Genomic DNA, 288358 nt, shown 5'->3' with positions numbered 1-288358 from the left:
CACTGGAAAAAGAACTGACCTAGAAAATAGATCAAGGAGAGAAAAATCTAAGAATTATTGGTCTCCCAGAAAGTCATGATGAAAAAAGGAGCCTGGACAGTATCTTCCAAGAAATCACCAAGGAAAACTGCATTGACATCCTAGAACCACAGGGCAAAATAGTCATTGAAAGAATCCAATGATCACGTCCTGAAAAAGATCCCAAATTGAAGATACCAAGGAATATTGTAGTCAAATTCTAAAATTATCAGGTGAAGCAGAAAATACTGTAAGCAGCCAGAAAAAAAAAGTTCAAAAATTGAGGAAATGCAGTCAGAATCACACAGGATCTTGCAGCTTCTACATTAAAATATCAGAGGGACTGGAATATGAAATTCCATGAGACAAAGGAGCTTAGACTAGTTTTCTTGTTGAAATGATCAATTATGCTGATAATTTTCCTAATATTGAACCAGCCTTGCATTCCTGGAATAAATCCTGCATGGTCATAGTGTATTATTCTCATGATAAGTTGCTGCAAAAATTTTTGCTAATATTTTATTTCAAATTTTTGTATCTATATTCATTAGGGAACTTGGTATATACTTTTCTTTCTCTATTTCAACTTTTTGGTTTAGGTATCTGTCACATATTTGTGTCATAAAACTTCGTAGTACTCCCTTGCTCATTTTCTTAAATTATATATGAAGTATAGGAATTAATTGTTGTTTAAATGTTTGATGGAATTCACAAGTAAAACCATCTGGCCCTGGAGATTTTTTCTTAGGGAGTGCATTGATGGCTTGCTCAATTTCTTTTTCTGAGATGGGGTTGTTTAGGTATTTTATTTCCTCTTCGGTTAATCTGGGCAATTTACATTTTTGTGACTATTCATCCATTTCCCTAAGAATTTCAAATTTGTGGGCATACAATTGGGCAAAATAATTCATGATTATTGTTTTAATTTCCTCTCCTTGGGAGGTGAATTCACCCTTTTCATTTTCGATACTGGTAATTTGGTTTCCTTCCTTTTTTTAAATCAAATTGGCCAAAGGTATAACAATTTTATTGGTTTTTTTCATAAAACCAGCTCTTAGTATGGTTTATTATTTCAATAGTTTTCTTGATTTTAATTTATTAATCTCTCCTTTGATTTTCAGTATTTCTAATTTGGTATTTAATTGGGGATTTTCAATTTGCTCTTTTTCTAGCTTTTTCACTTGCATGCCCAATTCATTGATCTCTTTTTATCTATTGGATTCATATAAGGACTCAGAGATATAAAACTTCCCCTAAAGAACTGCTTTTGCTCTATCCCATAAGTTTTGGTTTGTTGTCTCATTACTGTCTTTCTACTGAATAAAGTTATTAATTGTTTCTATGATTTGTTGTATGGCCCACTCATTCTTTAGGATTAGATTATTTAGTTTCCAATTAATTTTTAATTCATCTTTTCATAGTCCTTTTTTACAAATAAGTTTAATTGTGTAATAATCTGAAAAGGATTCATTGACAATTTCTGCTTTTGTTCTTTGGACTGTGAGATTTTTATGCCCTAGTACATGGTCAGTTTTTGTGTATGTGCCATGAACTGCTGAAAAAAGGTATGTTCCTTTCTGTCACCATTCAGTTTTCTCCAGAGGTCTATCATATATACCTACCTTTTCTAAACTTCTATTCACCTTCTTAACTTCTTTCTTGTTTATTTTGAGGTTAGATTTAACAAGTTCCGAGAGGGAAAGTTAGAGGTCTCTTACTATTATAGTTTTGCTGTCTATTTCTTCCTCTAACTCCCTTAACTTCCCTTCTAAGAATTTCAATGCTTTATCACTTGGTGCGCACATGTAAAGTAATGATGTTCCTTCATAGTCTATGGTGCCTTTTAGCAAGATATAGTGTCCTTCTTTATCTCTTTTAATTATATCTCTCGTAGTATTATGGTTTTTAACCCATTCTTCTATCTCCCTCTTTTTTATGGAAGATTTCATCCCATTCACATTCAGCGTTATGATTACTATCTGTGTCTTTTTCTCCATCCTTTTTCCACCCCCTGTTTATGCTTTTATTTCTCCCTTCCACCCCCTCAAATGAGTTTTACTTTGTACCGCTGCCTTCCTCTTTTTTCCGTCCCTATTAAAGCTCCTCCCTTATTTTACCCTTTTCCCCTTCCTTCTTCTTCCTTCCCTTCTAGCCACACCCGTCTTTTCTTTCCCCTTTCCCCTCCTACTCCCTTTAGGATACGTTTAGTTTCTATCCTTAACAGATTATGTTATTTCCTCCTGGAGCCAAATTTGATGAGAGTAAAGCTCAAACACCTCTCTTCTCCTTCCCTTCTGTCTACTATAATATATTTTTGTGCCTCTTCATGCGATGTTATTTATGCATTTGTGCATCCACCTTACCTCTTCTCCCAGATCAATCACTTTATACCCCTTCATTATCTTTTATTATCACATCAGTCATTTTATACTCACACCCTCAGTCTATGTATATCCATTTTAATTGTCATAACTGTATCATTCTCAAGATTGACATATATAAAACATATACAAAACAATATAATCTTATATAAGGATCTAAACAATTTGCTTTTACTGAATAGCAATATTTCCTACCACCCGTTTACATTTTTATGTCTCTCTTGAGTTTTGTATTTGAATATCTAATTTTCCATTGAGATTCCTTTTTGTCACGATGATCTGTAATTCCCTTATTACATTGAATATCCACCTCCTTCCCTAAAAAAAATTATGCTCAGTTTTGCTGGGTAGTTGATCCTTAATTGGAGTCCAAGCTTGTTGGCCGTTCAGAATATCATATTCCAATTCTTCCTGTCTTTTAATGTAGAAGTTGCAAGGTCCTGTGTGATCCTGCCTGTAGCTCCTTGATATTTAAATTGCTGCTTTCTGCCTGCCTGCAGTATTTTGTCCTTGACCTGGTAATTCTGGAATTTGGCTACTATATTCCTTGGAGTTTTCAATTTGAGATCTCTTTCATGGGGTGATTGGTGGATTCTTTTTTTTAATTAAGATTTTTTTTTTATTTTTAGTTAACAACAATCAGTTCTGCATGATATTGAGTTGCAGATTTTTTCCCCTCTCCCTCTCCCTCCCCAAGATGACATAGAATATGATATATCTTCTACATATAATGTCACATCGAACTTATGCACACAATAGTCAAGTTGTAATAAAGAATTATGACCAATGGAATAAATCATGAGAAAGAAGAAACAAAACCAAAAACAGAGAGGGAAAAAAGAAAACAAAAAAGGAGAGCAAACAGTTTGCCTCAATCTGCATTCAGACTCCATACTTCTTTCTCTGGATTTAGATAGCTCTCTCCCTCCTGAGTCCTTTGGAGTTGTCTTTGAACCTTGTATTGCTGAGAAGAACTAAGTCTATCAGGGATAGTCATCACAGAATCCAATTATCTGTGGTCATGTATAATGTTCTCTTAGTTCGACTCCACTCACTTGGCATTATATCATGGAGGTTTTTCCAGGTCATTATGAAGTCTGTATCTTTCCCATTTCTTATAACACAATAGTATTCTATTACATTCATATACCACAATGTGTTCAGCGATTCCCCAATTGATAGGCATCCCCTTGATTTCCAGTTCCTTGCTACTACAAAAAGAGCCACAAAAAATATTTTTGTACATATGGGTCTTTTACACACTCGTGTGATCTCTTTGGGATACAACCCTAGAAGTGGTATTGCTGGGTCAAAGGGTATGCACATTTTTATAGCCCTTTGGGCATAGTTCCAAATTGCTCTCCAGAATGGCTGGATCAGTTCACAACCCCAACAGCAATGTAACAGTGTTCCAATTTTCCCACATCCTCTCCAGCATTTATCATTTTCCTGTTTTGTCATTTTAGCCAATCTGACAGGAGAAATGTGTTACCTAAAAGTTGTTTTGGTTTGCATTTCTCTAATCAGTAGTGATTTGGAGCACTTTTTCATATGCCTATAGATATCTTTAATTTCTTCCTCTGAAAACTGTCTGTTCATATCCTTTGACCATTTCTCAATTGGGGAATGACTTGTATTCTTATAAATTTGGCTCAGTTTCTTGTATATTTTAGAGATGAGGCTTTTATCAGAGACACTATTTGTAAAAATTTTCTCCCAATTTTCTGCTTCCCTCCTAATCTTTGTTGCATTGGCTTTATTATAGAAAAACCTTTCCTATTTAACATAATCAAAATTATCCATTTTGCATTTTGTAATGCTCTCCATCTCTTGTTGTGTCATGAATTCTTTGCTTTCCCATAATTCTGATAGGTAAACTATTCCTTGCTCTCCCAAATTGCTTATGGTATCAGCTCTTATTCCTAAATCATGAACCCATTTTGACTTTATTTTGGTGTAAGATATTGATCTATGCCCAGTTTCTGCCTTACCATTTTCCAATTTTCCCAGCAGTTTTTGTAAAATAGTCAATTTTTAGCCCAGAAGCTGCATTCTTTGGGTTTATCAAAGAGTAGATTGCCATAGTCATTGACTATTGTGTCTTGTGTACCTAACCTATTCTGCTGATTCATGACTCTGTTTCTTAGCCTGTACCAGGTAGTTTTGACTAGTGCTGCTTTATAGTACAGTTTAATATCTGGTATGGCTAGGCCACCTTCCCTAACATTTCTTTTCATTAATTCCCTAGATAGTGTAGACCTCTTCTTATTCCAGAAGAATTTTGTTATTATTTTATCCACCTCTGTAAAATGATTTTTCGTAGTTCGATGGTTATGGTGCTGAACAAATAAATTAATTTAGATAAAATTGTCATTTTAATTATATTAGCTTGAGATAACCATGAGCAACTGATATTTGTTCCATTTATTTAGATCTGAATTTATTTATGTGAAAAGTGTTTTGCAATTGTGTTCATATAGGCCCTGGGTTTGTCTTGGTAGATAGGTGCCCAAATTTTTTATAGTGTCTACAGTAACTTTAAATGGAATTTTTCTTTCTGTCTGTTGCTGTTGGGCTTTGTTAGCAATGTACAGGAATACCAAGGATTTATATGGGTTTATTTTATGTCCTTAAATTTTGCTAAAGTTGCTTATTATTTCAAGTATTTTTTTTACTTGATTCTCTAGGATTCTCTAAGTAAACCATCATATCATTGGCAAAAAGTGAAAATTTAGTTTCTTCTTTGCCAATTCTATTTCTTTCATTGTCCTTTTCTTCTCTTATTGTTACAGCTAACATTTCTAGTTCCAAATTGAATAACAGCGGTGATAATGGACATCCTTGTTTCACCCCTGTTCTTATTGGGAAATATCTAGCTTATCCCCATTAAAAATAATGCTTGTTGATGGTTTTAGGTAGATGCTATTTATAATTTTAAGGAAGGCTCCATTTATTTCTCTGCTTTCTAGTGTTTTTAATAGGAATAGGTGCTGTATTTTCTCAAAGGCTTTTTCTGCATCTATTGTGATTATCGTATGGTTTCTGCTAGCTTTGTTGTTGATTTAATCAATTATGCTGATAGTTTTCCTAATAGGGAATCAGCCTTGCATTCCTGGAATGAATCCTACCTAGCAGTAGTGCATTCCTCTAGTGATAAGTTGCTGCAATCTTTTTGTTAATATTTTATTTAAAATTTTTGCATCAGTATTCATTAGGGAAATTGGTCTATAATTTTCTTTCTCTGTTTTGACTCTTCTTAGTTTGTGTATTAGTGCCATATTTGTGTCATAAAAAGCATTTGGTAGGACTTCTTCTTCACCTATTTTCCCAAATAGTCTACAAAGTATAGCAATTAATTGTTCTTCATATGTTTGATAAAATTCACATATGAAACCATCTGGCCCTGGAGATTTTTTTCTTAGGGAGTGCATTGATGGCTTGCTCAATTTCTTTTTCTGAGATGGGGTTATTTAGGTATTTTACTTTCTCTTTTGTTAACAAAAATTATATTTTTGTACATATTCATCCATATCCCTAAGGCTGTCAAATTTTTGGGCATACTGTTGAGCAAAATAATTCCTAATTATTGTTTAATTTCCTCTTCTTTGGAGGTGAATTGACCCTTTTCATTTTTGATGCTGGTGATTTGATTTTCTTCTTTTTTTTTTTAAATCAATTTTACCAAAGGTTTATCAATATTATTGGTTTATTCATAAAACCATCTCTTGGTTTTCTTTATTAATGTAATAGTTTTCTTGATTTCAATTTTATTAATCTCTCCTTTGATTTTCAGTGTTTCTAATTTGGTATTTAATTGGGGATTTTCAATTTGTTCTTTTTCTAGCTTTTTCAGTTTCATGCCCAATTAGTTGACCTCCTTTTTCTCTATTTTATTCATGTAAGCATTTAGTGATAAGAACTGCTTTTGCTGCATCCCACAAGTTTTGGCATGTTGTCTCATTATTGTCATTCTCTTGAATGTCGTCATTAATTGTTTCTATGATTTTTTCTTTTACCCACTCATTCTTTAAAATTAGATTATTTAGTTTTCAATTAATTTTTAGCTTATTTTTCCATGGTTCTGTATTACAAGTAATTTTTATTGCATCGTGATCTGTAAAGGATGCTTTGACTACTTCTGCCTTTCTGCACTGGATTGTGAGGTTTTTATGCCCTTGTACGTGGTCAAATTTTGAGTATTTTCCATGTACTGCTGACAAAAAAAAGGATATTCCTTTTTATCCCCTTTCAGTTTTCTACAGAGGTATATCATATCTGCGTTTTCTAAAATTCTATTCACCTCCTTAACTTTTTTCTTCTTTATTTTGAGGTTTAGATTTATCAGTTTCGAAGAGGGGGAGGTTGAGGTCTCCTACTAGTACAGTTTTGCTGTCTATTTCTTCCTGTAACTCCCTTAACCTCTCCTCTGAGAATTTGCATGGTATACCACTTGGTGCATATATGTTAAACAATGATATTGCTTCATTGTTTATGGTGCCTTTTAGCAGGTTGTAGTTTCCTTCCTTATCTCTTTTAATTAGATCTGTCTTTGCTTTTGCTTTGTCTGAGATTAGGATTGCTGCTCCTGCCTTTCTTACTTTAGCTGAAGCACAAGATATTCTACTCCAGCCTTTTACCTTTACCCTGTGTGTGTCCCCCTGTTTCAAATGTGTTTCTTGTAAACAGCATATTGTAGGTTTATGGTTTTTAATCCATTCTGCTATCTGCTTCCTTTTTATGGGAGAGTTCATCCCATTTACACTCACAGTTAGGTTTACTATCTGTGTCTTTTTCTCCATCCTATTTCCTCCCTGTTTATGCTTTTATTTCTCCCTTTCCCCTTCCACTCCTCAATAGTTTTGCTTTTGAACACAGCCTTCCTCAGTTTACCCTCTCTCTTGATTCCCATCCCTTATCTTGCCTTTTTCTCCTTGCTACTTCTCCCCTCCCTTCTTACCACCCCCTTTCTTTTTCCTCCTTTCCCCTCCTACTGCCTGTAGGACAAGTTAGATTTCTATACTTATAAGGGTATGTTATTCCCTTCTTGAACCAAATCCGAAGAGAGTAAAGCTCAAATACTTTTCTTTTCTCTCCCTTCCTTCTCTCTTCTATAATATGGTTTTGTGCCTCTTCATGTGATGTAATTTACCCTTTTCTACTACTTCCTTACCTCTTCTCCCAGAACCATCCCTTTATATCTCTTAATTATATTTTTTATCATTATATTGGTTATTTTATACGGATATCCAAAGTATATGAATATCCCTTTCAATTGTCGTAATAAGCATACTATTCTCAAGATAGACATATATATGTATGTATATATTTATATATATATAAAACATATAGAAAACAAAATAATCCTGTATCAGGTGTAACTAATTAGCCTTATTGATTAACTGGGGTTTTTTCCCCATTTACCTTTTTATGTCTATCTTGAGTTTTGTATTTGGAGATGAAATGTTCCATTAAGCTCTGGCCTTTTCATCAGGAGGGTCTGGAATTCCCTTATTTCATTGAATGTCCATCTCCTTGCCTGGAAAATTATGATCAATTTTGCTGGGTAGTTCATCCTTGGTTGTAGTCCAAGCTCCTTTGCCTTTTGGAATTTCATATTCCAATTTCTCCTGCCATTTAAGGTAGAAGCTGAAAGATCCTGCATGAAACTGACTGTAGTTCCATGATATTTAAATTGTTTCTTTCTAGTTGCTTGCAGTATTTTCTCTTTGACCTGGCAGTTCAGGAATTTGGCTATATTTCTTGGAGTCTTCAATTTGGGATCTTTTTCAAGGGGTGATCGATGGATTCTTTCAATGACCATTTTACCCTCTGTTTCTAGGAGCTGTGGGCAATTTTCCTTAAGGATTTCATGGAAGATACTGTCCAGGCTCTTTTTTCATCATAGTTTTCAGGTAGACCAATAATTCTTAGATTGTCTCCCCTGGATCTATTTTCCAGGTCAGTTGTTTTTCCACTCAGATATTTCACATTTTCTTATATTTTTTCATTCTCTAGATTTTGATTGACCAGTTCTTGAAGTCTCACAGAGTCATTAGCTTGTACTTGCCCAATTCTAGTTTTTAATATTTTGTTTTCTTCCTTTATCTTCTCTATCTCCTTTTCAATTTGGTTGATTTTACTTTCCAATGAGACATTTTTCCCATTTATATTCTGATTTTCCTTAACCATTTCCCTGATTTTACCTTTTAAAGATTTGTTTTCCTCATTGATTTTTTTTCTATTTTTTCCCATTTTTTTCACCTCCCTAATTGATTTTTAAAGTCCTCCTTGAGTTCTTCCAGGAATGCTTTTTGGTCTGGAGACCAGTTCACTTTCCCTTTTGAGGTTTCAGATGTGGGTGTAGTGTCCATGCTGTCCTCTTCTGAACTGGTATTTTGATCTTCCTTGTCTCCATAATATGAATCAATCTTCTTTGGCTTCTTAGAGTGCTTTTTCATGGTGTTTTTTTCCCTCCTGCCTTCCAAAGTGGATCTCTGTTTCCGAGGCTCAGGGGACTCTGTCCCAAGTTTCTTGTGTTGAAATCTGGGGGTCTGCTCATTGGCTTCATGTTCTATTGCCTCTGGTTTCGTGAGGTGTGGGGTAGGGGTGGTCTGGCTGCTGGGATGTCTCCTCTTCCCCAGGACTGCTCTACAGACTGGGTGGTCTCAGTTCTTGTCTATGCTGGTGTCTGCCACTTCCCCTGGCTGTGCAAATCCCAGTCTGGGGTCCTGGCATTGACGTTTGTTAGCTCCACACCCTGGGGCTCAGTTACTCTCATTGTTCTGCTGAGGTGAGGGCTACTGGGATACCTCTCTTCCTGCACTATTCTCCTTCCTCCACCACAGGAAAGGCCCTCTCCTGCACTTCTCTCATTAGTGAAGCCCCCCCTTCTGGCTCCTCTGTTTCTCCTGAGGTATTATTCTCTCCGTTTATTCAAGGGTGGTATAAGAGCCATTTTATCTGCACATCATGGCTCCCAGAAGTTCAAGAAGGTGAATTTTGAACCTTTAGGTGGTGGGTTGGAGGCCTCTGGGCTAGTTGCTCCAGTGGCCACAGGCTCTGTGCTCTGACAGACTCCAGTACTCTGATTGGTGGATTCTCTTGATGACTATTTTTACCCTCTGGCTCTAGGACCTCTGGAGAGTTTTCCTTGAGGATTTCTTTGAAGATACTGTCCAGGCTCTTTTATTCATCATGGCTTTCCAACATACCAATAATTCTCTCCTGGATCTATTTTCTAGGTCTGTTCTTTTTCCAATCAGATATTTCACTTTTTCTTCTTTTTTTTCCATTCTTTAGATTTTGTTTGACTGATTCTTGATGGCTCATAGAGTCATTAGGTTCTAATTGCCCAATTCTAATTTTTAATGGATTGTTTTCTTCAATTAGTTTCTGTACCTCCTTTTCCATTTGGTTAATTTTTCTTTCAAGGAGTCATTATCTCAATTATCTTCTGAACCTCCCTAACTATTTTACCAATTTAACTTTTTTCAATATTTGTTCTCATCAGTATTTTTTTTCCATCTTCTCTTTTACCTCTCTAATTTGGTCTTTAAAAGCCTCCTTGAGCTCTTCCAGGAATGATTTTTGGGTTTGAGACCAGTTCACAATCTCTTTTGATGTTCCAGATGTGCTTATAGTATCAGTGCTCTCTTTTTCTGAATTGGTGTTTTGATCTTTTGTCTCCATAATAAGAAAAAATAATCCTTGGTGTTCTGGATTGCTTCTTCATGACGATTGTCTTTTTCCTGGTTTTTAAAGTGTATCTCTGCCTCTGGGGACCAGTGGTCCATGTTTCGCACTTTTTGTGTTGGGAACTGGAGGCCTCTGGTTTTGTCACCTAAAGGTGATATAATGCTGCCACTCACCTGGTGTTGAGCTGGAGCTAGCTTATGTGCCAAGGTTGATTCCAAATGATGTCTTTCTGGATTCCTTTGGGTTACACTAGGGCTTCTTGTATGACGTGTGAGGGAGGGGTAGTCTGGCTCCTTTCCCCCTAGGGCTGTGCTACAGCATGGATGGTCTCAGCAGTTGTCTTTGCTGGTGTCTGCCACTACCCCTGGCTGTACAAAGGCACAACCAGATCCTGGTGTTGGTGTTTGCAGTTTCCACCCCCCTGGGACTCAGGAACTCTAGCTTGTCTGCTGAGGTGGGGCATCCTGCAACACCTCTCTTCCTGCACTGGTTTCCTTCAGCCAACATAGAAGGGGCCTCTCTCCCCTGCTTCCTGAGCTAAAAGGCTACATAAGCCTTGCTTTTGGCTCCTCTCTTCCAGGGTTTCTCCCAGGGCAGTATTCCCTGGGTGAGGAAAGGAGGCATGAGAGTGAATTTACCTGGTCATTGTGGCTCCAAGAAGTTCAAGAAGGTGAGTTTCAAATCTTTAGACTGTGGGCTGAAAGCCTCAGGAGTAGCTGGGTCCATGGCTCTGTCCTCAGCTTACAGGCCAGGGGATTACTGCCATAGATCAACTTCAGTCCTGGGCCTGCTCCTGCTGGTGCTCAGGTATGGTTTAGTTTCACACACCCAGCTCTCTTCCAGCCCTGTTTGCTGATTGAGTTCCACAGTTGCTCTCACTTTGGTGTGGGAGAGTGTGGTTCTATGTGCATGGTGCTCTCCCAGCCCACAGATCTATCTTATCCCTGTGGACTCTTCCGGCTTGGAATTCTGCCACATTCATTCTACTAGTGGCTTCTGACTCCATCAAATCTGCTCAAATTCAGTTTTTTAGATGTATCTGACAAAATTTGTAAGACAGCTCAGGTAAGTCACTGGTTTCACTCTGCCATCTTGGCTCTGCTCCAAAATCATTTTATGGCACAAATATGATATAAATACCTAAAATAGGAAGAGTCAAAACAGAAAAAGAAAATTACAGACCAAATTCCCTAATGAATATACAGGGTGTCCCTAAAGTCTGGACACATAAGAAAATTTATGCCAATGTGGAGATATTGCACTGAGTTCATGTGAATCTTGCAAAGCTCATCAACCTTTGCAGCACAAATGATGGAAATCATATTGAAGACATTATTTGTTAATATTTCAATTAAATAATGCATGGTTCAAAATTTCATTCATTTCTTGAAAATATGCATTTTCGGGGCAGCTAGGTGATACAGTGGGTAGAGCACCGGCCCTGGAGTCAGGAGGACCTGAGTTCAAATCTGGCCTCAGACATTTGACGCATGTACTAGCTGTGTGACCTTGGACAAGTCACTTAACTCCAATTGCCCTCAACAAAAAAAACCCTAAAAATTCACTTTTGCCTATGTGTCCAGACTTTAGGAACACCCTACAGATGCAAAAATTTTAAATGAAATATTACCAAAAAGATTTCAGCAATTTACTCTGAGAATAATACACTATGACCACATAGAATTTATTCCAGGAATGCAAGGCTGGTTCAATATTAGGAAGACTATCAACATAATTGATCATAGCAACAAGAAAACTAGCAGAAATCATATGATTATCTCAATAGATGCAGAAAAAGCTTTTCACAAAATACAACTATTCCTATTAAAAACACTAGAAAGCATATGAATAAACAGAGCCTTCCTTAAAATTTTAAGTAGCATCTACCTAAAACCACCAGCAAGCATTATATGTAACAGGAATAAACTAGATGCATTTCCAATAAGATCAGGGTGGAAACAAGGATGTCTGTTATTACCCCTATTATTCAATTTGGTACCAGAAATGTTAGCTTTAGCAATCAGAGAAGAAAAAGAAATTGAAGAAATTAGAATAGGTAAAGAACAAACTAAGTTAGCACTCATTGCAGATTTATCCTAGAGAATCAAGTAACAAACTACTTGAAATAATAAATAACTTTAGCAAAGTTTCAGGATATAAAATAAACCCACATAGGTCCTTGGAATTCCTATATATTACTAACATAGCCCATCATCAAGAGAGAGAAAGAGAAATTCCACTTAAAGCTATTATAGACACTATAAAACATTTGGCAGTATGCCTGCCAAGACAAACCCAGGACCTATATGAACACAATTACAAAACACTTTTCATGCGAATAAAGTCAGATCTAAATATATGAAAAAATATCAGTTGCTTGTGGCTCGGCTGAGCTAATATAATAAAAATTGCAATTTTACCTAAAGGGGTTCACTTATTTAGTGCCATACCAATCAAACTACTAAGAAATTATTTCATAGAGCTGTATAAAATAATAACAAAATTCATCTGAAGAACAAAATTTCCAGAATATTAAGGGAATTAATGAAAAGTAATGTAAAGGAATGTGCCCTAGCCCTACCAGATATTAAACTCTATTATAAAGGAGTAGCCATTAAAACTACCTGGTACTGGCCTTAAGAAACAGACTGGTAGATCAGTGGAATAGGTTAGGTACACAAGACGCAGTAGTCAATGCCTATAGCAATCTACTCTCATAAACCCAAAGAGTCCTTCAGGGTTAAGAATTCGCTATTTCACAAAAACTCCTGGTAAAACTGGAAAATAGTACGGCAGAAAGTGGGCATAGACCAGTGTCTTACACTGAATACCAAAATAAAGTCAAAATGAGTTCACAACTTAGGTATAAAGGCTGATACTATAAGCAAGTTTAGAGAGCAAGGAATAGTTTACCTGTCAGATTTATGGAGAAGGGGAGAATTTATGACCAAATAAGAGATAGCATGTTATGAAATGCAAAATGGATAATTTTGGTTATGTTAAATTGAAAAGATTTTGTACAAACAAAGCTGACACAACAAAGATTAGGAGGCAAGTAGAAAATTGACAAAGACTTTTTACAACCAGTGTGTCTGATAAAGGCCTCATCTCTAAAATATACAGGGAAGTGAGTCAAATGTATAGAAATACAAGTCATTCTCCAATTGAGAAATGGTCAAAGGATATGAAGCAGTTTTGAGAGGAAGAAATTAAAGATATTTATAGTCATATAAAAAACTGCTCTAAGTTACTATTGATTAGAGAAATGCAAATCAAACAATTCCCAGGTACGACATCTTTCCTGTCAAACTGGCCAACATGACAAAACAGGAAAATGATAAATGCTGGAGAGGACATGGGAAAATTGGAACACTATTACTTTGTTGGTGGAGTTGTGAACTTATCCAGCCATTCTGGAGAGCAATTTGGAACCATGCCCAAAGGGGAATAAAAATGTGCATGCCCTTTATCCCAGCAATAGTACTTCTAGGGCTATATCCTAAAGTGATCACACAAGTGGGAAATGGACCAGTAGGTACCAGTATGTGATAGCAAAGCATTGGAAATCAAGGGGATGCCCATCAATTGGGGAATGGCTAAACAAGCTGTGGCATATGCATGTAATGGAATACTATTGTGCTATGAGAAATGAGGAGCGCATGGACTTCATAATAACCTGGAAAGACTTACATGATCTGATGCTGGGTGAGGGGAGCAGAACCAGGAGAACATCATGCACTATTACAGATACACAGTATCTGTGCTGACTAACTTTGATAGGCTTGGCTCTTCTCAGCAATACAGGGTTCTAAGACATCTCCAAAAAACTCATGATGGAAAAAGCTCTCTACATCCAGAGAAAGAATTATGGAGTCTGAATACAGAGTGAGGCAAATTATTTGCTTTATCTTTTTTTCTTCTTTTTTTGTTTTGCTTCTTTTTTCTCATTGTTCATTACATTGTTTATAATTCTTTACAACTTGACTATTGTGAAAGTAAGTTTAATGTGAAGGTATATATAGATCCTATATTATGCCATGTTGGGGGGGAGGGGAAGGAGAAGAATATTTGGAACTCAAACCCTTGTGGAACTGAGTGTTGTAAACTAAAAAATAAAAAAACAAATTTTTAAAAAAGAAATTTACAACATGCTATCTTCAGGGATGATAAGATGTTATAACTCTGTCTAAATAGAAAGTCATAAAAACTTCACAAAGAAAGACAACTTCAGATTTCTTTGCTAGTTTTCTTCTCCAAATAGCATCATATTATTATCCACTTTAAACCAAAACATACCATATATGTATGTAATATGAATTTTTAAATGTGACAACATACTTTAATAGCTCAATTCGTAATATAATAGCATCCAGATTAAAAGAGAGGTTCATTTTCTAATGATAAATTTGTGTCCCCTCCTCTGAGTACCATTTTTCAACTTAATAGCATTTCCTGCACAGTGATTTCCCAAATATCAGAATATAAGAAAATTTGAAAGCTTAACAATAACAAATAATATTATGAATTTTAAAAAATAACACAAAAGTATTTGCCATTCAAATAATGTCAATTCGTTTGAATGTATTTCTAAATCACCTTATATAGAAAATCACCATTGGTCAATTTGGCATTCTATGCTGATTGTATTCAAAAATCAGTATAAAGTATATTTAATTAATATAATTTTAGCTAACATTTATGTAGCACTTACCATGTGCCAGATGCTGTGCTAAGCACTTTACAGATTATTTCATTGGACCCTCACAACAACCTTGAGAAGTAAGTGCTATTATTATTCCATTTTAAAGATGAGGAAACTGAGATAAACAAATGAAGTAGCTTTTTTAAGGTCACATAAGTAATAAATTTCTGAGCCTGGATTTGAAGTCAGGGTTTTCTGATCCATGCATTTTCCAAACATATTACCTTAGTGCCAAATATTGAATGTATTTTGTATTAAGTTTTGATTTACCATAATTGTCCTAATAAAGTACACCTCAGTGTAAATGTGACCACATTACAAGTTAGTTTTGAGACGAACTTCAGCCATATAAAATATGAATTTACATTCTTGTCTAATGGTCCTTCAAGGACAGCTTTTGGTATGTTATATTCAAACAAGATCATGCTACAAATTTTATTAATATAGTTTCCATTTTGTAAACATTATAAATTGACAGAATACTTGCTTGTCTGAAATTGCTAACAGGCATTTATATAAAAAGTTTCTCAAGTCTTTATCTCAGTGAAATATAAAACCTTCTCAAACCTCTTTCCAGAACTCCAGACCCTTTACTTTCAAATCCTCTATTCACACTACCAATGCAAACAGATTTCAACTTTCTTTAATTTTCCACCCATTATTCTTCTATCTTTACTCACTTAAATGTTTTTTACATTTTCTTCCCTTTTAGTGGACTTTGAGACTGATTTTTATTTTTGCATTCTGATTCCTCGCTTCTCTTTATTTTTGCTACTTTCTTAAGTCCATCTAATTTTATTTCCCAAACATATTCTAGTTCAACATTTCCCTGAATCTCTCCACTACAGATTTCCTTATGCAATACAAATTAATTGCTATATTTTTACTTCAAGTTGTAATGCCTGCTTCAATGTAGGTAACTACTAAGTTACTAGTTTACCTAATCAATTTAGTTCTCTTGAATCATTTCAAGCTAGCTTCAGTTCTGCTAATTCTCTACTAGGTGAAATCATCTTCTGCTAGAACAAAGCATCTATCACCCTCCCTCCACCTCAGGAAGTGGAAAATGTGCTGTTTGTGTTTATTATTAATTCTAGCTGTAAATCTCTTTCAACCCCCACCCAAGCCCACACTGCTGTTTTAGCAATTATTTTTTTTAAATTTAAATTTATTTATTTAACATATTTGGTTTTCAGCATTGATTTTCACAACAGTTTGAGTTACAAATTTTCTCCCCATTTCTATTCTCCCCCCCACTCCAAGATGGCTTATATTCTGGTTGCCCTGTTCCCCAGTCAGCCCTCCCCTCTATCAACCCCCTCCCCTCTCATCCCCTTTCCCTTTCCTTTCTTGTAGGGCAAGATAAATTTCTACGCCCCATTGCCTGTGTATCTTATTTTTTAGTTGCATGCAAAAACTTTTTTTGTTTTTGAACATCTAATTTTAAAACTTTGAGTTCCAAATTCTCTCCCCTCTTCCCTTCCCACCCACCCTCCCTAAGAAGTCGAGCAATTCAACCTAGGCCACACATGTATCATTATGTATAACCCTTCCACAATACTCATGTTGTGAAAGGCTAACTACATTTTGCTCCTTCCCAACCCATCCTGCTTTATTGAATTTTCTCCCTTGACCCTGTCCCCTTTCCAAAGTGTTTGTTTTGATTACCTCCACCCCCATCTGCCCTCCCCTCCAACATCCCCCCACCTTTTATTTTTTTTTTTATCTTCCTCCCTCTTCTTTCCTGTGGGGTAATATACCCAACTGAGTATGTATGGTATTCCCCCTCAGGCCAAATCTGATGAGAGCAAGGTTCACTCACTCCCCCCTCACCTGCTCTCTCCCCTCCTCCCACAGAACTGCTTCCTCTTGCCACCTTTATGTGAGATAATCCACCACAATCTATCTCTCCCTATCTCCCTCTCTCAATATATTTCTCTCTCATCCCTTAATTTGATTTTATTTCTTTTAGATATCTTCCCTTCATCTTCAACTCACCCTGTGTCTGCTCTCTTTATTTTACATATATATATGCATATATATAAAAAAACATATATATATGTACATATACACATACATACACATACATACACATAGATATATACATACATACACATTCACTTATATATATACATAAACATATATATATATATATATATATGCATATTCCCTTCAACTACCCTAATACTGAGGTCTCGTGAATCATACATATCATCTTTCCATGTAGGAATGTAAACAAAACAGTTCAACTTTAGTAAGTCCCTTGCAATTTCCATTTCTTGATTACCTTTTCATGCTTCTCTTGATTCTTGTGTTTGAAAGTCAAATTTTCTATTCAGTTCTGGTCTTTTCACTGAGAAAGCTTGAAAGTCCTCCATTTTATTGAAAATTCATATTTTGCCTTGGAACATCATACTCAGTTTTGCTGGGTAGGTGATTCTAGGTTTTAATCCTAGCTCCATTGACCTCCGGAATATCGCATTCCAAGCCCTTCGATCTCTTAATGTAGAAGCTGCCAGATCTTGCATTATTCTGATTGGGTTTCCACAATAATCAAATTGATTCTTTCTGGCTGCTTGCAGTATTTTTTCCTTGATCTGGGAGCTCTGGAATTTGGCAACAATATTCCTAGGAGATTTCTTTTTGGGATCTATTTGAGGAGGCGATCGATGGATTCTGTCGATTTCTATTTTGCCCTGTGGCTCTAGAATATCAGGGCAGTTCTCTTTGATAATTTCTTGAAAGACGGTATCTAGGCTCTTTTTTTGATCATGGCTTTCAGGTGGTCCAATAATTTTTAAATTATCTCTCCTGGATCTATTTTCCAGGTCAGTGGTTTCTCCAGTGAGATATTTCACATTGTCTTCCATTTTCTCATTCTTTCGGTCTGTTTTATAATATCTTGATTTCTCATAAAGTCACTAGCTTCCACTTGCTCCAATCTAATTTTTAAAGTAGTATTTTCTTCAGTGGTCTTTTGGACCTCCTTTTCCATTTGGCTAATTCTGCCTTTCAAGGCATTCTTCTCCTCACTGGCTTTTTGGAGCTCTTTTGCCATTTGAGTTAGTCTGTTTTTTAAGGTGTTGTTTTCTTCAGTGTATTTTTCAGTATTTTTTGGAGTCTCCTTTAGCAAGTCATTGACTTGTTTTTCATGGTTTTCTTGCATCCTTCTCATTTCTCTTCCCAATTTTTCCTCTACTTCTCTAACTTGCTTTTCCAAATCCTTTTTGAGCTCTTCCATGGCCTGGGGCCAGTTCATGTTTTTCTTGGAGGCTTTTGTTGTAGGCTCTATGACTTTGTTGTCTTCTTTAGGCTGTATGTTTTGGTCTTCTTTGTCACCAAAGAAAGAATCCAAAGTCTGAGACTTAATCTGGGTGCCTTTTCGCTGCCTGGCCATATTCCCAACCAACTAACTTGACCCTTGAGTTTTTCAGTGGGGTATGTCTGCTTGTAGACTAACGAGTTCTATGCTCCACGTTTGGGGGGGAGGTGCCAGTTCTGTCAGACCCACACTACTCCTTCCCCAAGAACCCCCAGTCCGAACTGGGCTTAGATCTTCAGCAGGCTGTTTCACTCCTGCTCTGCTCCGCCACTTAATTCCTCCCACCAGGTGGGCCTGGAGCCGGAAGTAACAACAGCTGTAGCTGCCCCACCTCCGCTGCCCCCGGGGCTGGAAGCCGAACCGCGACCTCCTTCCACTCCAGAAGCTTTTCCCACTAACCTTCTCTGTTGTCTTTGGTGTTTGTGGGTTGAGAAGTCTCGTAACTGCCGCAGCTCACTGAATCAGGGCGCTAGGGCATGCTCTGCCCGGTTGCTGGTCTTGTTGGTCCACGCCGCTCAGGCTGGGTTCTGCTCCACTCCGCTCCCAGCTCCCAGCTCCCAGCTCCCAGCTCCGTTTGGAATAGACCTCACCCAGAGACCATCCAGGCTGTCCTGGGCTGGAGCCCTGCTTCCCTCTGCTGTTCTGTGGGTTCTGCCGTTCTAGAATTGGTTCAGAGCCATTTTTTATAGGTTTTTGGAGGGACTCGGGTACGGAGCTCACTCTAGTCCCTGCTTACCAGCTGCCATCTTGGCTCCGCCCCCTGTTTTAGCAATTATAAAAAATATAAAGCAATTTTTTGAAATTTCTGTTAAAGAGAGCATATTTTTTTTCAGTAGATATGTGAGCTCAGTTTAATGGGTAGTCCCTATGTCAATACAGATCTCAATCCATTCAAAATTTCTCATCCTGTACAATTCTTATCCATGTCCTTCCATATATCCTCCAGAAAGTATATGCCCAACATGCCGAAGGCCTTCCTCTGTCTTTTTACATTTTTCAACATACCACCGAAGCAGTATGCTATCTACCTGATAGCCTTCACTTTCACTTTTTTTTTTAAATTTTTATTTTTTTTAATTAAAATTTATTTATTTAAACATATTTGGTTTTCAGCATTGATTTTCACAACAGTTTGAATTACAAATTTTCTCCCCATTTCTACCGTCCCCCCCACTCCAAGATGGCTTATATTCTGGTTGCCCTGTTCCCCAGTCAGCCCTCCCCTCTACCACCCCCGTCCCCTCTCATCCCCTTTTCCCTTCCTTTCTTGTAGGGCAAGATAAATTTCTATCCCCCATTGCCTGTGTATCTTATTTTTTAGTTGCATGCAAAATTTTTTTTTTCTTTTTGAACATCTGTTTTTAAAACTTTGAGTTCCAAATTCTCTCCCCTTTTCCCTTCCCACCCACCCTCCCTAAGAAATCGAGCACTTCAACCTAGGCCACGCATGTATCATTATGTATAACCCTTCCACAATACTCATGTTCAGAAAGGCTAACTACATTTTGCTCCTTCCCAACCCATCCCGCTTTATTGAATTTTCTCCCTTGACCCTGTCGCCTTTCCAAAGTGTTTGTTTTGATTACCTCCACCCCCATCTGCCCTCCCCTCCATCATTCCCCCACCTTTTATTGTTTTTTTTATCTTCCTCCCTCTTCTTTCCTGTGGGGTAAGATACCCAACTGAGTATGTATGGTATTCCCTTCTCAGGACAAATCTGATGAGAGCAAGGTTCACTCATTCCCCCCTCACCTGCCCTCTCCCCTCCTCCCACAGAACTGCTTCCTCTTGCCACCTTTATGTGAGATAATCCACCCCATTCTATCTCTCCCTATCTCCCTCTCTCAGTATGTTGCTCTCTCATCTCTTAATTTCATTTTATTTCTTTTAGATATCTTCCTTTCATCTTCAACTCACCCTGTGTCTGCTCTCTCTCTTTTACATATATATATGTATATATATATATATATTTACATATATATATATAAACACACACAGATATATATATATATATATATATATATAAACACACACAGATATATATATATATATATATATATATATATATACCTACATACACATGCATACATATACACATAGATACATACATACATACACATTCACTTATATATATACATAAACATACATATATATGCATATTCCCTTCAACTACCCTAATACTGAGGTCTCATGAATCATACACATCATCTTTCCATGTAGGAATGTAAACAAAACAGTTCAACTTTAGTAAGTCCCTTGCAATTTCTGTTTCTTGATTACCTTTTCATGCTTCTCTTGATTCTTGTGTTTGAAAGTCAAATTTTCTATTCAGTTCTGGTCTTTTCACTGAGAAAGCTTGAAAGTCCGCTATTTTATTGAAAGTCCATATTTTGCCTTGGAACATGATACTCAGTTTTGCTGGGTAGGTGAACCTAGCTCCATTGACCTCCGGAATATCGAATTCCAAGTGCTTCGATCTCTTAATGTAGAAGCTGCCAGATCTTGGATTATTCTGATTGGATTTCCACAATACTCAAATTGTTTCTTTCTGGCTGCTTGCAGTATTTTCTCCTTGATCTGGGAGCTCTGGAATTTGGCAACAATATTCCTAGGAGATTTCTTTTTGGGATCTATTTGAGGAGGCGATCGATGGATTCTTTCAATTTCTATTTTGCCCTGTGGCTCTAGAATATCAGGGCAGTTCTCCTTGATAATTTCTTGAAAGATGGTATCTAGGCTCTTTTTTTGATCATGGCTTTCAGGTAGTTCAATAATTTTTAAATTATCTCTCCTGGATCTATTTTCCAGGTCAGTGGTTTTTCCAAGGAGATATTTCACATTGTCTTCCATTTTTTCATTCCTTTGGTTCTGTTTTATAATATCCTGATTTCTCATAAAGTCACTAGCTTCCACTTGCTCCAATCTAATTTTTAAAGTAGTATTTTCTTCAGTGGTCTTTTGGACCTCCTTTTCCATTTGGCTAATTCTGCCTTTCAAGGCATTCTTCTCCTCATTGGCTTTTTGGAGCTCTTTTGCCATTTGAGTTAGTCTGTTTTTTAAGGTGTTGTTTTCTTCAGTGTATTTTTCAGTATTTTTTGGAGTCTCCTTTAGCAAGTCATTGACTTGTTTTTCATGGTTTTCTTGCATCCTTCTTATTTCTCTTCCCAATTTTTCCTCTACTTCTCTAACTTGCTTTTCCAACTCCTTTTTGAGCTCTTCCATGACCTGGGACCAGTTAATGTTTTTCTTGGAGGTTTCTGTTGTAGGCTCTTTGACTTTATTAATTTCTTCTGTCTGTATTTTTTGGTCTTCTTTGTCAGCAAAGAAAGAATGCAAAGTCTGAGACTTAATCTGGGTGCGTTTTCGCTGCCTGGCCATATTCCCAGCCAACTAACTTGACCCTTGAGTTTTTCAGTGGGGTATGACTGCTTGTCGATTACAGAGTTCTATGTTCCACGTTTGGGGGGGAGGTGCCAGCTCTGCCACACCAGCACTGCTCCTTCCCCAAGTACCCCAACCCGAGCTGTGCACCCCTGCTCTGCTCTGCCACTTAATTCCTCCCACCAGGTGGACCTGGAGCCGGAAGTAACAACAGCCGTAGCTGCCCCACCTCCGCTGCCCCTGGGGCTGGAGGCTAAATGGCGAACTCCTTCCACTTCCGCAGCTTTTCCCACTAACCTTCTCTGCAGTCTTTGGTGTTTGTGGGTTGAGAAGTCTCGTAACTGCTGCAGCTCACTGAATCAGGGCGCTAGGGCCCCCTCCGCCTGGCTTCTGGTCTAGATGGTCCACGCTGCTCAGGCTGGGCTCTGCTCCACTCCGTTCCCAGCTCCCAGCTCCGTGCAGGGTAGACCTTACCCAGAGATCGTCCAGGCTGTCCTGGGCTGGAGCCCTGCTTCCCTCTGCTGTTCTGTGGGTTCTGCCGTTCTAGAATTGGTTCAGAGCCATTTTTTATAGGTTTTTGGAGGGACTCGGGTACGGAGCTCACTCTAGTCCCTGCTTACCAGCTGCCATCTTGGCTCCGCCCCCTGTTTTAGCAATTATAAAAAATATAAAGCAATTTTTTGAAATTTCTGTTAAAGAGAGCATATTTTTTTTCAGTAGATATGTGAGCTCAGTTTAATGGGTAGTCCCTATGTCAATACAGATCTCAATCCATTCAAAATTTCTCATCCTGTACAATTCTTATCCATGTCCTTCCATATATCCTCCAGAAAGTATATGCCCAACATGCCGAAGGCCTTCCTCTGTCTTTTTACATTTTTCAACATACCACCGAAGCAGTATGCTATCTACCTGATAGCCTTCACTTTCACTTTTTTTTTAAAAAATTTTTATTTTTTTTAATTAAAATTTATTTATTTAAACATATTTGGTTTTCAGCATTGATTTTCACAACAGTTTGAATTACAAATTTTCTCCCCATTTCTACCGTCCCCCCCACTCCAAGATGGCTTATATTCTGGTTGCCCTGTTCCCCAGTCAGCCCTCCCCTCTACCACCCCCGTCCCCTCTCATCCCCTTTTCCCTTCCTTTCTTGTAGGGCAAGATAAATTTCTATCCCCCATTGCCTGTGTATCTTATTTTTTAGTTGCATGCAAAATTTTTTTTTTCTTTTTGAACATCTGTTTTTAAAACTTTGAGTTCCAAATTCTCTCCCCTTTTCCCTTCCCACCCACCCTCCCTAAGAAATCGAGCACTTCAACCTAGGCCACGCATGTATCATTATGTATAACCCTTCCACAATACTCATGTTCAAAAAGGCTAACTACATTTTGCTCCTTCCCAACCCATCCCGCTTTATTGAATTTTCTCCCTTGACCCTGTCGCCTTTCCAAAGTGTTTGTTTTGATTACCTCCACCCCCATCTGCCCTCCCCTCCATCATTCCCCCACCTTTTATTGTTTTTTTTATCTTCCTCCCTCTTCTTTCCTGTGGGGTAAGATACCCAACTGAGTATGTATGGTATTCCCTTCTCAGGACAAATCTGATGAGAGCAAGGTTCACTCATTCCCCCCTCACCTGCCCTCTCCCCTCCTCCCACAGAACTGCTTCCTCTTGCCACCTTTATGTGAGATAATCCACCCCATTCTATCTCTCCCTATCTCCCTCTCTCAGTATGTTGCTCTCTCATCTCTTAATTTCATTTTATTTCTTTTAGATATCTTCCTTTCATCTTCAACTCACCCTGTGTCTGCTCTCTCTCTTTTACATATATATATATATATATATATATATATATATATATATATATATATATTTACATATATATATATAAACACACACAGATATATATATATATATATACCTACATACACATGCATACATATACACATAGATACATACATACATACACATTCACTTATATATATACATAAACATACATATATATGCATATTCCCTTCAACTACCCTAATACTGAGGTCTCATGAATCATACACATCATCTTTCCATGTAGGAATGTAAACAAAACAGTTCAACTTTAGTAAGTCCCTTGCAATTTCTGTTTCTTGATTACCTTTTCATGCTTCTCTTGATTCTTGTGTTTGAAAGTCAAATTTTCTATTCAGTTCTGGTCTTTTCACTGAGAAAGCTTGAAAGTCTGCTATTTTATTGAAAGTCCATATTTTGCCTTGGAACATGATACTCAGTTTTGCTGGGTAGGTGAACCTAGCTCCATTGACCTCCGGAATATCGAATTCCAAGTGCTTCGATGTCTTAATGTAGAAGCTGCCAGATCTTGGATTATTCTGATTGGATTTCCACAATACTCAAATTGTTTCTTTCTGGCTGCTTGCAGTATTTTCTCCTTGATCTGGGAGCTCTGGAATTTGGCAACAATATTCCTAGGAGATTTCTTTTTGGGATCTATTTGAGGAGGCGATCGATGGATTCTTTCAATTTCTATTTTGCCCTGTGGCTCTAGAATATCAGGGCAGTTCTCCTTGATAATTTCTTGAAAGATGGTATCTAGACTCTTTTTTTGATCATGGCTTTCAGGTAGTTCAATAATTTTTAAATTATCTCTCCTGGATCTATTTTCCAGGTCAGTGGTTTTTCCAAGGAGATATTTCACATTGTCTTCCATTTTTTCATTCCTTTGGTTCTGTTTTATAATATCCTGATTTCTCATAAAGTCACTAGCTTCCACTTGCTCCAATCTAATTTTTAAAGTAGTATTTTCTTCAGTGGTCTTTTGGACCTCCTTTTCCATTTGGCTAATTCTGCCTTTCAAGGCATTCTTCTCCTCATTGGCTTTTTGGAGCTCTTTTGCCATTTGAGTTAGTCTGTTTTTTAAGGTGTTGTTTTCTTCAGTGTATTTTTCAGTATTTTTTGGAGTCTCCTTTAGCAAGTCATTGACTTGTTTTTCATGGTTTTCTTGCATCCTTCTTATTTCTCTTCCCAATTTTTCCTCTACTTCTCTAACTTGCTTTTCCAACTCCTTTTTGAGCTCTTCCATGACCTGGGACCAGTTAATGTTTTTCTTGGAGGTTTCTGTTGTAGGCTCTTTGACTTTATTAATTTCTTCTGTCTGTATTTTTTGGTCTTCTTTGTCAGCAAAGAAAGAATGCAAAGTCTGAGACTTAATCTGGGTGCGTTTTCGCTGCCTGGCCATATTCCCAGCCAACTAACTTGACCCTTGAGTTTTTCAGTGGGGTATGACTGCTTGTCGATTACAGAGTTCTATGTTCCACGTTTGGGGGGGAGGTGCCAGCTCTGCCACACCAGCACTGCTCCTTCCCCAAGTACCCCAACCCGAGCTGTGCACCCCTGCTCTGCTCTGCCACTTAATTCCTCCCACCAGGTGGACCTGGAGCCGGAAGTAACAACAGCCGTAGCTGCCCCACCTCCGCTGCCCCTGGGGCTGGAGGCTAAATGGCGAACTCCTTCCACTTCCGCAGCTTTTCCCACTAACCTTCTCTGCAGTCTTTGGTGTTTGTGGGTTGAGAAGTCTCGTAACTGCTGCAGCTCACTGAATCAGGGCGCTAGGGCCCCCTCCGCCTGGCTTCTGGTCTAGATGGTCCACGCTGCTCAGGCTGGGCTCTGCTCCACTCCGTTCCCAGCTCCCAGCTCCGTGCAGGATAGACCTTACCCAGAGATCGTCCAGGCTGTCCTGGGCTGGAGCCCTGCTTCCCTCTGCTGTTCTGTGGGTTCTGCCGTTCTAGAATTGGTTCAGAGCCATTTTTTATAGGTTTTTGGAGGGACTTGGGTACGGAGCTCACTCTAGTCCCTGCTTACCAGCCGCCATCTTGGCTCCGCTCCCCAAAGACAGCATATTTAAGTTACAATTTCCAGTCTCTAATTAGTTTATAATGCCATAATTTTCCATATATTGTAGCAACAATCTTGCTAGCAGCTACTGTGGCTGTGTAAAACCAACAACAACCAGCACATAGAGGGCTGCCAACACAGGTTCTTTGATCTGCTTTTCTAAGGAAAACCACTTTAAGGGGTTAACTTTCTCATTTTAATTAAATATACATATATAAATAACTTAGTTCAGGGAGAAAAGATCAGCCTCTTGAACTTCAGGGCAAATACAAAACAGAAATTACAAATATCAATAGACAGACTTTTTCTGATTCAAATTGCAATTCATAGTTACCAGAGAAGCAACAATATGTATCTGGGTTACAAAGCCAAGGGGCAGTTATGGCTTGCCCAGGGTCTCAGTGCTCCTTCCATGAGTGAGCCCCCAAAGTCAAACACCAAGCTCCACTCAATTATATCCTGATTGGAGCCCTGAAGGCTCTGACCTCACCTAGGAAGAACTGGGAAAAGTCTGACTGCTGTTACATAAGTCAAGGGAAAGATTTTGTTCCTTTTCTTGTCTGTCTTTATCTCTGCAATCACCAGTTTGGCAAGAGTTGTGAAGGCAGAAAGAATGAAAGAATCTCACAATTTTCCTCCTTACCTCCCATTGAAAGTCTAAATAACAATATAGCAGATAGCTCAGAGAACTGTTTTGAGACTGCATTAGTCTTCCATAGACTTCTTAGCTGTGCTGTCTCACAGAAGTTTGGGTTTTTTTAATGGGTAACAAGGTGTTCCCCTTCAAAGTTCTCCAAGGTAAACAGGACTTTAGGTGTTCTAAAGAACTCCTGAAGCAGAAGCCCCAGTCAAAAACCATCTTACTGCCTGGAGAATACAAATTTCTCTTTCTACCCTATGACCATCCTAAGTGTAGAACTAATTCCTACATTCACCAGTGTATCTGGGCTGCTACTGGCTAATGACAAACTAAGCATCTAGGGAGAGTTGAGAAGAAAGACAGGAAAATAAAGGACAAGAGGGAAAAAGAGAGTTCTATCAAATTACCTCCAGCCTCTATTATTATTATTATTAAGATTGTAGCAGCCCTTGAGTGATCAAGGGGATTACTTATATGCTGACTAGGGAAAAAAGCAGCCTGAGCCAATTCTAACCTTGCCCAATTCTTTCCCTGGGCTAAGGTCAACCTGTTTCAACAATCGGCTAGCAGCTTCTGTGGGGGGTGTAAGATCCACCCATATCCAGCACCCGGAAAGCTGCCAACAGCACAGGTTCTTTTGATCTGCTTAACTAAGGAAAGCAAGGTGAAGGGGTTGACAAGCTTACTTTAATTCAGCATACAACTATCATTCACTTAGTTCAGGGGAAAAATCTAGTACCCTGAACTTCAGAACAAAATACAAACAAATTACAAACATCAACAGACAGACCCAATACAATTCATAGTTACCAGAATGTAGGTTGAGCCCAGGAGCTCAGAACAAGGGCTGGCCCAGAGTCACCCACCACCACTGCTGCAGCAATGAGCTCCGAAGAACAGACAGCCAACCCCTGGTTTTTATATCTTTTTCAGCGTCAGGGGTGAGTGACACATGCGATTCACCCATGTGACCTAGAATCGTCACAAAGAGGCGGACTTAAACCCACGTGGTCTAAAAGCCTCTGCTCTCCCAGACATGTAAACTAGGCCCTCCCTGGAGTTAGCCCCACCTTGGGCCCCACCTTAGTTGCCAATCCACACCCACATAGGTTTTACACCTAATAGGGGTTTGGGCCTGGGGCTTAGCACCTAGTAAGGCTCAATGAATTACTCAAAGAGAACAAAAGCCAAACTTTTCAAGGGCACTTGTTGAACTAAGTGCTGAGGGGACCATTTTTGGTTACCAATACAAAACCACAGGCTCTTAATTTAACATACACCTGCAGTCAGGGCCTCAATTGTGTCTGACTTGAATTCAAAGGGACTCACCAGGTTTTTGCTGTATTTGGTGTGATCCCATTTTGGTCAGCCTGACACATTTTTAATCCTAGAAGTACAAAGACTCAGCTTCCACAGTCTTAGAGATCCTTTGCATTCATTCAGGTGACCACCAGAGAATCCCATTTCTGATACATTTTGTTGTTCACAAGAACAAACCCTAAAATCTGAAATCATTTTGGAATGATAATTATTAGGTTATTTGGTAGAGGAAAGTGAGCCAGAAAGGAGTTGTGGCTCCCTCTTCTCCAGACTCCGGAAGATTTACATTATATAGGATTTAGACAAAGCTACCTGCACAGGAACCTCACATACACAGTTAAGCAATTTTGCAGAGAGGTCAACTTGATCAAATGGGGTAAATTATCTCACACAAAAGTGGCAAAAAAATCAGTTTTATGGGGAGGGAAGAGGGGGCAGGTGAGGGGGAATGAGTGAATCTTGTTCTCATTGGATTTGACCTGAGGAGGGAGTAACATTCACACTCAATTGGCCATCTCATCCCACAGGAAAGAAGGAGGAAGGAGAATAAAACAGGGAGATAATAGAAGGGAAGGCAGATAGGGGGAGGAGGTAATCAAAAGCAAACACTTTTGAAAAGGGACAGGGTCAAGGGATAAAATTGGATAAAGAGGGATAGGTTAGGAAGGAGCAAAATATAGTTAGTCTTTCACAACATAAGTATTGTGGAAAGATATCACATAATGATACACATGTGGCCTATGTTGAATTGCTTCCCTTCTTAGGGAGGGCGGGTGGGAAGGGAAGAGGGGAGAGAATTTGGAACTCAAAGTTTTAAAAGATGTTCAAAAAAAAGTCCTTGCATGCAAATAGGAAATAAGATATACAGGCAATGGGGCATAAACATCTATCTTGCCCTACAAGAAAGGAAGGGAAAAAGGGATGGGAGTGGAGTGGGGTGACAGAATGGAGGGCTGACTGGGGAACAGGGCAATGAGAATATGTGCCATGTGGGAGTGGGGGAGAGGGTAGAAATGGGGAGAAAATTTGTAATTGAAACTCTTGTGAAAATTAATTCTGAAAGCTAAAAATATTAAATAAATAAATAATTTTTTTGAAAGTAAATCAGTAGACTTAGTTGAAAGCAAGGGTATTCAATAAATATCATAATAATTAGAATCTGAGCATCTTGATAGCAGGAACTGTTCTTGCTTTTCTTTCTGTCCCCAGCATGTAATACAGTACCTGATACATAGTAATTTCTTAATAAATGTTTGACTGACTGGCTGTAAGAAGAATAGCTGCAAAATGTTCTCTATCATAAACTTAGAATGTACTATCTCACAAGTACATTCGAAGTCTATGGAAAGAATAGGCACAAACCGAATATAAAAACAAGGCAGACATATAGAGACCACTTTTATCCAAAGCAACACATACCTGTGGGAGTGCAAGGACTTTATATACTTCCTCTCCTCCTGGCGTGCCCATGAGGAACTCAACCTCTCAAATACTAAACTTAGTTTTTCCTTGACTCCATGGTTCGCTGTCTTCTTTGTTGCCAGTGGTCAGATAACTTAAAACTGCTGTTCTTGTAATGATTATCTCTCTGTGTGTGGGTCCATCTGGAAAGTATGTGTCTCTGCTCAATTGCTTGCTTCTGTTTAGATTATTTCAAAACAATAAATTTGGAACTCTTAAGTTGCTGGAAGAAATGTTTCTTATTGGTCTAGTTACAGGGGTAGGAAATCTGCTACTATTTGCCACAGTAAATGGGTGGAGAAAGAAAAGAAAATCTCCTCCCTTCCCTCCCCTTTCCCTAGTTTTCTCTAGAATAGATTACAAAGGTCTTCTTCACAAACTGCTTTCATCCTGGACTGACTGTATAGATAGTAAACAAAGCCTTTCAAGTACTATCAGGTTCTTATGTTTGCCCAGCCAATGTTTCTTCTGATTCCTGTAGAGAAAGTTGTTCATACTTCAGAAAGAGATGATTGGTTAACCCCTTAACATCTCATAATCTGTCATTACAATGTGAGTGGAAATCAGTTGGAAAGGAGCAAATTCTTCTCTTACTGGTTACATCTGGTTATGTTTCCCACTCACCATAACTTTCTAATAATTAGAGTCATGTTAAATAATTAGAAAAGTGAAATGAGCAAAGTTGTTTGACTACTTTCCAAGTATGATGTAACAAGATTCTAGCTGAGGTATGGGATGAACTAGATAGAAGGAAGAAAAGAAGGAAACAAGCTTGTATTAAGTGTCCATTAGAGTCCAAGCACAGTGCCAAGTGCCTTACAAATATCTCATTTGATTCTTACAACATGGAAAGGTGGATGCTATTATCTCATGTTGTCTAACTGCTCTCCATCCTTACTTGTTGCACCTTTTTATGGATGTCTTCACATGGCCATTATCACTTATTGGAGAAAAAGCAATTGCAATGGTATATGTTCTGAGTATCTGTTCTGATGATTAATTAAAGACTAAAGTTAATGATCAGTTTTATGGTGCAGCAGAAGTATGGAAACAATCTAAAACAAAATTGAAGAAATTGGCAATATAGCAAGAGTGTTTGTTTTTTTTTTTTTTTGCTTTCAGGGAGGAAAATTATAACACTTAAGGGATTCCTTAGAAGGATGTTTCCTAGTGGAAAGTTGGCTGGATGACCACAGTCTCTGCACAGTAATAATGATGTTATGTAGCTAAGCTATACTTCATTATCTATTAGAGTATACTTTGCTCTTTTCTCGACACTACACAGAGTTCATGAGGGAATTTCTTCAGTTTTTAGCTACTGCCTTTGCAGCGAACAGACAGAGTGCAAGATGATAGTCAATATTTCATCAAGGTAGAAAACTGAGGCACTAGTTATTTATTTCAGAGGAAAATCATAGTCCTTCAATTTTTATTAGAGGATTTGGGACAATCTCATGTCATTGTCAGAAAAGAAAAGTGTGATTTGTTATTTTTTTCATTTATTTAAAAGCATTATCAAAACTCAACCCCTTGCTATTAAATGTCCCAATTTTAAAGTTTGTGAATAAAGGACATTTGAAATGTAAAAACTGAAATATGATGACTAATTTTATGTTGAATTTATTTTATTCATCTATCATATTGTGTTAATTTTCCCTTTGGAAATTATAACTTTAGTGGTTACACTTTGTTCAGGACCTTAGAATGTTACTATCCTACTTCATTTGCTGATACATTTGTACAAGGTTTTGTATGCTGATAAATGATACAAAAGTTTGTTTTCTGTGATGTTTGTCATGTTTTATGTATAATTGACCAACACGAGCATGAGTAACATGCTCATTCCTTTGTAGAAGTAACAAGTTTCTAAAATCTGTCTTTCTTTAGGTGTGCCTTTATCTGTGTAAATTTGTTAGATTAAACTACTCTTTTAGACAATTGTGTCTTGAACCAGAAGCAACTTTGTAATACCTTCCGTTAAGGGTAGCTGCATTTGCTATTTCATTTTTTTGTATTCTGAACAATAATGTAAATGAATAGATTCTGAGTAACTGAGTAGAGTCATTGTTGAAAGTAGGTTAAACTTAAAATCATGTAAGTCAAAATTGTGTCCCCACATTTTTTATAAAAAGTTAAAGAATTTTATATGAAGCAAAACAAAAAAACTCAACACTGAGTAAGTGCTTAATATAGACTAAATGTTGAGGATAGATAGAAAGATAAAAAAGACAGTTGCTGCCCTCAAAAAACTCACATTCTAATGTGAGAGACATCAATAACTATGTCCAGTTTACACTGGTGGAAGGATTACCTACATCGATGAGATAGAAATTCATCAAGTATGAAATATTTCAATATTCCAAAAATCTGAATATCATTCGGTTTGAATACAACCTCCAGCAACAAACTATAACCTAATACGACCTCCACTAACAGATTACAACCCGGTCTTGAAGAGAGTTTCTTTGATCAAAAACTCATCAACCTGTGATCATCCTAATTCTAACTCTGTCTAAATATGACTGGGCTGTTCCTTGAACAAAAGATCTAACACCCATTCCTGGATGCAAATGAAGGGGAGGGAGAGAGAGAGAGAGAGAATGAGAATGTCAAAGATTGTGCTAAAGACTAGGAATTCAAATACGAGTAAACCAGACAGTTCCTGCTACCAAGGAACTTACATTCTAATGAGGGAAGACAATACATAAAGGAGTGTTGGAAAACAAGGCAGTGGGTATTGCGCTCGGGTGTTGTGGGCATGGCTTGGCTCCAAAAATTCACATTTAGTGTTAGGACAAAATGAGGCACTTGCAAATCAATCAACATTTAATAAAGAAGCAGGTACACTTTTCCCTTAACACAAAAATATATGCGACAATAATCCAGTGGCACTTAGCTTCTCTGGATGTTGCCCTTGTTTCCATCTAAAAATGAATCTGGTCAGTCATCAGATTATGGTGATTTTGGGGGTATTAGGTACCCTCCAAGTCAGAAAGTCTATGCAAATGGGACATTTTATGCCTCTACACCAGGAATCTGTGTCAAGGGAACTGGGCCCATCAGATAGTAGAGCTAGGAAGTTGTCTCAGGGAAGTCAGGGAAACTGCATCAGAAAACTGTTGGTCCTATGTCATACCACTTCTTGTTGGCAAGGTTCTAATGATCTTCTAGAGGACCTTCTATCATTTAATGAGTCCTCCTTTCAAGAATAGTAGTAAAGGAGGAAAAGAGAGGAAAGGAAAAATGAAACAAAATTAAAATGTGGGGCTGAGCCAAGATGGTGGCTGGAAAGCAGGGACTAGCATGACCTCCCCGCCAAGTCCCTCCAGAAACCTATAAAAAATGGCTCTGAACCAATTCTAGAACAGCAGAACCCAAAAAATAGCAGAGAGAAGCAGGGCTCCAGGCCAGGGCAGCCTGGATGGTTACTGGGTGAGGTCTGTCTCGCATGGAGCTGGGAGCGGAGCAGAGCCTGGCATGGGCCACATGGACCAACCAGACTGGGAGCCAGGCAGAGTGGGCCCCAGCACCCTGAAACAGTGAGCTTCAGCACTCACCAGGCTTCTCAACCCACAAACACCAAAGACAACAGAGAAGGTTAGTGGGAAAAGCTGCTGGGGACAGGGTGATAGAGTTCGTGGTTCAGCCACTGCCCTGGGGGCAGTGGAGATGGGGCAGTTACAGAACTGCACCTGGTGTTGCCCACCTGGTGTGAGGAATTAAGTGGCAGTTCAGAGCAGGAGTGCAGAGCCTGCTGAAGATCTGAGTCCAGTCCGGGTTGGGGGTTCTTGGGGAAGGAGGAGTGCTGGTGTGGCAGAGCTGGTGCATCCCCTCAAGCTCAGAACAAAGTACTCTTTACTCTACAAGCAGTCATTCCCCAATGAAAAAGTCAAGAGTCAAATAAGTTGACTGGGAACATGGCCAGGCAGTGAAAACATACCCAGATTCAGTCTCAGACTTTGGAATCTTTCTTTGGTGACAAAGATAACCAAAACATATAGACAGAAGAAGTCAACAAAGTCAAAGAGCCTACAACAAAAGCCTCCAAGAAAAACATGAACTGGTCTCAGGCCATGGAAGAGCTCAAAAAGGATTTCAAAGAGCAAGTTAGAGTAGAGGAAAAATTGGGAAGAAAAATGAGAAGGATGTGAGAAAACCTTAAAAACAAGTCAATGACTTGCTAAAGGAGACCCAAAAAATACTGAAAAATATACTGAAGAAAACAACACCTTAAAAAATAGACTAACTCAAATGGCAAAAGAGCTCCAAAAAGCCAATGAGGAGAAGAATACCTTGAAAGGCAGAATTAGTCAAATGGAAAAGGAGGTCCAAAAGACCACTGAAAAAAATATTACCTTAAAAATTAGATTGGAGCAAGTGGAAGCTAGTAACTTTATGAGAAATCCAGATATTATAAAACAGAACTAAAGGAATGAAAAAATGGAAGACAATGTGAAATATCTCCTTGGAAAAACCACTGACCTGGAAAATAGATCCAGGAGAGATCATTTAAAAATTATTGGACTACCTGAAAGCCATGATCAAAAAAAGAGTCTAGATATCATCTTTCAAGAAATTATCAAGGAGAACTGCCCTGATATTCTAGGGCCACAGGGCAACATAGAAATTGAACGAATTCACAGATCGCCTCCTCAAATAGATCCCCAAAAGAAAACTCCTAGGAATATTGCTGCCAAATTCCAGACCTCGCAGATCAAGGAGAAAATACTGTAAGCAGCCAGAAAGAAACAATTTGAGTATTGTGGAAATGCAATCAGAGTAACCCAGGATCTAGCAGCTTCTACATTAAGCGATCAAAGGGCTTGGAATACAATATTCCGGAGGTCAGTGGAGCTAGGATTAAAACCAAGAATCACCTACCCAGCAAAAGTGAGTATCATGCTCCAAGGCAAAATATGGATTTTCAGTAAAATGGAGGACTTTCTAGCTTTCTCAGTGAAAAGACCAGAGCTGAATAGAAAATTTGACTTTCAAACACAAGAATCAAGAGAAGCATGAAAAGGTAAACAAGAAAAAGAACGAGAAAAAGAAATTGCAAGGGACTTTTTAAAGTTGAACTGTTTGGTTACATTCCTGCATGGAAAGATGATGTGTATGATTCATGAGACCTTTAAGGTAGCTGAAGGGAATATGTATATATATATATTTGGGATATATATATATATATATATATATATATATAGAGAGAGAGAGAGAGAGAGAGAGAGAGAGAGAGAGAGAGAGAGACAGAGAGAGAGAGACAGAGAGAGAGAGAGAGAGAGAGAGAGACAGAGAGAGAGAGAGAGAGAGAGAGAGAGAGACAGAGAGAGAGACAGAGAGAGAGAGAGCAGACAGAGGGTGGGTTGAAGATGAAGGGATGATATCTAAAAGAAATAAAATCAAATTAAAGGATGAGAGAGGAATATATTGAGAGAGGGAGAAAGGGAGAGATAGAATGGGCTAAATTATCTCACATAAAGGTGGCAAGAAAAAGCAGTTCTGTAGGAAGAGAAAGAAGGCAGGTGAGGGGGAACGAGTGAATCTTGCTCTCATCAAATTTGACCTGAGGAGGGAATAACATACACACTCAGTTGGGTATCTTACCCCACAGGAAAGAAGGAGGAAGAAGATAAAATGGGGGGAGAATAGAAGAGAGGGCAGATGGGGGTGAAGGTAATCAAAAACAAACACTTTTGAAAAGGGACAGGTCAAGGGAGAAAATTCAGTAAAGGGGGATAGGTTAGGAAGGAGCAAAATATAATTAGTCTTTCACAACATGAGTATTGTGGAAGGGTTTTACATACTGTTACACATGTGGCCTATGTTGAATTGCTTGACTTCTTGGGGAGGGTGGGTGGGAAGGGAAGAGGGGAGAGAATTTGGAACTCAATGTTTTAAAAACCGATGTTCAAAAACAACAAAAAAAAGTTTTTGCATGCAACTAGAAAATAAGATACATAGGCAATGGAGCATAGCAATCTTTCTTGCCCTACAAGAAAGGAAGTGAAAAGGGGATGGGAGGGGATTGGGGTGACAGAAGGGAGGGCTTACTGGGGAACAGGGAAACCAGAATATATGCCATCTTGGAGTGTGTGGGGGGGGTTGAAATGGGGAGAAAATTTGTAATTCAAACTCTTGTGAAAATCAATGCTGAAAACTAAATATATTAAATAAATTAAATAAAATTTAAAAAAAAATTAAAATGTGGATCACAGCTTTTCCTCCCTTCTTTGGAAGGAGTGTTTTACAGGAAAATCCTCCTTGCATGGGCAAGGAAGGGGATAAAACAAAACAAAGAAAAATAGAACAAAATGTGGAGAAATACAAAATCCAGAAGCTCTAAGCTTTTCCTTCTCTTTCAGAAAGACTTATCAAAGTCTCAGTCTAACCAATGTGATGGGTGGTGCTACTTTTTGATGTTGACAATGCATCTCTTAAAAAAAAGTGGTGATGATGAGGCAGACCAGCATCAAGAACATCAAAGGCACAGTACAGATAATAACACCTCCAGTACAGTAGCAGATTTCTTCTGATATGACCTGGTGGTGATGAGTAGATACAGATCCAGGAACATCAGAGTCTTTTCATGGACATTCCTGGTACAATCAAAAATTCTTTATTTTGCATCAGGGTCATATGTTGTAAAGTGGCTACTTCTTGCACATAATCTGTTCCAGGATCTAAAGGCTCTCCATGCACTGTGGCATAGCATTCTCTGCTCCTTCTGGCAAAATATCTCCCTACTTGAGGACTATATCAGTGTAATACAAAGACTTTATTTTAGGAGGCTGAAGTCTGTTAAACTAAACAAAATGGCATTCCTCAGGGTCAGTAGAGGAAGCAAAATGATAGTGTCTGGATTAGAGACCTTAGCTTTTGACATAGCCACCACCTGTTTGTGAAGAGCATTAATACTAGAGAGATCCAGGCAGGCATGATTTCTGATGTACAATTTCCATTTAGCAATAAAAGCATCTTAATACTCTTTTTGTTACAGGAACTATCTTGTACGACTCATAATAGATAACTCTGGACAAAGAATTAATTTATGACCCATGTCATCTGTTCAAGTGCAGCTATGGTTCAGTAAGAGGCAAGCAACTCCTTTTTGAAATAAGTATAGTGAGTGTTCTGAGGAGCTTGGAGCTCCATATGCTTAACAGTGACTTGTCTGGGCACCCCTTAGTGCCTGCCAAAGGCTAGAGGACAGACACTTCCAGAAACATGGAACTTGAAGGGTCAGAAGAGTCAAAGGGAGAGACAGCCTGCTTTACTTCTTTCAGGACTCTTATGGGCTTCACTTGAATGGTTGACTCAGTAAATGGAAGCCATCATCCAGGTGGAGAATGTGGGTTTTCTAAAATATAAAGAGTGCAGTATGTCTCTTAGATTCGGAGGAAGCAGGTAAGCTAATTCCAGACCACCTGGAATTTTCTGAGCTTTCACCACCCATTGTATTCCCCAAAACTTGACAGAGCATGCTGGACTTTGAATTATTTTAGAGTTGATTTCCTAGACCTTTGTCCCTCATATGGGTCACAAATTGATCTAAGGCTTCTGCCACAGTGCCCTCATCTTACCCAGTCAACATTATGTCATGAATGTAATAGTGTACACCAGTGGTGTCAGAAAGGGAGACCTTATTTAGAACTCTTCCCAACATATTGCAGCAGTAAGGAGAGTTCAGGTACTTCTGGGCAAGAATGGTTATAGTATATCAGATTCCTTCCCAAGAGAACAAGCTGATAAGTATTTAAGGTTGAATTTCAACTCAGGTGTTTCTGACTCCAGGCCCACTGATGTAGGAACTGTATGTTAGTACCAAAATGCTTAATATCTTGCTGTAGTTATTCTAGCACATCCATGGTTTGGTCATCAGGTACTTTTTTATGAACCTATGTTTTAGGAGCCAGACCAAAGCTTCTTCCTAGAAGTTGTATCATCTCTGTTTGCCCAACTAGCAAGGAAGTGATGGGCTTCTGTAATTCCCACCGCCACCCCTGCTCCATCCCACAGCACCTATTTGCACTATATTTTGTTTACACCACAATTGTTCCAATTTCCTGCTCAAATTTCACTGGTTGATCAGCTCAAACTGTTATGATTGTGAGGGGAATGAATCACACCTAAAGTCTGAAGCCATTCAGGTTGGGCACTAACCCCAGAAGACAGGATCTAATTGCTCCCAGATATTAGCTGGGAATAAGGTATTGCAGAGGGAGTAAATAAATCTATCTTTCAAACTCATTTCCTGTAGTAACTAAAATGACTATAGGGAACTCATTTTTTAAGCTAAATCCATTCCCAATGAGATCAGGGGTGAAGCAAGGACATCCATTATCACCCCTATTATTCAATTTGGTACTAGAAATGTTAGCTTTAGAAAAAAGAGAAGAAAAAGAAATTGCAAGAATTAGAACAGGCAAAGAAGAAACTAAGTTATCACTCGTTGCAGATGATATGATGATTTACTTAGAGAATTAAGTTAAAAACTACTTGAAATAATAAAAAAATTTAGCAAAATTGCAGGATATAAAATAAACCTACATAAATCCCTGGCATTCCTACATATTACTAAAAAAGCCCAACAGCAAGAGATAGAAAGAGAAATTCCACTTAAAGCTGCTGTAGACACTATAAAATATTTGGGAGTTTACCTGTCAAGAAAAACCCAGGGCTTATATGAAGATAATTATGAAACACATTTCACATAAATAAAGTCAGATCTAAATATATGGAAAACATCAGTTGCTCATGGTTGCACCAAGGTAATATAATAAAAATGATAATTTTACCTAAATTAATTCACTTATTCAGTGCCATATCAATCAAACTACCACAAATTTATTTTACAAAGCTCGATAAAATAATGACAAAATTCATCTAGAAGAAGAAAAGGTCCAGAATATCAAGGGAATTAATGAAAGGAAATACTAGGGAACATGGCCGAGCCATACTAGATATTAAACTGTACTATAAAGCAGCAGTCACTGAAACTTGGTACTGCCTAAGAAACAGAGTGGTGGAACAGTGGGAAAGGTTAGGTACACAAGATGCAGTAGTCAGCAACTATAGCAATCTACTCTTTGATAAACCCAAAGAATCCAGCTTCTGGGCTAAGAATTCACTATTTCACTAAAACTGCTGGGACAATTGGAAAATGGTATGGCAGAAACTGGGCATAGTCCAATATCTTATACCATATACAAATAAATTCAAAATGGGTTCATGATTTAGGAATAAAGGTTGATACTATAAGCAATTTGGGAGAACAAGGATTTATGGGAAAGCAAAGAATTTATGACCCAACAAGAGATGGAGAGCATTACAAAATGCAAAATGGATAATTTTGATTATGGTAAATTGAAAAGTTTTGTAGAAACAAAGCCAATGCAACAAAGACTAAGAGGAAAGCAGAAAATTGGGAGAAAATCTTTACAACCAGTGTCTCTGATAAAGGCCTCATATCTAAAATATACAAGAAACTGAAACCGAGCCAAATTTGTATGAATATGAGTCATTCCTCAATTGAGAAATGGCCAAAGGATATTAATAGGCAGTTTTCAGAGGAAGAAATTAAAAATATTTATAAGCATATGATAAAATGCTCTGAATCACAATTGATTAGAGAGATGCAAATCAAACCAACTCTTCTGTCAGATGAGCTAACATGACAAAACAGGAAAATGATAAATGCTGGAGAGGGTGTGGGAAAATTGGAACACTGTTACACTGCTGGTGGAGTTGTGAACTGATCCAGCCATTCTTGGAGAGCAATTTGGAACTATGCCCAAAAGTCTGTAAAAATTGCATACCCTTTGACCCAGAAATATGTATGTACAAAAATATTTATAGCAGCTCTTTTTGTGGTAGCAAAGAATTGGAAATCAAGGGGATGCCCATCAATTGAGGAATGGCTAAGTAAGTTGTACTATACGAATGTAATGGAATCCTATGGTGTATATGAAGTGGGGAAGATACGGACTTCATAATAACCTGGAAAGACCTATGTGATATAATGCTGAGTGAGAGGAGCACAACCAGAAGAACATTGTACACAACCACAGTCATATTGCTTCTGTATGACTAACTTTGATAGACTTGGCTCTTCTCAGCAATACAAGGTTCAAAGACAGCTCCAAAGGACTCACGATGGAAAGAGCTATCTATATTTGGAAAAAGAACTACAGAGTCGGAATGCAGATTGAGGCAAACTATTTGCTCTCTTTTTGTTTCCTCCTCTTTTTTTGGTTTTGTTTCTTCTTTCTCATGATTCATTCCATTGTTCATAATTCTTCTTCACAACTTGACTATTGTGTAAAAAAGTTTAATTAGAAGATATTTGTAGAAAATATATTGGATTGCATGCTGTCTTGGGGGAGAGGAGAGAGGGGAAAGAGGGGACCAAAATTCAGAGCTAAAAAACTTGTGGAACTGAGTGTTGTAAACTAAAGATAAAAAATCTAATAAAAATACTTGAAAAAAAGAGAAAAAGAGGGGGGCGGAGCCAAGATGGCTGCATGAAGGCAGCGTCTTACCGGAGCTCTCTCACAAGGTCTGTCAGATTCCCATAACAAAGTGAATTTGAGCAGATTTGAGAGAGTCAGAAAGCGCGAGCAGTGTGCGTGGGGCAAATTTCCGAGCCGGGAGAGTTTGAAAGGCCAGAGGAACGAACTTGCAGGCTCGGAGAGTGCTCGGTGCGGAGCTGCTCCAGACCAAGGCGGAAGCAGCTGGCCGGGAAATCCACATGGGAGACGGGCTGGGAGAAAGCTGGGCACCCGAAAACAGCAGAGATCCCCAGGCCTCCCAACACAGGACGGCAGTCTGTGGGAGCGAGGAGAGGCAGCGCAACGCCACCAGCCGTGAAAACACCCAGTCCTGACGCTTGCATAACCCAGGAACTCGGCTTCTTGAACTTCTGGAAGACTCAATGTCCAGGTAAAGGGTTCTAATCCCTCCCCTCCCCACCCAGAGAATTCCTCGGGGAAAAAAAAAAAAAGAGAACTGAAACAGAGGAGAGAGTAGCGGGGCATCACAGGACAAATACTAGAACCTCATTAGTCCCAGAGGGGAAGAGTCGGTAGGGGCCAACGCCAGGAGCCCAGACATAATCTTGCTCCCCCAGGGGAAGCGCCAGTCATCAGCTCAAACAACAAACAGCTGAGACCATTGCTGAAAAGCAAGTGCTGGAGAGCACCCAAAGGGAGTGAGAAGCCAGGGAGCCAGACCCCTCCCCCACACCTCAGGAAACTGAAGGTTATAATTCTAGACTCACAACCCCCAGAATAAGTAAGCTGGGACAGAAAGCCCTGAGACCCACAGATAGAAATTCATTCTAACGCCAGGAAAAGGGAAAACAACAAACATGAAGAAGAATACAAAAAAACCGAGGACAATAGATTCTTTTTATGGAGACAGGCAGGATCAAAATATCGATATGGAGGACGGCAATGACACGGTAGATACATCAGATACCTCAAAAGCTAATATGAACTGGTCTCCAGCCCAAAAAGCACTGCTGGAAGAGCTAAAGGAGGATTTTAAAAACCAAATTAGGGAGCTAAAAGAAAATATGGAAAAAAGGGAGAAAAAATCCACTGATGAAATCAAGTCCCTAAAGAATAAGATTGGTGAAATGGCTACGGAGATTCAGAATCTAGAGAGAGAAAAGGACACCCTGAGAGGCAAAATCAACCAACTGAAAATGGAGGCTCAAAAGCAAAATGTAAACACTAACTCATTCAAAATTAGACTTGAGCAAGTGGAAGCTAATGAATCTATGAGGCATCAAGAAGTAATAAAACAAAACGTAAAGAATGAAAAAATAGAAAAAAATGTGAAATATCTGATTGGCAAAACAACTGACCTGGAAAATAAATCCAGGAGAGACAATTTGAGAGTTATTGGTCTACCGGAAATCCACGATGAAAAAAGGAGCCTTGACAGCATCTTCGAAGAAATTATCAAAGACAACTGCCCAGAGGTCCTAGAACCAGAGGGCAAAATAGTCATTGAAAGAATTCACCGATCACCCCCTGAAAGAGATCCCAAACTGAAAACACCAAGAAATATTATAGCCAAATTTCAGAACTATAAACTCAAGGAGAAAATACTGCAAGCAGCCAAAAAGAAGCAATTCAAATATCGTGGAACTACAGTCAGGATCACGCAGGATCTCTCATCTTCCACATTAAAAGACAGGAGAAATTGCAATATGATATTCCGAAGGGCAAAGGAGCTGGGACTACAACCAAGGATCAACTACCCAGCAAAACTAAGCATAATTTTCCAGGCAAGGCGATGGACATTCAATGAAATAAGGGAATTCCAGACCTTCCTGATGAAAAGGCCAGAACTCAATGGAAAATTTGATCTCTAAATACAAAACTCAAGAGAGACATAAAAAGGTAACCAGGGGGAAAAACCCCACAAACCTCATTAACCAATAAGCTTAGGTTGTTTACATCTTTATGTGGGATTATATCATCTTATGTATGTTTTTTATGTATATATATATATATATATATATATATATATATATATATATATACATATACATATATAAGTCATTCTTGTGAATGGTACAACTATTATGACAAATGAAAGGGATATACATAGGTTGTGAATGCCTGTATAAATTAGCTGATGTAAAGATATAAAATATAAATAAGAGATATAAAGGGAGGGCTATGAGGGAAGTGGTAAGGAGGTAGTAGAAAAGGGTAAATTACACCAAATGAAGTGGCAAAAAAACCATATTATAGTAGAGGGAAAGAAGGGAGGGAGAAGAGCAGTATTTGAGCTTTACTGTCATCTGATCTAGTTCAAGAAGGGAATAACACACTCTGATAAGTTTAGAAATCTAACTTGTCCTACGGGAAGTGGGAGGGAAAGGGGGGAAAAAGGGAGGGGGGAGGGCAGAAGGAAGAGGAGAAGTAGCGAGTGGGTAACGGTAAGATAAGGGAGGGGAATAAAGAGGGAGGGTTAACTGAGGAAAGCGGCGGTCAAAAGCAAAACTTTGTTGGGGAGGAGAAGGGGAAAGGGAGAAATAAAAGCATAAACAGGGGGAATTAGGATGGAGAAAAAGACACAGATAGAAATCATAACCCTGAACGTGCAGGGGATGAACATTCTCACAAAACAGAAGCAGATAGTAGAATGGATTAAAAACCATAATCCTACAATATGCTGTTTACAAGAAATGCATCTGAAACAGGGGGATACACATAGGGTTAAGGTAAAAGTCTGGAGTAAAATATATTGTGCCTCAGCTAAAGTAAAAAAAGCAGGTGTAGCAATCCTAATCTCAGACAAAGCAAAAGTAAAGATAGATCTAATTAAAAGAGATAAGGAAGGACATTATATCCTGCTAAAAGGCACCATAAACAATGAAGCAATATCATTGCTTAACATGTATGCACCAAGTGGTAAGGCATACAAATTCGTAAAGGAGAGGTTAAGGGAGTTACAGGAAGAAATAGACAGCAAAACTATAATATTGGGAGACCTCAACCTCCCCCTTTCTGAACTTGATAAATCTAACCTCAAAATAAATACGAAAAAAGTTAAGGAGGTAAACAGAATTTTAGAAAAGGCACATATGATAGACCTCTGTAGAAAACTGAATGGGGATAAAAAGGAATATACTTTCTTCTCAAAAGTACATGGCACATACTCAAAAATTGACCATGTACTAGGGCATAAAAACCTCACAATCCAGTGCAGAAAAGCAGAAGTAGTTAATGCATCCTGTGCAGATCATGATGCAATAAGAATCATTTTTAATAAAGTACCATGGAAAAATAAGCTAAAAACTAATTGGAAACTAAATAATTTAATTCTAAAGAGTGAGTGGGCCAAAGAACAAATCAGAGAAACAATTAACAATTTCATTCAAGAGAATGACAATAATGAAACAACATACCAAAACTTATGGGATGCAGCAAAAGCAGTTCTTAGGGGAAGTTTTATATCTCTAAATGCCTACATGAATAAAATAGGGAAAGAGGAGATCAATGATCTGGGCATACAGCTGAAAAAGCTAGAAAAAGAGCAAATTGAAAACCCCCAATTAAATACCAAATTAGAAATAATGAAAATCAAAGGAGAGATTAATAAAATTGAAACCAAGAAAACTATTGAATTAATAAATGAAACAAAGAGCTGGTTTTATGAAAAAACCAATAAAATTGACAAACCTTTGGCGAATTTGATTAAAAAAAAGAAAGAAGAAAATCAAATTACCAGTATAAAAAATGAAAAGGGTGAGGTCACCTCTAATGAAGAGGAAATCAAAACAATAATTAGGAATTATTTTGCCCAACTGTATGCCCATAAATTTGACAACCTTAGAGATATGGCTGAATATCTACAAAAACATAAACTGCGCAGACTAACAGAGAAGGAAATGAAATTTCTTAATGACCCCATATCAGAAAAAGAAATTGAACAGGCCATCAATGAACTCCCTAGGAAAAAATCTCCAGGGCCAGATGGTTTTACATGTGAATTCTATCAAACATTTAAAGAACAACTAATTCCAATACTTTGTAGACTATTTGGGAAAATAGGTGAAGAAGGAGTCCTACCAAATTCTTTTTATGACACAAATATGGTACTAATACCCAAACCAGGTAGAGTTAAAACAGAGAAAGAAAATTATAGACCAATTTCTCTAATGAATATTGATGCAAAAATTTTAAATAAAATATTAGCAAAAAGATTGCAGCAACTCATTATGAGAATAATACACTATGACCAGGTAGGATTTATTCCAGGAAGGCAAGGCTGGTTCAATATTAGGAAAACTATTGGCGTAATTGACCATATCAACAACAAAACTAGCAGAAACCATATGATCATCTCAATAGACGCAGAAATAGCCTTTGACAAAGTACAACACCCATTCCTATTAAAAACACTAGAAAGCATAGGAATAAGTGGAACCTTCCTCAAAATTATAAATAGCATCTACCTAAAACCATCAACAAGCATTATTTGTAATGGGGATAAACTAGATGTATTCCCAATAAGATCAGGGGTGAAACAAGGATGTCCATTATCACCCCTATTATTCAATTTGGTACTAGAAACACTAGCTGTAGCAATAAGAGAAGAAAAAGAAATTGAAGGAATTAGAATAGGAAAAGAAGAAACTAAATTATCACTTTTTGCAGATGATATGATGATTTATCTAGAGAATCCTACAGAATCAAGTAAAAAACTACTTGAAATAATAAACAACTTGAGCAAAGTTGCAGGATATAAAATAAACCCACATAAATCCTCAGCATTCCTATACATTACTGAAAAGCCCAACAGCAAGAGATAGAAAGAGAAATTCCATTCAAAGTTACTGAAGGCACTATAAAATATTTGGAAGTCTATTTGCCAAGACAAACCCAGGGCCTATATGAACATAACTATGAAACACTTTTCACGCGAATAAAATCAGATCTAAATAAATGGAGAAATATCAGTTGCTCATGGTTAGGCCGAGCTAATATAATAAAAATGACAATTTTACCTAAATTAATCTATCTATTCAGTGCGATACCAATCGAACTACCAAAAAATTTTTTTATTGAGCTGGACAAAATAATAACAATATTCATTTGGAAAAACAAGAGGTCTAGAGTATCTAGGATATTAATGAAAAGACATGCTAGAGATGGTGGTTTAGCCACACCAGATATTAAACTGTACTACACAGCAGCAGTCATCAAAACTGCCTGGTACTGGTTAAGAAACAGGGGTGTGGCTCAGTGGAATAGGATAGGTACACAAGTAGGTGAAATCAACAAGTTTAGCAATCTACTCTTTGATAAACCCAAAGAGGCCAGTTTCTGGGCTAATAATTCACTATTTCACAAAAACTGTTGGGAAAATTGGAAAATGGTAGGGCAAAAACTGGGCATAGACCAATATCTTACACCATATACCAAAATAAAGTCAAAATGGGTTCATGATTTAGGAGTAAAAGTTGATACTCTAAGTAATTTGGGAAAGCAAGGAATAGTTTACTTATCAGATTTGTGGAAAAGTAAAGAATTCATGACCCAACAAGAGATAGAGAGCATTACAAAATGCAAAATGGATAATTTTGATTATGTCAAATTGAAATGTTTTTGTACAAAAAAAGCCAATGCAACAAGAATTAGGAGGGAAGCAGAAAATTGGGAGAAAATCTTTGCAACTAGTATCTCTGATAAAGGCCTCATCTCTAAAATATACAGGGAGCTGAGCCAAATATATAGGAATACAAGCCATTCCCCAATTGAGAAATGGTCAAAGGATATGAACAGGCAGTTTTCAGAGGAAGAAATTAAAGCTATCTACAAGCATATGGAAAAATGCTCTGGATCGCTGCTGATTAGAGAAATGCAAATCAAAACAACTCTTAGATACCACATCTCTCCTGTCAGATTGGCTAAAATAACAAATCAGGAGAATGATAAATGCTGGAAAGGATGTGGGGAAATTGGAACATTGTTACATTGCTGGTGGAGTTGTGAGCTGATCCAGCCATTTTGGAGGGCGGTGTGGAACTATGCCCAAAGGGCTATAGAAATGTTCATACCCTTTGACCCAGCAATACCACTTCTAGGGTTGTATCCCAAAGAAATCACGCAAGCGGGAAAAGGACTCATATGTACAAGAATATTTATAGCAGCTCTCTTTGTGCTAGCCAAGAATTGGAAAGCAAAGGGATGCCCATCAATTGGGGAATGGCTGAACAAGCTGTGGTATATGAAGGTGATGGAATACTATTGTGCCATAAGAAATGGGGATGATGCAGACTTCATAACAACCTGGAAAAACCTACATGACATAATGCTGAGTGAGCGGAGCAGAGCCAGGAGAACGTTGTGCACAGCCACAGATATGTGGATTCCGTGAGGACCAACCCTGACATACTGTGCTTTTCTCAGCAACCTAAGGGGCAAGGACAACTCCAGGGGACTCACGATGGAGAATGCTATCTTCATCCAGACAAAGAACTGCGAAGTTTGAATACAGACTGAGGCACACTACATGCTCGCCTTTTCTGCTTCTCTTTTGTTTTTGTTTTTGGGGTTTTGTTTTTTTTTTTGGTTCTGTTTCTTCTTTCTCATGATTCATTCCATTGGTCAAAATTCTTCTCCACGACCTGACTAGTGCATAAATTAATTCAATGCAAAGTCATTCATGACAGTTATATGAGACTCCATGCCATCTTGGGGAGGGAGGGGGGAGGGAGGGGAGAAAATCTGGAACTCAAAACTATGTAAAACCGCGTGTGGTAAACCAAAAATAAATAAATTTATAAAAAAAATAAGAGAAAAAAGTACTGGAGAAACTAGAGCTAAAATCTTTTGGTATCTTTTAAATAAGATTGGAATGAGCATATGCATTTCTTGTTACAACATGTAACTTTTATTTTAAAAAAGACCTTAAGTTAGCACACAGAAATATTTAAACAAATATAAAAAAGGCAGAAATAGTAAATATGCCATTCACAGACCACACCACAATAAAATAGTAATTAATTCAAAGAAAATAACAACAGAAAAACCACAAATCCAAATGGAGACAACTATTATTTGAAATAAAATGATAATTTTGAAACAGCATACCAAAATTTCTGGGATTCAGTTAAAGTAGTCATCAGAGAAAAAATTGTATTCTCAATGAATTTTTATACATTAATAAAATATAAAAAAGTCACAAAAACTGTTTGATGGAGTTCTGAAAATGCTAGAAATAGCAATGAGACAAGAGAAATAAATTAGGAGCATAAAGATAGGCCAAGAGGAAATATAACTATACATATTTGCTGATATTAGAATGGCTTATTTGGAAAATTCTAGGGAATTAGCAAAGACAATAATCACAAAATTTCATAAGTTGAAGGCTACAAACTAAGCCTTAGAAATCAGCTGCATTTCTACATAACATAACGAAATACCATAGGAAATAATAGAAGGGGAAATCCCATTCCAAATAACTATAAAATGCGTAAAATACTTGAAGATAAATATTCCACAGCACATAAAAGACTTGTATAGATGCTATTACAAAGTGTTCTTTAAAGGAATAAACGCAAATTTAAATGGATGGAGGAATATTAAGTACTTATGCTAAGATTGTGCCAAAATAATGAAAAATGACCATACTAATCAAAGTTAATTTATACTTCTAATGCTGTTACCACTCAAATTATCAAAGGGATTCTTTGTAATACTTGACAAAGTAATATAATTCATTTGGAAAAAAGATCTAGATTATTAAAGCAAATGATGTAAAAAATAAGGTTTGACAGGGAAAATAAGCCTTATAAACTTCAAAATATATTATAAAACAGACTTCATTAAAACCACATAATATTGGTTAAAAATAGAGAGATAGTTCAATGGAATAGATTAGACAAGGAAGAATCAGAAAAGTGGAACTCAATAATCCAATGTTCAATCAATTCAAAAACACACATTCCTTGGAAAAAGAACTATTTTTTGATAAAAAAAACTGGGAAATAGACAGAAATTAGGCTCATATGAACATTTAAAAGCATATTGCACAACAAATGGATTCTGTTCAGTTCAGTCATTTTTTTCAATCATATCCACCTCTTTGTTGTTGTTGTTGTGGGGTCATGTCCAACTCTTCATGACTCCTTTAGGAATTTTCTTGGCAAAGATACTGGAGTGCTTTGCTTTTTTTCTTCACCAACTCATTTTGCAGATGAAATTGACTCAAACAAGGTTTAGTGACTTGCCTGGGGTCACAGCTATTAAGTATCTAAGGCCAGATTTGAATTCACATAGATGAGTCTTCCTGACTCCAGGCCCAGCACTCTATCCATTGCACCGCCTAGCTGCCCAGTAAATAAATGGATATATATGATCTTAAAATTTAAAATCATGTTCTAAAATACTTTGAAGAGAAGCATATCATATATTTCTCATAGCTATGAATAGGTGATATGTTCTTAACCATGCAGGAGATAAGGATAATTACAAAAGATAAAATACATAAGTAAAAATGTTCTGAACAGAAAAAAAATTAATGTAACTATCCTAAAAAAGAAGCTATTTAATGTGAAAAACATTTGTATTACATTTCTATAATAAGGGTTTTATATCAATGATACATAAGCATATATTATATGTAATATGCATATACATACAAACATACATACACCTACCTTGATACACACACACTAAAAGGCATTCTCCAATAGCTAAGTGGTCAAATGTATAAAAATAATGTATTAAATAATGTATGAAATAATCAAATATATGAAATAATTCTCAAAAGAATTGTAAAATATTAACCATATGAAAGAATGCAATAAGTCACTAATAGTAAGAGAAATGTCAAGCAAAATAACCTTGAGATTTTACCCCTCACCTTGCAAATTGGTATGGATCACAGAATCATTGTACATTACTATCTCCTTGCACTCTACAATCCAGCCAAATTGACTTCTTCTTTGTTCCTCACACGCAGTGCTCCATCTCCTGTGTCTTCTATGCCTGAAAGTTCCTCCTTCTTTAACCATTACTTCATAGAATCTCTTTTCCTTAAAGATGCATCTCAAGCATCATCTTCTGTATGAAGTTTTTCCTAATTCCCGCCTCCCTCCTAAATTGCCTTGAATTTAATTAATAAAAAATTTGATTATTCATTAAAGGAGTCTATGGCATTGTATGAGTTCTGTTATGGGTTAGCTGTACCCACATGGCTTGCAGTGAAGCAAGAATAGATATTTCCAGAATATATGAATGTATGTATGTATGCATGTATGTATGTGTACATACAGGTATATACATATATAATATATGTGTGTATTATGGCATGTGTATATATGTGTGTATACATATGTATGTATATATAATATACATATGTATGTATATAGATATATATCCATATACATATAAAATATCTGTGTTACTCTAGAAGAAGGAATTTTATGTTCAAGCTGCACTCTTGATCTCTACTCTTTAATAGGGAGGGGGATCTCCAAGTTATGTACATAATTATGGTCATCTCCAAAAAATATAACAAGAGTCATTATAAAGATTTACAGAAAATTCACCAAATAAAACATTTGCATACCATGTAAATAATTTTCCATAATTTGATTATGTTCTACATCACAGTACTTATAAAATCTACTATTTTCAAGGTATTTTCTAAATGACTAATAGTGTCCCTTTTCTGGTGTCTCAGATACTCTAGCTTCTGTATAACAGGAAATTATTCAAATATTTAAATGTATAAGTTTTAAAACCTATATAGGCTTTTGTGATGGTCCAGTTCAAAGAAAAAATTAAATTAATTTTTCTAATGTAATGGTACATATTTCTTTGGTAAAATGAAAGTAAAAAGCTTCCTTGTTTTTACATTTATTCCTATAGATGATAAATTTTGTTTTGTTTTGCTTTCTTCTCACAGAACACAGGATTTGATAAGATGTCTGACTCCTGAGGACTTTTTTTTAAGCTTCTATTATGTCTAGATGAACTCTCAGCATAACAGGGCAACACATATTTGAACAGATGCTCTAAAGAAAACATCATGTTCTAAACTCATTTTTTTTCTATTGGAGATAAACAGACTAAAAAAATGTTTTCTCAAGACTGCTTGCTTTTCAGTTCAAAATTATATTTTAAGGACTCCAAATCATAATATCCAAGTATGTGTTTAACTGGTATACTTTAACAAGTGTGCTGTTTAACTTCCTGATGAGCTCACAATGTAAAAAAAACATATATTTGTGATATGAACCATGAGGGTTTTTACTTCACTTAACTTTGCACATGTTATGAGGGTTTTCTTTAACTTTTTTATTTTTCTTCAATTGGGTCAGGAGGGATAAGAATGCATGTTAATTGGAAAAATAATGAAATTAAAGAAAAAAACACTTGTGAAGTCAACATTTTCCTTAATTTGTTTTCAAAGCACTAAATTCTGCAAGGGCAAGTAGACAATAGACAGAGACAGACAAAAGCAGGCATACAAAGAGAAAGAGACCGAGGCAGAGGCAGACAGTAAGAGAGTCCTCCTTACCTGAATTCTTCTGTGCAATTATCTTCTTTTTTGCTCTCCATAGGCAACATACTGTGAAGGAGAGAAAGAAGACTTTTTCATTAGCTCAAAAGGAAAAAAATAATTCTGCCCACAACAGGCTCCAGACCCTAATCAAAGAAATTTAAACATTCAAATTGTGTAACTTACTTGGGCTTGTTTTCACTTTTCATAAAAAAAGTATTATCATCCTCAGATATTGAAAGGAGAGGCAGAGCAGATGCTTTTGCAAGCTAACCCATTCACACAGAACTATTCCTTTTACTGGGTTTTGAAACTTATCTTCTGTATTCTTACCTGACTCTATCAGGAGTTATAACTATAGTAACCATAATTACTTAGGCTTTCATAAAAAAATTCTTAAGTGGGGTGGGATAGGGCAGGGGAAGATAGACAGTGTTCTTGCACCCATGAAGCAACCTGGTATACATTATGTTAAGCTACCTCTAGAGGGTTAAAAAGAAATGTCTATGTAATAATTTGAGAGACTGATCAGTTTCTTTCTTTTAACTTTCAATTGTGCCTTTAGCTTATTCAGTGAGTTTTTATAACTCTTGGACAAGAACTCAGTTTTACTTCTATAAATTTCTGTATTCCAATTTCACTTGTCTGGAAAACTTATGGTCTTTGGAAAGTAATGAATCACAGATAAATTTGTTTTCTTTAAAGAAACACCAGAATTTACTTAAACATACAGATACCAGGGTACCAGAATTTACTTCAACAGATCAGTCTTCCTTAGAGATACATGTGAAATATAAAAGGTGAGGCTACATGATGACTGCCCAGCCTCACAGTCATATTGGTTATATCTGGTAAAACTGTTCTGAGGCAATTCATAGAAAAACCAGGCAGCAAAGACAAGCAAAGGTTGAGGAGTTTCTTTCACAGACAGATCTAGAGCAGAGGCTATTTAGGATTGCCTCTAGTCTCTAGCTTTAGCTTTTGACCACCTCATCAAGGAGAAACTAGAGTAGCACTTCTACCCAGATAACATGAAAATCAATTTCCCTTTCCCAACTTTCAGATCCTTTTGCTGAGGAGAAATTCAATAAGACTGTTTTCTAGGAAGTACTTCTGCCTGTGGCAAGGAAATGCTGAGTGGAAGATGGAATCCTAAGAAACACATCCCAAGACAGAGTTACAGTGGAAGAACCAACATACACATGATCTGCAATATTCACCCATGAGATTTTCAGTCACAAACTATAGGTAGAAAGCTAAAGATAGGTAGTCTGACACCCAACAAATGTCCCAAGGATTGGGACTTGAAGAAATATCCAAGCCTTTTGCTTACACATAAACTCAGATGATAAGGATGATCCTAGTAATCCACAGCACAAACTCTCAGGAAGTAGCTAATACTAATAGTCAATCCCCCTGCCCCCTACCTTGTACAGTGGGGGTGATTAAATAGTTTTTTCTACTTCATGATTCCATAGAATATTTCTAGGTATTTTGTCAGTGCAAAACAAAATAAGAGTCCTCTTTTGGAGCCAGTTGCCACCAAACCACACAAAACAACTGGGCTAAGACAGGAACCTTAAAAAAATACAACAAAAACAGCTCTTTACTGACCTATTCGAGGAAAATACAGATACCTTACCCACTGGTGAGAGATGCCATTGAACTCCAAAAACATTCTTTAAAAGATTTTCTCTCACCTTTATATTAAATCCCAGGGCTCCAGGGAAGAAGACTAGATTTTTGTGTTGGATTTCATGGCCAAATCATTACATAAACTCTTATGGCAAAAATGACTACATTTTGCTATTTTGAACCAGATCAGTGGTGACTTTATTAAGATGTAATGGAGTGTGGTGTTATCCATGTGTAGTGAGAATTAAGTGGCTCCCTTGTACCAAAGATTGGTCAATTCCAGTGGCAGAGCAAAGGGAAAGACCAAGTCATCTCTCTGATGGCTTCTGTCTACTCTTGACCCTAGGTCAAGAGCTCATCATGTGTCTACAGGGGTGAATGTGGGTTTAAATCTGACAGTATTTATAATCTTTATTGTCCTATCTCATTTATTATCCGGGCCAGCTTAAAATATATAGAACATAGCATGTTCTGCACAAGGAAGTCTCCTTGATTTCCCACCTCCTTTGACTCTGTTATAGGAATTTTTATTTGCTTTTATTAATTTTTAGTATTTGCGGCTCAAGGCCATTCCTCCTCCAACTTCTGGTTCACTAAAAGTCTTATTAACCTTACCTGATCAAAACTTGACACCTAGAATAATAACATTAATGGGAAGATTACTTGAGCTCCCTAACATTATTTAGTTGTTAATTCCCTTAGTTAACTGTGTAAGCAAGGATTTCCCAATGCCAAATTTCTTGGTTATCTTCATGACATGTAAGTCTAACTCAGTCAGCTTATTGTGAATTGTCTAAATGTAGTTTAATCTGTCACCTAACTTACTTATAGATTCTGTGTAACTAGGTTTTTTTTTCCTTAGGGCATGTATGAGACTATGACTTTGCTTAGCTAAATTTGTTTAATTTATATGACATAGAAGGATGTGTGGGATTATGAAATTAACTTTTTTTAGTCTAAGAGGAATGTACAGTATTGCAGTATGTGAAAAGAATTATTTGTCACTCTGAAATAACTATATCTATCAGAGGCCTTGTTAGAATCCTAATTTTCATTCAGTTTCATTTTTTTAGAGGTGGGAAGGCAGGGCAATTGGGGTTAAGTGACTTGCCCAAAGTCACACAGCTACTAAGTGTGTCAAGTGTCTGAGAATGGACAGTTTCATTTTTTTAATCTGAGATCTGAGACAATGTTTAAGGTTTTTTTTTTTACCTATGTTATTTATGCATTGTGCTAGGCTTATTTCAGCAACAATTATCTACCACATAAATTCAAAAAGGTGATATTTTTCCCATAACAAATTTAGTGAACCTTGAAGGGACAGGCAATGAGATTGGAAGATTGGGGTTTCCACTTCAGAAGTTCTCTTATGTGCATAAAATTATTTTCCTTGGAGATTTTGAAGGGCAAAACCCAGCTAAGTCATAAAGACTGCTTGCCAGAAATCACAGAAAGGGCGGTAAATTTGTCTTCTATGTGCATCCTGTGTACATCTATCTATTGTTTTACATTTTATTTCTGAAGTTTTTTTTGTCTCTTACATTTGAATAATTAGTCTGTTCAAACTTCTAAAGTACTTGATATAATGACCACCCAGGCATTCTGATAGTTCTATGATTCAGGTGTCTAAATCAAGGACTAACCTGAGAAACTCTGGATTTTAACAAAAAGGAAAAAGTTTTTTTTTTTCTTTCCAAACATTGTGCCCTTTTTACGTCATTTGTTCCAGGCACAGAAACAAGAGGCTTGTCTATATATTGTGGCCATTGTCTCTGAAGAGACCTGCACTGTAGTTTTGATTGCCCATCAAGAGATCTTGACCACTGGTTAAGTGGCCCTACTTCAGTGTCTCTGGAATGGTATAAAGCACTACAGTGGTTTAATCAGAGATCCTCTTTCTAGTCTGGTTCCTTGTTTGATCACTGATTAAGTGGTCCTGGTAAGAATGCATATCAAACATATACCTTAGTGTCATGTTGAGGTCAAGTTAGAAATCATCTAAAGATGTCATCTTTCATTTACTGTCTCATTTATCTATTTTACAGCACTGTTGCTGCTACCAACAACAAAGCTTTAGACATCTAAAATTTATTATGAAGGCTTTAGTGAATTCTTTTAGTCAATTAATTTCAGTTAAATTGGTTCTCCAAATAAATTTTAGTGAATTGTTTTCAGTTAATTTGTTTCAGTATATTGGTTTCAGTAAATTAGTTTTTGATTTAGTAGAAGAATTTGTTTCCAAAATTCTTTTGGATTCTAGTTTAAATATACCTGGTAAAAAGTTTTTGTCCTAAATTATGGGATTTAATCAATTCATTTCTTCTAAAGATACCCCTTTGGGTTGTCTCCTGGCTAATTTGGAAAATATTCCTTTTAAGGAATTGAAATTACTTTAGGCCCAGTTTAAATTTTTTTTGAAAATTTTTGGATAGGATTAACTTCAAGGGGTAGTTGGCCATGAAATGTATCTCATCTTATGCCCTTTCTGGGCTGAGATTGGCTGTAGAAAATCAAGAAAAAAAAGGATAAATGGGGGAAATAGGATGGAGAAAAAAACACAGATAGAAAGTGAATGGGATGAACTCTCCCATAAAACCGAGGCAGAGAGCAGAATGAATTAAAAACCATAATCCTACAATATGTTTACAAGAAACACATTTGAAACAGGGAGACACACACAGGGTAAAGGTAAAAAGCAGGAGTATAAAGTGTTATGCTTCAGCTGAAGTAAAAAAAAAAAAAGCAGGGGTACCAATCCTGATCTCAGACAAAACAAAAGTAAAGATAGATCTAATTAATAGAGATAAGGAAGGACACTACATCCCACTAAAAGGTACCGTAAGCAATGAAGCAATATCATTATTTAACAAATATGCACCAAGTGGCATAGCAGGCAAATACTGAGAGGAGAAGTTAAGGGAGTTACAGGAAGAAATAGACAGCAAAACCATATTAGTGTGGGACCTCAACCTCCCTGTAGCTGAATTTGATAAATCTAACCTCAAAATAAACAAGAAAGAAGTTAAGGAGATAAATAGAGTTTTAGGTAAGGTATATATGATAGACCTTTGGAGAAAAATGAATGAGGATAAAAAGGAATATAATTTTTTTCTCAGCAGGACACGGCACATACTCAAAATTTGACTATGTACAAGGGCATAAAAACCTCACAATCCAGTACAGAAAGGCAGAAGTATTCAAAGAATCCTTTTCAGATCATGATGCAATAAAAATTATTTGTAACAAAGAACCATGGAAAAATAAATCAAAAATTAATTGGAAAACTAAATAATCTAATTCTGAAGAATGAGTGGGCCAAAGAACAAATCATAGAAACAATTAATAACTTCTTTCAAGAGAACAACAATAACAAGACAACATACCAAAACTTATGGGATGCAGCGAAAGCAGTTCTTAGGGGAAGTTTTATATCTCTAAATACTTACATGAATAAAATAGAGAAAAAGGAGATCAATGAATTGGGCATGAAGCTGAAAAAGCTAGAAAAAGAAAGAATTGAAAATTCCCAATTAAATACCAAATAAGAAATACTTAAAATCAAAGGAGAAATTAATAAAATTGAAATCAAGAAAACTATTAAATTAATGAATAAAAGCAAGAGCTGGTTTTATGAAAAAACAATAAAATTGGTAAACCTTGGGTTAATTTGATATAAAAAAAGAAAGAAGAAAATCAAATCACCACTATCAAAAATGAAAAGGGTGAATTCACCTCCAATGAAGAGGAAATTAAAACAATAATTAGTAATTATTTTGCCCAAGTGTATCCCTATAAATTTGACAATCTTAGGGATATGGATGAATATCTACAAAAATATAAATTGCCCAGGTTAACAGAACAGGAAACAAACTATCTAAATAATGCCATCTCAGAAAAAATAAATTCAACAAGCCATCAATGAACTCCCTAGGAAAAAATTTCCAGGGCCAGATGGTTTTTCATGTGAATTTTATCAAACATTTAAAGAACAATTAATTCCTACACTTTATAGAGTATTGGGGAAAATAGGTGAATAAGGAATCCTACCAAATTCTTTTTATGACACGAATATAGTACTAATACACAAACTAAGAAGATTCAAAACAGAGAAAGAAAATTACAGACCAATTTCCCTAATGAATATTGATGCAAAAAAATTTAAATAAAATATTGGCAAAAGATTGCAGCAATTTATCACGAGACTAATACACTATAACAGGGTGGGATTTATTCCAGGAATGTGAGGCTGGTTCAATATTAGGAAAACTATGAGCATAATTGATTATGTAAACAACAAAACTAGCAGAAACCATTTGATCATCTCAGTAGATGCAGAAAAAGACTTTGACAAAATACAACACCCATTGCTAATAAAAACACTAGAAAGCATAGGAATAAATGGATCCCTAATTAAAATTATATATAGCATCTCCCTAAAACCATCAGCAAGAATTATTTGTAATGGGGATAAACTAGATACACTCCCAATAAGATCAGGGGCGAAACAAGGATGTCCATTATCACTGCTATTATTCAATTTGGTACAAGAAATGTTAGCTGTAACAATAAATGAAGAATAAGAAATCGAAGGAATTAGAGTTGGCAAAGAAGAAACTGAATTTTCACTTTTTGCCAATGATATGATGATTTACTTAGAGAATCCTAGAGAATCAAGTAAAAAATTCTCGAAATAATAAACAACTTTAGCAAAGCTTAAGGATATAAAATAAAACCACATAAATCTTTGGCATTCATGTACATTACTTACAAAGCCCAACAGCAAGAGATAGAAAGAGAAATTCCATTTAAAGTTACTGTAGACACTATAAAATATTTGGGAGCCTTTCTGCCAAGACAAACCCAGGGCCTGTATGAACATAATTATGAAACACTTTTCATGCAAATAAAGTCAGATCTAAATAAATGGAACAAATATTAGTTGCTCATGGTTAGGCCAAGCTAATATAATAAAAATTATAATTTTATCTAAATTAATTTATCTATTCAGTACCATACCAATCAAACTATGAAAAAATATTTTACAAAGCTGGATAAAATAATAACAAAATTTATCTGGAAGAACAAGAAGTCTACAATATCTAGGGAATTAATGAAAAGAAATGCTAGGAAGTTGGCCTAGCCATATCAGATATTAAACTGTACTATAAAGGAGCAGCCATCAAAACTACTTGGTATTGGCTAAGAAACAGAGTCGTGTATCGGCGGAATAGTTTAGGTACACAAGATGCAGTAGCCAACGAATATAGCAACCTTCTCTTTGATTAACACAAAGAGCAACTTCTGACTAAAAATTCGCTATTTCACAAAAACTGCTGGGAAAATTGGAAAATGGTAGGGCAGAAACCGGGCATAGATCAATATCTTACACAACATACCAAAATAAAGTCAAAATGGGTTCATGAATTAGGAATAAGCAGTTTGGGAGAGCAAAGGATAGTTTACCTATCAGATATATGGAAAAGCAAAGAATTCATGACATGACAAGAGACAGAGAGCATTAGGAAATGCAAAATGAATAATTTTCATTATGTTAAGTTGAAAGGTTTTTGTATAAAAAAGCCAATGCAAGAAAGATTAGGAGGGAAGCAGAAAATTGGGAGAAAATCTTTACAACTAGTGTCTCTGATAAAGGCCTTATCTCTACAATATACAGGGAACTGAGCCAAATTTATAGGAATACAAATCATTCCCCAATTGAGATATGATCAAAGGATATGAGCAGGCACTTTTCAGAGGAAGAAATTAAAGATATCTATAGGCATATGAAAAAATGCTATAAATCACTACTGATTACAGAAATGCAAATCAGAACAACTCTTAGGTACCACATCTCTCCTGTCAGATTGGTTAAAATGACGAAACGGGAAAATGATAAATGCTGGAGAGGATGTGGGAAAATTGGAACATTGTTACATTGCTGGTGGAGTTGTGAGATGATCCAGCCATTTTGGAGAGTAATTTGGAACTAGGCCCAAAGGGCTATAAAAATGTGCATACCCTTTGACCCAGCAATACCACTTCTAGGGTTGCATCAGAAAGAAATCACACAAGTGGGAAAAGGACCCATATGTACAAAAATATTTATAGTGGCTCTTTTTGTAATAGCAAAGAATTGGAAATCAAGGGGATGCCAATCAATTGGGGAATGGCTGAGCAAGGTGTGGTATATGAATATAATGGTATACTATTGTGCTATAAGAAACGGGGAAGATATGGACTTCATAATAACCTGGAGAAAACCTACATGATATAGTACTGAGTGACTGGAGCAGAACTAGGAGAACATTATACACAACCACAGATATATCAATTCTGTGATGACCAACCTTGATAGACTTAGCTCTTCTCAGCAATATAAGGTTCAAAGACAATTCCAAAGGACTCATGAGGGAGAGAGGTATCTACATCCAGAGGAAGAACTATAGAGACTGAATGCAGATTGAGACAAACTGTTTGCTCTCCTTTTTTTTTCTTTTGGTTTTTTTTTTTCTTTTGGTTTTGTTTCTTCTTTCTCATGATTCATTCCATTGGTAATAATTCTTCTTTGAAACTTGACCATTGTGTCAATAAGTTCAATGTGAAGTTATATGTAGAAGATATATCAGATTCCATGCTGTCTTGGGGAGAAATGGTGGGAAGGGGGGAAGAAAATCTGGAACTCAGGATCATGCAGAACTGAGTATCATAAACTGAAAATTAAAATTCTTAATAAAAAAACTATAAGAAAGAAAAAAAGGAAAGAAAAGTAGTGGGAGATTCATAAACTTGTGCAAGTCTAGGGATCTCAACAAAGTTGTGAATGAGAATCCTGTAAAATGGTGGGGAAGACTAAAAACTTGAAACTATACTCAGGGATTGAGTATCCAACAGAGCCTGTCACTATCAAAAGAACATTGGTGGTCACTAAACCACACCAGAGCAGAAGAATGCTCAATGGTCTGAATCGTGGACATCAATGATGAGTACCAAGCACAGGATGAGAGTCTGTCCAGCTAGGTGAGACAGATGCGCACAGCCTGCAGGCAGGTTTAAAAGTGACCTTCTTGAAAAAAGCAGGGACTAGCCTGAGCTCCCCACTGAGTCCCTCCAAAAACCTATAAAAAAATGTTTCTGAACCAATTCTAGAACTGCAGAACCCACAAAAGAGCAGAAGGAAGCAGGGCTCCAGCCCAGGACAGCCTGGAAGGTCTCTGGGTGAGGTCTATCCCACACAGAGCTGTGAGCGGGATGGAGTGGAGCAGAGCCCAGCAGAGCCCAGAGTGAGCACGGCATGGACCAACCAGACCAGGAGCCAGGTGGAGCAGGCCCTAGCGCCCTGAGTCAGTGAACTTCGGCAGTTACCAGACTTCTCAACCCACAAACACCAAAGACAGCAGTGAAGGTTAGTGGGAAAAGCTGCGGGAGTGGAAGGAGTTCGTGGTTTGGTCACCGCCCCGGGGCAATGGAGAAGGGGCAGCTACAGCTGCAGTTCCTTCCCGCCCCAGGCCCATCTGGTGGGAGGAATTAAGTGGCGGATCAGAGCAGGAGTGCACAGCCTGTTGAAGATCTAAGCCCAGTCTGGGTTGGGGGTTCTTGGGGAAGGAGGAGTGCTGGTGTGGCAGAGCTGGTGCATCCCCCCCAAACGTGGAACATAGAACTCGCTAGTCTACAAACAGTCATACCCCACTGAAAAACTCAAGGGTCAAGTTAGTTGGTTGGGAATATGGCCAGGCAGCGAAAACATACCCAGATTCAGTCTCAGACTCTGGAATCCTTCTTTGGTGACAAAGAAGACCAAATCATATAGCCAGAAGAAGTCAACAAAGTGTAAGAGCCTACACCAAAAGCCTCCAAGAAAAACATGAACTGGTCCCAGGCCATAGAAGAGCTCAAAAAGGATTTGGAAAAGCAAGTTAGAGAAGTAGGGGAAAAATTGGGAAGAGAAATGAGAAGGATGTGAGAAAACCATGAAAAACAAGTCAATGACTTGCTAAAGGAGACTCCAAAAAATACTGAAAAATACACTGAAGAAAACAACACCTTAAAAAATAGACTAACTCATATGGCAAAAGAGCTCCAAAAAGCCAATGAGGAGAAGAATGCCTTGAAAGGCAAAATTAGACAAATGGAAAAAGAGGTCCAAAAGACCACTGAAGAAAATACTACCTTAAAAATTAGATTGGAGCAAGTGGAAGCTAGTGACTTTATGAGAAATCAAGATATTATAAAAGAGAACCAAAGGAATGAAAAAATGAAAGACCATGTACAATATCTCATTGTAAAAACCACTGACCTGGAAAATAGATCCAGGAGAGATAATTTAAAAATTATTGGACTCCCTGAAAGCCATGATCAACAAAAGAACCTAGATATCATCTTTCAAGAAATTATCAAGGAGAACTGCCCTGATATTCTAGAGCCACAGGGCAAAATAGAAATTGAAAGAATCCACAGATTGCCTCCTCAAATAGATCCCCAAAAGAAATCTCCTAGGAATATTTTCGCCAAATTCCAGAGCTCCCAGATCAAGAAGAAAATACTTCAAGCAGCTAAAAGTGACTTTCTTGAACTCCCAAGAGCCAGGATGATGGAGTAATTGTAAATGCTCTCATCCCTCTTTTGTTGATCTTGAATAACACAGAGAATACCGCCCCAGGAAAAACTTGAGTTGCTGGGCCCCAGGGGGGTGGAGTCATCAAAGCACCAACACCAGGACTCCAGGCATGCCTTTGCACAGCCAGGTGAATTGGCAGACACCAGTACAGACAATGGCTGATGCCACCTGTACTACAGCACAGCCCTAGAGGAATGGGAGGCTTCCAGCAGCCAGACCACCCCTCCCCCACACCTCACACTGTGAGCTTCAGTGTTACCCCAGGGAAACTCAGAAAGACTTCACCAGGCTGTGATCCTTTACACACATAAGCCAGCTCCAGCTCAGCACCAGGTGAGCTGCAGCATTATATAGCTTCTAGCTGACAAAACCAGAGGCCACAGCGTGCAAAGCCAGTAACCAGTAAATGCTAGTTCCCAGCACAAGAAGCTTGGGACAGAGCCCCCAGGGCCCCAGCACTTTAAAAGCCATTAAAAAGTAATCTGGCCCTACAAGAAAGTAAGGGGGGAGAGGTTAAGGTAAGGGGGGAGGAGTAGAGTGATAGAAGGGAGGGTAGACTGGGGAAAGGGGCAATCAGAATACATGTCATTTTGGGGTGTGGAGGATAGAGATGGGGAGAAAATACAGAACTCAAAATCTTGTGGAAATGAATGTTGAAAACTAAAAATAAATAATCTTAAAAAAATAAAAGCCAGGAAAAAGGCAACCACCATGAAGAAGCAAACTAGAAAAGTGAAAAAAAAAAAGACCATAGAATTTTACTATGGAGAAAGTGAAGATCAAAATATAAATTCAGAAGAGGATAGCATTGACAACTATGCTCACATCTGAAATCTCAAAAGGGAATATGAACTGGCATCAAGCCCAAAAACATTCTGGAAAGAGGTCAAGGAAGATTTTCGAAGCCAAATTAGAGAGGTAAAAGAAAAAGTGGAAAAAAATTCACTGATAAGTAAAAAACTTTAAAAAGTAAAATGGATAAGGAGGTACAGAAGCTAACAGGAGAAAATAACTCCTTGAAAAGTACCTACCTACTTACCTAATTAAGGGTTGCAAAGGAATTGTAATGGCAAAGGAGATAAGGAGGAGACAGAAAAGGGTAAATTACACCACATGAAGAGGAACAAAACCTTATTATAGTAGAGGGAAAGAAGGGAGGGATAAGCTTTACTCTCATCAGATTTGGTTCAAGGAGGGAATAACATAGTCTGTTAAGTACAAAATCAAACTTGCCCTAGAGATACTATGAGGGGAAAGAGGAAAGAAAACAGGGGGGTTGGTTAAAGGGAGGGAAGAAGTAGTAAGGGAAAAGGGTAAGATAAGAGAGGGGAGGTGATGGGGGTGAATATTGAGGGATGCAGTGGTTAAAAGCAAAACCCTTTTGAGGAGGGTAAGGAAGAAGAGAGAAATAAAAGCATAAAGGGGGGGGGGGAGGAAGTAGGATGGAGAAAAAGACAGATAGTAATCATAACTGTGAATGGGAATGGGATAAACTCTCCCATAAAATGAAAGTGTATAGCAAAATGGATTAAAAATCATAATCCCAGACTATGTTGTTTACAAGAAACATATTCAAAACAGGGGGACACACGCAGGGTAAAGGTAAAAGGCTGGAGTATAATGTGTTATGCTTCAGCTGAAGTAAAAAAAAAAAAAAGCAAAGGTATGAATCCTGATCTCAGACAAAGAAAAAGCAAAGATAGATCTAATTAAAAGAGATAAGGAAGGAAACTGTATCCTGCTAAAAGGAACCATTGATGATGAAGCAATACATTATGTAACATATATGGACCAAATGGTATAGAATACAAATTCTTAGAGGAGAAGTTAAGGGAGTTACAGGAAGAAATAGACAGCAAAACTATACTAGTAGAAGACCTCAACCTCCCCCTCTCTGAAACTGATAAATCTAAACCTCAAAATAAAGAAGAAAAAAGTTAAGGAGGTGAATAGAATTTTAGAAAAGGTAGATATGATAGACCTCTGGAGAAAATTGAATGGGGTTAGAAAGGAATACACCTTTTTCTCAGTAGTACATAGCACATACACAAAAACTGACCATGTAGTAGAGTATAAAAACTTCACAATCCAGTTCAGAAATGCAGAAGTAGTTAATGCATGCTTTTCAGATCATGAAGCAATAAAAATTATTTGCAATAAAGGACCATGGAAAAATAAATTAAAAAATTATTGGAACTAAATAATCTAATCCTAAAGAATGAGTGTGTCAAAGAACAAATCAAAGAAACAATAACTTCATTCAAGAGAATGACAATAATGAGATAACATACCAAAACTTATGGGATGCAGAGAAAGCGATTCTTAGGGGAAGTTTTATATCTCTAAATTCTCACATGAATAAAACAGAGAAAAGGGAGATCAATGAACTGGGCATACAACTGCAACAGCTAGAAAAAGAACAAATTGAAAATTCCCAATTAAATACCAAACTAGAAATACAGAAAACCAGAGGAGAGATCAGTAAAATTGAAATCTAGAAAACTATTGAACTAATAAATAAAACTAAGAGCTGGTTTTATGAAAAAAACAATCAAATTGATAAACCTTTGGTCAATTTGATTTTAAAAAAGAAAGAAAAAAAACAGATTGCCATTATCTCAAATGAAAAGGGTGAATTCACAACCAATGAAGAAGAAATTAAAACAATAATTAGGAATTATTTTGCAGCATTGTATGCCCACAAATTTGATTACCTTAGGAAAATGAACAAATATTTATAAAAATATAAATTGCCCAGATAAACTGAAGAGAAAGTAATATACTTAAATAACCCCATCTCAAAAAAAAGAAATTGAACAAGCCATCAATGAACTACCTAGGAAAAAATCTCCAGAGCAAGATTTATTTAGGAGTGAATTCAATCAAACATTTAAAAACAATTCTAATACTACATAGCGTATTTGGGAAAATACGTGAAGAAGGGGTCCTACCAAATTCTTTTTATGATACAAATATGGTAATACTACCTAAAACAGGAAGAGTCAAAAGAAAGAAAGAAAATTGTGGACCAATTTCCTTAATGAATACATATGCAAAAATTTTAATTAATTATAAGCAGAAAGATTACAGCAACTTATCAGGATAATAATACACTACAACCAGGTAGGATTTATTCCAGGAATTCAAGGCTGGTTCAATATTAGTAAAACTATCATAATAATTGATCATATCAACAACAAATCTAACACAAACCATAGGACTATCAGATAGGTGCAGAAAAAGCCTTTGACAAGATACAGTAACCAATTCTATTAAAAACACTAGAAAGCATAGGAATTGGGGGCGGAGCCAAGATGGCGGCAAGAAATCAGGGACCAGCGTGAGCTCCCTGCCGAGTCCCTCCAAAAACCTATAAAAAAATGTTTCTGAACCAATTCTAGAACTGCAGAACCCACAAAAGAGTAGAGAGAAGCAGGGCTCCAGCCCAGGACAGCATGGATGGTCTCTGGGTGAGGTCTATCCCACACAGAGCTGGGAGCTGGGAGTGGAGCAGAGCAGAGCCCAGTGTGAGCACCGCGGAGCAACCAGACCAGCAGGCGGGCAGAGCGGGACCTAGCGCCCTGAATCAGTGAGCTGCAGCAATTACCAGACTTCTCAACACACAAACACCAAAGATAGCAGAGAAGGTTAGTGGGAAAAGCTGTGGGAGTGGAAGGAGTTCCCGGGAGTGGAAGGAGTTCGCCCTTCGGCTTCCAGCCCCGGGGGCAGCAGAGGTCGGGCACCTACAGTTGCTGTTGCTCCTGTCCCCAGGCCCACCTGGTGGGAGGAATTAAGTGGCGGATCAGAGCAGGACTGAACAGCCTGCTGAAGATTTAAGATTGGGAGTTCTTGGGGAAGGGGCAGCGCTTGTGTGGCAGAGCTGGCACAACCCCCCCAAATGTGGAACATAGATCTCTCTAGTCTACAAGCAGTCATACCCAACTGAAAAAATCAAGGGTCAAGTTAGTTGGCTGGGAATATGGCCAGGCAGCAAAAATGCACACAGAATCAGTCTCAGATTTTGCATTCTTTCTTTGGTGACAAAGAAGACCAAAACATACCGACAGAAGTTAACAAAGTCAAAGAGCTTACAACAGAAACCTCCAAGAAAAACATGAACTGGTCTCAGGTCATGGAAGAGCTCAAAAAGGATTGGGAAAAGCAAGTTAGAGAAGTAGAGGAAAAATTGGGAAGAGAAATGAGAAGGATGTGAGAAAACCTTAAAAACAAGTCAATGACTTGCTAAAGGAGACCCAAAAAATACTGAAAAATACACTGAAGAAAACAACACCTTAAAAAATAGACTAACTCAAATGGCAAAAGAGCTCCAAAAAGGCAATGAGGAGAAGAATGCCTTGAAAGGCACAATTAGCCAAATGGAAAAGGAGGTCCAAAAGACCACTGAAGAAAATACTACCTTAAAAATTAGATTGGAGCAAGTGGAAGCTAGTGACTTTATGAGAAATCAAGATATTATAAAACAGAGCCAAAGGAATCAAAAAATGGAAGACAATGTGGAATATCTCACTGGAAAAACCACTGACCTTGAAAATAGATCCAGGAGAGATCATTTAAAAATTATTGGACTACCTGAAAGCCATGATCAAAAAAAGAGTCTAGATATCATCTTTCAAGAAATTATCAAGGAGAACTGCCCTGATATTCTAGAGCCACAGGGCAAAATAGAAATTGAAAGTATCCATCGATCACCTCCTCAAATAGGTCCCAAAAAGAAATCTCCCAGGAATATTGTTGCCAAATTCCACAGCTCCCAGATCAAGGAGAAAATACTGCAAGCAGCCAGAAAGAAATAATTGGAGTGTTGTGGAAACACAATCAGAATAATCCAAGATCTGGCAGCTTCTACATTAAGGGATCAAAGGGCTTGGAATACGATATTGTGGAGGTCAATGGAGCTAGGATTAAAACCAAGAATCACCTACCCAGCAAAATTGAGTATCATGATCCAAGGCAAAATATCGATTTTCAATAAAATAGAGGACTTTCAAGCCTTCTCAGTGAAAAGACCAGAACTGAATAGAAAATTTGACTTTCAAACACAAGAATGAAGAGAAGCATGAAAAGGTAATCAAGAAACGGAAACTGCAAGGGACTTACTAAAGTTGAACTGTTTTGTTTACATTCCTACATGGAAATATGACATGTATGATTCATGAGACCTCAGTATTAGGGTAGCTGAAGGGAATATGCATATATATATATATATATATATATATATATATATATATATATATATATATATACACACACACACACACACACACACACTATATATGTATATATATATATGTTTATGTGTATATATAAGTGAATGTGTATGTATGTATATATCTATGTGTGTGTGTATATATGTATGTATGTGTGTATATATATATATATATATATATATATATAACAGAGAGAGAGAGAGAGAGAGCAGACACAGGGTGAGTTGAAGATGAAGGGAAGATATCTAAAAGAAATAAAATGAAATTAAGGGATGAGAGAGCATCATACTGAGAGAGGGAGATAGGGAGAGATAGAATGGGGTGGATTATCTCGCATAAAGGTGGCAAGAGGAAGTAGTTCTGTGGGAGGAGGGGAGAGGGCAGGTGAGGGCGGAATGAGTGAATTTTGCTCTCATCAGATTTGGCCTGAGGAGGGAATACCATACATACTCAATTGGATATCTTACCCCACAGGAAAGAAGAGGGAGGAAGATGCAAAAAAAGGCAGGGGGGTGATGATGGAGGGAAGGGCAGATGGGGGTGGAGGTAATAAAAAACTAAGACTTTGGAAAGGGGACAGGGTCAAGGGAGAAAATTCAATAAAGAGGGATGGGTTGGGAAGGAGCAAAATATAGTTAGTCTTTCACAACATGAGTATTGTGGAAGGGTTATACATAATGATACACATGTGGCCTATGTTGATTGCTCGACTTCTTAGGGAGGGTGGGTGGGAAGGGAAGAGGGGAGAGAATTTGGAACTCAAAGTTTTAAAAACAGATGTTCAAAAACAAAAAAAAATGTTTTGCATGCAACTAGAAAATAAGATACACAGGCAATGGGGTGTAGAAATTTATCTTGCCCTACAAGAAAGGAAGGGAAAAGGGGATGGGAGAGGAGTGGGGTGATAGAGGGGAGGGCTGACTGGGGAGCAGGGCAACCAGAATATATGCCATCTTGGAGTGGGGGGGAGGGTAGAAATGGGGAGAAAACTCTTGTGAAAATCAATGCTGAAAACTAAATATGTTAAATAAATAAATTTAAATTTTAAAAAAGAAAGCATAGGAATCAATGGAGTCTTCCTTAAGATCATAAGTAGCAGTTAACTAGAACAATTGGCAAGCATTATATGTAATGGAGTTAAGGTAGATGCATTTCCAATAAGAACAGGGGTGAAACAAGGATGTCCATTATAATCCCTATTATTCAATTTGGTGCTAGAAATGTTAGCTTTAACAAAAAGAGAAGAAAAAGAATTTGAAGGAATTAGAATGGGCAAAGAAGAAATTAAGTTATCACTCTTTGCAGATGATCTGCTAAAGTTTTTTTTATTATTTCACGTAAGTTTGCTGATGATATCTGAGATTACATTTGAATAGTAGCTCCTAGGTGTAAAACTAAGATGTCTGATGAAATTGTGTCCTTCATGACCTATTTCTATAACAAGAGGGGAAAAAAGGAGAAATAAAGCTATTCACAGCAGTACCTTGCTTTTACCTCTAGTTAGGGCAAAAGGATGTAATAACTGCAGGTTTGACAATTGCAGACTCCCACTAGAGGCTGAGAAGTAGCCTTGGATTTAAGGAATCATGGTGTAGGTACCTATTCTAATAATGTATGTCTACATTGTAAACAGAAAGGACACTTACTGCCTCTTTATATATAATGGAGTTCTTAGGACCTTAGAGGGAACGCATACCAAAAAGCCTTTTTATTTGGGGTGGGGGGAAGTGGAGAAAGGAGGTGGATGGAAAGCAGGGACTTCTTTAATCTCTCCCCCAAATTCCTCCAAACGGCAGTAAAAAATGGCTCTGAAAAAATTCTAGAACTGCAGAAACCACGAAAAAGAGAGGGAAGCATGTCTCCAACCCAAGAGATCCTAGATGGTCACTGGGACAGACAAGACCATGAGTCACTGGAGCAGGCCTGAGGGCCAGGAATCATTGAGCTGTGGCAATTATCAGAATTCTCAACCCACAAATGCCAAAGACCACAGAGCAGGTTAGTGGGAAAACTACTAGACTAGGTTAGAGAACGGTCTGGCCCCAACCCTGGGAATGGTGGAAGTGATGTTGCAGTGGCAGCAGCAGCAGCAGGAAGCTCCTGCGGCTGCTTGCAGAGCTCCAGTGTCAGCTGCATCCAGAGTTGCTGGCTCACAAAGTAGGATGAAAGAGCAGTGGATCAGAGAGGGAGTGCAAAGAGTGCTTTACTGGCACAGAGGCAGCTTTGGCCTGCTTAGATCTGGGTCCGGGTCCTGGTTGGCCATTCTAGGGAGAGGAGGAGTGCTGCTGTGGCAGAGATTGCTGTATAGAAGTATTTCTGAAAAGCAGTGCAGCCCCTAAAACTTGAGACAAAGCACTCTCTACTCCACAAGCAGTCACACCCTGACAAAAAACTCAAAGGTCAAGTAGTTAGGTGGGAACATGAACAGGCAGCAAAAAAGAATGCAGACTCAGACTCTTAAATCTTTTTTTGGTGACAAAAGATCAAAACATACAGCCAGGCCGAGTCTCTCCAAAAACCTATAAAAAATGGCACTGAAGCAATTCTAGAACTGCAGAACCCAGAAAATAGCAGAGGGAAGCAGAGCTCCAGCCCAGGACAGCCTGGATGGTCTCTGGGTGAGGTCTATCCTGCACAGAGCTGGCAGCGGAGGGGAGCTGAGGGGAGCCAAGAGTGGACCAACCAGACCAGGAGCCGGGCGGAGCATGCCCTAGAGTCCCGACTCAGTGAGCTGCAGCAGGTACCAGACTTCTCAACCCACAAACACCAAAGACAACAGAGAAAGTTAGCAGGAAAAGCTGCAGGAGTGGAAGGAGTTTGCGGTTCGGCCACTGCCCAGGGGGCAGTGGAGGTGGGGTAGCTACAGAACTGCAGCTGCAGTTGCTTCCAGCCCCAGGCCCACATGGTGGGAGGAATTAAGTGGCAGAACAGGGCAGGAGTGCAGAGCCTGCTGAAGATCTAAGTCCAGTCCGGGTTGGGGGTTCTTGGGGAAGGAGGAGTGCTGGTGTGGCAGAGCTGGCACATCCCTCCAAGCTTGGAACAAGCAGTCATAACCCACTGAAAAACTTAAGGGTCATGTTAGTTGGTTGGGATTATGGCCAGGAAGCGAAAACACACCCAGATTCAGTCTCTGGAATCGTTGGAATCTTACTTTGGTGACAAAGAAGACCAAAACATACAGACAGAAGAAGTCAACAAAGTCAAAGAGCCTACAACAAAAGCCTCCAAAAAAAACGTGAACTGGTCTCAGGCCATGGAATCCTCAAAAAGGATTTGGAAAAGCAAGTTAGAGAAGTAGAGGAAAAATTGGGAAGAGAAATGAGAAGGATGCGAGAAAACCATGAAAAACAAGTCAATGACTTGCTAAAGGAGACCCCAAAAAATGCTGAAAATTACACCGAAGAAAACAATACCTTAAAAAATAGACTAACTCAAATGGCAAAAGAGCTCCAAAAAGCCAATGAGGAGAAGAATGCCTTGAAAGACAGAATTAGCCAAATAGAAAAGAGGTCCAAATGACCACTGAAGAAAATACTACTTTAAAAATTAGATTGGAGCAAGTGGAAGCTAGTGACTTTATGAGAAATCAAGATATTATAAAACAGAGCCAAAGGAATGAAAAAATGGAAGACAGTGTAAAATATCTCATTGGAAAGACCACTGACCTGGAAAATAGATCCAGGAGAGATAATTTAAAAATAATTAGACTCCCTGAAAGCCATGATCAATAAAAGAACCTAGATATCATCTTTCAAGAAATTATCAAGGAGAACTGCCCTGATATTCTAGAGCCACAGGGCAAAATAGAAATTGAAAGAATCCAGCGATTGCCTCCTCAAATAGATCCCAAAAAGAAATTTCCTAGGAATATTGTCACCAAATTCCAGAGCTCCCAGATCAAGGAGAAAATATTGCAAGCAGCCAGAAAGAAACAATTTGAATATTGTGGAAACACAATCAGAATAACTCAAGATCTAGCAGCTTCTACCTTAAGAGATTGAAGGGCTTTCAATATGATATTCCGGAGGTCAATGGAGCTAGGATTAAAACCTAGGATCACCTACCCAGCAAAACTGAGTATCATGCTCCAAGGCAAAATTTGGATTTTCAATAAAATAGAGGACTTTCAAGCTTTCTCAGTGAAAAGAGCAGAGCTGAATAGAAAATTTGAATTCCAAATACAAGAATGAAGAGAAGCATGAAAAGTAAAACTAGAAAGAGAGATCATAAGGGACTTACTAAAGTTGAACACTTTTGTTTACATTGCTACATGGAAAGATGATGTGTGTAGTTAATGAGACCTTTCTCTGTATTAGGGTAGGTGAAGGGAATATACATATACATATATATATATATGTATGTATGTATTTATGTATTTGTATGTATGTATATATGGAGAGAGAGTAAGAGACAGAGAAAGATTAAGAGAGAGAGACAGAGAGAGAGAGGGGGAGAGAGAGAGAGAGAGAGAGAGAGAGAGAGAGCATAACATGAGTTGAATATGAAGGGATGATATCTAAAAAAATAAAATTAAGGGGCTATAGAAAAATATATTGAGAGAGGGAGAAAAGAAGAGATAGAAGGGGGTACATTATCTCACATAAAATTGGCAAGAAAAAGCAGCTCTGTTGGAAAGGAAGAGGGAGCAGGGGAGGGGGAATGAGTGAATCTTCCTCTCATTAGATTTAACTTGAGGAGGGAATAGCATACACACTCAGCTGCGTGTCTTACCCAACAGGAAAGTAGGGGGAAAGGGATAAAAAGGGGGGCTGATAGAAGGGAGGGCAGATAGGGGGAGGAAATACTCAAAATTAAACATTTTTGAAAAGGGACAGGGTCAAGGGAGAAAATTGAAAAAAGGGGGGACAGGATAAGATGGAGGGAAATATTGTTAGTCTTTCACAACATGAGTATTGTGGAAGTGTTTTATATAATGATACATGTGTGGCCCACGTTGAACTGCTTGCCTTCTTACGGAGGGTAGGTGGAGAGGGAAGAGGGGAGAGAATTTGGAACTCAAAGTTGTTAAAGAAAATGCTCAAAAAAGAGTCGTTTTTACATGCAACTGAGAAATAAGATTTATAGGGAATGGGGAATAGAAATCTATCCTGCCCTACAAGAAAATGTGTTATGTCTTATAAATGTAGTTTCTTCTGTAAATGGTTTAACAGAACTTAATTATAATGAAATTGTAAGCAAAGACACTTAAAATAGATTGTAATAGAATATGTAACTCAAAATTTTAAAGTTTTGCAGTTAATTAGTATGGTATAAAAATTTGTACAGGAAATATTCCTTGGAATATTAGAGTAGATGTGATTAGGAAATAAGAAAATAAGAAAAGTAGTGAGGGTAAGTAAAGGGCTGAATCAGAGTTCTAACAAGAAAGATACAATTTTGAAGTTTGTAGGACTTTATTAAAAGTTCCCTGGGAGTAAAAGAGAGAGAAGATTTAAGCAAAAAAAAATGATAAAAGGAAAATGGATAGAAAGTTAAAGAAAGTTAGAGTCCATTTGCACTGAGTGTGTATAGCTCTTTTTTAAAAAATTTATTTATTTATTTATTCATTTTTTTATTTATTGTTTTGAACATCTGATTTTAAAACTTTGAGTTCCAAATTCTCTCCCCTCTTCCTTTCCCACCCACACTCCCTAAGAAGTCAAGCAATTCAACCTAGGCCACACATGTATCATTATGTATAACCTTTCCACAATACTCATGTTGTGAAAGGCTAACTACATTTTGCTCCTTCCCAACCCATCCCCCTTTATTGAATTTTCTCCCTTGACCGTGTCCCCTTTCCAAAGTGTTTGTTTTGATTACTTCCACCCCCATCTACCCTCCCCTCCATCATCCCCCCCCTTTTATTTTTTTTCTATCTTCCTCCCCCTTCTTTCCTGTGGGGTAAGATACCCAACTGAGTATGTATGTTATTCCCCCACAGGCCAAATCTGATGAGTGCAAGGTTCACTGATTCCCCCCTCACCTGCCCTCTCCCCTCCTCCCACAGAACTGCTTCCTCTTGCCACCTTTATGCGAGATAATCCTCACCATTCTATCTCTCCCTATCTCCCTCTCTCAGTATGTTGCTCTCTCATCCCTTAATTTCATTTTATTTCTTTTAGATATCTTCCCTTCATCTTCAACTCACCCTGTGTCTGCTCTCTCTCTTTTACATATATATATATATATAATATATATATAAACACATATATATGTATATACACATACATACACATACATACATATACACATAGATGTATACATACATACACATTCACTTATATATATACATAAACATATATATATATGTGTATATATATATATGCATATTCCCTTCAACTACCCTAATACTGAGGTCTCATGCATCATACACATCATCTTTCCATGTAGGAATGTAAACAAAACAGTTCAACCTTAGTAAGTCCCTTGCAATTTCCGTTTCTTGATTACCTTTTCATGCTTCTCTTGATTCTTGTGTTTGAAAGTCAAATTTTCTATTCAGTTCTGGTCTTTTCACTGAGAAAGCTTGAAAGTCCTCTATTTGATTGAAAATCCATATCTTGCCTTGGATCATGATACTCAGTTTTGCTGGGTAGGTGATTCTAGGTTTTAATCCTAGCTCCATTGACCTCCAGAATATCGCATTCCATGCCCTTCAATCTCTTAATGTAGTAGCTGCCAGATCTTGGGTTATTCTGATTGGGTTTCCACAATAATGAAATTGTTTCTTTCTGGCTGCTTGCAGTATTTTCTCCTTGATCTGGGAGCTCTGGAATTTGGCGACAATATTCCTGGGAGATTTCTTTTTGGGATATATTTGAGGAGGCGATCGATGGATTCTTTCAATTTCTATTTTGCCTTGTGGCTCTAGAATATCAGGGCAGATCTCTTTGATAATTTCTTGTAAGATGGTATCTAGGCTCTTTTGTTGATCATGGCTTTCAGGTAGTCCAATAATTTTTAAATTATCCCTCCTGGATCTATTTTCCAGGTCAGTGGTTTTTCCAAGGAGATATTTCACATTGTCTTACATTTTTTCATTCCTTTGGTTCTCTTTTATAATATCCTGATTTCTCATAAAGTCACTAGCTTCCACTTGCTCCAATCTAATTTTTAAAGTAGTATTTATTTCAGTGGTCTTTTGGACCTCCTTTTCCATTTGGCTAATTCTGCCTTTCAAGGCATTCTTCTCCTCATTGGCTTTTTGGAGCTCTTTTGCCATTTGAGTTAGTCTGTTTTTTAAGGGGTTGTTTTCTTCAGTGTATTTTTCAGTATTTTTTGGGGTCTCCTTTAGCAAGTCATTGACTTGTTTTTCATGGTTTTCCCGCATCCTTCTCATTTCTCTTCCCAATTTTTCCTCTACTTCTCTAACTTGCTTTTCCAAATCCTTTTTGAGTTCTTCTATGGCCTGGGACCAGTTCATGTTTTTCTTGAAGGCTTTTGTTGTAGGCTCTATGAGTTTGTTGTCTTCTTTAGGCTGTATGTTTTGGTCTTCTTTGTCACCAAAGAAAGAATCCAAAGTCTGAGACTGAATATGGGCCATATTCCCAACCAACTAACTTGACCCTTGAGTTTTTTAGTGGGGTATGACTGCTTGTAGACTAATGAGTTCTATGTTCCACGTTTGGGGGGGGAGGTGCCAGCTCTGTCAGACCCGCACTACTCCTTCCCCAAGAACCCCCAGCCTGGGCTGGGCTTACATCTTCAGCAGGCTTTCGCACTCCTGCTCTGATCCGCCACTTAATTCCTCCCACCAGGTGGGCCTGGGGCGAAAAGCAGCAGCAACTGTAGCTGCCCCACCTCCGCTGCCCCCCGGGCTGGAAGCCGAATCCCGAACTCCTTCCACTCCTGTAGCTTTTCCCACTAACCTTCTCTACAGTCTTTGGTGTTTGTGGGTCGAGGGGTCTGGTAACTGGCACAGCTCACATATTCAGGGCACTATGGGCCCCATCCGCCCGACTCCAAGTTTGGTTGTTCCACGCCGCTCAGGCTGGGCTCTGCTCCACTCCGTACCCAGCTCCCAGCTCTCAGCTCCGTATGGAACAGACCTCACCCAGAGGCCATCCAGGCTGTCCTGGGCTGGAGCCCTGCTTCCCTCTGCTGTTCTGTGGGTTCTGCCATTCTAGAATTGGTTCAGAGCCATTTTTTATAGGTTTTTGGAGGGACTCTGTACGGAGCTCACTCTAGTCCCTGCTTACCAGCCTCCATCTTGGCTCTGCCCCCGGGTAGAGCTCTTTTGAAAGTAAAGGGTTTGGAGTTTTGCAAAGTGAGGTTGAGGAATATTTTGATCTCATTGAGATAAGAAGGATAGGAGAAAATTTTTATGCCTTTAAATTTATGGATATTAGTTGGAGTAATGTGTCTTTTGAATGTCTTCTCTAAAGTTGTAACATTTACCAAATGGAAGCTATAGTAATAAATTTGCAGAATGAAATTATTTGAGTATAGCATTGTAACAACAATGCTGCTTGCAGCTGCTGTTCAGGTGTAAGGCCAATAGCAAAGCACACAGGAGGGTTGCTAGCACAGGTTCTTTCATCTGCTTTTCTAAGGAAAGCAACTTTAAGGAGTTTACCATATCACTTCAATTAAACACACATACATCATTCACTTAGTTCCGGGGAAAAAGTCAGCATCCTGAACTTTAGAGAAAACACCAACAGAAATTATGAGCAGAAATTATATAAACAGAGCAAATAACACAGATTAGCAGACAGGGATTCTAACTGTCTGTCCATAGCAACACATACATAGTTATCAGAGAGAGAGGCACCGACATCTGCGTTTTCAAAGCTGCAGAGGGGTGTTCCTTAAAGGCTGCCCAGAGTCTCTTCTTTCCTAATCACATGAATACTCTTCCAATGAGTGAGCCCCAAAGCAAAACACTGACTTCCAAGTATATACATATATATACACATACATATACATATATGTGTGTGTATATATATGTATGTATATGTGTATATATATGTATGTATATATGTGTGTGTATGTATATATATATGTATATATATATGTGTATGTATATATATATATATATATATATATATATATATATATATACATATGCTTCTTCAGGGTCACAGGGCATCACAACCATGTGACTCAAACACATGTGACTTAGGCTTTATTCTGACTTAAACAGGTCATCAAAGACTCTTGATTAATCAAAGGCAAGGCTCAATCAAAGGCACTTATTTTCCTTAGTGTTGAGAAGCAATCTGAAAGAAAAAACAGCAAAAAGGCCCACTTTGCTTGCATACTAAAATTCTATCATTATGAGTTTTAGAAGGACATGTTCCAATATTTATGTGGATGACATGACTGTAAGGAAAATATTAAGGGCCTCGTGGGGGTGAAAAAGTAAACTGCCATCGTAAATATTTATAACTGAGTTAACTGAAAGCATTGGGCCCTACAGTTTAAGGTGCTGGCAGCTAAGGGTTTGTGAAAAAATGAAGATTTTGAATGATACCAATTATAATTGTAGGTCCAGATTTGACTTGATTGAGTATGTCCTAAAGCTAAATTTTAATGTGATCTCATTTTAAAATGAAATTTGTTCTCCTATTGGGATAGTTATATTTGACCCTTTATGAGTAGAACATAGTTTAGTGCAAAATATATTTGTTTTTTGGCATTAAGGTGATATGGTTAGAAGCTGTGTGGATAAGAATTAAAAATGTCAAATTGAAATTTAAAATTAAAAGCTTCAAAATTACTCTATACTGTTTTTTAATATGATTAGTATAAAATGTTAAATTGATAGATGAAGTGGTTTTCTACATTAGATGATTCAGAAACGTATTCAACCAATTTGAGGTTATTTGAATCACAAGCTTTGTTTCATGTTTTTAAAAATCTATACTATTTATGTTATTGATAGTATTCTAATTTTTCTTGTATTGTAATATCATAATATCATTGTTTAAGAAATTATGTGATTCTAAAAAAGGATACATGGATAGTTAGGTAATTTCATCTTTGGAAAATTAACTCCCCCTTTGTTCTGGATGCTGTTATAAATTGAGCTATTAAAGAATGTGGTATATATTAAGTTAAACCAACTTAATCTCAACATTCACCATATTTAAGGATTTATTTCTACTTGAGTGGTTAAAATGCACTCCCTTCAGAGATGGATATCTGTCATAATAGAAGCTTTGAAAGTGGCCAATTTTCCCGCAGATTTTCAGTGAACTATCATATATTTACTGTATTGTGTAATTATTAAATGTGGCTATTTAATTTATTTCTAATGATTGATTGCTATTTTAGGATGGGTTTGAACAAGAAAGAATGAAAAAGACCTTATATGTGTTTATTGTTAACTGTTATTGCAACAACATGAGAAAATAAATAATAACTGTACTTATCCCTGATCTGTAATTAAACTTACTATTTGAGGCAAAAATCTGTTGGGACTATATTTTGATACTATTCTGAGTTTTGATTTCAGGTATGATCACCAGAAATATCATTACATAAATAATCCACCATTCAAGGGAAATGCCATGTGCTGCTCAAAGAAAGTACAATCTGCCTTGGGAGGTTGAGAGGAAGACATTGCAAATGTAATGGTAGGATCCTCTTGACTCAGTTTCCCCATTGTATGATTTCTTTTCTGAACAAGAAATTTTCCCACCTGTTTTATCCTGAGCCTGGCTGTGATACCCTGTGAATAATATGAACTTTTGCTATATGACTGGCTGTTTCAAAAAGTGAACTCTAAGTCTTACCCAGAATTTAACAACAAAAAGAAAACTTTCTTGTGTTATAAGTGTCAGTTTGGGCTGTCAAAAGGACAGTTTCAATATTGCTATAACCACCTCACTTTTCTTCCTTTCATAGCAAATTTCTATAACCAGGGAAGATGAATTGTAAAAGTATTTTTATATAAATTGAATCATGTTCTTGCACTACTTAAACATCTCTAAGGAAGAATACCTCTCCAGAGCTGCCCGGGGAATGAGGATGATCCTAGAATTTTCAAGGAAAATACATCCAGAGATTAGACAGCTACATGGCACAACTAAAACCCAAGATGAAACAAACTGATTAAATGGCATTTGGAATGGGTTACCAGCAACAAGCTAGATAAAGGAGATTTTATGTTAATTAGTATTGAAAGTGATTGAGGATGCAAGTATGAAAGACTTTGATGTTTTGAATTTTACTATTCTGAATTCATGGCCAATATTTGTTTAGCTTTCTAATGTAATCGATAAATTTCTAGGTAAATAAATTTCTAGAATTGAAATCTGTCACCTTGTTAGTAGTGAGTATGCATTCATGGGTAAGATTAGGTGTGCATAGCATCACTTCTTTTCTATCTACCTGTTTACCTATCTACCTACACTGTGCATGTATTTCCTCAAAGGGGGTTTAGGACAAAGATATGATGTAATAAAAATGTAAAGGTTTTAAGTGTCAAATTTTATGCAAAAGTTTTTTTTCATTTCAATTCAACAGTAAACTTCACTTTGAAAAAAGCAATAAGGTTAGATTCTTTTCTCTGAGAACTAGGAATATGTGTGTATACATATCTGTATATATACACACATATACATAGGTGAATATATATGTATATGTGTGTTTATGTGATTGACTTCCCAATATTAGGATATTATTAGGATACTTCCCAATATTAAGAGCAATGACAAAAAGACAAGGAAAGATGATATTCCTGGATGATTTTTTTTATATATTTTTGTTTTTGATCCTGAAGGTAATCAAAAACAAGACTGAAAAAGCAGAATAAAGTACTGAATATCTTTTAAGTTCAATAGAATATACACAGATAATTTTTTTTTAAAAATTTTTCTTCTTTTTTGGGAGAAATAACATATACAGACTTTTATTATATTTTAATCATAAATTCTCATAATTGGATTAAGGATTTTGCATATAAAATTGCATTAATAATTGGAAAGAACATTTTAAATCATATTCATTTTTTCCTATTTTGAAGTTTCTATCTTATACTATTTTTTAAGTTAATTTATTTGTTTTTAGTTTTCAACGTTCATTTGCATAGGTTCTAAATTTTCTCCCCCTCCGTCCTCTCTCTTTCCCAAAGATGGCATGCAACCCAATGTAGGTTGTACATACACATTCCTATTAAAAATATTTTCACACTTGTCATGTTGTGTAGAAGAATTAGAAGAAATGGGAGTAACCATAGGAAACAGAAAACATGAAAAAAAATACAGAACCAAAAAAATATTTGGCTTTGATCTGCATTCAGATTCCATATTTCTTTTTCTGGATGTGGATGGCATTTTCCATCCTAAGTCTTCTGGAATTCTTTTAGGGCCTTGCATTGTTGAAAAGAGCTAAATCTATCAAAGTCACTCATCTCACCCTATGGCTGTTACTATGTACGATGTTCTCCTGGTTCTGATCACTTTACTCAGCATCAGTTCATACAGATCTTTCCAGGTTTTTCCGAAGTCTATCTTCATCATTTCTTGTAGCAAAATAGTATTCCATCATATTCATAGACCACAACTTGTTCAGCCATTTCCCAATTGGTGGGCATCCCCTTGATTTCCAATTCTTTGCCACCACAAAAAGAACTGCTACAAATATTTTTGTACATATGGGTCCTTTTCTCATTTGTATGAACTCTTTGGAATACAGCCTTAGAAGTGGTACTGCTGGGTCAAGGGGCATACACGTGTTCATAGCCATTTGGGCATAGTTCCAAATTGCTCTCCAGAATGGTTGGATAAGTTTACAACTCCACCAACAAAGCATCGATGTTCCATGTTTCCCACATCTTCTCCAACATTTATCCTTTTCCTGTTTTGTCATGTTAGCCAATTTGGTAGGTGTGATGTGGTATCTCAGAGTTGTTTTGATTTGCATTTCTCTGATCAATAGTGATTTGAGAATTTTTTCATATGATTATTGATATGTTTAATTTCTTCCTCTGAAAACTGCCTGTTCATATCCTTCGACCATTTCTCAATTGGGGAATGGCTTGTATTCTTCTAAGCTTGACTCAGTTCTTTATATATTTTGGAAATGAGGCCTTTATCAGGGACATTAATTGTAAAAATTCTTTCCTAATTTTCTGCTTCCCTCCTAATCTTGGTTGCATTGGCTTTATTTGTGCAAAAACTTTTCAACTTAATGTAAAGAAATTATCCCTTTTGCATTTGGTAATGTTCTCTGTCACTTGTTGGGTGATAAACTCCACCATTCTCTATACATCTGACAGGTAAACATTTCCTTGTCTTCCTAGTTTTTTTATAGTATCTGCATTTATATCTAAATTGTGTACTCATTTTGACTTTAGTTTGGTATACAGTGTGAGCTGTTGGTCTGTGCAGTTTCTGCCATGCTATATTCCAGTTTTTCTAGTATTTTTTGTCAAATATTAAGTTCCTATGCCAGAAGTAGGGGTATTGGGTTTATCAAACAGTATATTACTATAATCATTGATTCATGTGCCTTGTATACCTTAACTATTCTACTGGTCTATTCCACTATTTCTCAGCCAATACCAAGTATTTTTATGATTGCGGTTTTATAATGAAATTTAAGATCTGGTACGACTAGGCCACCTTCCTTAGCGTTTCTTTTCATTAATTACCTTGATTTTCTGGATCTTTTGTTCTTCCAGGTGAATCTTGCTATTATTTTTTCTAGTCCTATAAAACAATTTTTGGTAGTTTAATTGAGATGGCTCTGAATAAGTAAATTAATTTAGGGAGAATTGTCATTAGAATTCCAAAAATAATTCCTAATTATTGTTTTAATTTCCTCTTCATTGGTGGTGAATTCACCATTTTCATTTGAGATACTGGTAATTTAGGTCTCTTCTTTTTTTAATCAAATTAACCAAAGGTTTATTTCTTTTACTGTTTTTTTTTTTATAAAAGCAGCTCTTTATTTATTTGTTCAATAGTTTTCTTAATTTCAATTTTATCAATCTCCCACTTTGTTTTCAATATTTCTAATTTGGCATTTAATTGAAAATATTTAATTTCTTCTTTATGTAGCTTTTTCAGATGCATGCCTAATTCATTGATCTCTTCTTTCTCTATTTTATTCATGTAATAATTCAGAGATATAAAACTTCCTCTAAGAACTGCTTTTACTGCACCCCACACTTTATTTGTGTGGAAAGTGTTTTATAATTGTGTTTACATAGTTCCCAGGTTTGTTTTGGCAGGTGTAACAACAATATTGCTTGCCACTACTGTGGCTATGTAAGACCAATAACAGCAGCACACAGAAGTGCTGCTAGCACAGGTCCTTTGATTTGCTTTTCTAAGGAAAACAACTTTAAGGGGTTAACAATCTCACTTTAATTAAGCATACATATATCCTTCACTTAAGTTAAGGAGAAAAGTCAGCACCCTGAACTCCAGAGCAAATACAAACAGAAATTACACACAGAAAATATAAACAGATCAACAAACAGGCTTTTGTGTTATCATAGCAATACATGCATAGTTACTGAGAGAAAAGCAACAACATCTGGGTTTTCAAAGCTGGGGGTGTTCTTTCAAGGGCTACCCAGAGTCTCATAATGAACACTCTTTCAATGAGTGTGTCCCCAAAAGTTGAAAAGCTAACCTTCCAGCACATATACTCAGCTCAGGGCCCTGAGGGCTCAGGGCCTGCTTAACATTTAGGGTATAGGAAAGCTCACTAGTGCCACATCATATACATTGTTTCCAATAGGTGACTCCCATATGCCTTAGTACTGAGAAGCACTCCTAAAACAAAGACAACAAAAGGGTCCCACTTTACCTGCCCCATTCAAACAAAGGCAAGACTCATTAAAGGCACTTGATGGCCTTAGCATTTCAAAAGAGAAAACAGTCAAAAAAGTCCCATCTTAATTACCATAGCAGCAGGTAGACTCCCAAATATTTTATAATGTCTACATTAACTTTAAATGGAATTTCTCTTTCTATCTTGATGTTGGGCTTTGTTAGTAATATGTGAAAAGGCAGATTATTTATGTGTGTTTATTTTATATCCTGCAAATTTGCTAAAGTTGTTTATTATTTCAAGAAGGTTCTTAAATGATTCTCTTGGATTCTCTAACTAAAACAGCAGATCATCTGCAAAGAGTGATAACTTAGTTTCTTCCTTGTCTATTCTAATTCTTTCAATTTCTTTTTCTTCTTTTATTGCTAAAGCTAATGCTCCTACTACCATATTGAATAACAGTAGTGATAATGGACATCCTTGTTTTATTCCTAATCTTATTGGAAATGCATCTAGCTTATCTCCATTACATATGATGCTTGCTGCTGGTTTTCGGTAGATGCTACTTATCATTTTCAGGATGATTCCATTTATCACTATGCTCTCTCATGTTTTTAATAGACGTGAGTGTTACATTTTGCCAAAAGCTTTTTCTACATTTATTGTAATGATCATGGTTTCTGTTAGATTTATTGTTGATATGATCAGTTATGCTGATACTTATCCTAATATTGAATCAGCCCTCTATTCCTAGTATAAAACCTACCTGGTCATAGTGTATTATTCTTCTGATAAGTTGCTGTAATCTTTTTGCCAATATTTTATTTAAAATTTTTACATCTATGTTCATTAGGTAAACTGGTCCATAATTTTTTTTGCTCTGCTTTAACTTATCCCAGTTTAGGTATCTGTACCATATTAGTGTCATAAAAAGAATTTGGTAGGACTCCTTTGCCAATTTCCCTAAATAGTCTATATAGTATTGGAATTAATTGTTCTTTAAATGTTTGATAGAATTTGCTTGTAAATCCATCTGAACCTTTAGATTTTTTCATAGGGAGATCATTGATGGCTTGCTCAATTTCTTTTTTCTGAGATGGTGTTATTTAAGTATATTACTTCTCTTCTGTTCATCTGGGCAAATTACATTTTTATAAATATTCATCCATTTCATTAAGATTTTCAAATTTATTGGCATACAGTTGGGCAAAGTAATTCCTGATCGTTGTTTTAATTTCCTCTTCACTGGTGGTGAATTCACCCTTTTCATTTGAGATACTGGTAATTTAGGTCTCTTCTTTCTTTTTTTTTAATCAAATTAACCACTTTTACTGCATCCCATAAGTTTTGATATGTTGTCTCATTGTCATTCTCTTGAATGAAGTTACTGGTTATTTCTATGATTTGTTGTTTGACCCCGTCATTCTTTAGAATTAGATTATATAGTTTCCAATTGATTTTTAGTCTATACTTCCCTGGCAATTTATTATATATAATTTTTATTGCATCATGATCTGAAAAAGAATGCATTTTTATGCCCTAGTACATTGTCAATTTTTCTGTATGTAACACGTATCACTGAGAAAAAGGTATATTCCTTTCTATCCCTATTCAGTTTTCTCCAGAGGTTTACCATCTCTATGTTTTCTAAAATTCTATTCAACTACTTAACTTCTTTCTTGTTTATTTTGCAGTTAGATTTATCAATTTCAAAGAGGGGGAGGTTGAATTATGCCCCCCCACCCCAGTATAGTTTTGCTGTCTATTCCTTCCTTAACTCCCTTAACTTCTCTTTTAAGAATTTTGATGCTATACCACTTGGTGCATATATGTTTAGTAATGATATTGCTCCATTGTCTATGGTGCCTTTTAGCAGGATATACTTTCCTTCTTTATCTCTTTTAATTAGATTTATTTTTGCTTTTGCTTTAGCTGAAATTAGGATTGCTACCCCTGCTTTTCTTTTCTTCAACTAAAATTCCAGCCTTTTACCTTTACCCTGCATTTATTCCCCTGTTTCAAATGTGCTTCTTATAAACAACATATGGTTTCTATTCCACTCTGCCATCTGCTTCCATTTTATGGGAGAGTTCATCCCATTCATGTTTCAGATGTAGGTATATTTCCAATGGTGTTCTCTTCTGAACCTGTGGTCTTTGCTTTTCTAAGTTGCTTTTTGCTCACTGTGATTGCCTTCTTCCTTGTTTTTAAAGTGGATCTCTGCTTTTGGGGCACATGGGGCTCTGTCCTATGCTTCTTGTTCTTTGAGCTAGGGCCTTGGCTTTGTGTGCTGGGGCTTCTAGTTCTGGCAACTGGAAACTATATAATGCTGTAGCTTAAGTGGTGCTGAGCTGGAGGTGGCTGATGTGTGGGGTCAGGTGAGGTCTTTCTGCATTTCCCCAGGGTTACACTGAAGCACACTGTGTGAAGTGTGGGGATGGGTGGTCTGACCACTGGAGATCTCCTCCCTGAGAGCTGTGCTAGAGCATGGATAGACTCAGCTACTGTTGGATGCCCATTTCAGTGTAAGTGGTGGTTCTCTGCACTGACACCTGCCAATTCCCCTGGCTGCGCAAAGGCATGTGTGTGTGGGGGGGAGGTGTCTGGACCTTTTTTTCTGCTTGCCTACTCCACCATCATGGGGCCCAGGATCTCCTGCTGGTAGATGCCTGTCTGTGCTGGTGTCTGGCAATTCCCCTGGCTGTGCAAAGACACTCTGAGGGTCCTGGTGTTCATGCTTGCTAGCTCCACAGCCCTGGGGCTCAGGATCTCCCACTGGTCTGCTGAGGTGGGGCTTGCCTGAACACCTCCTGGACTGTACTAGTCCTCTTCAGTTACAGTAAGTGGGACCTTTCCTATTAATCTCCCTAGCCTCCTGAGCTAAAGAAAAAAAAACAAAAACAAAACCTACTGCACCTCATCTTTTTGCTCGCTCCACTTTTCAGGGATTTTTTCCTGGGCTGGTATTTTCTGATATCTTCAAGGTCAGTAAGGGAGAGTGAGCGCAACTTACTGCTTACTCTACCATCTTGGCTCCAGGGACCAAATTATCTTATGTTATTAAGAGACAAAAAGGCTCATTTTGCAAGTCATGCCCACATGGACACATTTTAAGAGTCTTCCTTCCATATTTTCTAGCTGTGTGACCTTGGACAAGTCACTTAACCCCAGTTGCCCTGCCCAAAAAAAAAAGATTTTTCCTTCAGTCTGTAAATCACATTATCTATATCAGGTAATAGAAAGAGCAATTAGTATATAAAAACTAAAGTTGTCAGAATTTTCAGGGGGCAATTATGGGTTTCTAAGTTTTTCTTATAGCTCTGTTATTAATTAGTTGAGCTTCATGCTATTTGAAGCAGATTTTACCACATGAATTAGTTACTGGAAGACCAAACTTAAGAGGCCTTACTAAATTGCATTCACTAGTAGGTTTTAGGGATCTTATCTAAGGAATCTCTACAAGTAGTTTGGAACCAACCAGGGAAATGGATGAATTAGGAAGAATACATCTCCAGAACTGCCCTGGGAATGAGGCCTAAATTAAATTAAATATTAAATTAAAATATTCAAGGAAAAATATTTCCATAGCTACATGGGACAACTAAAACCCAAGATGAAACAAGCTGATTGAATGGAAGTTGGAACAGTAACAAGCTAGATAAAAGTTACTTTACATTAATTAGTATGAAGGGTGATTATTGCATTACTTTTTTTTTAATATTTCCTGGTATTTGTCTGCCTGAAGCTGTGTGTGACCAAATACTAATGACGACATATCCATTTAAAAGTGTATGATCAAAGAAAGTATCAAAATTGGGACTGTTATAGAAATTTTTTATATCATTGTATTAAATTTTAATAGTTGTATCTCAGAGCCATTCCTTCTGCAACTTCTGATTACCTAAAAATCTGTCTTCTGTGAATATCAACCTCACCTGACCAAAATCTGACTCCTAGGATAAAATTGTTTGACATTACTCTGAAAAAAGAGGAGTTTGAACTCCCTAAAGTGATTCAGTTGTTAGCTCCCTTAGTTAACTGTATAAGCAAGGATTCCCCTGTTGCCAGTTTTCTTGGTTATCTTGGTGACATGTAAATCTTCTCCCTCAATCAGCCTATTGTGAAACATCTAACTGTAATTTAATCTGTAACCTGCCTTACTTATAGAGTCCATTTAACTAGGTTTGTTTCCATAGGGGATGTTTGAGATTATGACTTTGCTTAACTAAAGTTGTTAAATTTATAGGATATTGAAGGAAGTGTGGGGTTATGAATCTTTCATTTCAGCCTCACTGTGAAATTTTTTCATTGTCTAGTCTTTAACAAAGGCTCTAACACACTAGCAAGGATGAGTGGGAATGGTTTAAAGAATGAGGACAAATCAGAGGACTTGCCTTCTTATTTTGGATGAAATTAAGGATAGTTTCTACAATAAAGTTCCTCAGTTTTAGAGTCCCCAAAACCACTATGAATTATATGACATTTCTCTATTCTTGCCTCCACAATGCCCTGCATATGGATCAGGCCTATATTTCTTAGTCTGAGTTGACGGAAGTATAGACTTTGTCTCCCTGAAGCTAGAAACCTCTGACCTGTTAAGGACCTCTGATTGAGGTAGTTTCCATTTGGTGTGGGTTCTTGGAACCCTCAAGCTTGGAAAATCTTATGGTTTGAGAAGCAGGTGGTAGCATATCATTATTGTGGTGATTTGATTCTTGGAGGCTGGGGAGAGATTGTTTAAACTATAGGAAGTCTGTTGGGCGTAGAGAATTGAACATATAACTTTTGTTCTGCTGATTTCACCTCATTTTCACCTTATTTCATCCTTTTTAATATTATACCTACTCCATCCCTTCCTCCCCAGCCATATGTTTTCAATATCATTTGTAAAGGTGTAGTATAGAATCAGAGGAATAAAGAGTCTTCTAGTTAGGACTGATCTCAAAATCTTTCCCAAGAGGATGAAGCAACCAGGATAAAAATAATATATAACTCTCCCTTCCTGTCCCTCCCCAGCTCCCACTCCCAGACAAAATTGTCTATTGTCAAAAAACTGGTTTAAATGACCATCGATAGAAAAAAGTAAATCACAAAAAGGCAAAACCTTGAGAGGTGGTTATGAAAGCTAGGAAATAAGTTCTATATACTTTGTCTTAACAATAAGGATAAAGGATTAGTTATAGGAATATTTATAAACTTTTGGTATTTCAGCACCACTTAGCACTACTTCTTCCTAAGTATGACTACTATATCTAATTCCCAATTGCTATAGGCTGTTCAGGTGGAAAAATTAGAATATGAAGCAAAGTCTTGGCAATAGTCCTAATTCATTATACATATTCACTGCTCTAGATCTTTTGGTAGAAAATATTAATGTTAAATAGCAAAAGCATGAATCAATTTTGAAGACTTTTTTTTTTATTTCTCAGATTATTAATTAACCATCAAAATAGCTGTAGTATACCTTGAAGTTTACTTGTAAAAAGTAAATTAATTTTCATACAATATACATGTAGCATACTGCCTACTATGGTTAAAAAAATAGCTTACTTTTTGTTGTTATGATCTTTTTTCTTCTATTTTAATAAAATGCTATATTAGAAGGAACCTTTGTCATTCTATAATTTCTTTTGTTTTCAGGCTGGACAGCAACGTTGGTGGGAACAGGAGATTAAGATAAGTGGGAACATTCAAAAAGGAGAACTCATTACCTATAATCTGACTGAACTTATAAAACCAGAAGCCTATGAAGTCCGTCTGACTCCTCTTACCAAGTTTGGTGAGGGAGATTCAACCATTCGTATAATCAAATATAGTGGTAAGTAGGTATTTAAATCAATTTTTGTTTGCATTGCATATGGCTTTAATCTGATAAAATAGACCATATGAGTAGGTACAAAAGTAATTACATGAGGCTTGGGGAATGCAATAAGGTAAGTTTTATTTCAAGTATATACAGGCAACATCTTCAAAGGTGATCACAGCAGGCCTAGACCATTAGCTCTAATAGCTCTGTATCAATCCAGTCTAGATTTCTGATTAATGGGTAGTACAGTGGATTCCATCAATATACAGCCTAGAATGTGACTGTGACAGTTTGCGAACACTGCTTCCAAAAGTAAGTGACACAATAGCCCTTGCCAGGGGTAAAGTTTTCATACTCTTTGGCGTTTTACTGATATAGGTTCACTTAGTTTATCCACTGGGGATAGTTTCTACATGGAGGAAAAGTGACCCAGAATGGAGGCTTTATCATTGTTTTAAAATAAAATCCTCCTTAATTGCTCTTGAATAAGGCATTTTAAAAAATAATGGAAGCAAGAGCTAAGGAAGGTAGTTCCTGGGAAATAGGAAGTTAAGCCAAAATCAAAACTTGAGATATGAATAAAAGTATCGTACAGGTTATTATGAAGTCAGTATAGGATGTGTACCTTTCTAGCTAATTCCAAAGCAAAGAAATACAGCTGCTATTTTCTCTTAGATATATGACACTTTAAAGTTTAGAAAGTTATTTTAAATTGTCTCATTTTATCCTCAAAACAACCTTAGGAAGTAAATGCCACTATTATTCCCATTTTACAGATGAGGAAACTGAAGCAAAAGAGGCTAAGTGACCTGCTTAGGGTCACACAGCAAGTGAACATCTGAAGCAGGATTTGAACTGACAGTCTTCCTGACTTTACATTCAGCACTTTACACACTGTACTATGTAGTTGGCTTAAATTAATTCTAATTTGAATATAAAGACTAATTGCATTTTCAGTCCATTTGAAAAATGAAATTGCATTTATGTACCCTTTGGGTAATACATTGAAATGGCTGAAAGAAATGCTTTAGTCACAATACAAGTAACGCAAATTTTAATAACATTTTAAGGATTACAAAATATTTTCCTCAAAACAACTATGTGAGGAAAATAATAAAAAAGATTTTTAACCTAATTTTAAGATTAAGATATTACACATACAAATATTAGGATTCAAATTTAGGTCATCTGATTCTAAGTCTAGCAATGTGTAGTACTGACTCACAAAAAACTGACCATAAACTTTGATCTCCTGAATCTTATAACTACTGGGCTAGGAATATACTGTGTTCTCTCACTGCTATTCAGTTTTTGGAGACTGACTTGTCCCTAAAGGTTGATCCCTACATATTTAATTCAACCTAGGTACTTATCTCAAGTGATTGTCTATCTGTCTCACAAGTTTGTTGTGAGCAAAGTGCTTTACAAAACTCAAAACATTGTATAAAAGTTAGAGTATTATAATTAAATCCATATTGTTATCTCTTCATATGTCTTATAACAGGAAATACTCTGTATTGATTTTAAAAAGAAGGAAATGTAAATAAATTTGAAAGAATTTGCATGTATTTTAGAATTTTATAAGATTCAGATCCCTAGCATTGGTTGTCAGCATTCCTATTAAGTATTTTTGTTTCCAGGCTTTAACAAATAACTGTTCAATTATTTCGACTTTCTTTCATTGTTCCAGTGGAATATCTGCTTTATATATTTAATTAGATTTAATATTTAAATATATTTAATCTTTAATTAGAGAATTATTTTTAATTTTTAAAAATGCCAAGTATTTCTGAACTAAAGATTACATTTACTTAGGCATTATATTTCCCTGAAGAGTTAGAAAAGTATTACTGTTAAAAACAAACAAACAACCACCTACTATTCTCTGCTCCCCTGTAAACGTTGCAATTATCTCTATCCTCTCTCTATATATGGCATAAATCTGAGGTTGGTCTTCATCTCAGTTGCCCTTCTCTGGATATAGGCTTCAGTTTATCGATGTCCTTCCAAAATGTAGCGTCCAGAATTAAACATATTGTTACAGATTTGACAAAAATGAACATTTCTCTATTAACAAAAAGAAAAAACAGAAAATAACATTGTATATGAAACTTTAACATCCACTATGTATAAATTGCTTTTGTTAAGTTTTTCTCTTGGGGTGAGAGGTATATTTCAAATTTAACATGATTATTCTAATCATGCCCAGATTGGTTGTATCCTCTTCTGAATTTCCTTTTGCTTCTTTAGTTAATTTTTCAAATGATTTGTTGTTACCTTTTTCCTTTTTTCCTTACTTTTTAAAAGTGTCCTATCACTATTTTCCTTCATTATCACTTTCTTATCACTATCTATCCTTTCAATTCACATCCCTACAAAAAGAAATCCCTCCTTTCCACACACTGGGGATGTCTGAAAATTTATTCCTCATTTTGCACCAACAAAACATCACCTTTCTTCCAAGAGGTGGGAATCATAATTCATCATCAGACTTCTGAAGTTATGAGTGTCATTGCTTTAAGTATAATTATTAACTTTTTCACTGTTGTTTTCCTTGATGTTGTTGTAATCAACATTACCTAATTACCTAAACTGTCCTCTTACTGCTTCTCACTTCAGTCTATATCAGTTCATTCATGGTCCCATAGGCTTCTCTGAATCTGTCCCATTCTATAATTTCTTAGAATAAAATAATATAGTCATAAACTTTGATTTGTTCATCACTATCCAATTGATGAGTTTTCCCTTTGGTTCCAATTCTTTGTATAAGAGATGCATGTACAGCTATGCTAGGGCCAATTTGTTAAGGTCCAAGACAGCAGTGTGAGTTTTTGTACCTTGGAAATCAAGAAATTGTCCAAAACATGGAATGCTTTATCATTTTGTTGATTTGTAGACTTAAGAAAATGATAAAGAAAATGTGAATAATACAGATAAAATTTAAAGATGTGCTTCCTTTTTTGGAGTGCCAGTTGTTAAAAATTTACCAGTGAGGTGGAGCCAAGATGGCAGAGTAAAGACAGGGACTTGCCTCAGCTCTTCCCCAAACCCTTACAGACACCTTTAAAATGACTCTAAACAAATTCTAGAGCAGCAGAACACAAAAAGTGTGGAGTGAAACAAATTTCCAGCCCAAAACAACTAGGAAGGTCAGCAGGAAAGATCTATTGTGCCTAGGTGAGAGTGGAGCACAATCCAGTACAGGCCACACCAGCTTAGCGCAGGGCAGGCCATCAAAGCACATCCCAGCCCCAGAAAACCAGGGGCATGCTTGGGAGTGACAGAATAAGCAGTTGCAGGGGCAGTAGCAGCAGCAGCTGCTCCTGGAGTTCTCAGTACACAGATGGTAAGGGGGTTGAACAACTAGTCAGAAGAAGATTACAGGGACCTTTTTCCTAGTACTGAGGCAGAATTCTGTTACTTTACCCATATTCAGATCCAGGTCCTGGGTGGCAGTTCCAGGATGAGGAGGAGCACTATCATAGCAGAGCTTGTAGCCACAGAAGAGAGGGGACCCTCCTCATAGTTCTAAGGTAGAACAGAGTGTTTGAGGTCTCTCACTGACCACAGAACAGGCCAGGAGTGTAGAAAACACCTCTTCTTATATCATAGCATCTTGGAAAAACTGAAAGCTTACAGGTCCCTAGAAGTATCTCTGAAAATAGTTGCATAAATCCCTTGAAAGTTGGAATAGTGTGCTCTCCACCCTGGAAGCAGAGTTTTACTTTAATAAACAGTTAAAACTTAACTAATAAAGTGGGTAAAAGAGTTTTTCTGTTGAAAAACTCTGACTATTGAAAGTTACTGTGGTGACAAGATCAAAACACACACTCAGAAGAACACAACAAAGCCAAAACTCCTTCATCCAAAGTATTCGGGGAAAATATGAATTGGTCTCAGGCCATGGAAGAGCTCAAAAAGGATATTGAAAATCAAGTAAGAGAGATAGAGGAAAACTTGGGAAGAGAAATGAGAGTGATACAAGACAATCATGTAAAAATGAGGCAATAGCTTGGTAAGGAAGACACAAAGAAAAATTGAAGAAAGTAACACCTTAAAAAAAATCTAGGCCAAATTGTAAAAGAGGGCCAAAATGCCAGTGAGGATAAGAATACCATAAAAAGTAGAATTTTCAGGGGCGGAGCCAAGATGGCGGCTGGAAAGCAGGGACCAGCCTGAGCTCCCTGCCGAGTCCCTCCAAAAACCTATAAAAAATGGCTCTGAACCAATTCTAGAATGGCAGAACCCACAGAACAGCAGAGGGAAGCAGGGCTCCAGCCCAGGACAGCCTGGATGATCTCTGGGTAAGGTCTATCCCGCACGGAGCTGGGAGCTGGGAACGGAGTGGAGCAGAGCCCAGCCTGAGCGACTTGGACCATCCAGACCAGAAGCCGGGTGGAGGGGGCCCTAGCGCCCTGATTCAGTGAGCTTTGGCAGTTACGAGACTTCTCAACCCACAAACACCAAAGACTGTTGAGAAGGTTAGTGGGAAAAGCTGCGGGAGTGGAAGGAGTTCGCGGTTCAGCTTCCAGCCCCGGGGGCAGCGAAGGTGGGGCAGCTACAGCTGCTGCTGTTTCCAGCTCCAGGCCCACCTGGTGGGAGGAATTAAGTGGCGGATCAGAGCAGGGGTGCACAGCCTGCCGAAGATCTGAGCCCAGTTCGGGTTGGGGGTCCTTGGGGAAGGAGCAGTGCTAGTGCCGCAGAGCTGGCACCTCCCCCCCCAAACGTGGAACATAGAACTCTGTAGTCTACAAGCAGTCATACCCCACTGAAAAACTCAAAGGTCAAGTTAGTTGGCTGGGATTGTGGCCAGGCAGCGAAAACGCACCGAGATTTAGTCTCAGACTCTGGATTCTTTCTTTGCTGACAAAGAAGACCAAAACATACAGACAGAATAATTTAATAAAGTCAAAGAGCCTACAACAGAAACCTCCAAGAAAAACATGAACTGGTCCCAGGCCATGGAAGAGCTCAAAAAGGATTTGGAAAAGCAAGTTAGAGAAGTAGAGGAAAAAATGGGAAGAGAAATGAGAAGGATGCGAGAAAACCATGAAAAACAAGTCAATGACTTGCTAAAGGAGACCTAAAAAAATACTGAAAAATACACTGAAGAAAACAACACCTTAAAAAACAGATTAACTCAAATGGCAAAAGATCTCCAAAAAGCCAATGAGGAGAAGAATGCCTTGAAAGGCAGAATTAGCCAAATGGAAAAGGAGGTCCAAAAGACCACTGAAGAAAATACTACTTTAAAAATTAGATTGGAGCAAGTGGAAGCTAGTGACTTTGTGAGAAACCAGGATATTATAAAACAGAACGAAAGGAATGAAAAAATGGAAGACAATGTGAAATATCTCCTTGGAAAAACCACTGACCTGGAAAATAGATCCAGGAGAGATCATTTAAAAATAATTGGACTACCTGAAAGCCATGATCAAAAAAAGAGCCTAGATATCATCTTTCAATAAATTATCAAGGAGAACTGCCCTGATATTCTAGAGCCATGGGGCAAAATAGAAATTGAAAGAATCCATCAATCACCTCCTCAAATAGATCCCAAAAAGAAATCTCCTAGGAATATTGTTGCCAAATTCCAGAGCTCCCAGATCAAGGAGAAAATACTGCAAGCAGCCAGAAAGAAGCAATTTGATTATTGTGGAAACCCAATCAGAATAACCCAGGATCTGGCAGCTTCTACATTAAGAGATCGAAGGGCTTGGAATGCGATATTCCAGAGGTCAATGGAGCTAGGATTAAAACCTCAAATCACCTACCCAGCAAAACTGAGTATCATGATCCAAGGCAAAATATTGATTTTCAATAAAATAGAGGACTTTCAAGCTTTCTCAGTGAAAAGACCAGAACTGAATAGAAATTATGCCTTTCAAACATAAGAATCAAGAGAAGCATGAAAAGGTAATCAAGAAACAGAAATTGCAAGGGACTTACTAAAGTTGAACTGTTTTGTTTACATTCCTAGATGGAAAGAGGACATGGATGATTCATGAGACCTCAGTATTAGGGTAGCTGAAGGGAATATGCATATATATATATATATATATATATGTTTATGTATATATATATATAAGTGAATGTGTATGTATGTATATATCTATGTGTATATATATGTGTGACACAGGGTGAGTTGAAGATGAAGGCAAGATATCTAAAAGAAATAAAATGAAATTAAGGGATGAGAGAGCATCATACTGAGAGAGGGAGATAGGGAGAGATAGAATGGGGTGGATTATCTCACTTAAAGGTGGCAAGAGTAAGCAGTTCTGTGGGAGGAGGGGAGAGGGCAGGTGAGGGGGGAATGAGTGAACCTTGCGCTCATCAGATTTGGCCTGAGGAGGGAATACCATACATACTCAGTTATGTAACTTACCCCACAGGAAAGAAGAGGGAGGAAGAAAAAAAAATAAAAGGGGGGGATGATGGAGGGGAGCGCAGATTGGGGTGAAGGTAATCAAAAACAAACACTTTGGAAAGGTGACAGGGTCAAGGGAGAAAATTCAATATAGCTGGATGGGTTGGGAAGGAGCAAAATGTAGTTAGTCTTTCACACCATGAGTATTATGGAAGGGTTATACATAATGATACACATGTGGCCTAGGTTGAATTGCTCGACTTCTTAGGGAGGGTGGGTGGGAAGGGAAGAGGGAAGAGAATTTGGAACTCAAAGTTTTAAAATCAGATGTTCAAAAACAAACAAAAAAAAGTTTTTGCATGCAATTAAAAAATAAGATACACAGGCAATGGGGCGTAGAAATATATCTTGCCCTACAAGAAAGGAAGGGAAAAGGAGATGAGAGGGGAGGGGGGTGATAGAGGGGAGGGCTGACTGGGGAACAGGGCAACCAGAATATACCCCCTCTTGGAGTGGGGGGGGGAGGGTAGAAATGGGGAGAAAATTTGTAATTCAAACTATTGTGAAAATCAATGCTGAAAACGAAATATGTCAAATAAATAAATTTAAATTAAAAAAGCAAAAAAAAAAAAGTAGAATTTTCCAAATGGAAAAAAGGAGGTCCAAAGGCTCACTGAACAAAATAATTCCTTGAAAATTAGAATGAAGCAGGAGGGAGAGTTTTTTGGACTTCTGGGGGTGGAGCCAAGATGGTGGCTGGAAAGCAGGGACTTGCATGAGCTCCCCACCACATCCCTCCAAAAACCTATAAGAAATGGCTCTGACCAAATTCTAGAACTGCAGAACCCACAAAATAGCAGAGGGAAGCAGAAATCCAGCCCAGGACAGCCTGGATGGTTGCTGGATGAGGTCTATCATGCACAGAGTGGAGGGGAGCAGAGTTCAGCTCAGTGTGGGAGGCAGCAGGACCAGCCAGACCAGGAGCCAAGCCCTAGCACCCTGAATCAGTGAGCTGTGGCAGTTACCAGACTTCTCAACCTACGAACACCAAAGATAACAGAGAAGGTTAGTGGGGAAAGCTGCGGGGGACAGAGTTCTTGGTTGGGCCACTGCCCCAGGGGCAGCGGGGGAGGTGCAGCTACAGAACTACAACTGCAGTTACTTCCGGCACCAGGCCCACCTGGTGGGAGGAATTAAGTGGTAGATCAGAGGAGGAGTGCAGAGTCTGCTGAAGATTTGCATCAGGTCCGGGTTGGTGGTTCTTGAGGAAGGAGGAGTGCTGGGGTGGCATAGCTGGCTATATAGAAATAGCTCTGAAATCAATGGCACATCCCCTCAAGCTTGGAACAAAGTACTCTTTGCTCTACAAGCAATCATACCTGCATGAAAAACTCAAGGGTCAAGTAAGTTGGCTGGTAACATGGCCAGGCAGTGAAAATGCACCCAGATTCAGTCTCAGACTTTGCATTCTTTCTTTGGTGACTAAGCAGACCAAAACATATGGCCTGAAGAAGTAAACAAAGTCTAAGAGCCTACACCAAAAGCCTCCAAGAAAAACATGAACTGGTCTCAGGCCAAGGAAGAGCTCAAAAAGGATTTGGAAAAGCAAGTTAGAGAAGTAGAGGAAAAATTGGGAAGAGAAATGAGAAGGATATGAGAAAACCATGAAAAACAAGTCAATGACTTGCTAAAGGAGACCCACAAAAATACTGAAAAAATATTGAAGAAAACAACACTTTAAAAAATAGACTAATTCAAATGGCAAAAGAGCTCCAAAAAGCCAATGAGGAGAAGAATGCCTTGAAAGGCAGAATTACCCAAATGGAAAAGGAGGTCCAATGGACCACTGAAGAAAATACTACCTTAAAAATTAGATTGGAACAAGTGGAAGCTAGTGACTTTATGAGAAATCAAGATATTATAAAACAGAACCAAAGGAATGGAAAATGGAAGACAATGTCAAATATCTCATTGGAAAAACCACTGACCTAGAAAATAGATCCAGGAGAGACAATTTAAAAATAATTGGACTACCTGAAAGCCATGATCAAAAAAAGAGCTTAGATATCATATTTCAAGGAATTATCAAGGAGAATTGCCCTGATATTCTAGAGGCAGAGGGTAAAATAGAAATTGAAAGAATCCACAGATCACCTCAAAAAATCCCAAAAGGATTACTCCTAGGAACATTGTCGCCAAATTCCAGAGCTCCCAGGTCAAAGAGAAAATACTGCAAGCAGCCAGAAAGAAACAATTTGAATATTGTGGAAAAACAATCAGGATAACACAGGATCTGGCAGCTTCCACATTAAGGGACTGAAGGGCTTGGAATATGATATTACGGAGGTCAATGGAGCTAGGATTAAAACCAAGAATCACCTACCCAGCAAAACTGAGTATCATGCTCCAAGGCAAGATACGGATTTTCAGTAATATACAGGACTTTTAAGCTTTCACAGTGAAAAGACCAGAGTTGAGTAGAAAATTTGACTTTCAAACACAATAATGAAGAGAAGCATGAAAAGGTAAACAAGAAAGAGAAATCATAAGGGACTTACTAAAGTTGAACTGTTTTGTTTACATTCCTGCATAGAAAGAAGATGTGTATGATTCATGAGACCTCAATATCATAGTACCTGAAAGGAATATGCATATATGTGTGTGTGTATACATATATATACATATGTGTGTGTCTATGTATGTATATGTGTAGATAGATAGATAGATACATACATACATATATACATATATATATATATATATACACATATATACACATATATATACACAAAGGGCACAGGGTGAGTTGAATATGAAGGGATGATATTTAAAAAAATAAAATTGATTTAAGGAATAAGAAAGGAATATATTGAGAGAGGGAGAAAGGGAGAGATAGAATGGGGTAAATTATCTCACATAAAAGTGGCAAGGATTCTGTAGGAAGGGAAGAGGGGGCAGGTGAGGGGGAATGAGTAAATCTTGCTCTCATCGGATTTGACCTGAGGAGGGAATACCATAAACACTCAGTTGGGTATCTTACCCCACAGGAAATAAGGAGGAAGAAGAAGATAAAAAATGGGATTCGATAGAAGGGAGGGCAGATGGGGGGAGGAGGTAATCAAAAACAAACACTTTTGAAAAGGGACAAGGTCAAGGGAGAAAATTCAATAAAAGGGGATAGGTTAGGAAGGAGCCAAACATAGTTAAGCTTTCAAAACATGAGTATTGTGGAAGGGTTTTACATAATGATATGCATGTGGCCTATGTTGAATCGCTTGCCTTCTTAGGGAGGGTGGGGGGGGAGGGAAGAGGGGAGAGAATTTGGAACTCAAAGTTTTAAAAACAGACATTCAAAAACAACAACAACAAAAAAAAGGTTTTGCATGCAACTAGGAAATAAGATACACAGACAATGGCGTGTAGAAATTTATCTTGCCCTACCAGAGAAGAAGGGAAAGGGGGATGGGAGGGGATGGGGTGACAGATGGGAGGGCTGACTGGGGAATGGGGCAACCAGAATATATGCCATCTTGGAGTGGGGGGAGGGTAGAAATGGGGAAAAATTTGTAATTCAAACTTTAGTTTTCAATGCTGAAAACTAAATATATTAAATAAATTTTAAGAAAAAGAAAATTAGAATGAAGCAAATGGAAGCTAATGACTTTATGAAAAAGAAGAAATGATAAAACAAAACCAAAAGGATGGAAATAATAGAAGGCAATGTGAAATATTATGTTGGAGAATCAATGGACCTGGAAAATAGATCCAGGAGAGATAATTCAAAAATTATTGGACAACCTGAAAGCCATAATCAAGAAAAGAGCCCAGATATCATCTTTCAAGAAATCATCAGGGAAAATTCCCCTGATATTCTAGATCAGAAAGTAAAATAAAGATTGAAAGAATCCACCAATAACCTCCTAAAAGATGTCCCAAAATGAAGACTGCCAGGAATATTATAGACAAATCCCAGAGTTCCTAAGTCAAGGAGAAAATATTGTAAGTCACCAGAAAGAAACAATTCAAGTATGGTGGAGCTGCAGTAAGGATAATACAAGATTTAGCCACTTCCACATTAAAGGATTAGAGGGCTTGGAATATGACATTCCAGAGAGCAAAGGAGCTAGGATTGCAACCAGGAATCACCTACCCAGCTAAACTGAGTATAATCTTTCAGAGGAAAAGATGGAGATTCAATGAAATAGAGGACTTTCAAGCATTCTTGATGAAAAGACCAAAGCTGAATAGAAAATTTTTGACTTTCAAATATAAGACTCAAGTAAGCAGGAAAGAGAAATGATAAGGGATTCAATAAAGTTAATCTATTTGCATATTTACATGGGAAGAGGATATTTGTAACTAATAAAACCTTTCTCGGTATGAGGGCAATTAGAAAGAGACAGAGGATACAGGTATGAGTTGAATATGAAGGGATCATATCTAAAAACTAAAATTGAGGAATGAGAGGGGAACATACTGGAAGGAGAGTTAGAATGGGGTAAATCATTTCACATAAAGGAGGCAAAAAGGAAGCTTTTGCAGTGGAGGAGAAGAGGGGAAAGGTGAGGAGGAATGAGTAAACCTTACTCTGATTAGAAATGGCTCAAAGAGGGAATAAAATAGAGACTCATTTGGGCATAGAAATCTATCTTACTGTACAAGAAAGTAGGAGGGGAAAGGGATAAAAGAAAGGGGGGTGGTGTGATAAATGGGAGGGCAGATTGAGGAAGAGGGTAGTCAGAAACAAAAGACTTTTGAGGAAGGACGGGGTGAAAGGAGGGAAAGAATAGAATAAATATGGGAGGGGGATAGAATGGAGGGGAATGCAGTTAGCAAGAGTAACTGTGAAAAAAAATTGATGCAAGTTTCTCTGATCAAGGCTTCTGTTTCTCAAGTATATAGAGAACTGAGTCAAACTTATAAAAATAAGAGCTATTCCCCAAGTGATAAGTGATCAAAAGATATGATTAGTTTTTTACTCTAACTCACTGTTGATAGTAGAAATGCAAATTAAAACAATTCTGAGATATTACCTCATACCTATCAGATTGGCTAACAGGACAGAAAAGGTAAATGACAAATGATGGAGGGGACAGGGGAAAAATGAGACTTTAATGCACTGTTGGTGGAGCTGTGAATTGATTCAACTATTCTGTAGAGCAATTCAGAGCTATGCCCAAAGGGCTATAAAACCATGTATACCCTTTAACCTAGCAATACCACTACTAAGTCTATATCCCAAAAGAGATAAAAGGCAAAAAGAAAAAGTATCTATATGTACAAAAATATTTATAGCAGCTCTTTTCTGTGGCAAAGAATTAGAAGTTAAGGGGATGCCCATTAATTGGGTAATGTCTTAACAGGTTGTGGTATATGATTATGATGGAATACTATTGTACTATAAGAAATGATGAGCAGGATGCTCTCAGAAAAACCTGGAAAGACTTGCATGGGGTGATGCAAAGTGAAATGTACTGTGTACAAAGTAACAGCAATATTGTAAGATGATCAGCTGTGAATGACTTTGCTATTCTTAGCAGCACAATGATCCAAGACAACTCTGAAGGGCTTCAGATGAAAAATTCTATCCATCCCCAGAGAAAGAACTTGTGGTGTCTGAATACAGATTGATGCATACATTTTTTACTTTATTTACTTTTCTTGAGGGTTTTTTCTTGTCTATGTTTTCTTTCATAACATGATTATTATGGACAGGTTTTACATGACTACACACGTATAACCTATATGGAAATTTGCCTTCTCAATGGAGAGGGGGAGAGAAGAGGGGAGAGAATTTGGAAGTCAAAGTTTTGAAAACAAATGTTAAAAATTGTTTTACATGTAACTGGGGCAAAAATACCAAATAAAAGTGTAAATAAAAATTTAACAGCATACTACTAGGGGGGAACTAGATGATTACCTACATCATTGCACTTTATACCTCTGGCACAGAATATGAGAACATCTGCTCTTTCTCTGGCCTGACTTGCCCACTTCACCTGACTGCTCCAGGCAGGTTTAGTTTTCCAGAGAAGGAGTACCACCACACTGTTATGCTCAGATTATCTCAGGGCCATAGGAATAACTCTGTTGTAAAAAGTTGTATTCTCCCCCAATTACTACTTCCACTTTTGAAGCCCCCAAAATGTGCTTCTGTTTGCACCAAACAAGTGACTCACAACAATTATATTTTCAGATCTTAAACGCACCTATTTACTTAAAAGAAATAATATCACAAATACTTATATTAAAGTAAATACAGGAGGGCGGAGCCAAGATGGCAGCTCGTAAGCAGGGAATAGCATGAGCTCCATACCGAGTCTCTCCAAAAACCTATAAAAAATGGCTCTGAACCAATTCTAGAATGGCAGAACCCACAAAACAGCAGATGGAAGCAGGGCTCCAGCCCAGGACAGCCTGGATGGTCTCTGGGTGAGGTCTATTCCACATGGAGCTGGGAGCTGGGAGCTGGGAATGGAGTGGAGCAGAGCCCAGTCTATCCCACATGGAGCTCGGAGCTGAGAGCTGGGAGCTGGGAACAGAGTGGAGAAGAGCCCAGCCTGAGCGGCGTGGACCAACAAAACCAGCAACCGGGCAGAGCATGCCCTAGTGCCCGGAATCAGTGAGCTGAGGCAGTTACGAGACTTCTCAACCCGCAAACACCAAAGACCGTGGAGAAGGTTAGTGGGAAAAGCTGCGGGAGTGGAAGGAGTTCGCGGTTCGGCTTCCAGTCCTTGGGGCAGCCGAGGTGGGGCAGCTATGGCTGCTGCTGCTTCCAGCTCCAGGCCCACCTGGCAGGAGGAATTAAGTGATGGATCAGAGCAGGGGTGCACTGCCTGCTGAAGATCTAAGCCCAGTTCGGGTTGGGGGTTCTTGGGGAAGGAACAGTGCTGGTGGGGCAGAGCCGGCACCTGCCCCCCAAACGTGGAACATAGAACTCTCTAGTCTACAAGCAGTCATACCCCACTGAAAAACTCAAAGGTCAAGTTAGTTGGCTGGGAATATGACCAGGCAGTGAAAACGCACTGAGATTCAGTCTCAGACTTTGGATTCTTTCTTTGGTGACAAAGAAGACCAAAACGTACAGACAGAAGAAATTAATAAAGTCAAAGAGCCTACAACAGAAACCTCCAAGAAAAACATGAACTGGTCCCAGGCCATGGAAGAGCTCAAAAAGGATTTGGAAAAGCAAGTTAGAGAAGTAGAGGAAAAATTGGGAAGAGAAATGAGAAGGATGCGAGAAAACCATGAAAAACAAGTCAATGACTTGCTAAAGGAGACCCCAAAAAATACTGAAAAATACACTGAAGAAAACAACACCTTAAAAAACAGACTAACTCAAATGGCAAAAGAGCTCCAAAAAGCCAATGAGGAGAAGAATGCCTTGAAAGGCAGAATAACCCAAATGGAAAAGGAGGTCCAAAAGACCACTGAAAAAAATACTACCTTAAAAATTAGATTGGAGCAAGTGGAAGCTAGTGACTTTATGAGAAATCAAGATATTATAAAACAGAACCAAAGGAATGAAAAAATGGAAGACAATGTCAAATATCTCATTGGAAAAACCACTGACCTGGAAAATAGATCCAGGAAAGATAATTTAAAAATAATTGGACTACCTGAAAGCCATGATCAAAAAAAGAGCCTAGATACCATATTTCAAGAAATTATCAAGGAGAACTGCCCTGATATTCTAGAGCCACTGGGCAAAATAGAAATTGAAAGAATCCATCAATCGCCTCCTCAAATAGATCCCCCCAAAAAATCTCCTAGGAATATTGTTGCCAAATTCCAGAGCTCCCAGATCAAGGAGAAAATACTGCAAGCAGCCAGAAAGAAACAACTTGAGTATTGTGGAAACCCAAGCAGAATAACCCAAGATCTGGCAGCCTCTACATTAAGAGATCTAAGGGCTTGGAATATGATATTCTGGAGGTCAATGGAGCTAGGATTAAAACCTAGAATCACCTACCCAGCAAAACTGAGTATCATGCTCCAAGGCAAAATATGGATTTTCAATCAAATAGAGGACTTTCAAGCTTTCTCAGTGAAAAGACCAGAACTGAATAGAAAATTTGACTTTCAAACACAAGAATCAAGAGAAACATGAAAAGGTAATCAAGAAAAAGAACAAGAAAAAGAAATTGCAAGGAATTTACTAAAGGTGAACTGTTTTGTTGACATTCCTAAATGGAAAGATGACGAGTATGATTCATGAGACCTCAGTATTAGGGTAGCTGAAGGGAATATGCGTACATATATGTTTATGTATATATATGGGTGAATGTGTATGTATGTATATATCTATATGTGTGTGTATATATATATATATGTATGTATGTATATATATATATATATATATATATATATATAGAGAGAGAGAGAGAGAGAGAGAGAGAGAGAGAGAGAGAGAGAGAGAGAGGACACAGGGTGAGTTGAAGATGAAGGGAAGATATCTAAAAGAAATAAAATCAAATTAAGGGATGAGAGAGGAACATACTGAGAGAGGGAGATAAGGAGAGATAGAATGGGGTGGATTGTCTCGCATAAAGGAGGCAAGAGCAAGCAGTTCTGTGGGAGGAGGGGAGAGGGCGGATGAGGGGGGGGAATGAGTGAACATTGCTCTCATCAGATTTGGCCTAAGGAGGGAATAGCATACATACCCAATTGGGAATCTTACCCCACAGGAAAGAAGAGGGAAGAAGATAAAAATAAATGGGGGGGGGATGATGGAGGGGAGGGCAGATGGGGGTGGAGGTAATCAAAAACAAACACTTTGGAAAGGGGACAGGGTTAAGGGAGAAAATTCAATAAAGGGGGATGGGTTGGGAAGGAGTAAAATATAGTTAGTCTTTCACAACATGAGTATTGTGGAAGGGTTATACATAATGATACACATGTGGCCTATGTTGAATTGCTTGACTTCTTAGGGAAGGTGGGTGGGAAGGGAAGAGGGGAGAGAATTTGGAACTCAAAGTTTTAAAAACAGATGTTCAAAAACAAACAAAAATGTTTTTGCATGCAAGTAGAAAATAAGATACACAGACAATGGGGTGTAGAAATTTATCTTGCCCTACAAGAAAGGAAGGGAAAAGGGGATGGGAGGGGAGTGGGGTGACAGAGGGGAGCACTGACTGGGGAACAGGGCAACAAGAATATATGCCATCTTGGAGTGGGTGGGAGGGTAGAAATGGGGAGAAAATTTGCAATTCAAACTGTTGTGAAAATCAATGCTGAAAACTAAATATGTTAAATAAATTAAAAAAAATTAAAAAATGATCCAAAAAAAAAGTAAATACAGGAATAATAAGTATATCATAACCCAAATACTAGGTTACATCCTCCAACCAATGAATTCACTCTGTCTGTGGAGGACGGTGAAGAAACAGTTTGATAAATCTACCAAGGAAGCACATGAGTTAGAAAAATCCTTCAAATCAGGGTAACATACAAATCTAGAATGGCAAATGCTGATATTCTCTCTCTTAGGAAACAATCCATAATAGTACCTTGATGAATATTGCTTCTGTGTTGAATGGATACTTCCACTGCTAAGCTGATTTGATCCATGTTGTACTTGACTAAAAAAAGAAGCAATAACTGAAACCACTACTAGGCATGATATTTTAGACAAACTAGTTGATCCACTGGATAACTTCTTTGGTTCTCTGCCTGCAAGTTGTTCCTCTGTTCAGAAAGACTTACTCTTCAGTAGGAAATATAGAATATATTGCTTCCAACTTCAGATGTATCTAAAACAGTTCTAGTCTCTTTTATCTTTCTGGGTTAATACTCTGGGTTCTTTCTGAGAACAATCTCACTTTATCTTATGATAAGAAATACAAAATCTCATCATCTGTTCATAACCAAATACAGTACACTTGTGTTTTGAAATGTCAATCCAAAATAAAAGACTGCAAAGGCTACAGTAACAAGGGTTTTTAGTCAAGGCAAAGAAATTGCAACTTAGGACAGCCTAAAGTACTGGAATGCCTGGGAGGGTCAGAAGGGGCAGAATTTATATGTACATCGATAGGGAAGGAGCCTTATGGAAGGCACAGCCTTGAGAAGCTGTTGAATAAATTGTTTTACAGAATACTTGAAAGTCCATAGAGAATTTGGGGGAGGCTTAAGGAATGGTGATATCTAGTCAGAACAGCGAGCTTCAGGTGCAGCAGTTAAAGGTTTCCAAAGGGATGACAGGAATTGCTCCCATAGGTTTGAACCTGCTCCAAGGAGGGTGTCAGGATCACATGCCCCTCTGATGGCTACATTCAATAATGCTTTTATTAAATTATAAAACGATTCTAGTATCTATAGTTCTCAAGTATACCAAAACCTGTCACACTTAAATTGAAAAATTAACAGTGTCTTAGACCTCCGAGTCAGCTTAACTGCTTTTCCTAAGAACACTAAGCAAGGTAGAGAGCATAGCAACACACTTAAGCTTTGTTTTAAATTTATGCTTTTCTTCTTTTGCTCATGAGGTTTTTTATGCCCTGGCACATGGTCAATTTTTTTAGGGCACGATATCCTTCTGAGAGTTATGCATAGCTTATATTCCCATTCACTTATCACAAAAGTTTACCTATCATATTTAACTTTTCTAAAATTCCATTCAGGTTCTTAATTTCTTTCTTTTCTGTATGTTTTGTTAGATTTGTCTAGGTTTTAAAAGGGTACATTGAGATTTCCAACTATTATATTTTTATAACAATTTTCTCCCTATAATTCTATGAACTTTCATTCAACTACTAAGGTGCTATGTTGTTTCATGAATGTGTGTGTATGTACGTATACACATGCACACACACATATATATATATACACACATTTACCTATATATAATACATATGCACATAATACACATTCATATATGTACACATACAATTCCTTTTTTAAGTAATATTTTATTTTTCTCCAATTGCATATAAAAACAATTTTAACATTTTTAAAGTTTTGAGTTCCAAATTCTATCTCTCCTTCCCTCCTCATCCCTGAGAGAGCAAGCAGTCTGATATAGGATATACATGAGCAATCATACAAAACATTTCCATATTAGTCATTTTGTGCAAGGAGACTCAAAAAAAGAGAAAAAGAAAGTGAAAAAGAGTATGCTGTATTCAGATATTGTTATACTACATAAGAGTTATTATCATTATAGTAGTTATACTATATAATAGTAGTCTGTATTCAGACAACCTCAGTTCTTTCTCTGGAGGCAGACAGCATTTTTTATCATGAGTCCTTTGGGATTGTCTTGGATCATTGTATTATTGAGAATAGCTAAGATTCACAGTTTTCTTTGGACAATATTGCTGTTACTATGTACAATGTTCTCCTGGTTCTGGATCAGTTCCATCTGAAGTGTGATTTTATTCTTTAGTAGGGAAAAAAAAACAATACTAGCCTAGCCTGCAGGACAAGAGTTTTATGGGGTTAGTAAACACTGCATCTATCATATCCTACAGCTTGGTAGCTGCTACTGCCCACTACCAATGTCTGCCATGCTTGTGAGCATAAGAAGCTTGTTACATAATGCATATGTAAAAATCTGGTTCTTTCCATCCAGTATTCTAAAAACCTTGAATGAGATCCTGAATTGTTATTAAAGGTATTCACCTAAACCATGTTCTTTATATGGGCCATTGTTTATATATGGCTTCTGTCACCATGATCTCTCATCTGGTTCAGTTAATATTTTATTTGGAGCTTCAAACACCTAACAGTAGTTTATTCTGGTGATCCTTTGGTGCCTGCCAAAAGCTAGTCTTTATGAACAGAGACCTCCAAAAAACTGGGCCCTGCAAGGTGATAAGGGCCCAAGAAAAGAGATTGCTTAACATGTTACTTTACAACTTCCAGGGCTGAAACCTATTCTGGGCCCCACTTGAAAGATACCTATGAGAGACTTGGTAAATAGGGGCTATTGGGATATTTAGGTAGGGAATGTGGGTTTTCAAAAATCTAGAATCCAGTAAGTCTCTGGAATTCCTTCTAAGATCCTAGGGAAACTCAGTTAGCTTATTCTGGACTGTGTCTAGAATCCTCTAGGTTTTGCTTACTTACTGTATTCCTTAAAATTCTATTGAGTGAGTTGAACTCTGGATTTTCTTAGGATTGATTTCCTACCCCTTCCCCCTCATATAGGCTGTCATCTGATTTATGACCTCTGTCACAGACTGCTTCAACATTGTTTCATCAATATAGTGGTATATATACTAATAGAGAGACTTCTTTCAAGTCTCTGCTCACCAGAATATGGTAGTTTAAGGAGAGTTTAGGTAGCTTTGAGGAAGGCATATAGTATTCCTTCCCAGGTGAAAACAACATTGTTGACTAGACTCAGTCACAGGAACAGAGAAAACAGCATTGGCAAGATTATAGCCCTATAATATTCACCCTCTGCTTGGGCTACCTAGTTTGCAGTATTGACAAGACAAACAGCTACTGGCCTCATAACTTTGTTTGGTATTCTGTAGGCTACCAGGTATCATTTGCCTTCCTCGTAGGTAGGGGATTTGATATAAAGAAGTATTCCAGCTTCTATCATCTCCATCACTACAGAAGAAATATATTTCACACCCCTGGGGACCTGATATTGTAAGTACCCATTTGGGCCTACCCACAATAACATATTTAGAGGGTTTTGAAAGCCACTCTCCCACTTAAAAAACCAAAAAATAAAAGCAAAACTCGAGCCCATAACACCTCTTCCCTCTATGAACTGCCCTCTGTAGTCTATCCTGAATGATCCAAATTGGGGAGGGATTTTGGAGGCAGCTAGGAGACTCAGTGGATTAACTTCTAGATCTGGAGTCAAGAAAATCTGAATATGAATCTGGTCTCAGACACTTATTATCTGTGTGACATTGGACAAGTCACTTAACCTCCTTTTGCCTTAATCTACTGGAGAAGGAAATGGTAAACTACTCCAGTATCTTTGTAAAAACAAACAAACAAAAACATGGATAGCATTGGCATGCTAGTGTCCACAGGGTCATAAAGGGTTGGAAACATGGAATGACTGTACAACAAAAACAATTTGGAGGATACCTCAGGCTTAAGTAGGGCTGATAGGCCCCTAATGCCCTGGCCTTAATTCCCAAAGTTTTATTAGCACCTTCATGTGGCCATCACTGTCCTTGGTATCTACTTCTGGAGATAGTTTCATCCTCCTCTGCCCACCCAGAAAAATGGCAAGGAGCTCTCCAACTCTCCCTATTCTCCATATCCAGAGTGCCTATTAGCACCGACAGAAGTATTTGCCCAATCTACAGCTATTCCAACCTCCTGATCAAGTTTGACTGATTGATTGGCTCACAACCTTATGGTTGTATGGTGGGCTATACCTATTGCTAAAGTCTGAAGCCATTTTATGGAGCTCCACCCAGGAAGCATGATTGCTCTAAAGATTGGCTAGATATGGGGTGTGTCACCAAAGCTCTCCTAGGAAGAATGATAGTGTAAGCCAGGTCCTATCTAATGATTAGTGTTTCCTAGTCTCTGCTCCAATTGACTCTCCTACAGTCTATCTCAGTAAGAACCAAAACCATTGAGTCATAAACCATAAGACTGGGCCCTTCAATCCCCACTCCCATCAGGAGATATCTTTTTCTTCTTGTACAGCCACCAGCACTGCTAGCTTCTTGTTGGCTTTCATTAAAAGGTCCCTGAAAACCAAACCTCTGTCTCTACCTGTTCAATGAATCAGGCCAGTTTACTTTCAGTCTGACTCTACTAGCAATCCAGCTTCTGAAGCATAGTCAAGAGCATCCTGGGGATGTTGGCCTTGTTACTTTCTTTATCATCCTGGGCAACCCCCCTCCCAGCCTCAAAACGCCAGAGTTGGACCCTGCTATTGGTCCCACAGAAAGAACTCCCTATATAAGATCATAAGGGCCCCAGCAACAAGGAGCCAGGCAGTGTCCTGCCATCTGATCAGACAACCCTCCTCTTCCATATTCACAAGGCTTTCCACCCACCTTTATCATAATGTGAGCAATGAGGCTAACCATGTAAGGACTACACCAAAAGTTGTATACATGACTGAAACTAGCATGCTTTTAATTAAGGTCCAATGTTGGGATGAAATGAGGCACTCATCAATCATAGAAAAAGGAACATTTACCTTGCCCAAACAGAGTAAGAACATTCTGTAAGAACATAGTGGTTTCTCTAGACTTGGTGGCCTTTGCCACCATTTGGTCAGTAGGTCATCAGGTAGACTCACATGGTCTAAGGCAACCAACAAATCTGAGAGACACTTATTACACATGTATCTGGGACCTTTTTATGCAGGCCCAGGAGCTGCCCTCAGGAAAGCTGGGGACAATTAACTTATATGAGGGGAAGAAGTCAGGAAGCTGCATCAAGGAAATGTTAGTCCTATCACATCAAGGAGAGTTTACTTCCATTTTCCCTAACCATGGTTAGAGGGTTGGGCCAATGCCTGCATTTGAATCGTGCTTCACTTAACTTCTTTTGCTTCATTTTCTGCAACTGTAAAAAGGAGTTAAAAATATCACCACTTCCACACTTGCGAGAATCAAATAACATATGTGTAAAGCATTTAGCACAGTGCCTGGAACAGTGCTTAATAAATATTTCTTTGCTTCCTTAAGAACTAGCTGATAATTCCAGTGATCTAGATTTTCTAGGACTATTAGCAAAATTTATAGAATAGTAGACTTGACGGTATCTTTGTTCTCTGTGTCAACCTACTTGGGTTATCTCATTTAACATCACTGAGCCATTTAAGGCACATCCAACCCCTGGTGTCAGTTCGTATGGGCTAAATGGGTCTGACTCAGGCTAATCCCCTGGTAGTTTAGATCTGACATTAGAATGAAATGAGTCACTCAAAATCCATCTAATAGTCAATATGAAAAGTTAACTTATCCATAATAGGAGGAAGATATTTAATAGGGATATTCAGTGAGTACGCCACTTTGAGTGAAACTTCCAGGTATTGTTCATACTGTTTGTCTGTCAGAAATGTCTGTGAGGGAAATGAGGCTCTTAGTGACCATTTCTATACTGGCAAACAACAAACTACATGAAAACAACCTCAGATAATACCCTTAAACAATCACTCATGAAGGATAACTTTAATACATCTTTTAAAATGTATATTTAATTTATTTATTTTCAGTTTTCAAAATTCTTTCCATATGTTTTAAATTTTCTCCACCTCTCTCCTCAAGATTGCATGGAATCTGACACATACATTCCTATTCCACACATTTTTACATTGGTCATGTTGCAGAGATGAATTATAATGAATGGGAGAAACCATGAGAAAGGTAATAAAACAAAACCAAAGAGAAAAGAGTCTGCTTCACTCTGCATTCCAACTCCATAGTTTTTTTCTCTGGATGGCATTTTCCATCACAAGTCCTTTGGAAAAGTAGTAGATCTTTGAATTGCTGAGAAGGGCTAAGTCTATCAAAATCAGTCCTCATAAAGTATGGCTGTTACTGTGTACAGTGTTCTCCTCATTCTGCTCACTTCACTCAGCATCAGTTCATATAAGTCTTTCCAGGTTTTCCCGAAGTCTACCTGCTCATTATTTCTTATAGCACAATAGTATTCCATTAAACTCACATACCACAACTTGGGCATCCCCTCGATTTCTAGTTCTTGGCAACCACAATAAGAGCTGCTATAAATATTTTTGTACATTTGGGACCTTTTCCCATTTTTATGATCTGTTTAAGATACAGCCCTAGAAGTGCTATGGCTGAGTCAAAGGGTATGCACATTTTTATAGCCCTTTGGGCATAGTTCCAAATTGCTCTCCTGAATGGCTGAACCAGCTCACAGTTCCACTAACAATGAATTAGTGTTTCAACTTGCCCACACGCTCTCCAGCACTTATCATTTTCCTGTTTTGTCATGTTAGCCAATCTGGTAGCTGTAATGTGGTACCTCAGAGTTATTTTGATTTGTATCTCTCTAATCAATAGTGATTTAGAGCATTTTTTTCATATGATCATAGATATCTTTAATTTCTTCTTCTGAAAACTGCCTGTTCATATCCTTTGACCATTTATCAATTGGGGAATGACTTGTATTCTTGTTTGACTCAGTTCTCTATATATTTTAGAAATGAGGCCTTTATCAGAGAAAGTAGTTGTAAAAATTCTTTCCCAGTTTTCTTCTTCCCTCCTAGATCTTTTCTGCATTGGCTTTATTTTTTTTTCAATTTAATATAATCAAAATTATCCATTTTCCATTTCATAATGTTCTCTATCTCTTGTTTGGTCATAAATTCCTCCACTCTCCATTAATCTGACAGATGAACTATTCTTTGCTTCCCTAATTTGTTTATAGTATCAGCCTTTATACCTAGATCATGTACTCATTTGGACTTTATTCTGGTTATATAGTGTCAAACATTGGTCTACACCCAGTTTCTGCCATACTATTTTCAGGTTTTCCTAGCAGTTTTTGTCAAACAATGAGTTCTTATCCCAGAAGCTGGGGTCTTTGGGTTTATCAAACAGTAGATTGCTCTAATCATTGACTACCGTGTCTTGTGTGCTTAACCTATTCCACTGATCTACTCCTCTCTTTCTTAGCCAGTACCAGGTGGTTTTGATAATAGCTGCTTTATAATACAATTTGAATTCTGGTATGACTAGACCACCTTCTCTAGCATTTCTGTTCATTAATTACCTTGATATTCTGGATCTTTTGTTCTTCCAGGTGAATTTTGATATTATTTTTTTCTAGCTCTATAAAATATTTTTGGTACTTTGATTGGAATGGCACTGAATAAGTAAATTAATTTAGGTAGCATTGTCATTTTTATTATATTAGCTCAGCCTACCCATGAGCAACTGATGTTTTTCCAATTATTTAGCTCTGACTTTACTTGTGTCAAAAGTATTTTGTAATCGTGTTCATATACTCCCTGGGTTTGTTGTGGCAGACAGACTCCCAAATATTTTATAATGTGTACAGGTACTTTAAATGGAATTTCTCTTTCTGTCTCTTGCTGTTGGGATTTGTTAGTAATATATAGAAAGGCAGATGATTTATGTGGATTTATTTTATATCCTGCAACTTTACTAAAGTTATTTATTAGTTCAAGTAGATTTTTACTTGATTCTCTAGGATTCTCTAAGAATATCATTATATCATCTGGAAAGAGTGATAACTCAGTTTATTCTTTCCCTGTTCTAATTCCTTCAATTTCTTTTTCTACTCTATTCTTTTTTTTAATTTAAATTTATTTATTTAACATTTTTAGTTTTCAGCATTGATTTTCACAACAGTTTGAATTACAAATTTTCTCCCCATTTCTACCCTCCCCCCCACTCCAAGATGACATATATTCTGGTTGCCCTGTTCCCCAGTCAGCCCTCCCCTCTATCAACCCCCTCCCCTCTCATCCCCTTTTTCCTTCCTTTCTTGTAGGGCAAGATAAATTTCTACGCCCAATTGCCTGTGTATCTTATTTTTTAGTTGCATGCAAAAACTTTTTTTTGAACATCTGATTTTAAAACTTTGAGTTCCAAATTCTCTCCCCTCTTCCCTTCCCACCCACCCTCCCTAAGAAGTTGAGCAATTCAACCTAGGCCACACATGTATCATTATGTATAACCCTTCCACAATACTCATGTTGTGAAAGGCTAACTACATTTTGCTCCTTCCCAATCCATCCTGCTTTATTGAATTTTCTCCCTTGACCCTGTCCCCTTTCCAAAGTCTTTGTTTCGATTACCTCCACCCCCATCTGCCCTCTCCTCCATCATCCCCACCCCCTTTTATATTTTTTTATCTTCCTCCCTCTTCTTTCCTGTGGGGTAAGATACCCAACTGAGTATGTAGGGTATTGCCCCACAGGCCAAATCTGATGAGAGCAAGGTTCACTGATTCCCCCCTCACCTGCCCTCTCCCCTCCTCCCACAGAACTGCTTCCTCTTGCCACATTTATGCAAGATAATCCACCCCATTCTATCTCTCCCTATCTCCCTCTCTCAGTATGTTGCTCTCTCATCCCTTAATTTCATTTTATTTCTTTTAGATATCTTCCCTTCATCTTCAACTCACCCTGTGTCTGCTCTCTCTCTTTTACATATATATATATATATAAACACATATATATACACACACACATACATACACATACATACATATACACATAGATATATACATACATACACATTCACTTATATATATATACATAAACATATATATATATATGCATATTCCCTTCAACTACCCTAATACTGAGGTCTCAAGAATCATACACATCATCTTTCCATGTAGGAATGTAAACAAAAGAGTTCAACTTTAGTAAGTCCCTTGCAGTTTCCATTTCTTGATTACCTTTTCATGCTTCTCTTGATTCTTGTATTTGGAAATCAAATTTTCTATTCAGTTCTGGTCTTTTCACTGAGAAAGCTTCAAAGTCCTCTATTTTACTGAAAATCCATATTTTGCCTTGGAACATGATACTCAGTTTTGCTGGGTAGGTGATTCTAGGTTTTAATCCTAGCTCCATTGACCTCTGCAATATCACATTCCAAGCCCTTCGATCTCTTAATGTAGAAGCTGCCAGATCTTGGGTTATTCTGATTGGGTTTCCACAATACTCAAATTGTTTCTTTCTGGCTGCTTGCAGTATTTTCTCCTTGATCTGGGAGCTCTGGAATTTGGCAACAATATTCCTAGGAGATTTTTTGGGGGGATCTATTTGAGGAGGCGATTGATGGATTCTTTCAATTTCTATTTTGCCCAGTGGCTCTAGAATATCAGGGCAGTTCTCCTTGATAATTTCTTGAAATATGGTATCTAGGCTCTTTTCTTGATCATGGCTTTCAGGTAGTCCAATAATTTTTAAATTATCTCTCCTGGATCTATTTTGCAGGTCAGTGGTTTTTCCAAGGAGATATTTCACATTGTCTTCCATTTTTTCATTCCTTTGGTTCTGTTTTATAATATCCTGATTTCTCATAAAGTCACTAGCTTCCACTTGCTCCAATCTAATTTTTAAAGTAGTATTTTCTTCAGTGGCCTTTTGGACCTCCTTTTCTATTTGGCTAATTCTGCCTTTCAAGGCATTCTTCTCCTCATTGGCTTTTTGGAGCTCTTTTGCTATTTGAGTTAGTCTGTTTTTTAAGGTGTTGTTTTCTTCAGTGTATTTTTCAGTATTTTTTTAGGTCTCCTTTAGCAAGTCATTGACTTGTTTTTCATGGTTTTCTCACATCCTTCTCATTTCTTTTCCCAGTTTTTCCTCTACTTCTCTAACTTGCTTTTCCAAATCCTTTTTGAGTTCTTCTATGGCCTGGGGCCAGTTCATGTTTTTCTTGGAGGCTTTTGTTGTAGGCTCTATGACTTTGTTGTCTTCTTTAGGCTGTTTTGGTCTTCTTTGTCACCAAAGAAAGAATCCAAAGTCTGAGACTGAATCTGGGTGCGTTTTCGCTGCCTGGTCATATTCCCAAACAACTAACTTGACCCTTGAGTTTTTTAGTGGGGTATGACTGCTTGTAGACTAACGAGTTCTATGTTCCACGTTTGAGGGGGAGGTGCCACCTCTGCCACACAAGTGCTGCCCCTTTCCCAAGAACCCCCAGTCCGGACTGGGCTTAGATCTTCAGCAGGCTGTTGCACTCCTGCTCTGATCTGCCACTTAATTCCTCCCACCAGGTGGGCCTGGAGCTGGAACTAACAACAGTTGTAGCTGCCCCACCTCCGCTGCCCCCGGGGCTGGAAGACAAACTGCGAACTCCTTCCACTCCCGCAGCTTTTCCCACTAACCTTCTCCGCAGTCTTTGGTGTTTGTGGGTTGAAGGGGTCTGGTAACTGCCACAGCTCACTTATTCAGGGCACTAGGGCATGCTCTGCCCGGTTGCTGGTCTTGTTGGTCCACGCCGCTCAGACTGGGCTCTGCTCCACTCCATTCCCAGCTCCCAGCTCCCAGCTCCATGTGGAATAGACCTCACCCAGAGACCATCCAGGCTGTCCTGGGCTGGAGCCCTGCTTCCATCTGCTGTTTAGTGGGTTCTGCCATTCTAGAATTGGGTCAGAGCCATTTTTTATAGGTTTTTGGAGGGACTCCATATGGAGCTCACTCTCTTCTCTATTCTTAAAGGTAACATTTCTAGTAACAGATTGAATAACAGTAGTGATAATGGACATCCTTGTTTCCTGCTGCCCTCACCCCCAATCCTTTTGGAAATGTGTCTAGCTTATCCCCATTACATATAATGCTTGCTAATGGTTTTAGGTAGTTGCTACTTATCATTTTAAGGGAGGCTCCATTTATTCTTATACTCTCCAGTGTTTTCAATAGGAATGGGGAATATTTTGTCAAAAGCTTTTTCTGTGTGTATTGAGATAATCATATGGTTTCTACTAGTTTTGTTATTGATATGATCAATTAAGCTGATATTGAACCAACCTTGCATTCCTGGTATAAATCCTCTCTGATCAAAGTGTATTATTCTTGTGATAAGTTGCTGTAGTCTTTTTGCTAATGTTTTGTTTAAAATTTTTGCATTTATATTCATTAGGTAAATTGGTCTATAATTTTCTTTCTCTCTTTTGGCTCTTTCCTGTTTAAGTATCACTACCATAATTGTATCATAAAAAGAATTTGGTAGGACTCCTTCTTCACCAATTTTTCCAAATAGTTGATATAGTATTGGAATTAATTGTTCTTTAAATGTCTGATAGAATTCTCATGTAAATTCATCTGGCCCTGGAGATTTTTTCCTAGGGAGTTCATTGATGGCATGTCCAATTTCTTTTTCTGAGATGGGGTTATTTAAGTACTTTATTTCCTCTTCTCTTAAACTGGGCAATTTAACTTTAATACATCTTGAGGAGAAGTAGCCTTATTTTCATGGAGTTAGGAAAAACTAGTCTAGGTTACATACGAAATACTGCTACTACTACACTGTGGTATGGTAGACAAAGTTTGGGCTTTGGAATCAGAGGGCCTGGATTCAAATCATTTCACATCTGTGTGACCTTAGACAAGTAATTTAATGTCTTTGTGCTTAAGTTTCTTTATCTGGAAAAAAAAGGATGAGGGGAAGGGATTGTACTAGATCTGAATGGGGAACCTGCAACCTGGAGGATTTGTTCTGTGAAGTTTGGATTCAGTCAAAGCATTGCACTTGAGGACCTAGAGGGCCACATGAGGCCTCTAGGCTGCAGGTTCCCCACCCCTGGACTAGATAGTACATAAGGTCTGTTCCAGCTCTTTTCCAGCTCTTTGTCTGTTATCAATCTGTAATCATCCTGATGAGGTCATTCAAATCCAATCCTTCAAGCCATACCAAATGTTTGGCCAAGTCTAATTTAGGCTAATACTGAGGTTCAGGTTTGGGATTAGAATGAAATGAGGTTCTTGTATACCACATAGCATTTCACAAAAAGGCATTTACTTACAATGACATGGGAAAAACATTCAGCAAAGATCTGAAATGAAGCGGTGGCCCATTTGTCTGCAGCTACCCTTATCTACATATGTAGATATACCCAGTAGCGAATATGTATTGATTCAGATGGCAGTGGGATAGCTATTAAGTCTAAGACATACTTTCTATTTATGAGATTTTTATGAATTTATTCAATCAGGAAGCTATATCAGTCATCAAGCCTTTAACTCTTATACTGAGTAAAACTTAAGGACAGTTTGATTACCTTTTAAAGGAAAAACTAGCTTATCTTGCTCCTAGTAGTGATTTTCTTTTTCTTAATCAATTAACAAATTTTTACTTTTTAACATTCACTTCCACAAGATTTTGAGTCTGAAAATTTCTCCCCATCTGTCCCTTCCCCCCACACCAACAGAGGGTTCATTCTGATTATCTCTTCTCCCAAACTGCTCTCCCTTCTATCACACTCCCCCTTCTCTTATCCCCTTCCCTTCTATTTTTCTGTAGGGCAAGATAGATTTCTATAAACCATTGTATAACATTTCCCAGTTGCATGTAAAAACAATTTATAACATTCATTTTTAAAACTCTGAGTTCCACATTCTCTCCCTCCCCACCCACCCTCACTGAGATGGCAAACAATTTGATATAAGTTATACATGTGTAGTCATGCAAAATACTTCCATAATAGTCATGCTGTAAAAGACGAACTACATTTCCCTCCATCCTATCCTGACCCCATTTATTCTATTCTCTCCTTTGACTCTGTTCCTCCTCAAAAGTGTTGGCTGCTGATTACACCCTCTTCCCATTTGCCCTTCCTTGTATCATCTCCTGTCACGGACTTCCAAAGCCTCGTGACTACGCTCGGGGTTCCCCCCAAGCCCCAGGCCTCTGCCTAAGCAAAGGACCTGATCTCGCGGACAATGTACGGGGCGGGAGCCGAACAAGATGGTGAATGACTCCGTTTATTATTTCAGCAAGCAGCACATTTATACCTTTAGTGACGTAGGTACATTCTTTGGTTACGTGGATGAAAGACAGGTAAAGCTAATCCACCTGGGTCCTAGGACCACCCTGACTCCGCCTACTCTCCTCCCACACTACCCAAAGCTCCCTGCGGGCAGGCAGTCCAGGCAAAGACCGGAAACTCCACGTGGTCCAAGTTCCACATGCTCTGCCAGAGAGCCGGAAGTTCCACGTGGTCAGGCAGGTCCGACCTGGAATTGCCAGGGAGGCAACAAAGGCGAGACCCCTCCTCCTGGCTCCACCCACATCCCAAAGCCCTGAGTTTATCTCAGCAGGCCCCTGGGCCTGGAGGTCTGAGGAGAACAGGGCTCAGCTCTAACTCAGCCCGTAACATCTCCCCCTTTTCTGTTTAGCAACAAGAGTCAACGGGTACTGACTCAATGGCTGTATACAGGGCCCCAAAAAACATATTTGTCACTAAAGCAGTACAACATAGCAAAAAAGGCAAAGCCCCCACAATGGCCACAGTCTCTAAGACATGACTAAGCCAATTGAGGGTTAAAAAGATCTTAATATGACTCAAAGTTGTCTATAACACTGTCAGGTTGTAAATTCTCAAGTACTACCCCTCCTTCCTCAGTGGCCAATTGTAACACCTGGGTAATTTCTGCTGTAATGTTCTGACTATGAAATTAGGCTTAAACATAGCATTCATTATCCTAAGGACACAAGGCAGACAAAAACTTATTTTGACCTAACAAAGAACATAAGGTACTGTATGGAAAATAGTCAAGAATACATTAGGAAATGGGTAAATGTTTTGAAAATACCAATAATTTTTTGAAACTATTGTTCTGCTACTTCAATATTCCACTCAATTACTTGTACTCCCCTTTTTTGTCTTTGCTGACACCTCACCACTATAGGTACATCCCAATTTTTTCCTTTAACTATCCCCTAGTAAATAAACATTGGAAAGATTGAATGACACATTGATAAATCAAAGGGGGCAGTCCCCTTTGTAAATACAGATACATAAACCCAAAAGGAAAAGCAATGATGTAATTGTCCCTTTAAGATTCAAAGAGTCTTTTCCTGTATAGCAGGGAGCATCAAGTCTTCTGGTCCTTGGCATCTGGTCCAGTCATCTCCAGCAGAGGCTGCTTCTTCTTCTTCTTGCAGGAACCAGCTTTCTGTCCATTCTCCTACAACAGTAATCTTAGCAGAATTTTAAGTTACCATTTCTAATCCTTATAACCCTGATCATTTTACAAATTCAAAATTGGAACCTTGACCAATTGTTCTATTTAAGAAATTCACATCGGAACCCAAATTCTTATACTTTGCATTACTCATCATTAATTTTCCTCACCAGAGGGATGAGACACCAGTAAATGCATAAATACATTAAATAACCCATTTTTCAACACAGTACATATAATGTCATAAACTTTTGTCATGCCATGTTTCTTTGATGGCATTTTCGGGATAATACACAAGCCTTTCTTCTTTTAACATTACTAATTGTAACAAAGCGTTAGACAAGCTTGATATTAACCAAATAGCAAAATAATATTCTCACAAGCCCTTGACCTAATTGTCTCTATACCATTACTGAGAGAAAACCTAACTTATGCCTACACAAAAACACTGAACCCAATCCTATAGTAATCTAAGATGTTCCATAACTAGTATTAATAGATATTCACTGTGCTTACAAAACCTTCTGATTATAGAAATTCGCCACCAAGAGAGTAGGGACTTAAATTAAGGGGACCATATTTTCCCCAGCTTCCTGTCAACTCCAGGCAGAGGCCATGTTAAACTACAAGCTGCATTGAGCCAGGCCTAATCTGCCAGGCTTCAATTAAGGCATCAGGTCAAAACAGTCCCACCTCAGCACATGCTGAACAGTTGCCCTCTCAACCCTGCCAAGAAATCATACCTGCAGCTCATGCTTGCCCTCTCACAGGGGTGCTGGCATCTTGGGTCAGCCTTCCTTGATACTCACACCTGGAGTTAGACTCAGAAAGACAGTCAGTTAACAGTCCCATAAAGTCTGTGAATGGCAAGATTGAATGAATATAATCTCACATTGCTTCAGGAACATCCTTAAAACTAGCTCTAAATAGCTTGTATGCATTTTTTCCCTTGTTCATAAAATCTTCCCCTTAAGATCATAAATTACTGCTCTAACACATTTGCATCAGTTTCTCTTCAATCTTCTTATCCTTCTCTAATTATGCCTGATCTGAAAGAACTGAACCATATAACTTTATCTTTATGTTTTAGATGATGGAATGAATTCAAATCCACATTTAACTTTTTCCCATTAATACAGAAATATTCTACAACTTCTCTTCTGTCACTAAAAAGCATCATATCATCTCACCCAGAACTTGGATAACTCACAGAAAACTGCAACCAATTAGCTTATAGGTGGAAATTCAGCAGGCCTTCTGAAAATCATACAAAAAGAGTTTACAGAGCATTTTAAAAACAATTTAAAATTTATCGTGATATAAACAGGGATGGTCACTAAACTTTCATGAAGAAAAATTATTTGGAGAGCTTTAAAATGAGATGTGTCTCCTACTTAAAGCAAAATAACCTTTAAACATTTGGATTCATTCCCAAATTAGACCAGAAACCTCCAGATTAACAAAAATACAGCTTTAGATGATGATAAAGGATTGAATTGTTGATCCTGTGACTTCTGGTATGTCTACATTAATATATTAATATATAAATACATGCATAACATATATTAATACATTAATATCTTAAATACACTTTATTAGGAATATTTGCCTGGCCATGAATGAACTTATAAGAGAAAAGAAAAAACTTTATTTGCACCCAGCTTTCTCCAAGCTTCATCTTATGCATTCCAATCCCTGACTCTAATTCTTCCGCTTTTACAAAAAAGGGTTTGAATTAACAAAAAGCCTAAGAAATTTGAAAGAGGTGAGCCACTTCCTTTTAAGCAAAAGGAGCAAGCTAAAACAATTTCAGTTGCTGAGCAGAACTGACAAAGGTGAATTAAAAAGGAACTCAGGATTATCCATGATAAAAATCTCAGCCACAGGTTACCTTGGGCCCGGAAGTCCCATTGAAAAAGAAAAGAGCCTGCTTATGTTAATTTCCCAGGCGGGGAGCTTCCTTGACCAACAGTAAAATTATTAACATTTTTAACACAGTCGTACCTTACGTAGACAGAGCTTAATGAATCAAAATCTTTCTGATAGTAAATACCCAGAGATACAATAAAACCTTTCATCATTAATTACAGGTTGCAAGTTTCTTTTAGTTTCAGCTCCTAAGGTGGAGTGGGGGAGGGGATGGCCCCGAGCCATGTGGACCCCAAGCAAGCCACGTGGACTGAACTACAGCTTCTACCCCCACAATCAAACTCCATACCAGTCTCTCTCACCTTCCCAAACTTTTACCTTAACTTTTTTTTTTTTTTTTTTTGCTTTTTACCCTCTGTATCTCCAATTACAATCTTTCTTTCCAAACTACCTTGAACATTTCAAGCAAATAAATTACACACTCACCCAGCTTTCCCTTTCCCCAGCTGGCTTACTTTTCACCTTAAAACTTAAAGATTAAAATGAGGAACAGCTTAAAACTTTTTGAAAGAGAGAACTTTGAATTTGCCAGTCAAAGGTGAGTAGGACTCTGGAAAAAAGAGAATCCAGTGGTACCTTGTCCCCTCTCCTCGTACTTGGAAGACTCAGAGTGTCTCTTTATTAGAGATTCAAGCATTTTCCGAATTTGCCTTAGTGCCAAATGGTATAAGAAATTCTGATTTTATCTTAAGCCAAATTAGAACACATTTTCACTTAAATTTTAAGGGAAAAGTTCCTGCTTTCTTTCTTTTCTCTCTTCAGATCCTTCAAACTGGCCACATTTGAAGGAATGAAGTGAAAAAGAAAGAGCATTATTTTCCAGCACTTTTCCAAAACTACTTTTTTCTCTTTCTCTCTCCCTCCCCCGCCCCACTCGCTCCTCCGAAGAGCCTGGGGTCAGGAAGGGAGAGAAAGAGATAAGGAAGATTACAGGGTGGCTGATTACACTCACACAGAGACGCAGACAGAGACAGAGACACAGAGGATTTTTTGAATCCCACATACAAAGTGCTTGGCCCTCTGATGTAACAGAGGCCAGGTGCCATGCTTCATTGGGGTCATGGAGACCCTGTTGTTAAGATAATCTGGGGCAAATCGCCCCTTGGTCTCTTCCAGTTGTTTAGGAGATATTTTTCCTTTGCTAGCTTCTTCCGAACTTTCCTGTAATGTATTTTAAGTTCCCAAATGCACGGATTGAATTTGTGTAGAGGAGTTGAGGGAGGGGCCGAAGGAGACTTCATTCTTTCCTCCGGATCACAGTCTAAGTTGCCTTTTTCTGGTATCTTGTCCTTTAAATCTGCCAAGTTTGCAAGTCCCTCCTCTTGCTCTGTTCCAATAGCCCCAAAAGTCTGTAAAACTTTTGTTTTGAGGAACTTCAGTGTCTGCAGCTGCTGCTGTGGTGTGATGCCCCTAACTTTTCTCAAATAAATCATGCATCCTTGCTTCTTGCTAAGCTTGTGAAGTATTCTATGGAATGTCTCTAAGTCCTTAGAGTCTGTAAAGGATGCACACTGCCCCATGATAAGAAGATAAACCTCCTACCTCATCAGCTTTGTTGAAGCTGAGTTGTCCGCGGAGACGAGAAGATAAAGCATTTCTCGCTGAGTTGAACCTGGACCAAGGCTGTGCGTGCACACGTAGTCTTCCCTCCTGATCGTCTCCTTCTTGTTCCCCGAAGGAGGCACCTTGGTTGCCGCGGGAACACACAGACGTGGCCAAATCTGTATCTCCGCCCCGCGTTTGGGCGCCACTTGTCACGGGCTTCCGAAGCCTCGTGACTACGCTCGGGGTTCCCCCCAAGCCCCAGGCCTCTGCCTAAGCAAAGGACCTGATCTCGCGGACAATGTACGGGGCGGGAGCCGAACAAGATGGTGAATGACTCCGTTTATTATTTCAGCAAGCAGCACATTTATACCTTTAGTGACGTAGGTACATTCTTTGGTTACGTGGATGAAAGACAGGTAAAGCTAATCCACCTGGGTCCTAGGACCACCCTGACTCCGCCTACTCTCCTCCCACACTACCCAAAGCTCCCTGCGGGCAGGCAGTCCAGGCAAAGACCGGAAACTCCACGTGGTCCAAGTTCCACATGCTCTGCCAGAGAGCCGGAAGTTCCACGTGGTCAGGCAGGTCCGACCTGGAATTGCCAGGGAGGCAACAAAGGCGAGACCCCTCCTCCTGGCTCCACCCACATCCCAAAGCCCTGAGTTTATCTCAGCAGGCCCCTGGGCCTGGAGGTCTGAGGAGAACAGGGCTCAGCTCTAACTCAGCCCGTAACAATCTCCCCTCCATTACTTTCCCCTCTACTTACCTGTAGGATAAGATAATCTCTATACTCAATTGAGTGTATATGTTATTCCCTCCTTAAGCCAAATCTGATGAGAATAAGGTTCACTCATTCCCTCTCACCTTCTGCCATTTTCCCCTCCATTGTAAAAGCTTTTTCTTGTCTTTTTATGTGAGATAATTTAACCCATTCTACCTCTTCCTTTATCCTCTCAGTACATTTCTCTCCCCCTTTAATTTTAATTTTTAGATATTATCTTTTCATATTCAACTCACCCTGGGCCCTCTGTCTATATATAGAAATCTATATCTATCTATCTATCTATCTATCTATCTATCTATCTATCTATCTATCTGTCTGTCTGTCTATCTATCTATCTATCTATCTATCTATCTATCTATCTATCTACCTGTTTGCTCATTTTTCCAGCCAATTACTTGACTTTTCAGCTCTTTGTTAAGGTAGGTATCTGCTTCCAGTGTGGAGGGTATACTGTTCCAAGCTTCAGAGGTTTCATGTAGCAGTTTTCAGAGATATTTCTAGGGACCTGAAAATTTTCAGTTCTCCCAAGTTTGCATGATGAAAGGAGAGGTGTTTCCTCCTCTCCTTGTCTTTGCTCGGGTCTTTGAGTGATCTCAAGCAATTTTTTCTGCCTTGGAATTGTGGGGAGGATTCCCTCTCCACTGCCACCATGATCTCCACCAAGCCAGCACTCTTCCTCCCCCCAGGACCACCACCCAGAACTGCAGTCCAGATCAAAGAAAAGGGAAAGCAAGAGAGTTCTGCCTCAGCACCAGCATACCTTCAATCCCCCTCTCATCAGCCACTCTTTACCATCTGTGGGCTGAGAGCTCCTGAAGCAAGCCAGTGCTGCTGCTTCCACCACCACCATCCTTGGGGCTTTGGCCAGGGCCAGTTCTTGCTCTTCTCTCACCCAGGTCCAACAGACCTTTCCTACTAACCTTCTAAGTTGTCTTTGGAATTTTGTCATTGAGAAGTCAGGAAACTGCAACAGCTGCTAGTGATTCAGTGCCCTGAGGCCTACACCAGTCTTGTCTGGGCTGGGGTGGCTAACACTAGACTGCACTCTTCTTTCAGACTGGTGCAACAGACCTTTCCTGTCAATCTTTCAGGTTGTCTTGAGTTGGAAATTTGTTTCACTCTGTCATTAGGTGGGTTCTGCTGCTCTACAATTTGCTTAGAGTCATTTTTTTTTTGGAATTAAGATGAATTTATTTATTTAATATTGTAGTTTTCAGCATTGATTTTCACAAGAGTTTGAATTACTAATTTTCTCCCCATTTCTACCCTCCCCCCACTCCAAGGTGGAATATGTTCTCATTGTCCCGTTCCCCAGTAGGCCCTCCCTTCTGTCACCCCACTACCCCCATCCCCTTTTGCCTTACTTTCCTGAAGGCCAAGATAGATTTCTATGTCCCATTGTCTGTATATCTTATTTCCTTGTTGCAGGCAAAAAAAAATTTTTTTTGAACATCTGTTTTTGAAACTTTGAGTTCCAAATTCTCTCCCCTCTCCCCTCCCCACCCACCCTTCCTAAGAAGGCAAGCAATTCAACAGAGACCACATACACATCATTATGTAAAACCCTTTCACAATACTCATGTTGTGAAAGACTAACTATATTATGCTCCTTCCTATCCTATCCCGCTTTATTCAATTTTCTCCCTTGACCCTGTCTCTTTACAAAAGTGTTTGTCTTTGATTAAGATACCCAATGGAGTGTATATGTTATTCCCTCCTCAAGTCAATTCCGATGAGGGCAAGATTCACTCATTCCCCCTCCCCTGCCCCCTCTTCCCTTCCTACAGAACCACTTCTTCTTGCCACTTGCTGATCTTTCCCCTGAATTAAGTGAATGATATATGTATGTTTAATCAAAATTATGTTGTAAACCCCTTAAAGTTGCTTTCCTTGGAAAAGCAGATCAAAGATTCTGTGCTAGCGAGATAATTTACAACATTCTCTCTCTCCCTTTCTCCCTCTCTCAATATATTCCTCTCTCATCCCTTAATTTATTTTTTAGATATCATCCCTTTGTAATCAACTCACCCTGTGCCCTCTGCCTATATACATATATATATATATATATATATATATATATATATATATATATATATATATATATATATATATATCTGTGTGTGTATGTATGTCATATATATGTATGTATATATGTGTATATATGTGCATATATATACATGTATGTATGTATGTATGTATGTATGTATATTCCCTTCAGTTACCCTAACACTGAGGTCTCATGAATTATACTCATCAACTTTCCATGTAGGAATATAAACAAAACAGTTCAACTTTAGTAAGTCCCTTATGATTTCTCCTTTTTGTTTCCCTTTTCATGCTTCTCTTGATTCTTGTATTTGGAAATCAAATTTTCTATTCAGTTCTGGTCTTTTCACTGAGAAAGCTTGAAAGTCCTCTATTTTATAGAAAATCCATATTTTGCCTTGGAGCATGATACTTAGTTTTGCTGGGTAGGTGATTCTTGGTTTTAATCATAGCTCCACTGACCTCTGGAATATTGTATTCCAAGACTTTCAATCCCTTAAAGTAGAAGCTGCTAGATCTTCTGTTATCCTGATTGTGTTTCCACAATACTCAAAATGTTTCTTTCTGGCTGCTTGCAGTATTTTCCCCTTGATCTGGGAGCTCTGGAATTTGGCAACAATATTCCTAGGAGTTTTCTTTTTGGGATCTATTTGAGGAGGTGATAGGTGGATTCTTTCAATTTCTGTTTTACCCTCTGGCTCTAGAATATCAGGGAAGTTCTCCTTGATAATTTCTTGAAAGGTGATATCTAGGCTCTTTTTGATCATGGATTTCTGGTAGGCCAATAATTTTTAAATTATCTCTCCTGGATCTATTTTCCAGGTCAGTGTTTTTTCCGATGAGATATTTCATGCTGTCTTCCATTTTTTCATTCCTTCAGTTCTGTTTTATACTATCTTGCTTTTTCATAAAGGCACTAGCTTCCACTTGTTACAGTCTAATTTTTAAGGCAGTATTTTCTTCTGTGCTCTTTTGGACCTCCTTTACCATTTGGCTAATTCTGCCTTTCAAGGCATTCTTCTCCTCATTGGCTTTTTGGAGCTCTTTTGCCATTTGAGTTAGTCTGTTTTTTAAGGTGTTGTTTTCTTCAGTGTATTTTTCTGTATTTTTTTGGGTCTCCTTTAGCAAGTCTTTGATTGTTTATCATGGTTTTCTCGCATCCTTCTCATTTCTCTTCCCAATTTTTCCTCTACTTCTCTAACTTGCTTTTCCAAATCCTTTTTGAGTTCTTCCATGGCCTGGGACCAGTTCATGTTTTTCTTGGAGGCTTTTGTTGTAGGTTCTTTGACTTTGTTGACTTCTTTAGGCTGTATGTTTTTATCTTCTTTGTCCCCAAAGAAAGAATTCAAATTCTGCGACTGAATCTGGGTGTGTTTTCACTGCCTGGCCATATTCCCAACCAACTAACTTGACCCTTGAGTTTTTCAGTGGGGTATGACAGCTTGTAGACTAAAGAGTTCTATGTTCCAAATTTGGGGGGGATGTGCCTACTCTGCCACACCAGCACTCCTCCTTTCCCAAGAACCCCCAACCCGGACTGGACTTAGATCTTCAGCAGGCTGTGCACTCCTGCTCTGCTCCGCCACTTAATTCCTCCCACCAGGTGGGCCTGGGGCCAGAAGCAACAACAACTATAGCTGCCCCACCTCCGCTGCCCCCGGGGCTGGAAGCCGAACCGTGAACTCCTTCCACTCCCGCAGCTTTTCCCACTAACCTTCTCTGCTGTCTTTGGTGTTTGTGGGTTGAGAAGTCTGGTAACTGCTGCAGCTCACTGATTCCCGGTGGTAGGACACATTCTGCCCAGCTCCTGGTCTGGTTGGTCCGCGCCGCTCACACTGGGCTCTGCTCCGCTCCCCTCTCGGCTCCCAGCTCTGTGTGGGATAGACCTCACCCAGATACCATCCAGGCTGTCCTGGGCTGGAGCCCTGCTTCCCTCTGCTGTTTTGTGGGTTCTGCCATTCTAGAATTAGTTCAGAGCCATTTTTTATAGGTTTTTGGAGGGACTCAGCAGGGAGGTCACGCTAGTCCCTGCTTTCCAGCCACCATCTTGGCTCTGCCCCAAGGTGTTGTTTTCTTCAGTATATTTTTCAGTATTTTTGGGGGGGTCTCCTTTAGCAAGCCATTGACTTGTTTCTCATGGTTTTCCTGCATCACTCCCATTTCTCTTCTCAATTTTTCCTCTACTTCCCTAACTTGCTTTTGCAAATCCTTTTTGAGCTCTTCCATGGCCTGAGACCAGTTTATGTTTTTCTTGGATGCTTTTGATGTAGGTTCTTTGACTTTTTTCCCTTCTTGTGGCTGTATGTTTTGGTCTTCTTTGTCACCAAAGAAAGATTCCAAAGTTTGAGTCTGAATCTGAATCAATTTTCACTGCCTAGCCATATTCCCAGCCAACTTACTTGACTGTTGAGATTTTCGTCAGGGTATGACTGCTTGTAGAGTAGAGAGTACTTTTTTTCCCGAGCTTGAGGGGCTGCGCTGTTATTTTCAGAGCTACATAGCAAGCTCTGCTGCACCAGCGCTCCTGCTCCCCCAAGAAGCGCCAACCTGGACTGAACTCAGATCTAAACTGGCTCTGCACTCCCGCTTAGATTCACCACTTAATTCCTCCCACCAGGTGGTCCTGGGGCTGGAAGAAACTGTAGCTGTAATTCTGTAGCTGCACCACCTCTGCTGCCCCCATGGCAGTGGCTAAATGTGAACTCCTTTCACTCTGTCCCCTGCAGCTTTTCCCACTAACCTTCTCTGTTGTCTTTGGTGTTTTTGGGTTGAGAAGTCTGGTAACTGCCACAGCTCACTGATTCAGGACACTAGGGCCTGTTCTGCCCTGCTCCTGGTTGGTCTGCACTGCCCATGCTGGGCTCTGCTCCACTCCACCCCCAGGTCCTTGTAATAGACCTTACATCACAACCATCCAGGCTGTCCTGGGCTTGAGCCCTGCTTCCCTTTGCTATTTTGTGGGTTCTGCAGTTCTAGAATTTGTTCAGAGCCATTTTTATAGGTTTTTGGAGGGACCTGGGGCAGGGAGCTCACTGAAGTCACTGCTTTCCAGCTGACATCTTGTCTCTGCCCCCTATAGTCATTTTTTACAAGTATTTAGAGGAATTTGCTGGAGAGCTCAAGCAAGTACCTGCTTTTACTCCACCATCTTGAATCCATCCCATGATTTTCTATAATATTTTCTATAATATATATTTTAATAAGTCTCCCTCTAATAATATAATATATGTGTCTATATTCATACATATACATGCACACACATATACATACATACACACATACATACACACACACATACATATTTTACATGTTGTCTTCCCCATTAAATTACAAGCTCCTTGAGGGCAGGGCATGTCTTTTGCCTCGTTGTTTGTATCCTCAGTTGTTAGCACAGTGCCTGGCACATAGTAGGTGCTTAATAAATGTTTATTGATTGATATGTCATGTATACATTGAAATCAATTAAGAATAAATATAACTCACTTATAGAGAAGATGCACTAAGAGTCTTATTTAGTTTTTAAATAATAATAACTATCAACCTGATATTGACCAGAAAAGAAAAAACAGTAATAGAATTATATCGTTATAACCTTTAGACCTCACAATAAAGATTTCTTTATTACTACATTAGTTGTCACACAAGTCACAAATATACCCTTACACACAAAGATACATACACACATATTCTATATACAGAAAATATATTCTTCTCCATTACATATATTGTCTTTCTGACTCTTTCTCAATTTTCAAATTGTGAAACCAATGCTCTATAGGTTTATAGATTCCTGAGCTTCTTTGAAGTAGGTACTATCCTGAATTGAGGCTGTGACATATACATACATCTTTCTTCTTGAATACATTTCAAATATAAGATATGTAAATTACAGATTATATGTATTTGTGCTGCAAAGAGGGGAGAAAAATATATAAACATAGAGAAATATATAAACATTATACATATATGTATATATACATATATAAACTCATACTCAGTATTCTCTACATATATATGTATATATATATACATGCGTATACATACATGCATTCATACATCCATATCCCTATTTCCTAGGTTAGATAGTTTATATTTTATAAATGAATTTTAAATTGTTAATCCATCTTCATTTTAAGATCACGTTTATGCCTTCAAAGATGATATAAATCCTATTGGTTTTATGAAAAAACATCATTTTTTAATGCAAAACATAGTATTTGTGGATTACATATTACTTCCAAGTAACTAAAATAAAGTATAATTTCAAGCTGAAAATTATGGAGTATTTTTATATCCACATACTTAAAAGCATTGTTTGTGTTTCCATTATATTCCAAGTTATTTTCAAGTTAAGCTGATAGCATATAAAAAGACCATAACAAAATCTGTGTCTGAGAATTACTTTCACGGCTAAAATATCTAGATTTTAAAATGCTGCTAGTAAGATATTATCTTAGTTTTCATTTCAGAGCATATGATTAGTGTGGATTAGAGTACTGAAAGGATCTTTCAGTACTCTACTTCAGTACTAAACTTGGAAGTTGTAATGGCAAGCAAAGGGGGACTTTTGTTGTGCCTTGTTTTGGAGTGCTTCTTAGCACTAAGGCAATCACATACCTTTGGTTGAGTCTTTCAACTGTAGGAAGGCCCACACCCTTTTTCTAGCTAGGTAACAAGAAATATGAAACCCTGGAAAGGTGTGAAACCCTTCAGAGGTGTGAAGTGCTCTGACCCTGAAGAAGTATATAAATACTCTGAGGTTAGCATTTTGTTTGGGGATCACTCATTGGAAGAGTGTTGGTGTGGAGACTCTGGGTAGCCATTAAGGAGCCCTCCTGGCTTGGATAACCCAAGGTATAGGCCTATAGGCCTAGACATGCTTCTCTCTCTGGTAACTACGTATGTATAGCTGTAGAAGCCTGTCTGTTGATTTGTTTTATTTGCTCTGATTATGTAATTTCTGCTTGTATTTGCTCTGAAGTTCAGGGTGCTGACTTTTCCCCTGAATTAAGTGAATGATATATGTATGTTTAATCAAAATTATGTTGTAAACCCCTTAAAGTTGCTTTCCTTAGAAAAGTAGATCAAAGAATCTGTTCTAGCAGCCTTTCTATGTGCTGGTGTTATTGGCCTTACATGTCCACAGCAGCTGCTAGCAGCATTGTTGTTACAGAAGTGAGAAAAGCTCATCTATACAATAATTATCCTTTGGGGTTACTTAAGCATATATTTGTTGAATCTTATGGAACAAGACAGGTACCACATAATTCAATAGGACTGTAGTTGGGGAGATTATTAAGTACTTTGACCAGAGACACTGATAGATTAGGAAGAATTGCTTGTTCTTTCACTTTGTAAATTCTTTAAATTTGTGGTAACTTTATTTTTTTTCCTTTTCTTTTTTTAGCTCCTGTAAATCCTCATTTGCGTAAGTATTTTCATTATTCTCTTTTAATGCTACTTCATTTCACTAAATTTTAAGAAATGGAAACATGTAGAAAATCACCAGATATTGTTTCTTTGTTTAAAAAAATAGTACTTTTCTTCTCTAGAGTCAACATTTCAGGCATTTAATTTAAATATATAGTTTTAGTTTTCAAGGGAAAATATACATGAAGGGAATATATTATGATTATAGTTATCAAGACAGGTGAATATAGGAAAAACTCACCTAAAGTGAAAAGATAAATGTCTTCTGTCTAATTCTTCCCCACTCTATTCACTCTCTTTGCCTTCATGGGTTATATTTTCATAATCTGCGTGAGAGAGAAATAAAAATTAATATTTATTTAGAGTAAGCATATTATAAAATTATACTTTTAGTAGTTTTCTAATGATTTTTGTAAAACATACGGAGAAACATTCAGATATAATGAATGTCTGCAATGATGTTTCACTCTTGTGAGGACTGAAGGAGGCCCCCAGAAATTTTGAGAAGAGGAAATATTTGTAAGATATACAGAAGTCATGAGATCTATGTGCAAGCAATGTACAGGCCTCAGGGTTCTCTCTTTCCTTTTCTTGGCCCTTGAGAGTTGTTTTCTTTTGTCAATGCAGGATTCAGGGGACAAGGAGACACTGAGGTCATATTGAGGTTCTTTATAAGTCATGAGGGTCAACAGTTACAAATTTTGTGAAAAGGATTACTTTGTTTCCTTGAAATAGACTTTTCCATCTCCCCTACCACCACCATTTTGGTGGTTCAGGGAGCAGACTGCAGTAGGCCTGTGGATCCCTGTCCATCACATGGCCTACGGTGGTAGACTTTTAAGATCAAACTCCTTGGTTGCTGGTTGCTTCTCTATCTGGTAGTGCACCTGAAGAGCAGAGACCACATTTGGACCAATTCAGAAATCAGTGCTGGTCCAGGCCTATAGAATATTTTTGCAAATCAGTGAAAGTAGGGCCAAAGCAGGATTTAACTGGTATCTGTTGAAAATCCAGTGTGAGGTCAGAGGAGAATTGTCCCTTCCCATGTCCCTTTGCTTTCACTCTATAGGACCTGAATCCAGGTGTCATAGAAGTGGCTAGAGTCTTAGCAATGTAATCCATCACCTTGCCATTTCTCATGCCTCAGTAGGTGTGTCATAGCAAGTATTCTCTCCCTGTTACCTCTAAAATAGGATGTTTCTGAGAATGATTGGAGGGGGGACATCCTCTTGTGGTCCCTTGAATTTTTCCCTGTATTTTTGCTATATGTAATAAATCACATGGCCACAGTAAATTGTGAGGCTATATGATCATATGGAGATCAAATTAAATAGGAAAGTAAAGATGTAGGACAGGGGTGAAGCCAAAGATTTTTCCATATTTAAATAATGTTCGTCTACATTTCATGTCAAGTACATTTCATGTCAATTATGTCATGTAATGACATAATTCTAGTTTAAATTCAAAGCCCAAAACTCATTGGAAGGAGGAATAGTCTAAGTATTTTCAGACAGGTAACAAAACAGAGATGCTACAGCTATTGAGGAAGGCTATTATTCTCTAGTGTCAGGGCAGTTCTGAGAGAATCATTTGACTGGTGGCTGTACTTCAGCATCACGTAGAGGACAATTCAAATATTATACTCCTTTGTGTAATTAATGAAATTATACACTGCCTGCTAATAGTCTTCTGAAAGCCAATAATACAAACCAGTGCAGGCTATTTAGCCAGGTACAGTGTTCTAAATGTCATATGTAGCCTACATTTGAATCACATAAAATAATACTGATTTATCTTTTTTTCCTAATGTAATGTCTATCAGAACTGTTATGGTATAATTAAAAAGCATCTCTTCCATCTTAGTCTTTAATCACAATAAAGGAAGGATCTGGTCAGCAACAACTTAACCTTTAGAGATTAAAATGCACTTTTGAACTATTGACTTACTTTTATGCTGTGAAATTTATCATTGTTAGAAATGAAAAAATGAGTCTTTATCAGTTGCCTACCTGTACTTTTCCTCCCCAGTCCCTGGTAATGATTAGAACCAGCTCAACATCCACTCTTACATGTATATTTAGTGTCACAGGTAGAATACAAAAAGTCTAACTTAGATAAAAGTGGTAAATATAATTTATAGCTTTCCAATCTTTGCATATGGCCCTTGAGGTATGCACCTAGCAAGCTCTACCAAGCTTCCTTAATAGTTTCTGCAACACTTTTATACAAAAGCATTTATAGATGAAATTAGAAGGAAAACAGCAAGTAAAGCATATCTTCTGGTGCTTCCTTGGTGCTGAATTCCAATTAGCAATGTTATTGGAACTACTACTTCTACTCTACTTCATTGCATGATGTGCTTAAAAGAAACTATGGAAAACAGTTGTATCTGCCCATATACATAAATGGAAGCAATGTTGGAAGTCAGATAAACTTAGTAGGCACCCAGGTTTCAATTTTCTAGACTCTATAAGAGAAGATAGAAATATATTTTTTAAAAATAAAAATGGCCATATTGTTTTAGATAATATCTAAAATGTTAGTTAAGATGAATGAGGTTATTATTTGTTAAATAACAAGTGGGGAATAAGTAAGCTTTCATAAGCAATTTTCCATAGCAGACAGTTTTAGTAGACTTTTATGTCTATTGTTTGTTGATTTTTTTTTCACTTTCTACGACACAGGCTTAGAAGTTCTTGATAAATAGAGAGTTGGATCATTTATTAAGCACTTACAGTGTACCAGGCACTGTGATAAGTGGTAGGGATATAAAAACAAGGAAACAAGATGCTGCCTACCAATCACAGGTCACAGAATTAGCTTTTAAAGGGACCTTGGAGGTCATCTTTTCCAACCTGCTTGTATTACAGATAAGAAAACTGAATCTTAAAGTGCTTAAGTGACTTTACCAAGATTGAAGAAGTAAGAGATACAGCTTGGATTGGAACCTAGATCCTGTGACTCCAAATATATCATTAATTTATTGTATAATTCCACTTCGGAGAGATATATTAAATTATGATACAGAATTGCTCATATAGACACTGAATCAGTCTACTACTAGTTAAGACATCTTGTTTATAATTGTTGATCATATAAAGGAAAAATAAAAACCACAAATAACCCAAAGGGAAAGATGCAGGATTAGTGTAAATAAAAATTTAATCCATATTATTAATGCTGACTTGGTTAAAAGACCTAAAAGACATTATCAAAGACTGGAAAAGGAATCATTTCAGCCATATAGCAAGTAAGGAATAGCAGAGAGATAACTTCAATACAGTACAGATATAGTTACAGCATTCATGTAGTATTGACACATTATAAGCTTGATGTCGAATATCATGTTCCTATTACAAAGATGAAAATTTTAGACAGGTTGAAGTATAAGTAATATTGCTTAGATTTTACTATATGATTACCTTATTGCTTTGACATGTTCAGAAAATTGGTAATTGAAAAGAAAATGAGAGAGCTCAGAAACTAATTAAGGACTATTTGGAAAAAAATGCAATGAAACAAAAATACAAAAATATAATGAAACAAAAATATAGAAATATAAAAAAACAAAAAATCCTTCAGGCTTGATGATGTTTTGACAGAATTTCTTGCAAATAAAGTCCAAAAATAATTTGACAGACTGGTAATAATATCTGAAGTTAAAAATGTATATATCAAGGAAAAAAATTTCAAAATTTCCTCTTTTTGAATCAATTTTTAAAATGTAATCTTAAAATGAACGAACTTGAAAATTAAAGTTAATGTTGAACAATCAAAATTCTGTTAAAAGAAGCTGATACTAGGCTTTTACTGTCTCACCCATCGAAAATGATAAACAGATTTTTTCTGAATTATTTGCTTTAATATGAAATATTTCTTATATATATGTGTGTATATATATATATTCATTATTTTCTTTGCATAAAATGGGTTATAAGGAATTGAAGTTTTTGAATTGTAAAAAATTTAATTATGACCACTTACTGCATATTTTTAAACAATAAGATGAAGAATGTATGCAAATGACGCTGCCAGAAAGAATCTGAAATAATGTATAAATGATTATGAATCTTGAATTGTAAACTAAGGACTTATGGTTGTGTTTTCCTCACTGTTATCCTCTTTGAATGCAAGTGTTATAAAAGGGAAAATTATTTGGGAATTGAACAGCTGGCTAAGAAGGTGGCATCTAAAATGGGATTTGGATTTCTGGACCCCAGGTTAACATACAGAGAGGAAAAATTTCTGACCAATTACAACTAACAATGTCTGGTAAGACTGTATTTCAGGGAAAAAATTCTGATTATATTTTTGTAGAAAATAGAGTGATATGGATCAGATGACTAAATTAGATTTATTTAGAACTAGTTGGATGGCTGAACTTGAAGAATAATTGTTAATAGTTTATTATCTTGATGAGTCTTATAAATGACATGAAGCTGGAAGCTACATTGGAATGGAGACTCAGAATTCTAACACTTTTTCAAGTTGGACCATTGGGTTGAATCTAATAAAGAAAAATTCAATAGCTATACATGTAAAGGCTTATACTTGGGCATAAAAATAACATTTATTAGTCTAAAAATGGAGAGGCAAGGTTAAACATTAATGGTTCTGAAAAAGATCTGGAGGTTCTAGTGTATTTCAAGTTCAATGTGAGTAAGTAGTGTAAAGTAGTAGCCAAAAAAGTCCATATGATTTTGGGTTCCATTGAAACCCATGATATCCAGAAATATTCTAGTCAAGTGAATAAGTATTTATCAAGCTTTTGCCAAACACCTGCCAGACTTAGAAAAGCAAAACAGTAATCCCTGCTCTCAAGGGGCTTACAGTTTAATAAGGGAGACAACAATGTTCAAAGAAGATGTATATGAGGTAAATTAGAAATATTCTTAGACTGCAGGCTTGAATAAAGAAATGGTAATACCACTGTTCTGAGAAGTGCAACTAGGATGGTGAAGGGTCCTGAGTGATATAAGGCATCTTTCCTGCCTATTGAATAGGCTTCAGGTGAGGCTCCAGATGGGGCCAACAAAGGGAGGTCTGATTAGATCTTTGCTCCTAAGTAGGCCCCAAGCCACTACTTACTAGATGCTAAGTCAATGTGGGTGTGAAGCCCTCAGGGCCCTAAGGGGGGTTGCTAAGACCAGAGCCAATGGTATGTGCCCAAGTTCTATCTAATCAGATGACATTCTACTCAATCTGATGACTTCTAATGACTGTATAAAAAAGAGATCAAAGCTTGGAGAAGCAGAAATGGCATGGGGGAAGCAGGAGAATGAGGAGCAGCAGAAGCAGAACCAGCAGAAGCCCAAGCAGTAGAAGGTGGAGGAGCAGAAGCTGAGGAGCAGAAGAAGCTGAAGCAACAGATGCTGAAGAAGTTGAGAAGCTGAAGGAGCAGCAGAGGCTGTAGAAACTGAGGATGAGGAGGAGCAGAAGCTGAGGACTGAGAACAGAGCAGAGAGCCAGCTTCCAGAGCATACAGACTGGAGGGTGTCGAGCAGGAACTTGGGACTCATGAGTAATCCTCTTACAGGAGGGCCCTAGCACTAAGGAGAGCACAAGTATGGCTTGGCTTGCTGCCATAATATTTTTCTGTAACCTCCTGGTCACTGTTGTGAGATGAGCATATTGGTTTTGGAAGGTTCTTGCCACAATATCGAATTGGGGGCATTGGTCCTTGGGTCTGGTCCTTTGGAGTTTAAATAAATGCTTTAATTCCTCTGCCTTCTACTTAGAGAATTCCTTATATCCTGTGATTCCAAACCATTCAGGCATGCTCATGGTCATGAATGCTTCAAGGTCATGAACTTTGCCTTCATGATATGTATGTGGAGGTATCATGTGACAAAGAGGTTAGATTTATTCTTTTTGGATACATAGAACAGAAAAATCAACAACAGGCAGACATTGCGAAGAGTCTTACTAAAGCTTGATGTAAGAAAAACTCTATAATTAGAGCTGTTCAAAGGTAGAATAATCTGAGGCAAGACATTTCTCAAAGTTACATACTGAGGTTATTACATAGTTTTTTGAAAAGCAAGCTCTGTGTGATAGAGATTATCAATTTCATATGTATCCTTTCTACAATTTGTTATTTCTTAAGTTCAGAATGAAAAAAAAAAACAATTCAAGAGAATGGACTGCTTCAAAATGTGGAAGTTTCATATATGTATATTGTATATATATACATATATGTATATGTATATGCATATGCATATGTATATACATATATGTATGTATGTATGTATATATATATGTATGTATATGTATGTGTATATATATATACACCCACATATGTAGGCATGCATATGTGAATATATGTGTGTATATAGTTTTAGATGTCAACATTCACTTCCACAAGATTTTGACTTACAAATTTTCTCCCCATCACTCCCTTCCTCCCACCCCAAGTTGGCATGTATTCTGATAACCCCTTCCCTCTATTTGCCCTGCCTTCTATCACAGCACCCATCTTTCTCTTATCCCATTCCCCTCTATTTTCTTGTAGGATATGATAGAGTTCTGTACCCCATTGCCTGTATGTCTTTTTTCAGCTGTATGTAAAAACAATTCTTAACATTCATTTTCAAAAAATTCGAGTTCCACATTCTCTCCCTTCCTCCCTCTACACCCACCCCAAGTTAGAAGGCAAGCAATTCGATATAGGTTACACATGTGTAGTAATGCAAAACACTTTCATAACAGTCATGTTGTGAGAGAGTAACTATATTTCCCTCCATCCTATCCTGCCTCCCCATTTATTCTATTCTCTCCTTTGACCCTGTCCCTCCCCAAAAGTGTTTGCTTCTGATTACCCCCTCCTCCTATTTGCCCTCCCTTCTATCAAACCACCCCTTTTTATTCCCTTTTCCCCTTCTTTCCTGTAGGGAAAGACAGATTGTCATACCCAATTGAGTGTCTGTTATGCACTCCTTAAGCCAAATCTGATGAGAGTAAGGTTCACTCATTCCTTCTTACCTCCCCCATATTCCCCTCCATTGTAAAAGTTTTCTCTTGCCTCTTTTATATGAGATCATTTACCCCATTCTACCTCTCCCTTTCTCCTTTCCCCAATATATTTCTCTCTCACCTCTTAATTTTATTTTTAGATATCATCCATTCATATTCAACTCTCCCTGTGCCCTCTGTCTACTGATATCTATATCTATATCTATATCTATCTACATCTGTATCTACATCTATCTAATCTATCTATTCTCTCCAACCACCCTAAAACAGAGAAAGTTCTCATGAGTTACAAATGTCATCATTCCATGTATGAAGGTAAACAGTTAAACCTTAATAAGTCACACATGATTTCACTTTCCTATTTTCATTTTCATCCTTCTCTTGATTCTTATATTTGAAAGTCAAATTTTCTATTCAGCTCTGGTCTCTTCATAAAGAATCCTTGAAAGACCTTTATTTCATTGAATATCCATTTTTCCCCCTGAAGTTTTATACTCACTTTGCTGGGTAGGTGATTCTTGGTTTTTATCCTAGCTTCTTTGACCTCCAGAATATCATATTTCAAGTCCTCTGATCCCTTAATGTAGAAGCTGCTAAATCTTGTGTCATCCTGATTGTGTTTCCACAGTACTGGAATTGTTTCTTTCTGGCTGCTTGTAACATTTTCTCCTTGACCTGGGAACTCTAGAATTTGGCTACAATATTCCTAGGAGTTTTTCTTTTGTGATCTCTTTCAGGAGGTGATGAGTAGAGTCTTTCAATTTCTATTTTCTCCCCTGGTTCTACAATACCAGGGCAGTTTTCCTTGATAAATTTTTGAAAGATGATGTTTAGACTCTTTTTTTGATCATAGTGTAACCCGAATGGCCTTTGTTTTCTTTGAGTGACTCAATTTATCTCAGTGAGCTTTAATAGGTGCTAAGCCCCATGCCCAAACCCCATTAGGTGTTAACCTAATCCATGTGGATGTGAACCTCCCAGGGTCCTAAGGGGAGGGGCCAACTCAAGAACCAATCGCCAGAGCCTGAGCTCTGGTGATTCAGATGATGTTTGATGTCTGAAGCCCTATAAGAAGGGAGGACAGAGCCATTTGTGTGGGGCTCTGGAGATGGTGTTGATGAGGAGACTCCAGGCAGCTGTAGCTAAGGAGCCCTCCAGCTTGTAAACCCAGATGCTGAAACTTTGTTGAACTCTGGTAACTATGTGTTGGGATTTGAATCAGACAAAGTCTGTTGATGTTTGTAATTTGTTTGCATTTTGTTTTGAAGTTTAGGGTGCTGGCTTTTTCCCCTGAACTAACTGAATGATATTTGAATGCTGAATTAAAAGTAAGCTTGTCAACCCCTTCACCTTGCTTTCCTTAATTAAGCAGATCAAAAGAACCTGTGCTGTTGGCAGCTTTCTGAGTGCTGGCTGTGGGTGAATCTTATACCCCCACAGAAGCTGCTAGCCAGATTGTTGAAACACATGGCTTTCAGGTAGTCCAATAATTTTTAAATTATATCTCCTGGATCTATTTTACAGACCAGTGGTTTTTCCAGAGAAATATTTCACATTGTCTTCTATTTTTTCTTTCTTTTTGTTTTGTTTTATAATTTCTTGATTTCTTGTAATATCATTAGCTTCAATATGCTCCACTCTAATTATTAAAGAACTATTTTCTTCAGTGATCTTTTGGACCTCCTTTTCCTTTTGGCCAATTCTTCTTTTTAAGGCCTTCTCCTCATTGCCTTTTTGGAGTTCTTTTGCCATTTGGGTTAGTCTATTTTTAAGGTGTCATTTTCTTCAGCATTTTTGGGTCTCCTTTAGCAAGCTGTTGACTCATTTTTCATGATTTTCTTATATCACTCTCATTTCTCTTCCCAATTTTTCTTCTATTTCTCTTACTTGATTTTCAAAATCGTTTTTTGAGTTCCTCCATGGCTGGAGACCAATTAGTATTTTTTCATCCAGGCTTTGAATGTAGGATCTTTGACTTTGTTGTCTTCTTCTTGCTGTATATTTTGATCTTCCTTGTCACCAAAGTAAGATTCTATAGTCTGATTTTTTCCTCGCTGTTTGCTCATTTTCCTAGCCAATTACTTGGCTCTTTATCTCTTGATCAAGGTAGGGCTCTGCTTCCAGAGGGGACGGAGTACAGTCCAAAGCTTCAGGGGGCTTTTGCAGCTCTTTTCAGAGATACTTATAGGGACCTGCAAATTTTCAGCTCTTCCAAGGAGGTATGATGAAAGGAGAGGTGTTCTCTCCTCTCCTGGTCTGTGCTCTGGTCTGTGAGTGACCTCAACCACTCTTATCTGCCTTGTAACTGTTCAGAGGATTCCCTCTCCAATGCCACCACAAGCTCCACCACACATTCCTCCTCACCCCAGGAGCACCACCCAGGACTGAAACCCAGATCAAAGCACAGGCAAAGCAAGAGAATCCTGCCTCAGCACCAGCAAAGAGATCCCTGCAATCCCCTTCAGATCAGTCACTTTATCCCTTCACCATCTGTGAGCTGAAAGCTCTGGAAGCAGCCACTGCTGCTGTTTCCACTGCTGTCACCAGCTGGGTCTGCGGCTGGACCACTCTCCTCTCTTGCCCAGATCCAACAGATCTTTACTATTGACCTGAGTTGTCTTTAGTTTTGGGGGGTTGAGGCATCTGGAAACCACCACAGCTTGCAGTAATTCAGTCCCCTGAGGCCTGCTCCAGCCCATCTGTGCCAGCATGGCCCACTCTGAACTGTGCTCTTCTTTCAGACTGGTGCAACAGACCTTTCCTGTCAACCTTACAGGTAGTCTTGGGCTGGAAGTTTGTTTCACTCTGTCATTTTGTGGGTTTTGGTGCTCTAGAATATATTTGGAGTCATTTTTACAGGTATTTGGAGGGATTTGAGGGAGAACTCAAGCAAGTTCCTGCTTTTACTCAACCATCTTGCCTCCACCCCTAGGTGGAAGTTTTTATTCAGAGTTTGGAATACCACTTGTGATGTATGTTATACTCAGAATTCCTTTCATTCCTTTCATGTTAGTTATGATTACTGCTTTGTAATATAATTTGAGCCCTGGAAGTGCTACTCCTCTTTAATTTTTACTTTTTTTTCATTATTTCCCTTGAGGATGACAGACCTTTAGTTTTTCATCAAATGAATTTTGTAATTATTTATCTGGCTCTATAAAGTACTCCTTGGGTAGATTTATTGATATAGCATTAAATTTAAAAAATTTATTTAGGTATTATGTTCATTTTTATTACATGGGTAATGCCAAGTTATGAGCAAAGAAAGTCTTTCCAAATATTTATCTTTATCATGAGGGTTTTTTTTGTAATTGTACTTAAATGTTGAGGTTGTCCTTGTAAATTGACTCTCAGAGAGTCTATAAGAATGAGAATTCCTTTTCTATCAACTCATTCTGTGTTGTTAGTGTTACATAGAAATACTGATGATTTACGTGACTTTGTATCCTTCTACCTCCAATGAAGAACGAACTCAGTTAAATTTTCTTATGACTTTCAGGGTTTTCTAAGTAAACTATAGTATCAGCTACAATTAACACTTATTTTTGATAATCTTTGACAATGTTTATGAACTTTTTCTGTCTTCTCATATTTCTATGGCCAACAATTCCAGAACTTTGTCACAATAACATTGGGGAGAGTAGCTTCATCAACTGAAAATAATTTATCAGATTAAAATGGCTATTAAATGTCTGTGTTTGGTAGGGTTTTTTTTTACCATACATGAGTAATGTGCTTTATAAGTGGCTTTGTAAATAATATACTTATGTAGTTTTTAGTGTTTTGAGTTGTTTTAATTTATTTTTTGGGTACCAAATATTCTCTCCCTCCTACTCCTCCCCCCCAAGCCCCCAAGATGGCATGTAATCCAAGGTAGGTTCTACATATACCTTCACATTGAAATTATTTACATAATAGTCCAGTTGTAATGAAGAATTATAACTGATGGAATGAATCATGAGAAAGGAGAAATGAAACAAAAAAAAGGAAAAAAAAGAGAGAGAGCAAAAAGTTTGTCTCAATCTGCATTTAGACTCCATAATTCTTTCTCTGGATGTGCATAGCCTTTTCCTTCATGAGTCTTTTGGAACATTCTTTGAACTTTGCATTGATGACAGGAGTCAAGTCTATCAAAGTTCGTCCTTATAGATACCGTGTGTCAGTAATAGTGTATAATGATCTCCTGGTTCTGCTCCCCTCACTCAGCATCAGTTCATACAAATCATTCCAAGTTGTAACAAAGTCTGTCTGCTCCTCATTTCTTATTAGCACATTCATATACCACAATTTGTTTAGCCATTCCAAAATTGATGGGCACTCTCTTTATTTCCAATTCTTTGCCACCACAAAAAGAGCTGCTGTAAATGTTTTTGTACATACAGGTCCTTTTACCATTTGTGTGATCTCTTTGGGGTATAGTCCTAGAAGTGGTACTGCTGAGTCAAAGGGTATGCACATTTTTATAGCCCTTTGGGCATAATTCCAAATTGCTCTCCAGAATGGTTGGATTAGTTCACAACTCCACCAGCAGTGTAACAGTGTTCCAATTTTCCCACATCCTCTCCAGCATTTATCATTTTCCTGATTTGTCATCTGACATGAGACATGTGGTACCTAAGAGTTGTTCTGATTTGCAATTCTCTGATCAATAGTGATTTAGAGCATTTTTTGCATATGCCTATATCTATACCTTTAACTTCTTTCTCTGAAAACTGTCTGTTCATATTCTTTTACCATTTCTCAAATTGGGGATGACTTGTATTACTATAAATTTGGCTCAGTTCCTGTATATTTTAGATATAAGGCCTTCATCAGAGATACTGGTTGTAAAGATTTTCTCCCAATTTTCTACCTCTCTCCTTATCTTGGTTGCATTGGCTTTGTTTATACAAAACTTTTCAATTTAACAGACAAAATTAGCCATTTTGCATTTTGTAATGCTCTCTATGTCTTGCTAAGTCATGAATTCTTCCCTTTCCCATAAATCTGACAGGTAAACTATTCCATACTCTCCCAAATTGCTTATAGTATTAGCCTTTATTCCTAAATCATGAACCTATTTTGACTTTATTTTATATATGTTATAAGATATTGGTCCATGCCCAGTTTCTGCCATACCATTCCCAATTTTACCAGCACTTTTTGTGAAATAGTCAATTCAGCCCAGAAGCTGGATTGTTTGGGTTTATCAAGGAGTAGATTGCTATAGTCATTGACTATTGTGTCTGGTGTATCTGATCTATTCCACTGATCCACCACTCTGTTTCTTAGCCAGTACCAAGTACTTTTGGTGACTGCTGCTTTAGGACAGTTTAATATCTGGTATGGTGTAGCAACAATGCTGGTAGCAGCTGCTGTGGCTGTGTAAAACCAACAACAACCAGCACACAGAAGGCTGCTAACAGAGGTTATTTGATCTGCTCTAAGGAAAGAAACATTAAGGGGTTAACAATCTTACTTTAATCCAACATAAAAATATCACTCAGTTCAGGAGGAAAAGCCAGCACCCTGAACTTCTGCAGTTCAGGGCAAATATAAACAAATTACAAACATATACAATATAAATAGACCAAATCACAATTCACAGTTACCAGGAAAGCATCAACATCTGGGTTCACGAACCAGGGGCTCTTAAAATGGCTGCCCAGAGAACTATGCCACTCTTCTAGAGACTGATATCCCCAAGGGAAGATGCCAACCTCTTGAGCTTATATATTCTGTTCAGGGTCAAATGGTGTCACAACATGCAACTCACCCATGTGACCTAAAAGCATCATAAACATGTGTCTTAAACCCACATGGCCTAGGCTTTCTCTTGAGGCAAGGAGGTCATCAAAGACTCCTGAGTTAATCAAATAAACAAAGGCCAGACTTTTCAAGGGCACTTGATTAAAGAAGTGCTAAAAGAGAAAACAGTAAAAGAAAGTCCAACGTTAATTACCAATACATATGTCTAGGCCACCTTCCCTAACACTTCTTTTCATTAATTCCCTTGATATTCTGGACCTTTTGTTCTTCCAGAATATATATATATATATATAGTTGCAGTCTTTATACTAAGACATTATTTGTGATTTTCCAATCTATGATTATTAATGATATTGTTAATGATGGAGATTAAATTTAAGAGGCAGGCTTATGTTCATCTTCTCCCCTAGAGAGTTAGTCATTAGTTATTTACTACCAAACTCAGTTTGTATTTATTTTTATTTGTTTCATCATCCAGTGGTTTGGGTCTATAGGACTCTATTTGTCTCATAAGAAGAGATTGAAATAGTGTTGCCTTTCTTGATTTTCAAGAATAATTTTCATACCACAATTACTAGTTTTGATTTAAATGTTTGATAGATTTTACCTGTAAATCCATTTAGACCATCTTTTGTTTGTTTATTTAGTAGTTCTTTTGTGAATTGTTGAAGTTAATTTTCTATGATTGTGTTATTTAATATGTTTCTTTTTCATTATTCTATTAATTTCAGTATTATATATTTTTGTAGATAACTTCTATTTCTTTTAAATTCACAGCTTTGATTTGTACCTTATTGTGCCACATGGTAGAAGATACAAATATAAACAAATGCTTTATTTCTTAAAAGTAATTTTCTAATATTCTCAGCAATTAATCAAATTGGGAGTCATATTTGATATATATTTCTATGCAATAAGTTCTGATAATCATTTGTATTTGTATTATTTTTGCAATTTTCATTTTTTTATTTTGTTAATAACATCCTACCTTTCAAAAATCAGGTTAGCTTAAGATTATTTTATTTTGTTGTCTTTTCATTGAATAGCTTTTAGTTCTATTTATCAAAAATGTATTTTTTTATTTTATCTCTTCATTCTATTATTTCAAGATTTAATCTTTTCAATTAATCCAAATATTTTCCAAATTAAAAATTAATTAATTAATTAAGAGATTAACTCTTTTTAATTTTTAAAAAAATACATGTTTTCAAAGGGTACATTTTGTTCTAAAAACTTCAGTATGTTTGCTCATCATTATCATTCACTCTAAATTATTGTTTCTATGATTTATTCCTTGACTCTCATTTGTCAAGATGACAAGATTACATTTCATCTCTTGCTTCAATTTCTTGTAATTGTTACTATTTTATCATGTAATGTTTTGCTAAGAATGTACTTAATGTGTCTTTTTTTCTACCACCAAAAAACACCAAATCAAATTCTGAGCAAAAAGGCCAAGAAAAATTTCCCCTAACTCATTTTTCCAGGCCACTGCAACTTAGGAAGACAGAAAGAAAGGTCTGCAGAAACTGGAGTGGGGACTGGCCAAGACCATTGCACAGGATGCAGTGGAAACAGTGCAACCTGCAGGCCGTAGAGATAGCAACCACAGTATCAGGCTTAAAAACCAGAATTGGCCAGATGATAAAGCCTCACTGAAGAAAATAAGTCCTTGAAAATTTGAACTGTTCAAGTGGAAGTTAATGACTCTATGAGACATCAAGAAACAACAAAACAAACTCAAAAGTATGAAAAATAGAAGAAATTGTGAAATATCTCATAGGAAAAACAACTGGCTGGAAAATGGACTGAGAAGACATAATTTAAGAATTATTAGAATACTTGGAAACTGTGACAAAAAGAGCCTAAAAATCATATTTCAAATCATTATGAAGAAAAACTGCCTCAGTATCTTAGAACCAGAGAAAAAAGTAGAAATTGAAAGAATCCACTTGTCATCTACTGAAAGAAATCACAAAATGAAAAATGCCAGAAATATTATAGCCCAAACCTAGAGTTGCTAGGTGAAGGAGAAAATAATTAAAGCAGCCAGAAAGAAATAATTCAAATACCATTGAGCTACAATCAAGATCATACAAGATTTAGCAGCTTCCATATAAAGGATTAGGGGGCTATGAATGTAATAATCAAAGGAGCTAGGATTACAACCCAGATCAATCTACCTAGCAAAACTAAGTACTGTATAATCCTATAGAGTGGAAAAGTGAATATTTAAAGAAATATGAGACTTTCAAACATTGTTTATACCAGGGTTGAATAGAAACTTTAATATTCAAGCACAACACTCAAGAGAACATTAAAAAAGTAAATACGAATGAAAAATAACAAGGGATTTAAGAAGGTTAAACTATTCACATTCTCATATGGAAAAATGATACATATAACCCCTAAAAATATTATTGTCATTAGAGCAGTTAGAGAGACCCAGTTTAGAGGGTATGGATGTAAGTATATCATGTTGTTGTAGTGGTTGTTGTAGTTGTTGTTCAGTCTTCTCAGTCATGTTTAACTCTTTGTGACCTCATTTGGGTTTTCTTGGCAAAGATATTGGAATAATTTTCCATTTCCTCCTCCAATTTATCTTACAGAGGAGGAAACATAGGCAAACAAGGGTAGGTGATTTGCTTAGAATCACATAGCTACTAGTGTCTGAGGCCAGATTTGAACTCAAGAAGATGGGTTTTCCCTACTCCAGGCCAGGCACTCTATCCACTGTACCACACAGCTGCCCATATCTTATGTTGGGATGATCTCAGAAGAAAAAATGGAAGGATGAGGAAAAGGGATTTATTAGGGAGAAATTATCTCACATAAGTGGCACACGAGGAAGAATTTTTACAATGGAGGCCATAATGGAGGGCAGGAGTGAGCAATGGTTGAATTTCATTCTCATCTGAACTGGTCAAAGGAGGGAAAAGCATATACATGCACACACTCATGCACCCATGCAGAGTTGGCTATAGAAATTAATCTTACCCAATATGGAAGCAGGATGGAAAGGGGATAAGAGAAAGTGTAAATAATGATAGGGGAAGGCAGTGGTCAGAAGGAAAACATCCTTTTAAGAATGAACCAAGTGAAAAAGAAGGATAAATATGAGAAAAAGGGATGAAGATTAGTGCACAGTTAAGAAGCATAACAGTCATCCAAAAAAGAAAAAGGAAGACATGAGGAGAATAGATTAAAAATCGGAATTCAACAATACATTATTTATAGGGGAACAGAATTAAAATAAGGGAGTGGAACAGACTTTATTATGCTTCAGCTAAGGCAAAAAAAAGTCAGGGCTACCAATAATGATCTTAGGCAAAGCAAAATCAAATAATTGATCTAATTATAAGACATAATGAGGGAAACCACATTTTGCTAAAAGGTGCCAAGAACAGTGAAGTAATCTTGGCACTAAACATATATGTACTAAGTGGCATAGTATTCACATTCTTAAAGGAAAATTAAATGAAGAAATAGTAAAACTTTACTAGTGGGGGACCTCAACTTTCCTCTCTCAGAACTAGATAAATCTAGCCACAAAATAAATATGAAATAAAGTAAGGAGACAAATAGAGTTTTACAAAAATTAGATACGATTGACCTCTGGAGAAAATTCAGTGGAAATAGAAAAAAAAATATTAATTTCTCACCTGTTCATGGTCCTTCACAAAAATTGACCATAAATTAGGGCATAAAAAATTTCACAAAAATGCAGAACTACAGAAAATTAATTGTTCCCTTTTTGGAACATAATGCAGCAAAATTACATTTGATAAAGGGCTATTAAAGCAGAGGTTAAACAATAATGAAACAACATACTAAAGTTTGTGGGATGCAGCTAAAGAAGTATTTAGTGGAAAATTTATATCTCAGAAAGCTTACATAAGTAAGAGAGATGACTGAGTGAATTACGCATGCAACTAAAAAAAGGGAAATGGAGGAAATTAAAAATCTCAACATAAAATTACATCCTCCACATAAAAGAAGGGTAATAAAACTGAAAATAAAGCTATGAATAAAACTAGTAGCTAGTTTTTTGAGAAAAATAATAAAATTAATATTTTTTTAAAAAATAAATAATACATTTTTATAAATAAAATAAGTGGTTTCACTGGCTAACTTGATTCTATAAAAGAAAAGAGAAAACCAAATTATGAATGTCAAAAGTGAAAAGAGTAAATACACAACCAAAGAAAATGAAATTAAAGCAAGTAAGAGGAGTTACTTTGCCCAACTATATGTCAGTAGATTTGACAATCCAATTAAAATGCATGAATATTTACAAAAATATGCATTTCCCAGATTAACAAAAGAACAAATGTCAGTTTAAATAACCCTCTCTTGTAAAAAGAAATTGAAAAGGCCATAAGGGAGTTCCCTAAGGGGGAGGTAGGTGGGTGGGGAACAGGAAAAGATAGATTTACAAGTGAATTCTACCAAATGTGTAAAGAACAATTAATTTAAATGCTATGTTAAAGTTTTGTAAAAACAGGTGAAGACATTACCAAATTCCTTCAGTGAAACAAATCTGATTTTTATATATAAGCCATGCAGAGCAAAACCACAGAGAGGAAATGATTAACTAATTTTCCTAATGAATACTGATGCAAAAACTTTTAATAATATATTAACAAGGAGATTATGGAAATATACCACAAAGATCATACACTATGATCACATGTAATTTATACCAGGAATGCAGGGCTTTCAATAAAAGGAAAATTATAAGCATATATGACCCTATCAATAACAAAAACAAAAATCATTTGATTATGTCAATAGATGTGAAAAAGCTTTTGACGAAGTGTAATACGCATTCCTATTAAAACAAATAGAAGTTTTCTTGAAATTCTAAGTAGTGTCTATATAAAACCAAGAGCAAGAAATATATGTGATCATGATAAGCTAGAGGTATTCCCAATAAGATCAGGGATAAACCATGGATGTCCATTATCGTCATTATTATTCAATGTTATAAAGTAAATGCATGATTTGTCAATGTGAGGGGTTCTATCCACTGCTGCAGATCACAGTCCCTCTTCATCTTAGTAGATGATCTCTGTATGTTTCAGCATCTCTCCCCACCTCAAAATCTTCTTATGGGGCCTAGTCTTCTGGTGGAGATCTTCTCTGAACTTAGCTTGTATTGTCTTTAGATGACAGATATCTTGATATTAGGCAGACATTTCCTAAATTGATTATCTACAAATACTGTATTATAAGATTTCAAAAGGTCAATGATTTCACTGTTGTAGACATTTCCTTCACCAAATGTAGATTACTGTACACTGGTAGGTTGCCTATTATTGGTAGGTAGTATTTATTAATTGCCATAGATAGAATAATTTTTTTCTGGTGATAAGCCTCTCTATACTTGTATAGCATGATGTTTGATGACATTAGGACTTTGCTATAAGCTATCACTAGCTTGGTAGGACTTTCCTGAGATTGTACCCCACTGGCATAGGCTTTAATCCACATTGGCATAGAATTTACTGACACAAATTTTATCAATATAGTATTTTATTGAGGAGTCCTTAAAAACAGAGACAGGACAGCTACGTGGCACAGTGGATAGAATCCTGGGCTTGGAGTAAAGAAGACTCATCTTCATGAGTTCAAATTTGGCCTCAGACGCTTACTGGCAGTGTGATCCTGGGCAAGTCACTTAATCCTGTTTGGCTCACTTCCTCACCTATAAAATGAACTGAAGACGGCAATGACAACCAGTACAATATCTTTGCCAAAAAAAATCACAAATGGGGTCACAAAGAGTCAGACACAACTTAAAAATGACGGAATAATAATAAATAAAAACAGAGAAGATAATTAAGAATTTTAAAATAATTTATCAGGGAGCTTTCCAGATAGGCTGTCTACTCCATGAAAAATAAAAATGAAGTAATTAAATATTAAATTATTTAACAAGCAGTTACTATATGCCAAACATTGCACTATAGACCGAACATATGAATACACAAGCATAATGTTCCTTGCCCTTAAGGAGCTTACCTTCTAATGGAGGAGACAACACATACAGGGGAGTTGGTAGCCAGGCATGGCAACCAAGAAAATAGTCTGGGAATTCACTACATAATAACTTAAGGTAGTAATGTCAACAAAGTAAGAAGTTAGGCAGAATCAATGCTTATTGCAAATAAATTAGGAAATATCTGAGTATAATTAAGTTATCTACAACTTGTTTGACAGTCTTCTAATGCTTTTGTGAGACTGAAAGAATAGGCATAGATGGCAGCTGGAAAGCAGGGACTAGCGTGAGCTCCCCGCTGAGTCCCTCCAAAAACCTATTAAAAATGGCTCTGAACCAATTCTAGAACTGCAGAACCCACAAAACAGCACAGGGAATCAGGGCTCCAGCCCAGGATAGCCTGGATGGTCTCTGGGTAAGGTCTATCCCACACGGAGCTGGGAGCTGGGAGTTGGGAGCTGGGAGCTGGGAGCAGAGCAGAGCAGAGCCCAGTGTGAGCTGCTGGGACCAACCAGACCAGGAGCTGGGTGGAGCGGGCCCTAGCGCCCTGAATCAGTGAGCTGCAGCAGTTACCAGACTTCTCAACCCACAAACACCAAAGACAACAGAGAAGGTTAGTGGGAAAAGCTGCGGGAGTGGAAGGAGTTCGAAGTTCAGCCACCACCCCCAGGGCAGTGGAGGCGGGGCAGCTACAGCTGCAGTTGCTTCTGGCCCCAGGCCCACCTGGTGGGAGGAATTAAGTGGTGGGTCAGAGCAGGAGTGCAACAGCCTGCTGAAGATCTAAGCCTAGTCTGGGTTAGGGGTTCTTGGGGAAGGAGGAGTGCTGGTGTAGCAGAGCTGGTGCATCTCCCCCCAAACGTGGAACATAGAACTCTTTAGTCTACAAGCAGTCATACCCCACTGAAAAACTCAAGGGTCAAGTTAGTTGGTTGGGAATATGGCCAGGCAGCAAAAACACACCCAGATTCAGTCTCAGACTTTGGATTCTTTCTTTGGTGACAAAGAAGACCAAAACATACTGCCTAAAGAAGTCAACAAAGTGCAAGAGCCTACACCAAAAGCCTCCAAGAAAAACATGAACTGGTCTCAGGCCATGGAAGAGCTCAAAAAGGATTTGGAAAAGCAAGTTAGAGAAGTAGAGGAAAAATTGGGAAGAGAAATGAGAATGATGTGAGAAAACCATGAAAAACAAGGAGACCCAAAAAAATACTGAAAAATACACTGAAGAAAACAACACCTTAAAAAATAGACTAACTCAAATGGCAAAAGAACTCCAAAAAGCCAATGAGGAGAAGAATGCCTTGAAAGGCATAATTAGACAAATGGAAAAGGAGGCCCAATGGACCACTGAAGAAAATACTACTTTAAAAATTAGATTGGAGCAAATGAAAGCTAGTGACTTTATGAGAAATCAAGATATTATAAAACAGAACTAAAGGAATGAAAAAATGGAAGACAATGTGAAATATCTCATTGGAAAAACCACTGACCTGTAAAATAGATCCAGGAGAGATCATTTAAAAATTATTGGACTACCTGAAAGCCATGATCAAAAAAGAGCCTAGATATCATCTTTCAAGAAATTATCAAGGAGAACTGCCCTGATATTCTAGAGCCATGGGGCAAAATAGAAATTGAAAGAATCCATCGATCGCCTCCTCAAATAGATCCCCAAAAGAAATCTCCTAGGAATATTGTTGCCGAATTCCAGAGCTCCCAGATCAAGGAGAAAATACTGCAAGCAGCCAGAAAGAAACAATTTGAATATTGTGGAAACACAATTAGAATAATCCAAGATCTGGCAGCTTCTGCATTAAGAGATCGAAGGGCTTGGAATATGATATTCCGGAGGTCAGTGGAGCTAGGATTAAAACCTAGAATCACCTACCCACCAAAACTGAGTATCATGCTCCAAGGCAAAATATGGATTTTCAATAAAACAGAGGACTTTCAAGCTTTCTCAGTGAAAAGACCAGAGCTGAATAGAAAATTTGACTTTCAAACACAGGAATCAAGGGAAGCATGAAAAGGTAATCAAGAAAAAGAACAAGAAAAAGAAATTGCAAGGGACTTACTAAAGTTGAACTGTTTGGTTTACATTCCTACATGGAAAGATGACATGTATGACTGATGAGACCTCAGTGTAGCTGAAGGGAATATGCATATATATATATATATACATATATATGTTTATGTATGTATATATATATGTATGTGATTGCGTATGTATGTATATATGTATGTGCATATATATATATATATATATATAAAGAGAGAGAGAGAGCAGACACAGGGTGAGTTGAAGATGAAGGGAAGATATCTAAAAGAAATAAAATCAAATTAAGGGATGAGAGAGGAATATATTGAGAGAGGGAGATAGGGAGAGACAGAATGGGGTGGATTATCTTGCATAAAGGTGGCAAGAGGAAGCAGTTCTGTGGGAGGAGGGGAGAGGGCACCTGAGCGGGGAATGAGTGAATCTTGCTCTCATCAAATTTGGCCTGAGGAGGAAATACCATACATACTCAGTTGGGTATCTTACCCCACAGACAAGAAGAGGGAAGAAGATAAAAAAGGGCGGGGATGATGGACAGGAGGGCAGAAGATGGGGGTGGAGGTAATCAAAAACAAACACTTTGGAAAGGGGACAGGGTCAAGGGGGAAAATTCAATAAAGGGGGATGGGTTGGGAAGGAGCAAAATATAATTAGTCTTTCACAACATGAGTATTGTGGAAGGGTTATACGTAATGATACACATGTGGCCTATGTTGAATTGCTTGACTTCTTGGGGAGGGTGGGTGGGAAGGGAAGAGGGGAGAGAATTTGGAACTCAAAGTTTTAAAAACAGATGTTCGAAAGCAAAAAAAAAAGTTTTCGCATGCAACTAGAAAATAAGATACACAGGCATTGGGGGGTAGAAATTTATCTTGCCCTACAAGAAAGGAAGGGAGAAAGGGGATGGGAGGAGAGTGGCATGACAGAAGGGAGGGCTGACTGGGGAACAGGGCAACCAGAATATATGCCATCTTGAAGTGGGGGGAGGGTAGAAATGGGGAGAAAATTTGGAATTCAAAGTCTTGTGAAAATCAATGCTGAAAACTAAATATCTTAAATAAATTTAATAAAAAAATTTAAAAAAAAGAAAGAATAGGCATTATGGCATCCATATTACAAATAAAAAAAAAACACGTGATGTTCAAGCTTTCAAATGTCTTACCTAAAATCACAGAGTTCTCATTAATTGTTTATAGTTAATAGTTTATAAAATATTCTCTTTGCAATGATCATATGAGGATAAATATCATAATCCATTCTTAAAAATAAGAACACCTAAGCTAAGAGAAATGAAGCTACTTGTCCATAATAGTTGACCAAGCTGGAATTTGAACCCAAGTCTCCTATACGAGAATATCTCTCCAGTGTTAATGTTAAAGATATATGCAGTTTTGTTAGAGAGGAAAAAGAAGCTTTCTAGAGATCTTCTTGTTGTTGTTGCTTTTCCTACTTGACAGCTCATTTATTTGAGTTTATGTTCCAAGTGAGGAAGGTGGAAATTTGTCAGCCAAGAGGACTGAGATAGAATCTATCTTTTTTTTTTTAATTGAAACAGCCACTGGGGCTATCTAGGGTGCAGGGGATGACCAAAAAAACATTTGGGGGTTGCCGCAACATGCAAAGTTTTGTCATATCTTGGCAACCACATGACCAGAAACATGTCCAAAGGAACCCAAATGGCCCCTGGGACCAGAAAAGGTCTCTCTGAGGATGTTCCGTGCATGTGGGAGGAAGTCACTATCACTCCTTATATATAAAAGTTACAATTCTAAGACAGACAAAAATTTTAAAAATGTAATGTCCATTTGAAAAATTTAGATCTTTATTATCAAATTGAAGAAAGCAATTCTGCCAATTTGACCCATGCTGTCATCAAGATTTATTTTTGTATAGTGCTTTAAAAACTTTATTGTGAGACAATTGCAAATTCTGATGCCATTCATTTAATTTGTTTATAGGTGAGTTTCACTGTGGATTTGAAGATGGTAACATCTGTTTGTTCACTCAAGATGATACAGATAATTTTGACTGGACAAAACAAAGTACTGCGACCAGAAATACAAAGTATACCCCAAATACCGGGCCTAATGCAGATCGCACTGGATCCAAAGAAGGTAGGAGATCCTTGTGAATGAGTCTTCAAAGTTCTACTGTTTTACCTGTAGGTCCTTAAAATACAATACCAACCTGGTGATAGACTCAGCAATAATTTTATAGTTTTACCACTTTCAGTACTTTGAGAAATCTTCATTTCATCCTCAGAGACTATTTTCACTGACGTATATCATAACCTCTGTAAGCATTAAGAGAGCTTTCATAAGCTATTAAGACCAACAATTTTACCACCTAGCAGCCAACTTCCTGGTAGTATTATTTACTTATTTAGTGGTCCTAAGAAGTCAGACAATATATTGCTGTAGAATCAGACTAGGACTTTTATGGAGGATGCTTTTTTTTTTACTATGTAGCAATTATGAAAATATAACTATTGCATTATTCTTTGTATGATACTAAACTTTAAAGATATTTTCAAATATTCTACATGTTTCTTATCCCACAGGATCATTTGTAAAGCAAGATAGAAAATACAGGACTTTATCTAAAATATAAAGGCTCAACCCCCACTCTTGCCTCCATGTCTGAATTTTTCAAACAACTGTAATTCATTAAGCCTGAATTGTTTAACCAAATGGCTCTGATTTCCATTGTTTTACTTATACGTGTAACTTTTAAATTTATGTTCATTTACTTTTGGAATCATAATAAAGAAGTACTATCCGAAGAATTCCATTTTAATTGTGTGGGCAGTGCAGCCATTTCTCATTGTTGGTGTAGTCAACATATTACTTATAGGTTTCATGTTTTAAATTGCCACTATAATGGCAATAACTGATATGTGTACCCATAACTACCATAACTACCTATTTTTAGAGTTTATAAAGAGACGTTCTACCAATATTCACTTCATATGAAAACATATCACTTAGTAATTTTAATCTCTACTTTTAACTTTAATCCTGAAGTTGAAAGGTTCATATAGTCATTTTTCATTTGTGTCCAACTCTTTATGACTCTATTTGGAGTTTTCTTGGCAAAGATATTAGAATGATTTGCCATTTCCTTCTCTGAATCATTATTCATGTGAGGAAACTCAGGCAAAGAGAGTTAAGTGACTGCCTAGGGTCACATAGCCAGATTTGAACTCAGGAAGAGGAGTCTTCCTGACTCCAGGCCTGGTACTCTATCCATTTTACCACCTAGCTTCCCAAGTTGAAATGTCAGTATTCAAATAATTTAAACTTGTTTTTGATTTTGTAGGTTATTATATGTATATTGAAACTTCTCGGCCCAGATTAGAAGGAGAAAAGGCCAGATTACTCAGTCCTGTTTTCAGCATAGCCCCCAAAAATCCTTATGGAGCCACGAATACTGCATATTGTTTCAGCTTTTTTTATCACATGTATGGACAACATATAGGTAAGATAATGTAAGCTACTATCTTTGTCTTAAAGCAAAAATGAAAAAAGTCTCATAAGAATACCAAACAAAATTAATTCTGGCCATGATAGCCATAGTTGATTTCTTTTATTGGCAACTTTCATAATAATCAATCAGGAATTCAGTATTTCCTTTCTCACTCCCTATGTCTATGACCATGTTAAAAAATCATAGGTTTCCCCCAAGGAGGATAATGCAGCAAAATCTCCAAAGGGTTGAATTCTAAAGTCTTTTTGGAATAGATTTTAACTTATGTTTCTTATACAAGATGTTTGGCTGACTAAGTATGCAATACATTTTAACGAGAATGGAAGAATTGTCATATTTGGGAAACATTATTTTATGATAACCATATTGTGTAATTTTAGAGCCTTCATTTTCTTGTTTGCAAAACTCATCCTATTTGTGAATCCCACTGCAAAACTTCTTCATAAATTCCTGATTTGTTTTATTTTTTTTAGAGGGGAGAAGGCAAGGCAACTAAGGTTAAATGACTTGTCCAAGGTCACACAGCTAGTAAGTGTCAAGTGTCTGAGGCCAGATTTGAACTCAGATCCTCCTGACTCCAGGGCTGGTGCTCTATGCACTGCACCACTTAGCTGTCCCTGTTTTAATTTTTTAACGGATCTTTGCTTTCATCATTGTATATTCATCTTCATCTATTGTGTATTTGTTGTCCATGTTTTCTTATAATTCCTCTGTGTGGTATATGGTACCTACCTTATGCATTGGGGAGGCCTTCTTTTTATATTGTTTGTTTCGATATCTACTCAACAATAATATACCACATATGTTGTCCATTAGATAGCCTTACAATGTGATTAAAATCATTATTATGAGAAGTAGTATTATTATGGTGGAGAGAAAACTTGATCTGGAATCAGATGACCAATGATCAAGTCCTTACTCTGGCAGGTAAAGCAATATGATCTTGGAGAAGTTCTTTATCTTCCCTGAATATCTGTTTACCCAACTTAAACAAAAAAATGGGACTAATGATACTTATATTACATATTTCATTTTTTGTTTTCGAGAACCAAATGAGCTGATGGGGCTTTGTAAATTATAAAGTGCTAAAGAACTATGTAAATATAAATTATTAGTGTTATTGCTTAAAGCCATAACTAGTAAATTTGTTATTTTCAGGTTTATGCTAAGTATCTGACCAAGTAGAGAGTCAAAGTCACTAGGATGAGAATTTGAGATTGTTTTAGATGCTGATAGGATTGTGTGTGCTAGATTACTAATGATCAATAAGCTCTGTAGATATGGAGTACCGTAGGATTGTAGGTTTTAATCCCTGAAAAATATGTCTTTGAACACTTAGTGTTGTCATCTAAACTCAACATTACCAAGGGAAAACTCAACATCTCCTGTGTCAAACAAGTCCCTCCTCCAAATATCTCTATTTCTGTTGCTCACTAATATCTTCTCTGTTACCCAGGCCAAAGACCTAAGATTCATTTTTGACTCTTTCTCCCACATCGAATTAGTTGCCAGATTATATTGCTTCTGGCCCTATAATATCTTTTTTAAATTTTATCATTTTTATTTAATATTTTAGTTTTCAACAATGATTTCCACAATATTTTGAGTTACAAATTTTCTCACCATTTCTACCCTCCCCCCATTCCAAGATGGCATGTATTCTGATTGCCCTATTCCTCAGTCAGCCCTCCCTTCTATCACCCCACTCCCTCCCCATCCCCTTTCCCTATATATCTTGTTTCCCAGCTGCATGCAAAAAACAACTTTTTTTTGAGCATCTGCTTTTAAAACTTTGAATTCTCTCCCTCTTCCCTTCCCACCCACCCTCTGTAAGAAGGGAAGCAATTCAACATAGGTGACACATGTATCATTATGTAAAACACTTCCACAATCCCCATGCTGTGAAAGGCTAACTATATTTCCTTCCATACTATCCTGTCTCACCTTATTCAATTTTCTCCCTTGACCCTGTCTCTTTTCAAAAGTGTTTGCTTTTGATTACCTCCTCCCCCTATCTGACCTCCCTTCTATCATCCCCCTTTTTTATCCGCTTCCCCTTACTTTCCTTTGGAGTAAGATGCCCAGTTGAGTGCATATGTTATTCCATCTTCAAGTCATATCTGATGAGAGCAAGATTCACTCATTCCCTCCCACCTGCCCCCTCTTCCTTCCACAGAACTGCTTTTTCTTGCCACTTGTATGTGAGATAATTTACCCCATTATATCTCTCCCTTTATCCCTCTCTCAACTTATGTCTCTCTCACACCTTAATTTTATTTTTTTTGGATATCATCCCTTCATATTCAACTCACACTGTACCCTCTGCCTATAAATATGTATATTCCCTTCAACTACCCTGATACTGAGAAAGGTCTAATGAATTACACACATCATCTTTCCATGTTGGAATGTAAACAAAACAGTTCAACTTTAGTAAGTCCCTTATGAATTCTCTTTCTTGTTTACCTTTTCATGCTTCTCTTCATTCTTGCATTTGAACGTCAAAATTTTCTATTCAACTCTGGTCTTTTCACTGAGAAAGCTTGAAAGTCCTCTATTTTATTGAAAATCCATATTTTGCCTTGGAGCATGATACTCAGTTTTGCTGTTTAAGTAATTCTTGGTTTTAATCCTAGCTCCTTTGACCTCCAGAATATCATATTCCAAGCCCTTTCAATCCCTTAATGTAGAAGCTGGTAGAGCTTGTGTTACCCTGATTGTGTTTCCACAATACTCAAATTGTTTCTTTCTGACTGCTTGCAATATTTTCTGCTTCACCTGGAAACTCTGGAATTTGGCTACAACATTCCTAGGAGTTTTCTTCTGGGGATCTTTTTCAGAAAGCAATTGGTGAATTCTTTCAATTTCTATTTTACCCTCTGGCTCTAAAATATTGGGGTAGTTTGCCTTGATAATTTCTTGAAAGATGATATCTAGGCTCTTTTTTGATCATGGCTTTCAGATAGTCCAATAATTTTTAAATTATCGCTCCTGGATCTCTTTTCCAGGTTAGTGGTTTTTCCAATGACATATTTCACATTGTCTTCCAATTTTTCATTCCTTTATTCTGTTTTATAATATCTTGATTTCTCATAAAGTCACTAGCTTCCACTTGCTCCAATCTAATTTTTAAGGTGGTATTTTCTTCAGTGGTCTTTTGAATCTCCTTTTCCATTTGGATAATTATGCCTTTCAAGGCATTCTTCTCCTCATTGGCTTTTTGGAGCTCTTTTGACATTTGAGTTAGTCTATTCTTTAAGGTGTTATTTTCTTCAGTATTTTTTTGGGTCTCCTTTAGCAAATCATTGACTTTTTTTCATGGTTATCTTGCATCATTCTCATTTCTCTTCCCAATTTTTCCTCTACTTCTCTAGCTTCCTTTTCCAAATCCTTTTTGAGCTCTTCCATGGCCTGAGACCAATTCATATTTTTCTTGGAGGCTATTGATGTAGGCTCTTTGACTTTGTTGATTTCTTCTGTCTGTATGTTTTGATCTTCTTTGTCACCAAATAAGGAATCTAAAGTTTGAGTTTGAGTCTGAGTGTGAGTCTGAGTTCATTTTCCTTGCCAGTTCATGTTCCCAGCCAACTACTTGACCTTCGAATTTTTTGTCAGGGTATAACTGCTTGTAGAGTAGAGAGTACTTTGTCCCAAGCTTTAGGGTACAAGCACTGCTGTTTTCAGAGCTACTTCTATTCCACCATCACCACAGGCTCTGTCACAGCAGCACTCCTCCTCCCCCAAGAACTGCCCACCAGGACCACAATCTAGATCCCAGCAGGCCACAGAAAGAGAACCTGCCTCTGTGCCCACAAATGCTCCTTGCACTCCTGCTCTGATCCACTGCTAGATTCCTCCCACCCTGTGAGCCAGGGACTTCGGGAAGTAGCTGACACTGGAGCTATGGAAGCAGCCTCAGGAGCTTCCTGCTGCTGCCACCACCACTTCTGCACCACCTCCACCACCCCCAGGGATGGGGCCAGAGTGCTCTCACCTCAATACTGCAGTTTCCCACTAACCTGCTCTTTGACATTTGTGGGTTGAGAAGTCTAGTAACTGCCACAGCTCAATTATTCATGGCCCTAAGGCCTGTTCCAGGTGGCTGACTCCCAGTCTGGTCCGTCCTGGTGCAGCCCACTGCTGCCAGCACTGTGCGAGAGACCCTTCCAGTGACTATCCAGACTCTCCTGGGCTGGAGACCTGTTTCCCTCTGCTATTTCATGGGTTCCACAGCTCTAGAATTTGTTCAGAGCCATTTTTTACAGGTGTTTGGAGGGATGAGGGGGAGAGCTTAAGCAAGTCCTTGCTTTCCAATCACCATCTTGGCTCCAGCCCCGCTATAATTTAATACCAGTTTCCTACTCAGTTGATCAGTCTGACTGTCAGCTTTTATTAAGTGCCTACCATGTGCCAGGCACTGGACTGGGGATGAAAAAAAGACAAAAGACAAAAGACTTGCCTTCAAAGTGCTCATAATCTATTGGAGGAGGTAGCATATAAACTATGTAAAAACAAGTTACATATAGGATATATAGGAAAAAATCAATAGTGAGAATGCATTAGAATTAAGAAGGATTGGGTTAGAATTCCTGCAAAACATAGAATTTTAGCTAAGATCCAAAGGAAGCCAGTGAAGCCAGGAGGTAGAGATGATGAGGGAGAGTATTCTAGACTATGGTGATAGACAATAAAAATAACCAGATTTGAGAGATGTAATGAGCAAGGAACAGCAAAAAGTTCAGTGTTACTGGATCAAAAAGTGAAAGAGAATGGTAAGATTATGAAGACTGTAAGGAGTGAGGGGTAAAGGGGTGGGTTATGAAGAGCTTTAAATGCTAAATAGATTATTTTATTTTTGATCCTGAGGTGACAGGAAATCACTGGGATTTATTGAATGGGGGAATAACATTTTTTTAAAAGTAGGTCAGATTGACGTGCATGTTAGGAAAATCACTGACAGCTGAAAAGAGGATGCCCCAGGACTTATAGGCTATTGCAATGATTCAAACATGAGGTCAAGATGTCCATCACCATGGTGGTAGTAGTGTAAGAACAGAGAAGGGAGGATATTGTAGAGATGTTGCAACATTGAAATTGAAGGACTCAACGAGTTTAATTGCAATAGCATAGAAGGAGTGATGAAGAACCTTAAATGAAGGTTCACAATAAATTTGTTGGGGGTAAAATCATCTCAGTTGTTTCAGAACATGATGCCTTGGGGAGATATTAGTAAATGACATGTTATGTAATGAGAGAGGGGAGTAGTGAAACACAAAGATGGACAGGTAAGGTAAGGGCACCAAATTCCAAAAGGAATTTAATTTAAAAATTCAGCCAAAATCGTGGGAAATGGGGAATTATTGAATAAGGGGACAATGTTAGTCAATTGGTGATTGTGCAGAATAAATTAGAAAGGCAAGGCAACAAACATAACTTGGTTAGTAAAATTTATACCATAAGGAAAGAATACATGTGCTTGGTAATCATGTAGAAGAAGGAATATGTCCTTATCAGTATAGTCATTGTCACTAGAGAACTATAATGCCTGCTATATCAAAGGGAACTTACATTATTTATCAGATAAGAGAAAGAAAAAAAGTAGAGTTTCTTGATCTATCAAAGTCCTCTGGATCCTTTAATACAATTAGAGGCAGAAGGAGATAATGAAGCAAACAAGCCTCACACAGTTAATCCTGTGCTAAGACTCCACAAAATGGAGACTATGGAACAAAATGGTTTTAGTTATATCAAGTCCTAATTGACCACTTTTAGCTCTTAAAATCTTCTTTCGACCCTTTTGTACCTAGATGATATAGGTTTTTTGAAGGGGCATCTAATCTAAGATTCACAATAAAGAAAGTAACTTATTTCTACAAATTAAAATAAAGTTGAGACAACAAAAAGAAACAAAACTTGAACCCTTTAGCGATATGAGATCATAGTCATTCCCAAAGCTCAATCTTACCCTACACAGCCTCTAGAACTATAATTTTAAGCAATAGTAACTATTTTGTGAGATTACCTAGATTCAAAGTTGGGCAGTCTAGACCTCAAGAGTAGTATCTTAGCAGAAACTAAGTATCTTTCAATTAGAGATTAAGATATAATTAGTAGCAGTTTTACAAGGAATAGAGAACCTGAATTCAAACATTCAGTGTTTTAACTCTGACATGTAGTTATCTTTCCAAAATATTCATGTCACTCTAAGATACAGTGGATGAGCACAATTTGTTCCAATGGCCATGAAGGCAGCTGAAGCAGGCACTGTGGAGTGCCTAGAACTTGGTTAAACATCAAAGCCACCAAGGTCATCCACTGCATCTTGATCCATCACCAGTTGTCTTGATTCTGTTCTGCCACTGGATTGTGATGACTCTGGAGGAAAGAGTGAGGCAGAAGACTTCGTGTAACACTGCCTGACTTAAATCCAATTTACTCAAGAATGAAGACATCACCCATACCATTTTACCATTATACCAATCTCAAAGTCCTGTGGCAACAGGCAAGTGACAAAGCAGCAGGTATGGATACACTGGGAGCTGTGGTCACAATCCTGCAGACAGGTGGCCCAGGCTGTAGGGTCCTTTATCATTGGAAGCAGCAGTAGGATTGGATAGACCCATGTGTGTCTGAGTAGCCTTTTAAGGATAGCACTGCTCACCTCCTGGTGTGAGGAAGGGGATAGAAATTGTCTGTTTATCCAACCCTCGCCTGATTATCTGGCAGGCGAAGAATCCCACTCTGGGGTGGAAACACAAAGAAATGTATGAAAACATCTGCAAAGACAATTCCACTCACAATTGGCAAATGGAATGTGTGCACACTTATAGACAACACAAAATCCAGTAGACCTGAAAGACAAACGGCTCTTGTTGCAAGAGAACTCAGTAGATATCACATCCAAATAGCAGCCCTCAGTGAAATAAGGCTGGCAAATGAAGGCCAGCTTACTGAAGTTGGAGCTGGATACACATTTCTCTGGAGAGGCTGCAGTGAAGGGGAGCACGATGAAGCTGGAGTAGATTTTGTAATTAAAGCTAATCTAGTCAACAAGCTTGTATGCCTGCCAAAAGGAGTGAATGACAGGTCGTGACAATGTGATTGCCACTTGCAAGAAAACATCAAGCCACCATCGTTAGTGCCTATGCTCCCACCATGGCAAACCATGATGAGGTCAAAGAAAAATTTCATCAAGACCTGGAGACCTTTATCATCAATGTGCCAAAAGAGGACAAGCTTATAATTCTGGGTGACTTTAATGCTAGAGTGGGCTCAGACTACCAGATTTGGCAGGGAGTCCTAGGGAGGAATGGATTTGGAAATAGCAATAGCAATGGTCACTCACTACTGAAGACTTGTGCATCTCATGACCTTTTCTCATCACCAACACTGTCTTCCATTTACCTAAACGCAATAAAACTTCATGGATGCACCCTCACAGCAAACATTGTCATTTAATAGACTATGTGATTCTAAGAAGAATAGACAAACAGGATGTAAGAGTCACAAAGGCAATGTGTGCTGCAGAGTGCTGGACTGATCACAGACTTGTCCTTTCGAAGCTAAATATTCACATTCAGCAAGAGTGGCACTCCCAAGGAAAAATGACTACCACAAGAATTAATGTCAACAAATTAGAGCTCTTCTCTGAGCAGGAACAGTTTGTTGCTAAATTGGAGGGAAATGGAGCCAACAGTGGAGCAGAAAAGGAGGGGGCAGCTTTCACAGATTTGGTGTGCAGCATTGCTCATCTGGGTCAGAACACTCAAAACCATTAAGACTGGTTTGATGAAAATGATGGGGAAATTCAGAAGCTGCTAAATGAAAAAAAAGAACTCCACAGGATTTACCAGCAGGAAAATTCATCCATTTCTGAAAAGGCAGTATTTAATTCCATCAAAAGTAAAGTACAAGCAAAGCTTAGAGAGATGCAGGATTCTTAGCTCAGTAAGAAGGCAGATAAAATTAAGTTTTATGCTGATAGTAATAATCTGAAGTGCTTTTATGATGTCCTGAAGGCTATTTGAGTGCATCTCAGTTACTCAGTGCTGACAGACCACATTGATTAGTGATAAGGACAAGATACTGGAGAGATGGGCTGAATACTTCAATAGGGGTCTCAACAGACCATCATCAATCAATGCTGAAGCTCCAAAGGAAAGTATGAAAGAGAAGAGGTAGTAGACTAATTACCAAACTGAAGGAGTATAGAGCTGTGGTGCTGACCTCATTGTTGTATGCCTGTGAAACCTGGACAGTCTACCAGCACCATGCCAGGAAACTGAATTGCTTCCATTTGAATTGTCTTAGGAAGATTCTGAAGATCACTTGGAAGGATAAGGTACTAGACACCGAAGTCCTTACTCTAAACTGCCAAGCATTCAAACTGCTTCAAAGAGCACAACTCTGATGGGCTGGCCATGTTGTTCAAATGCAAAATGTATGCTTGCCGAAAAGACCATTTTATGGAGAACTCACATAGGGCAAGCATTGATTCTCACATGATGGTGAGAAGTGATACAAGGATATTTTCAAGGTTTCTCTCAAGAATTTTGGAATTGATTGCGTGACATGGGAGACATTGGCACAGGACTGTTCAGCATGGTGTGCCCATATCAGAGAATGTGCTTGTGCTCTATGAGCAAAGCAGAATTGAAACAGTTCAAAGGAAACACAGAATGTGCAAGATTGGAGTATCTGCCCCAAATGTTCGCACTGAGTATTTGTGCCAGACCTGTGGTAGAGCATTCTGAACTTGTATTGGTCAGATCAGCCACAGTTGCACACACTGAATCTTGACTCAAGCATCATGGTGCCATTTTGATCCTCTTCGAGAACAAAGGACAACAACCATAACTTAGTAAAGCTTTCAAATACCTAATCATATTCATCTTCTAGCATACTAATCTTATGGAGATAACTTTATAAAAATCAGGGCACATAGGAACATAAAATCAGTCAACCCGTAATTCATCCAAAAGTTTGGAGAGTTTCAGTTTTCACATACCATTTGTTCTTTCTGTCTCTGCCTGAACCCTGTACATTACATGGACAATGCTGTCTATAAGCTGAAAGAAGAATCTTAAAGGATCCTAAAGGACCTTACTTCATAAAATAAGTCCTTTGATCTCCTGATTTTATCAGAAAAAGACTTCAAACAGAAAAAATAATTAAAAGTTTCTTGACAACCAATTAAAGCAATTCCATGTGAAAGCCTTGATCCTATTTGGGACCTTATAGATAATTACCATAACATCCAAATTCCATATATTCAGTTATTTGTATGTATAAACACTCTGGATATTCAAATGGATCTGAAGAAGGTTCAATATTTTGTTCTGCTTCTTTCAAGCATGTTCTCTATTACCTCCATGATAAAATTAAAATATATCATTTCAGATTATATACCTTTACATAGCAGAAGTCCTAAGGCTGCTAGTGCAATTATAAGTATCATAGTTCTTCAAATATATTCTTTTATCCAGATTCCTATTCATAAGCCAACCCTCATCTTTCTGGTACAGCAACCAGTCTCTGTAATCTTGATCAGTATCAAGCCAGAACTGGCATTTTCTGTTCTCTAGATATATTGAATCTCCAATGAGGATTTTGTAGAGCAATTCTATTAGTTAAGATAAAAGAAGTATAAAATAAACTGTTATTTTCCAGTGTTCTGAAATATGAACTACAATTCTTTCTATCATTAAAATCAGTGAAATCATGGGAGTTCCTCTTCCATGATGAATTGGAACATGGACACAGATCTAATAATTGTCCTCAGTAGCTGAGGCAATCATTTTAAATTTATTACTTTAACATTAATCTAACATTTTAGTATAGAGAGATAGATATCCAAAATGGCAAAGATTCACCCCCACACTGGTGGAAATGATTCTCTGCCTGAGAATGTATTGTATTTGTAGGAATCTTGAACAGTGACAACAATAATACAATAACAATAATAACATTTATCACGATTGTTGTTATTTTTATAGGGTATATGCAGTGCTCACTATATTCTAGGTATTGTGTTAAATAAGCACTTTACAAATATTATTTCATTTGATCCTCACCACAATCTGGGAGATGGTTCCTATTATTATTCCCATTTTATAATTGAAGAAACTGAAACAGAGATTAAGTGACACACCCACGGTCACAATCTGGTGTTTGGGTTAAATACAATTAGGGGTTAACATTTTTGAATGCTAAATAATTGAGTCAAGTAATCAGTCCCTAAACCATTCCTCTCAAGACTGAAAAGTTTTCCTCCTTGGACTATCTTAACCTTGAATGTAAAATAAAAAAAAGATATTGCCCTCAGAGGGATCATGGTGACCAGGTACTCTGAGATAATGATCTTATCTAGACAAGAGTAAACTTGTACTATTACCTTTATTCTATTTCTCTAAGAAAGACCTTAGCTTTTCTTCCACCCATGTAAGGGAAAAGTGTGGAAAGAGTTTTAACCTAGAGAAAGTATTCTTTCTTAAAATTTCTAATTTTACTAAAAATGAGGTTTACAAAACTGTCTGGAGTCCAATTTAAAAGCAATTGGAAGTCAAATTAATATTACTCTCTTGGTTGCCTGTTCAGCAAATTATTCACTTTTTCATTGAAAGGTTGATGTCAAAGAATGCCCATACAAGTTCTTGGACCTTAATCTCAGCTTGGGTCCAGAAATGGTTAGGATTTTGCTACTGAATTGAAACTGACATTTATTCATTCATTTCAAAATCTAATCCAAGAAGGGAGTTTGTTTTTGTTTTGTGAATACAGCAAGTTACAGTCTCTATCCTAGATCTAGAATTTATATCTTAGCCTACATCAAGGCCCATATATTCTAGAGTTATACTGATAAATAAAATAGTATTTCTACCAAACCAGTTTTCTATCTGAGGAGAGTTCCAATACCAAAGCCTAATTCAATTAATAATTGAAATTCTTATGTCCTTGTCAGATCACATTTTTGTCCTGTCCCTTCTCTGAGGATACATTATTCTCATATCATTCAGAAAGAATATGATACTATAAGGACATAATTTTATACATATTCATGTATATATATATATTAAATCAATAACAGAGGAGATAGCAAGTCTGTGAAATGATTAGTCCTAGTCACATGGTTAGGAACACAAATCTGAAACAAGTAATGGTCACCAGTTCAAAATTTTTGCTTTCATTTCATTGCAGTAGCTCAGATATGTTTAATGATTATAATAAAGTTCATTATAAAATATTTACAATTCTGCCATGGTCATGTAACGTTGCTATGAAAGGAAGGGGAAGGGTGTGGTTGTAACCCTATTTCAACCTTATTTCCTCAGGCCTCAGTTCAACATCAAAGACTGACCTATCATAGGTATATAAGAACAAAACTGCCTTACCTATGGTTTCAGGTAAATGATAGGAATAGTTAATTGTGTAGTAAAATTTTACTTCACAGAGCCAATGATTTTCTCCGTCAGAAAATATTCCTAATCACAAAGAAAATGTCCATCTTTTCAACCTTTCCAGGCTTCAACATGTATTGGTAGGATTTTTTAGAGGGCAATATCTTTGAGCAGCTCATGGCATTTTCCCTTAAATAATGAAGTGCTGGCTTAATAGCTCAAAGTTGTATATTCACAGCACTCAGGAATCAACCTCCTAATGATTATAATCATCATACATTATAATCTAGATATCTGTCAAATTGACACAATTTCTTATAATTTTCCCAAATCACAATGTAATAATAATAATAATGAATATTTACACAGTACTTGCTATGCACCAGGTGTTGTGCTAGTGCTTCAAAATTGTTATATCAATTAGCATTATAAACATAATGCTAATATAAATCAACAACAGATTTAAAACGAATACAAAATTTATTTTCTGTCAAATAACTTTAATCCAGTCAAAAGCATTTCTTCAATATCTTTAATGGAAAAAATACATTCCATTCACACATCAATTTAAGCATTCTAAACTGGTCATATTCAGAGACAGTCCAGTTGCACATATAGTTACAAAGGCAGCCAAAATCATTTACCATTCAGGGCACAAATCAGTCATTCTGCAAATAATAATTTTCCCAAGTAATTTTTCAAAACCCAATATAATTTTAATTTTAAGATATTTAGAATGAAAAACATTCCCAGTAATCTCGATGTGACAACTTTGTTAGAAAAATCACACTTATAATCCTTATTCTTGATAGGTCATTATGAAATGACTTTCATTTTCTTTTTTTTTTTTTTTGGTTAGATTTTTTTTTCTTTTTTTTTTTTTTAATGCAATTTATTTATTTAACATATTTGGTTTTCAGCATTGATTTTCACAACAGTTTGGATTACAAATTTTCTCCCCATTTCTGCCCTCCCCCCCCACTCCAAGATGGCGTATATTCTGGTTGCCCTGTTCCCCAGTCAGCCCTCCCCTCTATCACCCCCCTCCCCTCTCATCCCCTTTTCCCTTCCTTTCTTGTAGGGCAAGATAAATTTCTACGCCCCATTGCCTGTGTATCTTATTTTTTAGTTGCATACAAAAAGTTTTTTTGTTTTTGAACATCTGATTTTAAAACTTTGAGTTCCAAATTCCCTTCCCTCTTCCCTTCCCACCCACCCTCCCTAAGAAGTTGAGCAATTCAACCTAGGCCACACATGTATTATTATGTATAACCCTTCCACAATATTCATGTTGTGAAAGGCTAACTACAATTTGCTCCTTCCCAACCCATCCCGCTTTATTGAATTTTCTTCCTTGACCCTGTCCCCTTTCCAAAGTGTTTGTTTTGATTACCTCCACCCCCATCTGCCCTCCACTCCATCATCCCCCTGCCTTTTATTTTTTTTTTTATCTTCCTCCCTCTTCTTTCCTGTGGGGTAGGATACCCAACTGAGTATGTATGGTATTCCCCCTCAGGCCAAATCTGATGAGAGCAAGGTTCACTCATTCCCCCCTCACCTGCCCACTCCCCTCCTCTCCTAGAACTGCTTCCTCTTGCCACCTTTATGGGAGATAATCCACCCCATTCTATCTCTCCCTATCTCCCTCTCTCAGTAAGTTACTCTCTCATCCCTTAATTTCATTTTATTTCTTTTAGCTATCTTCCCTTCATCCTCAACTCACCCTGTGTCTGCTCTCTCTCTTTTACATATATATATATATATACACATACATACACATACATACATATACACATAGATACATGCATACATACACATTCACTTATATATATACATAAACATATATATATGCATATATATATATGCATATTCCCTTCAACTACCCTAATACTGAGGTCTCATGAATCATACTCATCATCTTTCCATGTAGGAATGTAAACAAAACAGTTCAACTTTAGTAAGTCCCTTGCAATTTCCGTTTCTTGATTACCTTTTCATGCTTCTCTTGATTCTTGTGTTTGAAAGTCAAATTTTCTATTCAGTTCTGGTCTTTTCACTGAGAAAGCTTGAAAGTCCTCCATTTTATTGAAAGTCCATATTTTGCCTTGGAACATGATACTTAGTTTTGCTGGGTAGGTGATTCTAGGTTTTAATCCTAGCTCCATTGACCTCCGGAATATCGCATTCCAAGCCCTTCGATCTCTTAATGTAGGAGCTGCCAGATCTTGGGTTATTCTGATTGGGTTTCCACAATATTCAAATTGTTTCTTTCTGGCTGCTTGCAGTATTTTCTCCTTGATCTGGGAGCTCTGGAATTTGGCAACAATATTCCTAGGAGATTTCTTTTTGGGATCTATTTGCGGAGGCGATCGATGGATTCTTTCAATTTCTATTTTGCCCTGTGGCTCTAGAATATCAGGGCAGTTCTCCTTGATAATTTCCTGAAAGATGGTATCTAGGCTCTTTTATTGATCATGGCTTTCAGGTAGTCCAATAATTTTTAAATTATCTCTCCTGGATCTATTTTCCAGGTCAGTGGTTTTTCCAAGGAGATATTTCACATTGTCTTCCATTTTTTCATTCCTCTGGCTCTGTTTTATAATATCCTGATTTCTCATAAAGTCACTAGCTTCCACTTGCTCCAATCTAATTTTTAAAGTAGTATTTTCTTCAGTGGTCTTTTGGACCTCCTCTTCCATTTGGCTAATTCTGCCTTTCAAGGAATTCTTCTCCTCATTGGCTTTTTGGAGCTCTTTTGCCATTTGAGTTAGTCTATTTTGTAAGGTGTTGTTTTCTTCAGTGTATTTTTCAGTATTTTTTTGGGTCTCCTTTAGCAAGTCATTGACTTGTTTTTCATGGTTTTCTCGCATCCTTCTTATTTCTCTTCCCAATTTTTCCTCTACTTCTCTAACTTGCTTTTCCAAATCCTTTTTGAGTTCTTCTATGGTCTGGGGCCAGTTCATGTTTTTCTTGGAGGCTTTGGTTGTAGGCTCTATGACTTTGCTGTCTTCTTTAGGCTGTATGTTTTGGTCTTCTTTGTCACCAAAGAAAGAATCCAAAGTCTGAGACTGAATCTGGGCGCGTTTTCGCTGCCTGGCCATATTCCCAACCAACTAACTTGACCCTTGAGCTTTTCAGTGGGGTATGACTGCTTGTAGATTACAGAGTTCTATGTTCTACGTTTGGGGGGGAGGTGCCAGCTCTGTCAGAGCCGCACTCCTCCTTCCCCAAGGACCCCCAGTCCAGACTGGGCTCAGATCTTCGGCAGGCTGTGCACCCCTGCTGTGATCCGCCACTTAATTCCCCCCACCAGGTGGGCCTGGAGCCGGAAGTAACAACAGCTGTAGCTGCCCCACCTCCGCTGCCCCCGGGGCTGGAAGCTGAACCGCGAACTCCTTCCACTCCCGCAGCTTTTCCCACTAACCTTCTCCGCAGTCTTTGGTGTTTGTGGGTCGAGGGGTCTGGTAACTGCTCACGTATTCAGGGCGCTAGGGCCCCCTCCGCCCGGCTTCTGGACTGGATCGTCCACGCCGCTCAGGCTGGGCTCTGCTCCACTCCGTTCCCAGCTCCCAGCTCCCAGCTCCCAGCTCCGTGTGGAATAGAGCTCACCCAGAGACTATCCGGGCTGTCCTGGGCTGGAGCCCTGCTTCCCTCTGCTGTTCTGTGGGTTCTGCCGTTCTAGAATTGGTTCAGAGCCATTTTTATAGGTTTTTGGAGGGACTCGGGTACGGAGCTCACTCTAGTCCGTGCTTACCAGCCGCCATCTCGGCTCCGCCCCTGACTTTCATTTTCTGCTCAGAAAAAGATTATGTGTTGAAAGCTGCCTTTGCTGGAAATAAAATTAGTACTGTTGTCTCTGTTAAACAAGGACCATCACTTATCATTCTGATGTTTAAAAGAATCAGCAAAAATTGTGAGCTGTGAGCTTGCTGCAATGAGATTTCATCTTTATGGAGTCACGCATTAGAAATTCCTCATCTCATTCACCTTAAAGAGGACAAAGGGTGCTCTCTGTCTGGTGCCTATAGTTAATTTAGTTTGCTATTTTCTCCCCAAGTCCATTAAGTTATTCTGCAAAGTCTCTGCACTGGATCCATTCGACTATGCCCTCAGGAGTCATTGTTTAAGTAAATCAGCAAGTTTATGTTTGAACTCCTTTCATTACCTGGAAAGTTTCTTTATGGTATAAGTCAACCCACCTTCTGCTCCCCCAGTGAAAGAAATCACATTCTGGGGTACAGTAATATGGTAAGCCTGGGGCTAACTTACCACAAGTAGGAGTTTCCAAGTCTGTTCTTCACTGTTAATATCAATCTGCTGTCCAATGACTCAGATTTCTGTGAAATATAGTGTAGCCTCTGAGTCAGAGAATATATGTGTTTTCCCAGAGACACGCAGATTTCTAGTTATGGACTATCAGTTTCCAACCCCTTCAAGAGATCTCCCCTCATTTGTGCAGTTAGTTGCCAGCTCCATTAGCTGCTCTTCCACTTCCAGTACATTGTCCTTAAAAGTCAAGAGCTCTTACACCCAGAGAAAGAACTATGGAGTCAGAATGCAGATTGAGGCAAACCATTTGTTCTCCTTTTTTTTTTCTCTCTTATGTTTTTGTTTGTTTGTTTTGTTTCTTCTTTCTCATGATTCATTCCATTGGTCATAATTCTTCTTTACAACTTAACTATTGTGCAGATAAGTTCAATGTGAAGTTATATGAAGAAGATATATCGGATTCCATGGCCTCTTGGGGAAGGATAGGGAGAAGGGGGGAAAAAATCTGGAATTCAAAATCATGCGGAACTGAGTGTTATAAACTAAAAATAAAAAATCTTAATTAATAAAAAAGTCAAGAGCTCTGTCTATTAGGAGCTAAATACTCTTGGGCAATTTTCCTTTGGTCTTATTGTGCTGGTAGTCCAAGTTCTGCAAAACAGTAAACAAAATAGCCCAGGGAATGGGGGACTTCATGCCAATCAGCCTTTGCCAGCACTCACTGTGCCAACTGTTCCAGATCAATGGAAACCTGCTTTCCGTTCCACTGAGAGGATTAGTCACACACAACCAGAATGATTTTGGCAACCAAGTACCCAGGAAGTGTTGGCCATCACATCATCCTGTCCTTTGGATTTGGGTTTCAGTTTGATTTTGGGAAGAAATGAGGTATTTGTGAGTCAACGAACAACAGAGGTTTTCTTTGCCCAAACACAATAAGGATATGCAGCAAAGGCACATTGGAAGTCCTGTTTAAGGACTATGCATTTTCTAATCAATGAAAATTACCTTTGCTACTATATTATCTATCACTCTTTAAGAAAGAGAGAGTGAGAATGAGAGGGGTTTGCACTTTCTGTAAAAATTTCACAAAGTTTCTACTTTAAAAAGTCCTGGGGATTTATAAAATTCATTCAAACCACATTTTCATCCTAATTTAGAAATGCACAGAAAAAAATTTCAATTCATGAATTTAGTTGCTAGTTTGAAATGTCACAAATTTTTGCAAACAGGAAAAGGAATTCTTTCATTCTAATACTTCTCTTCGTATTCCCACTTATATCATTAAGGCAAAATTAATGACCTTGAAGAGGACCATGAGCATGCCTGAATGGTTCAGGAATCACAGAATATAATGAATTCTCTAGGTAGAAGTATAACATTTATTTAGACTCCAAAGGATCAGACCCAAGGACCAATGCCCCCAATTAGATATCATGGCAACAATATTCCAAAACCAATAAGCTCACCTCACTATGATAACAAGGAGGTTACAACAAAATATTAAAAGCCAATGCAACAAAGATTAGGAGGGAAGCAGAAAATTGGGAGAAAATCTTTACAACTAGTGTCTCTGATAAAGGCGTCATCTCTAAAATATACAGGGAACTGAGCCAAATTTATAGGAATACAAGTCATTCCCCAATTGAGAAATGGTCAAAGGATATGAACAGGCAGTTTTCAGAGGAAGAAATTAAAGATATCTATAGGCATATGAAAAAATGCTCTAAAGCACTACTGATTAGAGAAATGCAGATCAAAATAACTCTTAGGTACCACATCTCTCCTGTCAGATTGGCTAAAATGAGAAAAGAGGAAAATGATAAATGCTGGAGAGGATGTGGGAAAATTGGAATGCTGTTACATTACTGGTGGAGTTGTGAACTGATCCAGCCATTCTGGAGAGCAATTTGGAACTATGCCCAAAGGGCTATAAAAATGTGCATACCCTTTGACCCAGAAATACCACTTCTAGGGTTGTATCCCCAAAAGATCACACAAGTGGGAAACGGATCCATATGTACAAAAATGTTCATAGCGACTCTTTTTGTAGTAGCAAAGAATTGGAAATCAAGGGGATGCTCATCAATTGGGGAATGGCTGAACAAATTGTGGTATATGAGTGTAATGGTATACTATTGTGCTATAAGAAATGGGGAAGATATGGACTTCATAATAACCTGGCAAAGCCTACATGATATAATGCTGAGTGACTAGAGCAGAACTAGGAGAACAATCACAGATATATCAATTCTGTGATGACCAATCTTGATAGACTTAGCTCTTCTCAGCAATACAAGATTCAAAGACAATTCCAAAGAACTCATGAGGGAGAGAGCTATCTACATCCCGAGAAAGAACTATGGAGACTGAATGCAGACTGAGGCAAACTGTTTGCTCTCCTTTTTGTTTCTTTTGTTTTTTTTTTCTTTTGTTTTTATTTTCTTCTTTTGTTTTGGTTTCTCCTTTCTCATGATTCATTCTACTGGTCATAATTCTTCTTTACAACTTGACTATTGTGTAAATAAGTTCAATGAGAAGTTATATATAGAAGATATATTGGATTCCATGCCATCTTGGGGGGAGTGGAGGAGGGGAAGAAAATCTGGAACTCAAAATCATGCAGAACTGAGTATTGAAAACTAAAAATAAAAAAATCTTAATTAAAAAAATAAATTCCCCTATCTCATCAAAAAAATATTATAGCAGCAAGCCAAACCAAACTTGAATCATGCTGCTTTCTGTCTCTTGGTTTCTTCACCTTCTGTCTTCTAGTCCTCTATTTCTCACTTTCTGCAGCTTCTTCTTCCTCAATCCTCAGTTTCTCATGTTTCCAAGTTCTGTTCTCTCTTTTTATACAGTCCATAGACATCATCTGATTGACTAGAACTCGGGCACATACTATTGACTCTGGTCTTAGCAACTCCCCTTAAGGCCCTGAGGCCTCTTCAGGCCTCTCTCAAACTAGCAAACTAATTTGCTAACCAGCCTTGGGCCTCACATGTAATTAGTGAAAGGGTGTGGGCCTCTCTGTAATCAGACCCACCAATGGGCAGGAAACTGATTGGCTTTATACCACTGTGACCAGAATTCAGAATACAAAGAAAACTTTGAACTTTGAAAACTTTGCAACTTTTGTCAGTGAAGTTCTCATTCTTTTCCTGCCTGGTTTTAAGATTTTCTTTCTCCACAGAAAAATTCTTTCACCTTATCTCCTACCTAAAGCTAGTGGAAAGAGTTAGTGGAAGTCCCTATTTATTTGAGGGAACAGTTTTGTTGTTGGAATTGAATTTTTGAAGAGGACCTTGACATCAGGGAAATGATGACATGACTTGCAGTTGACTTGGGTTTGAGGGAGGAAGGGCTGTGCAAGGTCAACAGCCTCACTTTCTCCTCCAGAGCCATCTGCCTGAAAGGGGATCCAACTAGTTGGGTAACTCAGCTTGTCCTCTCCCCCTCCCTCTCCTCCTTCCTGAAGGAAGGTAAATTTTGATGGCCAGAAGCTGCCCACTTAACCAGGGGTTTACTGGCTAGATTTCTTTCTTTCTTTACTTTTTTTTCTTCCTTCCTTCCCCCATCTCTCTCTCTCTCTCTCTCTCTCTCTCTCTCTCTCTCTCTCTCTCTCTCTCTCTCTCTCCCTCTCTCTCTATCTATCTATCTATCTATCTTTCTCTCTCACTCTTTCACAAAACCTTAAACCCAGTTCACTCTGAAGCTCATAGGTTGGACCACAATAGGTCCCTGCCCAAGCTCCACTTAATGGCTGTATTTTAGGCTTTCTCTTTGGAACAGCAACCCTGAGGGTCTTCCCCTCCCAGCTTGATTTTTTTTCCTCATTAAAGTGGCCCCCCCTTGACTCACTTCTTAAAGAGGCCTATTCACTAAATGGGAATTACTTCATTCTAAGTGAGTACATGAAAAGGCCTTACTCTCAAATGGCCTGGGTCTCCCATTGCAACCTGGGTTATCCATATTCATTCTAAGAAATATATCTGGAGGAGAAAGTAAAGCTGGTTATCCTGTTGTTAGAATTGCAGTATTTACAGACACCAAGAAGAAGTCATTTAAGTACTTTGTACCTTTATATTTAGCTAAGAATGCCTGGAGGACTGTCTGCCTCAGTTTCTATGCATTTCCCCCTTATTTTCTCTGCTCATCCACCTCATTTTTAAAAAAGTCATCAGAAAGGATTTTCAGGATATTTTCTTGCCACCTAAGGGAAGCATTATAAAGAGCAATTACATTGTCCTGTAAGGGAAAAGAATACTGACCAAAGAAAGGCGTTTGAGGCAAGTAGTGAAAAATCTTTCCATAGCCATTAATACCCTCTAAGGTAAGATCAGGATAAAGGCATTTATTTTTCCCCATTTTTTTCTTTCCTTTTTCCAAGAAAGGATTTTTTTCTTTTTTTTTCAATTTGTTACTACATCAGACCAAAACAAATCCCATAACAAGAGAATTGACCAATCAATTAATGTTTCATATATGACAATTACTGAAAACTATGTTTTCTTAAAATGTCTGAAGAGAATTTTTTCTAGAATACTGAGAAACACACATACACACACACACACACACACACACACACACACACACACACACACACAAGAACTGAAAACCTCAGTTTTCCCCCAAACTTGTGGACAGAAGTTTTTTTTTTTTTGCAGACCAGACCAAAAAGTCTATGCAGACATTCACAGAGAAGACAAACTGACCCAATTTTTCAATTTTCTTAACAATGTGATAAATAATGTCTAATCATATGAAATAATGCTCTAAGTCATTATTGTTTGGAGAAATGTAAATCAAAATAGCCTTGAGATATCATTTTACACCTATCAGATTGATTAAAATGAAGGGAAAAGCAACAAATGTTGGAGGGGATGTGGAAAAATTGGGACACTAATTTATTGTTGGTGATATTGTGAAATGATCCAGCCATTTTGGAGAGCAATCTGGAATTATGCCTTTGATTCAGCAAAAACACTACTAGGTCTGTTTCAGAAGATGATTTGGGAGACAGGACAAGAATCTATATGTTCTAAAATATTTATAGCAGCTCTGTGTTCACAAAGAGCTGGAAATCTCATGGATGCCCATGAGTTGAGGAATGACTGAACAAGTTGTAGTATGTGATTGTAATGGAATACTATTGAGATATAAGAAATGATGAGTTTAGGCACAGCTAGGTGGTGCAGTGAGTAGAACACCAGCCCTGGAGTAAGGAGGACCTGAGTTCAAATCCAGCATCAGACACTTGACACAGTTACTAGTTGTGTGGCCTTGGGCAGGTCACTTAACCCCAATTGCCCTGCCTTCCACACTCAAAAAAAAAAAGAAATGATGAGTTTGGTGATCTTAGAAAAATATGCATAGACTTACAGGAAATAATGAAGAATGAAATGAGCAGAATCAAGAGAACATTGTATGCAGTAGTGACAATATTGTTTTAAGAACAACTTTTAGAGACTAAGTCATTTTGACTATTATAACTTCCCAAATTAACTACAAAGAACATATGAAGAAAGATGCCATCTGCATCCAGAGAAAATCTAATAAACAGAATTATGTATAGAACTATTTTTCATATATATATATATGTGTGTGTATATATATATATGTGTGTATATATATATATATTTATGCGTAATGGTAGCCATCTCTAGGGGAGGAAAAAGGAAAAAAGAAATGTACAAAATAACTTTATTACATATTAAAAAGAAATAGCAAGTTGTACCAATAGATTTGCAGTTTCATGTGCAATATTTTTTATTACGCTATTTTATGAAAATTTTGTTTTATTCCATAAATTTGAAATTAAAATATGCAATTTTTAAAGGAATATACTGATGAAGCCCTAGTATTGCCTACCTGAGGATATAGAAGGGTTACTAAAACTTGGAATAAAATAGATGAAATGGAACTTATTGTGCTCTGAAAACAAAACAAAACAAACAATGAGATGGCAACTTTACTGATTAGTTGATTTCTCTACCTAGAAGGCTCCCAAGGTAAATTTATTGTGAGGGTGGCTGAATTAAGGAACTCAAATTATGTCAGACCCAGTCCAGTCCCATGTGGAGTGCCAAAAATTATGACAGCATCCTCGAGCATATTTACTAGTTACCGAAAATACTTAGTGACACAGAAAAAAAGTAACTATAGTTTGTTCACTCACAGGGTGACACATAATCAAAGGTCAATGGACACATTTCTATAATAATTTGCTTAATGACATTTATACCATATGTAAAGAAGAGATATGATTTCTGATCATAGTAGAGGAAGGAATGTATCCTTATTAGCATTGTCATCCCTACTAGATCAAAGGGAACCTTACATCCTTTATTAGATAAGGTAAAGAGAAAGAGTAAACTTCCTTGTGCTATTATAACTTTCTGAGTCTCTTTTGCAGTTATAAAACAATTATGAGCAAAAGGGAGGGAGCCAACCTGTTGCAAATTGATCCTGAGCTAAGGCAACAGAGAAAGTAATGATCCAGATTAACGTTCAAGAACATAAAGACTGATTAAAACTGATACCTAATAACCTGTGACAATGTAAAGGATTTTATTTGACATTCTTCTGGTTCTATTCATTTCACTTAGCACCAGTTCATATAGGTCTTTCAGGTTTTTCCTGAGAGCTTCTTGCTCATTATTTCTTATAACACAATAGTATTCTATCACAATTATATGCCACAACTTGTTCGGCCATCCATCGACTGATGGGCATTTCCTCAATTTCCAATTCTTTGCAACCAGAAAAAAAAACTGCTATAAATATATGTATATATGCATATATGTATATGTGTATATATATGTAGGTCTTTTTCCCTTTTTTATCTCTTTTGGGATACAGATCTGGTAGGATATGCATGGTTTTATAGCCCTTTGTGCATAGTTCCAAATTGCTCTAAATAATGGTTGAATTCAGTTCACCACTCAACCAATAGCACATTAGTATCTCGATTTTTCTACATTCCCTCCAACACTTGTCATTTTCCTTTTCTATCCAATCTAACAGGTGTGAGGTAGTACCTCAGAATTATTTTAATTTGCATTTCTCCAATCAATAGTGATTTAGCGATTTTTTAAAATATGGCTATAGATACTTTTTATTACTTCATCTGAAAACTGACTCTTCATATGTCTTAATAATTTATAAATTGCAGAATGGCTCCTATTTTTATAAAATTAACACTTTTCTCTATATATTTTAAAAAGCAGGTCTTGGTGAGAGAAACTTGCCTTGCATTGGTGTGAACAGATGCAAGCTGAGCAAGGGTGGAGAGGTAACTAGGAAAGGTAGCTGAGACAGAGGCAAAGGTGAGGGCAACAGTAACTACTAGGATAAAACCTAGTACATGGGGCCTCAGGGAACAACTTCTAGGATCAGTCTAACACTGTTTCTAAAGGACTGATGGAAAGTTATAATCAAGGGACCAATCAGAACAGTTATTTATAACTATAAAAGATAGATAGGCACAGGAGATTCAAAGACAAAAATGAAGAATCTCCACCCTCAAGGATCTTACATTCTATTGGGAGACACAACACATACATATATGCAAGATAGGTACAAGATAATTTTGAAAGGAAAGCACTAAAAGCTGAGGGGGAAATGGAAAAGTCTTACTTACAGGGGTGAACTTGAAAGCTTACGTTAAAGAAAGCTAAAGATTATAAAAGATAGAGGTAAGGGGGAAGTATATTCCAGGCGTGGGAGACAATAAATGCAAATCCTGGAACTGGGACATGGAGTGACATATATGAAGAATAGAAAAGAGGATAATTTAGCTGAGGGGGAGGATTCACAACTCTTAAAACTGAGATGCACAAAGGGTAGTGAATATAGACTAAAAAGGCTAGAAAAGCAATTTGGGTCCAGATGAAATATTTTAAATGCCAGAGGACAATGATACAGAAAACCTTGGAGAAGAGAACAGTGAATGGGGAAATTATTATAAAAGATTCTTACTGACTGGAACAGATATCAATATATTGAGAAAGATACAAAAATGATGGTGGAAAATCACAAAAGTAGGTGGATATCACTATTTTGCTCAGTTTCATAGTTTTTCATAGTTTTGTATTACAGACCAAAGACTGAAATACTGAAACTTAATATCCTAAATAGATCTTAGTCTTCTATATAAACTGTGAGTCATTGGTCTGAGTCCTTCAATTATTTCATTATTCTCAACAAATGTGACTTCTGAATTGGTCCGGGCTTTAGCTCTCCTAAAGCTTCCACAGTTGAAATAAAACAAAATGGAAGAGAGTAAAGGGCTGGCTTTGCAAATGAGGCAATTCTTCAGCCAGGCAGTAAACATTTTTAAGCACCTACTCTGTGGTAAGCCAGCACTGAGGATACAAAGAGGCAAAAGATGGTCCCTGCCCTTAGCTGAGCAGCTCAGAATCTACAGGAGGAGACAACAAGCAAACAAATATGATGGAACAGGTGTAACAACAATTCAGCTAGAGCTGTTGTGGGGGTGAATGACCAACACAGACCAGCAAGAAGAGCTGCCAGAACAGGTTCTTTGATCTGCTTTACTAAGGAAAGTAACTTTAATGGGTTAACAATCTCACTTTAATCCAACATGCAAATATTCACTTAGTTAGGAGGAAAAGCCAGTACCCCGAACTTCAGAGCAAATACAAATAGAAATTACAAACATCAACAGACAGACCTTGTCTGATTCAAATCACAATTCATAGTCACCAGGGAAGCATCAACATCTCGCTTTACAAGCTGGGGGGTTCTTAACAATGGCTGCCCAGAGTCTCTTCAAGTCACATGCCACTCTTCCGGTGAGTGAGAGCCCCAAACAAAATGCTAACCTCTGAGTTTATATACCCTTCTTAGGGCCCAAATGGTTCACATCTAATCAGCAAAAGGGTGTGAGCCTAGGGCTTTACACCTAGTTAGCAAAAGACTGTGAGCCTGGGGTTTTGTACCTAATAAGACTTAATCAAAGGCACTTGTTTACTTCAGCATTCTCAAAGAGAAAATAGTAGAAAAAAGTTCCACTTTAATTAATATTACAACAAGCTATCTAAAGGATGAATATTCAGTAATTAAAGGAGGAAAACATTAATTGAGAGGCTTTAAAAATGGCTTCCTGTAGAACATTGGATTTTAGTTAGGACCTAAAGTAAGCTAAGAAAGTCAGCAAATGAATATGAGAATATTCCATGCATGGAGGCCAGCCAGAGAAAAGGCCCAAAGCCAAAAATGGAGTATCTCGTTTGTGGAACAGCCATGAAGCCAGTGTCACTGTGTCAAAGAGTGCGTGGAGGTAAGTGAAGCTTAAGACTAGAAAAGTGGGAATGGGATAAGTTATAGACTTTGAGTGCCAAACAGGGGATTTTACATTTGATCCTATAGACAACAGGGAACCACTGAAGTTTATGGAGTGGTATGTGTGCATGTGCGTGTGCATGTGCATGTGCATGTGTGTGTGTGTGCGTGTGTGTGTGTGTGTGACATGATAGGACATGAACTTTAGGAAAAATCACTTTGGCAACTAAATAAAGGATAGATCGGAGTGGGAAGGGACTTTGAGGCAGATATATCCACCGTCCACCTACTGCAGTAGTCTAAGTATAAGTTGATGAGAGATTGCATCAGAATGCTGGCAGTGTCAAAGGAGAGGAGGGAGCATATTTGAGAAATGTTGCAAAAGTGAAATCAACAGACCTTGGCAACAGATTGTATATTGGTAGAGAGAGATAGTGAGGAACCTAGGTTGTAAACCTGAGGGACTGGAAGGATGGTATCACCGTCTACAGTAATAGGGAAGGTAGGGAGTAGACAGAGTTTAGGAGGAAAGATGATGAGTTTTATTTTGGACATTTTAAGTTTAAGATGTCTACTGGACATCCAGTTTAAGATGTTTGAAAGGCAGTTGGAGATGTAATCTTGCAGATCAGCAGAGAGGTTAGGCCAGGATAGGTAGATTTGAGAATTATCCATATAGAGATAATTAAATATATGGGAGCTGATGAAATTACCAAATGAAGTAATATAGAGGAATGTGAGAAGAGGACAGGAGACAGAACTCTATGGGTCATCGCATCCTTATCCAAAGGAGGAGACAGCAAATGAAATTGAGAAGTTGCTAGGTCGGTAGGAAAAGAATCATGAGACAATAGGAGAGAGAGAGACAGACAGACAGACAGAGAGAGACAAAGACAGACAGAGAGATGGTGATCAACAGTGTCAAAGGCAGCAGAGAGCTCAAAAATTCAAAAAAGTGAGAATAGATCTGTCAATTAAGAGATCATTGATAACTTTGGACAGAGCAGTGTCAACGGAATGATAAAGTTGAAAGCTGGATTGAAAAGCATTAAGAAGAGAGTGGAAAGTTTGGAAACACCTCTTATAGAGGGCCTTTTCAAGGAGTTTATTCATAAAGGGCAGATAAGATAGAGGATGATAATTGTCAATAATAGAAGGACCTGGGGGAGAGATGTCCATACTTGTAGGCAGTAAGGAAGGAGCCATCAGATAAGGAGAGACTGAAAATAAGTGATAGAATAGGGATAACAGCATTTGGGAAAAAACAAAACATAAATGTCAGAAAAATTAATTAAGTTTTAGTCATATGTAATATGTAGATTGACCCTGATGCCCTCATTCTACCTGTATATCAGATGGCCACTTATCACATATGACCTGTAAGCTAACCTATTTAATGTTGTGTATATTTTATGAGGCTATCTCTGACACATTTGCTGTGTGGTCAGGGCAACTCTGTAAGCCTGTAAGTTTGAGAGCAGTAGTCTACCTTAGAAAAGTTATTTTCTTCATAGGGAGTTCCCTAAACACATGAAATCAAAGGTTAATATCCTTCACTACCCCAAAAAATAACTATACATATTCAATAAATTCTTATTTTACATTTCTGTATTATCTTTGTTTTTGTCACCCGAGTAACAAAATCAACTAACTAATATTCATTCAACGCCTACCGTGCTAGGCACTATGAGACAACAACATATGTTACACACAGACACAAACACACACACACACACATCGAATTCAAAAATGCTTTAGAAATGCGAGCAAGTAGTAGCAGTAGTCATGGAAGAATAGAATATTAAGTAACAGTTATAAACTGATATTCTCAGTGTATTTTCAATCCAGAATAGAAATAATAACAGTATTACAGTACAAGGAATATCATAAAGATAGATGGCTTCTTTCAGTTTTCAGCTAGCATTCCATTTTCTGCCTTTACCTATCCCCCCTATAGAATGTCTTCTCTCTAATATTATCTTTTACATATTGATGTATACACACATACACATGCATATATGTGTATGTATGTATATGTATATGTGCATGTGTGTGTCCAACTATTCTGGCACTTAGGCAAGTGTCATTACTCACATATCTTGCCTGTACATAGTTGTTTTAAATGCTTGCTCATTTAATGAGAGAAAGAGAGAGAGAGAGAGAGAGAGAGTGAGAGAGAGAGAAAGAGAGAGAGAGAGAGAGAGAGAGAGAGAGAGAGAGAGAGAGAGAGAGAGAATACATTAAGGGCTTACTATGTGTCAGGAACTACACAAAAAGCTGCAGATACAAATAAAAACAATACAGTCCCTACCCTGAAGAAGCTAGCACTCTAGCATACATAGAACACATAAAAGGAAAGTTGAAGGAGAGGGAAATAAGGTACCTACTGGGACAAGGCAACTATCAAGGGTGTATAGAATTAGAAAAAGTAAGTTGAGTTGGGAATGAAGAATGTAAGTTGAGTTGGGAATGGCTTAGGCTTCTCAAGAAATGGTGACCTGAGTTGGAGGATCACCAAATAGGAGTGTCTTCCTTAAGGTAAAGATTCTCTCAGAGTAGGAAGGTGATTGATCAACAAGGTAGAAGAGTCTAGAGAGTGACTAAGTGGAGAATGAATTAAGATTGTCTGGCTCCCTCATGAAAAGGACGCTTTTCTCTTCTGCCACTATTGAAATGGAAAATAGGTCAAATGAGGGGAGAGGATCAGCAAAGAGCTGTGAAATTTTGATAATATGCATTTAAAATTGTTTAAGAGCAAAAAAAATTCCTGAGCAATTATGATAATTTACACCTAACTATGCAAACTGTATTTCACTTAGGATTTAGAGCTAGAAGTGATTTTGTTGTTCAGTCATTTTTCAGTCATGTCCCATTCTTCATGACCTCATTTGGGGTATTCTTAGCAAAGATACTGGAAGGGTTTGCAATTTCCTTCCCCAACTCATTTTATAGATGAGCAAACTAAAGAAAACAGGGTCAAGTGACTTGCCTAGGGTCACACAGCTAGTAAGTGTCTGAGGCCAGGTTTGAACTCAGGAAAAATGAGTCTTCCTGACTCCAGGCTCAGCACTCTATCTACTGTGCCACCCACCAGACCCAGAAATGATTTTGGTGATCATCCAATCTTGTCCTCTCACTATATAAATGAAAAAAAAATTGAGGCCTAAAGAAGTTTTGCTCTGCTTAGGGTTAGACAACTAATAAATTGTAAATCTGAGACTAGAATCCAGGCTCTTAGTCCAAATTTAATGATATTTCCATTATCCCAGGGATTATGATGGTCAAACATTTTGTTATAAGACCAAAAAATAAAAAAAATATGAGTTAGAACTCATCAAAACATGTAATCCTCTTCACTTAATGCTCAATTTTTTCACCTCCAGATTGAAACATGAAATGTATGAATGTAGTTACAAGTTTGAAAAATGTGTATGTGAATAAATTATTTGAAATAATTCATTTCATGAGTGGTAAGATAATAAATGTTTTTAGTTCAGAGAGTGATTACTATGGACTTTGAACTTTTTCCTTTTATAAAATATTAAATTGCTTTTGTTTTTATTGATTCATTTTAGCATAGATGTTGAACTCAAATAAAATACTTTGTATACTTCCTGAAAAAACTTAAAAAATAATCGTTATGACCCACAATATATGCATATATATTTTTGTAAATTATTCTTTTTTATTAAATTATATGATACTGTGTGTTTTAACCTTAACAAATAACAAAGCTAAGAAAAACAACTTTCACTCTATTTTTGTTACTATATTAATTTTTTTTGCTGTATTTTACAATCACTGTTTATATAGTTGGAGTCAATATATATTCTTTATATATGATTACTTTTTTCTACCTCACTTCATACAAGTTTTTCACAATTAAAAATTCTTCATATCTTCATTCTTTAAATCTGTAGTTGCTTTGCAAATTTAAACAAACTAAATATAAACACATATAACTTCAATTCTTTACAACCTTTTTATATAAACTGTGGAAGATAAAATTTTATTGTTATTTTTAGGTGTTTTAAATGTTTATCTGCGTTTAAAAGGACAGACTACAATAGAAAATCCATTATGGTCTTCAAGCGGAAATAAAGGACAGCATTGGAATGAGGCCCATGTTAATATATATCCAATCACTTCGTTTCAGGTAAGAAAAGAATAGTCATTCCAAACAACTGATTGAAGCATAAAGATAGTTAAAATCCTTTCAGAGACATTGCAGAAATAGCTAAGTCTCCCCCATATAAACATGATAAATATTTATATTTGCTATTTTGAAAAGTTTCAAATAAATACTAAAATAAGAAGGCATAGCTTTCCCCCTTTTTAAATTAACAATGAAGTACATTGCTTAGGTAAACACTATGTTTGAATGTTTATGTTTGTTATAATCAGAATTTGAATAGATTTAGAAGATAACATCAATTTATAAAGCATAATGTGTGACTTGAATTGTGATTGTTCCTCCTATTCCACCTATTGTTCCTCCTATTCCCATTTCACCCTCCATACCTTGCTAAATGGCAGGCTAACTCTTATAATATTGGAAAATTAATAATCATTTTGGAAATCATTTGTTTTAATTTTGCTTACATAAGTGTTCTCTTTTACAAATCACCTATCTTAATGCTAGAAGTTCTATATTTTTATTCAATGCTTTGTTTAGAATACAAAATAATGTCAACTATTTCCCAATATGGCAGTAATCTTGGGTGAACCTCAAATAACACACCTCAAACATTTTACAAAGCACAGAGAAAATGTTTTGTTTGGGATAAAAGACAAAAATGACCATGAAATAACTAGGTAATAGTATCATTAACTTCAGCAAAAAAAAATTCAGAATAAATTAGTTCCATTATAGTTTATCACATTATTTTGAAAATTACCAGCCAGTAGTACAATGTACCTATTTCATAAATGGCACTTCTCATTTAACTTGTCAGTTTTGGTAATATACCATTAAAATTTCATATTAGGAGAAGATTTCTTTTCCTGTGATGAAATTTTAAAATTATGACTTCTGATACCTCTAGATAACTTTCTTCTAAAAAGACATTTCTACTTGTTGATGCTTAACTTACAAAAGACAAATAACTAAGTTATTAATAGATTTTAGTTCTGAAAATATCATGATATTATAGCTATATTTTTGTTTGCTTCTTGACCAACTCTAAAACCTAAGTTTACAAAAACAAATAATTTCAAGAATTTATAGGGGAATGTAAGAATATATTCATATACATACGTGTGTATATATATATACATACATACATATATATATATACATATATATATATATATATATATATATGTATGTATGTGTGTATATATTGATTGATTGATGGATTGATTGGGGGAGGCAGAGCCAAGATGGTGGCATAGAGGCAGCAGCCCAACTGAATTCTCTCAACATTCCCCTTCAAACAAGTTTAAAATAATGCATCAACCTGAATTCTGGAATGTCAAAGGTGAAAAGCATCAAGATGGGATATTTTTCCAACCCAAGACATTTTAGGAGGTCCAAAAAAGAGGTCTGTGATGCTGGGATGGATTCTGCCCCAGAGCAAATAAGGTTGCAGCAGTGCAGCAAGCAGCAGTGGGCATTGGAGGGAGCTGTGACACTAGCAGCAGTAGCTTTAGGACCTCTCATTCCAGAGATGGTAAGGGAGTCAGGAAACTGGTCAGAAAGAAATGACAGGGGGCAGAGCCAATATGAAAGTGCTAAAACAGGGTCTTGCTTGAGTTCTCCCCCAAATCCCTCCAAACACATATAAAAATGACTCTAAACAAATTCTAGAGCTACAGAACCCACCAAATGACATAGTGAAACATGTCTCCAGCCCAAGATGGCCTGGCTGGTTTCTGGGAAGGGTCTATCTCATCTTGCTGGGTACAGAGTGCAGCCCACCATGGGTTGTGCCAGAAGAGACCAGGTTGAAGAAGACCTGATGGAGAAGACCTCAGGGCCCTGAATCACTGGCAGCTGTGGTGGTTTCCAGACTTCTCAACCCACAAATGCCAAAGACAACTTAGCAGGTCAGTGGGAAAACTCTGTTCTACTTAGATGAGAGATGGGCATGGTCCAGTCCCAGCCCCACGGTGGCAGAGGTGAAAGCAACAGCAATGGTGGTTGCTTCTGGAGCTCCAGGCCCACAGACAGTTGGGGGAGTCAAGCAGCTGATCAGAGTGGGAGTGCAGGGATCTCTTACTTTGACCTTCTTGGATCTGAGTTGCAGTCCTAGTTGGTGGTGCTTGGGGGAGTAGCCATGCTGTTGGGTCAGAGCTTGTGGGGGCTGTGGAGAGGGAGTACTCCTGGTAGTTACATGGCAGAAAGGAGTGCTTGCACTCACAGACCAGAGCACAGGCCAGGAGAGGAGTATCATACCACTTCACTGTACGAGTAGCTCTGAAAACAGCAGCACAAAACCCCTGAAGCTTGGGACAGAGCACTCTCCACTCTGGAAGCAGTCATACCCTGACAAAGAGCTCAAAAGTCAAGTAATTGGCTGGAGAAATGAATAGACAGCATAAAAGGACTCAGACTATAGAATCTTACTTTGGTGACAAAGAAGATCAAAACATACAACCATCAGAAGATAACAAAGTCAAAGATCCTACACCAAAAGCCTCGAAGAAAAATATGAATTGGTCTCAGGTTGTGGAAGAGCTCAAAAAGGATTTGGGAAATCAAGTAAGAGAAGTGGAGGAAAATTGGAAAGAGAAATGAGAATGATGCAAGAAAATCATGAAAAACAAGTCAACAGCTTGCTAAAGGAGAATCAAAAAAAAAAAACTGAAGAAAATAACAACGTAAGAATTAACCCAAATGGCAAAAGAGGTCCAAAAAAGCAATGAGGAGAAGAACGCCTTGAAAGGCAGAATTAGCCAAATGGAAAAGCAAGTTTAAAATATCACTGAAGAAAATACTGCCTTAAAAATTAGAATGGAACAAGTGGAAGCTAGTGACTTTAGGAGAAATCAAGAAATGAGAAAACAAAACCAAAGGAATGAAAAACTGGATGAAAACATGAAATATCTCATTGGAAAAACCACTGACCTGGAGAGATAATTTAAAAATTATTGGACTATGTGAAAGCCATGATACAAAAATAGCCTCTCTAAGCCCAGTCTGGACTGGGGGTCCTTGGGGAAGGAGGAGTGTGGCTCTGACAGAGCTGGCACCTCCCCCCCAAACGTAGAACATACAACTCGTTAGTCTACAAGCAGTCATACCCCACTGAAAAACTCAAGGGTCAAGTTAGTTGGTTGGGAATATGGCCAGGCAGCGAAAACGCGCCCAGATTCAGTCTCAGACTTTGGATTCTTTCTTTGCTGACAAAGAAGACCAAAACATACAGCCTAAAGAAGACAACAAAGTCATAGAGCCTACAACCAAAGCCTCCAAGAAAAACATGAACTGGCCCCAGGCCATAGAAGAACTCAAAAAGGATTTGGAAAAGCAAGTTAGAGAAGTAGAGGAAAAATTGGGAAGAGAAATGAGAAGGATGCGAGAAAACCATGAAAAACAAGTCAATGACTTGCTAAAGGAGACCCAAAAAAATACTGAAAAATACACTGAGGAAAACAACACCTTAAAAAACAGACGAGGCGGAGCCAAGATGGCCGCATGAAGGCAGCCTCTTACCGGAGCTCTCTCACAAGGTCTGTCAGATTCCCATAAAAAAGTGAATTTGAGCAGATTTGAGAGAGTCAGAAACCGCGAGCAGTCTGCGTGGGGCAAATTTCCGAGCCGGGAGAGTTTGAAAGGCCGGAGGAACGAACCTGCAGGCTCGGAGAGTGCCCGGTGCGGAGCTGCTCCAGACCAAGGCGGAAGCGGCTGGCTGGGAAATCCACGTGGGAGACGGGCTGGGAGAAAGCTGGGCGCCCCAAACCGGCAGAGATCCCCAGGCCTCCCAACACAGGACGGCAGTCTCTGGGAGCGACGAGAGGCAGGGCAACGCCACCAGCCGCGAAAACACCCAGTCCTGCCGCTTGCAAAACCCAGGATTTCGGCCTCTTGAACCTCCGGAAGACTCAATGGCTAGGTAAGCGGCTCTAACCCCTCCCCCCCTCACCCAGAGAATTCCTCGGGGGAAAAAAAAAAAAAAGAGAACTGAAACAAAGGAGAGAGTAGCGGGGCTTCACAGGACAAATACTAGAAGCTCATTAGTCCCAGAGGGGAAGAGTCGGCAGGGGGCCAAGCCAGGAGCCCAGACGTAACCTTGCTCCCCCAGGGGAAGCGCCAGTCATCAGCTCAAACAACAAACGGCTGAGACCATTGCTGAAAAGCAAGTGCTGGAGAGCACCCATAGGGAGTGAGACGCCAGGGAGCCAGACCCCTCCCCCACACCTCAGGAAACTGAAGGTTATAATTTTAGACTCACAACCCCCAGAATAAGAAAGCTGGGACAGAAAGCCCTGAGACTCACAGATAGAAATTCGTTCTAACGCCAGCAAAAGGCAATCCAACATGAAGAAGAACACAAAAAAACCGAGGACAATAGATTCTTTTTATGGAGACAGGCAGGATCAAAATATCGACTTAGAAGAAGATAGCAATGACACGGTAGATACATCAGATACCTCAAAAGCTAATATGATCTGGTCTCCAGTCCAAAAAGCACTGCTGGAAGAGCTAAAAGAGGATTTTAAAAACCAAATTAGGGAGCTAAAAGAAAATATGGAAAAAATGGAAAAAAGGGAGAAAAAATCCACTGACGAAATCAAGTCCCTAAAGAATAAGATTGGCGAAATGGCTATGGAGATTCAGAATCTAGAGAGAGAAAAGGACACCCTGAGAGGTGAAATCAACCAATTGAAAATGGATGCTCAAAAGCAAAATGTAAACACTAACTCATTTAAAATTAGACTTGAGCAAGTGGAAGCTAATGAATCTATGAGGCATCAAGAAGTAATAAAACAAAATGTAAAGAATGAAAAAATAGAAAAAAATGTGAAATATCTGATTGGCAAAACAACTGACCTGGAAAATAGATCCAGGAGAGACAATTTGAGAGTTATTGGTCTACCGGAAATCCACGATGAAAAAAGGAGCCTTGACAGTATCTTCGAAGAAATTATCAAAGACAACTGCCCAGAGGTCCTAGAACCAGAGGGCAAAATAGTCATTGAAAGAATTCACCGATCACCCCCTGAAAGAGATCCCAAACTGAAAACACCAAGACATATTATAGCCAAATTTCAGAGCTATAAACTTAAGGAGAAAATACTGCAAGCAGCCAAAAAGAAGCAATTCAAATATCGTGGAACTACAGTCAGGATCACGCAGGATCTCTCAGCTTCCACATTAAAAGACAGGAGAAATTGCAATATGATATTCCGAAGGGCAAAGGAGCTGGGACTACAACCAAGGATCAACTACCCAGCAAAACTAAGCATAATTTTCCAGGCAAGGCGATGGACATTCAATGAAATAAGGGAATTCCAGACCTTCCTGATGAAAAGGCCAGAACTCAATGGCAAATTTGATCTCCAAATACAAACCTCAAGAGAGACATAAAAAGGTAACCAGGGGGAATAACCCCACAAACTTCATTAACCAATAAGCTTAGGTTGTTTACATCTTTATGTGGGATTATATCATCTTATGTATGTTTTTTATGTATATATATATATATACATATACATATATAAGTCATTCTTGTGAATGGTACAACTATTGTGACAAATGAAAGGGATATACATAGGTTGTGAATGCCTGTATAAATTGACTGATGTAAAGATATAAAATATAAATAAGAGATATAAAGGGAGGGCTATGAGGGAAGTGGTAAGAAGGTTGTAGAAAAGGGTAAATTACACCAAAGGAAGTGGCAAAAAAACATATTATAGTAGAGGGAAAGAAGGGAGGGAGAAGAGCAGTATTTGAGCTTTACTGTCATCTGATCTAGTTCAAGAAGGGAATAACATACTCGGATAAGTTTAGAAATCTAACTTGTCCTACGGGAAGTGGGAGGGAAAGGGGGGAAAAAGGGAGGGGGGAGGGCAGAAGGAAGAGGAGAAGTAGCAAGTGGGTAACGGTTAGATAAGGGAGGGGAATAAAGAGGGAGGGTTAACTGAGGAAAGCGGCGGTCAAAAGCAAAACTTTGTTGGGGAGGAGAAGGGGAAAGGGAGAAATAAAAGCATAAACAGGGGGAATTAGGATGGAGAAAAAGACACAGATAGAAATCATAACCCTGAACGTGCAGGGGATGAACATTCTCACAAAACAGAAGCAGATAGCAGAATGGATTAAAAACCATAATCCTACAATATGCTGTTTACAAGAAACACATCTGAAACAGGGGGATACACATAGGGTTAAGGTAAAAGGCTGGAGTAAAATATATTGTGCCTCAGCTAAAGTAAAAAAAGCAGGTGTAGCAATCCTAATCTCAGACAAAGCAAAAGTAAAGATAGATCTAATTAGAAGAGATAAGGAAGGACATTATATCCTGCTGAAAGGCACCATAAACAATGAAGCAATATCATTGCTTAACATATATGCACCAAGTGGTAAGGCATACAAATTCTTAGAGGAGAGGTTAAGGGAGTTACAGGAAGAAATAGACAGCAAAACTATAATATTGGGAGACCTCAACCTCCCCCTTTCTGAACTTGATAAATCTAACCTCAAAATAAATAAGAAAAAAGTTAAGGAGGTAAACAGAATTTTAGAAAAGGCACATATGATAGACCTCTGGAGAAAACTGAATGGGGATAAAAAGGAATATACTTTCTTCTCAAAAGTACATGGCACATACTCAAAAATTGACCATGTACTAGGGCATAAAAACCTCACAATCCAGTGCAGAAAAGCAGAAGTAGTCAATGCATCCTTTTCAGATCATGATGCAATAAGAATCATTTTTAATAAAGAACCATGCAAAAATAAGCTAAAAACTAATTGGAAACTAAATAATTTAATTCTAAAGAGTGAGTGGGCCAAAGATCAAATCAGAGAAACAATCAATAATTTCATTCAAGAGAATGACAATAATGAAACAACATACCAAAACTTATGGGATGCAGCAAAAGCAGTTCTTAGGGGAAGTTTTATATCTCTAAATGCCTACATGAATAAAATAGGGAAAGAGGAGATCAATGATCTGGGCATACAGCTGAAAAAGCTAGAAAAAGAGCAAATTGAAAACCCCCAATTAAATACCAAATTAGAAATACTGAAAATCAAAGGAGAGATTAATAAAATTGAAACCAAGAAAACTATTGAATTAATAAATAAAACAAAGAGCTGGTTTTATGAAAAAACCAATAAAATTGACAAACCTTTGGCCAATTTGATTAAAAAAAAGAAAGAAGAAAATCAAATTACTAGTATAAAAAATGAAAAGGGTGAGGTCACCTCCAATGAAGAGGAAATCAAAACAATAATTAGGAATTATTTCACCCAACTGTATGCCCATAAATTTGACAACCTTAGAGATATGGATGAATATCTACAAAAACATAAACTGCCCAGACTAACAGAGAAAGAAGTGAAATTTCTTAATGACCCCATATCAGAAAAAGAAATTGAGCAGGCCATCAACGAACTCCCTAGGAAAAAATCTCCAGGGCCAGATGGTTTTACATGTGAATTCTATCAAACATTTAAAGAACAACTAATTCCAATACTTTGCAGACTATTTGAGAAAATAGGAGAAGAAGGAGTCCTACCAAATTCTTTTTATGACACAAATATGGTACTAATACCTAAACCAGGTAGAGTTAAAACAGAGAAAGAAAATTATAGACCAATTTCTCTAATGAATATTGATGCAAAAATTTTAAATAAAATATTAGCAAAAAGATTGCAGCAACTCATTACGAGAATAATACACCATGACCAGGTAGGATTTATTCCAGGAATGCAAGGCTGGTTCAATATTAGGAAAACTATTAGCATAATTGACCATATCAACAACAAAACTAACAAAAACCATATGATCATCTCAATAGACGCAGAAAAAGCCTTTGACAAAGTACAACACCCATTCCTATTAAAAACACTAGAAAGCATAGGAATAAGTGGAACCTTCCTCAAAATTATAAATAGCATCTACCTAAAACCATCAACAAGCATTATTTGTAATGGGGATAAACTAGATGCATTCCCAATAAGATCAGGGGTGAAACAAGGATGTCCATTATCACCCCTATTATTCAATTTGGTTCTAGAAACATTAGCTGTAGCAATAAGAAAAGAAAAAGAAATTGAAGGAATTAGAATAGGAAAAGAAGAAACTAAATTATCACTTTTTGCAGATGATATGATGATTTATCTAGAGAATCCTAGAGAATCAAGTAAAAAACTACTTGAAATAATAAACAACTTTAGCAAAGTTGCAGGATATAAAAATAAACCCACATAAATCCTCAGCATTCCTATACATTACTGACAAAGCCCAACAGCAAGAGATAGAAAGAGAAATTCCATTCAAAGTTACTGAAGGCACTATAAAATATTTGGGAGTCTATTTGCCAAGACAAACCCAGGGCCTATATGAACATAACTATGAAACACTTTTCACGCGAATAAAATCAGATCTAAATAAATGGAGAAATATCAGTTGCTCATGGTTAGGCCGAGCTAATATAATAAAAATGACAATTCTACCTAAATTAATCTATCTATTCAGTGCCATACCAATCGAACTACCAAAATTTTTTTTTGCTGAGCTGGACAAAATAATAACAAAATTCATTTGGAAAAACAAGAGGTCTAGAGTATCTAGGATATTAATGAAAAGACATGCTAGGGATGGTGGTTTAGCCACACCAGATATTAAACTGTACTACACAGCAGCAGTCATCAAAACTGCCTGGTACTGGTTAAGAAACAGGGGTGTGGATCAGTGGTATAGGATAGGTACACAAGTAGGTGAAATCAACAAGTTTAGCAATCTACTCTTTGATAAACCCAAAGAAGCCAGTTTCTGGGCTAATAATTCACTATTTCACAAAAACTGTTGGGAAAATTGGAAAATGGTAGGGCAAAAACTGGGCATAGACCAATATCTTACACCATATACCAAAATAAAGTCAAAATGGGTTCATGATTTAGGAGTAAAAGTTGATACTCTAAGTAATTTGGGAAAGCAAGGAATAGTTTACTTATCAGATTTGTGGAAAAGTAAAGAATTCATGACCCAACAAGAGATAGAGAGCATTACAAAATGCAAAATGGATAATTTTGATTATGTCAAATTGAAATGTTTTTGTACAAAAAAAGCCAATGCAACAAGAATTAGGAGGGAAGCAGAAAATTGGGAGAAAATCTTTGCAACTAGTATCTCTGATAAAGGCCTCATTTCTAAAATATACAGGGAGCTAAGCCAAATATATAGGAATACAAGCCATTCCCCAATTGAGAAATGGTCAAAGGATATGAACAGGCAGTTTTCAGAGGAAGAAATTAAAGCTATCTACAGGCATATGGAAAAATGCTCTGGATCGCTGCTGATTAGAGAAATGCAAATCAAAACAACTCTTAGATACCACATCTCTCCTGTCAGATTGGCTAAAATAACAAATCAGGAGAATGATAAATGCTGGAAAGGATGTGGAGAAATTGGAACATTGTTGCATTGCTGGTGGAGTTGCGAGCTGATCCAGCCATTTTGGAGGGCGGTGTGGAACTATGCCCAAAGGGCTATAGAAATGTTCATACCCTTTGACCCAGTAATACCACTTCTAGGGTTGTATCCCAAAGAAATCACGCAAGCGGGAAAAGGACCCATATGTACAAGAATATTTATAGCAGCTCTCTTTGTGGTAGCCAAGAATTGGAAAGCAAAGGGATGCCCATCAATTGGGGAATGGCTGAACAAGCTGTGGTATATGAAGGTGATGGAATACTATTGTGCCATAAGAAATGGGGATGATGCAGACTTCATAACAACCTGGAAAAACCTACACGACATAATGCTGAGTGAGCGGAGCAGAGCCAGGAGAACGTTGTGCACAGCCACAGATATGTGGATTCCGTGAGGACCAACCCTGACATACTGCGCTTCTCTCAGCAACCTAAAGGGGCAAGGACAAATCCAGGGGACTCACGATGGAGAATGCTATCTTCATTCAGAGAAAGAACTGCGAAGCTTGAATACAGACTGAGGCACACTACATGCTCGCCTTTTCTGCTTCTCTTTTGTTTTTGGTTTTGTTGTTTTTTTTTTTTTTGGTTCTGTTTCTTCTTTCTTATGATTCATTCCATTGGTCAAAATTCTTCTCCACGACTTGAATAGAGCATAAATTAATTCAATGCGAAGTTATACATGACAGTTATATGAGACTTCATGCCGTCTTGGGGAGGGAGGGGGGAGGGAGGGGAGAAAAACTGGAACTCAAAACTATGTAGAACCATGTGTGGTAAACTAAAAATAAATAAAGGAAAAAAAAAAAAAAAAAAAAAACAGACGAACTCAAATGGCAAAAGAGCTCCAAAAAGCCAATGAGGAGAAGAATGCCTTGAAAGGCAGAATTAGCCAAATGGAAAAGGAGGTCCAAAAGACCACTGAAGAAAATACTACTTTAAAAATTAGATTGGAGCAAGTGGAAGCTAGTGACTTTATGAGAAATCAGGATATTATAAAACAGAACCAGAGGAATGAAAAAATGGAAGACAATGTGAAATATCTCCTTGGAAAAACCACTGACCTGGAAAATAGATCCACGAGAGAGAATTTAAAAATTATTGGACTACCTGAAAGCCATGATCAAAAAAAGAGCCTAGATACCATCTTTCAGGAAATTATCAAGGAGAACTGCCCTGATATTCTAGAGCCACAGGGCAAAATAGAAATTGAAAGAATCCACAGATCGCCTCCTCAAATAGATCCCCAAAAGAAATCTCCTAGGAATATTGTTGCCAAATTCCAGAGCTCCCAGATCAAGGAGAAAATACTGCAAGCAGCCAGAAAGAAACAATTTGAGTATTGTGGAAACCCAATCAGAATAACCCAAGATCTGGCAGCTTCTACATTAAGAGATCGAAGGGCTTGGAATGCGATATTCCGGAGGTCAATGGAGCTAGGATTAAAACCTAGAATCACCTACCCAGCAAAACTGAGTATCATGTTCCAAGGCAAAATATGGATTTTCAATAAAATAGAGGACTTTCAAGCTTTCTCAGTGAAAAGACCAGAACTGAATAGAAAATTTGACTTTCAAACACAAGAATCAAGAGAAGCATGAAAAGGTAACCAAGAAACGGAAATTGCAAGGGACTTACTAAAGTTGAACTGTTTTGTTTACATTCCTACATGGAAAGATGATGAGTATGATTCATGAGACCTCAGTATTAGGGTAGTTGAAGGGAATATGCATATATATATATATGTATATATATGTTTATGTATATATATATATATAAGTGAATGTGTATGTATGTATATATCTATATGTATATGTATGTATGTGTATATATATATGTGTGTTTATATATATATATATATGTAAAAGAGAGAGAGCAGACACAGGGTGAGTTGAAGATGAAGGGAAGATATCTAAAAGAAATAAAATGAAATTAAGGGATGAGAGAGTAACATACTGAGAGAGGGAGATAGGGAGAGATAGAATGGGGTGGATTGTCTCGCATAAAGGTGGCAAGAGGAAGCAGTTCTATGGGAGGAGGGGAGAGGGCAGGTGAGGGGGGAATGAGTGAACCTTGCTCTCATCAGATTTGGCCTGAGGGGGAATACCATACATGCGCAGTTGGGTGTCTTACCCCACAGGAAGGAAGAGGGAGGAAGATAAAAAAAAATAAAAGGCGGGGGGATGATGGAGGGGAGGGCAGATGGGGGTGGAGGTAATCAGGACGAACACTTTGGAAAGGGGACAGGGTCGGGGGAGAAAATTCAATAAAGCGGGATGGGTTGGGAAGGAGCAAAATGTAGTTAGCCTTTCACAGCATGAGTATTGTGGAAGGATTATACATAATAATACATGTGTGGCCTAGGTTGAATTGCTCAACTTCTTAGGGAGGGTGGGTGGGAAGGGAAGAGGGAAGGGAATTTGGAACTCAAAGTTTTAAAATCAGATGTTCAAAAACAAAAAAAGTTTTTGTATGCAACTAAAAAATAAGATACACAAGCAATGGGGCGTAGAAATTTATCTTGCCCTACAAGAAAGGAAGGGAAAAGGGGATGAGAGGGGAGGGGGGTGATAGAGGGGAGGGCTAACTGGGGAACAGGGCAACCAGAATATAAGCCATCTTGGAGTGGGGGGGAGGGTAGAAATGGGGAGAAAATTTGTAATTCAAAATGTTGTGAAAATCAATGCTGAAAACCAAATATGTTAAATAAATAAATTGCATTTAAATTTGAAAAAAAAAATAGCCTCGACAGCATCTTTCAAGAAATTAAAAGGAAAACTGACCTGATATTCTAGAACTGGAGGATAAAATAGAAATTGAGAGAAGCCTGTGGACCCAAGAAGGCAGCTGGAAAGCAGGGACTTGCATGAGCTCCCCACCACATGCCTCCAAAAACCTATAAAAATGGCTCTGAACAAATTTTAGAGCTGCAGAACCCACAAAATAGCAGAGGGAAGCAGGGATCCAGCCCAGGATGGCCTGGATGGTTGCTGGATGAGGTCTATCAGGCATGGAGTGGAGGGGAGCAGAGCTCAGAGTGGGAGACAGCAGGACCAGCCAGACCAGGAGCCGGGCACAACAGACCCTAGCACCCTGAATCATTGAGCTGTGGTAGTTACCAGACTTCTCAACCCACAAACACCAAAGACAACAGAGAAGGTTAGTGGGAAAAGGTGCAGGGGACAGAGTTCTCTGTTTGGCCACCACACCAGGGGCAGCAGGGGAGGTGCAGCTACAGAACTACAGCTGCAGTTACTTCCGGCCCCAGGCCCATGTGGTGGGAGTAATTAAGTGGTGGATGAGAGCAGGAGTGCAGAGCCTGCTGAAGATTTGCATCAGGTCCGGGTTGGTGGTTCTTGAGGAAGGAGGAGTGCTGGGGTGGCAGAGCTGGCTATATAGAAATAGCTCTGAAATCAACGGTGCATCCCCTCAAGCTTTGCTCTACAAGCAGTCATACCCCGATGAAAAACTCAAGGGTCAGGTAAGTTGGCTGGGAACATGGCCAGGCAGCGAAAAAGCACCCAGATTCAGTCTCAGACTTTGGAATCTTTCTTTGGTGACAAAGAAGACCAAAACATACAGCCTGAAGAAGTCAACAAAGTCAAAGAGACTACAACAAAAGCCTCCAAGAAAAACATGAACTGGTCTCAGGCCATGGAAGAGCTCAGAAAGGAGTTGGAAAAGCAAGTTAGAGAAGTAGAGGAAAAATTGGGACAAGAAATGAGAAGGATGCAAGAAAACGATGAAAAACAAGTCAATGACTTGCTAAAGAAGACCCAAAAAATACTTAAAAAAATATTTAAGAAAACAACACTTTAAAAAATGGCAAATGGCAAAAGATCTCCAAAAAGCCAATGAGAAGAATGCCTTGAAAGGCAGAATTAGCCAAATGGAAAAGGAGGTCCAAAAGACCACTGAAGAAAATACGACCTTAAAAATTAGATTGGAACAAGTGGAAGCTAGTGACTTGATGAGAAATCAAGACATTATAAAACAGAACCAAAGGAATGAGTAAATGGAAGACAATGTGAAATATCTCATTGGAATAACCACTGACCTAGAAAATAGATCCAGGAGAGATAATTCAAAAATTATTGGACTACCTGAAAGCCATGATCAAAAAAAGAGCATAGATACCATCTTTCAAGAAATTATCAAGGAGAATTGCCCTGATATTCTAGAGCCAGAGGGTAAAATAGAAATTGAAAGAATCCACAGATCGCCTCCTCAAATAGATCCCAAAAAGAAAACTCCTAGGAATATTGTTGCCAAATTCCAGAGCTCCCAGGTCAAGGAGAAAATACTGCAAGCAGCCAGAAAGAAACAATTTGAATATTGTGGAAAACAATCAGGATAACACAGGATCTGGTAGCTTCCACATTAAGGGATCAAGGGCTTGGAATACAATATTCCGGAGGTCAATGGAGCTAGGATTAAAACCAAGAATCACCTACCCAGCAAAACTGAGTATCAGGCTCCAAGACAAAATATGGATTTTCAATAAAATAGAGGACTTTCAAGCTTTCTCAGTGAAAAGACGAGAATTTAATAGAAAATTTGACTTTCAAACACAAGAATCAAGAGAAGCATGAAAAGGTAAACAAGAAAGAGAAATCATAAGGGACTTACTAAAGTTGAACTGTTTTGTTTGTATTCATACATAGAAAGATGATGTGTATGATTCATGACACCTCAATATCATAGTAGCTGAAAGGAATATACATATATATATATATATATATATAAGTATATGTGTGTGTATACATATATATATACACATGTGTGTGTGTGTCTTTGTATGTATATATGTAGGTATATATATGTGTATATATATGTATATATATATATGTGTGTGTGAGTTGCGCAGGGTGAGTTGAATGTGAAGGGCTGATATCTAAAAAAAGTAAAATCAATTTAAGGGATAAGAGAGGAATATGTTGAAAGAGGGAGAAAGGGAGAGATATAATGGGGTAAATTATGTCACATAAAAGTGGCAAGAAAAAGTGGTTCTGTAGGAAAGGAAGGAAGAGGCAGCAGGTGAGGGGAAAATGAGTAAATCTTGCTCTTACTGGAATTGACCTCAGGAGGGAATACTGTACACACTCAGTTGGGTATCTTACCCCACAGGAAAGAAGGAGGATGAAGATAAAATGGCAGGATGATAGAAGGGAGGGCAGATGGGGGGGAGGAGGTAATCAAAAACAAACACTTTCGAAAAGGGACAAGGTCAAGGGAGAAAATTCAATAAAGGGGGATAAATTAGGAAGGAGCAAAACATAGTTAATCTTTCACAACATGAGTATTGTGGAAGGGTTTTACATAATGATACGCATGTGGCCTATGTTGAATTGTTTCTCTTCTTAGGGAGGATGGGTGGGGAGGGAAGTGGGGAGAGAATTTGGAACTCAAAGTTTTAAAAACAGACATTCAAAAACAACAACAACAAAAGAAATTTTTTGCATGCAACTAAGAAATAAGGTACACAGACAATGGGGCATAGAAATTTGTCTTGCCCTACAAGAGAAGAAGGGAAAGGGGGATGGGAGGGGAGTGGGGTGACAGATGGGAGGGCTGACTGGGGAATGGGGCAACCAGAATATACACCATCTTGGAGAGGGGGAGGGTAGAAATGGGGAAAAATTTGTAATTCAAACTTTTGTGAAAATCAATGCTGAAAACTAAATATATTAAATAAATTTTAAAAAAAATTAAAAAAAAGAAATTGAGAGAATCCACTGATCACCTCCTGAAGGAGATCTCAAAAGAACAACTCCTTGGAATATTGTAGCCAAATTCCAGAGTTCCCAAGTCAAGGACAAAATTTTGCAAACATCCAGAAAGAAACAATTGTGGAAACACAATCAGGATAACACAAGATCTAGCAGCTTCCACATTAATGGATCAAAGGGCATGAAATATGGTATTCCAGCGGTCAAAGGAGGTAGGATTAAAACCAAGAATCACCTACCCATCAAAACTGAGTAAAATACTTTAGGGCAAAATATGGATTTTCAATGAGATAGAGGACTTTCAAGCATTCTCTTTGCAAAGACCAGAGCTGAATAAAAAATTTTACTTTCAAATACAAGAATTAAGAGAAGCATGAAAAAGTAAACAGGAAAGAGAAATGCTAATGGACATATTAAAGTGGAATTGTTTACATTCCTACATGGAAAGATATTTGTAACTCATGAGACCTTTCTCGGAATTAGGGGGGGTTGAAGAGAATAGACATATATAGACAGAGGGCACAGAGTAAGCTGAATATGAAGGGATAATATCTAAAAAATAATATTAAGTGGTGAGAAAGGAATATACTGGGAGAAGGAGAAAGGGAGACATAGAATTGGGTAAATTATCTCACATAAAAGTGGCAAGAAAAAGCTGTCATAATGGAATCAAGGAGGGGGTATGTGAAAGGGAATGAGTGAACCTTGCTCTCATCAGATTGGGCTTAAAGAGGGAATAACATACACACTCAGTATCCTACTTTCCTGTAGGGGGGGAAGGGGATAAGAGAGGGGGATGATATAAGGGAAGGCAAATTAGGGGAAGAGGTAGTCAAAAGCAAACACTTTTGAAAAGGGACAGAGTCAAAGGAGAAAATTGAATAAAGGGGGACAGGCAAGACAGAGGGAAATATAGTTAGACTATTACAAAAGTGTTTTGCTTAAGGATACATGTATAACCTATTTGGAATTGCTTGCCTTCTCAAGGAGGGGGTGGGGAGGGAAGAAGGGAGAGAATTTGGAACTGAAAGTTCTAAAAACAAAAGTTAAAAAATTGTTTTTACATGCAAGTGGGAAATAAGATATATGGGCCATGACCTATAGAAATCTAACTTGCCCTAAAAAAAGAGTAAGGACAAAGAGTATTAGGAGCAGGGGAATGGGTGATAGAATGGAGGGGAGACTGGGGAAAAGGGCAATCAGAGTACATGCCATCTTGGAGTGTGGGGGAGGGTAGAGATGGGGAGACAATTTGTAACTCAAAATCTTATGGAAATGAATGTTGAAATCTAAAAATAAATTTTACTGCATTTAAAAAAAGAAAGAGATGACATAGAACCCTTTGCACACTCTAGGTGCAGGACACTTGCATTTCCCATAAATAGTTCCCACTTGCTGTTTAATGGTACAGAGAAGCACTAGCACTTGCAGCTGCAGGAAACCAGGGGACCTGGTCATACTTCCAGGAGTACTTGTCGTTGCAGGAAGCAGATGTCCTTCTTGGGTACAGAACAGAGTACAGACCAGGAAAGCAATGACCACACTTCTCTCCAGATCACACCACCTTAAAAGCGCTAAACACTTACAGACTCCCAGAACTAGCTCTGAAAACAGAAGCAGGGAAATGCCTGAAGCCTATGACAGTGTCTCCGCACTTCACCCTAGGAACGGATACTGACTTTTAACATAAAATTAAAAGTCAAGTAATAGATTGGAAAAATGGGCAAACAAAAAAAAAACATAAAAGTTACTATGGTGTGTTGGTAAGCAAAAATGGGCTCCTTAGCACTTAGTTCAACAAGTGCCCTTGAATAGTTTGGCTTTTGTTCCCTTTGAGTAATTCATTGAGCCTTACTAGGTGCTGAGCCCCAGGCCGAAACCCCTATTACGTGTAAAACCTTAGTGGATGTGGATTGGCACCTAAGGTGGGGCCCAAGGTGGGGCTAACTCCAGGGAGGGCCTAGTTTACATGTCTGGGAGAGCAGAGGCTTGGGTTTAAGTCCACCTCTTTGTGACCATTCTAGGTCACGTGGGTGAGTCGCATGTGTGACTCACCCCTGACACTGAAAAAGGTATAAAAACCAGGGGTTGGCTGTTTGTTCCTTGGAGCTCTTAGGCACAGCAGTGGTGGCAGGCATGACTCTGGGCCAGCCTTTGTTCTGAGATCCTGGGCTGAACCTAGATGTTGGTAACTATGAATCTATATTGGGTCCTGTCTGTTGATGTTTGTAATTTGTTTGTATGTTGCTCTGAAGTTCAGGGTGCTGGCCTTCTCCCCTGAACTAAGTGACTGATATTCATATACTGAATTAAAGTGAGCTTGTCAACCCCTTCACCTTGCTTTCCTTAGTTAAGCAGATCAAGCTGTTGTTGGCAGCTTTCTGGGTGTTGGCTGTGGGTGGATCTTACACCCCCACAGAAGCTGCTAGCTGGATTGTGGAAACATATGGTGACAGGGAAGATGAAGACACAAGCTTAGAAGGAAACAACATGGAAACAGCTACAAGAAAACCCAAGGAAAATGCCAATTGTAAACAAGTCCAATAAGAATTCATGGAAGTTCTAAGAAAAAAATCAAAGTAGTAGAAGTAGGAAAAGAAATGAGAGTGAATCAAGAAAACTATGAAAAGAGATTTTAATAGTTTGGTAGAAGAGGCCCAAAAATACTGATGAAAATATCACCTTAAAAACAGAATTGGCTATAAATGGTAAAGAAGCACAAAAATTCACTGAAGAAAAAAATTACTTAAAAAGCAGGATTGGCCAAATAGAAAAATATATAGAAAATCTCATTAAAAACATTTCTTAAAAATTGGAATTGGGCAAGCTGAGGCTAAACACTCCATAAGAAATCAAGAAAAACAAAGTCAAAGGAATTAAACAATATATAAAATATCTTATTAAAAATACCAACTGACCTATAAAATAGATCAAGGAGAGATAATTTAACAATTATTGGACTACCTGAAATTCAAGATAATAAAAACATAATGCCATACATCACATTTCAAGAAATTTTAAACAAAATCTTCTCTAATATCTTAGAACATGAGAGTAAAATAGAAATTGAAAGAATGCACAGATCACCTCCTGAAAGAGATCCCAAAATGAAAATTCCCAGGATTATTATAGCCAAATTCCAGAACTCCCAGGTCAAGGAAAAAATATTGAAAGCAGCCAGACAGAAACCAGTCATATATCATGGAAACCCAGTCAGGATCCTTAATCCCTGATCAGCATCAAAAAAGGTGTGAGCCTGCCTCTAATCAGATCTCAGGCCCCACCTCATGCCTATTCAATGGGCTGGAAAGATCTTTCACTTAGAGATTGGCCTTACAATGTAATAGTCAAATTGTTAAGAAGAATTATAATGAGTGGAATGAACCATGAGAAAGAAGAAACAAAACCAAAAAAAGAAGGAAAAAAGAGAGAGCAAATAGTTTACCTCAATCTTCATTCAGACTCCATAATTCTCTCTCTGGATGTGGATAGCATTTTCCATCACGAGTCTTTTGGAGTTCTCCTAGAACCTCATATTGCTGAGAAGAGCCAAGTCCATCAAAGTCAATTGTCATAGATACCATGTGTATAATATTCTCCTGGTTCTGCTCCCCTTAATCAGCATCAGATCACGTAAGTCTTTCCAGGTTGTTATGAGGTCCATCTGTTCCTAATTTCTTGTAGTACAATAATATTTCATTACATTCACATACCACAATTTGTTTAGCCATTCCCCAATTCATGGGTGTCTGCTTGATTTCCAATTCTTTGGCACCACAAAAAGAGCTGCTATAAATATTTTTTTAACATACTGGTCCATTTCCCACTTGTATCATCTCTTTGGGATACAGCCCTGGAAGTGATATTGTTGGGTTGAAGAGTATGTTCATTTTTACATCTCTTTGGGAATAGTTCCAAATTGCTCTGCAGAGTAGCTGGATCAGTTCACAGCTCTACCAACAATGTAACAGTGTTCCTATTTTCCCACATCTTCTCCAGCATTTATCATTTCCTGTTTTGTCATGTTAGCCAATCTGACAGGAGAGATGTGATACCTAAGAGTTGCTTTGATTTGCATTGTCTCATCAATAGTGATTTAGAGCATTTTTTCATATACCTTTAGATATCTTTAATTTCTTCCTCTGAAAACTGCCTGTTCATATCTTTTAACCATTTATCAATTGGGGAATGACTTATATTCCTATAAGTTTGATTCAGTTCCCTGTATATTTTAGAGATAAGGCCTTTATCAGAGACACTGGCTGTCAAAGTTCTTTCCCAATTTTCTGCTTCCCTCTTAATCTTGGTTGCATTGGCCTTGTTTGCACAAACATTTTTCAATCTAATATACTCAAAATTATCCATTTTGAATTTTGTAATGCTCTCTATCTCTTGTTTTGTCATAAATTCTTCCCTTCTCCATAAATCTGACAGGTAAACTATTCCTTGCTCTCCTAAATTGCTTATAGTATCAGCCTTTATATCTAAATCAGGAGCCCATTTTGACTTTATTTTACTATACAATGTAAGATATTGGTCTATGCCCAGTTTCTATCATACTATTTTCCAGTTTTCCCAGCAGTTTTTGTGAAATAGTGAGTTCTTAATCCAGAAGCTGGACTCTCTGGGTATATCAAAGAGTAGATTAATATAGTCATTGACTACTATGTCTTGCATACCTAATCTATTCTACTGATCCACCACTCTATTTCTTTGCCAGTATCAAGAAGTTTCGATGATTGCAGCTTTACAATACAGTTTAATATTTGGTATGACTAGGCCACCTTTCCTAGCATTTCTTTTCATTAATTCCCTTGATATTCTGGACTTTTTGTTCTCCCAGATTAATTTTGTTATTACTTTATCCAGCTCTATAAAATAATTTTTGGTGGTTTGATTGGTATGACACTAAATAAGTAAGTTAATTTAGGTAAAATTATCATTTGTATTATATTACCTCAGCCTAACCAAGAGCAACTGATGCTTTTCCATTTATTTAGATCTGACTTTATTTGTATGAAAAGTGTTTTGTAATTGTGTTCATATATGTCCTGGGTTTGTCTTGACAGGTAGCCGCCCAAATATTTTATAATGTTTACAGTAGTTTTTAATGGAATTTCTCTTTCTATCTCTTTCTCTTGGGCTCTGTTAGAAGCATATAGGAATACCAAGGATTTATCAGGATTTATTTTATATCCTGTATCTTGGCTAAAATTATTTATTATTTCAAGTATTTTTTTACTTGATTCTCTAGGATTCTCTAAGTAAATCATCACATCATATGCACAGAGTGATAACTTAGTTTCTTCTTTGTCTATTCTAATTCCTTCAATTTCTTTTTCTTTTCTTATTGCTAAAGCTAACACTTCTAATACCAAATTGAATAACAGGGGTCATAATGGACATCCTTGTTTCACCCCTGATTGCATGGGAAATGCGTCTAGTTTATCCCCATTCCATATAATGTTTGATAATGGTTTTAGGTGGATAATACTTATAATTTTAAGGAAGATTCCATTTGTTCCTATGATTTCTAGTGTTTTTAATAGGAATGGGTATTGTATTTTGTCAAAAGGTTTTTCTGAATCTATTGAGATGAGCATATGGTTTCTGCTATTTTTGTTGTTGATATGATCAATTATGCTGACAGTTTTCCTAATATTGAACCAGCCTTGCATTCTTGGAATAAATCCTTCCTGGTCATAGTGTATTATTCTCATGATAATTTGCTCTAGTTTTTTTTTAAGTTGAATTCCCATGTCAGTGATCTGTTCTGTCTCTCTATGTTATTGATGTAAGAATTTAGAGAAATAAAATTTCCCTTAATAGTGCTTTGGCTGCATCCCATAAATTTTGGTATACTGTCTCATTGTTGTCGTTGTCTTAAATGAAATTATTGATTGCTTCTTTGATTTGTTCTTCGCCTCATTTGTTCCATAGGATTATATTATTTAGCTGCCAATTATTATGATCCAAAAAGGATGCATCTAATATTTCTGCATTTCTACATTTTGTTTTGAGGTTTTTATGCTTTCATACATGGTCAATTTTTATGTGCACGGCATGTACTGCTGAAAAAAAGTTATATCCTTTTCTACTCCCATACAATTTTCTCCAAAGGTCTGTAAAAGCTAACTTTTCTAAGATTCTATTGACCTCCTTAGTTTCTTTCATGCTTATTTTTTGGTTGAACTTTTGGTTGTACTTTCTATATGCTCCTTCTAACTTCCACAGTAATGAGAAAGTTTTTAGGAGTGGTAAGTATTTTTCCCATATAGGATTGTAAAGAGTTTAACCTTTTTGAATCCCTCATTATTTCTCTTTCCTGTTTACCTTTTTATGCTTCTTTTGAGTCTTATATGTGAAAGTCAAATTTGCAGTTCCATTGTCATCTTTTCATCAGGAATACTTAAAAGTCCTCTATTTCATTGAATGCTTATTTTTACCCCTTAAGGGATTATACTGTTTTGCTGGGTAGGTAACTCTTGTTTTTCTTCTGCCCTCCAGAATATCATATTCCAAACCTACTGATCCCTTAATGTAGAAATTGCAGTATCTTTTATTATCCTTAGTGTGGCTCCATGATTTTAAAATTATTTTTGGCTGCTTGCAATATTTTCACCTTGACCTGGGAGCTCTGGCATCTGGCTATAACATTTCTGGTGGTTTTCATTTTGAGGTCTCTTTCAGGAGGTGATCAGTGGATTCTTTCAATTTCCATTTTACACTCTGCTTTTAGAATATCAGGGCAGTTTTTCTTGACAATTCCCTGAAAGATGTCTAGGCTCTTTTTCGATCATGTGAAAGCCATGATAGCCCAATAATTTTTCAATTGTCTCTTCTGATTCTCTTTTCCAGGTCAGTTGTTTTTTTTTAATTATATTTTTAATTGAAGAGGCACAATATTATCAAATGATAACCCATGAGAGTAAGTAAATGTAACAGCTTTTTAAGAAGAGTTATGTTTCTCTGTCATTTTTTTTTACCATATACAATGCAAAACCAGTAAGCAAGTGTCAATTTTATCTGACTTCAATCCACTAGAATGTATTCAGTATAAATCTATTCCTTGTCTTTTTTAGATTATTTATTTTTAGTTTTCAACACTTATTTCCACAAGATTATTACTTACAAATTTTCTTCCCATCTCTCCCTTTCCACCCCAAGATGGCAAGCATTCTGATTAGCCCCTTCCCCAGTCTGCCCTGCCTTCTATCAACCCTCCCCCATCCCCTTCACCCTTACTTTCTTATAGGGCAAGATAGATTTCTCCATACAATTGTCTGTTTGTCTTATTTCCCAGTTGCATGTAAAAACAATTTTTAACATTTGTTTTAAAACTTTGGGTTCCAAATTCTCTCCCTTCTTCCCTCCCCATCTGCCCTCATTGAGAAGGCAAGCAATTCAATATAGGTTATACATGTTTCATTATGCTAAACATTTCCATAATAGTTATGTTGTGAAATATTAACTTTATTTCCCTCAATCCTATCCCATCCTCCATTTATTCTATTTTCTCCTTTGACATTATCCCTTTTTAAAAGTGTATGCTTCTTACTACCCCCTCCCCCAAGCTTCCCTCCCTTCTATCATCCTCCCCCCCTTATACACTCCTCCTACTTTCCTGTAAGGTAAGATACTCAGTTGAGTGTATATGTTATTCCCTCTTTGAGCAAAACCCAGTGACAGCAAGGTTCACTCATTCCCTTTCACCTACCCCATCTTTGCTTCCATTATAACAGCTTTTTCTTGCCACTTTTATGTGAGATAATTTACTCCATTCTATGTCTCCCTTTCTCCTTATCCCAGTATATTTCTCTCTCATCCCTTAATATTATTTTTTAGATATTATCCCTTCATATTCAATTCACCCTGTGCCCTCTGTCTACATGCACACACATACATATATATATGTGTGTATATATATAGATATATACATATATATATATATTTATGTATATATGTATATTCTCTTCAACTACCCAAATACTGAGAAAGATCTCATGAGTTACAAATATCATTTTTCCATGTAGGAATGTAAACAGTTCAACTCTCATAAGTCCCTTACGATTTCTCTTTCCTGTTTATCACTTCATACTTCTCTTGATTCTTGTATCTGAAAGTCAAATTTTCTATTCAGCTCTGTTCTTTTCAACAAGAATGCTTGAAAATCATCTATTTCATTGAATGTCCATTGTCCCCCCTGAAGTCTTATACTCAGTTTTACTGGGTTTGTGATTCTTGGTTTTAATCCTAGCTCCTCTGACCCATGGAATATAATATTCTGAGCCCTTTGATCCCTTAATGTATAGAGATCTTGTGTTATCTTGATTGTGTTTCCATAATGCTTTAATTGTTTCTTTCTGCCTGCTCCTGTTATTTTCTCTTTTATTTTCTCTTTGGTTTGGGAGCTCTGGAATTTGGCTACAATATTCTTAGGAATTTTCTTTTAGGATCTTTTGCAAGAGGCGACCAGTGGACTCTTTCAATTTCTATTTTACCCACTGCTTCTAGAATATCAGGGCAGTTTTACTAGATAATTTCTTGAAAGATGATGTCTAGGCTAGTTTTTTTATCATGGCTTTCAGGCAGTCCATTAATTTTAAATGATCTCTCTTGGATCTGTTTTCAAGGTCAGTGGTTTTTCCAATGAGATATTTCACATTGCCTTCTGTTTTTCATTCTTTTGGTTCTGCTTTATAATTTCTTGGTTTCTCATAAAGTCATTAGCTTCCATTTGTTCCATTCTAATTTTTAAGGAATTATTTTCCTCAGTGAGCTTTTGTGCCTCCTTTTCCATTTGGCCAATTCTGCTTTTTAAGGCATTCTTCTCCTCTTTTGGCTTTTTGGACCTCTTTTGCCATTTGGGTTAGTCTATTTTTTCAGGTGTTTTTTTGTTCAGTATTTCTTTGGGTCTCCTCTAGCAAGCTGTTGACTCATTTTTTGACTCATTTTTCTTGGTTTTACTGCATTACTTTTATTTCTTTTCCCAATTTTTCCTCTACTTCTCTTACTTGATTTTCAAAATCCTTTTTGAGCTCTTCCATGGCCTACAGTCAATTCCTAATTTTCTTGGAGGCTTTTGATGTAAGATCTTTGACTTTGCCATATGCTGCTGGTTGTATGTTTTGATCTTCTTTATCACCAAAATAAGATTCTATAGTCTAAGATTTTTATACCATCTGCTCATTTTCTCAGCCAATTACTTGATTTTTGAGGTTTTTTGTCAAGGTATGACTCAGTCTCTAGAGTGAAAGTGCCCTGTCCCAAGCTTCAAGGGTTTTGTGCAACTGTTGTGAGCAATTTTTCTAGGCACCTGTAAATTTTCAGTTCTTCTGGGATGGTGTGATCCAAGGAGAAGTGTTTACTCCTCTCCTGGCCTATGCTGTGGCATGTGGGTGACCTCAAGCACTCTTTTCTATCTTGGAACTGTGAAGAGGACTCTCTCTCCACAGCCACCATAAGCTCTTCCACACCAGCACTCCTCCCCAGCCCTGGACCACCAACTAGAATTGTGACCCAGATCCAATCAGGGCAGAGCAAGAGAATCCTGCCTCAGCGCCAGCAAAGTAATCACTGCATTCCCGCTCTGATCAGCCACTTGATCTCCCCACTTTCTGTGCGCCTGGAGTTCTGGAAGAAGCCACTATGGCTATTGCTGCTGCTGTAGTTTTTCCACTGATCTGCTAAGTTGTATTTGGCATTTGTGGATTGAGAAGGCTGTAAACTACCACAGCTGCCAGTGATTCAGTGCCCTGAGGCCTGTGATGGCCCAGTCTGAGCTGCACTCTGCTCCCAACACTGTGTGATAGAAATTCCCATTTACTTCCCAGGCTGTCTTGGGCTGGAGATTTGTTTCACTCTGTCATTTTGTGGGTTCTGTAGCTCTTTGTTTAGAGTCATTTTTACATTAGTACAGAGGCATTTGGGGGAGAGGTCAAGCAAGTCCTTGCTTTTACTCCACTTTCTTGGCTCCCCCAACACACACATTTTCTTCTGTTTTTTCATTCTTTTGATTTTGTTTCATTGTTCTTGAGTTCTCATAGAGTCATTAGCTTCCACTTGCCCAAGTCTAATTCTTAAAAAAAAATTATTTTCTTCAGTGAGCTTTTTGTCCTCCTTTTCCATTTGGCCAATTCCTTTTTTTTTAAAGAGTTCTTTCCTTCAGTGGATTTTTGTACCTTTTGATCAATTCTGCTTTTTAAAGCATTCTTCTCTTCATTGGATTTTTGTGGCTTTTTTATCACTTGACCTATTCTGTTTTTTTAAGGTTTTTTTCAGTATTTTTTGGGTATTCTTTACCAAGCTGTTGACTCTTTTATTCATGAGTTCACTACCATTTCTCTTCCCATTTTTCTTCTATCTCTCTTATTTGATTTTTAAAGTTCTTTTTGAGATCTTCCATGTCCTAGGGACAAGTCATATTTTCTTTGAGGCTTTGGATGTAAAAGTTTTGACTTCATAAACTTTTTCTGACTTTGTGTTTTATTCTTCCCTGTCACTGTAGTAATTTTCTATAGTGAGTATCTTTTCTGCTCTTTGCTCATTTTCCATCCTATTTCTTGACATTTACCTCTATGCTAAAGTTGGCCTTTGCTTCTATGGTGGAGGGGGCACCTTCCCAAGCTTCAGGGTTTTTTTGCTGATGTTTTCAGAGGTAATTTTGTGGACTTGTTAGTTTAAGGTTCTTCTAAGGTAGTATGATCTAGGGAGAGGTATGTTTACTACTTTCAATGTGCACTTTTCTATGAGCAACCACAAGAACTCTTTTCCACCCTGGAGCTGTAGCTAGGGTCCCCATAGACTTGTAAACTCTGATGTACTCTTGAACTTCTCCTTCCCTTGGGACTGAGACCCAGAATTGTGTCCCATATCCAAGTACAGGCAATGCAACAGAGTCCTGCCCCGGTGTCAGAAAAGGGACCCCTGTAATCTCTTTCTGACCAGTTGTCCAACCCCATTATTTTCAGTGGGTTGAAAGGTCCAAAATCTTCCATTGCTGCAATGGATTCAGTCACCTCCAAAGCCTGCTCCTAGTTTTCTGGGGCCCAGTCTGCACTGGCATGACCTGAAATGGATTGCACTACATTCTTACTTTGGTGAAACAGACATTTTCTAATGACCTCTTATGTTGTCTTGGGCTGGGAAATTGTTTCACTCTATCCTTTTCTGGGTTCTGCTACTTTAGAATTTGTTTTGAGACATTATTTAAAAGTATTGGTTTGGGGAAGAGCCTTTTCTCTACTGTCTTGGGTCCGCATTCCATTTATTTGCAATATATTTGTGCCCTGTGACATTGTCATATTTTTGCAAAAGTTCCATGTTTTTCCAAGAAATATTTCTGTACTTTGGTAGTCCCACTTGGAAGATAGCAAAGATAGCATGTCTTTAATCTCTAGTTTCTTGACAATTTCTGCAATGCAATATTTCCCATTTTGTTCATCTTTCTATTAGATTTGCCAAAACTTGGGGGAAGAATATAAAATGTTCTTACCATTATTTTAACACATCTATGTCTTTTGTCATCTTAGTTGTTTTCCTTTATGAATTTAGATGCTATGCCATTTGGAACATATAAGTTCAATTTTGATGCTGGGTTACTTCTTTCAGCATGGTGTAATTTTCTCTTTCTCATGTGCATATAATACATATATCTGCATATGTACACATATGAATACACATATTTTGTTAATATGCATGGGGCAGCTAGGTGTCTCAGTGGCTAGAGTGCCAGGCCTAGAGTCAGGAAGACTCATACTCCTGAGTTCAAATCTGGTCTTAGACACTCCCAATTGTGTGACTCTGGGCAACTCAATTAACCCTGTTTGCCTCACTTTCTCTTCTGTAAAATGAGCTGGAGAAGAAAATGGCAAACCACTCTTTATCTTTGCCAAGAAAACCTTAAACTGGGTCACAAAGAGTCAAACATGACTGAAATAACTGAACAACAACAACCTTTCCAAGCCTCGGTCTTGGATCATTTCAACCATATGACTTCATTACTATTTTGTGCTGTTAAATGAAGGTGGAAAAGATCATGTAACCATTCTGATTTTTCCCATTACAAATTTATGCTACATAACCTAAACTCAGCCCCTCACTGCCCCTTCTACACCTCCCTTATCAAGTTACTATCCCACTCTCTACAGCAACTCTTTCAAACCTTTTCTTAAATTTTGTTTTAGACTCAAACACCAGAACACAATTACAGAGAGAAAATAAAAAAAAAATCATAAACCTAAATACTGGAACTTAAAAGCAAAGTAAGAAAAGAGAAAAAAATCCTGTTATATTCATGGCAGAACATGAGAAGATTCAAAATATGTAATGATACATTTTCGTTTCAAGAAACCTTGTTTGATAAATATTATATGTTGTGTTGAAAGCTGTCATTTTCTTTGCTTCCTTGTAAGTTTTCGTTTGTTTACACACATACATATAAGAATATGTATGTGTATATATATATATATTATACATATATATAGACATATGTTATCCTTAACGAATTCTACCTGATCTTTGTTTTTTATGTTTGTGTGTGTGTCGTGTTTCCTATCCCTCCTCACTCCTCTACTTCACTTCTACCCATTACTTCTAATCCTGCAGCAGCTCTGAATAGAGTTTGTTAGGTGATAACGGCCTTCCCTGCAATCAGGACTACCTCTTGAGACTGGACATAGCTAGACATATTAGCCTCCAGGGAATATTGTACTAATTTCATGGTTTTTGAATAGGTTTTTATTTAAGCTGATTTTTGTCTGTCTGCACTTGTCCTCTTTACCCTCCTCTCAATTTGTCCCAGCTACCCAAATTCTTGACTAATATTAGCCATAGACCTGATACCAGCACCATGTGTATCTAGGTTCAATACTGGGATAAAATGAGTCAGTTGTAGGTCATTAACTAGTTAACAAAGGAAGGTTTGATTTGCCCTAACATAATTAGGATATGTGACAAGGATAAAGTGGCACTTAGCTTCTAGTGCTTCTCCCCACCTCCTTTTCCAATTGTCTCTTAAACAAGATTGGTTGACTTTCACAGCCTCCAGACAATACACAAAGTTGGAGAGGGTCCACTTCCATGTAAACAGAACCTTGTATGTCCTTAGGTAACCAGGAAATCATGTAAAAACAGCCCAAGACCACAAGGAGACAATTTCAAGGGAGACAAAGCTTAACCTTTGCCCCATCCTCAAGAAATAAATTCTTGGCTTTATTGCTTTCCCTAACTAATGGAAAGTGGCAGTATGGTTGTAATGAAATCCTCTCTGAGAAAGAGCACTAGGTGTAGCTCCTGAAATTGGGGGAGATAAAAAAGCAAATTCCAGGGCAGCCTATGTGAGTGCCAGTAAAACTGTAAAGTGAAATTCAGCACTGGAACAATATGGACCCTTCAGCCCCTCTCAAGTCTTAGACATACTCCAAAGTCCCTGCACCATTTGGATTATTCAGAGAAAACTCCTGAGACAGCTAGGTAACACAACAGATAGAGTGCCAGGCCTGGAGTCAGGAAGACCTGGGTTCAAATCCAGCTTCAGACACTTACTAGCTATGTGACCCTAGGCAAGTCACTGAACCCTGTTTGCCTCAGTTTCCTCATATGTGAAATGAGCTGAAAAAGGAAATGGCAAATCACACCAAATAACACTTTTCCAAGATAACCACAAATGGGATCATTAAGAGTTAGATACAAATGAAATGACTAAACAACAACAACTGAAGCCTGACCATGGAGAGAAGGAATATTAGAAATTCAACATTTCTGCTGAACCCTTTAAGCATCCTTTATGGAAGTTATTATGGGTAGGGCCAAATGGCAATTCTTGGAGTTGCCCAACCATCCTGTGTAATTTACACAAAACAATATAGTGTTTGCCTGGGATTAAAGAGATTTCTTCTTTAGTGATAGAGATGGAGGAAGCTGGAGTGTTTCATTATACCAGCACAGTTTGCAACTGACTGTAACCCTCAGGATGACAGACCTTTTCCATTCCACAATATGCCCAATGCTATATGCCCAGTACCTCCTAGTAGACCAATTGATTCTATGAATCATGACACTAACATAGTATGTCCACATATTATAGCAGTGCTATCACAGTTTTTCCTTTTATACAAACAGTTCCACAGTGCAAGTTCTGCAAGTCTTCTGACTGGCAGTCTTAAACAATATCTTAATGTAGAGCTATATACCACCGAGGGCAGCTAAGTCAGGAAGACTCATTTTCATGAATTCTTGTCTAGCCTCAGACCCATACTAGCTATGTGATCCTGGGCAAGTTGTTTAACACTTTTGGCCTTAGTTTTCTCATCTGTAAAAATGAGATGGCAAGAAAACCCCAAATGGGGTCACAAAGAGTCAGACAACTGAAAAATGACTGAACAACAACACACACCATCCAGCAATTTGTTGTCCATCCACAAGGTCAGTTCAGTTTGGTTTTTTTTTTCTAAATAGTATTTTTCCCAATTACATGTAAAGATAGTTTACAACATTCATTTTTATAAGATTTTGAGTTCCGAATTTTTCTCCCTCTCTTCCTTCCCTTCCCCCTCCCCAAGAAGGCAAGCAATCTGATAGAGCTTATACATGTGCAATCATAGAAACATATTTCCATATTAGTCATGTTGTGAAAGAAGAAACAGAACAAAAGGGAAAAGCCACATAAAATGTGAAAATAATATGCTTCTATCTGCAGTCAGACTCCATAAGTCTTTCTCTCAATGTTGATAACATTTTCCATCATGAGTCTTTTGGGATTATCTTGGGTCATTGTATTGCTGAGAAGAGCTAAGTCAATCACAGTTGATCACCACACAATGTTACTGTCACTGTAATGTTACAATGTTCTCCTGGTTTTGCTCACTTCACTCAGCATCAGCTCATGTATATCTTTCTGAGTTTTTCTTAAATCTACCTGCTAATCGTTTCTTATGGCACACTGGTATTCCATTCCATTCATACACCACAACTTGTTCAGCAATTCCCCAACTGATGGGCATTCCCTCAATTTGCAATTGTTTGACACAACAAAGAAGATTGGATTAGTTTAAAACTTTGCCAACAATGTATTAGTGTTCCAATTTTCCTATTTCTTTTCAAGCATTTATCGTTTCCCTCTTCTATCATATTAGCCAATCTGATAGGTATGAGGTGATACCTCAGAGTTGTCTTAATTTGCATATCTCTAAACAATAGTGATTTAGAGCATTTTTCATTTGACTATAAATTATTTTGATTTCATCACCTGAAAACTTCCAATTCATATTTTTGACCATTTAGCAGTTGAGGAATGACTTGTATTCTTATACATTCAAAACAGTTCTTTATATATTTAGGAAATGAGGCCTTTATCAGAAACATTGGCTGTAAAAATGGTTTCCCATCTTTTTTCTTTCCTCTTAATCGTGGTTACATTAATGTTTTTATGCAAAACCTTTTAAAGTTAATGTAATCAAAGTTATCCATTTTGCATTTTGTAATGCTCTTTATTTCTTACTTCTTCATAAATTCTTTCTTTATGCATAGATCTGACAGGCAAACTATTCCTTGCTCTCCTAATTTTCTTATTTTATCACTCTTTATTTCTAAATCATGTGTCCATTTTGAAGGTCAGTTATTTTTAACTGCTTCCAGGTTAGCAACTTCTCCTCTTCAAGAACAAAGGCAAGATGTTGGATAAACAATTACTTCCACTTATTCAAGTCATTCATCCTACTCTAGCTGACAAAATCAGAAGCATCTTGTAAGACTTGCCATCTCCAAGTTTCTTCATCAGCTTGAATCTCCTTAGTCTATTCTGAGGTAGATTAAGTTGAAGTTTTTCTAGGAGACCCAAAGCCAAAAAAGGTGCCCAGGAAGGAAGTGACAATAGTCCTAGCACCAGATGCTGCCACACACAAAACAAGATTAGGGACCATGGCATACAATGACTACTTTGCCAGAGACAAATATCTGCATGTTAAAAAACCTTAATTGGAACATTTCAAGACATAAAACTTGAAAGGAAAGGAAAATTTGAATTTAAAATAAATGTAAATAAATAAAAGCAAATGCCAAATCTAGCAAGCTATGGTATTCCTGGATTACTTACTGATAACTGAATAAATGATATCTCATTAAAATCTAATAGTACCATATAAAACAAATTAATATTTTATAGATTGTTGAAGAGGAAGGGGCAGAATTTGTAGCAGAGTGGAAAGTTGTTAACCATTTATTTCATTAATTTTCTAATTGTTTACTGTGGTAAAGCTCAGAATATCACCACTGTCTTAATAACATAATTCTTAACTTAGGAAGAAAGTATATTTAGAATTATAACATTCTTATTTGAATAAAAATTCATTAAATCATTAAAATGCACAAAAATATGCATTTAAGGCTTTCTCCAATTTGTTTCCAATTTGCCTTCATAAGCAATTTAACAGCATTTTCCTCCATACCATCTTTCTTCAAGGCAAACTGCCTGCTAACTGTGTTCCCATCTAAGCATATTGCCTATCATTTCTGTGCTTTACGTAGGCCATCCTTCATTACTGAATTAAATTAACTCCTCATCTTTATCTTTTAACATCTTTCTCTTCCTTTGATTACCTTCTCTACTAAACCTCCTATGACATCCACAGGTGAATGTATCCCCCTCCTTACCTTCATAACAATGAGGTTCCAGTTCTAAATGATTTTACTTCCATACCTCTCATGTCTGTCCTCTCCTTTCCACCCCTACTATTCCCATTCTAGTTCAAAGGTGCTCAAAGGTCCTTTCTTTTGTAATAGCTTTCATCTTGGTCTCTCTGCATCTAGTCGTTTCTCCTTTCGATCCATCTTTCAAATAGATAGCAATATAATTTTTCAAATACAGCACATTGGTCATGTGACAAGCTAGCTAAAAACCTTCCAGTGGTTTCTAAATGCATGTTAAAAAATATAAATTCTTGATACGCAGTTTTGCTGGGTAGGTGATTCTTGGTTTTAATCCTAGCTCCATTGACCTCTGGAATGTCATAGTCCAAGCCCTTCCATGCCTTAATGTAGAAGCTGCTAGATCTTGGCTTATTCTGATTATGTTTCCACAATACTCAAATTGTTTCTTTCTGGCTGCTTGCAATATTTTCTCCTTGATCTGGGAGCTCTGGAATTTGGCGACAATATTCCTAGGAGATTTCTTTTTGGGATCTATTTGAGGAGGCGATCGATGGATTCTTTCAATTTCTATTTTGCCCTGTGGCTCTAGAACATCAGGGCAGCTCTCCTTGACAATTTCTTGAAAGATGATATCTAGGCTCTTTTTTTGATCATGGCTTTCAGGTAGTCCAATAATTTTTAAATGATCTCTCCTGGATCTATTTTCCAGGTCAGTGGTTTTTCCAAGGAGATATTTTACATTGTCTTCCATTTTTTCATTCCTTTGGTTCTGTTTTATAATATCTTGATTTCTCATCAAGTCACTAGCTTCCACTTGCTTCAATCTCATTTTTAAGGTAGTGTTTTCTTCAGTGGTCTTTTGGACCTCCTTTTCCATTTGGCTTATTCTGCCTTTCAAGGCATTCTTCTCCTCATTGGCTTTGTGGAGCTCTTTTGCCATTTGAGTTAGTCTATTTTTTAAGGTGTTGTTTTCTTCAGGGTATTTTTCAGCATTTTTTTGGGTCTCCTTTAGCTGTATTAGCTAATGTGATATGTATAAAGTGATGACTCAGATTTGTTTTAATTTGCAATTCTCTATTCTATAGTGATTTAGAACATTTTTTCCATATGACTGTAGATTTCTTCATTTGAAAACTTCCTGTTCATATCTTTTGACCATTTATCAATTGGGGAATGACTAATATTCTTTTAAATTTAACTTATTTCTCTCTATATTTGAGAAATCAGAGAAACTTGCTGTAAAATCGTTCCCCCAGTTTTCTGCTTTCTTCTAATATTGGCTGCATTGATTTTGTGTGTGCAAAAACTTAAATTTAGTGTAATTAGAATTACTCATTTTACTTCCTGTAATACTTGTTTGGTCATCAATTCTTGCCTTACCCATAGATTTGACAGGTAACATATTCCATGCTCCCCTAATGTACATATAATATCATCCTTTATGTCTGAATTGTGTACCTATTTTGACCTTATATTGGTCCACAATGTGAGATTTTGGGCTATACCTAGCTTCTGCCAAATTGCTTTCAAATTTTCTTAGCAATTTTTGTCAAATTGGGAGTTCTTCTCCAAAAAGTGTGGATCATTGCGTTTATCAAACATTAAATTTCTATGGACATAAACTATTGTGTATTGTATACCTAATATATTCTGCTTATCCCCCACTCTGTTTCTTGGTCAGCATCAAATTGTTTTGATAATTGCCACTTTGTAACATAGTTTGAGACCTAATAGAGTGAAGCCACTTTCCTTCATTTTTTTCGTTGATTCCCTTGATATTCTGCTCCATTTGTTATTTCAGATGAATTTTGTCATCATTTTCTCTAGCTAGGTAAATTTTGTTTTGGTAGTTTGGTATGGCACAAAATTAGTAAATTAATTCAGGTAGAATTGTCATTTTTATTGTATTGGCTCAGCCTATCCGTAAGCAACTCATATTTCTCCAATTGTTGACATCAGACTTTGCACGAAAGGTATTTTGTAATTGTGTTCATATATCGTTCCTGGGTTTGTCTTGGCAGGTAGACTCACAAGTATTCTATATTGTTTGCAGTTATTTTAAATGGAATTTCTTTTTCTGTTTCTTCCTGCTTAACTTTAAGATATAAAGATATAAGATATAAAAATGCTGATGCTTTTGCAAGTTTATTCTATATCATGCAATTTTTTTTAAATGCAATTTATTTATTAAACGTATTTGGTTTTCAGCATTGATTTTCACAACATTTTGAATTACAAATTTTCTCCCCATTTCTACCCTCCCCCCCACTCCAAGATGGCTTATATTCTGGTTGCCCTGTTCCCCAGTCAGCCCTCCCCTCTATCACCCCCCTCCCCTCTCATCCCCTTTTCCCTTCCTTTCTTGTAAGGCAAGATAAATTTCTACGCCCCATTGCCTGTGTATCTTCTTTTTTAGTTGCATACAAAAACTTTTTTTGTTTTTGAACATCTGATTTTAAAACTTTGAGTTCCAAATCCTCTTCCCTCTTCCCTTCCCACCCACCCTCCCTAAGAAGTTGAGCAATTCAACCTAGGCCACACATGTATTATTATGTATAACCCTTCCACAATACTCATGTTGCGAAAGGCTAACTACATTTTGCTCCTTCCCAACCCATACCGCTTTATTGAATTTTCTCCCTTGACCCTGTCCCCTTTCCAAAGTGTTTGTTTTGATTACCTCCACCCCCATCTGCCCTCCCCTCCATCATCCCCACGCCTTTTATTTTTTTTTTATCTTCCTCCCTCTTCTTTCCTGTGGGGTAAGATACCCAACTGAGTATGTATGGTATTCCCCCTCAGGCCAAATCTGATGAGAGCAAGGTTCACTCATTCCCCCCTCACCCGCCCTCTCCCTTCCTCCCATAGAACTGCTTCCTCTTGCCACCTTTATGGGAGATAATCCACCCCATTCTATCTCTCCCTATCTCCCTCTCTCAGTATGTTACTCTCTCATCCCTTAATTTCATTTTATTTCTTTTAGATATCTTAACTTCATCTTCAACTCACCCTGTGTCTGCTCTCTCTCTTTTACATATATATATATATACATAAACACACACATATATATATATACACATACATACATATACACATAGATATATACATATATACCCATTCACTTATATGTATACATAAACATATATATATATATACACACACACATATATATATATATATATATATATATATATATATACATGCATATTCCCTTCAACTACCCTAATACTGAGGTCTCATGAATCATACTCATCATCTTTCCATGTAGGAATGTAAACAAAACAGTTCAACTTTTGTAAGTCCCTTATGATTTCTGTTTCTTGATTACCTTCTCATGCTTCTCTTGATTCTTGTGTTTGAAAGTCAAATTTTCTATTCAGTTCTGGTCTTTTCACTGAGAAAGCTTGAAAGTCCTCTATTTTATTGAAACTCCATATTTTGCCTTGGAACATGATACTCAGTTTTCCTGGGTAGGTGATTCTAGGTTTTAATCCTAGCTCCATTGACCTCCGGAATATCGCATTCCAAGCCCTTCGATCTCTTAATGTAGAAGCTGCCAGATCTTGGGTTATTCTGATTGGGTTTCCACAATACTCAAATTGTTTCTTTCTGGCTGCTTGCAATATTTTCTCCTTGATCTGGGAGCTCTGGAATTTGGCAACAATATTCCTAGGAGATTTCTTTTGGGGATCTATTTGAGGAGGCGATCGATGGATTCTTTCAATTTCTATTTTGCCCTGTGGCTCTAGAATATCAGGGCAGTTCTCCTTGATAATTTCCTGAAAGATGGTATCTAGGCTCTTTTTTTGATCATGGCTTTCAGGTAGTCCAATAATTTTTAAATTATCTCTCCTGGATCTATTTTCCAGGTCAGTGGTTTTTCCAAGGAGATATTTCACATTGTCTTCCATTTTTTCATTCCTCTGGTTCTGTTTTATAATATCCTGATTTCTCATAAAGTCACTAGCTTCCACTTGCTCCAATCTAATTTTTAAAGTAGTATTTTCTTCAGTGGTCTTTTGGACCTCCTTTTCCATTTGGCTAATTCTGCCTTTCAAGGCATTCTTCTCCTCATTGGCTTTTTGGAGCTCTTTTGCCATTTGAGTTAGTCTGTTTTTTTTTTTTTTAATGCAATTTATTTATTTAACATATTTGGTTTTCAGCATTGATTTTCACAACAATTTGAATTACAAATTTTCTCCCCATTTCTGCCCTCCCCCCCCACTCCAAGATGGCGTATATTCTGGTTGCCCTGTTCCCCAGTCAGCCCTCCCCTCTATCACCCCCCTCCCCTCTCATCCCCTTTTCCCTTCCTTTCTTGTAGGGCAAGATAAATTTCTACGCCCCATTGCCTGTGTATCTTATTTTTTAGTTGCATACAAAAAGTTTTTTTGTTTTTGAACATCTGATTTTAAAACTTTGAGTTCCAAATTCCCTTCCCTCTTCCCTTCCCACCCACCCTCCTAAGAAGTTGAGCAATTCAACCTAGGCCACACATGTATTATTATGTATAACCCTTCCACAATATTCATGTTGTGAAAGGCTAACTACATTTTGCTCCTTCCCAACCCATCCCGCTTTATTGAATTTTCTTCCTTGACCCTGTCCCCTTTCCAAAGTGTTTGTTTTGATTACCTCCACCCCCATCTGCCCTCCACTCCATCATCCCCCTGCCTTTTATTTTTTTTTTTATCTTCCTCCCTCTTCTTTCCTGTGGGGTAAGATACCCAACTGAGTATGTATGGTATTCCCCCTCAGGCCAAATCTGATGAGAGCAAGGTTCACTCATTCCCCTCCCCCCACCTGCCCACTCCCCTCCTCTCCTAGAACTGCTTCCTCTTGCCACCTTTATGGGAGATAATCCACCCCATTCTATCTCTCCCTATCTCCCTCTCTCAGTAAGTTACTCTCTCATCCCTTAATTTCATTTTATTCCTTTTAGCTATCTTCCCTTCATCCTCAACTCACCCTGTGTCTGCTCTCTTTCTTTTACATATATATATATACACATACATACACATACATACATATACACATAGATACATGCATACATACACATTCACTTATATATATACATAAACATATATATATATGCATATTCCCTTCAACTACCCTAATACTGAGGTCTCATGAATCATACTCATCATCTTTCCATGTAGGAATGTAAACAAAACAGTTCAACTTTAGTAAGTCCCTTGCAATTTCCGTTTCTTGATTACCTTTTCATGCTTCTCTTGATTCTTGTGTTTGAAAGTCAAATTTTCTATTCAGTTCTGGTCTTTTCACTGAGAAAGCTTGAAAGTCCTCCATTTTATTGAAAGTCCATATTTTGCCTTGGAACATGATACTTAGTTTTGCTGGGTAGGTGATTCTAGGTTTTAATCCTAGCTCCATTGACCTCCGGAATATCGCATTCCACGCCCTTCGATCTCTTAATGTAGAAGCTGCCAGGTCTTGGGTTATTCTGATTGGGTTTCCACAATATTCAAATTGTTTCTTTCTGGCTGCTTGCAGTATTTTCTCCTTGATCTGGGAGCTCTGGAATTTGGCAACAATATTCCTAGGAGATTTCTTTTTGGGATCTATTTGCGGAGGCGATCGATGGATTCTTTCAATTTCTATTTTGCCCTGTGGCTCTAGAATATCAGGGCAGTTCTCCTTGATAATTTCCTGAAAGATGGTATCTAGGCTCTTTTATTGATCATGGCTTTCAGGTAGTCCAATAATTTTTAAATTCTCTCTCCTGGATCTATTTTCCAGGTCAGTGGTTTTTCCAAGGAGATATTTCACATTGTCTTCCATTTTTTCATTCCTCTGGTTCCGTTTTATAATATCCTGATTTCTCATAAAGTCACTAGCTTCCACTTGCTCCAATCTAATTTTTAAAGTAGTATTTTCTTCAGTGGTCTTTTGGACCTCCTTTTCCATTTGGCTAATTCTGCCTTTCAAGGAATTCTTCTCCTCATTGGCTTTTTGGAGCTCTTTTGCCATTTGAGTTAGTCTATTTTGTAAGGTGTTGTTTTCTTCAGTGTATTTTTCAGTATTTTTTTGGGTCTCCTTTAGCAAGTCATTGACTTGTTTTTCATGGTTTTCTCACATCCTTCTTATTTCTCTTCCCAATTTTTCCTCTACTTCTCTAACTTGCTTTTCCAAATCCTTTTTGAGTTCTTCTATGGTCTGGGGCCAGTTCATGTTTTTCTTGGAAGCTTTGGTTGTAGGCTCTATGACTTTGCTGTCTTCTTTAGGCTGTATGTTTTGGTCTTCTTTGTCACCAAAGAAAGAATCCAAAGTCTGAGACTGAATCTGGGCGCGTTTTCGTGTCCTGGCCATATTCCCAACCAACTAACTTGACCCTTGAGCTTTTCAGTGGGGTATGACTGCTTGTAGATTACAGAGTTCTATGTTCTACGTTTGGGGGGGAGGTGCCAGCTCTGTCAGAGCTGCACTCCTCCTTCCCCAAGGACCCCCAGTCCAGACTGGGCTCAGATCTTCGGCAGGCTGTGCACCCCTGCTGTGATCCGCCACTTAATTCCCCCCACCAGGTGGGCCTGGAGCCGGAAGTAACAACAGCTGTAGCTGCCCCACCTCCGCTGCCCCCGGGGCTGGAAGCCGAACCGCGAACTCCTTCCACTCCCGCAGCTTTTCCCACTAACCTTCTCCGCAGTCTTTGGTGTTTGTGGGTCGAGGGGTCTGGTAACTGCTCACGTATTCAGGGCGCTAGGGCCCCCTCCGCCCGGCTTCCGGTCTGGATAGTCCACGCCGCTCAGGCTGGGCTCTGCTCCACTCCGTTCCCAGCTCCCAGCTCCCAGCTCCCAGCTCCCTGTGGAATAGAGCTCACCCAGAGACCATCCGGGCTGTCCTGGGCTGGAGCCCTGCTTCCCTCTGCTGTTCTGTGGGTTCTGCCGTTCTAGAATTGGTTCAGAGCCATTTTTATAGGTTTTTGGAGGGACTCGGGTACGGAGCTCACTCTAGTCCGTGCTTACCAGCCGCCATCTTGGCTCCGCCCCCTAGTTAGTCTGTTTTTTAAGGTGTTGTTTTCTTCAGTGTATTTTTCAGTATTTTTTTGGGTCTCCTTTAGCAAGTCATTGACTTGTTTTTCATGGTTTTCTCGCATCCTTCTCATTTCTTTTCCCAATTTTTCCTCTACTTCTCTAACTTGCTTTTCCAAATCCTTTTTGAGTTCTTCTATGGCCTGGGGCCAGTTCATGTTTTTCTTGGAGGCTTTTATTGTAGGCTCTATGACTTTGTTGTCTTCTTTAGGCTGTATGTTTTGGTCTTCTTTGTCACCAAAGAAAGAATCCAAAGTCTGAGACTGAATCTGGGCGCGTTTTCGCTGCCTGGCCATATTCCCAACCAACTGACTTGACCCTTGAGTTTTTCAGTGGGGTATGACTGCTTGTAGACTAACGAGTTGTATGTTCTATGTTTGGGGGGGAGGTGCCAGCTTTGTCAGAGCTGCACTCCTCCTTCCCCAAGGACCCCCAGTCCAGACTGGACTTAGATGTTCAGCAGGCTGTTGCACTCCTGCTCTGATCCGCCACTTAATACCTCCCACCAGGTGGGCCTGGAGCCGGAAGTAACAACAGCTGTAGCTGCCCCACCTCCGCTGCCCCCGGGGCTGGAAGCCGAACCGCGAACTCCTTCCACTCCCGCAGCTTTTCCCACTAACCTTCTCCGCAGTCTTTGGTGTTTGTGGGTCGAGGGGTCTGGTAACTGCTGCAGCTCACATATTCAGGGCGTTAGGGCCCCCTCCGCCCGGCTTCTGGTCTGGATCGTCCACGCCGCTCAGGCTGGGCTCTGCTCCACTCCGTTCCCAGCTCCCCGCTCCCAGCTCCCAGCACCGTGTGGAATAGACCTCACCCAGAGACCATCCAGGCTGTCCTGGTCTGGAGCCCTGCTTCCCTCTGCTGTTCTGTGGGTTCTGCCGTTCTAGAATTGGTTCAGAGTCATTTTTATAGGTTTTTGGAGGGACTCGGGTACGGAGCTCACTCTAGTCTGTGCTTACCAGCCGACATCTTGGCTCTGCCCCCCTATATCATGCAATTTTACTAATTTTTTAATTATTTGCTAATTTATTCATTATTTCAACTAGTTTTTTAATTGATTCTCTAGGCATATATTCTGCAAAGAATAATACTTTTGTTTCCTCATTGTCTATTCTAATTTCTTCACTTTCTTTTTCTTCTCATTGTTGTAGCTAACATTTCTAATACAGTATTGAGTAATAATAGTGGTGACAGGAGGCATCCTTGCTTCACCTTTGATCTTATAGGGAAGGATTCTAGCTCATCCTCATTACAGTAATGCTTGCTGATGGTTTTTGATAGATACTAAATGTACTATGTATCATTTTAATAAAAGTTCCATTTATTCCTATGTTTTACAATGTTTTTTTTAACAGGAATGAATATTGTATTATGTCAAAAGCTTTTCCTGAATCTACCGGGAGGTAATTTTTGTTGGTTTTGTTATTGAGATGGTCAATTATGCTTATCGTTTCCCTAATATTGAACCAACTCAGCGTCCCTGGTATAAATATCACCTGGTCATGGTGTATGAGCTTTGTAATATATTGTTTTAATCTCTTTGCCAGTATTTAACTTACTTTATGCAGCAATTAAATGGAGTGACCTATAGTTATTTTTTTCTGTTTTTTGCTTTCTCTGGTTTAGGCAACTGCATTGTATTTGTGTTATAAAAAATTGATAGGGCTCTTTCTTTGCCTAGTTTTTCCAAATAGTTTAGTATTGAAATTAATTATCCTTTAGATATTTGGTAGAATTCACCTGTAAATCCATCTGGTCCTCAGGAATTGTTTTAGGGAGTTCATTTCTGGCTTTTTCAATTTATTTTTCTAAGACAAGGTTATTTGAGTATTTTCTTTCCTCTTCTGTTAATCTGGGCAAGTTCTGTTTTTATAAATATTCATCTATTTGATTTACATTGTCAGAATGGTTGACATAAAATTGGACAAAATAACTCCTAATAATTATCTTGGTTTCTTCTTCCTTGGTGGTTAATTCACCTTTTTCATTTTTGATGCTGGTAATTTGTTTATCCTCTTTCATTTTTTTTATTCAAATTAACCATTGGTTTAACTGTTTTATTATTTTCTACCTAAATTCAGCTCATACTTTTACTTAGAAGTTCAATGGTTTTCTCACTTTCAATGTTATTAATATGTCCTTATTTTAGGACTTCCAATTTGGTGTTTAATTGTGGATTTTCAATTTGCTCTTTTTCTTCTTTTTCTTTTTTTAGTTGCATGTCCATTCATTAATCTTTTATTTCTCTATTTTATTGATGTAAGCTTTTAAAGATATAAATTTTCCCCTAAATATTGCTTTGTTTGCATCCCATCAATATTAATTTGTTATCTCATTGTTGTCATTTCCTTTAATTAAATTATTTATTGTTTCTATAATTTGTTCTTTGACCCACTTATTCTTTAGGATTAGATTATTTAGTTTTCTGTATCTGTTAACATACTAACATGTTTTATTATTTTTGTTGATAATGGCATATTAAATTTATAGTTTTCTAATACTAAGCCAATCCTGCATTTCTGAAATAGATCTAATATGATCATAGTCCACAATCTTTCAAATATGTTGTTAAAGCATTTTTGCTTTTTATTTTCGATAATTTTATGTTTATGTGCACTAGGGATATTGTTCTGCTTTCTTAACTTTATCTCTCCCTGGCTTAGGTACCAAGAGCTTGTTTGTATCATAGAAGAATGCTAGTAGGATCTCTTCTCTTCCTATTTTTTAAAACAATTTATCTAATAGTGGAATTAGTTGGGGTTCTTTAAATACTTCAGTGAATTAACCTGTAAATCCATCTGATATTAGGGGGTCTGTTTTCCGCCTTTAGGGAATTGTACATTACATTGAATTTCTTTTTTTTTCTGAAATCAGTATCTTTATATATTTCGTGTTTAGTTAATCTGAGTATTTTAAGTTTTTGTAAATATACATACATTTCATCTCCGTTTGATATATAGTTGTTATAAGGTTGAGGTATGTTGTTGGTGTATAATTGGGCAAAACAGTTTCTAATAATTTCCTTTACTTCTTGGTCATTTGTTGTGAATTGTTGTTTTGCAGTTATAATACTGACAAATTATTTTTTCTCTTTCTTTTGGAAAGTCAAAATGTTTATTTTATTAGTTCTCCTCCCTATGCTCTGCCAAAAAAAAAATGAAACTCAGCTCCTCACTTTAAAAAAAAATATGGAGTCTTCCTTTTTGTTAGTGACTCCTTTGGGGTATTCTCCAGGAATAAAATATCTGGGTCAAAGGATATGGATATTTTAGTCACTTTATTTGCATTATTTCAAATTGCTTTCCACAACAATTGTGCTAATTCACAGTTTGACCAGCAACACATTAACGTGCATGTATTTCCACAATCCTACTGACATTGACTATAATAATATTTTCTCCATTTTGCCAATTCACTGGGATGAAACTTCAGAGGAATTTTTATTTGTATTTCTCTTATTTTCCTTATTATTATTATTATCATTATTATTACTAGTTGGCAATTTTTTTGATGATCACACATAACCCCCGACTATGAATGATCACGACTCCCCCTAGGAATAGTTTTGGTTTTTACATGTTACTGTTCATTCACACATATATACATATATATATATATATATATATATATATATATATATATATATATAAAAATAGATAGATAGATAGATAGATAGATAGTTATAAGTATGTGTCCTATATACTATATATGCACATATACCAGTATATGTGTGTAATGTGTGTGTGTGTGTGTGTATTGATCTTGAATGTCAAATGTTATCCAAAATATCTGATATAAAGATTTTTTCCTAGTTGACTATTTCCTTTCTCATTCAAGGTACATTAATTTTGAGCAAATTTTTAAAATTTTATGTAATCGACATATTTAAATTTATGCTTTTAATTGCCCCTATCCCTTATTTGGTTAAGATTTTACCCCCTAAGGAATAAAACCTCCTATATATACTTAGTGAAGAATCAACTCAATGCTGGGGAAACCAGAAGATGAGCTTCATGAAACCAGAAGATGAGCATCACCCTTGACCCGTTCAAAGAACAAAGAAGACAATGACTTGAAGAATATATTGTAAAAAAGAAAACTTTTTCTGACTTGCAATTACAAAAATAATCATTAGAATTGAATATTATATGAGAGCCAATCTAAAACATCTCCAAAGCCCTGAAACTTACTAATCCTAAAGTTAATGTTAAAAAAATTCTAATGGAGAAAAAATGCTATATGGAGAAAAAACATTCCAACAGAAAAAGAAAATTTATTGACAATTCAGTAATAAAAACCAATAAATATTCCTGAGGATAATGTACTATTGTTCTAACTGTACAATTGTCACAAAATTAAGATGACACTAAAAGCCACAGTCTTACTTAGCCAGACCTTTCATCTTGAAAAATAATGAGAAGTATTTGGCTGCAGAAAAGTTGAAGAAGGATGCTATTTTGGAGAGAAATTAACATTTGCCCCCTATCCTGGTATAGTTGTCCAGTCTAAAGTCAATTTGTTCTGAAAGCTCTCACCAATTAAGGATGAAATTTCCGTGACAAGTAAGACAGCTTCAATTACTATTCCTATTCAGTCTATAAGGAGCACCAGTGTAGTTCATAAATGCTGTAGAACATCTGTGACTGTTTCCATGAAATCTGACAGCACTGCTACACAAAACAAAAGTTTCAGTCTGCTATAGGAAAAACGTTGATTCTATCCAGAACAAGGAGAAATTGGTGGCAGAAAATCTGTCAAGTTACTGTTAATACTTTCAATAATCATCTAACTGTGAGTAGAATTTGTGATTATATTCTCTTACTTTTAGTGAGTTTATTTTAGGTGAAAAGTTATGAATTCAAGCACAATTCTTCTGAGCCCCTAGTTAGGAAAAACTCCTAATAAGCTCTATGCTAGTATATGTATATGTATGTATATGTATATGTGTGTTGTATATGTATATGTACATGTATAATCTTGTTAACCCCTGGCTTCTGTGGTTGAGACAAAATTCATTTTATTTATAATGGTTTGCATAACAAAATGTCATATTATACTATCTATGGATAAGTATCAAGAAGGTTAACTAGGTAAAATAAAAGGCTTGTTTTGGGAACTTCCCTCAGCCTGCATCTTCTGCTTCAAAAAGCATATGGGACCAATGACCCTAATTGATATCTTCCTTCTCTGACACAGCTGTTTCTGCCTTTTTTCCTGTGTAGGTATGCTGGAATGTAGACTTAAAGCAATTTTAGAATCCGTGTTTTTTGACAAATATCCTTCCTTTTACAAAAATTCCTTGGGTCTCACCAAGTGGCTTTCATTGAATCAAGGAAGGATAGATAGATAGATAGATAGATAGATAGATAGATAGATAGATAGATAGATAGATGACAAATAGATGGATAGATAGAGATATCTATATTTGCACATAGATATCTCTATCTATATATAGATATAGCCTTCATTTAGGCTCTATTTTTATTTTTTTATTTCTTGATTCAATTGAAAAATATTCTTACCCAACAAAGGTCATTACTTTTAAATAAGTGAAATAATCCATGGAGTCCCACCCTTACATCACTACCTGATAAAAGAGATTCATAAAAAGAGTTTACAATTTTCAAAGCTAGTTCTATCAAATTTCAAACAAATCTGATTTATAAAACAAAAAAAAATGAAGCACCATCAAAATGTATTACATTTAGAGCTTCAGTCAATCAAGTTCTTGAAGACAAGCCTGCTTAAACTTTTAGAACTGAATTCAATTAGGAATACAAGGAAAAAATAACATTTGAACAAGAGCAATTATTGATAGTGAAAGAGCCACACTAACCAAAGAAACAACAGAAGAGTTGATCCCTTGAATGGCAGACAAAAGAATAGTACTTAACAGGCCTCCAACTCTAGTCAGACTGCCCAACCGAAGCTTGAATGGTCGGAAGAGGGATCAGTCAACTCTGGGCAGCCATTGAGAAAAAGATGAGCAAAGATTTTTCACTAATAAGGCTAACAAAATATTTTCTGATTACCCACATTTTAATAAGTGATATTTAAGGAAAGAAGTACTTCTTAACACTGAAAGAACTCTTTGAAAGGATTCCAAGAAGCAAGAAATTTGCAAAGTATTAGAAATGTCTTCTAGGCCTTGAATCAATTACGTTATTTGAAACATCACTGCATTTTTTGATAAAGTCATCTGACATGGACTATGTAAGAGGTACAGCTAGACACATTGTAGATATCCTAACAATGAAGAGTCTAGTGAAAGAAAAAAAAGAAAATGTTGAAGTTTATTCAACTAATGAAGGGGAAAACAAAATATGGGATAAAGTGGTGAATGAAAATTTATATAGACATTACAGTAGAAGCATAAAATTATATGATAAACATCACAGAACAAAATAATATGCAACTTTGAGCTACTGAAAGAGAAAAAGAATAAAATAAGAGATTCAACCAATGTTTTAAGGACCCCTGATAAGGAAGCAAGTGGATTGTATATAATTAAATATGTGTCAACAATTTCATACTTGCAAAACATGAAAGAAAAAAGACACATTTTGATGAAAATAGATTATTTTTAATTACTTGAAGTTTCTGACACCAATAAGATGTCAGAATTCAACATCGCCAGAAATTTTGTAAATTATAAGACATGTTGAAGAAACCTTGTCTCATTTTTCTTTTTTTTTTAAATTAATAGCATTTATATAGCATTTTACAAATAGCTAGCATTTATCTGGTACTTTACAAATATTATCTTATTTGATTCCCCTGTTAGAATGTTAGCACTATATCATCATACAGCTCTTTCTAGTTGTTCAAATAAATATACTTTTCTAGATTTTTCTGGACTCTTTGTAAATCAAAGTAAGATTTAACTCCGGTCTTTTCATCAGAAACACTTGAAAGTTCTCTTTTCTATTAAAGATCCATTTTTTCCTTTTTGAAGAACTATACTTAGCTTTCCAAGGTAAGTTATCCTTGGTTATAAGCCTGTCTCTTTTCTCTTTAGGAGTATTGTAATTCAAGATCTTTTATGGTTTTCGGAAGAAGCTGCCAGGTTTTGTGTGATCCTGATTGTGATTTCTTTTCTTTTTTTTCAATTTTTTTAAAAATTTATTTAATATATTTAGTTTTCAGCATTGATTTTCACAAAAGTTTGAATTACAAATTTTTTCCCCATTTCTACCCTTGCCCCACTCCAAGATGGCATATATTCTGGTTGCCCCATTCCCCAGTCAGCCCTCCCATCTGTTACCCCACTCCCCTCCCATCCCCCTTTCCCTTCTTCTCTTGTAGGGCAAGATAAATTTCTATGCCACATTGCCTGTGTATCTTATTTCCTAGTTGCATGCAAAAACTTTTTGTTGTTGTTGTTGTTGTTGTTTTTGAACATCTGTTTTTAAAACCTTTGAATTCCAAATTCTCTCCCCTCTTCCTTTCTTACCCACCCTCCGTAAGAAGGCAAGCGATTCAACATAGGCCATATGCATATCATTATGTAAAATCTTTCCACAATACTCATGTTGTGAAAGATTAACTATGTTTTGCTCCTTCCTAACCTATCCCCCTTTATTGAATATTCTCCCTTGACCCTGTCCTTTTTTGAAAGTGTTGTTTTTGATTACCTCCTCCCCCTGTCTGCCCTCCCTTCTATCATCTCCCCTTTTTTATCATCTTTCTCCTTCTTTCCTGTGGGGTAAGATACCCAATTGAGTGAGTATGTCAGATACAATGAGAGCAAGATTTACTCATTCCCCCTCACCTGCCCCCTCTTCCCTTCCTACAGAACCGCTTTTTCTTGCCACTTTTATGTGAGACAATTTACCCCATTCTATCTCTCCCTTTCTCCCTCTCTCAAAATATTCCTCTCTTGTCCCTTAAATTGATTTTATGTTTTTAGATATCATCCCTTCATATTCAACTCACCCTGTGCCCTTTGTGTGTGTGTGTACATATATATATACATATATATATATATATACATAGACACACATACGTATATATATATACATATATATATATATATACATACATATATATGCATATTCCTTTCAGCTACTATGATATTGAGGTCTCATGAATCATACACATCATCTTTCTATGTAGGAATGTAAAGAAAAAAGTTCAACTTTAGTAAGTCCCTTATGATTTCTCTTTTTTGTTTACATTTTCATGCTTCTCTTGATTCTTGTGTTTGAAAGTCAAATTTTCTATTCAGCTCTGGTCTTTTCACTGATAAAGCTTGAAAGTCCTCTATTTTATTGAAAATCCGTATTTTGCCTTGGAGCATGACACTCAGTTTTGCTGGGTATGTGATTCTTGGTTTTAATCCTAGCTCCATGGACCTCCAGAATATCGTATTCCAAGTCCTTTGGTCCCTTAATGTGGAAGCTGCGAGATCCTGTGTTATCCTGATTGTTTTTCCACAATATTAAAATTATTTCTTTCTGGCTGCTTGCAGTATTTTCTCCTTGATCTGGGAGCTCTGGAATTTTGTGACAATATTCCTAGGAGTTTTATTTTTGGGATCTGTTTGAGGAGGTAATCTGTGGATTCTTTCAATTTCTATTTTACCCTCTGGCTCTAGAATATCAGGGCAATTCTTCTTGATAATTTCTTGAAAAGTGATATCTAGGCTCTTTTTTTGATCATGGCTTTCAAATAGTCCAATAATTTTTGAATTATCTCTCCTGGATCTATTTTCTAGGTCAGTGGCTTTTCCAATGAGATATTTAACATTGTCTTCCATTTTTTCATTTCTTTGGTCTGTTTTATAATATCTTGATTTCTCATCAAGTCACTAGCTTCCACTTGCTCCAATATCATTTTTAAGGTAGTATTTTCTTCAGTGGTCTTTTGGACCTCCTTTTCCATTTGGCTAATTCTGCCTTTCAAGGCATTCTTCTCCTCATTGGCTTTATGGAACTCTTTTGCCTTTTGAGTTAGCCTATTTTTTAAAGTGTTGTTTTCCTCAATATTTTTTTCAGTATTTTTTTGGCTCTCCTTTAGCAAGCCATTGGCTTGTCTTTCATGGTTTTCTTGCATCCTTCTCATTTTTCTTCCCAATTTTCCCTCTACTTCTCTAACTTGCTTTTCCAACTCCTTTTTTGAGCTCTTACATGGCCTGAGACCAGTTCATGTTTTATTGGAGGATTTTGTTGTAGGCTCTTTGACTTTGTTGACTTCTTCAGGTTGTATGTTTTGGTCTTCTTTGTTACCAAAGAAAGATTCCAAAGTCTGAGACTGAATCTGGGTGCTTTTTCGCTGCCTGGCCATGTTACCAGCCAACTTACTTGACCCTTGAGTTTTTCGTCAGGGTATGACTGCTTGTAGAGTAAAGAGTACTTTGTTCCAAGCTTGAGGGGATGCACCATTGATTTCAGAGCTATTTCTATATAGCCAGCTCTTCTACCCCAGCACTCCTCCTTCCTCAGGAACCACCTACCCGCACCTGACACAAATCTTCAGCAGGCCCTTCACTCCTGCTCTGATCCACCACTTAATTCCTCCCACCACGTGGGCCTGGGGCCGGAAGTAACTGCAGCTGTAGTTCTGTAGCTGCACCTCCCCCGCTGCCCCTGGGGCAGTGGCTGAAATGTGAACTCTGCCCCCTGCAGCTTTTCCCACTAACCTTCTTTGTTGTCTTTGGTGTTTGTGGGTTGAGAAGTCTGGTAACTGCCACAGCTCACTGATTCAGGGTGCTAGGGCCTGTTCTGCCTGGCTCCTGGTCTAGCTGTTCCTGCTGCCTCCCACTCTGAGCTCCGCTCCCCTCCACTCTGTGCATGACAGACCTCATCCAGCGACCATCTAGGCTGTCCTGGGCTGGATCCCTGCTTCCCTCTGTTATTTTGTGGGCTCTGCATTTCTAGAATTTGTTCAGAGCCATTTTTTATAGGTTTTTGGAGGGACGTGGTGGGGAGCTCATGCAAGTGCCTGCTTTCCAGCTGCCATCTTGGCTCCACCCCCAGAAGTTCCTGATTGTATCTGTCTGTTTTTTCTTCGAACAATTTGATGAAGTGATGAAATAAGTGCTTTCTATGACAAGTAAATGTTGCATTATATGGAGCTTTGTGGAAGGAACTGAAGAGAAATGAGACTATGGACAGGAAAAAATTTAAAAACAAACTAAATTTTTTTTCCATGTTTTACATTTCTCACATATATGTAGATTGTCTTATTACTGTGCCCTCTAGAATGCCTGGTTTATAAACAAAAAAAATTCTTTTCATCTTATGTCTTTTCCTTTCTAATTCCTCCCATTTTAGCATCCTCACAGAGACCAGGCTCCCTCCTAAAGACACAGTTTCCTTGTCCATACTTTCTAATTTTACTCTTTTTATTTTTTTTAGATTAATTTATTTATAGTTAGTTTTCAACATTCATTTCCACAAGATTTTGAGTTACAAATTTTCTCCCCTCTCCCTGATTGCCCCTTTCCCCAGTCTGCCTACCCTTCTATCGCCCCACTCTCCCCTCCTCTTTCCCCTTACTTTCTTGAAGGGTAAGATAGATTTCTAAATGCAATTACCTGTACGTCTTATTTCTCAGTTGCATGTAAAAACAGTTTTTAACATTTGTTTTTAGAATTTTAAGTTCCAAATTCTCTCTCTTCCTCCCTCCCCACCCCCTCTCCTTGAGAAGGCAAGCAGTTCAATATAGGTTATACATGTATTGTTTTGTAAAACACTTTCATGGTAGACATGTAAAGAAAGACTAACTATATATTTCATCTAAGAACTTTGATTTTTTATTTTACTTATAAATATTTCATGTGCATGTGTGTGTGTGTGTGTATAATAGAAGCCATTCACCAAGAGCCCCCTCTTCCTTACCTCACAACCGCATATCCGTCAGATGCATTCTTCCCGTACCTCATCCTTTACCCTTTCTCACATGAAGAGGTGGTCCCTTCTCCTTGCCAAGGCAAATCCCTTTACCTGCACAAATGACCCCTTTCAATTAGGTCTCCTTCAGCAGATCGCCCTCTCTATAATCCTCACTCTCTCATTTATCTTCAGTCTCTCTGTTTACTAGCTGCTTACCTACTGCCTGTGAACATGTCCATGTCTCTCCCATCCTCATCCTTTCATGGATCCTTTCATAACCACTAATTATTGTGTCATGTACTGCCTTTTGTGGCTAAATTCCTTGAGAATACTATCTACAAAAAGTGTGATGAAATATAGGATATATCTCATAGCTTTTCTCAACCAATGAGTTAATCAACACGTATTTATCAAATGCTTACTTTTTGCCAGAAACTGTACTAAGCAATGGCGACATAAAGAAAAATTTTAAAACACATGCCTGCCCTAAAGGAATGTACATTCTAAGACGGAGGGCAAAGTTTAAATTACCATGTACATATGTGATAAATGCAGTATAAGTTAGTAATAATCTAGGAGTATAAATAGAAGTAAGGCATTGGATATAGTGGAGGTGAGGGAGAAGAGGAAGAAAGAACAACAGAAGACTTCTTGAAAAAGATAAGATTTTACAGGAATTTTATTTTTTTTATTTTTTCTATATAGCACTCAGTTCCACAAATTTTTGAGTGAAAAAATTTTCCCCTCCCTATTCCCCCCGCCAAGATCGCATGTAATCCAATATAGGTTCTACATGTATATTCACATTAAACTTATTTTCACAACAGTTAATTTGTAAAGAAGAATTATAATCAGTGGAATGAACCATGAGAAAGAAGAAATAAAACCAAAGAGAGAGAGAGAGAGAGCAAATAGTTTGCTTCGATCTACATTCAGACTCCATAATTCTTTCTCTGAATGTGCATAATGTTTTCCATCATGAATCTTTTGGAACTGTCTTAGAACTTTGCATTGCTGAGAAAACCCAAATCTATCAACGCTAGTCATCACAGATACTGTGTGTCTGTAATCATGTATAATGTTCTCCTAGTTCTATTCCCCTCACTCAGCATCAGATAATGTTTTTCCAGGTTATTATGAAGTCCATCTACTCCTCGTTTCTTATAGCACGATAGTATTACATTGCATTCATATACCACAACTTGTTTAGCCATTCCCCAATAGATGGCATCCCCTTATTTTCCAATTTTTTGCCACCACAAAAAGAGATGCTATAAATATTTTTGTACATATGGGTCCTTTTCCTGCTTGTATGCTGTTTTGGGGTACAGTCCTAGAAGTGGTATTGATGGGGTTTATAACCCAACAATTTATACATTTTATAACCCTTTGGGCATAATTCCAAATTGCTCTCTAGAATGGTTGGATGAGTTCACAACTCCATCAATAATGCAATGGTGTTCCAATTTTCCCACATCTCCAGAATTTACAATTTTCCTGTTTTGTCATATTAGCCAATCTGACAACAGAGATGTGGTACCTAATATATCAGTAAAGCAAAATTCATGACCTTGGAGAGGACCATGGGCATGCCTGAATGGTTCAGAATTACAAAGTGTAATGAATTCTCTAGGTAGAAGGCAGAGGAAGTATAACATTTATTTAGACTCCAAACAGATCAGACTCAAGGACCAATGCCCCCAATTCGATATTGTGGCAATAATATTCCCAAACCAGTAAGCCCTCCTCACTATAGTAACAAGGAGCTTATAACAAAATATTATGGCAACAAACCAAATCATACTTGTGCTTGCCCTCAATTCTGGGGCCCTCCTATAAGATCACTCACAAATCCTAACTCCCAGCTCAACACTCTCTCCTGCAGCTCTACTGACTCCAAGTTAAGCAACTCCCTCTTGTGTTGAGCACTCTTTTTGCTTTACATACTATGGAAGCTGGCCCTCTGCTTCTGAATCCTGCTGCTCTCCACTCCACTGCTTCTGGCTCCATAGTGTCCATTTCTGCTTTCATTCTTCAGTCTTCAGTTTCTCCTCCTACTAGTCCACAGTCTTCAGTTTCTGCTGTTTCCAAGTTCTGTACTCTCTTTGTATACAGTCCTTAGATGTCATCTGATTGACTAGAGCATCATCTGATTGACTAGAACTCAGGCATATACCATTGGCTCTGGTCTTAGCAACTCCCCTTACGGCCTTGAGGGCTTCAGGCCTCTCTCAAACTAGCAAACTGTTTTGTTAACTAGCATGGGGCCTCATACCTAATTAGTGAAAGGGTGTGCACCTGCCTGTCTCTAATAAGACCTCCCTTTCTTGGCCCCACCTGAAGTCCCACCTGAAGCCTATTCAATGGGCAGGAAAGATCTTTCACTTACCGATTGGCTTTATGCCCAAGAGTTGTTTTTATTTGCAATTCTCTAATCAATAGTTATTTAGAGCATTATTCATATGACTATAGATGGCTTTAATTTCTCATTTTGAAAAATGCCTGTTCATATCCTTTGACAATTTATCAATTGGGGAATGACTTGTATTCTTATAAATTTGACTCAGTTCCCTGTATATTTTAGAGATGAAGCCTTTATCAGAGACACTGGTAAAAATTCCGTCCCAATTTTCTGCTTTCCTCCTAATCTTGGTTGCATTGGCTTTGTTTGTACAAAAACTTTTCAATTAATGTAATCAAAATTATCCATTTTGTATTCCATAATGCTCTCTGTCTCCTGTTTGGTCAAAAATTCTTCCCTTCTCCATAAATCTGACAGGTAAACTATTCCTTGCTCTCCTAAATTGCTTATGGTATCAGCCTTTATATCTAAATCATGAACCCATTTTTACTTTGTTTTGTTATACAGTGTAAGACATAAGTCTACGCCAGTTTCTGCCATACTATTTTCCAGTTTTCCCAACAGTTTTTGTGAAATAGTGAGTTCTTATCCCAGAATCTGGACTTTTGGGTTTGTCAAAGAGTAGACTACTGTAGTCATTGGCTACTGCTTCTCTTGTGTACCTAATCTATTCCACTGATCTGCCACTCTATTTCTTAGTACCAAGTAGTTTTGATGATTGCTGCTTTATAACACAGTTTAATGTCTGCTATGGCTAGACAAATTTCAATAGCATTTCTTTTTATTAGTTCTCTTGACATTCTGGAACTTTTGTTTTTCCAAATGAATTTTGTTATTGTTTTATCTAGCTCTACAAAATAATTTTTGGTAGTTTGATTGGTATGGCACTGAATAAGTAAATTAACTTAAGTAAAATTGTCATTTTTATTATATTAGCTTGACCTAACCATGAGCAACTTATGTTTTTCTATTTATTTAAATCTGACTTTGTGTGAAAAGCGTTTTATTGTTGTGTTCATATAGTTTCTGGGTTTATCTTGGCAGGTAGACTCCCAAATATTTTGTAGTATCTATGGTAACTTTAAGTAGAATTTCTGTTTTCATCTGTTGCTGTTGGGCTTTGTTAGTATTATATAGGTCTATCAAGGTTTCGTGTGGGTTTATTTTATATCCTGCAACTTTGCTAAAGTTATTTATTATTTCAAGTAGTTTTCACTTGATTCTCTAGGATTCTTTAGGTAAATCATCATATCATCTGCAAAAAGTGATAACTTAGTTTCTTCTTTGCCTATTCTAATTCCTTCAATTTCTTTTTCTTTTCTTATTGCTAAAGATAACTTTTCTAGTACAAGATTGAATAACAGTTGTGATAGTAGACATTCTTGTTTCACCCTTGATCTTACTGGAAATGCATCTAGCTTGTCCCCATTACATATAATGCTTGCTGATGATTTTAGGTAGATGCTACTTACAATTTTATTTATTCCTATGCTGTAATGGCAAACAAAGTCAGACTGTTGGCTGTTCTTTCCTTTGGAGTTCTTCTCAGCACTAAGGTAATCAATTGCCTTTGACTGAGTCTTGCTTTTGTTTGAATCGAGAGTCTTTGATTGAATCAAAAGTTTTTGATGACCTGCTTAAATCACAAGAAAGCCTAAGTCACATGATTTTGAGTCACATGGTGGTGTCATTCTCTCTTAGCTTACTCTGAAGAAGTGTATATATACTCTGAGGTTAGCATTTTGTTTGGGGGCTCACTCACTGGAAGAGTGTTAATGTGATTTGACCAGATGGGACTCTCAGTAGCTGTTAAGGAACCCCCCGGCTTTGAAAACCCAGATGTTGGTGCTTCTTTCTCTGGTAACTATTTGTGGTAGCTATGATTTTGTGGAGCCATGGAGGAGAAGTGGGAAGAGCCCTCCAAAAGTGCAAAGGAGACCTTCCTGAGAGTGCAGAAGAAACCTTCCAAGAACACAGAGGAGTCTTGGAGAATGCAGAGGAGACCTCGAGAGCTCAGAGGAGTGGAGAACTACTTGCCTGCCTCTTTGGTGAGCATGCCTGAACCTAAGAATGCCAGGAGGAAGCCTGAAATGGCAGTGGTTGGGGGAATAGGATAGAGAAAAGGAAACAGATAGGAATCATATCTGTGAATGTGAATGGGATAAACTCTTCTATAAAATGGAGGCAGACAGCAGGAAAAAAAACCTAATCCTACAATACATTGGTTACAAGAAAGACATTTGTAATAGGGGGATACACATCATGATCTGAAAAGGATGCATTAACTATTTCTGCCTTTCTGCACCAGATTGTCAGGTTTTTATGCCCTAGTACACAGTTGGTTTATTTTTGTATGTGCCACATACCACTAAGAAAAAGGCATATTCTTTTCTATCCCCCATTCAGTTTTTTCCAGAGGTCTATCATATCTTCCTTTTCTAAAATTCTATTCACCTCCTTAACTTCTTTCTTGTTTATTTTGAGGTTAACTTTATCAAATTCAGAGAGGGGGAGGTTGAGGTCCCCACTAGTATAGTTTTGCTGTCTATTTCTTCATGCAACTCCCTTACCCTCTCCTCTAAAAATTTGCATACTATACCACTTGGTGCATATATGTTAAATAATGATATTATTTCATTGTCTATGGTGACTTTTAACAGGATATAGTCTCCTACCTTATCTCTTTTAATTAGATCTGTCTTTGTTTTTGCTTTATTTGAGATTAGGATTTCTACCCTTGTTTTTTTTTTCTTCCACTGAAACATAATATATTCTACTCCAGCCTTTTACCTTTATCCTGTATCACCCTCTTGCAAATGTGTTTCTTGCAAACCACATATTGCAGATTATGGTTTTTAATCCATTCTGAAACAAGTCTGATGAGAGTAAAGCTGAAATACTGCTCTTCTCTCTCTCTTCTTTTCCTCTACTATAATATGTTTTTGGGCCTCTTCAGGTGATGTAATTTACCCTTTTCTGCTTCCCTACCTCTTCTCCCATTATAATCCATTTATACCCCTTAATTAGGTTTTTCATCATCTCATCAGTTAATTTATACCCACATCCTCTGTCTATGTATATCTCTTTCAAATGTTATAATAACTATACCATTCTCAAGATTAACAAGTATCATCCTCCCAGATGGGGAAGATGCCCTTATTGAATAATAAAGGTTTTTTTTCCTGTTTACGTTTTTATGCCTCTCTTGAGTCTTACATTTGAATATCAAATTTTCCATTGAGCTCTGGCCTTTTCATCAGGAAGGTCTGCAATTCCTTTATTTCATTGAATGTCCATCTCCTTGCCTGAAAGATTATGCTCAATTCTGCTGGGTAGTTGATCCTTGGTTGTAGTACAAGCTCATTTGCCTTATGGAATATCAAAATTGAATCCCTCTGAATTTTTAATGTAGAAGCTGCAAGGTCCTGTGTGATCCTGACTGTAGTTCTGCTATATTTGAATTGTTTCTTTCTGGCTGCTTGCAGTATTTTCTCCTTGAGCTGATAATTCTGAAATTTGGGCACAATATTCTTTGACATCTTCAATTTGGGATCTCTTTCAGGGAGTGATTGGTGGATTCTTTTGAGGACTATTTTACCCTCTGGTTCTAGGACCCCTGCCAGTTTTCCTTGAGATTTCTTGGAAGATACTGTCCAGGCTCTTTTTTTCATCATGGCTTTCAGATAGACCAATAATTTTTAGATTATTTCTCCTGGATCTATTTTCCAGGTCAGTTGTTTTTCCAATGAGATATTTTAAATTCTCTTCAATTTTTTCATTCTTTAGATTTTATTTGACTGATTCTTGATGCCTCATAGAATCATAGCCTCTATTTGACCAATTCTAATTTTTAACAAATTGTTTTCTTCAGTTAACTATGTACCTCTCTTTCCATTTGGCCAATTTTATGTTTCTAAGAGTTATTCTCTCCTATTTGATTATGTACCTCCTTATCCATTTTGCTTTTTAAAGATTTGTACTCATCAGTGGCTTTTTTTTCCATTGGGTCCATTTTGCTTTTAAAAGAATTGATCAATTTTTCTTTTACCTCTCTAATTTGGCTTTTAAAATCCTCATTGAGCTCTTCCAGGACTTCTTTTTGGGCTTGAGACCAGTTTCTTTTCCTTTTTTAGGTTTCAGATGTGGGTATATTGTCAATGCTGTCCTCTTCTGGATTCATATTTTGATCTTCCCTGTCTCCATAGTAAGATTCTATGGTCTTTGCTTTTCTAGTTTTCTTCTTCATTGTGGTTGCTTTTTTCCTGGCTTTTAAAGTGGATTTCTGTTTCTGAGGCACAGGAGGCTGTGTCCAAAACTTCCTGTGCTGGGAACTAGGGGCCTGGTTACTTTTTTGTGCTATGGCCTCTGGTTTTGTCAGCTAGAAGCTATAAAATGCTGCTGTTCACCTGGTGCTTGGCTGGAGATGGCTGGAGAAGGCCCAGTGAAGTCTTTCTGAGTTTCCCTGGTTTTCCACTGAAGTTCACAGCATGAGGCATGGGGGAAGGGTGGTCTGGCTGCTGTACTCTTCCTCTAGGACTATCCTTTAGCATGAGTGGCCTTAACCATTTTCTGCACTGGTGTCTGCCAATCCCCCTAACTGTGTGAAGGCATACTTGGGGTCTTGGTGTTGGTGCTTGCCGGCTCCACAGCCATGGGGCTCAGGAGCTCCCACTGGTCTGCTGAGGTGGGGCTTGCTGGGACACCTCCCATCCTGCCCTGGTGCCCTTCTGCCCAAGCTTCCCTAGCTTCTTGAGTTAAAATTCTGATATAGCCCTACTTCTGGCTCCTCTCTTCCAGGGTTTTTCCTAGGGCAGTATTCTCTGGGTTATTTAAGGTCAACAAGGGAGGGATGATCATCATCATGGCTCCAGGAAGTTTAAGGAGGAGATTTTCGAGCATTCAATCTGTAGGCTGATAACCCCAGGAGTAAGTAGCTGCTGCATCTGCTGCAGGCTCTGTGATTCTGTCTCACCTAGCTCTGAGAGACTCCCGTCCTGCACTGAGAGGTTTGGGAATGAACGCTGCAGCCAGTGATTCACTCTGCCAGGGTCAGCTCCTGCTCTGCTACGGTGAAGTGTAGATTCGTGTACTCTTTGTGCTCTCTCAACCTGGTGCAACAGATCCTTCCCATCAATTTTCTGGACTCTCCTGGGCTGGAAATCTGCCACATTCTGTCTCCTAATGGATTCTACCTCTCTCAAATTTGTTCAGATTCACTTTTTAAGAGGTATCTGAAAGAATTTGGGAGAACTCAGGTACGTCCCTGCTTTCACTCAGTTGTCTTGGCTCTACCCCTTGACCTGAATTTTAAAAGAAGACTGGAAGCAGAAGTTAAGAAGAGAAGTGCTAAACTAGGGGATATTGAGAAGGTGTCACTATATCATAGAATACATGGAGTAGATTAAAATTTCAGAAGACCGAAAAAGTTTGTATGGGACCAAGTCATGATGCGTTTTAATGGCCAAGTAGGAGATTTTATATTTTTATTCTGGAGATAATGGGGACCACTTGAGTTAATTGAGAGGGAGGTAGTGGAGGGTAACATGGTCTAACATGCACTTTAGGAGAAAAACACTCTTAAACAAGTGGAAAATAGATTGCAGTGAGAAAAGATGTGAAACAGAGAGATCAACTAGAAAACTACAGAAATGGTTCAAGTATGAAGTAATGAGAGCCTAAATTAGTGGGATAAGTGTGTAAATGAAGAGAAGGTAATGAGATATATTGTGAATATAGAGACAACAAGATATAAAAACAGACTGAAAATGTGGAACGAGGGGGGAATTAAGGATGACACTAAGCTTGTGATCCTTGGTAATTGGGTATATGGTAGTCCTCTCAATAATAGGGAATGGCACACAAGAGAGGGCAGGGGAAAAGATAAAGTTTTTCTTTTATTCCATATTTTATTATTTAATATTTTTTAGTTTTCAGCATTGATTTCCACAAGATTTTGAGTTACAATTTTTTCCCCATTTCTACCGTCTCCCTCCCACCCCGTTCCAAGACGGCATATATTCTGATTGCCTCATTCCCCAGTCAGCTCTCGCTTCTGCCACCCCACTCCCCCTCCCCCCATCCCTTTTCCCTTTATTTTCTTGTAGGGCAAGATAGATTTCTATGCCCAACTGCCTGTATATCTTATTTCCCAGTTGCATGCAAAACAACTTTTTTTGAGCATCTTCTTTTAAAAATTTGAGATCCAAAATCTCTCCCCTCTTCCCTCCCCACTCACTCTCCCTAAGAAGGCAAGTAATTAAACATAGGCCACACATGTATCATTATGCAAAATACTTCCACAAATAGTCATGTTGTGAAAGACTAACTATATTTCCCTCCATCCTATCCTGACCACCCTTTATTCAATTTTCTCCCTTGACCCGGTCCCTTTTCAAAAGTGTTTGCTTCTGATTACTACTTCCCCCTATCTACCCTCCCTTCTATTGTCTCCTTTTTCTTATTCCCTTCCCCTTACTTTCATGTGGGGTAAGATACCCAACTGAGTGTGTATGTTATTCCCTCCTCAAGTCAAATACAATGAGAGCAAGATTCACTCATTCCCCCTCACCTGCCACCTCTTCCCTTCCAATGAACTACTTTTTCTTGCCACTTTTATGCGAGATAACTTACCCCATTCTATCTCTCCCTTTCTCCCTCTCTCAATATATTCCTCTCTCATCCCTTAGTTTTATTTTATTTCTTCAGATATCATCCCTTCACATTCAACTCACCCTGTTCCCTATGTCTATATGTATATGTATATATATACACATATATAGTGTATATATATATATATATTATATATATTCCCTTCAACTACCATAATAATGAGAAATGTCTTATGAATTACACACATTATCTTTCCATGTATGATTGTAAGCAAAACAGTTCCACTTTAGTAAGTCCCTTATGAATTCTCTTTCTTGTTTACCTTTTCATGCTTCTCTTGATTCTTATGTTTGAAAGTCAAATTTTCTGTTTAGCTCTGGTCTTTTCACTGAGAAAGCTTGAAAGTTCTGTATTTTCTTGAAAATCCATATTTTGCCTTGGAGCATTATACTTAGTTTTGCTGGCTCTGCCAAGATAATATAAGTTTTGCTTTGGACATGTTAACTTTGATATGCTTATGGGACATCTAGTTTGAGATGCAAAAGAGGCAATTTGTGATGCAACACTAGCTTAGGGGAGAGGTTGTGTGAACAGACATATATATGTTTATGTGTGTATACACCTGTACACACACACATATATACACATATATAGGTGTATACATATATCCCCAGATAAATGCATGCACACACATACATGCATGCATGCATGCATATACATACATATATTATACACACATACATATATATGTGGGGGAAATTTTGTGAGATCATTATGTGAAGGAGTATAGAGGCAAAAGAACAGAGTTTAGAACTGAATTTTGGGGGAATCTTATTTAAAGGGGTATGACAGAGATGAAGAATTAACAAAAGTCACTGAGAAGAAATGATAAGACAGCATGAGGAGAACCAAGAGAAAGCAAAATTACAAAAAAGACAGAGATGGGAGCACATACAGGTTTAGAAAAATGCAATCACCTATGTGACCTTGGGAAAATTGTTAAAATCTTTCAGCCTCAGTTTCCTTATATGTAAAATCAGGAAAATAATAGCACCTACTTTTATAGGGTTCTTATGAGAATCAAATAAGACAATACATGTAAAATGCTTTATAAACCTCAAAGTATTATGTGAATGCAGGTTATTATTATCATCATCAAAGACTGAGGAAAGTTGAAGAAAGATAAATAAAGAGAAAAGCCTATTATTTGGCAATTAAGAGATCATTGGTGATTTCAGGTTATGTGACCAACAAAATAGCAGACTAGACATTTTATCTAGTTTTTACAAATAATCTCAAAACTCCCCCAAGAATAAGAATAATGTCCCAGAGGTATAGTAATTGTAGCTGTTCCCACAGACCAAGAAACTAAGAAGCATAGCAAGACCAAGTTAAGGTCAATTAACAAACATTTATTAAGCACCTACTGTATAGCAGACACTATGCTAATTGCTAGGAATACAAAGAAAGACCAAAAACAAAACAAGACAAGTCACTTTTTAAAAAAGTCCTGAAAATACTAAGATGGTGGAATATAGGCCAGGACCTACCAAACTCTCCCAACATTTTCCTCCACACAACTTTAAGATAAGATTGATGAAAAACCTAAGAGACAGAATTTGTGGACAATTAATAAAAAAATTAATAATTAGATTAACAAATAATCAATAAATTGATGGTCAGTGGACAATAGAAGGGGAGGGGGGACTGATTAAAGGAATAAATGGGAGAGTAAATTGGGGAAGACGGTGATCAGAAGTAGAACACTGGTGACATCTCAATGGAAAAACAAAACTAAGAAGGAAAATAGATTGAGGAGAAGTAAAATAATAATTATTGGACTATCTGAGAGCCATGATTAAAAAAAGAGCTTCATATCATATTTTAAGAAAATATAAAGGAAAACTACTCTGTTAACTTATATCCAGATGGTAAAATAGAAATTGAAAGAATCCATCAGTCACCTCCTGAAAGAGATCCCAAAATGAAAACTTCCAGGAATGTTATAGCGAAATTCCAGGTCTCCCAGGTAAAGAAGGAAATGTTGGAAGCAGCCAGAAAGAAAAAAAAATTCAAATATAGTGGAAGCACAATCAGGATCACATAAGATTTAGCAGCTTCCACACTAAAGGAGAGGAGGGATTAGAATTCCAAGGGATGAAAATCCAAGGGGCAAAGGGACTAGTATTAGAACCAAAAATAACCTACCCAGAAAAAGGAAGTATAATCCTTCAGGTGAAAAAATGATTTATGAAATAGAGAACTTGTAAGCATTCCTAATGAAGACTCCAGAGTCACACAGAAAATTTGATTTTGAAACAGAAGATCCAAGGGAAGCATAAAAAAGGTAAACATAACAGGCTCAATGGAGTTGAACTAGTAGCTCCTAAGAACTTTACAATTACTAAAACAGTTAGAAGGAGTCTGGACAAACAGAGGCCATGGGTGTGATTTGATTATGTTGGGATGATCTCCCAGAAAAGAATATAAGAGTGAGAAAGAAGAATGCACTGGGAGAAAGGAAAAGGGAGAGGTAAAAAGAGAGGGAAATATTCTCACATAAAGGAAGCAGAAAGGAACAGCATTTGCAGTGAAAAGTAAAATTTGGGGCAGTGGCCGGTAATGCTTTGAACCTCACTCTCATCAAAATTGGTTCAAAGATGGAATATTATATGTATACATTCAGTTGGGTTTAGAAATCTATCTTGCCAAATAGACACAAAGGAAAGGGGGAAAAGGGTTAAGGATCATAAGGGACAGGGCAGAGGTCAGAAGCAAGAAAGACATTTGAGCAGGGACAAGATAAAAAGAGAGGGAGAATGCTCAATAGAGGTAAATGGGGTGAAGGAATAGATGGTAGTTATAGTGTGTCCTTCATTCTCCAAGAAGACCATGACATCAGGAAAATGATGCCACGACTTTCAAATGAATTGGACTTAAGTGAAGGATGGCTGTGCAAAGTCATCAGTCTTACTTTCTCCCTCAGAGCCATTTCAGAAGGGACCTATTGTTGTCCAATAAATGAGAGTCAGAATGAATTGGGTTTAAGGACTATAACTGAATATGAGTGGGACAAACTAACCCATAGAATGGAAGTAGATAGCAGAATATATTGGAAACCAGAATCCAACAATATATTGTGTACAAGAGATACGATTAGAACAGAAATACATGGGGGGTGGGGTGGAGCCAAGATGGTGGCTAGAAAGCAGGGACTTGCTTAAAGCTCTCCCATACAACCCTCCAAACAACTATAAATATGGCTCTGAACAAATTCTAGAACTTCAGAACCCACAAAATAGCAGAGGGAACCAGGGCTCCAGCCCAGGACAGCCTGGATGGTCATAGAGTAAAGTTTATCACTTAGAGCTGGGAGTGGAGCAGAGCAGAGCCCAGCATGGGCCGCACTTGGAACAACCAGACTGGGAGCTGGGTGGAACAGACCCTAGCACCCTGAATAAGTGAGCTGTGGCAGTTACCAGACTTCTCAACACACAAACACCAAAGACAACAGAGAGGTTAGTGGGAAAACCTGTGGGGAAAGAGTGAAAGGAGTTTACAGTTTGGCCACTGCCTGGGGGCAGAGTAGTTGGTGCAGCTCTAAGGACAGAACAACAGCTCCAGTTCCTTCCATCCCCAGGCACTCCTGGTGGGAGGAATTAAGTGGGAAATCAGAGTGGGAGTGCAGAACCTGCTTAGATCTGAGTCCTGGTCCAGGTTGGTGGTTCTTGGGGAGGAGGAGCACTGGTGTGGCAGAGCTTACTGTGTAGAAATAGCTGTGAAAACAAGAGCAAAGTCCCTCAAGCTTGGGACAAAGTACTCTCTACTCTACAAGCAGTCATACCCTGACAAAAACCTCCTGGATCAAGTAGTTTGTCTGGGAACTTGAACAGGCAGCAAAAATGGACTCAGATTCAGACTCAAACTTTGGAATTTTTCTTTGGTGACAAAGAAGATCAAAATAAACAGCCACAAGAAGTCAACAATGTCAAAGAGCCTACATCAAAAGCCTCCAAGAAAAACTTGAATTGGTCTCAGGCCATGGAAGAGCTCAAAAAGGTTTTGGAAAAGCTAGTAAGAGAAGAAGAGGAAAAATTGGGAAGAGAAATGAGAGTGATGTGAGAAAATCATGAAAAACAAGTCAATAACTTGCTAAAGGAGACCCAAAAATACTGAAGAAAATAACACCTTAAAAATAGGCTAATTCAAATGGCAAAAGAGCTCCAAAAAGCCAATGAGAAGAAAAATACATTGAAAGGCAGAATTAGCCAAATGAAAAAGGAGGTCCAAAAGAGCACGGAAGAAAATACTACCTTAAACGTTAGATTGGAGCAAGTGGAAGCTAGTAACTTTATGAGAAATCAAGATATTATAAAACAGACCAAAGGAATGAAAAGATGGAAGACAATGTGAACTATCTCCTTGGAAAAAACACTGACCTGGAAAATAGATCCAGGAGAGATAATTTAAAAATTATTGGACTACCTGAAAACAATGATCAAAGAAAGAACCTAGACGTCATCTTTCAGGAAATTATCAAGGAGAATTACCCTGATGTATTTTTAAATTTATTTAATATTTTTAGTTTTTATCATTGATATTCACAAATTTTCTCCCCATTTCTACCCTCCCCCCCCACTCCAAGATGGCATATATTCTAATTGCCGCATTCCCCAGTCAGCACTCCATTCTGTCACCCCACTCCGCCCCATTCCCTTTTCCCTTACTTTCTTGTAGGGCATGATAGCTTTCTATCTCCCATTGCCTGTGCATCTTATTTCATAGTTGCATGCAAAAACTTTTTTTTGAACACCTGTTTTAAAAACTTTGATTTCCAAATACTCTCCCATCTTCCCTCTCCACCCATGCTCCCTAAGAAAGCAAGCAATTCAACATAGGCCACATGCAGATCATTAGGTAAATCTTTTCCACAATACTCATGTTGTGAAAGACTAACTATATTTTGCTCCTTCCTATCCTATCTCCCTTTATTCAAATTTTTCCCTTGACCCTGTCCCCTATCAAAAGTGTTTGCTTTTGATAACCTCCTCCCCCTATCTGCCCTCCCTTCTATCATTCTCCCTTTTTTATCTCCTTCCTCCTTTCCTATGGGGTAAGATACCCAATTGAGTGTGTATGTTATTCCCTCCTCAGATCAAATCCAATGAGAGCAAGATTCACTCATTCCCCCTCACCTACCCCCTCTTCGCTTCCTCCAGGACTGCTTTTTCTTGGAACTTTTATGTGAGATAATTTACCCCATTCTATTTCTCCCTTTCTCCCTCTCTGAATCCCCTCTCATCCCTTAATTTGATTTTTTTTTATATACCATCCCTTCATATTCAACTCACACTGTGCCCTCTGTATACACACATGTGTGTGTGTGTGTGTGTATTCCCTTCAGCTACCCTAATATAGAGGTCTCATGAATTATGCATATCATCTTTCCATGTAGGAATGTAAACAAAACAGTAAAACTTTAGTAAGTCCCTTATGATTTCTCTTTCTTGTTTACCTTTTCATTTTTCTCTTGATTCTTGTATTTGAAAGTCAGATTTTCTATTCAGCTCTGGTCTTCTCGCTGAGAAACCTTGAAAGTCCTCTATTTTATTGAAAATCGATATTTTGCTTTGGAGCATGATGCTCAGTTTTGCTAAATCCTAGCTCCATTGACCTCCAGAATATCATATTCCAAGCCCTTCCATCCCTTAATGTAGAAGCTGCTAGATCTTGTATTATCCCGATTGTGTTTCCACAATACTCAAATTGTTTCTTTCCGGCTGCTTGCAGTATTTTCTCCTTGTCTGGGAGCTCGGGAATTTGGCAACTATATTCCTAAGAGTTTTCTTTTGGGGATCTTTTTCAGGAGGTGATCGGTGAATTCTTTCAATTTCTATTTTACCCTCTGATTATAAAATATCAGGGCAGTTCTCCTTGATAATTTCTTGAAAGATGATATCTAGCCTCTTTTTCTGATCATGGCTTTCAGTTAGTCCAATAATTTTTAAATTGTCTCTCCTGGTGTATTTTCCAGTTCAGTGGTTTTTCCAAGGAGATATTTTACATTGTCTTCTATTTTTTCATTCCTTTGGTTCTGTTTTATAATATCTTGATTTATCATAAAGTAACTAGCTTCCACTTGCTCCAATCTAATTTTTAAGGTAGTATTTTCTTCAGTGGTCTTTTGAACCTCCATTTCCATTTGGCTAATTATGTTTTTCAAGGCATTCTTCTCCTCATTGGTTTTTGGAGCTCTTGCTACATTTGAGTTAGTCTATTTTATAAGGTGTTATTTTCTTCAGTATTTTTTGGGTCTCCTTTAGCCAGTCATTGACTTGTTTTTCATGATTTTCTTGCATCAGTCTCATTTCTTTTCCCAATTTTTCCTCTACTTCTCCAACTTGCTTTTCCAAAACCTTTTTGAGCTCTTCCGTGGCCTGAGACCAGTTCATGTTTTTCTTGGCAGCTTTTGATATAGGCTCTTTGACGTTCTTCCCTTCTTCTTGCTGTCTGTTTTGGTCTTCTTTGTCACCAAAGAAAAATTCCAAAGTTTGAGTCTGAATCTGAGTCCATTTTCATGCCTGTTCATGTTCCCAGCCAACTTACTTGAACCTTGAGATTTTCAGTGGGGTATGACTGCTTGTAGAGTACAGAGTACTTTGTTCCAAGTTTGAGGGGCTGTGCTGTTGTTTTCAGAGCTATTTCTACACAGCCAGCTCTGCCACACCCACACTCTTCCTCCCCCAAGAACCACCAACCCCAACCAGACTCATATCTAAGCTGACTCTGCACTCCGGCTTAGATCAGTCACTTAATTCCTCCCAGCAGGTGGGCCTGGGGTTGGAAGCAACAGTAGCCATACCTCTGTAAGCATCCTCAGAGCTGAACCACCTCCACTGCCTCCAGGGTGGTGGCCAAACTACAAACTCCTTTCACTCTGTCTCCAGTAGCTTTTCCCACTAACCTTCTCTATGGTCTTTGGTGTTTGTGGGTTGAGAAGTCTGGTAACTGTCACAGCTCACTCATTCAGGGTGCTAGTGCCTGTTCCACCCAGCTCCCAATCTGGTTGGTCCAGGTGTGGCTCACACTGGGCTCTGTTCTGCTCTGCTCCCAGTTCTGGGTGATAGACCTTCCCCTGCAACCATCCAGGCTGTCCTGTGCTGGATCCCTGCTTCCCTCTGCTATTTTGTGGGTTCTGCAGTTCTAGAATTTGTTCAGAGCCCCTTTTATAGGTTTTCAGAGGGACCTGGGGTGGAACTCATGGAAGTGACTGCTTTCCAGCTGCCATCTTGGACAATGCCCTGCTATTCTAGAGCCAGAGGGTAAAATCAAAATTGAAAGAACCCAGTGATTGCCTCCTGAAAAAAATCCCAAAAAGAAAACTCTTAGGAATATTGTCACCAAATTCCAGAGCTCCCAGGTGAAGGAGGAAATACTTCAAGCAGCCAGAAAGAAACAATTTGAGTACTGTGGAAACACAATCAGGATAACACAAAATCTAGCAGCTTCTATATCAAGGGATGGAAGGGCTTGGAATATGATATTCCAGAGGTCAATGGAGCTTGAATTAAAACCAAGAATCACCTACCCAGCAAAACTGAGTTTCATGTTGCAAGGCAAAATATGGATTTTCGACAAAATACAGGACTTTCAAGCTTCCTCAGTAAAAAGACAAGAGCTGAGTTGAAAATTTGACTTTCAATCACAAGAATCAAGAGAAGTATGAAAAGGTAAACAAGAAAGAGAAATCATAAGGGACTTAAAAAAGTTTAACTGTTTTGTTTACATTCCTACATGGAAAGATGATGTGTAGAATTCATGAGACCTCAGTGTTAGGGTAGCTGAAGGGAATATACATATATATATATATATATATATATATATATATATATATATATATATATATATATATATATATATATATATATGTGTGTGTGTGTGTGTGTGTGTGTGTGTGTGTGCGCGTGCATGTGTGTGTATATATCTATATGTATATGTGAATATTTGTATATATACACATACATAAATCTTTGTGTGTATATGTAAATATATACACATATATACATATACATATATATATATTTAGACAGAGGGTACAGAGTGAGTTGAAGATGAAGGGATGATATCTAAAAAAATAAAATCAAATGAAGGGATGAGAGAGGTATATATTGAGAGAGGAAGAAAGGGAGAAATAGAATGGGGTAAATTATCTCACATAAAAGTTCCAAGGAAAAGCAGTCCTGGAGGAAGCAAAGAGGGGTAGGCAAGGGGGAATGAGTGAATCTTGCTCTCATCGGATTTGACCTGAGGAGGGAATAACATACACACTCAGTTGGGTATCTTTCCCTAGAGGAAAGGAGGAAGGTGATAAAAAAGGGGAGGTGATAGAAGGGAGGGCAGATAGGGGGAGGAGGTAATCAAAAGCAAACACTTTCAAAAAGGCACAGGGTCAAGGGAGAAAATTGAATAGAGGGGGACAGGATAGGAAGGAGCAAAATATAGTTAGTCTTTCACAACATGAGTATTGTGGAAGGATTTGGCATAATGATACCCATGTGGCCTATGTTGAATTGCTTGCCTTCTTAGGGAGAGTGGATGGGGAGGAAAGAGGGGAGGAAATTTTGAAATCAAAGTTTTAAAAGCAGATGTTCAAAAAAAAGTTTTCACATGCAACTGGGAAGTAAGATGTACAGGCAATGGGGCATAAAATCTGTGTTGCCCTACAAGAAAGTAAGGGAAAAGGGTTTGGAGGGAAGTGGGGCGACAGAAGGGAGTGCTGACTGGGGAATGGGGCAATTAGAATATATGCCATCTTGGAGTGGGGGGGGAGGGTAGAAATGGGGAGAAAATTTGTAATTCAAACTTGTGAAAATCAATGCTGAAAACTAAAAATATTAAATAAATTAATAATTTTTAAAAGTAGAATGGAGCAACTGTAGGCTGTGACTTTATGAGAAATGAAGAAATTATAGCCAAATTCCAGAGTTCCCAGGTCAAGGAGAAAATATTACAAGAAGCTAGGAAGAAAGAATTCATGTATTATGGAAACACAATCAAGATAACACAAGATTTAGCAGCTTCTACACTAAGAGATGAAAGGACTTGGAATATAATATTCCACAGGTCAAAAGAGATAGGATTAAAAGCAAGAATTACCTATGCTGCAAAACTGAGAATAGTATTTCAGGGGGAAAATGGAATTTTGAAGAAATAGAGGACTTTCAATCATTCTTGTTGAAAAGACCAGAGCTGAATAGAACATTTGACTTTCAAATACAAGAATCAAGAGAAATATGAAAAGGTAACCAGGAAAGAGAAGCCATAAGGGACTTATTAAAGTTGAACTGTTTACATTCCCACATTGTGTAATGATAATTAGGGTGGGATTTTTTTTTTACCATTTCCTGTTTTGGAATGCGGGGGTAATCAAGTACCTTTGTTGTGTCTTGGTTTTCAAGTGTAATGGCAAGCAAAGTTAACTTTTTGTTGTCTTTGTTTTGGAGTGGTTCTCAGCTCTGAGGAATCTGTGATTGAATCAGGAGTCCTTGACTTGCTTACATCCAGGGAAAGTCTAGTTCATATGAATTTGAGTCCCATGGTTGTGAAGTCCTTTGACCCTGAAGAAGTGTATATAAACTCAGACGTTAGGGTTTTACCTTTGGGGGCACACTCATTGAAAGAGCATTGGTCTTGAGACTCTGGGTAAGATGTTGAAGGAGCCTCCCCATCCCCACTTTGAAAACCCAGATGTTGGACAGACACCTAGATGACTGTATGTTAATTTTTGTTATTTGATCTGTTTATATTTTCTGTTTGTAATTTCTGTTTGTATTTCCTCTGAAGTTCAGGGTGCTGACTTTTCCCCCTGAACTAGATGAATGATATTAGTATGTTTAATTAACATGAGACTGTAAACCCCTTAAAATTGCTTTCCTAAGAAAAGCAGATCAAAGAACTGGTGCTTGCAGTCCTTCTGTGTGCTGGTATTATTGGTCTTATGCCCCCACAGCAGTTGCTACCAACATTGTTGTTACACATAGAAAGATGATATTTGTAACTCAAGAGACATTTCCAAGTATTAGGGAAGTTAAAGAGAATATGTGTGTGTATGTGTGTGTGTGTGTGTTTGTGTGTAGTATGTATGTACGTATAGGTGTGTGTGTGCATGTGTATGTATGTATATGTACATATATATGTATATGTGTGTGTGTGTGTGTGTGTGTGTGTGTGTGTGTAGACAGAGGTCATAAGGTGAGCTGAATATGAAAGGATGGTACCTACAAAATAAAAGTAAGTGTTGAGAGGAATGTACTGGGAGAACAAGAAAAGGAGAAGTATATGTAGTAAATTATCTCACATAAAAGAGGCAAGAAAGAGCTTTTACAATGGAGGGGAAGATGGGGGAGGGGAGAGGGAATAAATGAGCCTTATTCTCATCAGATTTGGCTTAAGGAGGCAATAACACACACATTCAATTGGGTATGGAAATCTATGTTACCCTACAGGAAAGCACGGGGGAAGGAGATTAAGAGAGGGGAGATAATAGAAGGGATGGCAGATTGAGGGAAGGGACAAACAGAAGTAAATGCTTTTGTGGAGGGACATGTCAAAGAAGAGAATAGAATAAAGGGAGGGTGGAACAGGATAGAGGGTAGTAGAGTTAGTCTTTCACAACATGACTGTTATGAAAGTGTTTTGCATGACTACACATGTATAACCTATATCAAGTTGCTTTCTCAATGAGGGTGGGTGGTGGAGGGAGGGAGAGAATGTGAAACTCAAGGCTTTAAACATGAATGTTAAAAATTGTTTTTATATGCAACCTGAGAAATAAGATATACAGGCAATAGGGTATAGAAATCTAACTTGCCCTACAGGAAAATAGAAGGGAAGGAGATAAGAGAAGGGAGTGGCAGGTAGTAGAAGAGAGGGCAGATTGGAGGAAGGGGTAATCAAAATGCATGCTGTCCTGGGGTGGGAGGAGGGGAGAGATAGGGAGAAAATTTGGAATTCAGAATGTTGTGGAAGTGAATGTTGAAAACCTAAAATAAATAAATTTATAAAAAGAGAATAGCTGTAATTCACAGCTGAGCATCATACAATATTATTGTTACTACATATATTTTTAAGTTATTCCTCAGTTAATGGTTGTGGTTATTGTTTAGTAATTTTCAGTCATGTCCAATTCTTTATGACCCCATTTCAGTTTTATTTTTTTAAAAATCTTTTTATTTAATATTTTATTTTTCTTCAATTACATATAAAAACAATTTTCAACATTCGTTTTAAAAATTGAATGCCAAATTCTCTCCCTTCCTCCTCACCCCCCTCATTGAAAAAGCAAGCAATTTGATATAGGATATATATATATATACATATATATGTATATATATATATACACACACACATATATATGTGTGTGTGTGTATGTGTGTGTGTGTACATATACATACATACATATATATATAGGTGCATTTCTGCAAAACATATTTCCATGTTAGTCATGTTATGAAAGGAAACATTGACACCCTCAAATAAAACAAGAAAACAAAGAAAGTTTTAAAAACTTTCTTTGATTTGCATTCAGACTCCAGCAGTTCTTAACATTTTTCATCATAAGTCCTTTGGAATTTTCTTGGATCTTTGTATTGCTGAGAATGTTTTGTTTTATGTGTGTAATCATGCAAAACGTATTTCCGTATTAGTCATGTTATAAAAGAAAACATAGATCAAAATAAAAACCCAAGAAAAATAAAGAAAAATTTTTAAAAGAATATTTTAATCTATATTTAGATTCCATCAGTTCTTTCTCTGAGGATGGATAGCATTTTTTGATACGAGTCCTTCAGAGCTGTCTTGGATCATTGCATTGCTTTGAATAGCTAAGTCATTCACAGTTGATCATCTTACAATATTGCTGTTACTGTATACACTGTTGTCCCAATTCTGCTCACTTCACTTTCATGTAAGTCTCTCCAGGTTTTTCTGAGCGTGTCTAGCTCAGGGGTAGGGAACTTGTGGCCTTAAGGATACATGTGGCTGTCTAGGTCCTCAAGCGAGGTCCTTTGACTGAATCCAAGCTTCACAGAACAATTCCCCATAATAAAAGAATTTGTCCTGTAGAACTTGTACTCAGTCAAAAGGCTGCATGCACCCAAGGACTTAGAAGACCACATGTAGCCTCAAGGCTCCAAGTTCTCCACCCCTAATGTAGCTCATCATTTCTTACATCACAGTAGTATTCCATCACAATAATATACCATAAATTGTTCAAGTTATTCCCCAATTGATGGGCACCCCTTCAATTTCCAATCCTTTGCACCAGAAAAGAGGTGCTATAAATGTTTGAGTGTAGCTCCAAATTGCTCTACACAATGGTTGAATAAGTTTACAACTCCACCAATGGCACATTAGTGTATCAATTTACCCATATCCCCTCCAACATTTATCATTCTCCTTTTCTGTCCTATTAGGTAATCTAATAGGTGTGAGGTAGTACTTCAATGCTGTTTTAATTTGCATTTCTCTGATCCATAGTGATTTAGAGTATTTTTTTTAATATGGCTATAGATAGCTTTGATTACTTCAAGTTTCAAGCATTCCCCAGCACCTCCCCCATCTTTCCCTCCACTGTAAAAGCACCTTCCTGCCTCACATTATCTTCTCTTTTTTCATTCTTTTGGTTTTATTTTATTGTTTCTTGATGTCTCGTGGAGCCATTAGCTTCCACTTGCTCAATTCTAACTTTTAGGCAATTATTTTCTTCAGTGACATTTTGTACCTCTTTTTCTTCTGCCCAATTTTGATTTTAAAGGCATTATTTTCTTCGGTGAAGTTTTGCATCTCCTTTTTCTATTTGGCCAATTCTGCTTTTCAAGGTACTCTTCCCTCATTGGATTTTTGTACCTCTTTTACTAATTTTTCCTATTGTGTTTTAAAGTGTTATTTCCTTTAGTTTTATTTGTGTGTGTGTGTGTGGAGGTGCCTCCTTTACAAAGGTCTTGACTCCTTTCTTCATGGTTTTTTTGCCTCACTCTCATTTCTTTTCCCAATTTTTCCTTTACCCCCCTTCCTTGATTTTCAAAATCCTTTGTGCACTCTTGCATGGCTTGAGACCAATTCATATATTTCTTGGAGGCTTTAGATATAAGAACTTTGACTTTTTATCTTCTGGGTGTGGGTTTTGATCTTCCTTGTCACTTTCTATGATCAGCGTTTTTTCTGGTTTGTTTTTTTTTTTTTTTTTGCTATTTTCCCACTCTATTTCTTTACTTTTAACTCGTTGTTAAACAAGGCTCTGCTTCCAGGGTGGAGGATGCACTGGTCCCAAGCTTTAGGGGTTTTGTGCAATTGTTTTCAGAAATACTTCTAGGGACTTGCAAGTTTTCAATTTTTCAAAGCAGTCTGATTTAAGGAAAGGTGTGTTTACTATTCTTCTAGTCTATCCTCTGGTCTGTGACTGACCACAAGCACACTTTTCTGCTCTGGAACTGTGATGAGGATCTCTGCTCCACTGTGGCTTCAACTTCTGGTGTGACAGTGCTCCTCCTCATCTTGTGACTGCCACCCAGGACTGCCACCTGGATCTGAGTATGGGCAAAGCAAAAGAGTACTGTGCCCAGTGCCAGCAAAGACATCCCTCTAATCTCCATCTGACCAGTTATTTCAATCCCCTTGCTGTCTGTGGCCTAAGAGCTCTAGAAGCAGCCACTGCCCCTGCTGATTCATTCATTCCCAAAGCCTGTTCTTGATCTGTACTGGTACAGCCTGCACTGGACTGCACTCTACTCTCACCTGAGTGTGACATACCTTTTCCTACAAAACTTTTAAGTTATCTTGGGCTGCAAAATTGTTTCACCACATTCTTTGTGGATTCTGCCACTCCAAGACTTGTTTCAGGGCATTACTTAAAGGTCTTTGAAGGGGTTTGTGGGAGAGCTGAGGTAAGTCCCTGCCTTCTCTCCACTATCTTGAATCTGAACCACCCCCCTCCCATTTGGGATTTTCTTGGCAATACTGGAGTGGTTTGCCATTTTCTTCTAAAACTTATTTTACAGAGGAGGAAACTGAGACAAACAGGGTTAAGTGACTTGTCTGGGTCACACAACTAGCAACTGTCTGAGGCCTAATTTAAACTCAGGAAGACGAGTCTATCTGACTCCAGGCCCAGCACTCTATCCACTGTGCCACTTAGCTTTCCAGTTAATGGGCATTCCCTTAATTTCTAATTCTGTGCTGCCACAAAAAAGAGTGGATGTATATATATGATTGGGATACAGATCTAGTAGTAGTATTGCTGGGTCAAAGGGGATTTGTTCTACAGAAGGATTAAATCATTATACTAATGATTTTTGTGTCCCACTTTTCCCATATCCACTCCACATTTGTCATTTTCCTTTTCTGTCATATTAGCCAATCTGATAAGTATAAGGTGGTACCTAAGAGATGTTTTCTTTTGGATTTCTTTAATCAATACCAATTTAAAGCATTTTTACATGATTCTAAATAGTTTTAATTTTTTCATATGAAAAATGTTTGTTCATATTATTTGACCACTTATCAATTGGGGAATGACTTGCATTCTTATAAATTTGAATCAATTTTCTACATATTTGAGAAATTAAGCCTTTATCAGAGAAACTGTTTTCCCCCTGTGTCATATTCTGCCCCCCTCTCTCTGTCTCTCTTTCTCTCTCTCTACCTTGTTTCTCCTCAAAAGTGTTTTGCTTCTGACCACTGCCTTCTTCAATCCTCCCTCCTTTCTATCAGCCTCCATGACCTCTACTCCTATCCTCTTCTCCTCCTGCTTCCCTGTAGGTTAAGATAGATTTCTATACCCAACCAAATGTGTACACCATTCCTTCCCTTTGATAGTTTGTATAAGAATAAAGTTCAAGCATTATCCACCATCCACATCCTCCCATTTTCCCCTCAATTGTAAAAGTTCCTTTATACTTCTTTTACGTGAGATAATTTACCCCTTTCTATCTCTTCCTTCCCTCTTCTCCCAATGCATTCCTCTTTCTCACCCACTTATTTTATCTTTTAGATGCCATTCCATTGTAGTCAACTCACACTCATGACCTCTATCTATGCATACTCCTTCTAACTTTAATAATGATAAAGTTTTTAACAGTTACAAGTATCATCCTATGTAGGAATGTGAACAGCTTAGCCTTATTCAATTCCTTGTTATTTCTTTTTCGTGTTGTATTGATAATAAAGGTGGGACTTTTTTTTTACTGTTTTCCCTTTTGGAGCTCTGAAGGAATCAAGTGCCTTTGTTTCTTTGATTAAATCTGGGAGTCTTTGATGACCTGCTTAAAAAACAAGAAAGCCTAGTGTACATAGGTTTGGGTTGCATGATTGTGATGCCTGAAGAAGCATCACATGGTTTTGAGTTGCATGGTTGTGATGCCCTTTGACCCTATACAGGGTATATAAACTCATAGGTCAGCTTTTTGTTTGGGGCTCTCCCTCACTGGAATAGTGTTGTGTGATTTGACCAGATGAGACCCTGGGTAGCTGTTGGTAAGGAGCCCCCAGATTCAAAGAAACCCAGATGTTGGTGCTTCTCTGGTAATTATGATGTATTGCTATAGATGATCTGGTTTATGTTATTTTCTCCGTGTGTATAATATATGTTTGTAATTTCTGTTTGCATTCTTTTTGAAGTTCGGGGTATTGGCTTTTCCCCCTGAACTAAGTGAATGATATTTGTACATTTGATTAAAGTGAGATTGTTAACCCCTTAAAGTTGCTTTCCTTTTGTTAACCCCTTAAAGTTGCTTTCCTTACAAAAGCAGATAAAGAAATCATACTGGCAGACTTTCTGTGTGCTGGTGCTGTTGGTTTTATACAGCCACAGTAGCAGAAAGCCACATTGTTGTTACATATGTTTACATTTTTATGCTTCTCTTGAGTCTTGCATTTGAAAGTCAAATTTCCTATTCAACTCTGGTCTTTTCATTCATTTTCTGGAATTTTTGGGAGCCCTCTATTTCATTAAATATCCTTTTTCTCCACTGAAGGATTATACTAAGTTTTGCTGGCTAGGTGATTCTTAGTTGTAATCCTAGCTACTTTGCCCTCCAGAATATCATATTCCAAGTCCTCTGATCCTTTAATATAGAAGCTCCTAAATCTTGTGTTATCCAGAATGTGCCTTTATGATGTATAAATTGTTTCTTTCCATATTCTTCCAATATTTTCTCCTTGACCAGAGTTCTGGAATTCGGAGTTTTCATTTGGGGATCTTTTTCTGTAGGTGATTGGTGGGATTCTTTCAGTTTCTATTCTACCCTCTCAGGTATACGAAGACAGTATCCCTTGACAATTTCTTGAAAGATGATAATGAGGCTCCTTTTTATCATAGCTTTCAGGTGGTTTAATAATTCTTTAATTATTTCTCCTTAATGTATTTTAAGACAATTGTTTTTTTCCCAAAGAGATAGTTCATATTTTCTACTATTTTTTCACTCTTTTTATTTTATTTTACTGTTTATTGATGTCTCATAGAGTCATTAACTTCAACTTGCCCAATTATAATGTTTAAGGCATTATTGTCTTCAGTAAGGCTTTGTACTTCCTTTTCCATTTGATCAATTCCACTTTTTAAGTAACTCTCTTCAGTGGATCTATTTCTGTTTTTCTACTTTTCCAATTCTGCTTTTTAAAGTGGTTATTTTCTTCAATAGATTTTGTGCCTCTTTTGCCATTTGGCCTATTCTTTTTTAAGGTAGTAATTTCTTCAGTATTTTTTTTTGCATCCTTTACCAAGCTGTTGATGCTTTTTCATGATTTTATTGCATCACTCTCACCTTTTTCTGATTTTCCCCTCTACTTCTCTTATTTAATTTCTAAAATCCTCATTGTGCTCTTCCAGGAATTCTTTTTTTTTTGATGTGAGACCAATTCACACCTTTTCTTTGAGACTTTGGATGCAGCAGTTTTTACTTTGTAATCTCCTGATTTTGTGTTTTGATCTTCCCTGTTACCACAGCAACTTTGTATGGTCAGGTTCCTTTTTTGTTTTTGTTTCCTCATTCTCCAAGCCCATTTCTTGACTTTTAACTTTGTATTAAAGTTGAGCTATGCTTTGGGGTAGAGGGGGCTTTTTCCCAAGCTTAATGTTTTTTGAGCTGTTTTCAGAGCTAGTTCTGGGGATCTTTAAGTTTTGTGTTCTTCCCAGTTGGTATGACATAGGGAGGATGTGTTTACTCCTCTCCTTGCCTGTGCTCTGGTATATGAGTGACCATAAGCACTCTTTTCCACACTGGAACTGTGACCAGGGTCCCCACTCCCCTGCAACCACAAGCTCTAGTGTATTAGTCCTCCTCCTTGCCATGCAACCTCAATGCAGGAGCCTAGATCCATGTATGGGCAATGTCCTGCACCCAGTGACAGCAAAAAGACCTTTTTAATCTCCTTCTTAGCAGTTGTGCCTTAGCATCTGTGAGCTGAGAGCCCCAAAAGCTACCATTGTCAATTCAGTTGCCCCCAAAGCCTGCTGCTGTTTTGCCTGTGCTAAACAGAGCTCCACTCTCCCTCTGGTAGCACAACCCTCTCCTCCCAACCTTCTAACATGTCTTGGGCTGGAAAAAATATTTCACCTCATCCTTTTCTGGGTTCTGCTGTTACAGAATTCATTTTAATGCATTACTTTAAAGTTGTTTGGAGACAAATTTGGAAGAACTCAGGAGGCAAGTCTGTGTCTTTTCTCTACCATCTTCACTCTGCATCTAAAGATTATTAAAAGGTGGAAAAGCTAGAAGAAAGACACCTATCAGGATAAAACAACTACAGCAAAAACATATTAAGATATTTCTTCCTAAATGTGCACAAGGAGATAATGATGAAAGCAAAACATAAATAGGATAAACATTGGTGGGGGAATAGGCCTGAACCACATACTAAATTATACAACTTACCCTACCAAATGGCTTCCAGGTGAATTATTGTTTCTTGTAGGACTAATTTGCAGAATGGGAGGCTGCATAAAATGGAGAGGGAAGATCAAATATAGAGGGGGATGGATGATGTACTCTGATCAAGTCAAATTACTCTTGTAATTCCTCAGGAGGAAGAACTCCAGGAGATTTGACTAAGTGGTTAAGGCAGTGATTGAAAAAATCAGGGGGAAGGGGAAATTTTAATTCATTGTTGGGAGGGCATTCCATTGAAGAACACTCAAAGATTCAGAAAAATAAGAACAGTCTGATAAGAAAGGAATTCCTTAGAATAAGCATAATCTACCAGGATTTGGTGGTCAATAATATTACTAGTCTGTGAGTATATTATGCCTCCACTCACGGTATCCTCCCTGAAGAGAAAAAAATCAGACCTCCTGAGGTCAATCAGCATCTAGAAATGTGGGAAATGCTAAAAAGTAAAGCCATACACAAATAAGAATAAAGGACAGGAAAAACATTTATATGTATCAGAATAAAAAACATGAGAGTAGCATTCATTCTATAAGATAAAGCAAAAACAAAAAAACCTCCCACAATATTTAGATAAATAAGGAAACTGCATTTTGCAGAAAGAAACCATTAATTGATATTAATGCTAAATTAATTTCTTCCAAATTTCATGACATTCAAACCAGCAAAGAAATCTTTAATGAGTTGTAAGTATACATCATTACGTAATAATAGTAGGAGCTTTTAATACTTTTCTCTAAATTTTAGACAAATTTAACAATAAAGTAAATGAAAGGGAAAAAATAAAAGTGAAAAACTTCCTGGAAACTTCCAGAGCTAAAAGACTTATGGCATCTGCTAAAGGGCCTGGTAAATAATATATTCCTCAGCACCATGCAGAGCTTCTACAAAAACTTATCACATATTATGGCATAATACCATTGCAAATAAATGTAAAAAGGTAGAGTAAGCATATCCTATGCAGGCCATAATATAACAAAAATAGTAATTTCAGAGCACACACACCAATGGCACATAGACTCAAAAGGAAATTTAATAATGAAATTCCAAATAATGAGCTCGGGGTCAAAGAACAAATCATAAAAATAATTAACAATCCTGTGAAATGAAATTAAAAGGATGAAAATGAGCTAAAATTTCTGGGATTCAATAAATAGAGTTCTCAGGGGAAAATTATATTTCTAAAAGCATACATTAACCAAATGTAAAAGGAGAGAGTTAACAAATATAATATGCATATTTAATATCAGAGGGCAAAACAACAAATCAAACCCAAAATAAGCCAAAAAAGGTGTATTAAAATTTTAAGAAAAATTAAATTGTAAATAAAAGAATATAGAAATGATAAAACTAAAAGTTGCTTCTTTGAAAAAAAACTACTAAAATTGTTATGCCTTTAGCCAATCTGATGTTTAAAGAGGGTATAAAATCATATTAACCAAGTAGGAAAGTAAACAAAGTGAAATTACAGTAAAATCAAAAGAAGTATAGAAAATTATAATAGCCTACTATGTCCAGTTTATTTGCTAATGACATAGCTACTATGACCTATTTAAGAAAATGCTAGGAAATCATCAAAGATTTTAATTAAGACAATTTGTTGCTTTAGCAAAGTTTCAGGCTTCAAGTCAACACATCAAAATAATAGCAGTTCTTTATAACAATCATGAAGTCCAAGAGGTAATAATAGGGAAATCCCATTCAATGTAATGATATGATGCATAAAACATTTGAGAATCAATGTGCCAAAACAGAAAATATTTGTATATATTGAATTACAAGTACCTCAGTGTAATCATTTGGAAAAGAATTTACAATATAAAACTAAAATAACTAAAATGCCCGTACTCTTTGACCCTGAGAATCTACTAGTAGACTAATAAACTGGGGAAGTCACTAATAAAATAAAGTTATCATATATATCATAATATTTATAACAGTACATTTTGTGGTATCAAAAAATGAGAAAAAAGATGTTCACTCATTGTGAAAAGGCTAAAGAAATTGTGGTACATAAATTTAATAAAATGTCATTGTGCTCTAAGAAATGTTGAATATTATGAATAAAGGGAAGACTTAAACTGATGCAGAGTAAATTAAGCAGAAACAAGAAAATAATAACTACAACAATGTAAATGGAAAGAACAAAAACAATAAAACAGTTGAAAGTGAACATAATAAGCAGGACCTCAAAGAATTAATAATATTGGTACAACATTCTTCTTTGCTTTATCTTTCCCTCTTTTGGCAGTTGGGACTATATTTGTCTCATTGAGTATGCTTAGGAGTGTTTTCTTTCTCAGTTTTTGAGAATAATTTGTGTCTTTATTGGTACTAGTTGTTCTTTAAAGATTAGTATAATTTCTTTCTTTGCAGAGGTTGGAACTCCACCAGAGTGGAACATTGCATAAATTTACAAACTTTTTCTACGTATTGATTGGTTCTGTTATTTTTAAATAAATTTTCTTCCTTTAAAAATGCTATTTGTTATATGGAATGACTCTCTGGAAAGAATGAGGGGGAGAAATGTAGGGAGCAATTTAGATGATGTTGAAACCAAATATGTGATTAAAATTTTATTTTAAAGAAAGATCTTTGGTGACTTAAGAGACAGCAGTTTTGGTTGAATTATGGTTTCAAAGCCAGATTGCAGAGAATTTAGAATTTAGTGATTGAAAAGGAAGTAGAGATATTGATTATACTTGGCTTTCAAGGAGTTAAGGGGAAAAGACACATAGGATTTTTGAGAGATAGAGATATATAAGTGTATTTGTAGGCCATGGAGAAGAAGCTAAGAGATAGGGAGAAACTGAAGATTAGAAAGAGAGTAGCAGAGAACCTGCTGACAAATATAGTAAAGTGATATGCAATGCTAAGAAAATCATTGAAATGTATCACAGATACTTATAAAAGTCAACAAGAAGTGCCCTAACAAAGAGAAGAGCCACCTTTTCATGAGAGATGAGGGTAAAGGGGGGGAAAATTGGGAAGACATCCCAGTGATGTGAAGTGAGGAGAGACGAGAAGAGAACTTTTGTCAAATGGCTTCAGTTTTTTTTGTTCAGTGAAGTATGAGTTGACATTCTTAGCTGAAAGGGTTGGGGGAGAGAGCATAGTGGGACCCTTGAAGGGAGATTAAAACTTTTGGATGAGCCATTGCAACAAGTGGGAGGGTGAGTCTATTAGGAATATGTAAAGAGATCACTTTATTGAAATGAGTACCAAGTTAAGATTATATAATATTAATTTGTTGCAAAGGCAGAACAGTGTACACAGTGAAGTCATAATGGCCTGGAAAAGAACCAAGAGACAGTAGGAAATGTAGGCCACAGTAACAAAGACCAGTATTAGGGGTCATAAAGGAGAGAGAAAGATGGAACAAAAGAAGGGTAGAATCAGATAAAGGAATTTCTGAGTTAATGAATTTGGAAATGGAACACTTCCTGGATTAATGCAATCTGGTCAACCAGATATTTTTCTACTTGTGCCAAGATTGTCAACACAACTGCTCTTCTACTTTTCTTCAGGTCTGTATAGAAATTGTAATTTTAGCTATCTATGATTGTAGATATAGCCTAATGTTCCAGGCTAGAGAATCATCTTTGAAATATTATACATTCTAAAATTTCAGAGAAGGAAATATATAAGGTTTTCTTTTTTTTTGGTTGGAAATAAATTCAGAATGTATTTCAGTCTGTAATTCTCAGAAAAAAAATTATCTTCCAATTGTTTTCTTTCCCCAAAAAACAAGATTTTTTTAAATCATAAGATAGGGCTGGAAACCTGGCTTTACTAATAACTGGAGAACTACTTGCATATAGGGGCTAATATTTCTCTTAAGTCCAATAAGAATTGCTTTGAATTTAGGTCCATGGTAACTAATTAATAATTTGTTAAATACCAATAAAAAACTTCCTAAGATTTGACAATTAAGAATTTGCATTCTTAATTTCTATAATAAATTGACTACACAAATCATCCTTGTTTGATTAAGTTCATTTTATTTACTTTTGTAGCTCATCTTTGAAGGTATTCGAGGCCCTGGTATAGAAGGTGATATTGCCATCGATGATATATCAATTTCAGAAGGAGAATGTGCAAAACAAGATCTAACTACAAAGAGTAAGTGGCACTTACACCCAAGGAATTGATTTGAAGATGATATATATATATATATATATATATATACATATATATATATTTATATATATATATATATATATATATGTGTGTGTGTGTGTGTGTGTGTGTGTGTGTGTGTATGTATTTATGTGTACATATATATATATATATAATATACACATGTGTGTATCCATGTATGTACACCATATTTATACCATAATCAGAAATTTTATATTGCTTTAAAATTTGCCTGATTATTTTAATAAATCTGGGAATCAAATGGTTTAAATGTGTACTTTTCTTCTCATAAATAATATTTTATTTTCCCCCAATTACATATAAAAACAATTTTTAAAAATCTTTTTTTTTTATTTTGAGTTCCAAATCCTCTACCTTTCTCCTTCCCTGCCCTTCTCCCTGAAAAAGTAAGCAATATGATATAGTTTATACATATGCAATTCATGTAAAATATATTTCCATAGTCAATATATGGAAGAAAACATGAACCAAAAAAAGATGAAAAGTAGTATGCTTTCATCTGCATTCAGATTCCATCAGTTCTTTCTTTAGAGGTGGATAACAGTTTTAATCATGAGTTAAAGTTATATTTTTAAAGCCAAAATCAATTTGGAGAAGATGGAGAAATGCTTCTTATTGTAGTACCAAATTCTGTTATCAAGAAAAAGCAAAAAAATAGTCTTTTGACTTGGAATTATAGCTCTATTAAATAAATGTTTTAAAAGATTTCAATCATCTAAGCCAAGTGCAACTGAGTTTGGAATAGAATACAAAATTATGAGTCCATAATTGTCTTATTTAACTAATTCATGAATGAAACTATTTGCCCCTATTTAATGATGACTAATCTCTGTATATGCAATACTATTGATAACCTGTGGATGTTTAGATGTTTGAAATAATAATAAGATGTGTTAGAAACATAGGTTCATAGGATTTATATACATATGAATATATATATATACACACATGTATATATTATTTTGAACTGACATATACACACATCAATTTCTTTTTATCATTTCCCAATATATCTCTCCATACTTCTCAAAAAGAGCCATATGTTATATCAAAGAATCCAAAAGGGGGAAGGGAACAGATCAGCAAAACTAACCAATATTTTTTTTAAAAAATTGCCATTATATGGAGATTCTACATCTAGACTTCCCTGCTACTGCAAAGGTCTTAAGATTCAAGCTTGGTCAGTATGATTTCACCACATTCATTTTTATTTTTGCTATAGTTGTTCTTTCCATTTCCCTCATTATGGTCTGATACATTGTTTTTCTTCTTCTGCCTACTTCATTTTGTATTAGTATGAATAACTCTACCCAAACTTCTCTGTATTCTTCATATTCATCATTTCTTACAGTGCAGTAATTTTCAATTATATTCATGTGCCACAATTTGTTTAAACATTTCCAAATCTATAGGCAATTATTTTGTTTCTACTTCTTTGCTACTATAAAAAGTACTGCTTTATATGCTTTGGTGCATATGAGATCTTTCTTTTTATCCTTGACATCCTTGGATTGTATGTTTAGTACTGAGATAACTCAGTCAAAATAATTGGGATAATTCATTTGGATATTTCAATGAATTTCTTAGCATAATCCCATAAATAGCTACACTTCAGGCTAACTTGCTAAATAGATATAACCAGTGATGCTCCATAAACATTTTAATATGTCTATAAAATCACCAAAAAAGTCAATTTAGAATGAGTCAGATGTTCTATCACTCTGGATGTATGACATTAATATCTCCAAGGTGGACAAAATTAATTGAATTGAGAGGGTTCTTTGACACCTTGTTTGCTAAAGGCTGAGATGATCTATGTTATGAACCATTTTGACTAAAAAACTGCAGGCAGTTTTCAACGGTACTGAGAGAAATACTTCAAACAGTACACTGAGCTGAAACTTCATCCTGGGTCAGGTAATTTATTTTTTTCCATTTGAAATTTGATAACTATGACCAGATGAATCAGTCTTTTCCTCTCTGAAATTCTTTCCACTCTTTAGTCTCCTTTGCTGAATCTTCATTCATGTTGTATCCCTTAACTATTGCTCTACCCCAAGGTTCTGTTATGAGTCTTTTTATCTGTTCTCCCCAGGTATTCTCATTTGATGATCTCATCAGGAACCATGGGCTCAATTATCATCTTTTTGCAGATATATATATATAGATATATAGATATATCTATATATATATATATCTATAGATATATAGATATATCTATATATATATCTATAGATATATAGATATATCTATATATATATCTATATATATAGATAGATATAGATATAGATATAGATAGATATTGACATAGATATTGATATAGGTATAGATATCATCCAACCAGAGTCTCTTTCTTGAGCTCTAATACTATCTGGGAATTCCACTGCTTAGTGGACATTTCAACTCAATGTGCAATAAGCATCTTAATCTCAACATTTACAAAAAGAATTCATTATCTTTCTCAAAAACCCTAAACTTTTAACAAAATTCCCTTTTAACATTATGGGCACTGGCAGTCTTCCATCCACCCCAGTTTGAAACCTCAGTGTCATACTTGACTACTGACTCTCACTATTGAGGAAAAAAAACTGTACTTTGAGTTTGGGAAGCAATCATCATAGAATTTGCTGGTAAACTTAAAGCGAGTTAAGTTTCTAGTATTAGTTTATTTTCATTATTAATTAGGTAGTTTACATTATTAAATTAAATAATGAAATCTGAAATTGTCACATATAATCAAATTCACACTTAGAGAAGATCTCATTATGTAAAATGTGGTAACTGGTTCCATTTCAGTGGAAATATGCAGTGAAAATTCAAATAGTTAAACTACTTTAAGAGATTTATTATTCACACTAATTCTAATCTAAAATGGGTAGTTTCCCCATGGCTTTGAAATTTAGAATGACAATCTACAATATTTCCAAACAAAGATAAAATTCCACAGTCAATATTATCAGACATAAGTTCAAAGTTTACTTAGCAACCTCAGAATAACTCCACTTAAATTGTGGGCATAGCTCACAGAATGAAAAATATTAAACTACTTAATGCCTTTTTGACCACTGCCTCTAAGGAATCTCCTTTCCAATTGGTTAAAAATGAGTTTAAGAAGTACTTCCATTAAGTGAAATAATAAAAAAAAACTTCCTCTTCCTAGTATTCTACCCTAATAACTTCAGGGTGGATCCCTTTCTTAGCTGAATAGAATCATGAGTCCTAAGGTGGGTTAGAAACTGGCTTGACATTTGATAAGAACAATATTAAATGATATTGTTTTCTTAGAAATTTAATTAAAAATAATAATAAGGCTTTTTCATTCATGTAAATCTAGAAATGGCTTTATACTAAAGAAATATTTACTCCTTAGTATTTCTAAAAAGGAGGGGGAGAGGAAGCAGGGGTATAGACCTTAGTGTGTTCTCACATCATTCACCAACATATCTGAACCATTGTCAAGTCTTACATATATTTTCACATATCTCGTAATAACACCTCATCAATCCATTCACACAGATCCTACCTAATTTAGATTCTCATTCCTTTTTTCTCCACACAGAAAGAGAACAAGGACTCTAATTCCTACCTCAGATAAGAGAAGAAAGCACTTTCCACTTTACCATGTTACTCTAGGATTTTTCATGTTTATTTCTGTTTAATTAGTCTAGCAACCTATCAATTTGTTAGAAATGGGTTTGTGTTATCTTTCCCTAGAAGTATGACTATAATTAAAGTTGCCTACTGAAAATAATGGTTTAATCCCAGAACTTAGCACAATGCCTGACACATAGTAGGTGCTTAATAAGTAATTTATTAATAGAATGAAATGGAAAATGGCAGCTTTGTGTTATGGAAAGACTAGTACAGTAGATTTGGAGTCAGATGTCTTAGGTTTGAATCTCAATACTGCTGCTTATATGATGTCAGGCAACTCATTTAATTTCTCTGGGCTTCAGTGACCTCATCTATAAAAGAACAATGGGCTAATTAATCTTTAAGATCCATTCTAGCTCTAATCCCTATTTGAGACAATTAGGTACTGTGACAGGTCATCAGGCCATGGGGAAGAGGGGTGAAGGAAAGTTAGGCCTTATGATGTCTTTCAAATTATATCACCTATTATTGCCTAATTTATCTATGCTCTTTAACATTCCCATAGCACCCAACCCTCACCAGCCACCCCAGGAAAGAACAGAAACACCTTTACCCAGCAGCCACCAGGCTAAACTTAACACACTCCAGGTTATAGCCTCTTCCGCAGGGGTTGAGGAAAGACAACCTTCCCTTTCCCCCCAGATATTATTTCAGTAACCCTATGGTGAGCCTTCTTGCCCATCTACCACCCACTATTATCCCTACTGGTTCTCCTGTTATCCCTATAATAACTAATTAATAGCCATTTTCAGAAAAATTGGCCCTCCCAAATCTCATGTTCTCTCATCCTCATCCCCTTCAATGCTACCTCACCCATGTCCCACTCTAACCCTAATGACCCTTCCACTGTACCTTCTGGAATTTCAATTTCATGATGAAACTTCCCTTCATCTTGGACCTCTTTCACATTCTTTCTATATTAGCTCTCTGACACTGGGCTCCACTACAGCACTGCATCCCTACTAATCCTTTCTAGTCTATTTATACCTTGTATACACTGCAGAAGTCTGAACACTCCTTTCCCTCAGGCTTCCAAATTTTCTCTTTAGCCGCTTTACTGAGAAACCTTTCTTCCCTTAAAGTCCACTCAATCAAAATTTACCATCCAATCAAATCTATGGAAATATAGTATACCAACTATCAGGTTATTCTTCCTCTTTTCCTAAAGAGTTCAGAACATGGTTCACATTCTTCTAATTAACTTCAATCAATTGATAAACATTTTTAAAGCACATAGTATATGTCAGGCACACTGCTAAACACTAAACCCTGCCCTCAAAGAGCTTACAATCTGATGGAGTAGACAACATGCAAACAAATATATACAGTACAAACAGAATAAATAGGTACAGAGGGAAAGCACCCAAAATTATGAGGTGTTGGGGAAGGCTTTCTGTAGAAAATGGGATTTTTAATGAGACTTAAAGGAAGGCAAAGAAGTTAGTGGTCAGAGCAGAGGAGGGAGAGCATTAAAGGCAAGAGGAATAGCCAGAGAGAATGCCCAAAGCTGAGGGATGGAGTGTCTTGTTCATGGAACAGCCAGGAGGCCAATAGCAAAGAGTATTGTGAAAGAAATCTAGAAAGGTTGGAGGGGGCTAGGTTATAAAGGGCTTTGAATGCCAAATGGAGCATTTTGTATTTGCTCCTTCAGACAATAGGAAACTGCTAGAGTTTAATAACTAGAATAGTAACATGATTGGACCTAGATTTTAGGGAAATCACTTTAGTAGCTAAATTGGAGAGGGGAGAGACTTAATGTAGGTAGAAATATTAGCAGACTATTGCAATAATCAAGGAATGAAGTTATGAGGATCTGCACTAGAGTGGTGGTAGTATCAGAGAAGAGAAGAGAAGACAAGAGAAGAAAAGAGGGCCTATTTGAAAGAAGTTTCAAAAGGGAGACTGGCCACAACCAAGGTGAGAGATAGCGAGGAATCCAGGATAACTCCTAGGTAGAAAGCCTGAAGGTCGGAGGGGAATGTTGCCATTTACAGTAATAGGGAAGGTAAGAGAAAGGCTTTTTTGGGGGGGAGATAATGAGTTATATTTTTAACATATTGAGTTTATGATGTTTACCGGATATCCAGTTGATTGTGGGAGTGATCCATGGCTGAGGCTTGACTGAGTATAATCCATGATATGAAAAGGATTCAAGAAAGGAAGATAGTATAGAATTGAATTGTTTCACTAAGAAGTCAATATGTGGAGAAGAAGAGAGAGTGGCTAAAGCAGGGGAGATGATGTGGTAGAGAATTGAGGGGTCCAGAGATTGGAGGTCATGGTGCAAATGAAGAGTAGAATTATGTAAGGGAAGGCAGACAGAGAGGTGAAAAGTTAATAGATTTTGATCAGATAAGGGGATTTAATAATTACTGAACATGGAGGTAGCACATTTGTTGGTGATGGCAAGATCAAGGGTACCAACATCTTTGTTTGTGGCTAAGGTAAGGTAAAGGTTTTCTTGCTTCTCTCTCATTTCTCTTCCAATTTTTCCTCTACTTCTCTTACTTCCTTTTCCAAATCCTTTTTTGATCTCTTCTATGGCCTCAGACCAATTCATGTTTTTTCTTGGAGGCTTTTGATGTAGACTCTTTGACTTTATTCACTTCTTCTGGATGTGGGTTTTTATCTTCTTTGTCATCAAAAAAAGATTGTAGAGTCTGAATCTGAGTCTGAGTCTGAGTCCTTTTTTCACTGCCTAGCTGTGTTCCCAGCCAACTACTTGACCTTTGAGCTTTCTGTCAAGGTATGACTGCTTGTAGAGTAGAGAGTGCTTTGTCCCAAGCTTTAGGGGCTGCCCTGCTGTTTTCAGAGCTACTTCTACTCCACTGCAACTGGGAGCTCTGCCATGGCAGCACTCCTCCTCCCCCACGAGCCTCCAACCAAGATTGCAGCCCAGATCCAAGCAGGGCAAAGCAAGCCCTGCACTCCTGCTCCGGTCCGCCCCTTGATTCTTCCCATTGTGTGAGTTAGGGAATCCAGAAGCAGCTGATGCTGGAGCTCCACTGCCACTCCACCTCCTCCACCCCCGGGGCTGGTGGCTGGACTGCTCTCTAACCCTATCTAGCAGTTTACCCACTAACATGCTCCATGGTCTTTGGCGTTTGTGGGTTGAGAAGTCTGGTAACTTCCACAGCTCAATGACTCATGGCCCTAAGATCTGCTCAGGTTGACTCCGGGTCTGGTCTGTCTTGGTGAGTCTCACGCTGGGCTGCTCTCTGCTCCCAGCACCATGTGATAGACCCTTCCCAGTGACCATCCAGGCTATCCTAGGCTGGAGACCTCCTTCCCTCTGCTACTTTGTGGATTCTGCAGCTCTAGAATTTGTTCAGAGCCATTTTTACAGGTGTTTGGAGGAATTTGGGGGAGAACTTAAGCAAGTTCCTTCTTTCCAGATGCCATCTTGGCTCCACCGCCCTGCCCTCTCTTCTTATTCTCCTTACTTTAAAATTTATTATCTTTCATTATCTATTTTCTTATTATCTTTCTTATTTTCTTATTATCTCTCCTCCTTTCCCCCAGTCTCTAACAAGACTAACCCTTGCATATGATCCCCTATATACCTTGCTCCCATCCCTTGTCATCTTCTCTCTCTCTCTCTCTCTCTCTCTCTCTCTCTCTCTCTCTCTCTCTCTTTCTTTCTGTTCTCTGATCCTGTCTTGCCATCTCTGCTTCCTTTTTTTCTTTCAATTTCAACCTCTCCTCATTGCCTTCAAATATGTCCAAGTCCCCCTTATCCTCATTCTTAAAAAAAACTTCTCTACACCCCACTATCGCCAAAAGCTATCATCCTATATCTTTTTTCCCTTTTCTCAGTCAAACTCCTTAAAAAAAAGAACTGTCTACATTCTTTGCCTCCACTTCCTCTCCTGACTCTCATCAACCCTTTGTAATCTGGTTTCCAACCCCATCGCTAAACTAAAATTGCTCTCTCCAAAGTGGCCAGTGATATCTTAATTACAAATTTTGATGGTTTTTTTCTCAGTTATGATCTTTCTTTGCCTATGTGCTACAATTAATTCTGCTGACTAGTCTCTCCTCCTAAATACCTTTTCCTAAATATTCTTCTTCCCTGGCTCATCATCCATATCATCTTCTCAAACTGTGTTCTCCAAGGTGCTGTCCTAGACTTTCTTCTTTTGTCCTTTGACACTCTCCAAAATCTCATCAGCTCTCATGGATTTAACTGTAACATTTATGCACATGACTCACAGCTAGCTAGAGTGACACATGCTATCCAATAGACAGAGAGCTGGACTCAAGAGTACATGAGTCAGACACTTACTAGTTGTGTAATCCTGAGCAAGTCACCTAATCTCTCCAAGCCTGTTTCCTCACTTGTTAAATGAGTATTATAATAACAGCATCTACATTCCAGGATTATTATGAAGATCAAATAAGATAAAATTTACAAAACACTTTGTAAAGCTTAAAGTGGTATATAAATGCAATCATGATTATTAATACATACCCCAGTGTTTCTCCTGAACTATAATCTCTCATTATTAATTGACTATTGACCATTTCCAATGGTATATAATAGAAATATCAAAAACTCAATCTGTCCAAAACCAAATTCATTATCTTGCCTCCCAAACTCTCCTTTATTTCCTCCTAAGCTCTCCCCTATTCCAAACTTCTTTTATTGTCAAAAGCATCCCATCTGTCTGCTCTTTCAGTTTTGTACTCTCAACATTATCCTGGCTTCTTCATTCTCCCTCAATTCATAACCCAATCATTTGACAAACCTTGCTCTTTCTACCTTTACATTTTTTCATCCAGCCCATCTCTGCATTCACATAGCAGTTCAGGCCCTCATCACCTTTCACTTAGATTATTCCAATGGCCTCCTAGTTGTTCTCCCTACTTTGTCTCCCCTTGCACCAGCCCATTCTATTCTGCTGAGAAAACAATTTTCCTTAAATGTAGATCTTAGCTTGTCACTCCCCTGCTCAACCAACTCCAGTATGTCCCTATTTCCTCTAAGATAAAATATAAGCTCCTCTCTCTAACTTTTAAATATCATTGCTACCTGTCTCCAGTCTAACTTTCCAGCTTCAGTGGACATTATTCCCCTTCCTATACTCTCTGTTCCAGCCAAATTGGTCTTTTCTTTGTTCCTTACAAAGTACACTCTCTCTTATCCCCTTAACTTTGCAGTGCCCATCTCCCATACCTCTGCCTCAGGGAGTCATTAAGGTTCAGTTCAAACATGATCTTGTGCATGAAACCTCTCCTGATTCTCCCACACACTAGTGATCTGTCTCCTAAACTACCTTGAATTTAACTTCCTTTTTATGTTTTTCTATTTATTGATATTGTATTTATGTTTCATATGCTTTTACATGTATTTCTCTCCCCAATTAGAATGTAAGCTCATCATGAGTAGAGATTTTTTCATTCTTTGAATATGTGCCTGTATGTAGTAGGTGTTTAATCAATTTTAATCAATTCGTTGATTGATTAGTATAATTGCCTTCACCCAGAAGAGTATGGGATCTGAAGTCTGACAGTTTCCCATAGACAATAAACAGTGACTAATCCTAATATAAATCTTTGATCCACTTTTAAAATAGTTGAGTGCAGAAAGAAGGAAGAAGCATGAACATTTCCCTCTCTGTAACAAACCATCATGGAGTATAGCAAAAGCTATCTTCCTATTAGATGACTTTAAAGTTATTGAAAAAAAATGAAGCCTGAAATTTTCATTTCTGGATCTTTCCCATGACCTAATGTGCTTTCATCTCAGGTAAAACTTCTATCTCTACTTCAGCTCAGTACATGAATATAGACAATTAAATTCTGAACAAACATATAAGATCATGTAAATTTGAACTTATAATTCTCAAATTAGAAATTCTCAAGTTGTCAACTAGTAGATACATTGTTTCGTTTTCCAGAAATATATATATATATATATATATATGATTCATATTTATATGATCTTTTGTGAAATTTTGCTTTGAATGTAATTGTCTAGGCTTATGTATTGAGCTGAAGTAGAGATGAAAGCTGTACTTCAGATGGAAACCAATAAATACAATCCATTTTCATTTCCTTCATCATCTGTCATGGCAAATTACTTCCAGATAAACCTCCCCCTGCGCACGCGTGCACACAGACACAGACACACACACAGACACACACACACACACACACACACACAAAGACATTTTTTATTTAAATGGTCTTTTTCTAGTTTTCATTTTCCTTAGTGCACTAAAATTTTGTGTATATCTCTGAAAAGCTAATTCTCCTTATGTTCTGGTATTTATTTTCTTTATCTTTAGATTCAGTTGATGGCGCTGTTGGCATTTTAGTACATATATGGCTTTTCCCAGCTGTCGTCCTCATCTCTATCTTAAATCCTCGAAGGTGACCTTATTCTGGCAGAGGCTATAAAAGATTCACCAAGCACTGACATGAAGAAAGAGTCTTTGTAAATGGACATTTAAAACAAACTACCAAAGATTCCTCCACTGACTACAGACTCCAAAACAAAACAAAACAGAACAAAACAAAACAAAACAAAACAAAAAATTAGCACTGGGGATAAAAACATCATGGGAGCATAACTTATTCCAAACTACATGTGAAAGGTGATCTTGATACGAATAAAGAAGAGACCTACCTTCAGGGGCTCTCCTGGCTAATAAGAATACAGTTTCATCTGGTTAAACTCTGGGAGAAAAAGAGCTATAGAAAGAAATCCTTGTCAAAGCACAAAGTCATGACTGGTTTTGTTTCAAAAGAATAGTTTGCTTGTTACCTTGGAAACCTAATGGCCTGCCAACAAAAACCTCACAGTAAACAGGGTATGTGAAGAGCTGGCATTTATTTTCCCTTCAAGAAGGTTTTTAGTAGAGAATTAAATAAACATAGGCCCTTTTGCCTTTGGCTGTTACTTTTTCTCGAAAATAATCCTAACTCAGAGCTTTTTAAGACATTCATATCGTCTCCCCATCCTCTTTTCCCCCACCCCCATGGCTAATCTAGATAACTGTATGCTGTCTCTTTTTGCATGCATTATTATCCAGGATGTGAAACCTGGGCTTACGTATTACACAGGCTTATTGGAATTTGCTTGCAGCCACTTGAACACCCCAACTAAGTCATCTGTTCTAATGAAGAAACCAAACCACTATCTTTTATAAAATTGCCATGGAAACCAAGTGCCTTCAATGAAACAAGCCTGAAAATTTTTCAACACAGAAGCTTGCACTGCTAAGAGTGGTTTGTGTAAAACTATTTTATAAACAAACTACAGAGGCTAAATGTAATTAGAGGCAAGAAAACAAAATGCCACTTCTGGAGAAGGAAGAATCTAAGTTGCTTCGTAAGCCCTTTCAGATGAGATATTTGTTTAACCAGCTAGACAGCCATGGCCTTTCAGCTTATTATCCATTAGAAAATAGCTTCCACTGATACTGGACATGGGAACAACACTCCCCACCCCCTTTATTAAGTGGATCAATCAGAGCAAAAGATTGTTATTTAGAGTATTAGATGGTAAAATACAAAAATGATTTAATTAATGTCCACTTGAAATGAAGTTGGCCCTAACTTTAGATGTCCTAGTTTGTTGATTGAGGGAAAAGGAAAGTGTTTGTGATCACAGCATATAGAAACTCTACAGCAACATTGGAACTGAAAAATCTGTCTTTATTCTAATTACTGAGGGTAATATGCCTCTGCCCTTTAGTCAGACTCTGTGCAGATTGTGAAATAGTATTTTGTTATTTTACCAACATTTAAAACACACAAATACTTTTACAAAAAAAATCTGTAAAACTGATTTTGAGCTACCTGAGGACAAACCATTACCAGTTTGAGCTACCAGGACAAACCAGCCAGTTTTCCTATGTATTGTAAATTTCCCTTATACTTGTTGGTTATGAAACTTGATGATCTTTTTCCTTAAATTATTTCAGCTTTTAACTTCATTTAAAAAGACTTTTGTCTAAAGAAGAGTATCATCATCATTATTATTGTTATCATTAACATATATTGATAATACCCCAGGGTTAAAAACTGATTATGCAAATAATTGGGATATACATATTAAGATTTAACATTTGAAAATATAAATATAAAAAGCACAAGAAGATGTAGTGAAACAATGACAAGGCTTAATATTTCTTTCAATTCTGTAGAAATGTTTGTGCAAATTAAATAATTCATCTGAAATGATCATTTTACAGCTATGTTCAATAAAGCCTCTTTCCAGGTAAGGTATGTTAAGATGTATGTGTGTTTGTATGTATATTCACTTATTCACCAAGATAAAGATAAACTGATTTTTTTCATGGGTTATATTGTCATTGGATATATCTTTTCACTTCATATACCTTGATGTCTAAGGACAAGAATTTTAGAAAAAAAAATTTTAATGCTTTTGAAAATGTCAGTTCTCTCTACATAGCTTATTGGTAAAATGCTGTTTCAATGGTACTGTGTCTGAAAAACATGACATCTTAATTCAGAATGGATGCTTATATTTAACCAAGGAGAGAGCCATCTGAAATCTTCAATAAGTATCTAAACTGGGCTGTTAGAAAAATGAAATGTTATAAAAAACAATTTGACTCCTCTAATGAAATTGAAATGAAAATTATTTTTTTCCTATCATTAATATTGTCTATCCATGTATCTAATTGATCCCTTATATTTATGAAACACCCTTTTGATATTGGTCTGAATTCAATGACTTCTTTTTTTCTTGCTTAATTTAGTTCATAAGAAATTTCTTTATGAAGGAAATCATAAGACTTGAACAGACTACTATTTTATTTAGCCAGGTACTTCCCTTTCATTTTAATTAACAAAATGGATTTTACTTTTTAAAAAAACTGGCAGTAATAAAAATCTCTTCTTGACCCTTCACAAAAGCTTCTTAGTCAATAAGAAATGGTAAAACTAGAAGTGGTTCTTTTAAAAATACACATGTACCAAACAAAATACCAATAAAACAAAGATGGTACAGAATATGTCAATCTAAAGGGCTCTGGATTTCTTAGATAGACTGGAAGCTGAATAATCATCTCCTTTCAAATCGAAACTATAGTTTATCTACTTTAAAAACATAGAAATAGGAAACAAGAAACTTTAATTCTTGGAAAATGGCAAATAAATGAGCTAAGTATACCCTCTTAATAATTTAGCCTAATGTTACTTTTCTAAATAACAAAGATTTTAATGTATATGGCATAGTTGAACTGACCAAGAAGATTAGTATGATTTTTTGGTGGTGAGAAACAATATATAAAAGTCTAAATTTTTGTCTGAAACATTTTTATTTTGTGTGAAAAGTCTCAACAGGGACCTTTAAATCACTGGATTTCCTGTGCATAGGCTGATAGCTATAATTTCTATATTTACCTGTGCCACTGAATTTGTATATTGCTATATAATTAATCTTTGAAAATTGCCAAAATTTAAATCATACCTAATTTGGCTACTGTTTATCAAAAGGAAGCAAGGAAGATAAAGTAAATCTTGTATGTATATGTGAATGTACATACAAATGACATTTTCAGTGACTATGCTATGGCTAGTGTCACTCACTATTCTCTTTTCCTTCCTCATTTCTTTCCCTCTGGCCCTCCAATCTAGACACTTATCTCCACTTTTTCTTTCTTTCTTTTTGAAATTTTTGTCTATTTAGCCCTTTATCACTTCTTTCATTGTGTCATTTGCTATCAATTTCTATAGCTATTTAAAAAAATAAATTGTGGTTCTTATGTGCTGAATAGTATATTGCAGATAGCATAGTATATCATAAAAGAAGTTACAGCAAATCACAAAAATTTATTTTAAGACAATTTGTTAGGGATATGATACACCACAATAGCATGACAGGATAAAACGCATAAATTATTTCCCATTGATCACTAAATTGCTTTTGAATTAATTTTCATGACTAAAATCACTTGGGTTTGGGTTGCAAACAAGACAACTTATTGCATTGTATATTATCAGTGTAATAAGTCATCCCATACCTATTTTATAACGTAATAAAATCCCGAGTCTAATGGTACTAGATTTTCACCAACCATACATTTTTATTTTAGAAACCCATATAATTAAGTCACATTTTAACAAAAAGATTCAACATGTGGAAAACAGAATTAATTTTATACCACATTTAAAGATTTGAGAAATTTATATGGATAAAGAGCTTAAGTTTTATGTAACCATCCCTCACAAAAAGATATTAGGAAAAAGGTGAGAAAATCTGTTCTCTTTTATTTTAATGAAAATTTTCTTTCAGGTATATATTCATTATCATATTTTTTTTTATTTAAACCTTGCCTTTCGATAGCATGAGGTGCACTTCATATAGCACTTCAGGCCCGAGCAGTCTTATCCCCAAATACATTTGCCTAATTAGCCAGCAAATACATCTTTCAAATTATTTCACACTGTACTACAAAGCAAAGAGTTTACTCTGGTGCTGCTGGATGACTGAAGTCAATTAGTAATTAACAAAATTACTGTAAAAACAATAAAATATAAGAATCATCTTGATTTTGTCTTTTTTCCTCCACTGTTCCCTTTATAACTGACATCAATTTATGGATTTTCAGGTAGTTTCTTTTTAATGGTGATGCCCACAATACTTCAAATTTCAACTTACAAGAAAAAAAAAAACTAAGATGCAATATGAGGATCCTTCCCCCAATGACTGAGGAGTCAACTGCAGCATCAGATGTGACATTGGGATAAATTTCTGTAGAATTTCTACAAAAGATGGAAATGTTAATTACATGGGAGTGAGGAGACAAAAGAATTCTAAATCATATGTAATTATATGAAAAATAGTGAAAGGGTGAGTAATGAAAGGATTGAAAACCATGAATCTACTACACATTCAATCAGAGATAGTGTTATCAGAAATTAGAAAGTTGAAATTGAAAGCCTTTAAGAAGTAAACTGAAGGTAATGTATTGGAAAGAATATTCAGTAGTAAAAGGAGTAATTTTTGGTTAAATTAATTTTTCATCAGATCAATGAAAAGTGTACTTTGTTTTTGAACTGACCTAAAATGATAGGAAAACCTATGAAATAGTTCTTACGTTGTTCATTTCTATTTGAATCTAATTCTTATCTCATTGATATCCTGGATTCTTTAACAGGAAAATACATTTTTTTTCCCTTTAGCCCCATGTTCCAAAATTTTTTAGATATAAGTTTAATCAATCTTACCCTGAATTAAATCTATATTTGATTTCTTATTACATGATATACATGTGTGCTTCTAGATTTGATTTGCTTTTCCATTGGGTATTTTTCCCTCTGTTAAATAGTCTTGGATAGATGTATGTTATTTTCCATTTTTTTCAATAAATGAAAATATGTTAAATACCATGTTAGTGTTCTGCAGACATTTCTACTATTAATAACTACTAACAAGTGGGAAGTTCAATGAATACTTTAGTGACATTCATTTTTTAGAGTTTATGAGGTGTTTTTATTATCCAGTTTTATCCTAGAGAAACTATATGAAGTAGATAAGCAAGTATTATGAAACAGCTGTAAACATTATGCCTGAGATATGGGCATTTTTTTTCTTTTGGCCTAAACTAGGAGGTAACAGAGCCAGAATCAGAATCCAGGTGTTTTTACTTTTAATCTATTTCCACTACACCACATTGCCTCCCTAGAATAGCAATCATATTTGAAAACTATAAAAACGTATGACAGATCAATGATTACATCAGCATGGGAAACCAAATTAGGAGCCTTGACTCAAATAAGAGGAGGCTTGGGTCCTTATATGCACAGTCTTTGGCACATTAAACTTCCATTCCATAATTTTTACTTATTTATACCTTAAGGTTTGATACACATTGAGAATTTCCCTGAAAAAGGAGAGTGAAAGAGGTAATCAGTGCACAATATAAATCTGGTATAAGACAAATGATTCATCACAACATACAAACATAAACGTTTCACAGTGGCCATTTAATAGAAGGATATCTTAATTTAAACTACTTACTATCTATTAAGTGCCTGGTACTTAAAAAGAAACATAAATCAGTTTGCAGGTCTTCCAATGAATTATTTTACATTGTACCTTGTTTCTGCACTGTTCAAACACTTCCCAGTACATGTCTGCTGTTGTACTTTTCTCCTCTGATACTGGAGCCATCTTAGTATGCCCTCATCACAACATGCCTAGACTCCTTACATAACTTTCTGGTTAGTCTTCCTGCCTTAAGTTTCTCTCCATACAAGTCCATTAGTTGGCAAACAGATCTTAATAATGCACAGGCGCGACCATGTCTCCCTGCAATCAATAAATTCTAATGGCTCCATTTCCTTATCAATAAAACTGGAATATTAAATGCCTCTACCTCGTAGTGTTGTGAAGCTTGAATGAGATAATATACACAAAACATCTTGGAAACTTTGAAACATTGTGTGTATGTTGGCTATGATTCATTTATTTTCATGATGGACTTCCTTCAAATATTTATTGTGATCATTGTAGTACAAGTACAAAGATTAAATAACAATTCTTATTATGATTTGATATACAACAAAACTACTCTACCAAATTCTCTTCAAAAAGAATCTGTAAGTCTGTCTTCCCATTTCTTGCCCAAAACTACCTTCTCTCTTCTGTTTTCATTTACTGTGAGAATGTCAAGATTGATATGAATAATTTCCCCCTGGTTCTTTATACATATGTTGGTCATTGAAAAAAGATGTCATATTTAGCATACCAGAAGTGAATTTCATATTTTCAGATGGTCTCAAAACTATAGGATTCTGAGCATTCTCTGCTCACTTTTCTGCCATTGTAACCATCTGTGCAGAAGGGGGACAGTATATCACTGAGGATGATTCTGTACTTTAATTTTGTCATGGATTTCTATAATGCAAAAATATCATCACCAAGTAGCTATCCTGCTTGTGATAAGTGTCTTTGTATTTTATCTAAGTGGATCCTTAAAAGGGAAGAAGGAAATAAGCATTTATACAGTGCTTACTATGTAATAGACCCTGTGATAAGCACTTTACAAATATCTCATTTGATCTTCATGAAAACACTTCAAGGTAAGTGGTATTGTTAATCCCATTTTACAATTGAGGAAACTGAAGTAAACACAACTGAAATTAAGTGCCTATGGTCACACAGCTAATTAATGTCTGAGACTCTACTTGAACTTTCAATCCTTCTGGCTCCAGGCCCACTGTATCTGCCTCTATCCACAGCACCATCTTGATACCTCCATTAAAGCATATATAGTCTCTACTATATATTAATGTTGAACATAACTTTATATTTTTTTAAAAATCTATTTACCCCTTTTAAGAGGTAATTCCACAGGTAAAAGTAGAAATTTACTAAGTTGGCAGTAGACAAAACTGATGAACAAATTCATTATTTATAGCCCTATTTTTGGTCAATGGCTTAGTTTTTAGGTCAAGTGCAAATCCATAAACATTTACTAGATGCTTACTATTTCAATATAAACTAACAAATGACTATGCTTCATAATAAAAATAAACAGGACTCTGAGTTATGAATATTATTTCCCATACTGTCAGCAGACATTTGTCACATTTTTGGCTGCGAAACAAATGACACCAACCTCCATCCTTGATCCATTTAGTTTTCAAATTGAAATAGAGAATAGTGGATAGAGTAGAATAAGGAAGGCTTGGGGTAAAAAGCACATCTCTGTCACTCACCAGTTGTGTGATTACAGCAATTGTGAGGACTGAGAGCTACCTGAGAGCTGTGAAGGGGATGATAACTTCCTTCTACTCTCTTATGCACTCAACCCACCTCTCCCAGCCTCCATTAACAATGAGCGCATGACAACTAAAGTACATATCCTACATTAGCAATCCTGCACTGGGATATGGATTGCTTCTTTTGTGTTTGTTCTTTCCCTATCTTAAGGGAAATACCTTTACAAGATTGAAATGTCCAGGCTTGGTGGGGAGGGGGCAGGGGACCTTATAAGTTTGAGAAGTCCATGTGTCCAATGAAATTAGTGATAAATGGCAGGAGGTTATTGCCTAGCAACTACTCCAGTGGTCTTAGAGAGGATAGCCAAAGACAAGAGGATTAGCCCAAACCTCAATCAGTCAGCAAGCATTGATCATGCATCTACTATGCACAGATACTGTGCTAAGTGCTGGGAATACAAAGCAAGGGAAAAGACACTCTCTGCTCTCAAGGAGCTCACGGTCTAATGGGAAGACAAAATGTAAACAACTATGGACGAACAAAATAAATGCAGGATAAACTGGAGATCATCAATAGAGGAAAGGCACTAGCTTTAAGGAGGATTAGGAAAGGCATCTTTAGAGGATTGAATTTTAGCTATGACTTGAAGAGAAGTCAGAGGTGGAGATGACAAGGGAGAGAACTCTAAGCATGGAGAACAACCAGGGAAAATTCCCAGTCTGGAATATTGTGTGAAGAACATGAATGAGTCCTATGTCACTGGATCATAGAAGACATGGGAATAAATAAAGTCTAAGAACACCAGTAGGGAGGAAGGAAATATGTTACAAATGGCTTTGACCACCAGAGTATTTTGTATGGGAGTAGGCATGTGGGAGCTAGGTAGTCTGCCTCCCATTCAGACAGTTGTGTTGGCAGGATGTCTGAGTACCATTAATTTAAAATTAGCTGCCTTACTCCTCTGAAAAAAACACTGGAATTGTCAGAAAGGCCCAAAATGAAAACCCCCTGGAGCAACACAGGGAAGTAATAAACTTCTATTGCTGTTTAGTTGTTTTAGTCTCATCCAACTCTTCCTGGCCACACTTTGGGTTTTCTTGGGAAAGATACTCGAGTGGTTTTCATTTTCCTTTCACTGCTCATTTTGTAGATAAGGCAAACAGGGTTAAGTGGCTTGCCCAGGGTCACACTACTAATAAGTGTCTGAGGCTAGATTTGAATTCAAGTCTTCCTTACTGCAAGCCCAACACTCTATCCATTGTGCCACTTAGCCCCAACTTCCAGTCAACATAGAATGAGTGCACTCAGACTGGGACAATGTAAGCCCAGGGACTCTAAAATACAAAATGCTCTATCATGAGATGTCAAAGAATTCCCTGAATCTTCTGGATCTTCCTGAATCCAGGCTGGGCTAACCCCAGGACATAAAGATTATCCCAAGAAACCAGGAGGCTGGGGGAAAGATTAAATGGAACTTACTAACTAACCCAAAAGTACAGCAGGGGGACAGATCATAGCCCTGGAACAAAGCTCTAATTCAATAACTAAAGCTGAAGATAACAGTAAATCAAAGAAAATAAAAAAAGAATTGCATAATTCCACAAAAACCACAAACAGAGACTCAAAGGAAAGACAGATTTTCCACAAGGACTATGAGAATTCCTAGAAGAAATGAAGCAAAGGAGGGGGGGTAGGAGACAAGATGGTGCAGTCAAAGCAGTAAAAGCAAAAAAACATCAACAATAGAAGTTGGTTGATGACCTGTGTTGCTCCAGGGATTTTTTTACTTTCTCATTTTGGGGCTTTCTGATAATTCCAGTCCTTTTTCAGAGAAGTAAGACAACCTATTTTAAACTGATGATACTCAGACATCCTGCCAAGATGTCTTGAGCTCTCCCCCAAGCCCCTCTAAATATCTGTAAAAAATGACTCTAAAAAATTCTAGAGCTACAGAACCCACAGAATGACATAATGAAACAAATCTCCAGCTTAAGACAACTTGGAAGGTTAATAGGAAATGTCTATCACACCAGGCTGGGAGCATGAGCACAGTCCAGCATGGGCTATGTCAGAACAGATGGGGCTGGAGCAGAACTCAGGGAACTGAATCACTGGCAGCTGTGGTGGTTTCCAGACTTCTCAACCCACAAACACCAAAGACAACATAAAAGGACAGTGGGAAAACTCAGTCAGACCTGGGTGGGAGAGGAGCATGGTCCAGCTGAAGCCCTGGAGAAGCTGAGGTGGTGGCAGCAGAAGCAGAAGCAGCAGCAGTGGTGGCTGCGTCCAGAGCTCCAGGCTCATGGATGGTGCGAGGATCAAAGGGCTAATCAGAGGGGGATTATAGGGATCTCTTTGCTGGTGCTGAGACATGATTCTCTTCCTTTGTCTTTCTTGGAACTGGGTCACAGTATTGAGTGCAAGTCCTGAGGTGAGGAGGAGCACTGGCATGGCAGAGCTTCTGGTGGCTGTGGAGAAGGAATCCTCCTCACAGTCCCAAGGCAGGGAAGAGTGCTTGAGATCGCTCACAAATCAGAGCACAGGCCAGGAGAGGAGTAAACACATCTCCTTTGATCATACCACCTCAGAAAAACTGAAAATTTATAGGTGCCTAGGAATATCTCTGAAAAGAGCTGCACAAAACTCCTGAAGCTTGGAACAGTGCACTCTCCTCTCTGGAAGCACAGTCTTACCTTAACAAAGACCTCAAAAGTCAAAAAATGAGCAAACAGTGTAAAAAGTTAGGCTATAGAATCTTACTTTGGTGACAAAGAACCCCAAAACATACAGCCAGAAGAAGACAACAAAGTCAAAGCTCCTACATCAAAAGCCTCCAAGAAAAATATGAATTGTTCACAGGCCATTGAAGAGCTCAAAAAGGAGTTTGAAAATCAAGTAAGAGAAGTAGAGTAAACATTGGGAAGAGAAATGAGAATGTTGCAAGAAAATAAAGAAAAACCAGTCAACAACTTCCTAAAGGAGACCCCCCCAAAAAATACTGAAGTAAATAACACCTTAAAAATAGACTTACTCAAATGGCAAAAGAATTCCAAAAAGCCAGTGAAGAGAAGAATGCCTTTAAAGACAGAATTTCTCAAATGGAAAAGGAGGTCCAAAAGCTCACTGAAGAAAATAGTTCCTTAAAAATTAGAATGGAACAAGTGGAAGCTATTGCCTTTATGAGAAACCAAGATATTGTAAAACAGAACCAAAGGAATGAAAAAATAGAAGACAATGTAAAGTATCTCATTGGAAAAACCACTGACCTGGAAAATACTTCCAGAAGAGATAATTTTAAAATTATTGGACTACCTGAAAGCCATGATCAAAATAAGAGCCTAGATGTCATCTTTCAAGAAATTATCAAGGAAAACTGACCTGATATTCTAGGACCAGAGGGGAAAAGAGAAATTGAAAGAATACACCTCTCGAGAAATGTCCCAAAAGCAAAACTCCTAGGAATATTGTAGCCAAATTCCAGAGTTCCCAGGTCAAGGTGAAAATATTTCAAGCAGCCAGAAAGAAACAATTTGAGTATTGTTTAAACACAATCAGGATAACACAAGATTTAGCAGCTTCTACGTTAAGGGATGAGAGAGCTTGTAATATAATATTCTGGAGGTCAAAGGATCTAGGATTAAAACCAGGAATCATCTACCCAGCAAAACTGTGTATAATACATTCTTCTTGAAAATACTGGAGCTGAATAGAAAATTTGACTTTCAAATACAAGATCCAAGAGAAGAATGAAAAGGTAAACAAGAGGCTTATTAAAGTTGAACTGTTCATATGCCTACATGGAAAGATGATATTCGTAACTCATGATACCCTTCTCAGTATTAAGCTAGCTGAAGGAAATGTATGTTGCGTGCATGCGTGTGTGCATGTGTGCATGTGTGTGTGTGTGCATGTGTGTGTGTGTGTGTGTTTGTATACAGAGGAGGGCACAAAGTGAGTTGAATATGAAGGGATGATATCCAAAAAATAAACTTAAGGGGCAAGAGAGGAATATATTGGAGAAGGAGAAAGGGAGACATGAAATGGAGTAAATTATCTCACATAAAAGAGGCAAGAAAAAGTTGTTACAATGGAGGGAAAGAGGGAGGAGATGAAAGGGAATGAGTGAACCTTACTCTCATCAGATTTGGCTGTAGGAGGGAATAACATACACACTCAATTGGCTCTCTTACCTTACAGGAAAGTAAGGGGAAAGGGGATAATATGGGGGGTATGATGGAAGGGAGGGCAGATTAGGGGAGGTGGTAGTCAGAAGCAAACACTTTTGAAAAAGGAAAGGGTCAAAAGAGAAAATGGAATAAATGGAGCATGGGATAAGTTGGAGGGAAATATAGAGTCTTTCACAATATGACTATAATGGAAGTGTTTTGCAAAATTATATATGCATAACCTATTTTGAATTTGTTGCCTTCTCAAAGAGGGTGGGTGGGGAGAGAAGAAGGAAGGGAATTTGGAACTCAAAGTTTTAAAAACAAATGTTAAATATTGTTTTGACATGCAACTGGGAAATAAGATATACAGTCAATGGGTTATAGAAATCTATCTTGTCCTACGAGAAAGTAAGGGGGAAGGGGATAATGGGGGTGGTGATAGAAGGGAGGACAGACTGAGGAAAGGGGTAATCAGAATGCATGCCATCTAGGAGTGGGGGTAGGGAAGATATCAGAAGAAAATTTGGAAACAAGAAAATATCAGAACCAGAGGTCAAAGTAATGATAGAAAGAATCCACTGTACATCCAGAAAAGAATCTAAAAGGAAAAATCCCAAGAATGCTATAGCAGAGTTTTCACACTAAAAATAAAAGAATGAATAGATAAATGAATAGATAAGTGGATAGATAGATAGATAGATAGATAGATACTGAAAGCATCCAGAAAGAAGACATTCAAGTATGAAAGAACTTTAGTAGAGGCTACATGAATTTTCACAGCTTTCACCGTAAATGAAAGAAGACCTTCGAATACAGTATTAAAATATTCAAAAAAATTACACCCAAGAATATCTTATCATACAAAGCTGAGTATAATGGTATAGAGGAAAAAAATGGATCTTTAATAGAATAGCAGATTTTCAAGCATTTCTGTTGAAAAGGACAGAAATGAGTAAAAACTTTGAAATACAAATATAAGAATCCAGAAAACACTAGAAAACTAAATGTTATTAGAGCAATTTTTGGGGGAGCTGCATGATTTCTCATAATTGGAGCATGTGAAAAGAAGAGTACACAAACATGCAGGAAGGAATTGTGAAAGTGGAAAACAACTGAACCTCAATTTTATAGACAAATGAGGATAAATTTATTTGAGCATTTAGACAGAATAATATGATAGCGTTGTGCTAACATTCTAATTGAAGGAGAAGAAACTAGTGTCTCTTAGGAAATTCAGTATATTAAAGGATGTTGAGGAAAATAGATTTTAAAAAAAAAACAATCATCAAGGATAGATTGGTTATGTCGTGAGGGTTTGAAGACAGGAAATAAAGAGGAAAGTTAAAGAAATGACCTAATGTAGAAATGAAGAAAAAGGATATGGAGCTTGCTCTTTCTCGTACTTGGAGTGAGTGAGAAGTACACAAACAAGGAGAAAGAGGCAGAAGTGGGGAACTGGCATCAAATGTACCTTTCTGAGATGGACAAAGAAGGAGTGAACATATACTCAAAGAGTTTGGTGTAGAAATACTTCAAACTCAAAATGGACCCAAGAAGATAAGGGATAAGCAAAGATATTAAGAGGTAAGATAACTGGTGGGGGTGGGAAGAAAGAATAATCAAAAGCAAAAAAAAAACCTTCCTAATCTTAAAGTCGGAATTAAAAAGATGTGGAAAAATGCAAAAAACTCAAAACTAAGGAAGCTGAGGGGCTTTAGAGTTGTTCTTAGATAACTGGAGGATGTTAGAGAATGACTGAACAAGTTGCATGATATTAATTGTGTAATTTAATTAATTGTTAAATATAATAATATTTCATACCATACCATAAAAAAAAACTAAACAGATAGTTACAGACAAACTTGGCGGTGTGACTGAACACATTAAAGTGAGTTGAACTAGGAGCACAATTCATACAAGAACAACAATATTGTAAAGAAAAATCGCTTCAAAATCATTAACTCTAATTACTCAATGATCAACAATGTCTCCAGAGAAACTATGTTGAAGTATTGTACCCACCAACAGAGAGATGATGTATGCAAGATTCAGGGACATAAATTGTTGGACATGGCCACAAGATAGATTAGCTTTGCTTAACTATGCTTATTTGTTATAAGAGGGGTTTTTTTCCTCTTTCATTTTTTAATTGCAGAATGTAAGGGTAAGGGGAACTAATAATAGTGGTGTTTCCCTCCACCACCAACACCACCCCCAGAGGCCATTATAACAACTTTCATAATGTGCAGAAAAGAACAGAAGGCAGTTCTGAAAGAAAAAGACATGCAGGCAAAATTTAAAACTAATACATAAAATTTATTATTTACTTTAAAAAAGAAGCAAATGTTATGTAATGGAGATTCACAGTTTCATATAGAATCTTCTTTTTGCCTCCTAATGTGTTCTGAAAATATTTGGTTTTTTGTTTAAGTTCAAAATTAATTTTTTAAAAAGAAGTTAATGATACTACTCCTAGAATCCCCCATAATGTTTCAGCAGGAAAAAAAGATATTTAAATAAATTAATGCTTTAAAACTCAGACATTAGCATTAGAACTGTTTTCCTGCAGACAATTGCACATGTCAGTATCAGGTCTATATCCTTTACGGTGTTCTGCAGTTAAAATTTCACTGCATTATCATCACATCCTGATGTGTAGGGGTGTTTTAGTTCAAAAATTAGCTTATATCATGTAAATATAAATTAGCTTCATCATGTAAATGTAGCATGATATGATTCTGTTCATTCTGTGGAATATAGATACACATTTTTCTCTCATGCTTTGTGAGCCATGAGCCTAGAATTCTCAATTCACTCGCATTGTCAGTATATTTCCAAAAGCCAATTTATATTTTTTGTTTAGAGTGCTGCAGTACCAATGGTATTGTCACTCAATCCAATGAAGAGCTGTAGGTGCAAGGTGAGCAGGAGGGCAGGTGAAGCTGCCATGAGTAAGTCATGTGATATGGTAAGATTTGCATCTTCCCAATTTTAATGTACATTCATGAGTATTTTGTGCATCCTAATCTTGCACCAAAGACAGTTAAGTAATAAATGATTTTTAATACTGGGGCAACATTTTTAAAGTCTCATATAATGGTAGCATCCTACTTTTTGGCAAAAATTTGGCGTAAAATCTGTGATGATTGTGAGGTAAAATATAGTACAGTTCACATTCACAATGAAACTGCTGCAATTAACATTTGGTTTTTGAAACTTGAATAGTTTTACTTTTTGATTTTTAGCAAAAATCTTTTGTTCAACAAAGAAAATTGCATATTGGCATCAGACAGAATTTTTATAAAAGGTGCTTCCTAGCACATTCAACAAATCATGCATAAGTAAGATGTATACAATAAGCTATTGGTTGTATTAAATAAAATGTCTGTAAAAATTTACCTGAAGGAAAATTTGTTTATGTTGTGACCCTAGAAATAAATGTTTGTAAATAATTTCTGTAAATACTTACACTCAAGTAATTAGAATATACTACTATACTGACAATTCACAGAACTGGATTTCATAAAAGTAGAACTCAACGTAGTTACAGTGAGTCAAAGAAATTAATCTTTAGATTTGTGCTTTTTTGGGCCAGACCTTTGATTTCTTTGAAAGCCATTTTGTCATTGCTCAGGAGGACAATATAAGTAGTCCACTCCAGAACTGCCTGGCTTAATCTTAACCACTTTGGCTCCCTTCTACCAAATGTTTATAACACAAAAGACAATCACAGATAGGGAACAAGCATATTTATCAAATAAAGCAGCAAAACAGTGATTGAGGAAGCTGTGTTGATTATCTTAGACAAAAGAACAGGAATGCTATCATCTAAGCTAACCCTTAAATGGTAGAGAGTCATATGTTATTTGGGATCAAGATAAATTCTCAGTTCAGTTGAGGAGAAAATGATCTCACGCTAGGTTGATTCCTGCCCCACCTCCAAGTAGACAAGTAGATTCACTCAACCTTTTTTCTACTTTTAAGAATCAGAGAACATTAACATAAAATATTTTTACTTTGTCTTGAGCCTCCAGTTGGTGATCCCAGAAAATCACCTAGAGAGACTCTCTCTCTGTCTCTGTCTCTATCTCTTTGTCTCTGTCTCTCTCTCTCACACACATACACACACACATGATATAAATGAATATATATACATATATAGGCCTCTGTCTCTCTGCCTCATTCTCCCACATTCCTTCCTCTTTCTTTCGCAGCTATTTACAAAGGGTCATTTTAATTTTGCTTAAAACATTAAGATTAATGGAATTCAAAACTCTTAGCGATTTAAAATAATGGGACATTTTTGTTTTGTTTCTTTCAAGAATAGGCAGAACTGTTGATTATAATATGCCACTTCTGGGGAGTCAGAGCCAAGATGGCAACTGGAAAGCAGGGACTAGCATGAGCTCCCCACCAAGTCCCTCCAAAAATCTATAAAAAATGGTTCTGAACCAATTCTAGAACTGCAAAACCCACAAAATAGCAGAAGGAAGCAGGGCTCCAGCCTGGGACACCTGGGTGGTCTCTGGGTGAGGTCTATCCTGCATGTAGCTGGGAGAAGAGCAGAGTGGAGCAGAGCCCAGCATGGGTGGTGTAGACCAACCCAACCAGGAGCAAGGTGGAGTGTGCCCTAGCACCCTGAATCAGTGAGCTGCAGCAGTCACCAGACTTCTCAACCCACAAACACCAAAGACAACAGAGAAAGTTAGTGGGAAAAGGTGCTGGGGACAGGGTGATAGAGTTGGCAGTTCAGCCACCTCCCCGGTGGAAGCGGAGGTGGGGTACCTACAGAACTACAGCTGCAGTTGCTTCTGGCCCCAGGTCCACCTGATGGGAGGAATTAAGTGGCAGATCAGAGCAGGAGTGCAGAGCCTGCTGAAGATCTGAGTCCAGTCCAGGTTGGGGGTTCTTGGGGAAGGAGGAGTGCTGGTGTGGCAGAGATGGCTGAATTAGCTCTGAAATCAACAACACATCCCCTCAAGCTTGGAACAAAGTACTCTTTACTCTACAAGCAGTCATACCCCACTGAAAAACTCAAGGGTCAAGTAAGTTGGCTGGGAACATGGCCAGGCATCGAAAACGCACCCAGATTCAGTCTCAGACTTTGGAATCTTTCTTTGGTGACAAAG

At 37.3% G+C, this 288358-nt stretch overlaps 1 protein-coding gene across 1 annotated transcript; it reads left to right on the top strand.

Annotated features, from left to right (window-relative positions):
• Positions 1-76605: 76605 nt before the first annotated feature.
• MDGA2 (MAM domain containing glycosylphosphatidylinositol anchor 2) lies at positions 76606-271861 on the top strand. Its single transcript, XM_036749708.1, has 8 exons — positions 76606-76617; positions 85692-85869; positions 127508-127528; positions 150266-150421; positions 151626-151784; positions 180790-180920; positions 261557-261662; positions 271646-271861. Exons 1-8 carry the CDS (start codon positions 76606-76608, stop codon positions 271732-271734), a joined length of 852 nt encoding a protein of 283 aa, XP_036605603.1. The 3' UTR covers positions 271735-271861.
• Positions 271862-288358: the final 16497 nt, after the last annotated feature.

The sequence above is a fragment of the Trichosurus vulpecula genome, chromosome 3 (assembly GCF_011100635.1).
Source record: "Trichosurus vulpecula isolate mTriVul1 chromosome 3, mTriVul1.pri, whole genome shotgun sequence".
NCBI classification, from domain to species: Eukaryota; Metazoa; Chordata; class Mammalia; order Diprotodontia; family Phalangeridae; genus Trichosurus; species Trichosurus vulpecula.
Note: the sequence above shows the minus strand (reverse complement) of the source record. Positions and strands in the feature narration are given on the sequence as shown.

What these genes read in the sequence shown, in the direction of transcription:
- MDGA2 (XM_036749708.1), top strand. An exon ending in TCGCACTGGATCCAAAGAAG is followed by an intron (nt 150,422 to 151,625) that starts GTAGGAGATCCT and finishes TTGATTTTGTAG; the next exon opens with GTTATTATATGTATATTGAA. An exon ending in ACAAGATCTAACTACAAAGA is followed by an intron (nt 261,663 to 271,645) that starts GTAAGTGGCACT and finishes CTTTATCTTTAG; the next exon opens with ATTCAGTTGATGGCGCTGTT.